The sequence below is a fragment of the Catharus ustulatus genome, chromosome 5 (genome assembly GCF_009819885.2).
Source record: "Catharus ustulatus isolate bCatUst1 chromosome 5, bCatUst1.pri.v2, whole genome shotgun sequence".
Lineage (NCBI taxonomy): Eukaryota > Metazoa > Chordata > Aves > Passeriformes > Turdidae > Catharus > Catharus ustulatus.
The window spans coordinates 70,674,162-70,962,519 of NC_046225.1; the positions used below are offsets into that span (position 1 = coordinate 70,674,162).

The following is a 288,358-nucleotide window of genomic DNA, read 5'->3' on the forward strand; positions in this document are numbered from 1 at the left end:
TTTTGGCTGCAAAGTCTTTCTGGCAGACTTGAGGTTATCTTTGGACGTGTGAAGAAAAAGTTTCAGGACAGACCCCAGAGCCAAACATTTCTAAAGTGATGAGCGGTTTTTGGGAAAATCAGCTGTGCAGTGTCCAGCTCACCTTGTGAGAAATCAGGTCCCTTTGCAGGGATGGAAGGAGTTAACTCAGTCCTCCACTTCCTACACATAAGAGGAATGAGCAAATCCCAGCAAGACATCTCAGCAAGACTATTCTCATTCCAGCAGGAACGTCTGGGCCACGTTATCATTTGAGATGTTTCTGTGTTCCTGCTATTGAACTCTAATTGTTTTCAGTGAAATCGCTCCCAGTGGAAAATCAACAAAACTTTTGTCACTTACTTCAGTTGCACTGAGATTTCTCACATGTGAAAGTTTAGATATCAGCCTGCCTCTTCACAAAGGCCTGGGAAACCACTGGCATGAGGACACACCATGCTTGAACATGTGTTCATCAGTCAGACCTCAAAGTTATCTTCATTCAGGGTAAATGTATTCTCCCTTCCCTACAGGGAAAATGAGTTCCTCAATGAAATCTGTGGGGTAAATATAGTGTAACAGAAGAGAAAGTCTGTCTAAAAATCAGCCTCTACAATGTATTCTGATTTTATAGACATCAACACACATCTGGAGTGTGCTCAAGACAAAGACTCTGCAGCTTAGAAATTGTGCTTAAAATGTGAAGGGGGATCTTGCTATTATGCAGCATAAAACTGAAAAAAAAAGGAAATTAAACATTGCCATGCAGTTAGGTACATAACTCAGCTGGGAATTCTCTGCTATTCTGTCTTCAAGGCTGGTCTGCCTTTCCTCCAAGCCTTTTATTTAGTCATAGGTTGAAAATACACCTGAAAATAGGAGATTGAATCCAAGATTTTATAACAATATTCCTCCTCCAGCTCCCCTCTTCTTTTGTCTCCCAACATGATGGATATTTGACTGTGTACAGAAAGTGATAGGACTTGAATAGGGTGCATCTCTTCAATAACCTGAAGGTTATCTAACCTCACAAACAAAGCATGGACTGATAGAGCAGCCTCAGATGAGCTGCAGGGGTGTTTTCTGCAAGGACACATGTCCAGAGCTGGCCTCAAAGGGCCATGTCCCAGGTACCTGAACATCCCTTTGGCCCACAGGTAGGAGTGGGAGAGGAATGGTTCTTCTGGGAACCCCGTGAGGTTCATGCATGTCTCCAGGTATCTGAGCTCTGCCAGGTCTTGGCAGGTTCTCTTAGACTTTCTAGCAGAAATTTAGGCACCTGCTGTGTCAGATGGCAGCTGAGAAGAGGTTTGGAGCCTGTGTGCTGAATTCAGGCACCTCATCATCCAGACCATTTCCCAAGGCCTATCTGGAATTTAATTCCTTCATTTCCCCGAAATGCTGCTCTGAGTTCAGACTTGCAAGGAGGCAGAGCTCTGATTCAGATGGTAAAGCCTCAGGGAGCTCTGCTGCACCAACACGTCTCCAAGTGCTGCAGTCCAGAGGTGTCCAGCATCCAGATGTGCAAGATTCACACTTCTTCATGCTGGCTGTGGTCTGCCCAGCACTGTATGAGCTAATTATGCTTCTTTCACTGAAAAACATTCATTCCACCAGCTAATCAGGGCAGGGAGAGCTGCATCTGTTGATTAAGGAGAAATCTTTGATTAATTGATCCTTTGTGGACGGATCAGGGCAATAGCAACTCAGTTGTTGAAGGAACACACAAGCTTCAGACTCCAAGTTGGCTACCTCCCACTTCTACTACACCCTCAACACAGCCTGTGTGAGCCTTTTTTCACCCCCAGACTTTGGCAGCACAGCAATGGAAAACAGAACATTTTCAGCATGTAGGAGTGTTTACTCTTGTCATGACACAATTTGGGATTTTCCATTTGAGCTTGAAAAACAAACCCTAAACAGAATTTATTAGGAAAATAGTAGCTATGAGGTAAACTTGCATCAATAAACGCCAAGAGGTCAAACAGACGACACATGACATTTTGGTTGAATATTCTGTGTGTTCCTAGAAGCAGTGTGAAAACTGTCTCACAAAGTATTTGCTGGAACATTAGAGTGACTGGGGAATAGGGTGAGTCCAGAAAGTTCCTGAAAGCAAAGCCTTATTCTGCTCAGTTATTACAGAGGGCTTTTCTTCATCCTCCAGCACCGAGTGCTCTCCATGCCAAGGCTGGGATTGCCAGGGGATGCAGACACCAGCACGGCCACGTTGCCAGCAGGAACCAGAGGGTGCAGGACAGGCTGGTGTTGCAGACATCCCTGCTCCAGCCTGGGTGGAGAGTAACTCTGATTTTTTCTGTGCTGCTCCCAAATTAAGGAGACATAATTCCTCCCAAAAGCAGCCCTAACCACCCCACCAACACGAGACATTCACAGTTTCTGGTGAAGGGGCTCTGTTCTCATGAATGGGGAAATCCACTCAGCCAGCAAGAGGGGAAGGAAAACTGATGGTGAGAGCTGAATATGAGGAAGAGGAGGGTAACCATCTTTCCTTGCTTCAAGTAAAGTTCACATCATAAAATCTTAGAATCATTAAGGTCAGAAAAGACCTCTCAGATCAATGAGTCCAGACATTAAACTGTTAACTGATTGTTGCCCTCTGTAATTATGAACCTTTACATCTTTGCATCATAATCATTTTTACTCTTGCCTTGCTTTTTAGCTCCATGAGTTCAGTGTTTTAAGAAGAATTTCACATGCAATGAGATTCCTAATGAAGATCACAAATCAGCCAATTCCTTTACTTAGACAGCAGCTGGAGACTGGGTAAATCCTGTGTTGTCAGAACTCTGCATTCCTAGCTGTCTACCAGAATCTTGCTCCTGTCCATCTGCAGGATGTCTTGGCATCTTCTGAACAGAAATTCTAAGTACAAAAAGTATCATGCATAACTATATGTTTTAATAGTTATTCTGGTTTAATATATTCCAATAACTGTGCAAAATTTATATTTATTTGTTATGTCCACTTTCTTCCTATTCTGCCTATTGTTTCAGTGCTAATGATGCCATTTCCAGGTTTGCATTTCCTGAAACTGTTCTCCCTGGTTTACATTGTAGTACAGAGTGTTTGCAGATGATAAAGGAAATGTACTGAGATTATGAGAGGGCAATTTGAAGAAAGTCACCAACTGAGACAAACAGGGCAAATTATCATCTCTATTATCACTAGAGCACCCCAAAGATGATAAGGTTTGAATGTTGTGTAGAACTATTTTGCAAAGAGGCAAAACACTACAAAGTGCCCTCTCCCTTCAGTAAACAGGGAAAATACTCCTACAAACACAAAGCTATTCATAGACAATGGTTTGGAACCCAGTGATTTAGGTGAACTCACAAACCACGATTGAGTGTGCTGGCTTTCGTGGCTGTGATAACCACACTGGGATAACCAACAGGTCTCTTGTAAGCTGCAAATGGCACATAACACTGAGGTGTGCACAGGGCCCCAGAAGATATCACAATGTGATTCAACATTTTTCTGTGTGTATCTCATATGAGATTCAAATTCACACCCTATATGGGATTTAATTTACAATGCTGGAAAACAGGAAAATAAGTAACCCCACAGACAAGGAGAATGGTGGGGAAGAAAAGGTGTTTCAAGTGATGCAAAAAATTTCCAGCTGCGTCCAACTGGCCTTGGAGGGTAAAGCCACAGCTATATCTGCACATTTCCATGGATTGCACTGTAAACAGATGACAAGGTGTACAGACTACAGGTCACATCATGATGGCTGACTAGGGATGTTCTGGTGTGACAGATAACCCCAGCTGCTTTGATTGACCTCTCATGTTAGCACAGGCAAGAACATTTACCCAGAGTCAGAGGTGAAATGAAGTAATTCCCCAGCTCATTCTGCCATGCTCTAAATCTCAAGTCACAAATGTCAAGTAACTCTGAAAAACCTAAGTTTGGAGAATTTATAGTCATTTTTTCTTTGCAACATCTGTGATAATCTAAGATACCCAGTAACATTTCAAAGTTGAAATTCTGTTAGGGTCAGAGCATATTTGAGCATCCAGACTCCAAAAGAGTGTTCAGGTGTCCTTATGTGCAAAATTTAGATGCACTGAGTGTTTCAGATATAACCCTAAAGTTTTCCCCTAAACATTTTGACTGATACTGTCTACATTTCTAACAACAGCCTTCCTACCAAGCAACTAAATCAAATTGAAACTTAGGTTCAGGGGTGAATCACAGGTTTGAGGAGAGGTCCAGTGGCAAGCTCCTACTCAGACCAGTGGGGAGTAAATGTACAGCTTGTTTCCCCTGATATCTGGAGAATAATCTTTTACAAGAGAATAAAAAGCTTAAATGCTGGGCTCTGGTAACTTTGTACACATATGTTTGTCATACAGATTGACTTGTAAGGATCTCTCGACTTTAGATGAACTCTTAATTGAGATGCTTCAATTGCTGGGCTATCATTACCCCGCATTTCAGGAGATGCAAAATTGCAAACACAGACCCATATTTAGCCTTTCCTTGGGGTTAATTAGGAGGGCTCCCCATACGTTTATTGGTTCACACCCTTTCTTTAGTGGTCTGTGAAGTACATGGCCTAAAGCCCCCAAATCAAAGGTCTGTATCTCTTTCTAGAAGTTAAACATGTCAGGCTGAGTGTGTCTGACCTTTATCAATCTAAATCCTCTATTAGTTCTAGCTCTGAACCTCCAAATACACCTGAACATTTGATAATTAGAGTCAGGTAAAATCTTCTTCCACCCCTGTGAAGAGACACATCTGCACCTCTACAAGACCAACAGAGAACAAGTGCCTGGTTGAGGCATCTTTCAGTGGCAGAATCTGACACCCAGATGTTAGATGTTTGTGATGAGAACTCAGTTTTAACTATAGGGCTTAAAAATGTTTATTTTGAACAACTAGGTCTAGCCACTGTTGACACAGGGTAGCATGGAGTTTTAGGACTGAGATGAATAGGGTAGAAGAATCCAGTCCTCTCTGCTCTCTCCTAGCAAAGCCCAAATCCTGCCTTGGGCACCCTGGGCAGATCTGACTGGTGTGTGGAGGCATTCCTAACAGTCCCACAGCAGATCCCAACAAAAAGACAAATGGAGGTTATCACAGCTCCCCACCCTCCCATTCTTTGATGCTGCCCCCCTCCCCATTCACCCACCCCAACCCTTGATGCAAATGGGTCAAGACTCACTCTCCATATGGGGCAATGAATGCTATTTTTAATTTTTGAAAGTTAAACCATCTCTGAAGCTGGATTAGTGGTGGAAGATCCCCCTAAACTACAGGCACGTAAACTGAGGGTGGACAGCTGCTCTGACGTTCCTGGCTGGGAACCCAACCCCTAAACACACTGGATGCACATACATGGCTTCTTGGCTGCCCCTTTTGTGCCATCTGTCACGATGGCACACTGCCTGATAGAAGTTGGTCAGATCTTTGCCCTTGGGTAACACACCAGGCAAGGATGGATGGATGTATAAGGACAGCCTGCAGGTGGGGGCAAGGGATCTCTTCCCCAGGAAAGGCCTTCTCCTGCTCTGCCTGAACCTTGTAACTTGCTGTGGTGGTCCATCCTTACCCTCCTGTTTGATTACTGCCCTCCTAATAAGTGAGGGAACCAAGGAGAAGAAAAGGGGCCTGGAAAGTTCTGGCTGTCAACAATGAGCCAGGTTGTATTACAGAACATTCCTGAAATACATGCAGTCACCAATGGGGACATCAGCATGATGGTCCCACCCACTGCAACTCTGCATAACAGGCAACAGGACCAGGGGACAAATCAAATTTCAAAGGATGGCACACATCTGAGCCCAAGATACCACTTGTACATTTGCCTCAAGAAGAGAGCCAAGGGACACAACCCTTCCTGATCTTTAGTGGGGTACAAGGTGCCCTTTCACATGGGAGCACGACAGAGTAACTATGCCAGTGAAAAGCAGGGATTTTCTTTTGTTCCTTTTAGATATATTCATTTTGCTCTGTATAAAGTGGGAGAACCAGCTTAGTTTGAAGACTGAGGGCTTTATGGGCTTCCCTTTCCCCTTGCCCAAATGATTTTTTTCCCAGAAGCAAAGGTCTTGAGTTTGTAAGACGAGTAATTTTTTACTTGATGCTGAAACAGGCATGCAGTGATCTGCCTTTGTGTTTGTAACACTCAGACCTCAGCTGAGACAGCTTCTGTCCTGCTAAGCATAAAATATGGAAACACCATATGGATGAAGGCAAAATAATAATATTGTCCTGCAACTGACTACCAAGAATTGGACAAAATGGCTTATCTGTGATCACAAAGGAAAGTTTTATTTTGGTAAAACCAATGAGACATCAGTGAGATAAGTCTTTCTTTGTTAGAATCATCTCAAACACTTTTGCACCACTTCAGGCCAGTAAAAATGCTGCTTTTGATGCTCTTCTCTCTAAACCTTTCCCAGCACCTCATGATTATATTTTGAGTTGATTTTCTTAGTTCAGCAAAAGCTTAAGGAAAGGAAATCTGTTCTGATGTCACCTGGGAAGTTGCCACCAGGGAAAGGATCACCCAAGAGCCAAGATCCTGGCTCAGGAGAGCAGGAGCATGCTGGACCCAGTGCATGGTGTAAGTGAGGGTGCTACAGCCCCCTCACTCACTCCACTCTCCCAGCAAATCTGCACCCATTTCCACGCTGCAGAGCAGCGTCCAAGCCCTGTGTGAGCTCTGGTGCCCCAATGACCGCAGTGGGTCAGAGCTCTCGGCTCCACCGCCCCACGGGCAGGCGGCTGGCAGCCCTTCAGAGGCCATTCCTGCACGATGATACACATGTCCCCAAGGGTAGGGCTTGGAAGGGTAACTGAAGGTCTGGATCCCACTGAAATCCTATAGTCTCCTTGTCCCCCAGGCTTCTACATAAATTGGGAATAACAGGAAATCTCTAGCTTAGAGGAGTGCTGAGGCACTTGGATGCTGATGTAATTACATCTATTTATGTACTTCAGGTGGACAGATCTGATGTATTACCCGTGATGGCCCTCTTGCAGTCCAAACCAGCCTCCAGCCTGTGCACACGTTGCTGGAACAGGCTGCCCCTATCCCATCACTAACAGCTATTTAGAGTGTGCTTTGAGACTCTCTGGTGGAGCCTCTATCGTCCTGTCACCAGCATGAGACAACATTTTAATGAAACCACACATTTTTCTCACCACCAGCAGTGAGAAGCCCTTGGTGTGAACTCCTGTTTCTGGGATTGTGGGGCAGGGTGCTGTTCCGCAGACCTCGGAGTCTGGCTCAGCCCCAGGAGCCAGGAGTGGACACCGTGTGCAGTTTCTGACCATAGGCCATTTTCCTCACTCTAATTAAGTCTGACAAGCCCAGTTTCTCCTTACACATTGAGCTCATGTGTTCCCATATGAGAAAATTTTATTCCAGCTGCCATTGTATAATCAGAAGTATTATAGGTTTTGTTCTTTCTTGCCAGATAGTGCTTTTTCTCTAATTGGATCCATAAGAATGCCCTTACCTCTGAGATGAGTTAGACTTTTGCCAAATCTAATGTCTGCAGAGGGGACCTAACCTCATTTATACCTAACAAAGTAATGTTTTTAATCCAGCAAAATGATTTTATCATTGTGTTCTTTGGAAGAGTGATATGAGCTGGAAGCCACCTAAGTGACCTCATGACTCTTAAGTAGTTAATGACATAACTCCTCTTCCCAGAGAAATCTTCCTTCAGTGCTGTGTCTGCTGGCTGGGCTTTGTAAAATGCTGGTCCTAACAGGTGCCTAAACACCAGTGGGTGCACACCTTGATGATGAAACAGTCAGAGAAATGTCTCTTTTTACATGGCAGAATTTAGCTGTAGGTGAGATGCCTTGGTGTCCAGCACATTCCAAGTTTAGCTGGTTGTGCTCAGAATGCACTTTTTATGTATGTGTATATATATTTATATACAGACACCTCGTCCAGTAAACCATCCTTAATTTCTCACAAAACAAGTGCCAGGAAGTTCACAATAGATCAATCCCATTTCCTCAGTCCTCCAGTGTCCTTAGGCACAAGGAACATTCATGTAAGGGACTCTTCCTTCCCTGTGGTGATGCCTCTCTACATCTTGACCACTGTGAAACTCGTACCATTAATGAAATCTGAGGTCGTTCTCACATCCCAGTCCCCATAAAAACCATGTCCCCAGACTTCAGCTGCACACACAGACAGCAGCTGAGCCAGGGCTGGAGGATCTCACTTTTGCACTTAGGACTACAGGGAGTTTCCTATTCATTTTGTGGAGCGAAGTCAAGAGCACAGATACTTCTTTTCCAAAATGCCTTCTGCTTGTTAAATCATGTTTCTGTTGGCAGCTGAGGGCCTTTGACCTCTCTGAGCAGCAAGTTCTTTCCAGAAGAAAGTTTATATCTAGACTGGATAGTTCATTACCACACAAAGATCACTTCTTTGTTAAGAATAGGTAGAGCATGGTTAAAAACAAAAACACAAGGAAATTGGTCCTTTTTGGGCAGGAAATCATGGAAATTCAGCAGAGTGAAGTCACTGAAACGATGCTGCTTACAGTGACATAGACAGGAAAGGCACAACACAAAGCTGCAATGTGGTGCTGCCAGGTAATTGCTAGGGCTGAAATCACTCCTGAATCAACGATCCAGGGAATCTGAGGCTAAGGGCTGCCAGTGCTGTCTGAACCCTTTCTTAAAGATTTAAATGCCAAACAGACCCAGCAAAGCTTTTTGAGTTAATGTAGGTTTGAGGAACTCTACCCTACAGAACACTTGAAGGCAGCTAGGCTACAATTTCAGGTTGAATATTGGGATGACACAGAAAGAAAGGGAAGAAATACAGGGATATGTCCATCATGTCTGCCTTACACAATACCTTCCAGAAGAAAGGCCAAGATTTCTAACTTCTTGGACATACTCACCCAAAAACTTGCCAAAGCTTTTCATTCTCTGTGCTGTGAACAGGAATAAGGTAATGGTAACGGGAGGTGAAATTCAATTAGGTGGAACAAAAGGGACCTTTTATGGATTTTCCATCATAAATCCTTTACTCAGATTTTTTTTGGGGGGTGGGAAATCATACTGTTTAAAGAAATGAGGCATAACTTATAAACCAGTAACGGTGATTAAATAAACATAAATCTGCACTTAGTGAAAATCTGGTGCAAATGCAATAGCAGCACAATCTGCCATTGTCCTTTTGCCAGGAAGACTGCTTAGAAGCAATGGGTAAAGAACTGCTCTTATTTAGGCATCATCTAGGCACCAGATGGATGCCAAATGGCATTTGGGATTTTAAATCACTGTCTATGCATGACGTTCAATGAATCTCAAGCAAGGGACCACTTCCATTCCTTAGAACTTCTGCATTTAATTCATGCTGACTTCCATCCTTTCCTGTCCCAATATGATGAGGAATTACAAGGCATAAATCTGGGCTTTTTCCATTGGCACTAAGAGGATGGACTTAAATCCTACTGATGTCAGGGCAGCTGCTGTAAATTTAGATCCTGAATACTCTCTTCATTATATTATTTTGAATTTTTCCCGGCCACATCTCAAAACACTTAACTAGATAAATATTGTCATGCTGATGCTTTTATGCCACTGTATAAATCAGTGGTGCCTCTACATCACAAAGTCTGTTTTCCTCCACCCTCAAAAACCTTGGATACTAAAATGAGGAAAGTGAGCAGTATCCAGTGTCTCTGTTTTCTTTCCTTTCCTTATCCTTGGGTTATAGGTCCAGAAAGAACAGGGTCATGATCCCACCAAAACTTCTGGTAGGTGACCCAATTTTCCCTGGTGGTGTGGCCAAAGGCAATGCAGGATGTCCAAAGGCTTTGGGGATGCAGGCACTGGAGACTTTTCTGCCCTCCCTTTGAGTAGGCTCCTGCTGGACCAAGGAGGAGGATGGAACTGCCATGTCCAACTTCCCACCATCCAGTTTCACATTACTCAGAGATCAATGATGCTTCTCAAAAAATCTTTGTCAGAGTCATGGTGTCTGTGCCCTGCTCTGTAGCCTCCATAGCCTTTGGGTTATACATTTTCCACTGCAGCCCCAGCCACAGGAAATGTTCATTGCTCAGCATCTTTTGTACAAACAAAGCCTGCCAGATCCTCTGGTACTGCAGCCAGACATGAGATGATATGAACACTGGATCTTCAGGTGGTGGATGAGCTGGAGCCATGGCTACCAAGAAGTGTGCAGAGATGTCCCTTCAAATTAAAAATATTCAGTGATTCTATTCTTATGCTGGTTCATGATGCTCCCTATCCCGCTCAGGAGAATAAAAAATGGGTCCTGCACTGATTAGTTAGCTTAAATTTCTCCTCCCTGAAGAAGAGAATATGGCAGCAAGAATGTCTGTCCTCTTGTAGGGTCCAAATCCCTTAGGTAGAGCAGCTTTTGGACAAAAAAATAACACATGATTTATAAATCACGTCCCACCCACTTCAGAAGAGGGCACCACATATTTTTCCTTTCCTCCAGAAGCCCACAGCAACCCAGACCTTGGAGGGAGAGGATGTGGCCACAGCAGTCACATCATCAGGAGCATTTGCTGGTCCTGCCCACAGACATGATGGTCACACTCAGAGTGCTTGGAGAGCGGCTCATGGCAGAGTGTACAATTTAAAACCCATCCAGCTACATTCTTGGAACCATTTTCCCCCAAGTCAAACCAAGAAAGTATGTGTTCCAAACACCAACAAAAGGCACAAGGAATTGCTTCATTCTTCTATGGCACCAGGGTTGCAGCATGGCCAAAGAGGGAGGCATGGGAAGGGCAGGATGCAAAACTGCAGCCCTTATTGTCACCCCAGAGGAGGTTTGAGGGTCCTTGGGCTCAAGGAAGAGGTCACAATAGCACAGCTGTCCTCAGCATATCACCTATAAAGATAGCAAGCTGATTTCACACAGGACTCAGTCTTGTTCTCAGGGAAATCAGAGTCAGGGCTTCTCCTGACTCTCACTGAACGAAGGCTCATGCAGTGATCCCCGAGTACAACAGGACATCAGTGTGTCCCCAGTGTCCAGCTGTCCTCACAGCAGCACACCTGTGCACTGGTGACAAGGTGAACCCACCTCAGACACAATTATACACCTACAAATTCACACATTCAGGTGTCACATCTGCAAATAATCTGCTTTTATACATGATAATGGAAACGAGCCCTGTATCTTTAAGAAGGTGGAGGCTTCTCTTAAACAATGCTTTTTTTTCATCTTTTCCAAGAATGAACTGAAGAATGGTAGGTTGAATTAATGTTCTTTTTTTGCAGGAGTCATTATTTGCAATTTCAAGAACAGAGATCTTAAGACAAAATCAGATTCAACCTGTTCTTTAATCGGCCCTTCTTAGAATCTCTCTTTTCTTTGTAGACATCTCCACTAGTCCTTAACCTGATTTATGTGATTGGTCAATTGTGAGTTAATGAAGGGGATAAAATGTTTTCTGGAATGCTAGGATAATCAACAAATAGCAATGACCAGTAACTGGACCACGGCCAAGACAGGAACTTAATCCCCTGAAGTCCAAGGGTATTGTGAAGTTGCACTGAAGTGGGAACTGAAAGAAACCAGTTACATCATTCCATTTGCTTCCTTAGACTGGGACAAATGCACTCACTCCAGAAAGCATATTTGAAGACTAATTATATAGGGAGAAAACAAGCTAGGAAGGAATTTCTCTACTTCTAGGCATATATGGTTTCAAGCTCAGTTTAAGGGTTTTAATCCTCTTCATTCCTGGCAACATTTTACTGTTTGATGTATTCAGTGCAGGTTGTTTCTCTCAGAGGTCTCATACTCTCATCCCATACCTCTGCCTTCCCTAATGAAGCACAGCAGCTCCCTCACCCTCTGTCAAACATCTTGCCTGAATTCTCAGCGGCAACACAACAGCTGAATGGTTCAACTGCAAGGATTAAAAAGCTGGGTTTAAAATGCATGTGTATCCTTTGAGTGTAAAATTTAAATTAGAATACAGAGACACTCTTGCTTGCTCTGCCGTGGATTTCATGTAAAGGTCAGAATTCATCACTGCTGGAGCCCCACTGAATTAAACAGGGATGGACTTGGAGCTATTCAGTAAAGCAAAGGTATACCACACCTTTGGTGGGTGGACTATGGACAACACATTAATGATGGTGAGAGGACAAAGGGGACAGTGAAATGTCCCCTCTGCCTGTGGTGGGTGCCACCAGCACTGAAGAGTTTGCCAGGAGGAGAGGGAAGACAGCCCACTTTGTCCTTGACCTCTGGTTTTAAGAAGTTAGAGCAGGTTCCCAGTGAGTTCCATCTTATTTGTTCCAACAAAGAGGTCTGTTGTCCCAGAACTTGTACTTAAACTGTGCAACACATATCCCAGAGAGGATTTTGGGGATACTGCAGGATGGCCCCTTCAATATCCAGTCAACAACCAGATGTTCAGTAATGTTTTCTCAAACACACATCACCTCAGATCTTAGATCTTGCTAGAATGAAAAAAACCCAAAAACCTACAAACAAACTGAAGTGACAGAAAGTCTTCATGGACTTCCAAGCTAATACCCTTCCATGTGTTTCTGCTTAGGATCATTTTTCTTTCAATAAGTGGTTAATTTTTATACCATTTTAAGGATATTTTTCCACCAAGAGGCCCTGAGAGCCCATGTTGCACATGCAGGTGGATTGTGAGTTCTCTGGGGAGAGAACTGAGGTTTATTTGCCTCATTTGCACCTCAGACAGTGGGTCCTGATTTCACTGCTATGCCTAATTCATGTAATTGATGGGCAAATAATTGAACAGCTTAAAATGCCTAGGAAGGCCCAGGAGAAGTTCATGTGGAGCCATTCCTTCCCTTGCAGGAACAGTTGGGGTCTGTAATGATGTGAGTGTTGAAGGGAGCAGGAGATGATGTTTGCGGTAATGAGATTTCCAGAGCCAGAAGCCAATGGGGAATCATAAAGGAGAATGAAGTGAGACATGAGGAGTGAGAAGAGATTAATTAGTGGTAGAGAAACATCCTCTTGGGACACTTTAATAAGTCAAAACCCTCATCTGTGTAAGAGCTGTGTTAATAACCCATGGCAAAGCACTGGGCAAATGTAGAAGCTCTTGGTCAGTCCTGTGGACTCTTGGTCAGTCTCTCCTCCCTGTCTGGCTCTGACCTGAACTTGTGGACTACTCACCACCCCAAGCTGAGTGGCCATGAATTAATCAGGTTCCTCTTCCATATCCCCCTAGCTCCTCAGCACCAGTTTCTTTATGCCTTGCTCTGTGTATTGCTTCAACAATTTTACCTCTTCATTAGCATTTCAGCAAGCTAATTGCTGTTCTCCCATGAGCTGGCTGGACAACTGCATGGTCCAGGCAGCTGCATCCCTCTTGTGTTCAGGGATTTGTTGATTAAAACAGTTACCTCATCCAGTGTGACCCAGGAGCCCCAGCTTCCCTTGCTGCTGATGGGAAGCACATGTTGGTGGGTCTGGAGCGTTTCACAGCAGAGCTCATCCACAAGACAAGGGATGGACAAGCAGCAGGAGGGTGCTGGAAGTGCAGATTCCTTCTTGCCGTGGGTTCAGGACAGATCCATGGGGACTGATGGCAATCAGTATCATAGAAAACACTGCCAGCAGCCCAGGATCCCATTTAAAGCAAAATTAATCAATAGATGTCTTCAGAAGGCAAGGGCCTTCTAGAGAAAGACTGAAAAGGGTGGTGTTGACTGGGTGAGGTCTGGGAAGTTAAGGGAGAAGAGGCGGTAATTAGCTCTAATTTGCTAAAATATACTTACAAGATTTATTGCAGAAATGCCTTGGGGAGAAACAGAAATAAAAATTCTCCTCATCAGATTTATGTGTGGTGTACTAAGAACATTTACTTATGTGTTGCATAAATTCAGGAGTGTTCTGTCTGCTCCATGTATCTGAGGTTTCAGATGAAGCTTTTGTTACTCACCAGCTTTCCAGTGCCCTGAACAAAGCTAGAAGTCATCAGGTTACAGACCAAGGTGCTCAGCCTCATCTCCACACACTTTTAATCACAGAGAAGGGTTTGAATTTTTCGTTTGTTGTCGATCCTTAAGTGTCATATTAAGGTACAGCCTATTAAGGTCTAATCTGAATTGAGTTTAAATCAGAAATGCAACTGGCCTCAAGATGCACCTGGAGAGGTTTAGATTAGATAATAGTAAGAATTTACTCATGGGAAGGATTGTCAAGGCTGGCAAAGGCTGCCCAGGAAAGTGATGAAGTCACCATCCTTGGATGTGTTCAAAAATCTCATGGATGTGGCACTTGGGGACATGGTTTAGTGCTGGCCTTGGCAGTACTGGGTTAATGGTTGGACTTGATGGTCCTAGAGGTCTTCCCCAACCTTAATGACTCTATGATTCTATTAATTTCTCTTGAAGGCAATAAAAAAAAAGAAAATCTGTGTATATGAAAGCTCAGCTCAAGGCCTGATTCATCTATTTCAGGTCTCTTAAAAACTTCCTGTCAATGATTTCCCTCTCTACTTTCTCTCCTGTGATTTGGATCTGGTGTGTCTGGAGTGCCCATTACTTAGGCTGTAGGGTCTGAAGCTGAACAAAGCACTCCACATGTCTCAGATATGCCTCTCTCAATTAACACCACAAACTGGAGCTGCCAACTGGTGACCTAACAGCATCTCTATTAATAGTGACTCTTATCAGGGAAATGGGAAGAACAGCAGACAGACAGAAGAAGGAAAACAGTCTTAAATGAGACATTTCTCTGAAAATACACTCCACTTTACCCACAAAATACAGTCAGACAGGCTACAGAGTTATGGCTGTGGTTGTGTGGGTGATACGTCTCCCATCAATTTTTGCACAGGAAACTGTGTTTCAGATTAACTTTTCAGAAGTGATAACAAAAGTGATTTATTCCTACATGCACAAAACCCCACAACAACATGTTTATGCATTGCCATGGGCAAAGTGCCTTCCAAACACTCAAGATTATTCTCTTCTCTCAGCATTGTGCATATCAAAGGCTGCTTTTGTTGCTTACTGTGCTGTGGTAGTGCTGATTATTAAGTTTGAAACAAAATCTCAGGTAGCATAAATATTTAGAAACAGCAATCCAGGGGAATTAAACCAACACAGAGCTGAACTCTGACAGGATTTACCTGGTGTTGTTATTTAACATGCAGAGATAGGAAAGCCAGACTCTGTAGGGCTGTATTGATTAGTGCCAAAGACTAAATGTGCATATGAATGGTACTAGATTCAGGGGAAGGATTTAAGGATCAGTATTAGACCCTGTTCCTAAATCCTAATTAGGCAATTCCTGAAGAAGGTAGTTCAGAAACCCCAGCACCCCGAGCACAGCTCAGCCTACTGCCTCTTAAAAAAATTAAAAATGCTGGAGGGGATAAATTTCATGTGGGATTAACAGCTTGAGTTTTTTTGTTAAATGTAAACACTAACTCAGGTCAGTAATTCCTCCCCCTTCCCTCAAAGAATGCCAGAATTGAAGTATCTTGCACAAAACTGCCCCAAATTATAACCTACACATCTCTGACATGAGAGGCCCCCTTCAATGTCCACACCCTGTGCTGAAGACCATCTCATAGCTGGATCATTTTATTTTCTAGTGTAATTATTAAGGGTTTTTCCTGCAGAGGGGAAGGGGTTTGGTGTGGTGAGGAGAGCAGGGAGAGGCAAGGTCTCTCTGCATGGAACATGCCCTTCATTTCTCACATGCTCCTCCCATCTGTGGCTGAAGAAAACCCAAAGCCCAGCTCAGAGTGGGGGGAGGCAGCTTTGCATGGTGAGCCCTGGGCTCATACACAGTGAACCCTATTTTGGGTGGAAACCTTCAGCTCCAGCTCCAGAAACACGCTGGCGTCAGGGGACTGGCCAAGTTATAATTGCATCTCTTTGTGTTATTGGTCCCTTGGCCTCCCTCAGCTGGAGCAAGCTACATTTGATTTCTTTGGCATCATCCAGAGTGTGTTCTGCCAGCACTTTGCCCTCAGTGCCTTGTGTAAGCCAAACTGGCCACTTCTGTGACCTCTTGTTCCTTCCATACATGAGCCATATTTCAGTGAATTTACAGCTCCTCAAATAAGGTCTCTTTTATTCTAATCTGAGTGCCCTGTTAACTCGGTTTTGGATCCTCTCCCAGTCTCCAGAATACCTGGTGCTTTGTATTTTGGATATACCAGACTGCTCTGGGTTGTGACACAGAGTGTCTGGTTCACATGCTTCTACCCTTAGATGTTAGATTGTTTATTCCAGTTCCACAACAATACTTTAAAAGAAAAAAAAAAGAGTGGGGGAAAAGCATGAAGTCACTGAAAAGTTGCCCATCAGCTCATATGTGTTGCCTGACCACCCAGCAAAACAAAAATCCCTCTTGCTGGTCAGTTCATCTTGTCCAGCTCATGAAAGTGGACAGTTTTTGAACAAAGGAAGCTCAAGGCCAGCTGCTTTCACACAGGTCTAAGGGCAATGTCATAGGCATGGATCCAGAGATGAGGATCTCCCAAACAGTGCAGGAAATTGGCACAAGAAAAGCCACATTTCCTGGAAACTGCTTTGTGAGAGTCCAACCTACTCAGAGGAACATTTGGGGAAGGAAGAATCTCCAAACCAAACATTTTTAAAATATACTTCTCAACACTGTCTCTTTTTAATTTTTTTCCTTAAATGAAGAATTGATTTTGATTCTAAAATACCTTTGAATTGCAATACACTCACACTTTTCAAGAGTTTTTCCTTATCTTTAATTATTAGCATGGTCCCACATGCTTCAGATTAAAAATTTCTGTGGAACCAATCTGAAATTGGAGGGGAAAAGTTTGGCATGGGGAATTTTACTTGTTCGTATTTATTACAGGATGGGAAAAGCAAAATCTCTGAACCTCTCTCTTCCTCCAAAGTAATTTGGGTTTGTTGTACATCTTAGAATCAAGCATGAAAGCTGTAGTTCTTTTGGTGGTCAAGAGAAAGGTGCAGATTTACTAAATTACAGCAACTGACCCCAAACTTCCCCTGCTTTTTATGCTCTAATGGTTCCTTTTTATTTCTCCCACTGTCAGTGGCTTTAGTCATTTATTCATAGCACTTCACCCTAAAAAGGCCTCTCAGTTCCTGAAGTAGCCTCTTGTGTCTCCCTCATCTGCAGATTTTCCAGTTGAAGCATCCCAGACCATGCCAAAGTTGATGTTTTAGAAAAGCCTCCCAGAGAGAAGATTCAAGTGTTTCCCCTGCTCTCCCCCCGTTCCTCTTCACACCTTTTTTTCATTTTTATTTTTATTTTTTTGGTTTGACTCTGGGCTGTATCATCTTTGCAGCCCACTAAATTATCCAGGAATTCAGCACGTGGGTTCCTGAGTTTCTGTGCCATGCCCTACCGCAGCAGTCAGGAGAAAACAGTGATTTCAGCAGGAAAAAAGCAGGAGGAGCAGCCCTGGGTGCCTTGCTGTTCTCTTGTGATGTTGGGAGGTGCTCAGCAAGGGCTACTGGACACTCACTTCGGTTTTGTTATGGACATGAATGATGAGTTTCCAGAGGGTTGTGAGGTCTTGGAAGTGTGGACAAGGCTGTCTGCCACCCTCAGGAGCTGCTAGGAAGCTGAAGTCAGTCTCTTTTCTGTGTTACCACAGAAGCAGATGGTTACTTTAGTATTTTTTTCCCTCCTGAACTTTATTTTGCTCAGAGAACTACAATACAACTTCTTATTGCGTGTCCCAGGTTTTCCAGTTAGAAAGAAAGTGACTTTTCAGGAGCCAAGGACACATTGCCAAGAGTTTCACCAGCCCAGAAACAGCATCTGGGGCAAAATGATGGGGCAGTAAACAAGGGCAGCTTCTCCAGGTAGCAGACGTGGGTGGACAGCTCCAGGCTGTGCTCCCAAAGTCCTGCCCTATCTGTAGAGGAGGAGTCAGTGCTGTGCAAAGTGCCATCCAGTGCTCTGGGGATGCTCCCAGAAGTGCCACAATTCCCATTCACAATCCTGGGCAGTGGAGGAGCTGAGGCTCCCACAGGAGTCCTGTGAGCAGAATTAGTCCATAAAGAAACCCAGTGACTTGACCTGTTGGTCATTCCTCATTGCTGTAATTTTGGTTGTTCACAGGACCAGCAAGGTCCCATGAGCAGCAGGAAAATATTTGAAAATGTATCTCTGAAATCCAACTTGCCTTTTCAGCACTGCATTTTTTCCTCTGCAGAGAGGGGACTTTTCTGGGCACTGTTGCAAAGATGATCCCAAAGGAGCAGGGAAGTGTGAAAACTAAAAGGAAGTAAGGAACAGAAAGAGATGGCAATTTGGGACTGGTTTGGACCAGAAATACAAAACAACTTGGAATGGCAATCTTACCCTAATCTCTCAGGTAAGGAAAATGTACAGGTTTTATAAATAATCCCTATTCAGATATAAGAAAAATAGAGATTTGCAATCAACCTATCCCAACATGTCACTGATGTTCTGAAGCTTAAAATAATAATAGCCTGTAATCCCAAGTGAGGAAGCAATTAGTAATTACAACTGTGATATAGAAAACACGTGTAAAAGTCCCAGTTCCTCTTTCCTTTCCTCACAAACCATTCCCTGAATTTTGCATAGATGGTTTCTCTGTCAGGCAGTGGGATCTAACAGATTGCTCTGTTAGATTTGTCAGCAGCATTTCCCAGCAAGAGGTGACCCTGCTGCCCTTTGCAGTGCCAGAGGGGCTGCTGCAGCCCCCAGCAGCACCTGCACAGGGGCACAGTGGTAAAATGCAGCTCTACAGCATGAGGTGTGCTAAAGGCTGAAGGAAATTATTCTCAGAAATGCATGGTTAAAGAAATTCAAACATTTTAACAAATGTCCAGTGGGTGCCCCATGTGTTTGTAAATAGGATATTTGGTTATTTGGTGGGCTCTGGGTTTCTATGGGAACCTGATAAGTTGGAGAGACACAACAAAACGAGGCCCTGCCACTTGGGGCCACAATGTTTTTGGTCCCAAGCACTTCACGGTGCACTGTAATCATGTCAGTGCCAGCAGAGCAGTGATATCATGCAAAGACATGACAGATCACACTTTTCTCATATTAGGAGAGAGGGCTGGAACATGTGAGCATGTGTACAGGAGTCTGTTTGTAATGAAACTGCCATTATGGGGCCCTCGTGTGCTTGCAGTCCCATTTCATCGAGTTAGGAGTGCTCACTTTCCTTAATGCTTGCTTAATGTGTTTACTTAAATATATTTAATATCCCATGGAGTGCATTTACATTTACTGATGGAGCTTTTTCAGAGCATCATAGTGGCAAAGCTGAATAAGATACCTGTGAAAGACATTAAAAAATTTAACATGTTGAAAGCACTGAAAAGTGTAAGAGGGCAATGTTCAGTTTTGTAATGAAAATAATTAAATAAGGAAAACCTTTGAGACACACTAAAATAGAGCCACCAGACAGGAAGGTAAGAAAATCGTTCTGTGTACCCAAAGGGAAACAGTCAAGAGGGCCAGTTTCTTTTTTTCTGATGTTGCTCATTGTGGAAATAATTGATACCCAGTTTGGAAAAAAATACAATAATAGTACAAGATATTGCTCTCTGTGCTCCCAGTTTGCCATCTGACCTCATCACTATTGCATTCCTGGCTGCAAAACATGTTGCTCAGTTTCAAGTAAAATACTGGAGATCTCTCAAGAAACCCCATGACCTGGTGGTTAGAACACTCTCTTAATTGGAATAAAGGAAGGTTTAGTACCTCTTGGCCTCAAAGATTATCTAAAATCTCTTTGTGCCTAGATGAAGTCAGTAGCCTGCAAACAGCAGACACTGCAAGGGTGAGGGCAGTGCTGTCCTGACCACACTCTGGGACCTTCTCTGGGAGCTTTGGCTGATGGCAGAGGCTGCACTGGAGCTCCAGCTGGGACATCACCACCTGGTTTCACCTCAGCAGGTCCTGCTGATCCTGTCTGAGGACTACAGAGAATCATCTCCAGAAATTCCTGGAGAATTTCCCACAGCCATTCTCATTTCTAGGTCAGTATAAGGGAAAATCTACACTCAGTGACCTGCAGGAAGAGAGGCAGAGGAAGAGGCTAAAAGCCATGATGCAGAGACACCAAGAAATTGAGAGTCCACCCTTAAATTGCAGAAGTGGTGAGGGGATTTGGCACTCACCCCTCCCGTGTTTCTGTGCTGGGAGCCTGGTTATTTCTGCTGGAGGTATCTGTGCGTTGGGAAAACAGGCTGTGGTGGCAAGGGACACAATGATCTCTTCAGAGGGGTCCCAGCTGCCTTCCCCTGCTCAGTGTCACTCACGCTGCAGGGCCTGGGGAGCCAGTGCTCATGCATGCAAAATCACTCTTTTTAATTTTCTGTTTCTGTAACACGACCTGTTGCTGTACTACATCTTCATGAGGCAGAGCTGTCTGGAGAACATCTGTTGCAGTCCCAGCTGTTGGGGCACTTCCTCTGTTTCAGCCCTGTTTTCAGATATGTGCAAATCACTGACAGTAACACATCCCCCAGTTCCTCCTACAAATCCTGTTTTCTCTGTTCTCACAGGGAGAGGGGGGAAGAAAGAAAAAGAAACTTTGCATGGTTAAATATGGGCTGGATGCTTTATTCTCACCAAATCGCACCAGCAGGGTCATTGTGGACTGACTCATACCAGACAGACAGTAAAAACCATCCCAGTGTTTATTCCCTTTGGAGCCTATATAATTAAAGCTGCCCACCTGCTGCTGAATTTTGCTGTCATTTTTTGATGCTATGGGCAATGTGATACTCAGTTATTATCATAAACTATGTTAAGCTCTACCCACTATGGGGTTTATGACAACAATCCTTGAGAAAACTGTAATCCTCTGTGCTCAAGTATATCTCCTTGTTATAATGCTTATGATTCTTGGCTTGAGATGATGGCAGATGATGGCCATGAAAGACTTCCAAATATGGGTCCTGGCAACTTCTGTGTGCCCAGCATGCCTGCCTTAGATATGTTAGATGAAGCCATTTCCAGCCCATCTCTTCCAGCCTTCAGCACAGCCGTCATTCTTGTTCCAGGATGCCTGACAGAGATTTGAAAGCCTGCCCCAGGGGAATAGCGTCCCTCTCATCTCCAAATCCATCCCACAGAGTCCTGCTGTGGGTGCAGGGGGATCCACAGTGGCTGCAGGGAGGTGGAGGGGCTGGGGTGTGCCCTGAACAGCTCTGGTGTGGCTGTGAAAGTCCCTTGCCTCCTTTCCCTGCCTGTCCACAGCATTTGTTCTCACCCCCACACAAGGGAAAACCTCAGGATGCCTGGCTGAGGGTGCTCAGAAAGTCAAGATTTGGAGCAATTTGCAGGACTTTGGGCGGAAAATTTGCAAGGGCTGCAATGTGCACAGACAGCCCCTCTCTCACACCTTGAGTGAGTGGCAAGCACCTGATTGTCAATGAAAAGGTGTCAAACCCTCTGGTGTGTTTTAAAATGAAATCTGATTGAATTTTCAAAGGAAGGTTGGACAGAAGAGCACTCCAGGCTCTTCAGAATTCAGGTTTGGTATTTTGTCTTGGAAAAATGGGAATTATTGGCTAGTCTTCCTTACATACCTCAGAGGCATTGCCAGAGGCAATGACCAAAACACATTTAATCTGCTAAATTTGAAAAAAAATTTGGTTTGTGAGTCCCAAATACTGTGAAATATCCTAGGGACATTGACTGATAGTATTAAAAATACTACCAGGGGACAGCTCAAATATTTGTCTTGGCAACAACAAAATGGCTTTCCTTATTGACCAGCACTGGTGACACATATATTAACCATAATAAAATAACTGTAACTTCATCACTAAATACAGCAGTAATAGGTTTTGTCTCTATAAACTCTCTTCATTTGCTTCTGTAAAATTAAAAAAGCATCAGGAACATATCTGTATATTAAATTATTTTTAATATCACACACACTGAAGATTTTGGAAATTTATATTTCTCGTGACCATTTTTTTAGAATTCTGAATTCAAAATTTAACAGACAGTTAGAAAAAACCCCACACCTGGTATACTTGTCCCTGCACTGCTATCTTCAATCACAACCTCAACAATGAAAACTATCAAGATTAACAATCAAAACACATTTCCTGGACAGCCTGGTCATCCATAATTGTTGGAAGCAACCACTTCTCTTTACTGCCAAAATATTGTCTATCATTTGTTGCCTGATAGTCCTGGAGGGACTTAACAGTGTTTAATAAATAATTTGAACCTGTTTGGTAAAATTTTCATTTAATGCTAGCTGAAATGTGAATTATTTATCATGATTGTTCCCCCCAGCTTTCTTAAGGACAACACGTGGTCTTGGATAGAAGCTTCTGAGTGCTCGACATGCATGAGCTGGAACCACACACAACTGAATTTCTCTAGGAGCTAGAGGACAAAGGTTTGATGTTGACACATCTTGCAGGGTTCCTCCAGGATGGTACAAAATTCCCCTCACATTTCTCTTGTACATACTTGTCCAGAAAATAAAGGGGAAAAATTATATACAGTGCTGATGACAGCAGTTGTCAGAAAGCTGCCAGCTTCTTATAGGAAATGAGCTTACCTCCCAAAAAGTTCAGCATAAGAATCCCAGTGACTTCCATGAAGTCAAGTTTAACCCAAACTACTCTGATGGCCTCATCCAGCACCTGGGGAAACAGCTTCACCTTTTAGACAATGTTTTGGAAGAAAAAAGGACAAGTGAAGACCCTGAACAGAATAAGAAATTGGCTGTGCCTTCCACTGACTGAGAAACCAGGTTTGGAACTCAGACACAGCCTCCTCAGTATCCCCAGTATCAGCTTCCAGTATCCCCATTTTGCCACCAGCTCTAGTTTGGGATACAATTGATCTTAGTCTTGCTTTGCTACTCCTAATGCTCTGAAGGACAGTAAAACACAGAATCATAGAATTGTTAAGGTTGAGAAAGAACTCTGAGATCATTGAGCCCAACCATTAACCCAGCACTGCCAAAGATTCCACTAAGCCATGTCCCCAGGTGCCACATCTACATCTGTCTTTTGACTTCCAGGGATGGTGAATCCACCACTGCCTTGGGCAGCCTGTTCCAAAGCCTGACCACCCTTTCTGTGAAGAATTTTTCATGATACTGAATCTAAACCTCCCCTCGTGCTAATAGAGGCCATTTCCTTTTGTCCTGTCTCTTGATACCTGTGAGAAGATGCCCAGATGCCCAGATGCCCAGATGCCCAGTGATTCCTCAGTATCAAAGCAAGCACTGCTGACTTAATGAGGAAGATGATGGCTTTGGGCAGACATAGATTTGGTGCATGGATCCAAGTTCAAATTTCTGCTCTTCCTGCTCTATAAAAACCTTTTAATTTATCTGTATTTCAATGTCTCTTCTATACAGTGAGAGTGATGAATGCTATGATTCACAGGGATGTAGAATTTTTTAGTGGTCAAAAAAGTGTGGAGTGAAGGCATTCTGGAAATGGAGAGTTACCATTTACCTACACAATATAGATCATATTTTATCATAAAATTGTTTGATGAGTAGGTTAGTTTTAGGTACTATTCTGACATTGATTTGTCCACGTGATTTTCCAACTTTTGCTTTCTGGGCCTGTTCCAGCAAAGATGGAAAATCAGATCAAATGCAGGGACTGGCGCTTTAAATGCTGATGCAGAGTCATGTTTGCACAGAGGCCCCAGCAGCACTGTCAAGGAACCAAAAAGCAAGTGCAAACAGAGCTGTGCTGACTTTATGGCCCCTTGCAAATCTTTTCTGGCATATGGGAGTATTAGGCCTTAAGAACCAAAATGAGAAAGAAGTGTTTTATCACTTCTCCGTGATAGCGGGCTGAACCTGTCCTTACACGCAGCCTCTACCACGAGTGCACTGTTGGAAGGGAGTTTCAGATAAACATCAAAACGATCCTCTTGTGATGTCAAGTGGGAGAGCTCTTTGCTCTCACTGAACCATGGCAGAGGCCAGCTCAGGTTCCCCAGCAGCCCAGGCTTTGGCCAGCAAACAGCAGCTGGAGCCAAGCGATGAAAGCTGGGTCTTGGACCAGCAGGAGATCCTACCCCACACTCCTCTACCCTCTCATCGTCTTGTTTTGTTTTTTATTCCTACAGACAGGCAGAGTTCAGGAGACCCCCAGCCTCCCAGGCTGCAGAACCCAGCAGCATGAGGAAAGTCACCTCTCTTTGCTGACATCTCTACCAGGTTTGGGCAAAGGTAATATAAATGAACACTTCACCAGTTTGCTGCATATTTCTGTATTTTTTCCAGTGTTATATTTCATTGTCCAAAAAGCCAGGCTCATCCTTTTGTTTGATGGTACCTGGGTAACAAACTCAGCTTACCTTGTTGGCTTTAGTGGAAGAGGAAACAACATTGGGGATCTTCTTCTCCACCCAGTAACCAATCCAGCTTTGGGAAGTGACAGTTTCTCTTTCCTGTTTTAGGAAGCTTATGATTACACTGTTGTTAATTTTGCAAAGTAGTTTAAGAAAAAAGACAAATCTAACCTTTAAAACATCCTTCCCTGTCTGTGCAAGCCAGGCAGGACATGGACACACTTTAAATGAAAGTTGTTCTGCAGTGATGTGCTCAGGAGAAATTGCCTCTTACACAGAGGGCACTGAGTGCTCTGGTTTGCCCTGGGTCTGAGGAAGCTCCCACAGGTGCTCCAGCTGCCTCCTGAGATCCAAAACATGTGGAGTGGCAAAATCCTTGACTTGACTTGACCCTGGAAACCTCTGGTGATGTGAGACCCCTCCCTCTCCTTTTTTAATTGCCTCTCCCTACCATTCATGACTCCTCCTTTCACACTCACCTCCTGTCTTAGCATTAGTGTACATATTAGGGTATTCAATTTTCAATATTAATAAAATTGATATTGGGTTGAACCTGTCCTTACATGCAGGATAGCATTAATATTGAAGTAGCACATCAAAATTTGCCTTAAACCCTTACCCAGCTCCTCACTAATATTTCAGATCTGAGCTCCTTTTGGTTCCAGGATCAGGACCTCCATCCTTATCTCTCTGATTCAATCATTAACTTCAAAATCCTTCACAGTTTTCAACCCAATAATAAAGCACAGGAAAAAAAGTGTCTATAAGCTTCATGAATATTTATTTTTTCAGCAAGGAAGGAGCAAGTTTACCCAACAGCTTTTCTAACTGATTGTCTGCAGCACAAGGAAGCTGTGGCCACGTTAACACAAGCAGTAGTAGTTTATTGTTTTAGTAGACACTTCTTTTTCCTTCCTTTTGAATAAATACACCGCAGGGTCTGGGAGGACGTGTGCCAAGAGCATTGCTGGGTGCAGCAACAGCCGAACAAAGCGCAATCCTAATCATAACAGAGCGAGCAAGTATTGTTACAAATGTTCTCTTTAGTATGGAAATGAGCCAGGGGTAATAAAAACACCATAAAAACGTCAAAATGACCGATCACCGTGAAGCGCTCGCCTTTTTATAACCAAAAACTTGCAATGAACTTAGAAAAATTCCTGCCTTAAGAGAGATGCCATTTTTACTTAACTTTATTGTTTGACTCTTCTCACTTCGCTGCACAGTTAAATGATTGCAGAAGAGAAGAACTTCAGAAGGGCATCAGTAAAGACCTGATTGGTATCAAATGGCGTTAGAGCACAATGGTGGACTCTGGATGGGAGCAAACTGTTAACCAGGGCATTAACATTAACACTGCTACTGCCTCTTTATGAGAATATGGGGCATATTTAGGTGCTAATTGTTTGAACAGCATCAATAGCACATAATGCTTAATAAGATACAAATGAAGAGCTGTGTAACTCGTGTAATTCCATCAGAAAGCACTCAGGAACAGCAGCTTGACTTTAATTACTCAGATCAAAGGAAAAATGTATTTTGAAGTCTGGTCTAAAATGTTATTTATTACTCCTTTCACTGTAGCATAGATCAGCTTGGATAGAAATAGCACTTTGGACTGGATTTGGTTAGTGAAAATGGGAAAAAAAGAGTATTCATTGCTTTGCTGATGTCCATGCATATTGGAGGATATGTTAAATCCTAATTACAGCAGACTAGCAGAAAATAAAAGAAAAAAGAAAGGAAGAAAAAAAAGGCATAAGTTAAAACGAGGACAAATAAAGGTCATAGCTCCATATATTGTTTGCAAAGACCTGAAGCTGTTAAACACACACAAAGGCGCCTTGGCTGGAAAAAAAGTAAAGTGAGCATTCTCTTTTCTCCAGACTCCACTCCATAAACAGACAATATATATGTGCCACCTAACACTCAGTATAACACCAGTATTTTAAATGCGGTTTTATCAGCAATTACTTCCTATTTCCAACTACAGTAATCCACATTTTTGGTGTTGGGATTTGCTTGTGGCTTTTTTACACTTGTAGCAAACTTTCAAAAGCTGAGAATCTTGGGTGAAGATAAGGTGAAGAGAAAAGTCTTTACCTACAGCTGCCTATTTACCAGCATTTTCTGCCAGGTCCAGAATCCAGAACTGACCTGGCAGGTGGCCTGGATGCATCCCAGCACATTTGGCTGACAGACCCTAACCCATCTGAGCACATTTGGATCATAGACTGACATCATGGAGTGGGAAGAGACCTTTAAAGGTCATCTAGTCCCACACCCTGCAATGAGAAGGGACACCTTCAACGAGATCAGGTTGCTCAGAGCCCTGTCCAACCTGGCCATTAATGTTTCCAGGGATGGGGCAGCCACCACCTCTCTGGGCAATGTGGTGTTTCACCATCCTCATCATAAAATTTTTTCCTTCTATCTAGTTTGAGATTTATCGATTTAGAAGGCAATAAATAACTGGAGGATACTAAAAGGGTATAATTGGTTGGTGGTCCTGCAATTTATCTCACTGGTTTGGTTCTGTGTCTTGGTGCTCTCTGCAGTTACAGGATCATCAAGATTGGAAGAGAACCTCAAGATCATCCAGTCCCACTGTCAAACCAGCACCACCATAATCACCCCTAACCCATCTCCACAAGGACCATATCCAGTCACCTCTTGAACATTTCCCAAATCAGTGACTGCACTACCTTCCTGGAAAACTTACTCCAGTGCCTAACCACTCTTTCAGTGAAAAATGTTTTCCAATTATCTAATCTCAACTTTCACTGGTGCAGTTTAAGGCCATTTCTTCTCATCCTTATTGAGACCAACCCTCACCTCACTACAGCTTCCTTTCAGGTGGTTGAGGAGAGCAATGATGTTCCCCAGGTCAGCCTCCTCTCCTCTTCTCCAGGCCCAACCCCCCTGTGCAGCCGGGGTGTGCAGCCTGGGTGTGCAGCCGTGTCCCCATCCTTGCCATAAGGTCACTCGTGCCACCACGGTGCTCCCTGTGAGCAGCACAGACAGGTGCAGGGACGTGCTCTGGCATCTCCTTCTCTCTGCAGCTCAAATGCATTTCCTTAGGGCCACAAGGCACCACTAGATGACCTCATCTGGGCTCCATGAATCCCTTTATCCCAGTACCATTCCCAAAATCTTGCATTCAGCCACACAGTGTCCACAATCACCCTTGAAGATTTTGAGAGATGAAGTGTTTACCTCTTCCTTTGATAGCTCCTTCCAAAGTGTGTGCATTTCCCATTTATGTGTGTCTGGCTTCACACTGGGGCCATTAATTTCTGCCCCATCTTTCTCTGCCAATGGGCCAGCCAGGGCAAAGATGTAAAAACCTGGGAATGGCTCCATGTGTCTGACTGATTTCCCACTGGACATTGCAGGGATTTTTTTCCCATAGGCATTTCCAATGAACTCTGTATGGGTAATAATTCAATAACTGTAAGGATCTTTTCCAATGATTCCACGTTAATCATCATTGCTTTTGAGCAATCTGGAGTCCTAGGGGAGCTCCTCATGTAGGCAGAGGTGCTGTCCAGGTAGGAAAGCCATGATAAATTCCCCATTAATACCTGACCATCTCTCAGGGTTTGCTTACCTCTACATCTCCCCCAGGTCTTTATTCCAATATTTCAAACCTCTCAAGGGTTTCAGAAAGCCACAGCAATAGAGTCAACAGAGAAATATTTCCTCTTTCCTACCCCAAGTGTGCAATTTCTGCACAGGGATTTTTGGGTCAGAGGCCCAGGTCAGGTCAAGATGAAGTTTGGGTGAGGTCCAGAATTTCTGAACTTAAGATGCCACAGCTTGGACATGTGTTGCCTCTGGAGTGAGCAGTGAGACACTCACAGGTTTGCCCCAAAAGAAGTTGTGCTGAGCTTGACCTTGAAATCCCTGGTCCCCTCCAGGTACCCCAAAATTTTATCTTGCTAATTAAAATTTGGCTCCTAGTGCAGTTATAGCATTTGGCTCTAGAGGTGAGCAGATTAAAACCTGCCCTTTTCACTAAAAACCAGAAACCTTTCCCAAATCATAAAAAAATAATGCCTCTGCTTGATTCACACAAAATATCAGACCAAGCTGTGGCACACAGGTAACTTTACAGTATTGTCTGCTTTGCCCTGCCAGCACACACTCCTGATGTGTGCTAACACACACCCACACCCACACAGAGCCATTCTTCCCTTCAAAACACGGAACTCTAAAATGTATTAACACAATTCCAGGCTTTTATTCCTTTTTTTTTTTTTCTGCAACTTTTATTACAAAGCCATAGAGACACTGTGCCATTCTGTCTCCTTTGATGTGTTCAGTTATTGTATCTGTCACCAAATGAAAACCACAGAACACTTTTTTATCTTCAATGTCTGATAAGTTCTCAGTTCGAAAGGGGCCGACCACAGAAAGATTGTCCATACAAAGTTAAAAAATGCCACACACAGACTGGTAGGTAAAGCCATGTTTGATCTGTAATGCAAATAAAATTAACAAAGATAGTGAGTTTTAAGCCTAAAATTCCTTTGATCTTTGAAGCTCCATGGTTTTAAAAGTACAACTGCCTTCTGTATCACAGCCTGGCATGTACATCTATATGCCTATATGCATATGTATAAAAATACATAAAATAAAAAATCTTCTGTGCTCAACATAGGATCAGTTACCACAAACAAGACAATGGTTTTCTTTGAACACCCTCTATTTAGGAATGAAAATGCATCCAAACATTTTCCCACTGAATTAAAAACATATTCATACTCAAGTATGACCTGGCTGAATTTATTTAAACTACGGAAGACTTTGCAATATGTGCAAGGCACAATCAAGCCCTAAAATTCAATGGCATGCAGTAGGGCTTGGGACAGAGTGACTCAGAAATGGTCTAGAGATACCTTGTGAAGGAAAAATAATTCCTCAAAAATGTGAAATCCATGCAGGCACAGCAAGCCAGCACAAAGCCCAGGCAAAAACCACAGCCCCTTGTTAAAACAGGGCACGTGATGGTATTTCCCTGGGGAGAAATTTCACACCATTTTTGGTGATCAAGATGGAGCAGATACCCAAGGCAGGATGAAACCCCCACGCTTTCTGCAAATCAAGACCTTTATAGCATCTCTCATGATGCATCCAAAACCAGAGGTGCATTCTCAGTGCCACAGAGCTGCAGCTGCCCTGGCTGGTGCATCATCCACACGGGGTAGTTTAATGCAACCTTTGCCTTTGGAGAGCTCTGTCAGCAGCTCTAGAGATTTATCTTTGACTCAGGAGCTTTGAAGAGCAGGAAGAAGCCACTCCTTCCACTTGAACCATCTGACAAAATGTAAAGGTTTTGGCTGCATGATACAGCACTGCAGAGCTGGGTCACGAAGGGCAGAAGGCACTGGAGGAGAGTGCTGTGCACAGCCTGGAATTCTGTGCTCCATGGGAAATGCAGCAGTGCTCCTCTTAACCCACCAACCCCCTCTCTGAGGCTCAGACAGAGCTGCCACTTGAACTGGTGCTGTTAGGAAATCTCTCAGGGTTTGCTCAGGGGTGAACCCAGTGCTCACCTCCACCTCAGGCTGGTGTCAGTACTGCTCACAGAGCATGGTCAGAAGTGTCTCCTTGTACAACACTGGCCCAGAGAGCAGAGAAGGGCCACGGGCTTGCAGGGGAATCCTGCCCTTTGCCATGCCCCTAATGCTGCTGGAATGTGTGGAGTTTGGGATGTACTACAGTGCAGTTTCCCACAGGCACAAATATGAGCTGTAGACATTAGTATCTCTCATGGAAACATACATTTACTGTCTCCCTGAAATAAAAATGATGCCCTTAGTGTATAGAGGCTTATTTTTAATTTTTTTTTTAATGAAATGACCCAGTATATTACAGCCTGCCTAAATCATGCCTTATATCAGTGCTCACACTTACTCAGCTCTCCCTGAAGCTGAGAGGATGCATATAAAGATATCTTTAATCTGAATTTTAGGGATTTCATAAATTTGTGTTAAACCCTCCTGCTGAAAAATACTAGTTATCAATGGGTTGCTTTACTACAACCTCTACAGGAGGACCATCATGAGGGTTGGTCTTCCCCTAGGGGTTATTACATGGATAAACTACCCCCAAGGCAAGAAAGGGACTTTTTGGAGCAGAATGTATTGGTGAAGCAAGCAGGAGCTGATGTGTTTCACTGAACCGGGGCCCCATCTCACAGCACCACGGCTGAGCAAACAGGGAACTGTTTGGTTTGCTGGTGATTCAAACAAACCACCAGAAAAAATCACTGTGGGTCAGTGCAGAGCAAATACCTCCAGAAATGTTCAGAGAAAAGCAAAGCCTAAAAGCACAGCTTTGTTTCAGATTAAATAAAGTGTTTCACTTTTAAATGGAGCAGCTGGTTTGGTGAGGATCTCTTTCATGGAACAGGCTTGAGAAGGAAGTAATAAGAAACTTAAAAATTAGCGTGTTTCAAATTTTCCTTTTTTTTTTAAACCATCAGTCTGTAAATGAAAAGAAGAGAAACAGTTGCATCATTGCTGGACCTTCCTTCTCCAAAGAAAATTTTGGCCTCTGAAGAGCTGGGTGCCTGTCTGTGGTGTGCAGCAGCAGGAAGGTTCAAGCCCCCTGAAGGGGAGCAGCTCCTGTGTTCCCTCCTCACTGTGCCCAGCTCACCCTCCACTGGCTCCTAAAGCAGCTCCAGTTACAAATTGGGTGTTTCACCTACATTTCATGATTTCCCCTTCCAAGCACCCTGAGGCCAAAATTCCCTTTGCAGCCTCACAATTTATTATGCTTTGATTTACAAAATTTTCTTTTAAAAAATCCAACCCAGAAAAAAAAAAAAAAAAAAATTCCAAACCAACAAACTACTGCAGATCTGGGCTTAAAAAACTAATTGATCACCCTCCCCACACCCCTCAGAAATGCACAGTGAAAGAGCTTTCCTGTGGGAGAAGAACTCTGCTACTGAACACGGGGTCCATGAGAAGTGATCTGGCCACTGCAGACGCTAACAGTCAGAATGCAGAGAGTGGAAAAGGTAATTTTCTGCAGTCTCTGATGGACAGGATGGCACCAGCAGCACCTGAGGTGACAGGACAGGACACCTGGCTAGTGTGAAAAGGCATAGAGACAGGTGGCCTCCAGGTTAGGAGAAGCACAGTTGGTCACAAGCTACATCAAGTGTGTTCTGAGCATGGCATCTACAGAACCTGAAAAAAAAATCTTTATTTTCTTTGATCAAAAATACATATAGAAACGCCTGTTTCGAGGAAAATATCATACATTTTTTTTCTTGTTTAACAAAATAAATTAAATATACATGACTTCTGTTTAAACTCTATATAGAATTACAAAGGTTTTATATTTTGCAATTGGATTCATTCCCAGTCCATATAGGTATTTAATATGGTCCTTATTTATTTTCTCTTCTTTCTGTTTACTGCTGTTTGAACTGCAATGTTTTATCACTTACAAAGTGATATCTGAGGGGAGGGGACAACCACACACAAACTAGGTGGATATTTCTCAAATGCAATTTTTTCCTACAAGATTATTTCACTCTCTTTGCTTCTTACTATTTTTCCTAATGCTTTCATGTATTTTGCATTGATGCAGAAGATCCAGTAGCTTGTCACTCTAAGCCATCAGAGAAGGACAGTGTGTTTTGCTTTCTTCACCATCAGCAGTTCAATTATTATTATTAATTATTATTATTTCTTAAATATAAATATAAAGGTGTTCTGTACAATGTTCCTTTTTCCTTCTTTCCTTTTTCCTGGCAGTGGCTCTGAGTCCTAGGACCAGGGGAGCGGAGCTGATCTGCAGAACACCCTCAGGAAAGAAGATGCCTTCACCTTGCAGAAACTGAACCAACCGGCTTGGTTAGCTGATTGTGCTGACCACAACTGAGAAGCACGTGGCATTTCACTTTGTGAACAGAAATTGGTTTTTCCAGACCCTGTGGTGTTATTTTTTTTCCCTGGAAGAGATGAGTGGGTTGCATCTCCCGGTGCTTTGGCACTACACCTCAAGCACGTTAGAGCTCGAGTCACTCAGAGCAGGAGAGGTCTGGAGGCTTCCTCCCAAAACAAGTGATGCCCACCAGGTCCATCCAGAAAAGTACCACCCACACCTCTTGCTCTGCCTGCTCCTTCCAGTAACACAAGGAAGGAGGTGAGGCTTCACATCCCTGTGTCTCATCTCACTTGTTGCCACTTTGATTAAAATATCCAGGAAGGCTCTGCTGCTGGAGACAGCTGCTTCTCTGCTGTGAACTGGAGTTCCTTCATTATTCCTTGGCTACATCCTGATTGCAATAATTAAAAAAAAAAATCTCTTTTCTCTCTCTGTCTTTCTCTATTATATATATATTTATATAGATAGATATAGATATATACACATATATATATACACACATACACACACGCATATACAATTATATATATATGTATATATATATATTTAAAATTACATATATAACCTTTCCTGTTGCTTTGCCTGTTGCTGGCAGTGAGAGCTGACTTGGAGCAGTCTCTGCTGAGGTACCACGAGGAAAAAGCCCAAAAGAGCCGCTGTACACGGGGCCAACCCTTAGCACTGGTACTGGATGTGCTGGTGCTGGTGGACCTTGCCCTCCACGTGCGAGTGGGTGTGGGTGTGGATGTCCGTGTAAATCTTTGGGTACATTTTGGAGGCCATGGCAGGGGCCAGGGCAGGGCCCTGGGACAGTAAATGCTGCTGCTGGGCCACGTATTCCTCGTAGTTAATGGAGGAGATGCAGTCTTTGTCGGGGAGCTGCGCCACGCAGATCCTGTCGCGGGGCTGCGCGCGGTGCGCGGGCGCGGCGGCCGGCGGGGAGCAGGGCTTCTTCTTGGACTGGCACAGCCACAGCAGGATGGTCCCAAAGATGAAGACAGCTCCGGCAGGGATGCCGATGATGACGGGCCAGGGCAGGCTGCTGGCCGAGGAAGGGGGCACAGGTGCGCTGGGAGGTTTGGGATCTGCACGTGGTGGCAGGGGAGAGACAGAAAGAGTTCATTAAATGCAGGCAAAGGGGATTCAAAACAGATGTCACACTCGGGCTGGCTGCTGGACAGGCTGTCTGGCAACTCTGCCAGACCAAGTAACGAGGGAGAAATCAAGCCAGCACATGATGTTTGGTAACTGCTTTGCTTTTCAGTGCTCCTGGAAGGACAAGCAACTCATTTTCTCTGGTTTAGGGGTCAGGAGGGGCGTCTTTGGGGGATTTTACAACTCTCTTATCCAAGCTTTAATGGATGCACACTAGAGCCAGCCCAGAGAGTTTCCTAACACTCTCACTCAGTGATAGAATGGGCTTTACTGCCCAGATTGAAGGACACAGCACAGGACATGCCAGTAAAATCTCACTGTCAGCAGCCCAGGAGGCAGTCAGGTTGCACAGAGCCGTAGCCACATTGCCCACCCACCTCTGCCAGGTGTAGCTCTGCCTGCAAGGGCTTCAGACACTCACTAGCAATTCTGGAGCTACCCAGCAGTGCTCCACCATGGCAGGGAGAATGAATGTGGGGTTCTGGAGGTGTTGTCTTGACTTCCTTGTGTGGTTGGGAGGAAAGCTGAAGGATGGGAAAAATGTAGGTGAGCTGGTGGCCCCTCCTTGGTTCCCAAGCCATAGAGAACTGAAAGACCATTCAGTATTGAAGTGTGTCCCCAGTTTCTTACATCAAATGGGCTCTACCTCCACCAGTCTCTTTGGAGCTGCTGTTGGCTTTTCAAGGGCAGTAAATTGAGCTACTGGAGCAGATAAGATGCTTCAGACATCATCTTTCACAACTACCCCCTCCTTTATCTCTCTGCAGTTGGCAGTCAGTGGCTATCCCTGGACAGCCATTCCAGTTTCTCAGCCTAATCTCCTGATTTATAGACCCAAAAGGAGTTCTGGGGTAGGATTCTAGCTATGAAAATTTTTGTCAAGATAGCTACCAGCTGGAATATCCAATGCCTTGAAACACACCCAGGCACAGAACTCAGCTTGCAGGGAGACACCCAGAAAACTTCAAAAACCACAGGCTATCTTAATCATTCAATATGTTATATTCAAACATGTATCACCTAACTTTCAACCTTAACTTCTTTAAGACACTAATGTCTTTTTCTCTCCTTGACAAATAATCCTATGGGTAGTTTGAAATGTTAAATATATACCATGTGGTCTCTTTGAAGTATAGGAAGACCTATACTTTGACCTCAATAGATGAAATTTTGATTCACCAACACTGGAAATTACAGAATAATTTAGGTTGGAAGGTGAGTCTGGTCCAGCCTCCTGTTAAAAACATGGCATGATCAGAGAACTGACCTATCAATTCTGAAAACAGAAATCTTCATGCTACCTGGCAGAAATCCTAGCTGGGCTGAAAAAAAGTGTTTTGATATCCATCCATGTTCCTCAGAGCTGTCAATGTCAAATCTGGTGGCTTTACAAGCAAAATGGTCTCTTTTAACTCATGGCTTTACAACCACATCTTTGCATTTTAGGGCAAGCTGGGTTCTCCTTCTCCATCACTGCCAATAACAACAGCCCTGTAGGCTCTCTTCTGGCATTTAAATCCATGGAAAGTCTCCCCCTGATTTCAGTGGGAGCTGGATCAGACTCTCCTGGGTCAGGAACTCCTAGAGGCTTTGATTTATATCCCATCCATGCTGCCTTTTCCTTGGTATTTACAGGCCTAAATCCAAAATGTTTATCAAGGTAGAGCTGCACAGTCAGAAGACAGAGGAGCACATGGCCAGGCAAGGATGGTGTGTCTCAAACACAAATGATAAAGTCTCAGTTGGATGTGGCCACCAGCTCTGAGGGCTGGGGAAGGAAGGCAGCAGCTGTGAGTTTGGTACAGAGGCCCCAGGGGACCACTGGGTAAAAATTCAGCTAATCAATCATTCTGGTTTTCACACTCATTCATTTCATTTCCTTGTGACCCAGACAGTTTTTTATTCTTCCCTCATTTTATAGGGTTGTATCATTGTTTCCTCTTACCAGTAAAAGCAATATAAATAAGGGCAAGAGAAAGGAGGAATTTTAGGGAATGAGGTTGCAAACTATGCTGTTATTCAGTTCTCCTCTCCCATCCTGCAGCCTATCACTGAAGAGATTCAGTGTCTGCAACTGCAGTATCTTTTCCCAGCTTGTTCCTCTTTCATACAGGAGCAGATAATTCAATTTATGTCACCTGGATGGCTGAGAGGACTCTCAACAATGTCTGTAAGTGTCTGCAGGGAGGTGTGGGAGCATGGAGCAGGCTCTGCTCCGTGATGCTGACAACAGGACACAAAGAAAGGCAGAAAATGATGCCCAGGAAGTTCCACTTGAATGTGAGGAATAACTTCTTGCCTGAGCACTGAAGAGATTGCCCAGAGACAGTGTGGAGTCTGCCTCACTGGAGATATTCCAGAACCATCTTGACACAATCTGTGCCATGTGCTCTGACTGACTCTGCTTGAGCAGGGAAGTTGGACCAGATGACCCACTGTGGTTCCTTCCAACCTTACCCATTCGGTGATTTTGTGCTTATTCCCCTCAAAGGGAGAAAAGGAAATATCATCAACAGGATTTCAGCAGGGACTGATTTAAATCAGGGCTGATTTAGTCCCCCATTCACATCAGAACTGGGCTAGCCTAAACCAGGGAACCAATGGGCAGCAGTAACTGAATTAATAAATGCCATGATGCAGAGAACTGATAACAGAGGGGGAAAAACATCCCAACTCACCTGGCAGGACTGTGAGAAAAGCACTCCGGAAGCTGTAGCCCATGGTGTTTGCCCCGAGGCAAATGTACATCCCTGCATCCTCCTCCTTGGCTCGAGTAATCATCAGTTTGTTCAGGTAGGAGCCATCTGGGCGGGACCAGACCTCCCCCGTGGGCAGCACGACGAACTTCTGCCCCCCGACGTCGATGGTGGAGTTGTACTTGCTCTCCGTGCCGTACTCCACCCTCTTCAGCCACTGGATGACGGGCTTGACGTCGCTGCGCACCTTGCACTGGAAGGAGGTGGTGCCACCGTAGTCCACCGTGGTGTTCACGGGGTGGGTCCCTGTCAGGATGGGCTTGGACCTCGTCCTCTCTGCACACAAACACAGGGAGCTCCGTGGGCAAAGGTGTTTGCTGACCTCAGTAAAGTGTGATTGCAGGAACACAGGGAAAAGGAGCAGGAGGGAGGCAAAATCACAGTCTAGTCCAACTCCCTGCCCCAAGGCAGGCTGAGGTTTCTGCAGACTTCTCCTGATACACATTTTGCCAGAGCCTCCAATGGTAGATGCTCTCCAGCCTCTCCAAACAGCTCCTCCATTGTCTGAGGCTTTAACAAGTCTGTTCTCATGCTCAGCCTGAATATTCCTGTTTATAACAAGGAAGTTCCCTTTCTACCTGCATCAGACCTGGAGAAAAGGGTGGTTTCCCTCTAAGCCATATTTTGGGAGAGGTTCACAAGACCATCCTTTCCAGCAAGATTGTAAGTCTAAGGTTGTGTCAACACCACATAAAGTGAAAGGAAAAATATATGCCTCATTCTGAGGAATGTTTGGGGTTTTTTTTAGGGTTAGGATCAGATAAATCAGTCACAGTTTCCAGACAAGGAGGCACTGCAAACCTCTATCCTAGGCACAGGAGAAATTATGGTATCACAGTGGGTGGTAACTGCTGGCAATCATCAACTCCTTTTGATGGCAAACACTGCTGGATTGAGCATGTAACAAAACAGCTCCCACCAGCACTGGCTTTGGAGTGAGAGGAAGGAACAATGGACCCTCTTTCAGAAACTCGGGATATGTTCAATATTGAGGGCTCTAAAGATGGGCTTAGGAAACAAAAATACCACAGTGGTCCCTGTAGGCTTTGCCTTGGGACTGTGAGCAGCAATCACAGCTGGGGAGACTGAGACTCAGATAAGCAGGACTTAGGAGTGGAGGCTTGGGGGGGAAAAAAAGGAGGAAATTGAATAAAACCTGTAATGCTCCACAGAATGATGTTAAAAATAGAAAGATGTCTGAAAACTGCTTAATGCCCTTATCTCCTTGACTCTGGTTCCAGCTTTGGTTACTGTTTTCACTCCTAGCCAGCAAAAGCTAATGAAAACAAAGGTTACATACATCTTTAAGTTGATAAAAACCAAGATAAACAGGGACACAGAAAGGGGCTTGTTCCTGGTGCTGTCTGGTTTTGATGAAGTGAAAATGCCACAGCTGCCATTAGGATGGGGCTTGATTCATTTCCCTGCCTCTGCTCCTGGTTTTAGTGTAAACACATGTTTTTACTGTCTCCACACAGCTGCATCTTTATCAATCCCAGATGTCCAGCAGGTTTGTGCCTTCAGAGCCCAACAGAGCTTCCCACATGTGCTTTTAATTCCAGTGATTCTAGAGAAAGGACTTATCAGAGAACAGATCTTTACCTTTAAGAACAATCTTTCACACTGGGATAAACTTTCTCATGCTAAAATGTATGCACAGACAAACAACATGCTTTCCAAGTGGCTGGAAACAGCCCTCCATGCCCCTGCTCCTCATTAATGAGGGCTCTTCAGTCTTCACTCAGCTCAGCTCATCCTCTCCTCTTTCTTCAGCTGGCTACTCTGTACTCATTCCCATGACAACCTATGATGATGTCATAGGCAAAGTATAATGATTTGAGAATAAGAGCTCTTCTCTGGTAAATTTAGGAAGGATTTGAGTATAATTATCTTCAGCAATAATAGGGGAAACAGAAGATTAGAGAGGAAGAATCAGAATAGCTAGATAGTAAGATGAGCAATTTACCTCACCAGTGCAGGGTAATCCCCCACAGCTCATCTTCTAAGAACCAAATCTTTAAAGCTATGTAGGCATCTAAACATACAGACAGGGTCCTAGTGGGTGTTTTTAGGGTTTGTTTTTTTTCAGTAACTCACTTGTACCTGGCTGGACCTTCAGATGGTCAAATGTATTTTAGAATGGCCCTAAAGCCTTGTTTGGCTAGTCACTCTAATCATAAGATTCCTGCTAATTCCCTTGGGAAAGTTCTAGGTTAAATTTCGAATTGACTGGTTTCACCCATTCTGACATACTAATCTGGGCTATCCTGGGTATTTCCGCCTCTCCCCCATGGCACTTGAAAGGGTTCTCTGTCAGTTCTCAGTCTGTGCTTGAACTGACTCTCTTGTAGAACACTGAACTGGGCATGACCTTCACCATGCAGGTGTGGAGATGGCTGCTTCCCAAGTACCTGTCCTCGTTTCAGCTCCTCAATTGTCTTCTTGCTACTCGGTCTTGTCCAGGTTTTAGCTTCACTCTAGAGTTTCAGCAATGTTTTCTCTGATGTTTTTAGCACTTCCCCATCTCCATGTCCACCCATCAATCTGCACCTTTACACCACACTGGCCCCTTCTCCAAAGCCCCTCTCTGCTCTCCCCCAGAGCTGCACTTACGGATCACTTCAACTTTGTACGTCGCGTTGATCTCTCCAACTTTGTTAAACACCCTGCAGGTGTACATCCCGCTGTCCTCTGGCTTCAGGTTCTTCAGGTTCAACGTCCACTTCTTCTTCTTGTTCTCCCCGATCTCCTGGGGCGTGAGGGGCTTGTTGTCCTTCAGCCAGGTGATGTCAGGCCTGGGGTTGCCGCTGGCCACGCACTTGAGGCGGATGGAGCTGCCCACGGGGCGGGCGATCACCCTCCTCCTCATCTTGGCGGGCTGGGTGAACCTGGGCCGGGCTGCAAAAGGCATCAGAACGGACTGTGGTGAGCACAGGACACGAGCAAAGAAGGAAATTCTTGTTTAAGTCAGATTTGCTTGAGGCAGCCCCATACATACCAGTGTATTGCTCTCCCTCGTATCAGCTCAAACTCTTTTCCTTAGAAAGGATTCACCACCCAGCCCAATGCATTTAATGTCCACTGGACTGCTCTGGCCACTGTATCAACCTCCTGCACAGCACAACCCCAGAGTTTCTGTGTCTGTAAGGCAATTGCACCAGACCATCTCACAAAATAACACCAAAATCACGCTATAGCAGCTGAAGGCAAAAATGTGGCCCCATAATCACACTGTAATTGTTACCATATTCCACAAACTCCTTAGCCAAGACCAAAGGAAAAAACTCAGATTCCTGTCACGCTGACCATTTTCTCAATTTTTTGCTTGTCACATGAAGCTTCATTTCCTGAAGATGTTTTGCCCCTTAGCTCTCTGTGGCTTTATTGGGACTTAAGAAGAGTCAGCATCTTTTAAATATATAGGAAAGTCTTAGAAGTGTGACAGGCTTTTGTACATTGATCTGAACTTAAATGTATGCAATTAATTCAGCTTCAATTTATAAAACATTCATGTTGAATGGTCCAAAGAAAGGGAAAGATCCAATAAAACTCCATGAGTTTGTTATTAGTGGATACTCCATGCCAGTCCATCCCAAAACTGGAGAATCTGAAGCAATAGCTGCTGGTGAATAGAAGTGTGGGTTAAGCCAGTCATCTTGTCTTAGCAAAGAAATCAGCAATATTTCTAACAGCAGAGACAAGAATGCTAGGGCCTCAACTTGCAAAAGTCTGAAATTTAATGAAGAATTTAAAAGAATTAACAAATTTATCCCAGTTGCTTTAACTATACAATGTCAGTCCAGGGGCACTTCTAACTAAGCCCATCATAGAACTGTTAAAGTTGGAAAAGATCTCTAAGATTATTGAGTTCAACAATTATTCTAACACTGCCAGCTCCACCACTAAACCAAGTTCCTAAGCAGCACATCCACATGCTTTTCAAGCACTTCTAGGGATTCCCTGGCCAGCTACAGGATGGCCTAGTGAGACTCCTTACTTGACAGCCAGCCCTGCTGCCCAGGGCTGAGGGCCAGGAGCTCTGGGATGTGCATTATAGTGGAGCTTTCCTGAGTGGAAGAGGCTGCAGCTTCCTGTCTCCAAGCACTGGGCAATGGCAGCCACTGCCCTCTGAGCTTTGTGAGCACAGCCCTTAGCCCTCATCCCCTGCAGCCTTGGCCAACATCCCTCCCTCTGGGAAGAGAACACCCTTCAGCACACCCCTCTCCACAGAGTGCTCGCCCATAGGGGAAACCATCTGTCTCCGCAGCCTTCCCTTGCCCCCCTTGGCTGTCGTTTTGGGTCCCAGCCATTTCACGTTATTTCAAACTCCTGCTCAGAAATGCTTTGCTCTCCATGCAGAGCTTTCATGTGTAATCCAATGAACCGGAGTAACTCCGGCACTGGCAGTCTTTGCCGTGACAGCTGAGCAGCAAGTGTGACATACTAACCCTGCACAGCTCCTGGGGCTGGATTGCTGGTGTTCCCTCTGGGCTCTGCTGCAGGAGGGCCCCTCACAGCAGGGACAATCCCCCTCCCTGACAATGAACCCTGTCAGAGCTGCACGCTGGGCAAGGACATCCCAAATTTTAGTCTGAGCCGAGGGAGACACGCTGATAAGAGCTGTCACTGTGGAAATTGAGAAAATGTCTGCAAGGCTCATGGAGAGGTCAGGAATCAGCCATGAAATGGGTCTGAACTTTACTCTGTAATAGGGCAGTAATTTACTCTGAGACCAGGAACTCCAGGTCTAAGGACAGGGGAGACCCTCATGGACAGCATTCCTGAGCTGGGACTAACATACCAAAGAGCAAGCTGGAGCCAGGACAGTCACACTCCCCCAGCTGACTGAGAAGTCAAGTGAGTGACTCTGAACTCTCAGAAGGACTTGCTGGCATTCCTGCTCTATGACAGAATCTCTTTTCACCCAAAAAAGTGCAGGTTTTTAATATTTCTAGTCTGGAGTTTTGCATTCACTCCTCACACACGGTTGCCCAAATACATATTAAACTACAGGTAAAGCTACACTTCTTTGCATCTTTCAGCCTTTCTTTCTTTCTCTGTTTAAAAAAGGTTAAGTGATTATGTGGCCTCAAAAGCTACTCCAGGCTGCGTGCAATATGCTGAAACCAGATCCCATTTACACAGTCCTGAATGTTTCCTTGACAAAAGCCTGAATTGGACAAGTTTAGAAAAGCCAGTTAACAAAAAAAGGAGAAAGAAAGAGAGACACACACATTAGAGAGAAAAAGAGACCCAGCAAGCACAAAGGAGAAAGAGGAGAAGCAGCACTGTGAGAGCCAGGCAGAAAAGGTATCTTTTGAGTTGAGGCTAAGTGTCTGTCCCCAAATCTGTCCCGTTTACAGAAGTTTTGCTTGTTGGAGTGCCAGCAAAGGCCATTACAAAGTGCCTCTGTGTTATTCTCATGCTTGTTCTCCTCCACATCACTTGGCATTTGCTTCATAAACATCAACCACACATTTGTACAGTATAAATTATGTCCCACTCAAGAGCAAGGGAAAACACAAGTGGATGGGACAAAGAGACAGTGTTGTGTACGGGTTCCTGGCTGAAATGCTGTTTAGGATGAAGATTTATTCAAAGCTAATGAAAATTAAATTAATGGAAGCCTGTCAGCACAAAGACCTGTGAAGGAATTCAGTGGGGTCCTCTCCCTGTGGGACACCTTGAGAGGCATGGATCAGTCCCTGAGGCTCCTGTCAGACACTGCACACACAAGGTGAGGTCATTATCTGAGAATTGTTCTCTGCTGTGATGCACCATTACCTCCAGGTAGTGACAGTCACCACCACTTGCAGTCTTTGTGACAATTCCAAACAGTGTCACAACAGGACTATGTATTGAAATGCTTTCAAGTCTTCTGGTTAAGAGCTCAGTCAGTTGTGGGAAGACATGGATGGGGGTCTCTATCTTTCCCCACATCAGTTCCCTGCTCTCTCCAGAGATATCACTCTGTGATGGTAGATGGAAGCTTTTTATTTCAGTGGAGCTTTTTTTTTTAGCTGTGTTTCTCTTCTCACATCTCTCCAAGGACCAGAACTGTGACAACACAAACTGCTTCTTCACCCATCACCCTCCAGAGACCTGCAGACACACACTGACCCTCCCTGCACACCAGCTCACACCAGCAATTTACTGGTGAGCAGTGCTGGATGGAAAGGGCTTAGGTGGGTGTGTGGTTGGCACACTCTGCTTGTGGAGGGATGAAAAGAAGAAAAAGCAGAGGTTCAGGAACATTGCAGCACAACAGACTGGGCCAGGGCAGCACAGAGTGAAACACAATCTGATAGGAGGTTGTCAATGCTCAATAATTTTAGTAGGGCTTGCATCTTGTTGTCATAGTATTATTGTTGTATTGTTATATTGATCCACCATCCAGCAGTTCTACCACGAGTACAATGGTAATGAAAACTGGAGAGATGGCAGCTTTGTACTAGCTGCTGAACCCTTCTGAAGTACTCCTGACCTGTAGTTTACCTAAGACACCCTTCTTCCAGCTCTAAAATGTTGTCATCCCTTTCCAGAATGAGTGGAGGTTCCTTTCTCTCCCTAGACAATCTCAGTCTGAGATAAATATGTAATTCAAATGCAGCCTGGACTGCACCACAGCACACCAAGTCCCTGTTTGCCAGCTGCTGAAGAAAACTTCCTCAGCTTAAGTGGTGGGGACTCAGACAGCAAAAGCTTGTCAGGTTCCACCCCTACCACTACTGTGAGGTTCTCCCTGGCCACAAATGTGGTACAAAGCCACCTCTGTATTATAAAATTAAAGAGAGGGATGTACTGCACAAGCAAAATGAAATGCTGTGCTTCATCCACTGAGCTCATAAACTCACATCACACTCCTGTCAGTAATGGCCAAAAGCTGTTTGGCACCAGCCTGACAACTTATTGTCCTTCAAGGAGTGCTTGGACCAAACTGGGCCTGTGAGTTTTGCAGTGATTCAGAGCCAGTTCCAAGTGAGATTTTAGCAGCTCCCCAAAGCTCTGCAACAACAAAATCTTATGCCTGAACAGTCCATGGCTTGGAAAGGTTCAGGCAGGTGTCTGAAAGAGAGGGTGATCTTAAAAAACACTCATCTTGGCTTAGTGCTAATTCTCCTGAAGTGAAGTCAGACCTCCCATTTGCCCTCAGTGGAAGCAATGTTGTATTGGCACTGAAGACTTTTGGAAATATTGCTGTAAAAGTCAATATGCTTTTTATAGGGAGTCTATGAAAGCTGTAATAGCTGCACATGCAGAAGAAAAGTCTCTGCCCAGAAAAACAAATACAAGGGAGAACCATGCTGGGGTAAATGGCAGGGGGCCCTGGGGCTGACCACAGGCTGCATTTTGCAGGACCCTTGGATGGGGTCCATTCACACCAACACATTCAGCTGACACTCTGTTTATTTGACCATATGTAGGGAGAACTCACTCCAGCCACTCTGCCTTTCCTCTCCTTCAGCAACTGAGAAATGTGCCACGTGAACAGCACAGAAGCAAGGGCTGAGGAAAACCACAGAACACACACTGCTCCTTACCCCACTGCTTCCCAGAATGATCTTCATATTCTCCATTGGAGCCTTCAGGCACCGGGCTGTCCTTTCCTGAGCTGGCATCGTCTGTGAAGAAAGGAAAGGGAAGATGTTAAGAAGGTCTCCTGCAGCACAACAAGACAACAACAGGAGACACCATGCAGCTGAAGCAAACTCAAAATGCAGCAGGCATCCACATCCAGGCACCTACAGCCTGGCCAGTTTAATGAACAATTTTGTTTTCTGCTTCACGAGCTTTTCGGCAGGCGACCAAATCAATGGGAGTTTAATCAATGTTGCCATTAATAGCTGACAAAAGCCTCTCTGTTTATGTTTACAGGTTGCTGTTCCTAGGGGAGCTGACCTGTGGTACCATCTATGCAAATAATGGTATAAATCAAAATCAGAGATAATTAAACCTGGGAGATGGGGGAAGACTTATGTGATCAGTCATACAGAGCACAAGCAGTATGATTGCGGCCACTAATTCACCCTTCAGCTTCCAGACAGGATCAGAAAAGTAAGCAGGTCTGGGGTCAAATGAGCTCTCAAGAGATACTGAATGCAGATTTATGGCTGGCAAAAACAATATTGATTTTAAAAGCTGCTTGTGGGTATTTCTTTTTAATTAAGACCACCCATCCACCTGTATCAACACACCACTTTGTCTCTCATCACTCTTGCTGTCTCTATCACTACCACACAGCAACACCAAAATCTCAGCTCTGTCCTGGAGAAATAGAAATCTCTACAAGGTGAAACCTCCATCTCTCCAGCAGCCCCCACCTCAAATTGCTGCTGTGATGTAGGCTCACATGAGGTCTCCAGGAGAGTGCCCTGAGCCTCCTTCTACAGCCTGGGTGATGCTGGTGACCTCACACATCTGCAGCACCCAGATGTGAAAGTTTTTCCTCCTCCAGCTTGACCTCTACTGCACAGTGCTCAGCTCTGAGCAGCCTCTTACACAGCAATGGCTCACACCAGGAGAGATCCACCTGAGGCACTCTGAGCACCCTCACATGATGGTGCAGCAAAACACATTCTCTTCTAAGATTGCTTCTGTGCTCTAAAAGGTGGCACAGCCCCAGACTTGGCACAGCCCCAGCTGGATTTGAAGTGACAATCTAAACCAAGAGCTCCTTAGCTCCAAGCTAAAGTGCACTGAAGTGGGTGGAATTTGATTTTCAGAGACAGGTCAGGTGAAGGCTGGGAAGAAGTTTGCCTCAATAAGGAACACAATGGTGTAAAACACCCAAACAAATAAAGAGAAGTGTAAACATCTAATTTAAGGAGGGAATCCCTCCAAATGCTCAACTCCTGAAACTCATAAGAAAAGGGTCTTGTGAGCAAAAGACAGGACAATTATTTCCTTAATCTCTGGAAAAGAGAGGAAAAACTTATCTCAGCTTTTATATATAAGCATGCCCCTAAAAAGGTACAAATAGTAAAACTTCTCTTTATATTTGTTTTACAAGTTGGGTTGTGCTTATAACAGTATTTGGTGTGTAAACTTGTGAGCAGCCTTTGAGAGAGAAGAATTTAACCCAATCCTCACCCCAGGTTCAGCTATTTTGGAAAATCATCCCATCTCTTCAGCACAGGGCATTACATGCCAACAGATGCTCTGCTCTCATTATCCTGGTCCCTTAAAGCAGAGAGGCTGCAATGCCACATGAGTTTGTCCCCCCTCAACTCTGAGAGATTTTTTTCTTCTCCTTTTGGTTAGTTCAGCACAGTTTCTCCTGGACTATGTAAAGTTGTCATTCCAAGGGGAAAAGAAAACTTTCTGTGCTCAAACCTCAGCAGCTCCTCCAGCTGAACACCCCATCCCACCTCCCACCACCCTCTGTCCATGGCTGGACACCCTGAGCCTTTCCTGGGTGCCCCAGCCACCTCCCAGCCCAAACCATGGGCAGCAGGGTGAAACAGGTCCCACCCAGGAACACCAAGTCTCACACAGAGCCCAAGTGTCAGTGCACATTCAGCCTGTGTTACAGAGGAGACCAGTGCTTCCTGAGCTGCACTTTGCAAGTTTATTTTTACAAACTTGGCAAACCAAAGGCAGGGAATACAAAAATACACATTATACATGATGGCTTGCATATGACATTGCCTCCTTTCAGTCAAAATACCAAACTGAGTATCTCCTGGCACTTGTACAGTTTTTCTCATAAATATCCACAATGTCATGACTGAACTCTTGGATGCTGTCTGACAAGACAACGTAATAAATCCCTCAGCACAATTAGAAAAATGTATTGCAATGGAGAGGAAAAACTGTGGTCAGAGATGTGGGATTCCTGTCCATTGTTAACTGCTGAATATCAGAAAAGTGGTTAAGACATTCAAGTGGTGATGTTGTGTCAATTATACCGTAATCCTGCTCAGTCTGATGTACAAAGAGCAGGGTATCTCCCTTGCCTGCTGCCATGTGTTACAGTAAGTCAGCCCCTGTGCCCTCCTCCTGCTGACACACAACCACTGACTGTGGACTCCACACCTCTTGACTTGCTGCCAAGTTTTTGATGTAAGGAAAATTGCTCTGAATCTGTTTGATCCTTTGAAGATGCATCGTCAGCTGTTATCCCAAAAAATCACAAACCTGCGGAGTCACCTGCCAAACCCTGAAAAAATATTTTTGGGGAAAGAGATCAGGATAACTTATGCTATCATGCTGAGCCAATGGAATAGATGATTTGGTGGAGGAGCAAAACTGAAACACAAAAGTGCATGCATTTAGGCACATTGGTTTAGATACACTGGAACTTGCTTCACATGTGTTGGGAATGTGGTAACATTAACAACAACAGCAGAAGTCTTGAGGTGGGGAAATGCCATAAACATGGAAACTCCTGTAGAGCAAAACTGCTCCTTCCCATCCCCAGAGCTGCTCATGGGGTGAGGGATGTTACAGCAGACCCTTCCACCTGCAATGTGAGGTGATCTGGGCTCCCACCTTCCCTGTAACTCAACAAACACACTCAACAGCTGCACCGAAAAGAGCTGATCCATGACATCCAGAAACTGGATGAAGCTCATTTGGGGAAGATTCCCTGAAACCCCTGAGTCTCCAGTGGAACTTTAAAAGTGTGAGTGAGGCAGCAGAGTAGCCAGAGATATAATGATAAAGTGCTAATCTGTGATGTGAGTGACACAGGGTCAGGTCTCCCTTCTGCTGCATTCAGAGAGGGATTTGGATCTTCCCTCTTGCACCTTGGGTGGTGACCTGAGGTTGCAAAGAACAAAAAAAGAGCTGCTTTATTACTTCAGGAGAGAGATAACTCAGGAACCTGAGGATGGAACACCCTGCCTAATTCAGACACCATCATTTGACTTCCACCTGCCTAGACCAAAGTCAGTACTGTGCCTGCATGGAGTTTGTTTCTTCCTGCTTTGAAGAACTTCCTTATTTTTTCAATTTTAATATCACATGGTTTCCAAGAGTAGAGAAACAAATTTATAATGTTTTACAGGGGTCTGTGATGCTGAAATCAAAGCTAAATTTCCTGAAAATTCAGAGGCATCTGGTTCAGCCCAAACCTGCAGTCTGAAGCCTGGTTACCAGCATCAGATCTGAGGACCTGCTGTTTGCTTTTCACTCTGATTTTCACAAACACAACTGGCCTGGCAGTATTCCTCTTAGACAGAGAGAGGACCTGGAGGAAGAAGCCACATTCAGATATACATGAGCAGCATACAAAATGGTGAGTTAGCAGCACAGATCATGAGTCTTAGCTATATTCAAGAAATGACCTAAAAAGCCGATTGCTCGTTCATGCTCTTGTCAGCTCCCCACAGAGGTGGGCAGCTCGGGGTGATAAGCACATCCACAAAAATCAGCCTGCAGTCAAAGGGCAGCAGGGAGCAGCTATGCAGCACTGCCAAATCTGCTGCCAGCAGATTACCATGAGAGGCAGTGCTAAAAGGATGAACTGCTGAAGTTTCCTACAAGCTCCTTTTTCTGTGACCTATACTGGAAGGTCACCCTGCACTGGACTTCTTGGACAGTATCACACGCTTAGGACAGCAGCCAGTTTGAAGATGAAGTGGAAAACCTGCCTTGAAAAGCAATCACTGACTAATTTTATGTCACGAGTATCTGATGCTAAGAAAACATACACATGATTTAGGTGTCCTTAATGTACACTTTGGCTCCATGGTGTTACAGAGCATGCTGGCTAGTCGAGAAACCTGAAGGGCAAGGCTCCAATATCGTGTCAGGTGGCAGAGTTGGAGACATGGGACAAACTCGTGTGGGCCCTTCCCCTCCAAATATCACACATGGCCATGCAAAACAGGGCCAGGATGGACACAGAGGCATCAGCCCATGGAATGTCACCCCAGTGGCATCATCCTCAGCTGTTCTCCAGCCACTGCCTCTCCCTTGCTTCAGGATCTCATTCCAAGCTGGCTTTTAGGTCTGAGATGCCACAGGACTGAGATGTTGGTGGTGCTGGGGAAGAGTGTGGTGTCCCAAAGCAGGCAGGATTTCTGCAGAAAAGGGATTTCTGTGTGAACTCCATCAAATGACAAAGCCCACCGAGGAGCCTATGGGACAAAGGCTGCCACATCAGTGGGATATGGTTACTGTTTATTACCATAGCAGAATTGTTCCATTCCCTCTTGAAAGTTAAAGCACATGGAAAATTCTGCATAATGGTCCAGCTCTGAGAGCAACTGATGGGAAATACTCGGATTGTTACTGAGTCAGGATCAAATTTTATTTACCCACAGGCTCTCCATGAAGGCTTCATGTTTTAGCCAAAGGGGTATGACTGGTTTTCAGGCCAATACCATGTGCTGGGTGTCCAACCACAAGTCAAAACAACAGCCCAATTCTTGAAGCAAAAATCTAGCCATCATATTTCCCTATGATTCACAAAGTTGCTTCAATTTGTTATAATGCAAGGCCCGTCCCTGCTCTGACTTGATGGGACCAGCTTTGGAGTCTTTGATGTCAGAGGCCTTGAAAGCCCCATTTCACAGATGAGCCAGCTTTGCATAAATAAACAAAGTGACCTCTGAACTGGAGCCTGAGACCTGAGCACACTTCAAAGCACTGGGGAGGGCTGGGGGGGCAGTGGGGAATGAAGCGATCAGCATCCATCATTAAGGCAGCCCCCACTCCACACTGCTGCTCAACAAGGGGTGCAAATAAAAGGAGGGAGGCAAGAAGGGAGGGAGTGAAATGAGGGGGAAAGTGATGTAATCCAGTCAGGCTTGAACAATTATAATGAGGCCTTCTCCTTCTCCCATGGATGAATGAAAGAAATCTCTCTGAACTCCAGCTTTAGGAGCTGATTCTCACTTTTACCCAGACACATCATATTTGCACATCATATCTGCTCCCCATGTCCTTCACTGCTGCAGGAGTCCAGAGGAGTGACCAAACTCAAGTTGCTTTTGAGAGGTGGATCTTGAACCTTTCTAAGAGTTATATCAAAATTTTTTATGTTGAGTCTAACAAGGAAAACTTAGACCATAAACTTCAAACAGGAAAAGATCGGAATTATTTTTCAGCATCCTTGAAAGTGCAGTAGATGGCAGATAAACACACACAAAAGCTAGTGCAGTCTTAAAAAGTAGGTTAAAAAATCTCTGCAGTTTATTTCAGTTGCATTCAGGTTTTCCTGTAATACTTGCTGAAATTTAAAGGGAAACACAAGGCAAAGATCACTGTACTTTGTTTTAGGGAGTCTTCTGCTATCCCAGCTGGTTTATCTGATGCCCAGATGAACGGTCCATGAGGTACATGTGTAGGAAGGCAGCAACAACTTTATCTCTGGGATGTTGCAGGGATTAAGGTGCTTGTTTTCCCCAGATCTCCTAAATGTGGATTAACACTCCAGGTTTCATTAGAATTTCAGCTGGTATTAACCCTCAAAGGCCAGGTAAAAACAGCCCAACCCACTGGCCAGCATAAAAACCCCATCTGAGAGCTACCCTGCCAGCTGACAGGGTGTTACTGCTCATCCTGTGATATTTGGGATGTTTCTGGAGGACCTTGAACATGATCTTGACCTTGAAGTCACTACTAAAATACAGGGGGGTTTTGTTACTGAATAACAACTCTTAACATCTGTGATTCTGAAGAGCTCTGTGCAAATATACTCTAAAATCTTGGGCAAAGAGGAGTAACACACTGATTTTCAAATTACTGTGATTTTCCAGCTTGTTTTGTGTTTTTTTGTGAGGCCTGAACTATGGCTTGAGGACCCTTGAGACAGGTGAATCCCAAAGGTGATTTGAAATCATTAAGATGCAAAGCCTTCACTCAGACTAATTCTTATTTTTTTTTACCATCATTGAGGTCTAATTTAGCAAGTGTCCACTCCAAAACTCTTTCCTGCCAGAGGCAGACAGGACCAAACTCATCCCATTGACACAAACCTGGCATAAATATTTGATACCATTTTGAATGTTTTTTGTAGATCCTCCATTGGCCCTCCATCTCATGCTCACCATTCCTTAACCTACCTATATGAACATGTCACCTACTGTATTAACAGTGCTGATGCCATGGAAAGACAGGAAATGTGTTTAGAGTTTATTTGGAAGGGTTCAATGAAAGCAAAGGTATCAGGAATATTTGGATAAAAAAGACCTCATGGAGGAAACCTCTCTCCTTGGGTCCAGCCAGAAAAAACCCCTCAAGATGGAAAAGTAGAAATCCACTCAGAGGATTTTATTAAAAAGAAAAAACAAACAAAAAGAGAACAAAACAGAAAAACCACCAAACTAAAACCAAAGAACCCACAATAAAACCAACATGAAGTCAAAGGTTACTGTCAGAGAACTTCCCTCTGTGACAGCACTGGAGACTTTACTACCTACTGCCTTCAACTGCAGCTGGGCCAAAAATAACCAGAGGTATTAAAAGTGGAATTTCCTGACAATAAAAATAAAAAAGTATGTGTTGGTGGCTTTTTTGGTATTTTCAGCTCTGGCCATTTTCATGAGAATTTCCATGCAAAAATTTTCATGGATTTCAGCTCAGGCTCAGAGAACCTCTTGCAAGCAGGATGTTTTGCAAAAGGAACATTTGCAGGCCACCTGCCTCCTGAAACACTGGAGAGACTCCACAGACAACAGCAAGAGCCCTGGCTGGGTAATGAAGAAATGGGGCCTCTGTCCAGAGCTGCATCAGAAACTCACATTTCTGAGCTGTGACAATGCACAGGCCCATTGAATTACCTGTCACGACAAAGCTCTGGACTGGTGGTTATTGCTGCATCCCATATTTCAACAACAGGTGAACATAACCAGAGATGACAGCTTTGAGACCAAGGAAGACTTAACTCTTCCACAGAATGAGAAAAAGGGAGCACATGGGGTAGCACAGGCTTATGGAAACTGGTTTATTTTATAGGCTGGTACCAATCAAGCTCCAACAGCACAGACAAACCATTCCTACTTCCACTGAGAGTTCCAGCAGCCCAGAGAGAATCTTCCACTGCTGTGCATAAGGTGCTACCAGCACCTGGACTAAATCTTTTAGTACCAATTCCTCCTTAATACTGCAATCTGTGCTGGGAGACCAACATGGACATATCCCTGTTCTGTACTCTTGCATAAGGAATGCTGTGGTTTATTGCTTAGGCTTGATTTAAAAACTTTGGTATGGAAAGGGATCACGTATTTCCTTAGAGAGGTAAATGTGGAGAGGTGGAACTTCAGAAAAGTGGGGTATTTAAAGAGTATAAAGGGATTAATGCATAAAAAACTGAGATAAAAAATGAAAGCCTTTAAATTGAACATATGTGAAAGCTTCCCAAGAGGGGCATCTGCTTGACTATGGAATAGTCAGTCAGAAGAAGTGAAACAAGCTCTGTTTCACAGAATCATAGAATGATTGAGTCCAACTACAAACCTAGCACTGCCAAGTCCCTCTAAACCAAGACCCTAAGGGCCACATCTACATGTCTTTTAAATATCTCCAGGGATGGTGATTCAACCACCTCCCTGGGCAGGCTGTCCCAATGCCTGACAAACCTTTCCATGAAGAAGTTTTTTCCTAATATTCAATCTAAGCCTCCCCTGGTGGAACTTGAGGCCATTTCCTCTCATCCTGTCCTTGTTACTTGGGAGAAGAGTCCAACCTGGTTACGTCCTCTTGTCGGGGAATTGTACAGACTGAGAAGGTTCCTCCCTGAGCCTCCTTTTCTCCAGGTTAAAAACACCCCCAGCTCCCTCAGCTGTTCCTCATCAGACTTGTACTCCAGACCCTTCCCCAGCCCTGTGCCCTTCTCTGGACCTGCTCCAGCCCCTCAATGTCCTTTCTGCAGTGATGGGACCAAAAGTGAACATAGGATTTGAGATGTGCCAAGCACAGGGGGACAATCACTGCTCTGGTCCTGCTGGCCACACCATGGCTGACCCAGGCCAGGATCCCACTGGTCTTGGCCACCAGGGCACATTCTGGCTCATGTTCAGCTGGCTCTCAACCAACACCTCCAGCTCCTTTTCTGCCAGGCAGCTTTCCAGCCTCAAACTTTAGAACATGTGAAATGATAATGATCTAACTATGGCTGAACTATAGATTTTACAATTCCATTTGCCAAAGTTGGCTCATGTAGCTCTCAAAGAGAGCTTTAGTAACTCCTGGAGTATGGTATGATTGATAAGAAAGAAAACACACAACAGAAAAGGATATTAATGAAAAAGAAGTCCTTGAAGATGGTGAAATATTCTCCTCTGGCTGTATCAATACAAAGGAATTCTGGAGTTCTTCTGACTTCATGCAGGATATGGCCTGTGCCTACCATACCCATCTATCTCCTCCCCTTCTCTGTGCCCATGACTCTGGATCTGGTTCAGACCTGCACCTACTTTATAACCTTCTTCCCCTCCTTCCCCAACCACTTTCCATAATGCTGTGGAGGGAGAAGCCTTTCTGGAAGTGCAGCTCTTCCTTGCTCCCTGTGGTCTCGTGCTGCCCACAGAGCTCACAAAGCCATCTGAGACACATTCTCAGTCGTGGCTCCATCTGCTCATGGGGATGCTCCAGCTCCTGCTGCAACCACACAAAGAACCACAAGGAGAAGCAGCTGGAGATTTTCACTCAACCACTGCAATTCCCTGGCCTGCCATTACAACAATTACATGACAAAGGCAATCACAGCCCTTCCGCCTCGCTGACTCCTCCAGACACCAGGACCTCCCGCCTGACTTCAGGTCTCCATTGCATAGGGGGCAAGAAAACAATCCTTCCTCCTTTGTTGTTGTTGTTGAGGTTGCTTTTTTTATCAGCATGCTCCAGCACACAGACAGCAGCCCTGAGAGCTCTGTACCACAGGCACCAGTCTGCGGTCACAGTCTTGATCTGCTGCTGCAGAGGATGAAAGGGGGAAGAAATCAGAGAACAAGATGAGTGGTTAGGCTTCTGCCTTGTCACCATGAAATAGCAGCCCCCAAAAGACAGCAATTACCAGCCAGCTGTTCCAGGCCCAGAACAAATTGGTAATATTTCCCAGTATTTTTTAATGCTAGCATCAAGGCTTTCTTAGAGACATGGTCCCAGTATATTAGAGGCTGCTCACAGATAGCACAGAAGACAAACCCTGTTTAAAGAGTTTACTACCTGTGTAGTGCAGGCACAGAGTGGATGTCACACATATTAAGGTTCCTTGAAAAACATTTTTTTAGCATCCACCCATTTTGGCCTGGTGGGGAATGATGGGGGTCTTGCACTTTATAGAGTTGAGAAGAAAAGTTTCATTTATAACAACAGCCTTTTTGAATTATAACCATTTCACTGCAATTATTATTTATAAGAATAAATCACTAGTTACTTACAGAAAGTTTATAAACACTGGGAAGAATCCTGTGATTTTAAGTGTTACTGACAAATAAGTTTAAACAGTCCTTACTTAGGAAACCTAACTCTAGTGCCCAAGTCCAGAGAATGAAGAGAAGGTGAGGGTGACACCTACCTCTCTTCCCTGACTGCAGAAGAGATGATGGTTATGTAGAGTGGGTGCCAAAAGTGAGGTGGTATGAACACTCCACCCAAAAACACAGGCCAAAATTCCATCTTCAACAATCCTAAATTGCTTAGGGTTGGGGGAGGGAGGCATGCCACTGAAAGGACTAATGCAAGGTTAATGATAAGAAGAAGATTACAGCAGAGCTGAGGATAAACTGATAAGACCTGGCTCCCAGCCTTCTATTTTAACCACTACACAGCTGCTGTCCCCCATAAAATTATACCTCTATCACTCCCCTCCCTACTAGCACTGATCAATGTTTACTACTTGCTTCACCAAAATGTGTAGGAACATCAGTGATACGTGTTCCACCTCCCTGAAAATTCACATGGCCAAAATAGGCCAGCACAAAGAGATTTCCAGAGGGGCTGGAAGGAAAAGAGAGGTCACACGTGTCAGTGACTGAGCACAGCCATTATTTTTGGATGGCATTTATAATCAAACAAAAATAATCAATTGTACAGTCCTGTGCCTTCCAAACACTGAGATAATTCCTCAGTGAGGAATTACCCAATCCATCACAATGAACTGGGAATTGCAATATTGGGCTTTACAGCCAGGAATGTGGATCCAGCTGTTTCTTCCAGCCCAGTATGAAAACTATTGAAACATTCTTTATGAGATTACATATTTTATAGTCTTCTGGTAGAAAAGTAAAAATATCACCTAAGGAAGAAAATGAAACATCCTATGACAATTACCAAATGAAGCAAAATCTCAGAGAGAACTGCTGGTCAACATCTCTAATGAGAAAAGTGTGTTTGCTTGAGGTGGAAAATCACACCTCATCAAGACAGGTCAATAGGCTACCAGAGTTTAACTTTGATTTCAAGAAATAAAAGCACCCATACGTTGTAGAAGTGCTAAGACATCAAGAGAGGATGACAACTTCTAATTGGGCATTGGAAAGCATTGTAACAGTTTAAGTGTCTAAGATGTTCATTGTGTTCAGTGGGGTACAAGATGTTAGGGGATCCTTCCTCTCAGGTTTCAGAAGAGAACCACTTCACAAAACAGTTTCTATATGTATTGAATACTAATTTCAATTGTCACCTGCAGCAGTCAGCCCCTCATCAGTCACCATCCCATAACTTCATACTCAAATCTCTTCTGATAAACAGACCTTCTAAAGGTTAGGTAAACCACTTAGACAGAAATTTGAAAGAAAAGGTATTTGAAAGGGTAGAGAGAGAAAAAAAATTAGGTTTTTAACTTAGATTTATCTTTTATAAACAAACTGATATGCAGTTGTGTAACAGCAATATGCAAGTGGTGTAATCTCTCTGACCAATATACTTTACAGCATGACAATAAGGTAAAGAAATTGAGATTTTGGGGTCAATGAAAGACAGAAAGTACCTTGATGTCTGATGATATCAAAACTTGCAACACTGCCCCCATATGCTGTTAAATACATAATTTTATTAATGAAGTGCCATTTATCTTCTGCACAGTGTTCAATGAATGATGCATATATCTCTAGGTCATTGTCAGACTAATAATAAGCTGGTTTTAGTAGCAAAATGTAACCACTTTCACAATTCTGTCCAAGAACAACCCTGGACAAGTGGCAATTTTGTTGGCTCCCAAAACAAACTGAATACTTGGCACCCTACCTAACGTGAGGATTACAGTATATTACACAGGATAATGCTGGCCTGTGTCTCGCCAAAATTAAACCTAACCTAATTACATGGAGTAAATTATAGCTTTCCATGTGGGGTAAAACACAAATTGTAAAAATGGTTGCTCCACAATTAACTATATAATCCCAATGCTGTCATTAGAAATTTCTAAAACATGCTTCAAAACAATGACTAGCGTAACACAGGCATTCCTGTGGGATGGAATTAAATTCCTTTGTGTGTTTTTGCATTTTTATTTAGTGCCTGTCCTGGCACATGACCAGCAGTCTGTAAGAACAGCAACCATCTTAGGATGAGAAAGGACCAGAGACAGAAGCTACCTAAGAAAACAGAATCATAAAATCATAGGATAGCCTGGGTTGAAAGGGACCTTTCAAGGTCATCTAAAAACGTATGAAACTCAAGATTATTTTAGGTAGAATTCAACAGATTTTGAGTGCTCAGTAGCAAAGTTTTTGCATTTTTTTCAGAGTGAGGGCACAGTTCTCCCCAGCACTCAGAATCCTCTCTGTTCAGAGATACAACACGTCCCATGTTACTGCACTTCACACCTTGAACCTCATCTAAAGGCTTCCCTGAGACGAAGCAGGGGCAGGGAGTCTTCATAAACAATATTGGTTTGCAGATAGGAAAATGCATTGAGGACACAAACTCAGGGCTGCAAGTGGAATTCAGCCCTTGTCAATGAACCACAACTACCTAACACCTAACCAGAGTTAGCTGTCACCCAGCACCTTGCCCAGATGATCCATAAAAAACTTTTTCCAAGAGGTATTTCACCCTCTGATATTTAGAAGCTAAAGCAGGTGCAGTTTATTAGATTCCTATGCAAATTACCCCATGTGGACTGCTCTTGGACAGTACTGGAAGCCACAATCTGCACCAAGGGGGCAACTGGGAACATTTAAGTCTTGTATTCAAAAAACAGAGAACATCTCAGTATTATCTGTGGAGGGAAAGTATTTATTTTTTTGACTAGTAAACAGTGCTTCCTCTAAAATCTCTAAATATTTACTCTAACAAGCACTGCAGTTTACACACCTTATTTTTTTTTGTGATAATGCATTTTATTATTGACATACTCATATGAATATTTCATACTGAATGTATTCCACACGCTGTTGGCTATTTTAAACAACAGATGTGAGAGGGATTTAAATGCCAATTTTAAAACTGTGCAGTTGATTGAAATCCTGTGAGCCATTCATAGATTGCCAGATATTCTATTTACATGATTCCTCCCATGTAAAATACTTCAGGGAATACTCTAGACTCTGGCATATGGTTTAGAATGATGATGACTGATGTTGGAGATGCCACACAGACAACAGGACATATTATCTGGTTACATCTGTGCGTAGAATGCTTCGAGATTTTTTGATGGAAGGGGCTATGAATGTGTGAGGCTGAGATGCTGCATTTATGTCCCTCTAAATCATGCTCAGAGATAACAAGCAGTTACAGCCCCGTCAGTGCAAGAACAAGCACTTTTATGAATGCATTTCATTGCATCCATGTGCTGCTATCCCCCTGAGCAATTATGACTTGTGGGTGAACCTTGAAAAATTGGGGAGGATCAGCTGAAAAGGAGAACTCCAATGCCAAAACACATCCAGAGCCTGAAAACAGAAACCTTTTGAGAATAGCCTGTGCACAGTCAGATTGCAGGGCTTACTCTTCCCTCCTTCCAGCGCTGGGGAAACCCCTGTCCATGCCACAAATCTGACTGACTTCCACTTCTGCATCTGCAGCCTCACAAATCCCACGGGCCTGAAACTCCCACGCTCTATAGCAGAGGCCCTGCCTGACAGATTACATGCAAATGTTACAAATACATCACAGGCTGGAGCAGAGGAATGTTCACAGTGCTGCAGACACACTCAGGAAAAAAAGATCCAGCAAGACCCCTCGGTGCAGTCCCCACGGTAATACATCCTGAATGGGGAATTCTATCATGTGAAAACATTCCTAATAATTCCTTCTGTTTTCATTAATAATATTAAATTTCCTGCTCCTGGGGTATCTTTTGTTTTAACAAGCACAGCTTTTTTGTCTAGTTTCTGAAAGACTGTGCCACTGTAAGTCTATTATTCCTATTTATGTTGAAGTCTTTTAAATGGGCCAAGCATCCATATCCAAAATCAGCAATTTGCAAGCCATAATCTCATACCAACCAGATTAACGTGACACCTGAGATGTGTTTTCTTTCAAGACACAGGAGTCTGAATGGCTGAAAGTACCAGAAATGCATGAAAAAAATCATCTTTCTGCTTCAGAAACATATGCAGTGGATTCTGTGGTGCTCGTGAGTGACCTTTGGTGATTTTTTCTTGACAAAGAGTCAACTAAAATTTGAATCAAATTTGAATAGTCCAACGGTTTGAAATCACTAGGAAAAAAAAAAAAAGGAGGTGTTTTTTTTACTATCTGAAATACCTCACTCTGGCCCAGAAATAATTAGGAGTGGATAAATTATCTGGCCTGCGATTTTCTCTGGCATATTATTTTACTCATGTCTTTCTTCTTCCTCTGCAGGGGGTGCTTGTGGTCATATTGTTCTTTTATTTATGGCTCACAGCCTTTTCAGTGGCAGCATGCACACCCAAGAGCAGGCCCAGAGCGGGAATGCAAATTCCTTGGGAGGTAAATGGGAAGAGAAAAATGTCCAGACCATGCCTGATCTTTACAAGGATGGCAGTTAAACAGAAAATTACCCTTAAAACCCAAAACTGGGGAAACAACAATTATAATATCATTATTTGTATATTTATGAGCTTTACATGTAAGACCTGTGGAAGCCTCATTGGTTCTTTTGAAATTCAGCTATAAAACAGCACCTGGATTATCCAGCTGATGCATCCCCTGATTTATTTTGCTCAGTGCTGACTTGCTTCCACTGCGAGCCGGTCGCTCCCAGGACCGCTCTCTGGCTCAGCTTTCAAGCTGATTTCTCTGACAAGCTGGCAGCAATAAAATAATTCATTCCAGAGGCTGAGAGAATCACCCGCAGCATATACTGTGAGGATTGCCTGGCAGCAGTACAGAGGCCTACGCAATGGGAAGCCTGGGGTAAACCCTGAGCTGGGACGCCTGGATGCCACAGGGAGGAGGGAAAGCTTCGGTAATTCGACCAGGAATAAAGGCAGCCTGATGGCAGAGGGATGGGAGGAACGCCAGACAGGGGCTGCTCCAAAGAAGACTCGCTGGAAGGAAGAAGGAGCAACCACGGAGAGGAATACTTTTAATAAAAACAGAATTTCCGTGAGAAGAGGCAATGGAATGGAGGCTGCGATGCCACGCGGGTCTGTGTATCCATGACTGCATCTGAAAGCAGAGGGAAGGTAACTGAGGACAAATCAAAGAGACATGCTTTTGCAATTATTTGACATAGTTTTGTCTATAGTTTCTTTGGGAGTCCACAAGCTAGAAAACAAATAATCCTTGTGCTTAGTAATATGACGTAGGAAGTCCAGTACCTCTGAAAATCTAAAAAATACAAAACAGTGCTACTTCTGTTCGAAAGATAAAAGGTAAACTCACAATGTAGGAAGAGCACAGGGTTTCAGATCACATCTGTGGATGGGGTTTCTCTCAGAAAAAATAGGCTTGAGATACTGTATGTCCCTGTGGAAGCCACTGGATCTCTGGATGTTCAAGGCAATCAGGATTTCCTCGTATCAGTATGATGTGGAATGAACAGCCCAATATCTCAGTGAACAATCACCATCCTGTTGCAAGAAGTCTGATTACACATCCCTGTGTAGTCCCAAGCCAGCCCCATCTGGGTAGAGATTTGCCACTGTTTTTTTTTTTTACTAGCTCCTGGACTAGGATCTGCTGTCTGATCCACTTGAGGGCCAGGGACCCCACTGCCTTTATGCCCTCAAACCTGTATTAGCACAGCCCTAGCTGACTCCCACTGCAAATCAGGGTGATTTGGCAAGTTCCCTCTGAGATAACACATCAGAAAAACAATGTTTGACTGTGCTGGCCTTGCTCTGTGAGCACTCAGGAATTATACTGTTGGAAAACTATCTCAGCCTCAGCACGAGCCTGCCTTTATTTGACTCCTGGCTGGTGGAACCATAATTTGTCAGCATTTCACACAGTGAGAAGCCTCTTCAAGAGGCTTTCTTGTAAGAGAGAGCAGCCCCTCCTGCACAGCCCAGTTGGTTTTGCTCAGAGGGCAGATTTCCATTGCTTCCATTCCAACTTGCCCACATGAAGTTCACTGATCCTTAAGGATTCCCTGGCCAATTCCCTGCAGCTGGGATCTCCACAGACCCTGTCTGGGAGGTGATGCACCACGTTGCCCCTTCCCAAGGAAAAGGCAATGCAGCCACACTGTCAGTCCAGCAGGGATCCAAACATGACATTCAATCCCATATTGAAACCTTTCTGCTGAACTGCCAGGCTGAAGCTGGCAGAATTTAGGATTATGTTTCTAATTAAGCAGAAAATTGCTTCTATTTTATTTCTAAGCTACACGTTACTCAAGTGACCAGCTATTCCAAATGAAAACTGCATTGGAAAATTCCCAGAAACTGAGGTGTGGCATTAATTCTGTATAAAGCAGAGCAGAAGGCAGCTGTCTCCCTTCTATAGCATGAGCAGTTAGTTGGTGCCCAGCAGTCTTAAGAAGATTAAATATCACCTTAATTTCAGAAGCCTTCTGCTCTGGCTGTAAAAATGCTGTAACTGCAATAATAATACAACCAATTGTAAAACTTCAGTGTTTGGCTTGGATTAATACCACTGCTACTAGATTCCACAGGGAAAATAGTGCAGTGAATCTTAGGTGCTACCTCCTCCAGATGAGAAGGGTTAATTACCCAATATTCATTACAGCAATTGTGGTTTTGCTTGCTCAGTGGAAAAAATTCTGTTTTCTGCTTTACAAACAATGGGTTAATCTTATCAAAAGGAAAAAAAAAAAAACAAACCGACGTCTGAAAGTAGATTTTTTTTCCATTAGACTTTTTGAAAAAGGAAAAAAAAGTGGAAAAGCATTTTTGGCTAGTAATTGGAAAAAAAGAAAAAGCTCAATAGCTCTTTTGGGGACAGTAAAGCTGGATAACACATCCCCATGTTCACAGGTAAACATACCATGGATTGCTGTTCAGGGCCCATCTCAGAAGAGCCCTTCAGGAGCTGTTATCTCAAAGCTATCAAAGCTTCTTCCTCTCCTTTAAAGGGGAGATGAGGAGCAGACAGCACAGCTCCAGGCAGGCTCTGGGCTCTGCTCCACCACTGGAGAGGTGACTTCCCTGCTGATGGCCCAGGACCTCATCTGTGAACCCTGGAGCAAGGGGTTCCCACCAACTGGGAGTAACATGAGGATAAACAGAGCCAAATTGTGAGCCCCTCTGGTACAGGCAGGGATGCAGAGAGAGAAGAGTGTTGTTTTAGTGTGTATAACTCACTCAAATTTACCATGCAGTTTTGGCTTGCAATCCCATATTTCCTGTCCTAATCTCATACACAATGTGGGTTTTGTACTGTTAAACAGTTTCTCTGTGGCTGCTCCACAGAGATGGGCAAAGTGATTGCTGTATGAAAGGCCAGACTCTGTTTTCAGATACTCTCAGTGTTTCCACTGGTCTGAAATGGGAGTAGCTGGTGTGGTCAGGAACAGCTGGTGGAGGATAAGGCACAGGTATAAGGCACAGAGAGCTGGTGGCTTCTCGGTTCTCCCCAATGCCTCTGAGTGAAAATGAGGAAGATATTTACCCCTCTTACTTCCTGTGAAATTTTTACTCATAGTAATATTAATTCTGCCTTTTCTGCTGTTGCCAAAATTACATATTTTTTGGGTAAGAACTGCTCAACTCTTCCCAACTATATAAGCAACAGCACCCCTCTAAAGAACCCAGAAATAAGAGCAACCTTAGCAGTCCTTTAGAGGAAAGGCTAAATACAAACTCCTTTTAACAACCTGTACAGCATGACAGCAACATTATACAACTATCACAGGCCTGATCAAAGGACACTAAAGCCAATTAAAATGTTGCATTGGCTTCAAAGTAGAATGGATGAAGAATATAAATGTTTAAGGATGGATGTGAACAACATTGAAAGACCCAATAACCTGAAAGTGGTCTCCAATGGCATCTCCCTGAAGGGCTGAACTGTTCTCTATGATGTATTAAGGGATTATATCAAGACTGAAGCAATGCCACAAAAAAGAAAAAAAAAAAAAAAGGTCGTGGCAAGCACAAGTTGTAAGAGGTCTCAGGAAAAGGAACAATACAAATTACTTAGGAAAAAAGCCTGGATAAAATTACCACCTTCACCCTTCAAAGTTGTTGCCTGAAACCAAATCTAAATCACACCTTTGGTGCACGGGTGTTGCTGTGTGGGAAGGTGAAACACCTTGTGAGCAGCTGCAGTGCAAACAGCAGCAGTGAAAGGTGCAAACCCATCTGCTTACTAACATGTTTGCCTTAGGACAACACATGTTGTGTTGGTAATTTGTGTGAGTTCTTTGATACCTGATTTGATCTACACCTTGGGGTATTTTTTTGAGTTTAACAAGTAGTAGGCCTTATGATAAATCCTGATCTTTATATGCAGTCAATCACCCACAGGCTGGATTTGTGCTGGAATTTAGGGAACATTGCTTTAGAAGTTATCTAGTTTGTCTAAATATGTAACAGCTTATCTGCACACAGTGGAAAAGCAGACCCAGATTTGTGCTTCTGTCACCTAACCAAAGGTTAAGTTTCCAGCATCACCCATCCAACCAGAGCGCACTCAGGGTGCCACTGGGAAAGCGACTACCCCAAATCAGATTAACACACCTGGCCCTAAGGGCTTCTCTGTGCTCGTGATTTCTTAAAACATCCTTGCCATGGCCAAAAAAGTGTATTTTTCAGGAACCCATCCAAACCCTCTTGCCTTCCAGAGCTGGAGAAGTGAAAAGTGCTTTGCATTCAGCAGCAATTATCCTGTTGGAATGGTGGATAGTGTGAGGCCACTCCAGCACAGGCAATCCACCTGATAAAAGGGTGAAAATCCTGCAAAAGAGACAAAGAGGCAAAGTTCCACTGGGAACAGATGAAATGCTGTTGAGATTGTAATTCAGCAAGTCAGTGCTAGTGAGAATGTAATTATTTAGACAGCCTTACTCCATGCAAGGAGACAGACTGGACCCTACTGCAACACCTCCCACTTTTGCCATTTCCATAGGGTGAAAGGTAAGTTAAAGGGTTGCCTTTTCCAGCAAAACCACTGCACTTCACTGAGGATCTCAGGTGCTGGATTTTTTTGATCATACATTTTCAAGATCTCAGAGCAGGAACTGGTTATTAAAATGGCAACAGCTATGACTGAACCCATTTGACAAGTGTAGCCAGGGAGGGTAGGGAGAGCTGGCTTTTATGTCATACATTACTGCTTCTGAGCAAGGAAAGTGTAATTGGCAATAAATTAAAATGAGAAGAAACAAGCAGATCAAATACTAAAATTGTCAAGAAGGAACTGATATAACCATCTGCAGTGCAGTGCATTGTGACACAGGAGCTTTGCCCCTTGAAAAGTGAAGGAGATGCTCTTGGAAAATGAGCTAAATGCCTCATAACTTACAGAACATAAAAGCAGAGACACCTGTACTGTAAAGTCACAGCTAAAAATGCTTTCAGCAGCAAAGCCAGGCCCACCAATGGCACAACAGAAATCCTATGCCTCAACTGTTACATAAATATATATTATAGTGTGAGATTTTGGTACCTGCCTCCTTCACTCCTGTCTAGCCAAGCTCAGAGCCAAGTGAATGCTCGGAGAGAAGTGGGGCATCAGTGAGAAACCAGCTACACAAAGACTTGCCTTAAATCCTCTGGAATAATTTAGCAGGTCTAAAGGCTCTGATTCACAGTTCAAACAAGGTAAGATTAGACAAATTCTACAGAAGCCAAAAAACAGCAGAAGAAAGCAAAAGAAACCAAAAGCCAGTGCAGTTGCTCTAGAGGAAAGGCTGTTTGTTCTATTGGCTGCCTGTAGAAGCAGCCTCTTTCTCCAAAAACTGTTGGCAAATAACTTCCTAATATTGCAGAAAAGATTTTTCTCTATTACTGCAGAAAGCATTGGAAAGGTGAAGAAGTTCAAGACAAACCTTCCACCCCCAAAACTCCTCACCTCTATTATAATAATTTCCTACCACATAACTCTGGATTCTAGGAAAATTAAAATCTATCTAAAAAAAAGAGGCAGGTCAGACCTGCCTGCCTGTATCAGACTTACAGCACCAACAGCAATTATCTGCCCCTGAGTGCAGATGAAGCAGATTTTCTCTCTGGAGTCTGTACATGGTGGGTTTCCTCTGCACGAGTGTCTATTAGCACAACATGCAGGGAGTGCAGCAGCACAAAAGCGGAAGGATTATGCTACAAACAGTACAGCAGCCTTCAAAAGCCTTCACTATGTTAATAGCCTTTAAAGTGACATTTCAGAGCAGCAGTGGCACCTGGTCCAGCTGCTCACAGCTCTGCCTCCATCTCAACCCCTCTGTGCTCATCTCCCCACCCCACGGGCCAAGGTGAGGAGGGCTTGTGCCTGCCTACTCAGTGCTAAAATTTATTGGTTGGGCAAGAGGAGAGGACACAGGATTCTCCTTCGGTTTCTTGTGCACATTCTCCTCTACAGCTGCTGAACGTAACTTTAGCAAACATCAAGGAGAACAGGAGGCTTTACTGAATTAAAATATTTAACATACTGGCTAGTCATCATTCCCTTTGAAACCAATACCCATCTGGGATTTGACTTCATGAAGACTGCTACAGTCTTTCCATGCCATGTCCCAAAAAAGTTCAGAAGGGAAGCACATTGTTGTATACTTCATGTAGGCCCACAGAAAGATTTGGTTTGGAGTGCACATGGACACAAAAGCTTTTTATCTCCAAGGACCTAACCTCTGATAACTGTCATTGCAAGCATTTTATTTTGCTCACTTAAGTAGCACTATCAATAACTGCCTTTTGCTCTGAAGGCAAACGTGCTCTGCTTTTCCAAGCAAATGAAAACAAATTAAAGACTTAAAACACCCATCAGTTGTTCACTTCAGCAATTTGATCGCTATCTTTTTTTTTTTTTTTAATTTATTTCCAGAAGATCCTTCAGGCCAGATAACAGTCACTCACTGCCTGCAATGCTGCACTGCAGTCCACAGCATGTGTATTTTTTGAGAGCTTCAGTGAAATATGAGCAAGAAGCACAGATTAAATCTGGCCTGGAATTACAGCCTGAACTCTGCAAAAACGGATACAGCAGGTCAAGTTCTCCTCTCAGTTACACCAGAGTAGCATTCCAACAGAGAACAGAAAATCCATGGTTTTTGCCCTCAATTTTTAGATTATTTATACAACCTAGAATGATGGGGGCAGTTAGAAGGATTAAAATTATTTGTAAGAAATCCATGGCAAGCTGCATGCATACAGATCAGTGATGCATCAGCTGAATGCTTGACTGAAGAATAAAAAAGTGAGTCTGTCATTTGGGAGAAGGCAGGTAGGTGTTACAGCCTTGCAAGTCCTATGACTGTCTGTGGCAATTTCTGAAGCCTGAATGAGTGTAGAGAAAGCTTTCCAGGCAGCAGAAATTCAGCTGCAGCAGCACAGAGCCCAGCAGGGTGATTTTACTCAAATACTCAAGATTCCTCAGTTATTCTGCTTTACTCTGCCTAACAGCATGATAAGACACACAGGCTTTCACACCACCAGGACTAGGTGGATGCTGCTCCCCAGGAGACCTGGTCTAATTGCATCTGTCAACACTGAGGACAGTTGTGGATGCACACTCCAAAAAAACAGCAAGGGGGAATTTGACATTTACCTTCAAATGAAAAGAACTGACAAACACAGTGGTAAATAGAGCCCAGTGCAATACAGGCTGGGGAGTGCCCACGGGAGAGCAATGCAAGGTATTTCTGATGTGCATTTGGTGAAAACAGCATCTGGGGCCACAAACGTGTGGACATAAATGGGTGCAAGAGAGTTCCATGTGAGGAAGGGAAGGGGGCATTGGAAAGACTGAATTTACTGGCCCTGCTCCTCCACTTGCTTACAGCGGGGACACATCAGGGATAAATTTCATCCTGTGATTCCAAGCAGCTGGCCAAAACTATAAAGCTGCAATCTCTAAAATTGCTTAGACTTTTTTTCTCCTTGCCCCCCCCAAAAGTTTAAAACTCCCCCTCCCCTTGTAACATACACACATGCACATTGTTCAGAAATATTAGCCATTTCTCCCCTGCTCCAGCTCTGGTAAGTCAGGTAATTGAAGCTTCAAAGGAGAATCACAGTTTAATGGAGCTGTGCTTGCCAAAGAAGACAAAGGACTTTGATTAGATTTCTTCCAGCTTATTTACATGACTTATCTTTTTATAAATTCGACTTCCTTCCAAAGTTGATAATGAGATGCCTTGGAAAAAAGAAAGAAATGGAATGGTTTGTTTTGTCACAAGACAAGTGATTATTTTTGTGATAGACTATGTCTGGTGTAAAGTTCAAAAACAATGGAAGTAATAGTCTTTAGGCGAAACACATAACTGTTCCTGATAACAGTCTGCGAGGGAAAAATGGCAATTTTCAGAATTCTGCATAATAGCATGGACAAATAACCTTCCAGGAGCAGCTGTCATGGTTAATTTCTGCTCTAAGATATAAAAACAGGGATGGCTTTTTGATTAGATGCTATTCATAACTTTTTTTTACCATTTAATTTCTTTTGCCTGAGTAGAGAATGGACATTTCCGAGACAGGAAAGACCATTCACATACTAGATTAAAATGTTTCCATGCATTTCAGACCCTGTCATTCTGACTTGGACACAAATCTATCCAATTTCTCCACCGTGGAGTACTCAGAAAATCACAGGCATGCTGATATTTTCCTAAATTGGCCTATAAAGTGTGGCAATGAGCCTTGTAAATATTGAGATTTTAGTGAAGGAAAAAGAGAGTAATTGCATAATTTGAAATGATGATGGAAGTTACTTTCTAGGTAATAACTGATACAAAAATAGACAAGGTGATTTGCCCTGATTTTCTACTCAGCAGCTGGGATGCATGGGGAAGACTCACCCAAAAGAACAGAAGGATGGGGACAGATGATCAGAAAAAGGATGGAGCAAAGCATCCCCCTCTGCAGGGAGTCAGCTTCAACACTTAAACTAACTGCCTCTTTACGGTTTGCATAAAACCCTGACAATTAAGTACTCACCCAGGGCATCTGACAATTTAATCTGGGGGCCTACCCGTGTGAATTTATCCCAATTAACTACCACAGTTAAATCTTGAGAAGCACTCACTTCTGGCCCCAAGCTTTTCCAATATATACATCAGCAAGGGAAAGGCTTGTATGCTTGAGTTTTGCTACAAAAGAAAATATATATATATATATATATATATATATATATATATATATATTCCATCTCATTAAATACAAACAACATTAAAGCAAAACTATGCATGTAATAATTAAACAAAATAAAAAGCTCCAGCGTACTTGAGCAGCAAACCTATAAATAGTTTCCAAAGAGATTCTCAACATTTCTAAAAATAAAAGCTGTCATAATAAGAGCATGTTGCAATAGCAAATCTTGCTGGAAAAAGTTCTGAACCTTGTGTCTGTGAACTAAGAGAAACTAACCAAGAATTTTTACAAGTCACTTGACTCAATATTATGGTACATTAACCTTGATTTTTATTACCGCTCAGCATTTTTGCTTTTGAACCAGACCAAGCCCCAGAAATACTGAAGAATACAAATATGGGGGTGGGGAGGAGAGAAATGCAAGGATTTGGATTGTAATCACTGGGGGAAAAAATGCAGTATGAGCTCTGTGCTAAAAACCTGAGTGGGCTGTCATTTTATCTGACTGATTGGCTCCATCCATAATTAAACCCCAGCTTTTCTCCCACAGGCTCTGGATCAAAACTGAACTGTGCAGAAGGCACAGCCCAGGATGGGATGTGGGCTCAGCCTCTCTCCATCAAGGCTAGACTCCAGGAGGAAAGAAACTTGCCAAAACATCCATTTAACTGACCACCTCTTATTCAGTGGAATATCACATGTTTGCAAATAAAGCTGCTAAAAATAAAAAGTGTAACTGCTCTGCCTTTGCACTGATGGGAAAGGCAGATGTTGCCTGTAGCTCTTACCCACCACAACTTTATTCTCAATTTACACACCACCCTCTGTTTTATGGTTCACCCTGTGGTAAGATACTGGAAGTCAGAGTTGCTGATTGCCAGTATGAACCTTGGGTTGATCTTTATAGCGCCTTGTACCAACAGCCTTTGCTGGAAAACAGTTTGGAAAATATTGGGCAATATTCTCCAGTCATTCCAGGGGGACCACATTAGAGCTCTGCATTAACCTTGGCCAAAAAGGAAGCAAAAAGGGAAATGAAAAAAATAAGTGAAGATAGCATTCCTGATAATCTATTTAATTTATGTGCCTAAATCCTGCCTTCTGATAGAAACGGGCAACCCAGTTGCTAAACAAATGCTTGAGCAAAGAATTTGGCACCCACATGTCTAACCACAGGTCATGGCAAAACAAATCATCTTTGCTGCCCTTGGCAGCACTGCAAGAGGTCATTTCCCAAAGATGCAGAGCCCCAGGGCTGTTCCAAGGGGGCCAGGACACCCCATAAGCCCTGTGGCAGAGCATGAAAGGCAGCACAAAGCAGGAGCAAAATCACCTCATTTCAGTCTCTTCAGGCAACTTTGTCTTTCTGCATCCTTCAGGTGTGATGAAGAGCTGCTCATGTTTGACAGGATGGGATGCCAGTGGTGTGGCCAGTGTCCTGTTCCAGGCTTTCTCTTATCTGCCTCATTAGGGGTTTAATGATCTCATGATCATCCCAGAATCATCCCACTTTGTAGATTTAAACACGATGCAGATGCCCTTTCCCACCCAATGTTTGTGCCCCTCCTGTCTCACACACCTTTGCATTTGTCAGCAATCAAATGTGAGAGTGTTACCATGGGACTTTTCTAGAATAAATATTTGAATTGTGATTTGTAGTACCAGAGAGCTCCTGCACTGACTTGTGAACACTGTTCTTCTGCATGGAGTAAGATCACCAGCCCATGGGAAGGTGCCTTTTGAGGAAGCCAAACAGCCTGGAGCAAACACACTGGCACCCAAAACTAGGAGCCAACACAGCAACAAATCAGGCTGGATTTCTTTAGTCAAACTGTCATGTGAGTGGTTCAGCTGTGGCTCACCTTGAGTGGAAATGCAGCACATGTTGAATACTTCAGTGATGTGGTGAATGCAATTAGGGCAGAAATGCAAGCCCAGAAAAACAACACATGGCTGGGTTTACAGGAGAGGCAACACAACCTCATCTCAGCCTGCCTCAACTTCAACACACCTCCATCTATCCAAATATATTTGAAAAATGCCTAAACTACCAAATGGTCAGCTGTAAATCTCCTTACTCTTAGAAAGGTGCACACAAATTCCCTTACCTATAGGAGTGTGCCTTTACTGGCCAGGAAATCACAAGTGGGCACACACAGGCACAAACAAGCAGTTGGAATTTCTAACTTGATTTTTTTTGGTATTACTCATTTGTGGCTCTCTCATTAAGCTAAATGATTCAGATGCCTTTCTGTGTGCTGGCTGGCGTGGTGAGGCAGTGAGACCGGACCTCCAGGCCCACCAAAACTCCCACTGCCCCAGAGGAAATAGCTCTGAGAGCATCTGTGCTTGGAGTGGATTCTGGAAAAACTGTTTTGCCGTCAGTCCCGTGGCAATATTCTGATTCACGAGCTCTCAGTCCAGATGAGGAATAACTGGTGAGCTCAGACCTCTGGAAAGAGGGGTTTCCACTCCAGAACCGATGTTTAACAATGAATTTATGCCAGGATATCTTTTCCAGAATTTCCAAGCAAGGGAGGCAAAGCGGGCTCCCTGGATGGCTCTCTGTGCCAGTGAGACCTGCAGTAATTCTGCATTTGATCATCTCCACCTGAAAGAACAAGAACTGTTTTGACTGCAAAAGGAATTTTCCATAGGAACAGCAGGAGACAAATCATGGAGCCCGGCCTTGCCTGCTATAGTGGCCAGTGCCCATCCGAGGCTCCCTGCAGGGACAGAGGGAATTTACCTGCACACAAATTTCACATTTTGGCCCCAAGGATCTATTGATAACAAAAAAAACCAAAAGCCCTTCTGCCTCCAAAGTAGCAGCATTTGGGAATCAAGGGGAAATCTGAAAGCTCCTAACGAAAGGAAACATTTCTATGGAGAAACTCCTCGGTGCAAGCAAATTAGAAGTGGAAAAATATCAAAGCACTGGAGGGTTTTATGCAACAGTAGCCAAAACCTTGAAAGAAAACATTGTTAAAGGTTCGGTTTTTTCTCTTTTCTTTGGAGGAACTGTTTCTTCTGGAGTGGCCTACATTCTCAGGCCTGAATGCTCCCAAATTAATTGCTTTGCATCCTCTTCCCTCCCCCCATCCCTTTTCTTTCTCTCTCTTTAGCCCAGTCCCAAGCCACTGAAGTCTTGGCTGGGGCTTGTAATGAACTGGCAGAATGATAAAGAGACGCTGGGTGGAGGGAGGTGGGGGACCAAAGCCCACTAATAAGACCAGGATCCCCTGCTTACGGCGTGCCCCACCGCGGGGAAGCCATTAAAGACCCACAGAATGGAAGAGAAAAGGAAGAAAGTTCTTACAAGGAGCCCTCCCCTCCCGCGCCCTCTCCAGCGCTTTTTGAGAACACAGCTCTCGACATGGCTAATCCCTGCACCGCTTAATGAACTACAAGCTTCCCTTTCACTCACACAAAAGTTTCTTTCCTTTCTCGGGCCTAATCGCAGACAAATGGTCCCCCCACCACGATCCTGTTAAAAACCCATTCCCTTTTTTGAGGCCGCGAGGCAGGAGGAATGCCGCTGGCAAGAATAGGTACCCTTGAAATGAGCTCCTTCTGCACTTCTGAGAGAGATAAGTGGGAGATGACACTGGAGCTATAATGGAAAAAATATTTTCACAAGGCAGCATCTGTTGTTTCAGTGGATGCAGCCCCATTTTTGTTCCAGAATGCTTCTGTGCATCTGTCTATATCTTTTCTGTCAGTGAAACAATTACTGCCTGCCCGCCCTGTCTCTACGCACACACACATTACTGGTAGGAATGTTACATGGCTGCACAATAAAGCTGCCACAGCCTGTGCAGAGTTGTGTATGGACAACAGCTTTCTGCAAGCAGCAGCTTTCAGTTTCCTTCCCAAATGAAAAAGCAAGGCATGACTTGTAGTGTTTATTAGTTCACAATGTGTGGGGTGAGCTCAAATATTGCCAGTTCCATGTAGGAACAGGAAAATACGATGTCTGACTGAATACAGAATCCTTGAGCATTCAAATTTTATTTTGGTATGTAAATAATTATCCTTATTCCAGGATAATAAAGTGTTTGCAGCACCCACTTCTGCTAAGCAACAATGAAACCAGGCCATTTATTTTAGTGCCTGACCTTCCAAATATAATATGAATCTTTTTTGTTGGATGTGGTTTTAGATGACCATTCAAGGTTGTTTTGTGCAGGTTTACACCACACACCAGTATTAGACCCAGGAATCTGCCAGGTCTGCCAAGCCTCTCTCCAGAGCCATGTCCTCCTTCTCATACTCCTGTGTGACAAGAAGATGTATGGGCTTTAAACAAGCAGGGACTGTTTGAACATCTAATCTGAACTCCCATCTAGTCAGTGCTGCTGTATTTGGCAAAAGCATTTTCCAGGAAAGCTTCCAGAAATAAGCTGAAGACATCAAAAGATGGAAAATCCATGCTTTCCCTCAGCAGTTTGTCCCAGAGTCTTTTCACCTTCACTGCCTGTCTAGATTCTACCTTGCTTTTGTCCAGACTCACCTTTTAGCTCTGCTATCGGCTTATGCCTTTCTTTTCCTAAATTAAAGAGCTGTTTAATATCCTGTATCTTCCGCCCATGAAGTACTTGCAGACTGCAATTAAGTCACCTCTCAATCTTCCTGTTGATAAGGTTTACAGCTAAAGGTCTTTAAATCTCTTCCTTCAAGGCCCTATCGTCATCTTGTCAACATATTAGAGACTTTTTGTATAATCCCCATGATATATCAATGTGCTTTTTAATGCATGGGCCCTTAGTTGTCTTGAACATTCCTCTGTCTCACCACTGCTGTTCACATGGCAAAACAACCTCCCAGTCCCAACATATCAGACCACACTAGATGCACACATTCAGTGTTTTCTTTCCTATTACAAACCATCCCAGCAACAGCACAGTTTCCTGACAGGCCCCTGTGCAGATACCCAAAGCTTTGGAAATGTCACCAGAGCCCAGAGCCTGTCTGCATACAAACAGATGAATTTTTCCCTGTGACTCCTGCTCCTGCTCTGCTCTCCTACAACTACACTTTTGTCTGTGCTCTGGACAACCCTCAAAAATGCAGGACAGCACAAGTAGGACCAGCAGCATGTTCAGAGCTACTGATTCCACATCACCCTGTACTGCAGAGCAGAGAGGAGCTGAAACCCGCTGGTGTGCAAAGCAGCTCTGTGGCTTTGAGCCCACCTTGAACCACCACATTTATCTAAAGCAGGGGTGATGACACACATTTGGATGAATGAGGCTTTAAACTGAACTAGAACCAGGGAAATGCGCTTTTGACAGAAGAGGTCTCTTCTAAGGGCATTTCCCATTACAACCACACTGAGTTATGGCTCTCCTAGGAGAGGGTCTCCCCGTTCCAGTGGCAGAACCCCTCTGATTTCTGTGTTACTCCAGTAGCACAGGGCTTATCATCACCAGCCTGCAGCTGAATTCTCACCCTGCTCCAGGTGAATCCTTGCCAATGTCTCTACACGGGCTATGAGAAATGACAAGCAGTAGTACTTTCAACCACGCATTTCTGACTCCCTGGAGCAGGCTCGCTTTCAAAGGGCTGGATTCTGCTCTTATTTCTCTCAAGCCTGTCTGCCCATTAGTACTTGTAGGGTCAAGCATGGGAGGAGGGGACTTCTACTCAGAAAATCAAGCAGCTACAAAACAAAAGGAATCCCGTTCAATTATTCCCAGCAAGCGGATTAAGCAATGAAAGCAACATATGAGTCTTTTGTGTGGTATTTTTTGCAATTTTGTTCATTTTTCCTACATCACAAATATGCTACTAGAAACCAGACACCATTCCCAATAATGTGAAAAAAGGGGAAAAGAATAGAGGTAAGAAGGAGAAGAAGCAGAGTGGAAAATGCAAAACCACAGAGTATTCCTCTTAGCATTTGTTAAGTATCAGCAAGGGCACATTATAGCAGGGTCCCCAGACTCAGGCAGCACTGAACTAAGAGCAAAGCAGCAGATGGTGATGCAGCAGATTAAAAATTGCTAACAACTGCCTGTCTGGAGAGCTTTTCTTGGGATTATGGACTCGATGGTAGAGTAAAAACCTATAGTGACAATCATCAAAATGTAGGTATCCTTGAAATGGGAAGGGTCCAGGCTTCGTGAAGATTTAATCTGTCTGTGTGTACTCTGCCCTGCCAGTGCTGGAGAAAGAGATTGAAAGGTTTTGTGAATGTGTTACTAGAAAAAGTAACTAGATCATGTTACTGTTGTGAATCAGTGCAGCTGTGCTGGCACCAGCAGATCTGAGTCAAAATGTACTGAGAGTAAGGCTTCAGAAACCAGGGCAAACCTCAGGAAAATAGCAGTCTTTTAATGGGTTTACAAAAGATTGGGAAATTAAAAAACCCATCATGGTCTATGCCTGCTCTAGAAGGAAAAACTAAAATCAGTTTGCTTTGTTGTGGTTTGTTGTTTTTTTTATTTTTTTTTTAAAGACCACTTAAATCTCTGACCAGGTAGGATTGAAGCAGCTCTGACAGGTCTCATAGACCTCCTCTGCCCTTTCACAGAGCCTGGTGTGTGTGCTGGACTCTCTATCCGGTATCCCTCTGGTTTCTGGACACAAGGATTCAAGACTTTTCTCCTCAGGTGTTGATAAAACAATGTACTACATTTGAAGGATGATCATCTATACTGTTGAGTGCTTGGAATAGTGACTGCAGCACAGCAAGGGAGAAAAGAGAGAGAGCTGCAGCACTATTTAGTGTGTGGTGAGTGTCTAAGAAACTATTTCATTCAGAATTTCATTCACAAGGTCACCCTCATGTTAAATGGTCCTCAATTAAATTCCTGATAACTAGCAGCAGCTACTAGTTTATCAGTGTATCTCTAACTACAAGGTGACAGACAACACACATAAGCGTGAACTGAGGAGGGCAAAGGCACTGGCTTCCCATTTTACTGGGTATAACCTTTCCCTTGTATGACCAGAGGTATTTACAGAGCAGAAGTCAGATGAAAGCTTGGGAGATGGGAGCTACTGTATCAGGATGGGCAAATGTGCATATATTTATCCCCACAGTCCTCCCAAGGACTCCCTGCGCCTTCTGCAGAGGATAGAGTTTCTTTACTGGGTGATGTCCAAGCATCAGCTTCTGCTGTTGGCTTTAATTAATAAAATGCTCTGACAATAAACTGCAGCAAGCCACATGCTGCACCCACCGTGCTGAACCAGTGTGAGGCTTGCACATGCATTTTTGAAGCCACATTTTCCTTGATGTGCCTGTAATTTGACTCAGTGGGTCAGTGCAATGTGCACTAGATGAGATGGGAGAGTCCTTCACGGTATCGCTCACATGGCCGAAGATCTGAAGCAAATCTATTAAACACATTATGTTATTCCAGATATTTAGCTGTGGAAACAAGATCAGGACCTGGCTTATGATCACAAGAAAAAAGTTCCTTATGACCTTTGTCTTCCAAGAGCGAAGGGGAAAATCTGCCATTTGAACATATATAAGGTTTACTGATATAGATTTCAACCTGGAGCAAAAAAACCCTAATGAGTGGGCCAAATGTTAAATCAAAGTAAGTATTTTACAGTAGTTCAGATTTGGGGTACCAGTTGTCAGTTCAGCCACATGCTGACCTCTTTCTATTCCAGCATCTTCCACCCAGAGCAATGCAGGATTTCCAGTCTCTCTTGAGAATGCAAAGCTCCAAATAGCCTTGGAGCTCTACCATACAATATCTACATATATATACATTTCAGAATTGCACCTTTGCCTCTGTATAATCCCAATTAGTCCACAAGAAAATATTTTTTAAAAATTATATTTTTAGAAGTGTGATAAAGGGAATCTTCTCTCATAGCTGCTGCCCTGCATTCACAAAGGAAGCCCAGACTCCAGCAAGAATTGCCTTCATTGCAGAGGGTAAAAACAAGAAAGTGAAATATCTGTTTAGTTTAGCACTACTTAATGCTATATATATATATGTATTTAAAAGTGAATAGACATAGAATGGTGTGTGTATTTATATACAATGGCTTCATTTGACACAATTTTCCCCTCAGTACAGGTGCTCAAAAATCTGGCATTTTCACACTGTGTTTGTCAATCAATTAAGACTTTTCTGGGAAATAAATAATGCTAACCTACACTGAGGATTTTTCCAGTAAGATTGGTGACATCAGCAGCAAGACCTGTCACCACCTGCAGCCACAGGGCAGAGTTAGTGGGTCAGACCCTGACATGCAGTGTACCCCACCAGTGCACACTGGGAGCTGTGGAAGGGAGTACTCAAGAGTTTATTTCCATTTCCATGAGGAATAAACCCTGGCTAGAGTGGCCAAGGTAAACACTGGCCTGCCCTCCCACCTGCCACAAAGGTCAGGGCTGGTGGGGCCCAGCCAAGTGCTGGCTGTCATCTGCTGAACGTGTGCCATTCCCCATGCAGACGAGGCTTTTCCAACACACAGCTACAGCCAGGCCTGGCAGATACTTTTCACTGGTGATTCCAGCACTTTTGCCTTGGCTTGGCTTCTCCCATTTGGATGGGAGTCATCTTCAGCTGCAGACAGGCAGACGCCTGACGAGGGTCTGCCCTGCAGGCAGGACGTGACCCATTGGGGATGACCAAAGGCTCCTTTTTCCATGGCCTCCAACCCCAGGAAAGGGAATAAAGCTGTGCACAAAGGTGCTGGATCTACCTCTCACCATCCAGCAGATGAAGGTGTGAAAAGTGGTCACTTCATCCACTGCAGGGATCTCAAGGCTATAAAACAGCAGAGCTGGCAAAGTTCCCTTTAAAGCTGCTGCTCTTGGTAATGAAGGCAAAAGGGATCTGTTAAATGAAAACTCTGATTATAATGGTCTTTCTGCATCAAAAGAAAATGTAGCAACGTTGTTGCTTCCACAGTAAAAGCAGAAAAAGAATCACTTCTCTGGAGACACAAATTCAATATCTGTCCTCTTTGCTGGTAGAAAGGGTGAGGTTTCTCTCATCTGCTGCGCAAATAATTCGTGAGCACTCCCCTGGTGTAACATTATCCCTCTCTGCCATCACAGCAGTGTGAGGAGATTCTAATCACTGCCCCTACTTGCTCTGCTTACAAGCCTTGCCTTAGAAGACAGGTCTCCCTTTGGAGATGGATTTTACTGTCAAATCCCTCTTTTCAGTGCCACACCCACAGCACAAGATCACAAAGAAAGAGGATTGTTTGAACACAAAACCACAACTGTTTGATCACAGCAGCGTTATCACTTATAAATGCTGCAGAATCTTTCAAATCTCCAGGTATTTATCTAAAAATATATATATGTTCCATGTCTTAAAGACTTTATTCTCTCTTCACCAAAGACAGTCAGCTTAAACTAGGAAAATGAGAATGGACCTTGTATACATAACACACATAAATATATTATACTGCCCTTTCCATACATTACAGATCTACTCAAAGATTGGCTCAGGCTCAAATGCAGGATCTAAAAAAATCTCAGATTGTGAAAACACATGGATCCAACAGAATTAAGGGCAGTTTACAGTGACAGGGAAATTAGGGACCCCTTCCTCCCCTGAACTAGGCATAAATGCTAGCAAAGCCCTTCCTTCATGTTAAAAATGGTTTTTCTATCAGTACTTGTGTGTCATATTTGATGCAAGCATCATGCAAACCTTTAGGTTCATTGAACTAAACAAGGAAAATGGAAAAATTTAGGGAAGAAATACACAAAATGTCTTGAAATAAATAACTATAGCCTAGTAACCTCAAAAATATGTAGGTTAAAAGTATGCAAGAACAACTAACATTAAGCTCTTGAGAGAGATTTGAGAATTGAACAAACTGAAGAGCAGAGAAAAACGTGATTTCAACATTTGAAGGTTCGTGCTGCATTAGTTGAAGCAACTTAATACCTTATTAAGCTGACTCAGAACATAGTAAGTTGAGTCAGATTCAGCAAAATAACATATCCTTTGAATTATGCATACTCAAATAAAATTTCATTGGGATTTTCACAATATTTTTAGCATAATCAGAGATTTTCTGAATTATTGTATTTATAATGTTTTGGAAATCCCATTTTTCCATCAGAAAAGGTTGCTGGAAATAGTTTCCAAATGGGTTTTGTAAACTTTGTTGGTTGAGGAAGCAATCATCTTTCTGTCCACTGGACACTGGGTCCTGCTTTGAGCTCTGGCTCTTAGATGTTCCTTTTTCGCCAATATAATTAAATACTAGAAAAAATATACCCCCACTGCCTTGTTTTGCAACAGCTTTCTTGGTTTCTTGTGGCATATTACTTTCATCTCCAAGCCATAAGTCAATTTTGCTTTCATGAAGTTTCTTGCATTGCCAGATAAAGAACTTGTCCTTGGATCACAAAAGAAGCTGGCAAGGCTTACTACCCCTGGCAAAACTTTACTAAACATGGCTCACATGCCAAGTTTACTATGAAAATACCCAGAAGAGAAGACTCACACTGATTTCTTGTACTTTACCAACACACCATCAAATTGGTCTTCTATGGCTATCAATCCACAGGCAGGCGAATAAGGGTTGTGTTTTATGCTGGGCTTCATTCTCATGGCACACACCTACTCCTCCAGGCAAGACAAGTTACAGCAATTTCACGATTATAAGCCGCACGGAGTATAAGCCGCACTTCCAGGTGCCAGCAACTTTTCATTCTTTGTCCATATATAAGCCACACCTGATTATAAGCCGCACTTTACAATACAGGGTGTGATCAAAGGTATCTGTTCTATCACCATCTGTTGAGGGTGGGGGCAGTGATCCTGATCTCCATGGCAGATATTCTGCTAATGGGCCATCCATTAAAACCAGGCAGGGCATTGTTCTTTATCTTTTCACAACCCATCCTTCCTCCAGCCAGTCATTTTCTGCTCATGGCCATTGAGTCCCACTGTGGGACTGATAAAATTACTGCATCCCATTGGGAGTTGCTCCAGCCAGGGGGAAGAGCCCAACATTTCTTACCAAGATAAAAACAGAGGTTTTGGGACACTAAGGGAGCCCCTTTCTCCACCAAACTCCAGAGGAAAACCGGATTTCTCCACATCACCACTGGAGCTCCGGAGGGAAACTGCACCTTGTACAGGAGCACTGCTCCAACTGAGCCACATCTGTCACTGCAGGAGGATGCAGCCACCATGGAATGGGACTGCTGCCAACACCCTGCCTGACGGGTGTCAGGTTGTACTCTGACTGTGTCAGGGTTTGGGGTTTGTTTCTTTGTAGTACTGTATTTCTATTTTAATTTCCCTAGTAAAGAACTCTTATTCCTAATTCCCATATCTTTGCCTGAAAGCCCCTTGATTTCAAAATTATAATAATTTGGAGGGAGGGGTTTTACATTCTCCATTTCAAAGAGAAGTTCCTGCCTTTCTCAGCAGACACCTGTCCTCCAAACTAAAACAGCAACTTTTTGTTCTTTGTCCATATATAAGCCGCACCTGATTATAAGCCGCACTTCGGGTTCAGACCAAAATTTTAGTCAAAATGGTGCGGCTTATAATCGTGAAATTACTGTATTTTCTGGGCCTGGGGGTAAGTGTCTGACAGTAACTGATCAGGATGAATGGCTCCCGTGTGCCTCCCCAAGCCAGTGGCACACGGTAACGCGCCGTCCAGGGTTGGTAATTCCACAGCTTAAAGCACATTAGGAAAACAGCCCGATGGATAAAGCCTCCATGAATGCACCAGCACATTGCTGCATTGTGGCATGAGTGGAAACAACAGACGAGTCAGTGCAGTGACTGTGTGATGTGAAATCATGTGGAACGCCTCCTCTGGAGCCTGTGAAAGCGATGCCGCTCGTGCCATGCTCGCTGAAACTCAACCTCGCTCCGTGCCCGCTACGTGTCAGCCTCTGGTTTTGTTTTCTGCACCTTGAGCAAGTGCTAGAGACTCTAAATAATAAGTGACATGCAGACACTTTGCTGGAAAGGAGCACCTGGGCTGGGGCACGGCATTCATTAAAGCCTGACACGCTCACCCTCCGCGCTCTTTTCGCTCCCTTCTTTTCTTTCCCTTACCACACGATTACTCATGTGCCTACTGGCAATGTGAGAAATGGAAAATGCAGCATGCCCCATTGGCCGAACAACTGGACCATGGTTCCAGAAAAACTCTCCTCTTTTATGGTCCCTTTCATCCTTTTACACAGCACACTGAATAAAACCACAGGCACACCTTGGTCAGCTTCCTCATTAGAGAAGACTAGGCACTTGTTTTTTCTTCACTGCATCAAAACCAGGGATGCCATACAGAGGTGCACTCAAGCTAAAAGTGTATGTGTGTGCTGGTTTAGATGAGAAAATAAATTTCAGGGGAAGTTAACTCCATCTCCATGGCTTTATAACAAAATGCAAAAAAGCCTGAATTTTTGATCCATGTTAAACTTCATAGAAAATAAGAACAGTGTGCCTATGAATGATGTTTTTAAGACTTGTGAGGGCTCTCTTGTCCTCTGAAACTAATTGCATGACTAGGGAAGTAAAGGAGAAGGCATACAAGTCAATCACTTCACAAACTTGATGAGGTTAATTAGCATTGAAATTTGTACTCTTGTAGAAAACAAAACAAATTTACCTTGTCAGCTTGACTAGTCTAGTCTATGGCATCCTAGTTTCTAGTCCAGAGCAGACAAACCAAAGGTCTCACACTTCACAAATGAAGAACCTAAAGTGGCTTTCACATTTAAGTGCAGACCCCAGTTTCTAAAGCTGATGAGGCAGCAGAAACAGGAAGATGCAGAAGACTTGTGTTGGATGATCAGGACGTTGTCAGCAGTCCCATTCTCCAAGGGATTTCCTGAAATGAACTCTACTGTCCTCCACAGAGAAACCTGTGTCTGGAAGGGTGGAGGGACTGAATGGCCATGCCATGGTGCACTGGGTAATACAGGACAAGATAAACATTTCCAGACCATGTGAAGGAGAAAGAGAGACAACTTTTACCTACAGCAAGCTCAGTCAAATGAGCTAAGGATGAGAAAACCCTGAGGACTTTTCAAGAGCATCCGCTTTCACTGGCAGATTATCCATTGCCATTAACAAAGACAGTGATTGCTCCTTAAACTTCTAGTAATCACATGTGTGGATTTAATTTTTGGGGGGGTTTGTTTGTTTAAAAAAAAAAAAAATCTCCAGGGATTACTGGAATAATTTCCCTGGGCACCCCATGCTGCCTGACCTTCCTGGTGGCAAAAAACTGTCTTGGCTGAAATGATGTGTGAAAGTAATACTAAAACATTAAAATAAAGCATACATACACACACACACACACACATACAGGTTCTCTGAAAAACAGGGAGAAGATTAATGATGAAGAATGTCATTAGTCTTTAAAAAACAGCCTGCAAAAAAGTCAAGTTAAAGGAGTGAAACACCAGAGACTCATCAAGCCAAAATCAATAAAGCAGCAGTTAAAAATCCATTTTCAGTTCAGGATAAACCTGTTGCTGTGTGGGGAAGGAAAAACCATCAGTGGTAGCACAGAAAAGACAGAAGCAAAACCAACAGTGGAGAATGTATAGCCTGAGGAGAGAGATGACAGAGCATAAACTGCATCACTCAGTGAACAGCAGCTCACCATTCAGCAGGATGATGCAGGGCACATGTTGTGAGTCTGAAGGAGAGCAAAGCTTCAGGCTGTGAGACTCAGCTCAAAAGCAGAGACTGCAGGAGGACCAGCTCAACTTGAATTCTAAGGCAAAATATGTGGCAAAACTGGCTCATGCATTTTTTGGACGCGAGGAGAATCCTACATAGAAGTGGGTAGGTGATCTGGCTGCACACACAATGGTATCTGAGACAGCATCTGGGGCCAGACTCGATGTCATGGCTCAAAAATTAAATGAGAAAAATGAGACAAAAAAAAAAGTGCAAGAGTAAGCCAAAAATAATTAAGAGAATAGGAGGAAACACTTGTAAAATGTTAAAGTACTCAATATATCCCCACAGTCAGAAAGAAGGCTGAGAAGTGAGTTAATCCTCCTTAAAAGTTAATAGTGCATAAGCAGCACATGAAATTGGTGTCTCTGCAGTCTTGGTGAACATCAGGCAAAGCATCAGGCAGTGGCTGGTGGTGGGAGTTTACAAATAGTAAAGGAGCATTGCAACACCTTCATGAACCTGAGTAAAGAATTTTCCAACTTTTTCCTGGACACATACATAGATGTAGAGCTGCAATATGGACCAAAGAAGCACACTGCTCTTTCCAGGAAATCTTCTGTGGATTTCTAAACCAGTCATTTTTCATTAACACTAACCTCTGCAGGCAGCAATGTTTAACATTATCTTCGTAAAAAAAATAAATAAATGAGAGAAAAAACAAAACAAAACAAACAAACAAAAAAAACCCCAACAACAAAAACCCACCAAAAAACCAAGCCCAAATATTTCACCATTTTTCAGAGAAAAGGAACTAGTGTAGCAGAGGTAGCAATTGTGATGACATTTGAGATTAGCCTATAATCCTGTTTCAGTCTTCCAGCTGGAGAGTGGAGACTGTATGATTTGAAATCTGTGAAGTTATTTGATTTTAAAGGCTTAGCAAGCAAATAAAAGACAGTGTAGGCCAATGAAATTAAATTTGCTGTATGATGTGTAGTACACTGGATCCAGGTTTTATACGTGTCTGCTGTGTGCTTACTCTGATATAAACTGTTACAGCAAACCAGAAATATGTGCTGTCTGTGCAAGATGGACTGGAATTCTGTCCTTGCTCATGTCTGATCTGCTCACACAGAAGTCAGCAGGATTAGCCAAAGAAGAAAAGCTCTCAAGGCAGAAGGTATTCAACAACAACAACAAAAAAAATCCCTAAAAAATTTGCTAATGAAAGAAGAAAGGTCATGGAGAGCAGAGAATGCATCTTTATATTCTTTGTATCATATTGTAGTGTGTGACTAGCTCTTGTCCACTAACTTAATCAGGAAGACATATTTTAGACAGTGACAAGCAGGAATGAATACAGTCAGTCTTGTTTTCACCACAGGATACAGAGATTGGCTTTGGGTGTCTTTCTGAAAACATTCATTTGCCAGGCAGAATGAGAGCCCAAGGGCAGACTTCAAAAAAGAAAAATACATATATCCCAGAAGTCATGTAAAACACAGGGCTACACTGTCAGTTAGTGTAAATGAATGTAACTCCACTAATGAGAAGGAGCATCTACAATGTAAGCCAGAGGAAGATGACAAACTGAAATTGTGCCCTTGGTGACATCTGATCTATACACAAAAATATGCAAGCCTTATGGGGTAAATTTTACTATCTGACAAGTTTGTTTGGGGAATGTGGGCAGCTACATCTGCTGGGAGAATCAGGAGGGGCAGGGGGAGTGCTCTTGCATAAAAAGCAAAACTAAACATCTCGAGAAGCAAACTGCCCCCCAGTTGCACAGAGGACAATTAACCCCTCTATCATTCCAGTGCCCAGGTCTCACCCTCTTGTGGCAAAAAACCCATTAAAGCCATGCTCTCCTGACACTGTGTTGGCACAAAATGTGAGCAACTTTGCTGAAATAACCATTATGGTCCTTCTACCATAAAGCTGAGCTGCCTGCCAAGGGGAGTGCAACTACAAATACAGAATTTATTTGTCATGAGTGGCAGCATGGTCCAGTTCAGAGCAAATTCCTTGTCATTTACACATACAGCTCTGTGTGATTTTAACCTTAGCATAGTCACTGGTAAGTCAATAGCAACAGAAGGGGCAGGGGGAGGATGATTTATTTTTCCTTCCTGCTGCTGCAGAGCAACTGCATATTTTCCTTGTCAACAGCTGTGGCTCATATACACTGTAGAGATAGGTAGAAAGATGGGGAAAACCCCACCCAACAAACGAGATGTAGGACTCCCAGGAATCATTATTACATGCTGAGCATGCCAATATAATGCTATTTGCAGTCTCCTCTCTAGGTCAGCAGAGATTCCAGCATCCTTTGTCCAAAACAGTTGCTCCTCCCAGGAGCATGTGCAATTTCTGCCACGCTGCCAAAGCTGATGAAAGTTTCACCAAGGAAGGGTGAACAGGTCTAACCTGGCTGAAATGCCTCTGCTCTTCACATCAGGCCATCATCAGAGCTGCTGTCTCTCCTGCCACCTCTTTGTCACAGTAAATAATCACTCAATAATCACTAAATGAAAATCAAACATGTAAATGACTGTGAGGGTGGTGAGCCCCTGGCACAGGGTGTCCAGAGAAGCTGGGGCTGCCCCATCCCTGGAAGTGCTCAAGGCCAGTTTGGATGGGGCTTGGAACAACCTGATCTAGTGGAAGGTGTCCCTGCCCATGGCAGGGGGTTGGAATAAGAGACTCTTAAGGTCCCTCCCAAACCAAACCATTCTGATTCCAGGGTTTTATAAGAATGCTGTTTCAGCTTCCACAGTTCAGCTGATGAGGGGCAGGTCATCAAATGGCAATCACATCAGCACTGTTCAACCAAAGCCTGGGATTTTAGGTTACTTGAATTCATCTGTAGATCCACTATCAGCTTCCTGATATGAGAACACAAATGGATTCAGACTGAGTCCTCTGCCTCAGCTTTGATCTGGGTAGGGCACCAAATACTGTCAGTGGACACTGAACATGAGCACTGACCTGAACCCTCACCCATCATCTGAGACAAACTGAAATTGTGTTCAAAGAGGTGTGTAAGTCCTTGCTTTACTCTAAAAACTGTCTTGAATTATTATGGCACTTTCCAAGAATGTTTCATGACAGAGGCTGTTCACTGAGATGCTGATTAACATTTGTGTTGTGATAGTGCCTCAAAAAATCCTCTGTTAGGTCCCCACTGTCTGCAGAGCCCTCCCAACTGGGTGAGGACAAGAAATTAAGGTCAATTATTTAAAGTTCCAGTGAAATGCAGGAAAACCTATTTATTTTAGAACCTCAGTTTTAAGCTTTTTTTTTTTTTCTGTAGAGCAGCTCAGCAGAAGCTGAGGTCAGTAGAAAAAACTAAATTAAATTTTCCACTTTCTTTCTTTCACTAGAGAGACTTCTTAGGGAAAAATAACAGTATCTGAGTGTCCCAGAGTGACCACGTTATCCAAGTTTTTCAGTCTGAGATCTCATTTCATGTTTGTAATACTGGCTCCACGAATGGCTCTTGGAGAAAATCATGTTACAAATACAAACATATCAGGAACAGCTGCAGTGCTGTACAAAACCATTTTCCAGGCGGAAAACTAAGCACCTAGAGCACCCACAATAATTGCAATATTCATCTTCATAAATAAATAATATAAAATATTAATTGAGAGTCACAGAGGTCCTGCAGCCAGGCTGAAATCTGATTTCAAACTAAACACTATGGAAAAGTGAGCAGCACTGCTGGCATGCCCACAGCACAGGTTGGAAGGAATGCCATAACCACTGACTGACACTTGACTGCTTCCCAATAACCTTCACAAATTGCACAAAAACAACAAACATCTCTCTGCACCCACTCTCCTTCCACTCCCACTCCCTGGAGAAGAGCGTTGCATCCTCCCATGTGGGCTCCAGTTTGATCCTGGCAGCCACACTGATGACAGCAACAAAACACAAAGAATTCTGCTCTCCTGGGCCAGGCCCTGAGCTGTGCCTACGTGTCTGGAGCCAGAGTTTCCTGCCTGGCTTTCACAATGCCAGCTCCTCTTTTGTTGTGCAGCACGTCGGACACAAGGAGCCGCGGATCTGCTTTCATTCCCAAATAAAGATCACCCAAGGAGCGGGACCTCCGGGTGCCTGGGGGGGGAATCTCCCTCTTTCACTTGCTGGGGTTTATGGGGGCTATCTTCCAGTTTGCACAGCAAACATATGTCCCAATCCAAAGATCATTCAAGTCAACAGAAAGGCTCCTCTTGACTCCTATAGGCTTTGACTCTTGCTGCCCTGGAGAGCAAGGAACTGTAGGGCCAAAAATAGGGTCACACAGATGACACAGCTCCCAACCCCATCCTCATCCCCCACCTGCTCCTCCAGGTCACAGCTTTGTAGCCACAGGAAGATGTTTACATCACGGTCCTATTGACACAGGTCAGAGTTCAAGGAAGCCCAGTAAATCATGAGGCTAAATAGGGTAGGGCTGGGGCCAGGTGGAGGAGAGAGGGGAAGTAATGAGAGCAGAACCATCTCTTTGAAGAGGAACAAATGTGAATGTTTACAGTCCCCCTGGTGCATTCTCCCTGTGCTGAAAACATGTTCAGACGCTGGTTGGTTAATCTGCCTTCTGAGAAGTTGTGCTGAATGGCAAGGAGCTTATTCATGCCATCAACAGGATCTCTGCTACCCTGCAAAAATCCTAGTGGCATGGAAGGGAGCCAGTGCTTTAGCCCTGTATTTTCATATGTGCTGCATCAGGCTCAACTATGCATTGTGTATTCCCACAAGTTTGGTGAAATCAGACTTAGTCCTGGCATACAGTGCAATTCTTCTCAAAAAGGAGAAAGAAAAAAAAAAGCTCATTTAGCAAACAAGACAGGGCTTGTTTCTGCACTAAACCACAGTACATAGTTTGACAGTGTTTCACAAATCTTCTTCATTTATTGTTAATCTGAAAGCATCTTCTTTTTCCCCAGCAGAGGATCTCAGATCCAGCTCCATTTCTGCTACAACATTTCTGGGTTTCCTATGCAGCCCAGAGGATCTCAGATGTTCCCACTGTCTGTAATTACTGCACAGTGGAGTAGTACTTCACTCTGTCACTCACTGATTTCCTCTGCCTCATTAAGACTCCAGGAGTGTCTGATGAGAGCATTTAATTAAAGTGAGTACAAACTGATAACAGGGCCTTGTGATTCTTTTGTCCATCTGCTAGTTGATCAGTAATTAGCAAACTCAAGGGGACAGTGCAGGACAAAGTGAGTGGAAGGACAGTAAATAGAGAGAGTCAAAGTCCAGGTGTGGGACATTGACCCAGCAAAATCAAATTTCACGCTGAAAACCACATAGCAAGGGTGGACACAACATTAGAAAAGCTTGACCTTTCTTCCTTTTAAAACCATGTTGTCCATGTTTGAAAGACATCTGAAAAGCATTTGTGAGACAGGACAGTGATGTACATAGGCTTCTGAAAGGAGGTGTGATCTCCCTGACAGGCTCCATCCACTTAGCAAACAATCCAGCCTGTCCTCAGCACAGCCCTTTACTGTTGCCTCATCTACAGAAACATTATACTTGCACAGCTTTATTGCCAGACTCTTCCTTGCTCAAACAGGCACAGAAAATTATCATATGGACCAAATCCTGCTATTGTTAGTAAAATTGATTTATTCCAGCTGAGCAGCCGGTCTAAGGTTTCATTTGCCTTGCAAGAAAGTCCCCTCAGAGATTCACCCAAAGGAAATGATGCCCAGGTAACAGCAGCACTCACTTGGCTCTCTGGCCATAGCCTTGGCTGATATCACTGTTATTAGAGGGCTGTTTCAGCAAAGAAACCATGTGGGCTGTCAGCCTCCCACTCCTGCAGCTTTCAGTGAAATCTCCTACTTGTCTTCAGCCTTTTTAAAGCACAAACATTGCTCCTGATCAAGTTTCTTTATACATTATAAAGGCAGCTACCGCATTTTGCAGCAGAAGGGGCAGCCTGACTTTGCTGTTCTACACTCAGACGAGTTCTTGCCCACAGAAGCTGAAAGGTTCCTCTCTTGAGGCAGCCACAGAGAAGTCTGTGGGATCAGACTGGTCTTTCCTACAGAACCTGCACATTTAGATGCTGTAGCTGAAGGTCAAGAGAGATCACAGGCACACCTGCACTGACCACCACCTACCACACAGCATGACACACTGCCTAGATTCTTCCTGGAAATGCAAAAATCTTGGTTAACACAGTTTCAGATCTCCAGGCAACCACAACAAGCACAACCAGGAATGCCCAACCACTCACTCCAGATGTTGGTGAAGAAGAATGCCAATTGCCCTAGGTAGACCCCAGTATTTGCAATATCTCTGACTGCAATCACACAGAGAAAGTATCCTGAGAGAAAAGTTCTAAAGAAAAAAAATGCTGGCTCCAACTCTGGCAATGGGATCTTGCTGTGTGAGAGATATGCAGAAGACAGATATTGAAATCATTGTAATGTCTCAGAAATAGGACAAGAGGCCTCCATTTTGTTGGTAGGGTCTACTGAGTTGGGCTAGAAAATAGGATAACACTAATTATTCCACAGAAGTAACAATTTTCCTTATGATTTCCTGAATTTTTTTGGGTATCCTGTCAATTTTAACAATATTGGACCACAGTAATTTCAATGACTGCTGGTTTTGTTATTTGTTATTTACTCTGTAGCTATTGCCCAAGTACTCCATTCAGGCCATGAGACACAGACCAGGAGCACAAACACAAGGTGACATGGTTATGCAAACAAGTCTGGTGTCTGGCTTGCAGGTTTTGAGTTGTTATTATTATCTTGTTGTTGGGTAATTAACCATGAGATGCAATGGTATCAGTCATCCTTCCTGGCACCTGCCTGGCCACATGAGTGATAAGCACAGCCCACAGTTTTGCTTTCAGTGAGGGACATGCACAATTCCCTTCTCTGGCAACCTGGAACAAAATACTTCAGTCCTATCTGCATAGGAGAAAAACCTTGTGTTAGCAAACACAATTATCAGCACAACATATGACATTATTTGTCCTTCTGACCAATGATTATTGCTCTAAAAAACACATTAAGTGATTTCAGGTATTTCACAGAAACCCAAGTGAGTGACATGTTGACATTTTTAACCGTGTCTTGGCTCAGGCCTTCTGCAAAGTCAAGGACGAGCTTATCTCAACCTGTAAATTACATAACTACCTTCACTTTTTCAAAAACAGTTTGTACCATTTGGTTGTTGAATTCTCTGCTGCTCTCCACCCCATGCACTCTGAGGCTGCTGCAGGTATTTTTGAGGACCCTCAGCAGGAGACAGGCACAGGTCTGGATGAGCACCCAGCACACAGTGCTGAGAATTCACCAGCTGCAGCTGTTCAGACAACTTTCCTAACACCATCCCATGATGCAACGTCTCCTGCTCAGAAATTACTCAGAAATCCCCACTTACAAAACAGGACACAGGAACAGTGACTTTTTTAGGACACCCAGGACAGCCTGGCACAACCACAGCTCTGTCAAAATATGTGTCCCTCTGTGGGCATAGAAACACTTCTGCATGGCTGAGTGGAACGACCTGCCATGTTCCAAATAAGCACCAGCTGCAATTTTCTCCATATTTTTAAAATTACATGTGGCTCTCAAGAACCTGGCAAATTGTCAACACAGCCCCTAGCCTGGTGCAATTTAAGTGTCCTTAATCCAAATGGTATAAAAGGAAACAGTTACAGAAACTCTGAAAATAAAGGATGATGTTGGGTTGATGGCTTTCTAAATATTTCTTAAAATCCTGGGGATGCTTTCTGTAGATTTTTATTTTCAGGCAAAACTTTAAAAGCCTGAGCTGCCACCACTTTCCAGAGGAGCTAGCTGAAAGGCTATATTTAGAAGATCTTGTCAAAAAAGTTTCCTTTAAATCAGGCTGCTTAGTCCTACCTACAAAAGATGTCATTTTTTACCCATTTGCTTTACTTTTAGCTATTTCCATATGTACACATTTTTTAAAGGAGAGAGACGACAGAGCTACCTCCTAAACTTAAATTAAACCATCATAAAAAGCCTGCAGAGAAAATGCCAGCTTTGTGACTAGTAAAAACCAACATAGTATTTTCCTGGCACACTGCAAATGACTGATCCAGTGGTTGTTATCTTTGAAAAATGCTCAAACTATGAAATTCTTGGTTAGTTGGCAGTTACCAAAAACCTGTGGGTCGAATCTGGCTTATGTGATTTGAGCACTGCTAAGCATCTGTCAAGAGAAAGCCTTAGGCTGAGTTTTCCTCTTTTGCAGAAATGCCAAGGAACTGAAAGAAACCCTGAAAGCACAAGGAAGAAGCACGTGAAGAGCAGAGCTAAGATACTACTACTGAAGTGTTCTTCAAGTGTCTTTAACCATAACAAATTAATATGATCCTGTCTTCTTGGGGATGATTAGATGACCTCTTTCTGTCAGTCTTTTCCAGCTCTTACGCCTATGATTCATCCCTCTTGGGCAAAACATAAAACCAGTATGCTGGTCATCCATCATCGTTAAAAATCTCATTGCAGTTTTTAAAAAAAAGCAAAAGAGTTTGTCCTAGCCAAAATTCCAATTTGTGTAATTACTGTACACTGCATACCTAAAAAACTCCCCTTGCTTTGAATCCCAGAAGCATTACTCTAGAATATGTTCTAATCAGAGGAAACAGCCTTCATTCTTCACTTTCTTGAAGACTGTGCAGTCACCTACCCAAAGTGGATATAAAATTCTATTTACACACAATCTAATAGTCCTGCTGGGTAAAGCATCATACAAGATGTGTGCAGGAGAAAAACAAGCACTGGATGTGGGGCAAGCCATGGGAGTGTAGGAACAAGGACAGAAAAACATCTTGCACACTTTGATATGACTTTCTTCTGCTGCAAAGCTAAAAACTTCCAGAGTGAGTGTGGGGCACAAACCTCCCAGGAGATCTCACTCTATCCTGGTCCCTAATGGATATCAGCTTTTTCCCATCTCCCTTGAGCAGGGTTTGGTCAGAAATGTCTTTCAGACATTAAACACACTGTTCATAATGACATTTTCTATGGAACCATCTCCCTTTCCATTTTTTTAATAGATAAGTGGTTTTGGTTTTGGTTGGTTGGTTTGGTTTGTTTGTTGGTTTTTTGTGTGGTTTTTTGTCACACAAACTGTATTCTCACAGAAAATTCTGCTTCAGCCTCTAGAAAAACGTAGAAAAGAAAATTTAGGGCTTGTTCTCAGAATGACCAGTACTCCAGTCTTCAAGGGCTTGTAGTGGGAGGTGAAGGAGCGACTTTTGCTACAAGCCACCCAGAATTGAGAGAGATGGTGCTATGGAAAGGAATACTCAGCCACTGCAACCCATTCTGACAGCACAGTGAAGTCCACTGCTGCTCTCACAGCCAGTGAATTGCAGAGCACAAACAGGGACATTCACTCAGTTTTTAATTATCACAGTATTTCCTCTGTGTGGTTGTTAATGAAGCAGCACAGGTTGGGGTGCAGTGCTTTGCATTCTGTACAGACAGTATTTCAGTTTCAGGGAATTCCCAAGGATCAAACTGTTGGAGTCTGGGCACTCATGCCAGGGGAATACCACACTGTGCTTCCCTGGGTGTCCACTGTCCTGGCAGTCACAGACAGGAGATTGTGCTGGGCATCTCTGTGTCCTGATATCCCTTTCCTAAGGCCAGCACATCAGACCCCATCTAAGGACATTAACTCAGTGGTAGCAAGGTGATAATATCATTATCAGCCATAGTACAGATAATTTCAGTGTCCAGTACAGATTCTAACCTCAAAGACTCCTCAAAAAAACAAAATTCCTAGGGTAGAGAAATTATTTCATTCATTGTAATAAAGGTATAAAGGCTATTAAACCCTAAGACCAAGATGCTGCTGCAGAGGGTCAGCAAGATTTACACCACCTTCACTGGACCGGCACACTCTTAACAGATTCTTCCAGTCCTTAATTTAATAACAAAATATGGAAAACCCCATGCATATAAAATTAATTTGGACACAAAAAAAAAAACAAAAAACAAAAAACAAAAAAAAAAACCCCACCCCATCAAACTAAAATACAAATTAAAAGGGAAAATATCCATCATAGTCAGGGTTTAGTTTAGGCAGCAGAACTTTATAAATTGCAATAACTTCCATATTTGGTCCAGGTATGTCTGTGGAGATACCCTCATCCCATTTTTTTCCTCTTCACAGTGCGAATTTCTAACTTGATTTAATATACTTTATAAGCCTGTCTGATTGGCAAATTTCAACACATGGTGTCTTCCTTATGAGTTAGAGAAGTTTCCTGAGCCACTAGACCTTCTCTCTGTGTGCAGGAGCAAACCTGACAGTCACTGTTCTCTATCAGATATTTGTGTAGCTAAGAGCAGAAAGCCAAATCAAAAGGAGATATTGAATTTTTGAAAGTGTGTCTACCTCAAACTAGCAAAATGAAATTAAAAAAGAAAATATTATGTTCTATATGAGGAAATAAAAAACCCATAACCTTCTCTTGAGAAAAACAATATCTCTTATTAAGTTTTGGAAATGAAGGAAAGACTTTTGACTACAGCATCTGGAGTTGTAACACAGGGGCTCAGTTTCTAGTTTCTGTACAAATTTCTTTTGGGACTTCAGGCAGGTTCTCTCAGTAAAAAGGGACAAGGGCTGTCACTCATTACTTGTCTGTGCAGTTCACAGGGGTGAGGTCTATTTCTTGCTACACATTGGAAAAACGACCAGCACAAATATGGTTTTGCTTTCTCTTGGCACCTCTGAGCACTCTGACACAAATAAGGAATAATCCCAATGTATTTGAACCTGCTTGGGAGAAAAAGAAAAAAACTGGCTGACACGGAAAAGACTAATAAAAAAAGAAGAAAGAGACCAGTTCTGAGGCTGGAAAGGTAGAGTTCATAGCTGGGAACAGGCAGCAGATTCCTGGGATCTTTCTATCCTGGCAGATCCCCTTTCCTCAATCCCTCACCAAGGGTCTGTGGTGTCACCTTCCCCTTTTTCACCCAATGGACCCAAGTGTCTGCTGCTGTTTCCTCTGCTGCTGGTCACCATGGGAGAGGTGTGAAAGGGCACAAAGAAGATAATTCCATAAGCCCTATGCTCCCATGGCGTAATCCTGGATCCTGTAAAAAATACATGCAAGGCTTTTCCCACAGACAGCAAGCAGATTTCAAAACTGGAGAATTGAATTCCCAAGCAAATATTGCTTGCCATATTCCCAAGCAAATAGACAACTCAGGCTGGACTGAAACTCAAGGGACTGCACGAGGCAGCTTTTTATCTAAAACACTTCTGGCCATCACACCACCACACTTCAAATTAAAGGTCTGCAAAAGCCTCCACTTCACAAACCTCTATCAGGTTCTCCAGCTCATACCAAAGTGACACAGAGACCTAAGTGGAGAGGGAGGGAGGAGAAGTAATGCACTAAGGAAATCAAATGCTGTGCACAGCTGACACAAGCACTAAATATTTACTTCCATTTAAAATCTTTGGCTATTTTCCTTCTCAGTCCTATCAAATCACCTTCCTCATCACGTGCACTTGTTATTTCTCCCCAAGGGCATGAACTCAGCTTGTAAAACATCTACTTGAGGAAAAGCAAAGTGTTTGTGGTGTGACATGAATTGCTGTGGAAATGCTGCTCGGGGTCTGGCCCAAAGGCAAGCTCGAGCCCGGGCTCACAGCAACACTGCAGGCACGAGCCTGAGCATCCCTCCTCTCTCCCTCTGTACCTTCTGATTCAGCCCAACCCTTCAGACCACCAGAGCCCACATTTCACTCATTTCACACAAGAATTCTAATGAAAACAGCTCAGCTGCTTTTACCTGAGCCCAAGATCCGCCACTTGAAATAAAGGGACTACTTTTTCAATTTCTATTGCATTATTTTTGTAAGGAAATTGTTTTAGCAGAAGCCACGCAAATGCTGAACCTTTTGCAAGCTGTGAAGATCCACAGGAACTGAAGAAGTTTTCTCCCATGACTGTTGCATTGTTTTACGCAAGGAAGGATGACAGGAGGTCAAAAGCAATGCAGGAACAGAAGCCTTTGGCCAACTTTGTGTGCTGAGGACTAGGAAGTCCCAATACAATTTGTTCTGCATTATACAGAGCAATACAGATTCTTTCCAGTGTCCCAAATCCTGCTCGACCTCCTCAACATTGGCACATAGTCTCTAGAGTAAGGAAAAATTGCTGTAAAATATTTCACCCTGGCTAAAGTGTTAAACCAGGCTTCCTTCCACCACTCAAAGCTCATGGAAAAAAAAAAAAGCCCAACCTCACTGCAAAGACAAAATCCAGAAAAAAGTCTTTGAATTATCTAACATCCAAGATAGAAAGCCGAAATAAACTGTTCTGTCTCAATAATTAGACATAGAAATTAAAAGAAAAATACTCTAAAATAGTCTTCCGTAGTTTAAGTGTGACCCTGCACTGACGTTCTTAGAAACCCCATTAAAGAACTGCAAAGTATTATTGCTGTAGCATTAATAGCTCCATTGTTGTAGCATAAATAACTGTGTGAAATAATTCCAGATGTAATGCGGATGGAAAGGAAGAGGGTGCCTCACACTCCTTCAGAACTGCATCTTCAGATGGTTCTTTCCAGCTGAAATTTCCCGTCCTGTGTCCCAGCAGTGGAGGTCTGCAGTGCCTTACACACTGGAAATGCTAACATGAAGTCCACAATGAATAATAGCACTTTTGTTCCAAAAATTCCCATGGTTTCTTTTGAGGTCTCTCTCCCCCACCCCCTACACAGATTCTATATTTTGCTGACTTTTCCTTATATTTAAACGTTAGTCAGCGAGGAATTGGCAACAATTGTGGGACAATTGCTTCTTCTCATCTCCCTCTTGCTGGGGAAGAAAAAAAGAATTTAAAGAGATAGCCAGTGTGAAGTGGTGAAGCTGAAACTGCAAGCTGCACATTTTTGGAAAGCATGAATCACAGAATCATGGGATGGTCTGGATTGGAGGGGACCTTAAAGATCAACTGCAGATATCTGTGTTCAGCCCTCCCAGTATCCTCTGTGGGCACAGAAATGTCATAGCCAGAGAAAAATCACTTCTGCTCTGCAGGGGTGACACCCAGGTTAGATGTCCCTCCTGCCTCTGCAAGTGGTCAGAGGTGATGCTTCACCTCCACAATGCACAGGGGTGGATGAGCATGAAGGGAGAAGGAGAGTGTGCATTCACTGCACAGAAGAGAGAGGAAAAGCTGGCACAGGGATCTCTGCCACCTCAGACTCCATGGGTGGAAACTTGGTCCCTTTCTAATCTTTCACACAAAACTCCCTGGCACAAACTGGCTGGCTTATTCACTTTCCTAACTTATTCTCTTCCATCTTTCCTAATGCCAGTGAAAGCCCAAGAGTCCCAAGAAACAGCTTTACCATTGCTTTAACATGAGCACGCTGCTTGCACACAGGAATGAGAATTTAGCCTGGAGACATAAACCCAAATATACAGCTGTGTATGGTATGCTGAAAACTAACCCAGCACAGAGAGCTGCTTTTATGGGCAGGATTTGTTTTTCCAAATGGGATTTATTTAAAAGAAAATTGAATGGTTATAAAGAGCTCACTCTAACAATAACACAGAAAATGAATCCAGTGTTCACTGCCGGCTTTGCTTCACAGTACAATCCAGACAGAGAAATCTTCTTTAGAGGGTCCTGGCAGCAATGACCTGCCCTGCAGAGCAACCCTTGGGGAAACAGCTGGCTAAAAACTGGGGCTCTGCTAATGACTGAAATAAAGGCAGGAATTTCACTGGGGGAGGGTGCTGCAATGACAGTGTGAGGAAGTGACTATGGGAACCCTGTTTCAATAAACCTTTTTCCTATCAATAGCATGGCAAGGCTCTAGGAGACACACAGGACTTCACTCTCCAGGAAACTGTCAGCACATTCTCAATTTCACCATCTTCCTAAGGGCCAGGACTCCTAAAGTCCAAAGGTGTCTGAGCTTCCCTTGGTGCTCCAGCCAGTATAAAACCTCCTCTGAACAGCCTTGTTTCAATTTTCATGGTATTTTGGTAACTTCTATGGAATCACAGAAGTTTTTCTCAATAAACCCCTGATGCTTTAGGTGTCAGCATAAGGTGTCCATAACCTGCCCCACTGAGTTCCTCAAAAAGAGGCACTCAGGACCTTTTGACCATGACTCTCTTCAAACCCTCTTCTCTGCCTGCTTTTCCCAGGGCAGGACAATGTGCTGCTGCTTCCTTTGTCCTGCTTGTCTCCTTCAGGATGTGTCCCAACAGGCCAATACACCCAGTCACAGCAGTTTATCTGACTGACTGAAGAACAGAAACAGAAATGGCTCAGAGCTGTGCCAGAGAAGGCTTAAACTGGACATCAAGAAGAATTTCTCTACCAAGAGGGTGGTCAAACACTGGAACAGGCTTCCCAGAGAGGCAGCCAATGTCCAAATCTGCCAATGTTCTAAGAGATGCTCTCAACAATATTTTAGCTTTTCGTCAGCACTGAATTGGGCAGGCACTTGGACTAGATTGTTGGTGTAGGTATCTTCCAATCAAAATAGCCTATTCTATTCTATTCTATTCTATTCTATTCTATTCTATTCTATTCTATTCTATTCTATTCTATTCTATTCTATTCTATTCTATTCAAAATAATTAGCCATGACCATTAATTCTTTTGATTCTACTTGCTTCAGAATTCCAAATTTGCTTCAGTGACTAATTAGAGAGACCATCTGATGTCTTTCATCTGGGGCACATCAAAGACCTTCCTTTTCCAGTTAGGCACTGGCCTTCATTCAGCCCTGTCCAGGACACTGAGCCATGCACTGTTGCACAGATGTTTTCAAGTCACAAAGCAGAGCGGGTGTGGGGACAGCATTTACAGCTCTTACTGGAAACCTATTAAGGTCATGATATTGAGAAAGAGCACAGTATGGCCTTCATATTTTAAGCTTTGGAAATATCAACCCCAGAGCTGAAAGATTATTTATACTGGAAGCTGACTGCTAGGCAGCTGCCAGGGTAGAGCTAATCAAGGGACTGACTGGTTTATTAACCCTGACAAATTCCCCAGCCCATCGCCTCCCCATGGCCTTCCATGGATGCTTCATGGAGAAACCAAGAAGTTCTGATGAAACACCAGACACAACTAATTTTTTTAACCTCTCCCAACTCAATCCATGCAGGGAAGACACAGGGCTGGTTATTTAGTTCTTATAGACAGAAATCTAGGAACAAGGATTAGTCCTGGGGGAACCTTCCATACTCTCCAAGAGCTTCATCAGTTTTTCCTTCCTAGAGAGACATCAGCTTTTCCAGTCCTCCCCACAGATGCTCTAGTTTTAATCCAAATTAGCTCCCAGCATATCCCATCACTGCCCAACACCTCACTCACACATTTCAAGCACATTGGAGCATCCTTTCCTTCTTCTGGACTCCAAGTTCAGCACTCACGTTCACCACCCTGCACCTGAACTAGCAGCCTCCACTGCCTCTATCTCACATAACCAAAGCTCCATCTTTTCCCCAGCAAAACTTGAGGAAAGATGTCCTGATTAAGGGTGAGCCTGATGCCTCATGCTAACACAAAATTTACCAGACTCCACTCTCCTTTATACATATTTATTTATTTATTTATTTATACCTATTTTCACCTGCATAAGTTGACTTTCCTGCTGGCCTCAAGTTGTGTTAGAGGAGGTTAAGATTGGATATTAGGAAAAATTTCTTCACGGCACTGGAGTTATTAACTGGACTCCATCTTAAAAGTCTTTTCCAACCTAGACACTTCTACGAGAAAAGAAGGTTGAGGAGCAGCTCATCACTCTCTGCAGATTCCTGAGGAAGAGGAGAGGGAAGAGTTGAGCTCTTCTACCTGGCATCCAATGCCAGGACATGTGGGAATGGATCCAAGCTGCACCAGGAGAAGTCCAGATTGAACACTGGGAAGCATTTCTTTACCCAGAGGTTGTCCAAACACTGGAACAGGCTTTCCAGAGTAGTGGTTGATGCCCTGAGCCTGTCAGTGCTTGAGACATCTGGACAATGCCTTTAGCAGCACACATTAATGTGGTCATCCCTGAATTCCTCAGATGAACTTTGCAGGTCCCATGCAACCGAAATAATCTGTTCTATTCTATGCTATTCCATTCTGGAAAATTATGCAATATGAAAATTAAACTTAGGGGTGCATGAATTAAATGACAGAAGCAGATTTCTAAGACTGCTGTAGACAACTTGCAAGTTAATATTTCTTTTATGATTACATTGGCGCATTTGCTGAGAAATCCACTGTTACCCACTGCTAAGGAAAGCCTGTCAAACTGCAGTGTTAAAAAGAGGAATTTCCCTTACTTAACCTTTTGAGGAACAAGAGGTTAACAGAAAAGGTAAATTGTAAATCTTTCCAATTTAGAAAGTGGGACCATTTCAGCAATGTTTTCAAGAAAATCTACAGCCAGTGTGTTCCCAGAATTAAAATGGAAAGCCTGACACCTTTAATAATTTCCTGCCACTGTATAGCTGTCAGCATCGCATGGATTCTATCAACCCAAGAGTTAACTTTCAAGATTAGGAAACCTTTGCATTCATATGCTTTTGGGTTGTTTTTGTACAGTTTTCTTCCCTCTGCAGCCCCAAGATACCTGGCTGAGGAAAGGCAGCACTGTGGGTTTTTTACGGGTTCTTCCTTTCCCCATAAAACAGGATGCAATAAAGATCTGAACAGGGGACTTTTGGACCACTCCCACAGCTCAAATAAGTTTCCCTTCATGTCAAGTCATGAGACACAACTTTCACTGGGGCTGTGAAGAAGCAAAGTGTGGCTGTAATTAAATCCAGACGCCAAAACAAAAAACAGAGCCCCTGGAGGATGAACACAGTCCCTCTAGGGGTACACGTGTCGTATATAAGAGCCAGGTAGAAAGCAATAACCAGTGGCTCACATGGTTAAATGGTCTGTTTAAATATAAGAACCAGGATTAAAATCCATTTTTTTAAATCCTTGCCTTGTGTCCAGTGTGCTGTGCCACCCCTGTCTCTGGGGGAATGGGCTGACCATAATTCAGATTATGGAGGACTGAGGTGAAGTTACATCATGCTGGGTTCATACCACTCATGGATGCACACAGCTTTTACCAGCTCATCAGCCTAGAGAAACTTTTTATGGAAATTGCAATTTCTCTATTTCTTGGCCTCTTCCTCACATGTAAATCAAAGTCAAATCAGCATCACCAAGATCACAATGGGCACTGAGAGTCATCAGCAAGGAAAAAAGGTCCCAATATTTTACTTCTCTTTCCTGTTTATTACAGGAAAAAAAAACTGTTTTCTTCTCCAGAGGTGTTCTAGGGTGCATTATCAGCTTATTTAATCACTCTGAAAATGTTCACATGCCTGTATCTCAGCCAGAGATGCTGAGGACACCAGAGCACTATAAGTTATTATTTGATCACTTTTAATAACAAAAGCAGTATAACATCATAAACACAACCCAAAACGCACTCCAAAGCACATAAATCATTGAGAGGAGAAAAGCAGAAGATCTAAGAGGAAGAGAGCTCACAGGAAAAGAAGGGACTACAACTACAGAAAATGTTTCTATGGTGCTCTTAAATATTTCACCCCCACCATCCCCTACAATATGCTGCCTTTAAACTTTCTTTTTCTCAACAGAGAGAGTATTTGAGACAGGAGCAGGCATTTGGTACAGCTGTCCACCCTGAGCCCTGCAAAACCACAGGGCACTCTCTGTATTCCCACCTCCACCGTGCCGGGGAATGACATCAGCCCTGCTCCAGGGAGCTGCTGGGCCAACAAAAATAACTCTTACTGACCAAGAGCGCTGTTGCAAGGAATATTTTTGGAACTGTACTCCACATTCCTCCAAGTCCCCTGCTTCCTAGTCCAAACATATCATGGCCTAAAAATTCCTCACATTTTCTATGCAGTGTTTCCTTTGGGCTCGCACAATGGGGCAGTTCTTCTGCTCAGCAGCGCTAGTGTTCTGGAAAGGAGAGGGGGGAAAAAAAAGGCTGCAGCACTAAATAACCCTAATGGCAACCACAAGGGCCACAGTGTTATTTTTAGGTCAGAAAAATGATGCAGAAGGAAACAGAGTCACCTCAGAGTTACCTTCCACTCGCCTTCAGTGAACAAAAGGCCAAAGAATTTGGTTATTTCTTCCATGTGGTGGTAAGGGGACTCACCTATGTTTGTGGTGAAGACACAGCTATTTAGTGGGGTTTTGCAGGGAAGAAGGAGGCCAGGAGGATGTGGCATCTCCCTCTAACAGCACCTCTGGGACTGTGCAGAGGTAACACAGACCCAAAATCTCCATGCTCAGCCTCCCCATCACTGCCAGAGGCACAAAACAACAGAGGTAAGGTCTAGGTTGTGTCTGGGGTGTGCAGCTGCCATCATCTTCCAGAAGAAAAGTCCCCAACATCCCACCCAAGTGGCACTGTTTGATCCCTCCCAGCCCCACACCTTTCAGGGTATTGGCATAAGGTCATTTTGGAGGCCTTCAGCAAACAAAGGAGCTGGGCAGAATGTGCACAGCTATAAATATTCCAGCCTAGGCCAAGCATTGGAAAAAAAACTTTTATTCCTTCTTCATGCACATTTTTACCATTTTCTTTTCTCCTTCACTGGAAGAATGCCATTTTCCTTATTATCAAGGTAAAAGTCATGTCTGATCTTGCAGGGAGAAGTTACATGCACCTTCCAGTCCATTTCTTCTCCAGCCCCGTCACAAGAACCACGATTTGCCCAGTCCTGGTACAAATTTCTATTTGAACAGAAACAGGCCATTAAACAACATGTGCTTCACTGGCCACTACTTTGTTTCCTTTTTTAGCTGCCTAGATAAGAAAAACAATGAAGAGAAAAAAAACTAGTAGGAGGCATAGAGGACACTTATTCCACCAGAGTTCTGCACAAGGTTTAGAAACTTCCTCCTACCTCTTGTATCTCTTACTCCACCAGTCCTTGATCAGCTTTATCTCTTCAGACTTGAAGTGTGAGACTTGCCTTGTTCTGTGCCTGATCTCCCCATGCATAGTTGGGCCTGGTGGCACATGTATTTTAAAAAGAACTGTATTTTTAAAGGTATTTGAATTCACTGCACGTCCACAAATAGACGACTTGCCATGAAACTGTGTTCAAACATAGGGAGAGTAAAGTAAATTCACTCTTTGGGGTGTTTTAGCTGAGAGACAAGGAATGGGCTGGGGAAATTAGTATTTAGATGGAACTAATTAGCAACAACTAAAAGCTAAATGACAATGTAACCCACAGCCCCCTTGTGGGATATTCTAAAACGGCTGTGTATGTCTGAAACATTTCAAGGACTTTCATTATCTGCTTGGTCTACCATTTTCACAGCTCAGATAAATCAGTATTTTCTACCACAACATGCAGCTTGGTGCCCTGCAGAATAATTCCCCAGCCACACGTTCCAGAGATACAGAAGCACACAAAATATGATCTCTTTTACTAGGCTAATAAAAATCAGAAAGTGTACTGTATAAATTTTATAGACCTCAAAGGTCTGTCTTCTATAGGAAGAAACAAGGACTCCAGGCTACTGTCGGGCACCATAACACAGAGAAAAATATTTATCAGCTGCTTTGGAAAACCCACCAGACAGAAGTCACCAGCAAAGCAAAATAACACAACTGTAAGCTCACCTGAATCTTTCCTCTCTGAGGAGCTCTTTTGCGTTTCAGTTTCCACTTGCAGATTAACACTTGCAGAGCCACAAGGGCCAACCAGCAAGGAAAACACTCCTGCCTCTGCAAGCCTCCCCTGAGCAGGCAGCTCTGTATGATGTGAATGCAAAGTGGCAGGGCTCTGAGCCTGCTCTGCGTGCTGAGAGGGCGCAGCTCCCCCAGCTCAGCCAGGCTGGGGCTGCCCCAGGAGGGAAGGCGCCTGCTCCGTGCAGAAGGTCCTGCTGGTTCAGCAGGGGGATTCAGGGAACCCACTTGGGATCCCTTCCTGAACCAGCCCTGCAGGTATTACAGTGACACTGAGAGCTCTGGGTATGTCAAGCACGGCGCTCATGGCTGTGCTGCTCCTTGCTGAAATGGATACAAGAGATGAGAAACCCAAATGACTCCTGAAAACTCATTTCCAAGCCAGGATGACCTCCACATGGATACAGTTTCTCCACAAAGTGAGGGGAGGCAGAGTGCAAAAACACAGGAGGGAAGAAAATGGAAAGATTCATGCAATTTTTTCCCTAGGGAAACCAAAGTCCTGAGCTGATGCTTTTAAAAAAGCTGAATGATTGGGCAAAAGGTGGGAAGAATCCATTGACTGTCAGATTGGTGGAAGTGGGAAGATGCTGAACACTGGAGATCTGTTGCAAAGGAAGGCACATGTGTATTTGTTGTGGCTGGCTTCCACTTATGTGATTTGCAACTAATTTGGGAGATAGTCCCAAATTCATTAGCTGATTTTCTATGTTTCTGACAAATGAACAAACAAAATCCCTCCCTGGATTTGTAGACTGAAGGGAGACTTCTGTAACCTTGACTGGTTTGGGAGAAACAGAGAGAGAGGAAAGTGTTGAGACAAAGTTCTTCAAGTGAGATTAACCTAAGCAATCTGAAATACTCTGCACAGGAGAGACAGGAAGTCACACAACCAGCTTAGGCCAGGTTAGTGAGATGAGGAATCCATTCCCACAGTCTAGTGGAAAAAAACAGTGGGTGTCTTCAACCCACATTTAGTCCTAGTTTCAGTGCTAAAAGACAGAACAAATTGATCTGGCTCATGACTTTGACATTTGCTCTGCTATCAGCATCAGCTCTATCTGATAGGATGACACTGCTTAAGCTGTGGTAGCCAGAGGAAATCCAATGCTAAGGAAATGGACATTCATTTAATGTTTATCTAGGATCAGCTCCACCAATGAATTCCAGATGTTGGCTTTAATTGTCGCATTCTGGTATGTTTAAGCAGCAGGAGTTCGTAAGGCCGATTTGTAAATCAATCTGGCAGACTCATACTGAGTCCCATCTCTGCCAGCTTTTCTAAGTCAGGGGATGCTCTTAAAATGTTAAGTACTTAACATGTCTGCAATGCAAAAAGGAGGAAAGTTTGGAAAAAAAAAAATCCTTTCCCTAATGTTTTTCTTCTTTTGCTCCTTCTGCCCTTCATTTCTTTTCCATAAAACTGCAAGACTTGCCATTCCCTCCAAACGAGTCCAATGAATTTCCAGATGAGTCCCAGAGCCAAGGAGGGCAGGTATCAGGATGCAGTCCTGCAACACGGGTGGGGCACCCTGCTCATCATTCACATACATTTCATACATTTCTTCTGAGTAACTTCTGAGTAACTCCTCCAATTCCCCACCACAGCCAATGGCAACTGCATGCATGGACTACATCCAACACCAGCGTTGCTGATATTTGAGCCTCCAGTTTTCATAAACCAGAAAAAAAAAATAAAAATTGATTACTGGAACCTTGGGACTGTCTCCATTCTCAGCTTCCGTATTCCTACTAGCTGTGTTTAACTATTACAGCTCATATCCAGAGGTGGTACAGAAATGGTTTCCTATCCTGGATCCCAAAACATCACAAGAGCTCCAAGTCAGACACCAGCAAACCTTGTAATGGTTTTGTTCCCAGCATGACTTCACACATCAGCTGAATGTGCTGGACTATTGTTAGGGGATTGCTTATTGCCAACTTATCAGCCAGGCCTTGATTACAGGAGAGAAAACTATTCTAAAAAACAGTTTTTAAGTACCATGCCCCTACTGACTAGGGCAGACACTATAGCTCATTAAAATTGCTTTTGAAACCCATTTTCTCAATTTCCTTTCAAAACACCTGCTTCTGAGAAAGCACCTCAGTATTCAACACATGTGAACCCTCCTTACATTTTCCCAGGAATGTGTGCTCAGCACACACATTTTTCAAGAAGTGTCACTGGATGGTTAGGTAAGGTTTCAAAAGCTTTCAGCAGTGGCAATATTCATCCCATGGAAGTTCATGGGAATTCTTCAAAAGGGGTTGACTCAGCCTCGGCTGACTGCTTTTGAAAAACTCCCCTTTATCTTCTATCTTTGATGGTCCCAGAGATAAAATGCTGAAAGTTCAGTTTACCATCCTCCTTTAACACCACAGGCCTCTAAGTGGGGTCCACTTCTCCCCTCAGTAAGAACATGAAAAGCAATTCACTTATGGCCTGAGTCATATTATATTTGAAGAGAGGCTTGAGAAAAGCAGTGGCTAAAAATCCACCTACTACTCAGAGCAGAGATCAAAGTATCAGCAAAGAGCTGGCCCTATCATCTCCCCCTACCATGGTTTAGTATTGGTGGTGGGAGAAAAAAATCCCACTGCATCACAATAGCAAATCCCCCAAAATAGGCAGGGTGAAGTAAACAGTCTTGAAAATACCTTCCAAGTCCATGGGGCCATGAACAAGCAAGGCCCAAAAGCAATGCCACCCTCAAAAGTTAAATCATTATCATTGCACATCCTGCAGAGTGCTGAGGTGGCACCAGAAGTCATTTCACATCTGCAATATAAAAAAAACAAATCAGAACTCCATATGGGAATAAACAAAGTGGCTATTTCTTCACAGGAAACAGGCTCCCTGTACCAAGTATCATAAAAGCTGGTACAGAGCTCCAGGGAGATAGATGTCAATGAGAAAAGCAGTAAAATACTCTAAAAAAAGATTACAGCAGAACTAACAGGAATGTCATGCAGGCAATTTGTTGACTTTTATTCCTCATGTCTGTAAGTATTTCTGTGGTCTATAGAAGATGAGAAAAAATGAATATATTTGGCCCCAAACACAGAAGAGTGCTTTGTCCAAATACGAGGTGGGAAGGAGCTAGTGAAAGTTTTAAAGAGCTTCCTCCAGGATATGCCAAGGATATGACATGGCTCTGGAGGAACAGCGGTGCTGTCACAGGATCTGCAGTATTCCCTCCCTTGCTGAAGATGCTGAAGGGTGGTAAAAATGTCACTGGTGAGCAGCCCATCCTCCTGATAAGTGTGGAGCTTTGAACACAGGCAGGGCCAAAAATTCTGATGAAAAGTTAACAAAGGTCAAAAAAAACCCTAATAGCAACAACCACATACAAGGCATAACTTGTGTATTTAAGATTTAACAGGCTAAATCATAGTTGAAAATGTCCATGATGCACCTTTAGCCTAGAACAAGGGTAAAATGTATCCAAATAATTCCTTGTGAAGGGATGTGAGATACACACGAGCACTGACAGTACTGAGGATGTTCAGTGGCCAAACTCCTCTCTCATGCAATTCCTCCCATCTACCCCTGAAAGATGTTGCTCTTTTTCTGTTTATCATGGTCTCAAAGGGTCACCACAAAATTCTCCATAATTATCCAAGGACAGAGCACCCAGAAAACAACCTCATCTTTTTGAAGGTGTCCTAGTTTGGAGGACAGGTGTCTCATTGTAACTCAAGGCAGAAGGTCACACAGGCATGTTTGTATGATGGTCTTGGTCAGAGTTTCTCAGGTGCCTCCCTAGAGGCTCTGAAAACCATCCCAGAGGAAAGGGGTGATGGAGTCCCTACAGATGAGGCCAGAGTGAGCAGGACACAGTTCCCATGCCAGAAGCATGCTCAGCATCTTACTTGCATTTCAAACCAAAGGCACAAACCAGCTTCTCAAAATTCACCATCAATATTTTCACTTCCTGCAAGCGAAGGCTGCCACATCTTCCAAACCTCCTTGAAGGAAAGGGATTAACAAAACCACACTCAAACCAAAGCAGCTCACAAGAGACCTTGGCTGACACAACCCTCTTGATGCTGTTGCCACAACTTTCTCCTGGGTTGGAGTTTCTCCTGCCCAAGCACACGCCAGGGCTACCAGGAGGAGCTGCAGTGGGCTCGCAGTTGTCAGGAGACACTGCAAACAGAGCACAAACACTGGGCTGCACTGGGATTGGGGAGGCGTCGTCCTTCTCCTCCACCAGATTCCTGGGATTGCTCAGCAGGGAATCCCAGCCTGCATCTGAAGTGGATCCAACTCCCCCAGTGCCCTGCCAGTGACCAAGGAGGACTGTCACCAGCTCTCCTCTCTCCTGCCAGCTGCACATTCAGCAAAGGTGAGATGAGGATCTACTTCGGTGCAAAGGTCACCGCAGTTTTTTCCAGTTTGGAAAAAGAAACCCAACACAAAACCAACGTGCCAGGTCACATGGCTTCTCCTCAAGAAGAGAAACATTCAATATTGGACTAAAGAAAACTCAGTGAAGAATTTGGTGGTGATGCTTTTCCAAATCAAAATAGTTTCGCAATGGAGGATTCGATGCCAAATATTTCAAAGCCTTTTGTTGACAACCAAGCAGAAAACTGACTCAACTCGATAGTTCAAATGACTTGACAACATTTTTCAGGGAAGCAATGAACTGGAAGAAAAAAAAAGCAATGAAAGTCCTATGTATAATTTCAACTGTGTGATAGACTTAATGACTTGGTTGGCATGAAGAGATCAGAAAACCATCCATATTCTACATTTTTTGCTTTATAACCTAAGAACCTTCAGTGTATCTGTAAGAACTTTATATACACACAGGAGAAAAAACATCTGAAGCAAGATCAAAGAGAAGAAGAAAAGAAGACATCAACTGCCTTCATTGCACTGGATCAATGCAATGGAAAATAAAATAATTTGTTTCCTTTTAATTTACACGAAATATTTTCTGTACAGGCCTGTTAATAATTCAGCTTGATATTAAACAACAGCATTGTTTTCACTGTTTGTCTCCCTATTGTTCTGCCACTTGCAGTAATTTAAAACAATCCAGAAAAATCACAGACAAATGCATTGTGCAGAGGACAGATGTGCTGACCCACACAGCACTTTAACAGCTACTCCTGCAAAGTGTGTTTATGTCCTTTGCTTTTTGCTGCATATTAAAAGATGGTTTTCTTTAAAACATCAACTGCAAAATACATCATGGGAGTAGAAAGTGAAGGGATAAATTCTGTGTTATCTGATTCCTTTCACTGCTTATTTCTCCCCTCTTTTCCTTGGCTTCGGTGCGAGGAACAGGTTCCATCCCGCCAGAGCAACCAGAATAAAACTGACATTTTATGAGTGGAAACAGTCCAAGGATGGTGGCTTATGCTCTTAACATCCTGACATCTCAACCTCTGAAAGCAGCAGTGGTGCTGCTTCCAGTGGCTGCAGAACACCTTAAAAAGCAGCACAAACTGACAATGAAAATAAACTCCGGTTGCCGCACTGCTGGAGTCTGGCAGCCCTTAACAAATACAGCAGCGCCTGGGTGTTAAAATACATAAATCTGTCATCATTACCAGGCTAAGGGGTCGTCATCCTATTCTCAAAATAAAGGAACTGTGCATAATCAGTAGGGCAGGGAGTTCAGAACAAAGTACGCCTTTTACAAACTCTCAACTGCTGATAGATGGATGTTTGCAAGGGACTTAATGTCTTTAACAGGGTACGTTTAAGAAGGAGTGTAGGTTTCAGAACTCCTGGGATTAGTACTTTTTTTTTCTCTTCTTTTCCAATTTTATTGCCAAGAAGTGCATAATGTAAACACTCAGGTTTTCTGACTATGAAACCCACATTATTATAAAGAAGGAAGAATCAAAGCCTTCTAGCACAATGATATTATTCACAAAGGACAACACAGAATATGCTCCTTCTCCCATCAAACAAAAATAAATTGGATTTTTTAAATAGGTCTATACACTAATTTTCAGCAGTTTTGTTGATTTTTATTGTCCTTTTTTCATCTTTTTCTTAGTGTGGATGCCAAAGACAGCACAGGAAAGGCAGAGAACCAGACCCTACAGGAATGCAAAAATACAGCTCCTCAGTACCATACATTTTAACAGGCAACATACCTACATGGATCAAGAGGCAGCATGTGAGCAATTGGTGCTGTGTACGTGCACTTACACATAAAAAAGCAGTCTCCAAAAACAACATTCAAGCTGCACGTTATAAACTGGTCCAACTTGGCGCTGCTCACTCTATAATAAATATTCTTCACTGTGCTTTAATTTACAAGTGTGCCTTTTGGGTATTTCTGAGTTAACTGATACCAAAGGGCAAATTTGGCTAAACCCCCACTATCTGTGGTATTTACTGGGCAACCTGAGGACAGCAGAGCCATGTGGTGGCACAAGGGACAGGGGCATGGGGGTCTGGCAGAGACCTCCTGGAGACACTGTGCCCATGAAACTCAACACAGCTCCAGGGGTGCTCTGAGTCCAGTGAAGCCATGCTAAACCCATCACTCCCAGCCTCCAGCAAGAAGCAGAGGGAGGAGCACAATTTCAAGGAAAAACTGTTAGGAATGGGGGAGCAGTAGTTGTAGGGAGGTTAACAGAAGGATCCTGCTACTTGGAGTCATCTTGGAGGCCTGGCAAGGTGGTAGATACCTCAAAGCTGCTGATGCCCAGGCCTGCAATTAGCTTGATAGCTTCTCATTGGTTGGGGTGTTAGTAATGAAAAGATCCTTAGCTACTATTCTGCAGTCACAGCAAACCTTGACTGGGAATCTAGACCACCTTTGGAAAGCCTGCCTTCCACACACACAGATCACCTGCTTGGAGCAGGGACTGCCTTGGCTGTTCTCATGAGCACAGCTATTTCCCAGCACTGTGGATGTGCAGATGTGGAGAAATCTCTGGCTGAGCACACCAGCATTGCAACGTCAACAGAGGAATTCTGCCCACTGCCCATATGGAGGATTGCACCAAGACAGCTCTGATTAATAAAGTCAGAGGCAAGAGATGTTTTTAGCCTCAGACAAACTGACGAGAAAAACCCAACATGAACACCACAAACTCGCCGGGATCAGAGGCTCCTTCTATTAATATCGTTTAACAGAAGGAAGCCATAAATTGCTCAGATCAAACACGGTTTTATGTCAGCCTGCCTGGTATTGTGTGCTGCTTTCATTCCCAAACAATATTCATGCAGCAAGCAGAGCTGCAGCTCGCTATTTGCACGGGTGTAGCAGCCACTACACGCTCCAAAGCATCTGCAAAGGATTGTGGGCTAAATGCATCCATATGTCCTGCATGCCTGGGATTTACACTGGCTGCAGCTCTGGTTTGCCACAGTCTGCCACAGGATGGAGTATGGGGGGAAATTATATATCCATACATATATGTATGAATTTCATGCTTACATCCATGGAAAAAAATCTTTTCATTTCCTTTAAATTGTGAACAGGTGTTGTCACCTTCTTAACTTGGCTTCTATGTTACAGCTTCACGAAGGGAGAAAGAGATCTACCCGAAACAGTGAGGCTTTTGTTAGCCAGAACATGATGTATTGATAAGCATACTGTAAAGTTTGTTATAAAATCAAATGAAAGTAATAAAACCGAACAAAGATCTTGTAAAAACTGTGGACATTATACAGCATTAGCACTGAGCTACATTATAGATCTGGACTTGGAAGAAACAAAACTGCTGCCCAGTTGTGGTATTTTCCAGCCTTTTACACCCGTTCACCAAGACCATCAGTTAAACCACTGAGTGTTACACTTTTGATCAGTCATTTTTAGGATTGTTACAGCTAATACTGGCACTCACATCATCACCTCTTTGTACAGCAAGCTTTTCAAGAACAAATTGTTATGGGCTGTTGTGACATCAGTGTAGTGCAGCACTCATCAAAATGATGAAAACTAGTGAAATTGTTTCCCTGTAGCAATCTAGTAATAGTCACACCTTTTCATTTTGGCATATTTCTTTCTCCTCCTTTCCTCTCCCAGGACAGTGGCCATTTTTCAGGACTCAACACACTGTATATATTGGACAGGGATTTTATTGAACTCTGAGTTGGATCTCTCAAATGAGGAAGAAGTGAGGAACCCCTGAAATTCAGGGGGTAGGAACACTGTTTTTAGATTTCTTTTCACATGCTTGTGCTGTCCCTGAGCAGCACCAACCTTGGTCAGGGTGAGTGTCTTTATGCCTGTGCTAATAAACACTGAGAAGGAAGAGCCTGTGCTTGGGTGAGGGCATCATTAGTCAATAATAACCAACAATTTTCCAACTTCCAGTGGAAAAGGAGCTTCACCTCCAACTGAACAGCCAAAACATGAAAATACTCACGGTTCACTGACTCCTCTACTCACTGGGGTCCCTTCATGCCCATTTCCAGTCTCTTCCCACAGGCTGGCATGCAGGACTCCCTCACCTGGCAACACCAGGGAGGCAGCTCTCGTTAAGAACCAAACCCCTGTCCCACACCTCCATGGAGGGTGACATGGTGACACCTCAGTACACGTTGACAGGAACTCCTTGTGCCCTGATTCCAATGGCTGGGTCTTGGGAAGGCTCCTCTTTTCTGCCCAGCTCCCAAAGGCCCAAACCAATCTGAGCTTTAATTAGCAACACAACCATTACTAAGCATCAGTGGCTATGGCCAGATCCTCATCTGGTGTTAATCACCCTGCGTGTGCACAGGAGGCCACCAACGTAGATCCAGCTGCTGGATTGGGGCCTTAACAAATTAAACACGAATCTTGTAACTGTTTATTGTCACAAGGAACTCCTCATCTCCATGTAACGACTGACTAATCATCATTAGCTATGATTACATGCCCTGTGATTGTGTTAATGGTCCCACGCTGGATGGACTGCCCTTTGCACTTCATGTTGAAGCAAATGCTCTAAAGACATTTTGCTACTCCATACCATGATCAGCACAAGCTATACCACCTTGTTCTCAAATGCAAAAACTGCATATTTTCTCCCTTTATTTTTGAATTGTTGACTCATTTCAATTTTTGCTTAGCATTAGCAGACCCTTGGTGCACACATTGCTGACTCAGTGTTGATTCACATCTTCTTGCTGAGCACATCTCTCTCTCTGGTCCCCAGAGTTTCTTAAGAGGCCAAAACCCAAACATAAATGAATTTGTCATGCTTTTCCAAGATGGCTGGTGGCACCTGACTCTGGGCTAGAAATGTTTTCTCAGCTTTTGCACTGTAAATGAGTTCTGAGACACAGATTGATGACTTCATTGCAGAAGTGTAATGCAAACCATGTTTTACTGTACTCAGTATTTTTCACACAGTATTTTCTACTACTACAAGCAGAAAAAAGAACCTAAGAATAAATATCCATTCAGACAAGGCCATGAATTTTTTCAGGATACTTATGCTGACTGTTTAAAAAAAAAGGTTATTTTAATGCAAATTTTTCACACATGCCTGTTATCAAAGAGAGCTGTCTTTGGACAAGTTGTAAAAAAGCATAAAATAGCAGTTGGCTCAGCAGGAAAAAGCTACTTTAAAGATAAATCATCTGATGTCAGGGCAGATTCTTGAAGCAATCAATTGCAGTAGACAGACAGCAGACATTTAACAGCAAATTTGATTTGTCTGAAAGTGAGATGCAGCTCAAATTCTGAACAGCCCATCAGCAGTTTAGGACCACAAGCTGCACTCTTCCCCCTGCTCTCTGCATCAAGACTTTACTATTCTACAGCCAAATGGGGCCAAGTGGCTGAGTCCTCAGAGGGCCAGGCACCAGAGGGGAGTAAGAACTGCAGAGATGATGGATTCTTCACCAAAATATTCCTCAAAAAAACCCAACAAAACCCAAAGAACAAAATAAACAACTGCACCAGTAAGAGATCTAGGGTACGAAAAAGAAATTCAGGAGAAGCTGTTTCTTGGACTTACATGTTGATTATTTTTTGTGCTGAGATGCACCCAAGCAAGATGTGTCCTTGGCAGTTTACAAACACCAAGTGAAGAAAAGAGGTGACAGTCCCAAACCCTGCTCTTGTTGCTGCCTTTATTTTTTTCCTCTTTGCTACAGAAAGCAGTAAGAAACCTGGATGCAGATGTGAAAATAGAGACAGTTTGATCTTTCATCACCTGGTTGAGCAACTGATGCAAGATTTACTGGCAGCACCTGTAGCAATAGCCCCACATGTTGTAATGCTGGCACACCTTGCAGGATTTGGCCCACAACACTTCTGCAAGTGAAAAGTCCTCTGTGTTGTGTATTAGTGAAAGAGGTCATTATGTTACAGCATAAATATTTACCTATAGTCCTTCCTACAGCTGTTCACAAACAATTTTCCCTTCAGAGAATGTCCAGACTTCTGGAACTCAGGATACTGTTTATTATTGCAGAGAGATCAGTAATGGAGGTCCTCCAGCACTTCCATGTTAGAATACTTTGTTTTCTAAGTTGTTTTTAAGTCAGGAAAAGCTCACCCATTTGGGCTAGGGTTTCCCAGGGAGGGCCTGATGGCTGGAGTGTGGCTCCATGTGTACAAACTCACAGTTCCTCCAAGCTGGCCACAGCTCAACAGAGGCTTCAGTTACACCACCACCTGCTTTTTTTCTTTTTTTTTCTTTTTTTTTCTTTTTTTTTTCCTATAGAACATGCCTCCCTTCAGCACACAAGGTGGACAGTTTTCAAATAAGGAGTAGCTATTCAGCACTTTCTTTCTTTCTTCCTCTTTGGCCTTAGGTTTCCTTTTAGAGCACACTGGCAAGGAATTTTTTAATTATGCAGTAAAGAAACCACATGTTTCAACCAACCATCTATAAATTAAATACAGTTACTTTTCACACCTTTAGAATTAATTCAGCTGAGGAAAAAAAGAAAAGATTTCATGGGAATCGTTGTAAATATAATTTTTGGGGAAGGTACAGCACATTTGTTTTGATGAGCCATACATAATGCTCCAAAATAAGGAGCCATTGTACTTAATAACTGCAATGTAATTAAATACTGATTAAAGTTCCTCTTCCAGCATTTGTAAATCCATCTGCAGTGTAATTGGCATCCCAAATCTTGTGGTGAGCCACAAAAACTATTAAGGATAGCTAAGAGAGGAAATTGTAGTTTTGACTTATATTGGTAATCTGCTTTTACTGGCTTACATTTTATGCAGGGCTGCATTACAGCAGGATTCCTTGGATCTCTGGGATCCAGGCCCTGCAGTCTGAGAAGATGGGGAAATAAGCAGGGCAGAAAACAATTGCTACCATCTGGGCAAAGCCTTTGTTTGAGACTGAAGATCAAAACCCTAGAATAAGAGAAGACTCAATTCCAAAAGAGCAGCTGGGAAGATGCAAGATTAGGAGGAAAAGACTTTAGTATGTGTTATGAAGGAGGGATAGTCTTTTAGAGAGATTTAAGAGGTTTAGACTCAACTCTGAGCCTCAGCTCCTATTTTATGCAGTCTTGGCCTAATCACCTGGTCTCTTTATCTCAGTTACCATCTGTAAAATCACTGTAATCTCTCATCTGCACTTCCAGACTGAGAGGTTCTCCAGCCAGGCAAGCTGTGGTCCTGCCTGCCAGACATGCAGAGGTACACCTAAATCTGCTCTGCTCCTGCACTGAGCTGGCTGCTTGCAAGCAAGATCTGTCCTGAAGCCACAAAGGGACATTCAAACAGTCTTACAGCTGAATTATTACATCTCAGAGAGCCCAGCCAGGGAGCTCATCTCTGCCATGTCTGCTGGCCCCCACCAGTGTTGGAGGATCCACTGACCTTTTTATTCCTTTGTACAATGTCCCAGATTTTTGCTGGTTCTCTGTACTATTGTGGAACACAGTGGCTAATGAAAGTTAAGATTAGTAAGAGTTACATAGCACTGAAAGCAGGCAGAGAGGTTGGATACTGCTGAATTTTGTCACAGCTCTCTGTAGGATTTGGGTAAGCCATCCCCTTATTCTGCTGCAGCCTCCATGTAAATGACACAGGGGTGACAGTTCCAGAGCTCAGAGTTACACAGCATAACTCCAAAACCTTTCAATAAGCTACTGAATATTTTCCAGGTATTATTGATTACATTTCCAGAATGCTCTCATGTCAATATGAATTATATTCTTTCAAGTCCTAGTGTTTCATGAATCATTTAACGCTGTTCTAGATCTAATATCTTAACCACCTTGCCCATGTCTGCCACCTGTGTGGTTTTACATGTTTGGTGTTAGCACTAAAGCTGGAATAAGAGGGGTTTTTCTCCTTTGAAGGAGTGGGAAAATAGAGAAGCCATATGGTTCAAAAGCCTAATGAAGTTTGTGCTTTCCAGAGCACAAACAAAACAGCTCCATCAATTTGATCTTCTCGTCAAAACTGACATGCAGTTGGTTTTAAAACACTGCCTCCTTCTCAAAAACCAACAAGGGATTGATTTTCTCTCAACCAAAAGTATTTTCACCAAGACGAACAAGAGCATCTGGTCATTGCATTAAATGTCTGGGTCCTTTGAAAGAGCAAGTCAGTGATACCTTGTGTTTACTTGCAGAGCTTGACAAGAAAGACACAAGGGGAACATTTGTTTCCAGGGGAAACTGCTCCATGAAAAGCAATTGGTTTGAAACGCTGCATGAACACAACTGTACCACTGGAGACAGGGGACATAAGTAATCCATCAAAAATGGTCTGAGCAACACGAAAGCACAAGGGCACACTGTGAGACGAGGAAAGAAGGAGCTGAACAGTGTAAGAAGTGCTGGGTTCAGCCAGTGTTCACAACAAGCATGGGTGGGAATGAATGATACCTCAGCCCATATGTCTGACACAGATTTAGGTTAAAGTTACCCTTTTCTTGGCACTCAGGGATCAATATTTGTTTGCACAGGGTTCAATCTCACACCCACAGAGGCCAGTGGGAGCTTGTCATTTCCTTCCATAGATGCCTGATGAGGGTCTAAATAACTAGTGTTTGTGCCCAGGGTTTTTCAGTGCCAAATATAATGAACACTATTGTTCTTAACACAATTATATTTGATAATCCAATTTTCCTGAGCAACTGAATTGAACTCGAATTCCAGTCCAACTTTTACCCTGTGCCTCCTGGCTTTTTGCTTTCATCTGCTTCTGTTGTGCTACCAAGAACAGGTAGAGCCTTCTTTGACTTCTAGATACCTTGATGCCTCTGCCCTGGAATAATGGGATCAGGCTTGAGCTTTATAGAAGATACAGAATGACACACGAGATCAAAGACTTTGGCAACCTCCACATACTGCAAAAGCACAAGCTGGACTGCAGCAGTCTTCTGTAGCATTCCTTTCGCCACAGCAAAGAGCCTGGAGAGCACATACAAAAGGAGTCTGTATAGACATGACTCTGTACAACTATTTCCACTTCACCTTTTGTTTGTTCAGGGTAGCACAGAGAAATGGATGAATGTGGTTAAGAAAGAGGTGAACAAGGAAAGCCAAATCCTCAAACTATGTAAACTATAAGACAACTTTTGCAGCTCTATCCCACTGATGCTACAGGAGCAGCACCCCCTCACCAGAGGGTTTCCCTCACAGAAGCATCTGTCTCCAGATAAGATATTTACATTCTGGTCCCTTTCTTATACTGGCTGTGCAGCAAAGAGCATTCTCCAAGAATCACCCTGTTATCGGGTGATAATCCTCCATCAAGCAGCACCAAGTGTCTGCTACATGCCCTGAGTCCACAGCAGAGTCCCCCACTGCTGCCAACAGGAAAAAAGAGAAATAGAACAAAACCAAGCCAAGAGCCAACCAGCAGGCTGCTGGAAACTGCCCTAACTCTGTCCTCACTTCCACCCTCTCAGAGAAACAGAATTTTGTAGATCAGATGCTCAGGATGCTGATCAGGCAAAAGGTGAGCAAGACATCTGATTTCAGCCCCTGCTTTGAAACCTTTCCCTTGGCTCTCTCAGCATCCTTCAGTACAATGATTTTCACCCAGCTCTTTTCCTTCTCCCAGCCAAGCACCAATGAGCACATTTCTGTGCCAGCCCCCACAGAGGAATGTCTGATTAGCCAGAGAAATGTCTTTGGGAGTCTTTGGGAATGCTCAGCCCAGTAAGTGGCCCCAAAATCTCATTGCTGGGCCAAGAAAGCCTTTTGAAGATGGTCAAAAGCATTTCCAATAAACCCTTGGTCACTGAGACAGCATCTGAAGCTTCTTTAATCCTGCCTTCCTCAGGAAGTTGTCTCAGGAGCCAAGCATCCATGGGTCACATGCCAGCTCAGAGCTTTGTTTCAACCCAAATATTATCAATCTTTGAAGACACCATGCTTCATCCACCATCCAGGAGCTCAGCACATGGATCTCCCCGCTGTGCGTTTCCATATGGGTGCTCCAACATTTTTGAGAGCTATCCTGTTCCAACAGCAAACATAAAGATCAGTGTGACCTCTCCTTATCACACAGCCTTTCCTGTGTGGAATTCATTGTGATCTGGACCCCAGTGGCTATTGCATCATTTCTGTTTGTGTGTAACCTCTGGCACTCCGCAATCTTATCTGCCTGCAGCCGGCCGCAGCAGAAGATGCGCAGCAGCACAGCCAGCTCTGGCAATCCTCAAACACCGCAAGGGCCAGCTGAGAGTGGAGCTCAGGGAATGAATGATTAGCAAAGCAACTCACTGACAGCCACACGGAGCAGCTCTGTCTGTGCCCCAGAGCAGGTGAGGCTTTGCTGCCCACTCACCGATGACGATGAGCGTGTAGTTGACGTTGGCGCTGCCGAAGCCGTTGGTGGCTTTGCAGATGTAGGTCCCCGCGTCCTCGCTCTCCACCTCCTTGATCTTCAGCCCTTGCTGGAGGATCCGGAACCTCGTCCAGCCGCTGTGGATAGTCCGTCCGTCCTTCATCCACATGGTGAGGGGAGGGGGGTCCCCCTCCACCGGGCACAGGAGCTTGATGGTCCTGCCCAGCCTCACGGACTGGCGGTGAATCACTTTATCGGCGATCCTGGGGGGGCCTAGGGAAGAACACACACAGCAACAGCTGTTATGGCTTTTTCCAGTGACACAGCGCTGATGCAAAGCCGAGTCATCAATCTGGCCATGACACTGACTGCTATGCAGAACAAAAGGTGCTTACCAAAAATCACTAACAACCTAGGCTGAAAATTACAGAGGGATACAGCAAGACCTGAAGCTGTAGCCTTGCCATCAGCAGTAGCTCAAGCTAACCCACCAGGGAAGCCTGGTTCTGAGGCTCTATTGCTTTTCCAAAATTTCCAGCATTTTCCCATCACAGGAAGGAGACCCATACACAAACTGTTCTACTGTATTTGGTAAACAAACTGTAGTTGTTTCAAACTTAACACCTGAAGGTAAAATTAGTAACAGGAGTGGTACTTACAACAAAACATTGCCCCCCCAATCCCAAATGTTTTAATCCTTTCATGTTGTATGTACAGTAATTCCCTTTAATAGTCACCAGATGGGCTTTATCGGAGACACATAAGCCTGCAGTTGTTAAACACAGAATATTCATGGGGTAGTGCTTCAATGAATGATCCAGCTTAGCCTGACATGTTAACATTGCTTATAGTCCAAAAGAGGATATTTTTTATAAATTTCCTTAGCAACCCTGCTGGTTTCACCCACCTGACAAATATTTGCTTTTTGTAAAAGGTGATAATTTCACACAAAAGAGAGTGTTCCTGGAATGTCAGAGTAAAAACACTGCCACATGATAACAGGATGCATTTGGACAGGCCAACAATCAGAAAAAAAAAAAGAAGTGATAAAGACTCCAACAGTGAGAATGGTCCCATAGCTGAATTCCAACTGAAATTCTTTCCCAAGGCACTAAAAAGTTGAATCTTTTTTCTGCATCTGCCTTTTCTGCCTTCTCATTAATTGCACAAGTTCTCTACACAGATTGCAATAGCAGTGCTCTTCCCAGAATAGTCTATTAATGGGTGTGATAATGAGTGCCCTGTTCTTGCACAAGGACAAAATGTTTTGCTAAGGATTGCTGATGCTGAGTTGCACCCAAAACCCACAAGATGTTTGTGGGATTTGGAACTGTTCCCTCATATTTTACTCCTGTTCCTAGCGTTTTACAGGATTGGACCAACAGGGGATAAACTACAGAGCTCATATTTGCACTTCCTCATGACTAATTCCTATTATTCCAAAGTCTGCCTGATTTTTCCTCAGCATGACTAAGGCAGTACATACAGTCCAGCTCTGAATGACTCTGCTGTTGCAGTTTCTCATGCTGAATTGCACTCATGAATTTTGCAGCTTTGCTGGTGAAAACAAATGCTGCTCAAGCTGAGAACAGAGTGGTGAACTAGCTCAAACTTACCAAAGAGTTTAACTAAGAGGCTGCTTAAATCAACGGGTCTAAAAAAACTCAGATTCTGATGAACTTCTAATGACCCAAAGTAAGGACCTTGAGAGCACTTATTCTGAAAAAGTCAGAGAAAACAAAGATAACAAAGAAAGCAAAGATAACACCCCCCTCCTTCACATCTTCTGCAGTCTCCTGTGGGACAGCATCTCAGAGGTGATGCTATCCTCCCATACTCCAAGGGAACTGGCAAAACATCATGAGAAACCCTGCCTGTCCAGGTGTTTCCAAAACTTCCAAACCACACTTATGTTCTTCACCTTGTGAGATTTCCAACCATCTCTGTGGATGGAGAAATAACCCCAAGACCTTTTGAAGGCTGATCTGACATAAATTTCATCGCTGAATACTTTAAAGTGAAAATCCACCCATGAAGAGGGGCTGTGTGAGTTGGCTTTGATAAGGCAGAATTCACAAACACTGAGTGAGAATCCACCCAAAAATTCTGCTATATTTCCCTTCATGGTGCCCTCACTCATTGCAAAGGAACTGAAATGCCCAGACAAGACTTGCTGAAATTCTGGGCTGGCCCTTGGAGAGGTTCTTCTGACCCAGAGCCCTACCCAACCAAGTCAAACTTTAAGAATAGTTTCACTGCAACCTGCTTGTAAGCCAAGATACCACTTCATGCATATTCAAATGACAAAAACAGACCTATAATTAGCACTGGGGAAAAAATGTTTGGCGCAGGGCAAGCAGGGACAGTGGAGAGAGAGCACCCTCCTCCCAGCTTGGAAGCCTGCTGTAGGCTCCTTCAAAATCCCTTTCCTTCCGACATTCATGTTGACTCCTGATGAATTTTGAGACCTGGAGGAATCAGATAGTTTCCCAGTCACGTCATGTGCCTCTCTGGGGCAGGCTGCACAAGCGGTGCTCCTGATGGCACCAGAGTTGCCTCTGGATCTGTCACATGTTTGGGTCAGTGGTAAGCTTGGTCCTCCTAAATGCCATTTTCCTTTGACTGACCTTTCATTCTGAGGAATTGTTGGATCAGGCCCTGTCACAGGATCTATCTGCAGACCTTTATGACATTTTGAAAAGGGTGTGTTTCTTAGAGCCATTCTGCCTCAAAAACATTACTGCAGCTCTTCATTAGCTCCTCCAGCAGCTTTCTCAGGAACAGGAATAAAAGCCTGCCCCCACTCTTTTTTCCTGCTGTGAATTTTGCCAGATACAGTGTGCACTTCTCAGTAGTGTACAGTTCTAGGACAAAGATGATATGGCCTTGTTTCTGTTTATTTATTGCTGTAAATCTTCCCTTTTTATTACCTATCTCCTTTGCATTAATAACTTTCTGCTCCATCAGTACTCTCTGGAATCAGTGTTTTGATGTAAATATCAAGCACCATGACAATTATTACAAGATTGGAATTTACTACTGTGTTTACAAAGAACCACAATATAATTCAGCACCTTCACATATGCCAGAGGCTTCAAGACACCCTGGCAAGCCAATGGTAGCTGGACCTCCTGATGGGCTACAGCAAGAACAAAATATTGCTATCATCACAGATGTCTCATCTACAGGCATTCATTGGGTCTTATTTCACTACATATCTGTAGAGCCCTGCCCTGGGACTGCAACAGTGACAGATGAATGCTTCTCCAGTCAAGACACACTTTGGCACATCTCACTGCCCTGCAGCATCAGAGGCATCAGAGGAGGCAGCAGAGAGGGGAAAGTTTGTTTTGCAAAAGGTCCTTCTCCAATATCAGAGGGTGCTGCTGACACAGAGCTGCCTCACACTCTAACTAGGCAAAAACATCTTCCCCCTCTGAACCCAGATATTCAGCACCACTCAGGTTCTCTTGGAAATTCATGTCCAGGGTTTCTCTATGGCAGTTCCATCTCCTGCTACATGAACAGAGCAAAAAGACGTGATAAAAACATGCTGAGCCCTCCAATTTCTGTGTGCAGCACTGTCACTGACAGGAGCTCCCCACCTCCCAGAAGTGGCCCACAGTGTGCCAGGGGGTGGCCAGGCCAGCAGAGTGCCCAGCTGGCCCTCCCAAGGCGCGGATTTGGGAGTGTCCCTGTGTGTGACCCTGCGGGGCTGGGGCACGCGTGCGCTCACAGCTGAGCGCCGGTGTGGGAGCGGAGCCCAGCACACAGGCCCTGCAGGCTGGATACATTTCTACAGCTGCTTAGCACGGCAAAATCCCAGGAAAGCACCTGCTGCTTCACCTACAGCTGCCAGGGAGGTAAAAACAGGCTGAAGCCTGGCTCTAGCCGCCGAGTTCCCATCCCTCGCTGCTGCCGGCGTCTGTCCCGTGCTCTAATGCAGCATGAACAGGCAGATGAAATTACTCCTCAGGCAGACAGTGCCACCATCTCTGCCATTCTGGACTCCAGCTTTGTGTCCTGTGTAAGCAGAAATTATCTAATTGAGTACAATACCCTATGCCTGCTCTTGCCTTGTTTGTGGGCAAGGCAACACTGCAAGAACTGGAGAGCAACACCATAAGGGATGGCTCTGAAACATGAAAACATTTAATTATCCAGATGTTTAAAATAGTGACTGCATATATTTACCAATGCAGAATTAATGCTGATATATATCATCTCTCTGGCGAGGGGGGAGTGAATCCTGTGAGCTGCCGTGTGCCTGCATCACAGGCAAAGCTCCAGCCTGGATCCTTTCAAGGTGCAGTAGCAGAGAGCAGGAGCCCTCTGGCCCTGGGGAGGAGTCCCAGGACAATGCTACCCCCAGCTTCTTAGCCATTAGGCAGTGATTCTTGGAACCATCAGCCTTTTTAAAGTGCTGAGAGTCTCCAAACTGTGATGCTCCTGGACACAGCAATTACTTCCCGCAGCATTTTTTCATGGGATATGGGAGAAGGGCATGAAAACAAGGCCCTAAGTAGATACTCCATCCAAGACTTTTAAGCATTTTTGTAGTCAGGAAGGGAGAGGGAACTCTTGCAGTTTTCCACCAGTCAAGGACAGCTCTCTATGGCCACGGGGCATTGCTTTTAACCCCATCACAGTGGACAGTTGATTCTACAGTCTGTCTGAACAGAAGGAGCTTCCCCAGAAAGTCAAACCCACCTTGACACAAGCCCAGTGGGAAGAGGTTTTCTTAAGTCCCCCTGTCCTCAACTCAATAATTTGAGAAAATGATTTCTTAATACTCTGGCTGAGGGAGAAGGGTGGGATTTGACTGCGGATGTGACTCGGGGAGAAGTGATGAGAATGCAGCTGCCTCCCCCCGTGCCTCGTTGTTATTCTTTCTCCAAATACAAACTAAATATAACTTTGCCCCGTAACATTCAAATCATTTTAGTTACTAGCAGGGATCATGCCTGGAGTTCCAAGGGCCAGGGTGCAATCAGGCTTAAAATATAATTTAAACAATCCAGAACCTACATTTTCCACCAAGTTATTTTCTTGCTGGCAATTTCACCATCTGCAAATACATATAAACACAACCAGAAAGAAACCAACAAACCTAGCCAGATGCCAAGTTTTCTGTTCAAGATCATATAAACCCAGTCAAACATTAACAAGGAAATGCCATGATCACCTCATTTGTTTTAAATATTTCTGCTCATATACATGCAGACAAGTGTGCAGATTTATTTGCCTCATTTACGAATACAAGCAACTGGAATCTCCATTCTGTTCCATTATATAAAAGACAGACTCTACACCTGTCTTAGTGAACAGCTGGGCAATTTTCAATTTATATCCACTATCCTACACCACAGAAAAGCCCCACTTGCTGCTCTGCTGCTGACGCTGCTTTACTAGCATTCCTGCTCTCCTCCCCAGTGCCTTGGGAAGGGATAGTGGTTGCCATTTCTTGGCAAAAGCAGTTATGTAAAGCCCAAGAAAGCCTCTTTGCTTTAGCAAATAGCTATTTCCGGGAAGCAGCAAAAACAATTTCTAGAAGTGTGTTTAAGATGCAGCAGTGGAATAGCCTGGAGCTTCCTGCCCATATTTCTCACAGTCAAAAACACACACACATGTAATTACATTTTCCTGGGCTGCATTGCAAAGTTCATGCACTCATTCAACTCATACATGTAGTAAACATGATTTACAGCTCTGTGTGAAAACCCTCTAGATATATGGTGTTTTGATAGTGACTCAAACCCAGCACTATAATTTAGTAACACCTAGCAGTGAAAGCTAAATGATTTCCCACTCCACATTCCTAACTTTCCATGAACCCCTTTTTACTGCTAACCTGGGGAGGAGATACTGCTTCTACAATTGTTTGGACTTAGCCTTGCTATTCCTTCAGCTAAACTGCACACTGACATCAAACTTCACATATGGTGAGCGCACCAGCACTGACCCACGTCCTGTGAGACCATTTGCCATCATACAGTTCAAAGTGAACTTTATTAACACATTAAACATAATTACAAAGAGGAAATTCCAAGGAAGGTCAACAAGCCCGGACAGTTTCTTGGAATGGAAAGTAATTTATAATATCCACATACTGTATTGTAAAGTTTATAAAGAAGTTAAGTAAGTTTTAAGAGCCTCATGGGTTATGTATATTTTATTATTTAATACCAAACACATTCACTTTCCATGTAGATAAGATTTCTTTTGAAGTGCTGTGTTAGCAAATTAGCAAAGTCATTTACAATGAAGCACCCAAACAACCCATCAACACATGGAATTAGCATGAGGAGCTGGGGTACCACAGACAGTGAATGTCCTATGAGGAAAACAGAGCTAAGCACAGAAATGCTTCATTACAACAGTGAGATGAAGGAATTGGATGAAGGTCACCAACCAAACTGCTCATTTGGTGTAAACACAATCTCTTACACCAAAACCTGAGTAAAGGTTTGGCCTTCATCATACTCATCGCTGTAAAACCTGAGCTTCCAAAATCTTTACTGCTGGGGTGGTTTACAGCAAAGTGGATTTCCTTTGCCTTTACCATGCTCCAAAACGTACACAGGCAACCAGAAAGGACCACCTAAAAGCCATGTTTGAAACACACATCCAGAGTTGCCTATCTTAGGGTACCTGCTGCTGCAAAGCTGGGCTGGACCACTCCTGCTCACAACCAGAGTTTAACCTTTTCTATTATAGTTAAACCCTCTCTGCAAGACCAAAATGAGGATTATGCACTCACACTCTCTGCATATCATTGTTACCATTATTTGTATTGGCATTCAGGCTGTAATGATGGATCAGAGGACAGAGGCCTGGCTCTGCTAGGACAAAGTCTACCAAGGAGCAGATCTCACAGGGAAGGCTTTACAAAGCAGTGCTGGGGACAGTTTCAATCAACATGAGTAGGTGTTCCTGAAAGAGGGGAGCTCTTGGCTCTCTGCACAGTTGGAAGCCATTACATGGAGAGCAGAACTGATAAAAATGCTTTTTGAGAGAGATAAAAGGATGAGTGTGTTGCCCATGTATCCCATTAACTAATGGAATAAGCAGTTCAAAGGACTGGTCAATCCAATCTTTTCATATTTTCAAAACAAAACAGTTTGCATTTCCAAAAGGTATGTGTTAGCCAAGTAAAGTAGGGGTCAGTGTGGGGGTAACTGGCCCAAATGCTTTGGTATGTGACATGAGGAGATCAGATTAGATGAGCTAATGGGTCCTTCTTGGCTTGAAAACATAGGCGCCCACAGACAAAAACAATGCTTATCAAAAACAATCAAAAGATTAAAGAAAAAACCAACAGCATCTCTGTAGAACAAAGACTCTGAGCGAGGAACACAAAAACACCACAAGTATTTGCTGAGCAGCCTCGATGGCTGCTCAGGCTCAGATTTGGAAATCATGAACTGTTTGCAGGAGCAAGCTCCAGGCTTGGGGTGCATGGCTCAGCCCAGCAACCTGATGGAGAAAACAGCTTTGCAGATCCATTTCACAGTAAGTGAAGTGCTATGTTTTTTCTCTTTCTTCCCTACCTATGTGGTAGCTTTCCTGATGAAATGGATATTTATTGATAGCACAAAAAGTACCTGTCGTATTTTTACATGAGTAATAATTAGCCCCTTGAGAGAAGGCTGCCAGTAAATTTCCTACTCTAGATGGTCCAAAACTAAAAAAAATACAATATCTGGGAACATGTTCCATTTAATTAAGTGCCCTGCATACACATTTTACTGAAATTTAATAAAATTGTTATTGTATATTAAACAATTGGCACTTGATTATTGCTTAGATTTATTGCAGTCCAACAACAGTAGATGAGATACATATCTCTTACGTGGTTTCTAAATCCTTTGTGCATATGTTTTCAATAATCAGTTGGTATTTATTTAACATGAAATTACCATCTTATTAAATTAAATGTGCATGGGTGACATTCAATTTCAATTGTTGCCGAACATTTTTTCAGCAGCAAAAAATAGTAACTTTATCCCCCAGGTTTCAAGGTAGCTAATGCAAAAGAGAGTTAGGATTACTTCAAATTACTTTTGAAGAAACAGACTTCATATGCTGGAAAGTTTCTAGTGTGGAAGAAAAGATATTATTTATTGTTTCTCAAGTGCTGCCAGTGGGCTTAGTGTGGGCCAAAGGAGAGGACTAATATTTCTACTGAAATGCTAAAATTATACTGACAGCACAGTTCAGGTATGCAGCTCAATGGATAACCAGAAAACTTTTTTTAGAGAAGAGAGAAGTGCAACAAAGGTGTGTTGGCAGACACACCCACACAATCTACCTCTTTCATTCCCAATCAAGAAGGCAAGCCCATCTACAAAATGGCATTCCTAATTTGTTGGGCATTTTTTCAAAATAAATGGCCTTAAAAAATTGCTTCAAGGTTTTAAAATTAGAAGGAATTTTTTTTTTTTAGCCTCCTATTTCCAGGAAGGACAAAGTGCCTAATTCTGGAAGAAAGCTAGAAATCCTCTGGCTTGATGGAGAATCCAGAATCCGGCTGAAATTCCAAACCCAAACGTCCACCATCTCCACCACAGGTCACAGAGGGACCATTCCTGCCAACACAAGATATTTGTTTGCTTCCCATAATCTCTGGGAAACAATCCAGTCAGGCAGCCCTGAATTACCTTCTGAGCTGGATCTACCCAAATTTTAACATAAATACCACTTTACTATGCCCTTCCAACTGTTTCCCAACCATGCAAATCCTGCTTCACAAGCCCAGTGGATTTTCCAGCCAAATCGCCCACATCTTTAAGACTTTCAGTAAAACAAACCAAACACTCCACAAGACTCAGTTTAATTCACTTCTTTTGGTAACAAAACTCCCCTTCAAGCCACCAATAGCAACCACATTCCAGATCCCCAGGCTCCAAAGAGAGGTGTTTATTTCTGAGACAACCTGCTCTGATTGTTGTCCCCTTCTCTGTCCCTCCTCCCTGCAGGCAGCATTTTGTCACCTATCCATCTGATCTGAACAGCTTCTAGAAAATAGGATGCCCAAGTTCACCTTTGGTGACACAGGTTCCCCTTGAACTTTGTAGTCAATATTTAACCCAGTCTGAGCACTGTGCAGGGTTTAATAAGTAATTAGACGTTTCCCTAATAGGCAGGCACTTGTGTGAGCACTGTGCAAGCAGGAAATTGTAAGTGTCATTGTTTATGTCTGCAGGAAAACACAAACCACGATGGTTGACGCTGTGCCATGCTCAGGAATGATGGGAACACAAACCTTTAAATAGCTGGTTTGCCTTCCTGCTAGTCCACAACAGCAAATTTTCAGCCATAGCCTGACACAGGAGCCTTTTTCCCTTTTATCCAAGGATTTGGGTTTCTCCATAATATTCTTTAAAATCTTTTCTTACCAGAATTCACTCTAAGGTATAAAAGTGGAGAAGACTTTAAACTCTTCCATCCACTGATGGTTCCTACTGGCGTTTCCCAATACCCAGAATGGAAAAGTGTGATCAGTGCACTATGGACTCAGAAGAAAACCATCTTGAACACTCACTCTCAATCACAGGACACTGCCAGAATATCCCTAAGCCTTCTGCTGTTGGGAAATCGGTGGCAGTGCCCTGCATGGCGAGGCTGCTCTCAGCCCTCCCTTTCCTCTGCCCTCGTCTCTGGGGGCTTCTATGTTTGGTCACCACAAAAGCGTGGTAACAACTGTTTGATGGTGACCACAAAGAGATAAACATCGTGGTATTTAAGAACTGCAGATATTTTCAGAGTCTTCTCTAGAACAGAAAGCATTTCCAGCTGAATGGCTGCATAGCAGGCTTGGTATGGAGCCTTTGGCAGAACTGTTTTTCTATGAGAAAATTACATTTTTGTCAAGACACAACACTTTACCTGGTTTTCTCTTTCAAAAAGTTCTCAACCCTTTTCGGCTTGAGAAATATTTTGTGTAAAAATTTTGCCCAATCAAAGTAAAACACATGCAATCAAAAGAGTTGTTATTTTAAAAGTATATTGATTATGCAATGGTAATATTTTTAATTGGTTGTTTAATTGAAATATGAAAACAGTTTTGATTTTGGACAGAAATAAGTATATATATATATGTATGTGTGTATATATTTATATATAGAACTTGTTTTGCTCTGAAAGAAAAATTAAATTTAAAAAAAAAAAATCTTACCCCAAAAGAAAAATGCAACACACCTTCAGAACAGCAGCATTTTAAAATCTTGCCTGAAATCATTCACTGTTGCCCTACCAAAACCTCCCGTGATAGGAATTGGCTCTTTCTATCTGAATTAAACTCTCATCACAAAGGTCTACCTTACATATACCTACATCAGTGTCTTAACCTGGACCAGAGATGTGCTTTAAAATTGATTTTTTTATCTTCATCACCAATTATACTTTGCTTCACATCAGGAAGCTGTTTTGGTGCATGTGGACTGAGTTGCTTTTGTATGAAACTGAGCTGCAAGGGGCATTTAGTTCTCATGCTCAGACCAAAGCTATTCTGAAGTGAAACACTCCTCTGAAATGGGGGTGCCACATCCTCAAAACCAAATGTTTTGCTTTATAGATCCAATCTTCCCAAACCCCACTAGCTGCCAATGCAGTCAGCAACTGCTACCTGGGTCCCTGGGAAAACAAAAGCAGAAGCTGTCCTCTGGCATTTCCATTAATGAGCACTCAATCTACATGATCAGACTGGGGCTGATCCAGAATAAACTCCCAAAATGCCTTTAGTGTGAACATCACCTCCTCAGCACCAAATATTTCACTTTAAAGATTTGTTCCTATTGTGCCATTCTACAGGTCTAGCTTAAGCACACCTGTACATAGCTTCCAGGAGGGGAAAATACTTGAATGCACTTTAAAATAAAGTTTTCCCAAGGCTGATTCATTGAAAACCTACATTTAAACTCAAGAGACACCAAGTATCCTGAACAGGGAACCTCTCACTGAATTCTTACAGCATTTCCATCTGGTTCCTGCTCTTCAGATTCTGAAGCACACACTACCTGATGTAAAAACACAATACAGCCACCAGGACAGAGACAAGTGCAGCTTTCTGCAGCCTGCCTGCATCTAGGAGAGCTTCAAATGGACCCACTTCCTCTGCCTCTCCTCTGGTTTGCTCACAACAGGGTTAGTACACTCTTACCTAGCTTTATTTGTTTTTCTATTAGGAGGAGAGAGTGAAGATTTGATGTTATGCCAGACTTACTATGTCCAATTGCACCACCCAGGACTGCCAGAGGTTGCGCTGTAAAGTCCTGGGACTATTCAGCTTCTAAAATCAGATAAAATCGGATTTCTATTTAATCTGGTATGTCCAAAGGTTTACTGCACCCCTTGCTGCTCAAAAGCTGCTTCACATCACCTGGAGGAAGGTGTTCCTCCCATGCCTCTATTGCACACCAGCGTGGCGTGTGTCAGGATGAGTGGTTTTAGCAAACCAGCAGCTAGCAGTGGGTATATTCTGCCAAAATTGAACCACTGAATACAAATATTTAAAATATAAATCCATTAAGATTACCCAAACTATCCAAAAGGTTTGGAAATACTTGCTGAAGATCCCACATTGCCTGCCTTTTATCCCTGTACACCTGCATCAGCAGCAAGATGGTGCTAATTATTATTTGATACACAACCAAACTACCAACCCCCTGTTCTAGGCATAGCCTGTTGCTTTATCTGAGCTGCCCAAACTTCAGCAGCTCCAGAGACACACAGGAGTTTTGCTGACATCAATTGCTCCCTGATTTCAGTGACGCCATCCCGCTGGCGGGCTGCACGCTGGAATGTAACATCATATCCAGCAGGTAGATAGAGACACTGGAATATCAATTAATGTGCAATCCTATTACCTCAGTGTCTGGTAATGTGCAGTCCCAGCTACCCTCCTGCAAGTGGAAGGGGGAGAAACCTTGAGAGCACAGGCACTATCTAGGAAAAGCTGTGCACGGAGAAATATCCCGCGTCCCATCGCGCACGTGCGGGCACCGCACACGCACACGCATCAGCTGTCAGCAGGAATTCCTGCTCACTGCCTGCCCTGCCCTGCCTGCCCTCATGCATTTGTCCACTTGCATAAACGTTTCTGGGCTTCCCTGTTCACAGAAATAGGTTTTACTGTTGAAGTGACTTGAACTTGTTCCACGTCAGGAATCACTCCGTGCTGCTTGCTGGCATTTCTGAGCAAGGAGTCAAGAGGTCAAAACCCAAGGTCAGAGGACAGCAGACACGCAGGATCCCTCGCTGTACCTGAGGCTGGAGAAATCAGCACGTTCCTAATCAGCTGCTAATCCCCTAATCTTTACTGCATGTAAATTCCAACCCCCTCCCAATGTCTGTGCCATGGTATTCTCCAATCTGATTACGGTGAAACCCCATTGGAAGAACTCATCGATAAAAGATGGAAATGTGTAAAATCGATTTGCTGTATATCACAAACAGCGCCGCAAACCCCTCCGGGGATCAAAGAACCGCCATCAAATAGCAACAAATAGAGGGCTGTTAAAAACACTTCTTATCTAACAGTGGATGTGACTGTTCAACAAAAGACAAAATTCACTTCCGAAGGGAGAACAGTGCTGCATTGTTTGACTGACAGTAAAGGATCAGTTCCTGACTAAGGCAGACCAGGCAACGTAAGAAAAGTCATCATTTAAGGCCAAACTGTAAAAGTGTGAGGGTGGAACACAAGAGGGACTAGATGCACTCTGACTCACATTTTACTCCACCAACAATCTCAACTTTTACTTGCAGAAGGTAGAGCAGGAGCGCTATTGGCATGGAATAGATGGTCAATTATTTTGTCATTTAGCATTTCTCTTGATATGAAGCAATGATCATTGGTAGGGATGAGCAAAACACTTCAACTTTTGGTCCTGAGCTCAGCCAAGCTTTGCCTGAAATGGCTCCACCAAGAGGGTCCAGAGCTTTGGCTCACTGGGAACAGGTTGGACTCCATTATCATAAGTGCAGTGGTTTTTAGTGTTGAAAACAAAGAAAATTTGATAATGTTTCTAAAAAATAAAATACCTTGGCAAGATCTCTCTCTCCTATGTCACTTTCCTAAAGTGAATATAAGGGAAACGAAGCCTCCTTCCTGTAATTCACCAGCAGACAGAGAAAAATACTAAATTAGAAGAAAGCAGAGGTCAGTCCAACTCCTGTGTTTCTTCTATTGGGGAGAGTTTGCCAGAACTCACAATTTTAATTTTTAAATCTTGTGATTTTAGGTGCTTGTTTCTTACTGTCTTTTTTCAGAGGGTATAATCCTGAAGGAGAATCTCCTGTTTATTTAAACACAAAAGGAAATTTGTGACCTTTGTGATTGTGGGGAATCACTAAATGCTCAGAAAACAGGAAAGAAATAAATAAAATCCAATTTGTTGTAACATTCAAGCTATTTCAGCCAGAGTACTGGTTTTTGTGGGGTTTGACCGAGGAGTGTTGAACACACAGGATTAGTAGTGTGAGTGTTTCCCACGGATGTGTCCCAAGTGATTTGTTTAAGCATCTTTATGACATGCATTAAGTAAAGGCTGCACTGGCTGTGGGATCCAATAGCTGTAGGATCTGAAATAGCTTATGTTCCATCCACCATACAGGAGATTATAAGCAGGTGTCTCTCCTAGAGAAACTGGTACATTACAATCAACAGGAAGCTGGCTCATATTCCCAGATGTTTGTCATTATGGGAAGCAGGGAGACGTTAGGGTCAATAAAACCATATTGCTACTCTTGCAGCACCTACAGTCCAAGAGCAACTTCAGTAGCTCAGCTCTGCCATTGATAAAAGTTTTACAAGAACTCTGCTCCAAACAGCCCTGAAATCAAAGGTCTGTTTACTTAGCCTTTGCTTGCTGGGCTTTAGGATAGTGCAAGGAAGATCAAAGCAGGGACCTCGTTTAACATGTCCAAGTACACAACCAGCAAGTCTGTTTATGTTGGATTCCTACACACTGAGAGTGCTGCTGTCTGTCAACACTTCAGGCTCATTTTCAGCAATATTGGGTGAGGAGGGAAATATTCAGAAAGACCCCACAGATTTTGGTCCTGCTGAAACAGAAGTGAAAGTCAGAGTGGGGAGCTCTGCTTGTAATTATGACTGCCAAGGTCAAACACCAAGTCCTTGCAGGGAAAAGGAAACCTTCATAGGCCAGAGACCTTTGATCTCTATTGAAGGGCTCCACCATTAAAATGCAACAAAATTCTGCACAAAGAGCTGGAAAAGAAATTTGGTTCTGTATAATTTGGTTCTGTACTATTTAGTTCTACATTGTTTTATTGATGCACAATGAGACTCAGTTTGGCACCGGTAAGGGATGACACCCTGAGAACCTCATGCACAGAAAGAGGTGCAACAGCCACCAGCAATTCACATCTCCCACTGATACCTGTACAACCCCACACTGGGGATGGGGCAATTTGCAGTGACAGGCAATTCATTAACAAAGCTTAGTTCCCATTGGTCCTACATTCTGTGGAGCTATTTCCCGGGCCCTACTGGGTGGGCAGAATCTGATGGCATCTTCATTTATTTATTTGCTTGCTTGTCACTGCTGCAATAATGTCTCTCTATGTAGAAAATTCATCTAAATATTTAGAAAAGGCTGAAGACTTTGCCCCAAGCGTGGTGGCAGTGGGATACAGCACCATTACAACCCCTTCTACGTAACTTCTCATTTTCACAAAGTTTGAACTTAGCATTTCTCACATCACTCCTTGTCAAACAATGTGTGTGAAATTGGCTTATAAGCTTAAAAGCTACTGGAAGAGATAGAGATGGAGTGACTCTCTAAAAATGTCACCACATGAATTTCACCTCCTTAGGACACCAATGTAAAGACCAGTCAGACATGGATAGGTATGGAAAAGGTGCTCAGACAGAAGGAGACATATGGTATTTAACTTTGGAATTAGGGTTCTTTCTTTGAAAGATTTATCTGAGGATATAACCCCCATCTGGTATCACAACAGAACCTCCACCAGAAAACCAAATAACAAACATTGGGATGGATCCACTCAATGCTCATTCCTTTTACTTTTCTCAGTGTTCTAGGTTAAAGTTTCCTAGGAAAAACCTGTCATGTTCTGAACAATGCTGCTCAAAATAAATAGAAATTTGGGAGCTGCAGAAGGCTGTAACCAGTGTTAGGAAACCAAGTCTCCCAACAGACAGCTCACTCTGGAGCTGCCTCCTGCAGATGCCCTGCATCTCCCTCTGAAATACCCAAAAAGGCAGAGACAAGGCACTGGACTGGCACCAGCCCATGGATGAGCCCAGCAGAAACAAAGCAATTCCTGCTGCTCCTTCCCTTGGCTTCACAGAGGAGTAAAACTTTCTAAGTTAAAAAGTTGTAAGGAACATGTGGAGAAAATCTCACGAACTGCGGGCTGGAAGAGCCCCATTAGGTCTCGTTCCCATCCATCTCTCTGTGCTATCTGCAGAAATGTCCCTTTAAAACAGAGACAAATAAAAGGGAAGAGAACCTAATGGATAAGGTACTTTCTTAGGTCCTTGATAGTCAGAGAGCAAGGGTCACACAAGGTACCAAAGTGCCACAAAGCTGCACAAAGCTGGGGACACCTTCCTCTCTTGAGGGGCTGTGAGGACACACACCAGATTGCCAGGCACCCTGTGATCACAGGCAGATTGGAACCTAGATGGATATGCAGGTTTTAAGACTCACCAAAGAATCTCTGCAGTTCTTCAGGGGAGATATTTTCCCTAACGAGGCAGTAGAGCCAGCTTTGCTCCGCCTTATTCCAGTGCCTCTAGTCAAAATCCTCATGTACGCTCCTAAACTGTTCCCTCCCCCTCCTCCTGGCTCCAGTATCCAATCCCTTCAAACACTTGTAGACAGTTATTGTCCCCTCAGGTGTCACTTAGCCAAGCTATACATATATTTACAAGCAGCTCTTTTAATCTTCTCACATAAATCAGTCCCCCCAGTTGTCTGATCCGATCACCCGGGCCTGTCTCTCTCTGTCTGGACGAAAACCTTGCCTGTCTCCCTGACATCTCCTGGATGTCGAGCTGTCAGCTCAAGCTCAGAGCTCTTAATCTTCCTCCCCCTCCCCACCTCCTTCCTTAATTGCTGTGGACACTGCTACTGTCCTGCCTGTCTCTCAGGCCCACAGCCCTGCTGTTATTTTTCGCTTTGCTCTCCCTCTAGCTCTCCCCATCCTGGCTCAGACCCTGAGCCAAAGTCTTGCTGCAGCTCCTTGATAAGCCCAGCCCTGGCTGCCCGTGCACTCACTTGCAGTTTGCATCCAGACTCCCATCATATTTCATCAAGACTCCTCTGCTCCAGCCTTGGCAAAGCACACTCCTGCCTCATCCACATTAATGTTTTTCTAGGCACTCCTCTGGCCACTTCTCCCTCTCCTCACATCTACCTTTCCCTTTCCCTGCCACATCAAACAGCTGCTACTTTTCTTCACTTGTCAAGGCTCCTCCTGGCCTCCTCCCAATCACTGTTCTATCACCTCTTCCTTACCAGAGGTCCACCCTCTTCCAGCTGTGCCAGATGTCCAGGCTCTCTCCTGCCTTTTTATATTTTTCAAAGAAAACCATAGGTGTTTCCTGCCTCATGTGTGTACAGCTCTCCATTGGCATTGTGTCACTGCCTGCACATGGCCCCTAAAGCTCTCCTGCACCAGGACCCCACCATCACTGCCCAGCAGCCAGGCCTGGCATCCTGCTGGTCCTCATGGCCAGCACCATCCAACAGTTTAAAAGATGAGATTTAGGTCAGATGAGAGGAAGGAATTCTTTACTCAGCACACACTGGAACAGGTTGTCCAGTTAAGCTGTGGCTGTTGCATCCCTGGAAGTGCTCAAGGCCATGCTGGATGGGGCTTGGAGCAACCTGCTCTAGTGGAAGGTGTCCCTAGGTTGGAACTAAATGATCTTTGAGATTCCTTCTAACCTAAACCACTCTGTGATTATAAAATTTTACAATCTCACTGCTGCTTTGCTCCACCTATCTTCCTGCCATCCTCCTCCATCTCTTATCCCCAGGTAGCACTTCAGCCTTCTTGTGCTCACACAACACCTTGCACAGAGGGGTGAGCACTAAGCACAGCAGCAGCACACACCAATCATGTTAATCACAACAGCTTCACTAGCACCTCTCTGCTGATTATCCTCATTTCTGCATCCACAGCATTAATGTATAATTGCATTTTAACAAGCTTCATTAGCACATTGCCTTAGTAAAGCTTAACACAGCACAAGCACCCAAGGAAACCTCATGGTGCTTTTCTGCTCAATATAATTTTCAAGGCTTCTGTAACCTGATTTGTTAGGAATAACCTCAGGGCTGTAAAGCTTTTCTTCTGCCATCCAGTAATTAAGGAATAATTTGTCACGGAGCAAGTCAAGCTGCAGGGCAGGAAGGCCCTGTGCAGTACAATGAAACTGTGTAAACCAAAGCTCTGGGTACAGGAACAAAGCAAGCATCCCTCCCCTCCTTCTGTGTTGGCCAGCTCAGCTCCTGCAAATGCTGCAGAGACCCCTCAGTAATGCAGCTCTTGCTGCAGGCAGAGAAGTGCCTGTGTGCACCCTGCCAGCACACACTGGCTGTGGTTCTGCCCCTCCTGTACTTTTTCTGGACATGGTGCAGAAAGGTAAACAGCCCCTTGCCAAACCCTACTGTTGGCATGAGCTGTATGATGGAATAGGATTAAGAAATGGGCTGCAAAACTTTTTAAAGAAGTTTTATGAAGCTCCAAAGGATAACTGAAACTCCTTTTTTTTTTTTTTTTAAATAACCATCCTGGGAAGAAAAATGTGAGTAACTTAGAAATAGGAGAGATTGAGCACAGGTAATACATCTATCGAGTATGATGGGTATTTCTGTCTGGCTAAACTTTCCTACCCTTAATACTTTTTCCAGTTATCTCAGTCACATAAAAGTCAAACACTTTCCCAAGCATTCCTGGAAAGATGCTTCCTGTTTTGGTGAGGGAGAGAGGGTATTTTTAAGTAAAAAATGATCTGACTATGCTGACTGTGTATGAATCCCAGTCACAAAACCAGAAGTAGTTTTGCAGATGGAGGTTGTTACCTGATTTTTTTTCCTTAACTTCCATAGTAACCAGATTAAGGAAGTGCTGGCAAACCTCAGTCACATTTCCAAAACCATACATAGGAACAGTGTGGCAGGAATAGAAAGATATAGAATATCAACTGCTACACGGCCCCAGACAGCTGTCTGTGAAAGCAGAAAACATGGGGTTAATGCTTCTTTTATACTTTTCTTTAAGTACTCACAGACAACTGAGGACTGGTATGGAGATCATTGATCATTGTTGGAAATTCTCCATGCCAAGAGACATGCTGATCTTGTGAAGTGTCAGCAACACTCAATTCCCATTCATTCTAAGGGAGATCAAAGTTGTCAAGCATTCTGTAGGGTATTCTAAATCTATGGACAGAAAAGCTCCCATCTCACTATAAAACAGGTTCTCCTCCAGCAAACTCTTCTCACACCTCCATTTATCCATGCTCTGCAATTTTCCAGCTTAAGCACATAAAGAAGGGAAAAAAACAGTTGTCAACTGTCTGATAGTACAATAGTCGATTCTTATGGAATATATACTTCTCACATCCTACTACCATTATTTTAACATTCAGAGGTAAAGGAAAAACTTCACCCATCCCCACCTTCTTCCCCCTTAACCAGACAAATAAGGCATTCAGCTTGTCTGAATTTAAATTTTTATTGGAGTTGATCCAGCAACCAGAGCACATTGCTAGAAGCCAAGGTCCTGCTTCCTTCAATACACCTCCTTCATCCTGACTCCCTGCTTTTGTACAGCTTGGGTAATCTCAATCTGTGGTCAGGGATAGGATAAAATTTCAGCTATTTCCCCCCTCAACTGCACAGAACCAGGCTTGCTCTTAAATCAAAAGCCCTGCACCCTAAACCTCTGGTTAAATACTTAACTATAGGCAAGTCTTTGAAATCATCACAAGCTTCTTTCTTTCTTTTTCTTAGATATAGTGCTGAAAACCACAGAAATGAGCCAAGATCTCGGGAATATCAAAGGTATTCAGAGGGAACTGGGGTAAGGGGGCTCATAGGGTGCTCCCCAGGGCTTTATTGGCCTGATCTTCTGAAATGGCATTACCAGTCCTCATCAAAAATGTAAAATTTCCTCCCTTCTTCTCTAGGACACGAGAAAATTTTTGTTAACTTTTCTGGAAGCATTAGGAGGAGACAGCAACTGCAATCCAAGCAGAAGAAATCACTTTTCTGTCATTGCCTGGGTAAATGACCTCCACCTTCCTGCACAGGATGGTGTGGGCTCCCACACACCTTCTGCTGAGGTTGAAATTTTCCTCTCTCACTGCTTCTCCTTTTCTCCTGTCCTTCCCTCTTCTCTCTACAAATAGTAATTCAAGAACCACAATCACTCCTTCTCTTGGCTTCAGGTCTCTTGCATGGGCTAAAGTTACCTCCAATTCTCCAGCATGGTTTGGGGAATTTATTTATATTCCATGTTCTGGAGATAGACCCCATGTCTTGCCAAGGGCTCTCATGGGTATTACAAAAGGAACACTGACAAATATTTATGGAACCTAAAATGAAATTCAAGACACTGTTAAAATAAAGTTTGCTTTAGGGTTTTTTTTGCATTTTTTTTAATTCTCCTGAAGAATTGACCTGGCTTTCTTGGCAAGAAGACTAATCCAAATGCTATTGGTATCTTAACAGCTCATAAGAACCACATGCTTCAAATAAAGCCATTACTATCAGACATGCTGAGTGGTTCAATTAAACAAATATGAAAATAGACACTTCATCCTGCTTTAACTAAGTGGGATCATTTCACTCCTGGATCCAGAATGACAATGAAAATGATATAGTATTTATAGAGCAGCTTTTTATCCTGAAAGATCCCGAAGGATTACACAGACCCTGCTTCACACACTACTGAGATGCTGCCACTTCCAGGGAGGAACACATGAGCTGTCCCATGGCCCTGAGGAATGGCACATGGCAGTTTAGAGAGAGGAGCAGAAAAGAATCCCACATTCAGCTGAAACTATAGAAAGGAATTTAAGCAAGCAGAATGGAGATTGTTTAGGCTGGAGCACATCCAGCACAGAGGAGGTATAGTGATCTGGTGTTTCAAATACAGAAGTTAAGGCAAAACAATTAAAAAGTGCTGGTTCAAACTATTCAAAACCCAAAATTTAGGTAAGAAGGGGAAACACCATCTTGAAGGTGAGCAATTTAATTCCTTCCACTTCAGTTGTGCATGGGAAATTCTCTAGATGTTCTTGCTCCCTCTTCCCTCCAGGAATACAAGAGCCAGGAGTAATAATTTTGCACAGCTCCTTTGTCTGATGGTCTCACACATGCCAGAGACAGGAAAATACCAGATCCATCTACATCACACATCGACTGCTGCCAGGATCCCTGCTGGCATCTCTGCCTCATTCCACATTAGCTGCACTGCCAATATCATGCAGCCTGTGGGGAGAGAGAGACCTGCCCAAGGTGCCCTGTGAGTCTGTAGCAGCAGCATCAGGAATCCAGTTTGGACTCCCAATGCTCAGCTGGGACAAGCAGGGGATCCCTCCCCACTCCAGGACAAATCCCCTCCTGCGAAACCATGGAGGAACTCAGTCTGCTATGTCAATAGGTGCCCAAATATTTTCCAGTAAAATTTTCTTTTGTGAAAGACAGAAAAGGAAACCACTGATTTATGGAGCAGCAGCATGGCAGGTCATGGTGAAACAGGGAAAATCCATCACTTCAGGAAGTTAGGGACACAGTGACATGACATGAAGTCATGTGGGCACACACCAAATGTCAGCTGCAACCCCAAGGGTCACAGCAAGGACTGGAACCAGCTCAGTGTGAGTTCAGCCTGTGGATGTGCTCATGATGACACATCTGCAAAAAGTCAGTCACTGAACAATCTGGGTTGGAAAAGACCTTTAAGATCAAGTTCAACCATAAACCAGCACTGTCAAGTCCACCACTAAAACCACATCCCTACATGCCACATCTGCACATCTTTTAAATCCACTCAGGCACCATAAAGAGAAGAAGCCCTGACAGTATTACTGCAAACATGCCCCCAGTATAGAAGTGTGAAAGAAATTCAGCTGTGCCATGAGAGTTTTTTACCTGGCACACAGACTAACACTAGCATGAGCCTCTCTGCAGAACAATTAGCAGACAGCACCAATCTTATAAAGCTTCTTGCTTTTTTCCAGTTCATTTAGCCTGAAGTAGAGCAATCAAGACTCTTCTGGCAGGATATCACATTCTCAATATGTAATCACTTAAAGGAAGAGGACAACTATTGCAGAGAGATGTCCCAGGAGAAGAAATCATTGTACAAGTGAAAGGGATTTCTTTGGAGTGACTTTCAAAACAATGTGAAGCTGCTTCTTTTCTCTTTTCTCTTTTATTTTTTCTCTTTTCCTCTTCTTCTCTTCTCTTCTCTTCTCTTCTCTTCTCTTCTCTTCTCTTCTCTTCTCTTCTCTTCTCTTCTCTTCTCTTCTCTTCTCTTCTCTTCTCTTCTCTTTTTTCTTTTCTTTCTGTTTTTTCTCTTGTCTTTTCATCTGTTTTTTCCCCCAGGACTGTATACAAACCTTACTTTTTCTAGTCAGCAGTTGTTCACAAACCTAACCTTCTGTGGTTTCAATAAAATAAGCAAGGCAGATAATAATGTACTGTGAGGAGGAAGGGGGTGACTCCATGGCTATACAAGCTCCAACACTTTTTTTTTCCTGGAGGGAAGTGGAAAGAGCAAAATGAAAATACTCAGACTTAAGAGATGAGCAAAGAAGGAAGACATGGCATGCTGTGTAAAGAAGACTTTCAGTGGCTTTACAAACTGCCAAGAGCTAAGTCTATTCTTTTATTTATATGTATTTTAAGGTGCTTTCAGCACTCACAGAACTCATGTCACTGACAGCAGAGGGAAAAGTGCATCTATACAGAGATTGTGCATTTCCCTGCCACGACAGGGAATGTGTCCTCAGGTGTGACAGAGGAGGAGGACACAAAGTTCAGCCCTTGGGGTCACACAAGACAGGACAGCAGAACTCCAGACCCACACAGCATTGCAGGAAAAGGCTGCGGGATAAATCATGGCTAAACAGGTAAGGAAAATAGGTGCCAACTCTGGTTTGGGAGGCGCATTGGACTGAGGCCACCAGCTCTGCTGCTGTTTTGGAACAAGAAACCCTCTATTTTCACCCTTGAGCAAGAGCCAGGTTGGACTAAAGGGCAGCAGCCTGACCTGGAAGGAACTTTGTGCAGCAGCCTTAAGGCAAAGCAGCCCACACAACCCACGGGAGCTGGGATTTCGTACAGAAGTGACTCCGTCCCTCTGTCCTGTGAGAACACGCTGCTCCTGGTGAGTCAGCCTGTGTCATCCTGCAAGCCCAGGGTGTTAGGAACACACCCAGCTCCACAACCCAGTGGATGGAGAACATTTGCAATGCCACTCTTGGAGTTGCAGCGTGGGGCTGTGCACAAAACCACGCCTGTGTGTGCTGGTCAGGGCTTCTGCACAGATGAGCAGCCAAAATGTGTGCCTTGGAGATCCTCTGGCTGGTGCTCAAGGAAAGAAACCTCCTCTCTCCCACCCTCCCAGTGCTTTTAGGAAGGTACAGTGAGCTGGTGCTGATGCACCTCTGCTGATACACCCATGCAGCAACAGCACTGCTGCCTGTACAGATCCTGCTCGTGTTCCCACTCAGCTCCTCTGACCCTGGAAAAGCCATCCAGGCTCAGCTAAAATATGGTGATTGTTGCTGGAAATGAAGCCAAAGTGGAAAGGGCATAGGCAAAAGAGGATGTTTAAACAATGCAACAAATAACTGAACATATTAACAATTATTTAAAATATATTTTTATCAATTAAAAAAAAGATGATTGCAAGGCTTAGCATCTTACAATTGGTTCCTCTGCATGCACACATGCCCAGTATGTAAAACATGCTGCATTTTATCACATCTCTTTGCAAATCAGGACATGACACCAACCTACATACAAAAAATCCATGTGTGTGTATTGCCACACGTTTTGTGAAAGCAGAGCTTTAGCACTGTACTGATGAAATGTGTGATGTTACTCCACAGCCACAAAGGCTCTCTCACTGTATCATGAAATACATGGCTGTTTCAGCACATGCAAAGCCTTCTTTCTGCAGCAGCATGACATCACCAGCCCCACATTCAGAGAATAATCATGTCTGCACTGCAAAAACTTGCCCCATAATTCAAAAACAAACAGTGCAGTTCAGCCAGTAGCAGCAAGAGCAGCGCTTTAATGTAATACTGGACTCGGTTGTTTTTAGTGTTGGATCATCTAATTCTGCTCAGAGTGGGGTAAGAAAAACCATGGGGAAAAGCTCCCACACACCCAAAAAACCCTTGCCATAGTCTAATTGCAGCAGCCATGAAGAAAGTGAGGGCAAAAAGTTTCACAGTCTCCGGATATTTTGGTGAAATGTCAAAAGAAAAATTCTGTTACAAAGAGGGATAATAAAAAATAATGAAAAGTAAGAACCTCAGCATTTTCTTAAAACTTTAATCTGTGAACATTTTTCTATCTGGTCAGATGTTCTATCAGCAGTTTGGGAGTGGTTAATTTCAATCCTGGCAGCTGCTATTAATTTTAAATCTTTTCAAGCTTTTTGGTAAAAAGTAACCTAAATTGTAGATCAAACCCAAACCATGCCAAATCAGACAATCTTAAATTTCATTTGAAGAAAGTAAATGGCAATCACAACCTCCCTGGGAGATAATTTTATTCCTACTATTCTTTATTTGTACAACAATTAGCCTTTTTCTGATCCAAGATAAAGTCCCCCAGGCACAGTTGTGAAACATGATAATAGCTGAGTGCTGGGTTTTTTTAAATCAACCTGATGAATGACCAAAATCAATCATTCCCTCAAAATTTTAGCCATGATGAGCTGTCATCTTGCACCCTGGAAGTGTTACCTCCAAAAATTCTCAGCTAGACCTAAGGATGACACAGGAGCATCCTCAAGTTCCATGTCTCACAGCAGTTCATGGGTGTTAAGTCATTCCGTGGTGCTTCTGCAGCTGTGTGCTGGAACAGCCACTAGCTGCTCTTCTTAAACACAGAACATGCAAGATTTCATGCACATCAGACTTTCAGAAGCAAAAGTAACCCCTTCCCCTACATGGCAATGTCAATGAGAAACAAAATTGGCTGAATTCTTTCACGCCCAGAGCCAATGAGCTGTAACACAGGGCAGCACACCAGCTCCCCACGTCAGCCAGCAGGGAAGAAATGCTCTGAGACCTCATTCCAGATGCACCTTATCATTTCACTGGCATGCAGTGATGGATGAACGCATAATGCACCCCTTCCCTCTGCCAAGCCCCTATCCCTCAATTCCCTTCCAGGGAAAGTGAGACCACTGCAAAGTGACCTCCCTGTGCAGGCACCTGGGAGGCTGCTCCATGCCTGGTCTCCAAGATCTTCCATTCCTCTGCACAGATTGCTTCTGGCAGCCAGATAAAAGCAGAGGGAGATGACAAAGCACTTGTGCCTGGAATTCCCTGAGTTTCATTACCAACCACCAAGGGCCAGGCTCTATGGTTACTGCACAGTCACACTTTTATTTTGGGGTGATAAAGGTCCATTCACTCGTGCCAGGGAGCCTTGAGGGGTGGGATTTCGGGGCCTCCACAGTGACACTGCCCCAGACTCATGCTATCAGTTGAGACATGCACTTGTCCTGCCCTTGCAGTGCTTAACCTATGTCAGCTGCTGCCTGAGCCATCTCCTGCAGGACCTGGCAGTGACAGGCGCGTAATTCGGTTTGGGGACGGGTGGGACTTGCTCTGCCTTCCCACCTCCCTCCCACATCTATCCACCTTCCCTGCTGCAGGGTTATGTCAGCCCAAAACCTTCTCTGGGGAGGAGGAACAACAGCTGGCTCTCTCCAGACCATCTCACCCAATTAAAGAAAAATCTGCAGTCGATGCTTACATGCTTTTATTGTTGATGGGGGCACAAGGTGGAGGAGGAGCAACCTCACCCTCCCTCAGCTGTGCTGACTTTAAAAAATTCCTGAAGAAAGGCAATGAACAAGGAGGTGCCACTTCTTGTTGAAACTTAGTTTGCAAGAGCAGAGCCAAGCTGGTAATATTAGGGCTTACATAAAACCATCCAAGATGCCAACTGTGTTCTTTTCACCCTGAGTTAATGGTATTTAGCATGTCTTCATGTAGTCACAGCTTCTGGAGTCATGAGATAACACAAAAGGATAAACCTTAAGGAATTTTTTAGCTGTTGTGGTGACAAGCTCGTGGAAAGCTTGAGAATTTGAACGCTTAGCCAGAAAACAAGTAACCAATGCCTAAATGCGAATTTTTAAATACCTTAATAACCTCTTGAGTATTGGAGATTGAGTCATGGTTCTGGGAAGGGTAACATTACAGCTTTATGGTCTGCTGCAAGACTTGGCTAGGATGAAATCGGAGGTTTTCTGGAATAATTTGGAACCTGTGTTCCCTCTGCGGAGGGGATGATCCTCAGCAAGTAGCAGAGGATGCCTGCCTATTAAATTCACATTAAGTAAATAGAATTAACTGCTTAACAGTCTTCACCAATCAGGAAAAGGCAACATGTTCAAATGCCTGTGCAGATTTAGGCATCTATTATTAAACATTTGAGTTTGAAAGCTTGGATCCCAACTTCTTGATGTTATTTATTCTATATCTCTTAGGTCTAAATTTAAATCTCTATCTCAACCACAGCATCATGGAATTATTCTAGTGCCTGTAAAGTAACCTGAAATTTAATGAGATGAGCAGTGGAAGAAATATTTTGTACCAGGGACATAACAAGGTAATATCAGAAGAGCAATTCTGAGCAATTCTTAGGCAATCCTAAGCAGAGCCCCTCTAGCAAGACACAGCCACTGCAGTGTGAATCTGAGATCAACAAATCAGCACTTGGGCAGGTCGGGGCTTTAGTGGCTAAAGCTGTTACAGATCACTTGAAGACAACATGTCAGCTCTACTTCTTACTGTCCCCTGACCCTCCACACTCTCCTCTCCTCCCAAAACATAAGCAAATAGCACTTCTAAAGGAACTCACAAAATAATGTTCTGATATTCCCAAAGCAAAGCATGACATGCTGAGGGACATGGCAGGGATTCCCCTTCCTCCCCAAGCCCTTTCACCTCCAGATGTGCAGATCCCAGGCTCCAGTGGCTCAGTTGTTCTCTGTACTATTGTTCTCTTTAAGAGTCAGCTCAGCAACCCTCATGCCCATCAGTTTTTAACCAGGACCTTACACATTTGGATACACCCCCATACCACCATCCCACACAAACCCCCCCCACTTCTCTTGGATCAGAACCCTCCATTCTGCATCCCCACAGCCTGGTCCTGCTGTAGCCCCCCTACACAGCATTCACATCATCCTTGTTATTTATTAACAGAGCCATATATTTCCTGCCAAGTACGCCTCCCCTTCAGACAGCTCATGGGGCCATTCAGCTCCTTGCCAAGCAGACCTTTCAAACACACAGTGTTAAAACTAAAAGGGCCCTTGTAGTTGTGCAGTGTTGTGAGGAGAAGTGTTTCTTCCCTGACACAGGCTGTACCCCAGGTACAGCTCCAGCCTTACCCACGGGGAGCCAAGGGCTACCCAGGATATTGCTGTGTTATCCCAGGGCACAGGGAGCAGGTGGGGACACAGATCCATTCCCAAGGGGACAACTGGATGGCCTGGATGTGGTAGGGCACAGTCCACCCTTATCAGGAGACAACAGAGATTTAGATGGGTTCATCACAGTGGATGATTCCTCATTTTGCAGGAGACATTGCACTCAGCCCTGTGGACTCGTTGCTCTTGGATCTGGAGGAAGAGCCACAATCTGACCAAGCATGAAACACCTCACAAAACTCTGAACTTCAGGCACCTGCAAGCCCTCACACAAGAGCTCAGCCCGTGCAGGAAGGGATTCCTTTCCTGTAAACCTCTCCAGTAAGAATCATCAGTGTAAAAAGCCCTTACATAGGTAGGAGTCTCAGCAGGACCCACCAGGCTGTTCCATTGTGCGTGGAGAGCAGGAGGCAAATGGCACTTTGATTATCAATCTTCATTACACTCACAATCAGGAGCAGGGAGGGGGTTTTCAGTAGCACTGGATGGCCTGGCAAGCACCACTGGTGCTGAAAGACGAAGGGACTTTTGCTCCCCAGCCAGGCAGCAACTTCAAAGCCTTTTTCATTCAGTGCTGTTACGGCAGCACACACACACACACAACTGCTGTTAAGGTATCACCAGCCTTGGCCGAGGTCAGAGCTGCCTGACTCAGGCTGCAACTGCCTGCTGCAAACACAGGGCAGACAGCTTTCCAAAAGGGTTTTTATCTACACACAACTAATGCTCTGTGCCCAACAGAAACGCTGCAGGAAGCACCACGAGAGATTTTGTGCAGCACGTTATGCAAGAGGTCGGGTGAGATTACAGCCAACCATTTCCAGCTGCCTACACTTCAGTCAGAAGATGCCAATTTGAGGGGAAGTACAAATTTGGGATGAAAATATATCAAAATTGATCCACTGTAAAAAATGTTTTAGGTCTAGGATAGAAATTTATGTTTCTCAGAACAGCCATAGCCCAGATTAGAAAAATCTCATTGCAAGCCCTGTAATAAATCAGTGACAGTAAGAGTTACAGATGTTCTCACAGCTCTAATGCACACACAGATGCACCTGTACAGCTTTCCTCCCCTCATGCCCTGAGGAATACTGACTTTATCAGGATAATAAAGAGCTCCAAGAAGTGATATTGTGAGAGCACCACCTCAAACTAGCTGGTGAAAACCAGCTTCCCACCCACCCCAGTGACTTCCCACCCACAGAACAGGCTGGTGCACCTTTCTGTCTCTTTTGGTTTTTTTCCTTGCCAAAACATCACCTAACTCCAGAATAAAATTAAAAAAACTGGAAAGTTTTTTTCTGATAAGAGAATCCAAACTATCCCTTTTTCCTTTCGAATCTAGGAAAGATGTTTCTTCCAAAAGTCTTGGGATCAAACTTTAGTTTCAGGATCAATATAGTTTTTATAGGGGAATTCCCTGCAGTATCAAGCCCCAGTTAAGGTAACAATTAAGTGCAAGTCTCCAAAGGAGAAAGAGCACAATTCTGTACCATGAGACAAAGAGAATAAAAAAGCAAAACACATTAAAACTCTTTTTAGGTCGGATGGTTTTGCTGTACATTAGTTTTCCCTGAAGTGTTAAGAAGAAGAGAAATGAAGATACTTAGTCATGAGGTTTAAGCCCTTTAAAAAGAATATTCACTGTCCCCTGCTCTCAGCAGATTTTTATTGAGCAATTGAAAGATGCTTTTTTCAAAGCCAGGACTCATCCCGGTTAATTGTTACACCTCTTTGTGTTGCCTTTTCTTTCAACAAGAACCAGCTAAAGGTTTGCAGGAAGGAGCCTCAGGGCTGCAACAGATGTCATGAGCCACTTCCTACAAATTAGAAAAGGAAAGTAACCCCCTCAGGTTAATTATGGGGAGAGGCCACACACAGAGCTGTGTAATGAGCCTGTGGGATGGAGAGAAGGCAACTGCTTCATATTGGATTTCAGGAGACAGAGCATGAAATCCCTGGTGCTGACTACATGCTTTCCCAGTGCCAGAGCAGTGCCTCCTGCCCAGAGGACACACTGTGCTGTCTGGGGCAGGCAGCAGGGCTGGGGGAGGACAAGGACACTGCCCAGCCACCCTCTGAGGATGTCTCTGTGTTCCTGCCCTCCCCAGCACAGGGGACTTTGCACCTGCCTCCCTATTTACACAGGTGCAAGGTAGTTAGAAAGCCATAGCCTAAGGACCAAAGTGTAAAGACAGGGACTTGGCTGACCTGGATGTTGTTGTTTTCCTGGTGGGATGAATAGGCCAAAGCCCTTTCATCTTTCTCTGCCTCATTTCCCCATCTATATAATGGAGATGGTGGCATTTATCTTTTTCTTCTCTTTTTTTTTTTTTTTTTTTTTTTTTTTTTTTAAGGAAGTGGCTAGATTTTCACAAAGTACCAGAACAATCCTAGCTAACATCATTACCAAAGAGTCCTCTAACAGCACAGGTTATGCCTTTTTCTCTCTTCTTTTTCACTCCCTCCACCCCAACAGGTTGGTGCCAGCCCATCTTGTTTCTTGAAACTGTTTCCTTAGGTATTGGGTCACTTTAAAAAGTCACAGATGCTTCTTTAAGGTAAATTTGTTCATTTAATCAAATGTAACTCAGCCTTGAGTCAGCTGAAAAATCAGCCCCAAGTTTCTTTCCACTAAAATATACATTTATGGTCAGGTTAGCATGACCTGACAACAAAACCAACAAGGACAAAAATAACCCTGAATGTACCAGCTAGAGTGCTAGAAGATTTATTTTAGTGGGTGGGAAATAGCTTGATGTTTATTTAAGCTGTGATTTGCAGATGGGGGCCAGGGGATGTTTAAGTGACAGTTAATGGGTTCATCCACAAAAAAGGAGAATCCTGGCAAAAACCTGAGCTACAGCTTCACATGGGAAGACATCACTGTTATCAGAGGAGAGGTCACTGGGATCCAGGACACGCTGCACAGGCACAGCTGAACCTCCTTCTGCCAGGACAGCCTCGGGTGGTTGTTCCTGAAGAAGCAGTGGCCAGGAGCAATGGAAAAGGTCAAGATTTCAGGCCAAGAGGGACAGTGTGTTGACATTCCATCTTGTAGGGGAGTAAATAAAGTGAAACATTTTGGGTTTGTTCCAGTGCAGAACAGTAGGGTTTTTTTGGTCTCAGAAGAGCAATGGAAGATAGATCTGCCATCCTTTGGGCAGCTGTAGTAACAGCTCATCCTGTTCATCTTCCCACTTGGGTGAACATCACCTCTGATGCTTTGTTGACTGTGCTCAAAAAAGAGGCTAAGAAGCAAAATTTGAATAATTTCAAATCTCTCATAAAGCATGACCAGTGCAGAATAATACACAGTGCCCTCACTGACGAAAGCACCAAGCATGGCTTTGTGGATTTTCATCCACAGCTCTCTCTTCCAAGTGCACAGGAGGATATTCACACTAAAAATGACTACTGGGCAATGAATGTTAGATGTCTTTCCAATTTTTCCACACCCAGAAATCCAATCTCTAGACTTGAACTGACAGTTTGCATGTCATCTTACTTCCCACTTCTTCAAAAACAAGGCACACCAAATCCATCCTAGTTTCAGCAGGTAAATTAGAGGCAAAGAAAAACTGGTTTTCTTGAGCAGGATTAGCTTGGGGTGCTTCTGAGATAATCTGTCTGCCTTCCAGGCACTCTCTAAATACTCAGAGGCACTCATTTGTCATCTCTGCTGCATTATCCCTGCAAAATGCATCATCCTTGCATGATGGAGCTACCTGACCTGCAGGGTGGGAGTGTGCATGTCTCTTACCTTGTGCATGTATCTACTGGGGAGGAAAAAAACAGTTTGTGGTGTGCCTATAACAAGCTGAACACCAAGACTGCTCAGATATTGCAGGGAGACACGTTGCTGAACTCTGATCACTCTGTCCCAATGGCCCAGGATGGCACAAGCTGAGTTTCAGGGATGTGCATGGTAGAGCCAAAAAAAATTACTACTGAAGGAGCATTTTCAGTTTCTTGAAGCTCATATGAGGGGCACAAACACCACCTGGACAGTTATCAATGTCCTGTTAAGAGCAACAGGATGGCAAACCAGCCTGGAAAACTAATAAAAACACAAGTCCTGCTCATACTTGTTCCAAATTTTCTTAGGCTCAAAGGGTTTCTCTGAGATTTGAGCAAATAATAGGATCAGAGGGTTTTAAGATGCTCCCATCGACTCACACAAGGATCTTGATCCAGCCTCCAGTGCAGTAAGTTTTTGAAAAAGAAATCTCCAGCTTAAATCCAGCTATTGTGATTTACAGCAGCTGAGGATCTCTCACCCTGCCTGCAATGGGAACATGACCAGGCTGCTTGCCAGCACTTCTGGCTTTGCTGCAGTAGGAGTGACGTTCAGGTATGCGTGACCACTCACCATCAGATTTCTTTACAATGACAAGCTTTGAAGTCAGAGCACTTTGCTCTCCTTCCACAAACCATTTTCACTCAGAACAATAACTATTTAAACGGGAGCCTCACCAAAGCCATTTCAGATTTTTTTTTTTTATTTAACTTCTTTGTCAGTGGTAAAATATAGTTAAATCACAGAAAAAAATAGATTCCTGCATCATAGGCTGGATATCCCAGCACTACTTTCAGTGCTGGGAGACAAGGCACCAGTGGCTTCACCCAATATTACACTAAAACCTAGAAAGAATAAAATTGAGCAAACTACTCATTTTGCTGAAAATCTTGCAAAGCTCCTCCCTACAAAAACCACTAAAAGTTGTCTTTTCATAGCCAGCAGGGCTGCTAGAGGCTTGACTGTGATTCGTGGACCTCATCCTGCCTATTCAGAGCAAAAGATAACACCTGCGGGAAGCAGGGGAAAGGTTAAAACCTGGTACCTCTGTGTTTTCCTAAGTGCAGAGCTTGGCACCAGAACAGAGCCTGGGAACAATGGCAGGAGCGTTGTGCCTGTTTTCTTTTCCCTTAAAGTAACATTTTTGCTGCAGTGTCATCTTTCTGCTCAGCCAAGCAGGCTCTCTGGGTCAAATCAGCTGCGTGAGCCGTCAGCAGATTTTTCTGGCCCTCTCAAAAGATCTTCAGGCATTGTATTAAGAAGCCAAATCGGTGAGAAAACAGGAAAAAAAAAAAAAGAAAAAAAAAAAAAAGTGGAGAGACTGCCCACACGTTTTACCGGTCAGGCGCTCGCATGACTGTGAAATAATCAGCATTCTTTTGGTGAAATGTAGCAGCTTTAAACCAGCAATCTGGCTTTGCTCTCTGGAAAACAGTGTGCTTTCTGGAAAAAGCTAAACCCAGGGTATTACAGCCTGACAGCTTCAAAATTCCTCAGACCTCCCGCAGGAATCGCTCACAAAAGAGAAGGCTGGATGTCATCCACCCATCCCAGGGCTGGGTGTCAGGGAAACAGAACCTCTGATGGAAAACCCTAAGGGAAGGCAGAACTTCCATTTGCACCATCTTTTATGTTTTGGCTAAGTGGCTTGTTTATAATTGCTGGATTTAGGCAAGAAAGGCTTCACCTCTCCTTACAGTCCCTGCAATGCAGCTTTGGGGCCTGTTGGGTCACTTCCCAAACAGGGAAAATGGAGAAATTTTCCTTGAGTTCTTTCATGTGTTTTGGCAGGGGTCCTGCAGCAGACACGGACACAAACAGCACAGGGGACAGTCCCACTTTCACAGCCCTTACCCATTTCTGGGAGCCACTGTGCAGACAGACAAGAGGCACTCAACAAAAGTCATCACTATTTGCCAGGATTTCCATACATCCATAAAAAACCCAGGATTTTTTAACTGAAGCGGCATTTTTAAAAAGTAATAGCATTTTTTTTTAAACCCACCCTTTCTATACAAATCTTCTTCAATGGCTATTGCTATCCCAGACAAAAGAAACTGAGGAGTATATATGGCACTTCCACACATTATAGCTACCACAAATCCCTGTGGTTGTGGCAAGAATCAACAGATTGCTTAAACTGATGAAGACAAAAGTTTAATTGCTCACAATTTTGCCACACAGAACCATTTGGGCTAAGACTTTCTGGTGCCTGGGACATATAACTCCATTCTTATGAGCGGAAAATAGCAGGAGAACATCTAATTAGAAATTCTATGATTTGGCATATTCACACATGAGCTCAATTAAGGCAGAAAAGGACATTTTCAATTCTCTGTTTTGCAACCTTACTAAATTGTTCAATTTGATTTTATGTATTTGTCAATGTATTTAATTTGGTAATGTGATGGTAAGTGAATGCTAATTCCGAGTACTTGGCAAGCAGAGGAGCTGACTCAATCACTGCTGCTCATTAAGTAACAGATTATGGCCTTAATTTCTATTTGTATGGTACTAGACGAGTAGTCTTCAAGCTTCCCTGCTGCCTCTTCTCATGTGAACTTCCTGCAGTCTGGACTATAGTGAAAGCCAGATAAAATCATTTCTAAAATGAGACGGAGGCCTGAAATGCAAATTTCAGAAGAAGTTGTCAGAAAGGGGTCTTCATGGAGATTTGGTAGGTTATCAGGTCTTTACCTGCCTGGTAATCAATCCTGGTGGCTGATCAGCTCCAGGGGATGGACCCAGGAGGAGCACAAAGGCTCTTTATTCCCTCTGCTCACGCTGTGACTCTGCTATAAAGCCTGGTTCGCTGGGAAGGGCAAGGTGGAGCTGGACATGGGGCCTATCAGGTGACATTAATGCTCACTCAAGATATGGACCTTGTGTTTGAACCAGACAGACAGTCTTTGAAGAACTTAATCTGTGTTGCCAACAATGGCTGGAGTGAAAGGAGCTCGCTCTGGTTACCTCAGAGGATGGACTGGTAAAGCAAAGTTGAATTCTTATCAAGATGTTGGGTTTGGGTTTTTTTTTTAATCATTGATTCATATGGTAATGGCTGTGAACACACAATGCAAGGTCTTCAAAGGGAGGAAATATAAGAAGGGTATAGTTTCACCCAGTTCACGTTAAGGTTCCACACTTTTGTCCTGTGTGATTTTTATTTTTTTTTTCAGTACATAAACCCTGCTATCATTGCAGGGACAAATTCTATCCATGTCTTTTCAGATTCCCTCCAATTCCAGTTGGACACAGCTTGCCAGCAGCAGTGAGAAGCAGCAGCTCTCCTGGGGTGCTGTGTTTCTCAGATTGACCTTAGCTCTGTTTACCCTTGCTTCCAAAGTTTGGGCCAACATCTGCTAAATAAACTGAGTGCTGGGGCGATGGGGACAGGGAGGGGGAGTTAAAAACAAATGGGATTGTGCTGAAATGAGAGAGTAGTGAGAGGAGCTCTAGAGAGACTGTTGTGGGTCAGCACACAGAGGCAAATCCCTTTGAATCAACAGAAAACCTTCTTCTGACATCTCTGACCCAGTTTTCAAGCATGCAGAACATAGCTATCCAAAGTTCATGTTTCCAGTTCAGATTGAAGCACTCTCCTAAGTACCCAGACAGGCCACACTGCTCTTTCTTCTGTTCATCTCCACTTCCAGCACACTGGAAATACCCAGGTACTTCAGCCATGCAGGCAGTAGTGGCTTCACCCACACAGTTTGGTTAAGGAGGGCAGTAGCTTATATTTAGGACAGCAGAATCTCTTTTCCACCAAAATTCAAGTTAATCATCCCAACAGTAACCAGTTGGCAAGCATGGTGTTTCCAAAGTTGATGGTGTGTTCATTCCTACACATTACAGTTCAGATCCTCACCACCACAAATCACAGCATTTCACAAGCCACTCCCGTTCCTCCCTGATACAAGAGGTGTCTGACTACATCACACTTAGGACTTCAGGCCTGCACAACATCACTGGAACAGGCTGCCCAGGGAAGTGCTGGAATCACCATCCCTGGAAGTGTCCCAAAGGCTGTGGATGTGGGGCCATGGTTCAGTGGTGAGCACAGCAGTGCTGGGTGAAGAGCTGGACTCAATGATTCTGGAGGTCTTTTACATCCATAACATTCCTATGGTTCTGTCCTGTGCTTGGGCTTCCTTAGGTTTTTGGCAAGGGCACACTAAGCAAAGCTCATCCCTCCTGGCAGGTGGATCAGACGTGCAGGTATTGTCTCACATCTACAGCCTGAAGGTCCCTCCAGCTAGGCCACCATCCAGGCACCATTCCTCTCCTTATTTACCAGCAAAGTGCTCCTCAGATAACTGTATCCTCAGGATCCAGCATATGCCTTTAAAGCATCAGGATTAACATCCCTTAAAAAAGAAAAACTGGGTAATATGAGAGCAGATATTCCCATCATCAACATATCTACATATTTTTTAATCCCACCCAGCATGTGGTCCTGGTATTATCTCATGGCAGCATGTTCCAGAGCTTATCTGGAATAACTTTGCTTTTCATCACCTTCAAAGTTCCCTGAATATTTCCTTGTTTGTCAGGCTGCCTTTGGCTTTCTGGACAGCTCTGCTCATACTCAAGGCATCCGAGAAACAGATTCCAGCTACTCTGAGACACTGAAAAGAAAAAGAAGGCAGATGCGGCTCTCCTGGACAGCAAGTGAAGCACAGCATTAGTGAAGCCAGCACAATGTCATCTGAGGTGAGCACAAGACCAAGGAAACAATCTCAGTACCATACAGGGCTTTATAGCAGATCTTGAAGCCCTGAGCAATCCAAGGGGGCTAATTAGCCAAGAAAATTGTGTAAAATACAACATTTCTTAATCAAAGATGCCAGCTAACCATGAACCTGCTTTTGATATGAAAACCTGATTGATTTTGTACATATGAAAAGGTGGTGCTGAGTTTGAACAAAGTGTCATTGGCTCAAGCCAACCACACAGAGAAATTGGGTGGAATTCATGTTGTCTGAAAGCACACGCAGAGCCATGCTGGAAATTAGCAGTGAGCATGAAGAGATGGAGACCAGAAAAGTGAACTGGTCAGTGTCTGGGCAGGAAACCACACAGCATCAGGGAAAAAAGGTCAACCTCCAGGACCTCCCCTAGCAGAGTTCTTCCAAAAGGATCCACAGGGTAAACACTGCTAAAGAAAATTGCTAACACTTTTGGCAGGGCATAACACCATTTTTAGAGGCTGGAAGACTCTGTCTCAGGGTCTCCAACCCATTCACCACTCCAGGAGCAGAGCTGGATGACACCTCTGCAGAGAAAGCTGATTACAGGCACTCTGCCATTTTCCACTGGAAGTATTACTATGAAGCATCATTATTCTTGTGTCACACCTGGGAAACATCCACATGTTGCTGACGGCAAAGAAAAAAGGGATTTTTCTCAGATCAGTCAGGAAAGTGACAGTTTCAGAAAGATTTAAATGATGGTTTGCTAAGTGTCAGAATAGAACAGTAACCATCAGTCTTTCTCTCCCCATGCTTATACCCCTGAACTCCACTACTGGAACAGATCTCAGGTACATCAATCCTACATTTAAGGGTTAAATAGGGATTAAAAAGCATTTTCTCTGCTGATGGTAAAGCATTCAAAATATATTACAAATAAAATTTTAAAAATTACAAAGGAAGCTCTACTGATAACTGTCACAGTGAGAACTCCATAAACTACATTTACCAAAATAGTAATCTAAGCCTGTTCAGTTCACCTTTAAAAGAAGAAAACTAGAAGAAGGAGGGAGCTGAAATCTGTGTCACTCGATAGCTCCTGGCAAACTCTTCCTGGCTTTATGGTTATGCTTCTAAATCCTCTCAATTTAATGGTGCAGGTTTCCCTATTTTTAGATCACAAATTAAGGCAGCTCTGCTTTTTTCCCTGCATTATTTTCTAACCAGACCATGGTTATTAAACTTAGCAGGCAAAGAAAGAAACAAGAGCACCCTTTAAATGAAAAAAAAGAAAAAAACCAAACCACTGTACAAGCAGAATAACCACATGGCTGCAGAAAGAAAATCACTTGCAGGGGCTGACAGACCTCTTGAGTTTCCACTTCAGTGGCCCACGAGGCAGCTCTGCTGCTGGGACTCCCGTGGCCCCAGAGGTGCCAGGACCTTTGGCGACAACGGAGGAGCTGCCTTGGCACAAGGCTCCCCTCCAGCACAGGTCACCCACAGGTCTGCAGAGAGTGTCAGCCCACAACACTCAGCTGGACTGTGACCAAGCAACTCCCAGTTTAATGCAATAATCTGGTGAATTTGGCACCTGGCTGCCTCCTCTCTGCCCGGCTGGGGCTGGGGGTTGTCTGCTCCAGGAGGGCACGCTGTCCTCCAGATTGTTTTGAAACAACAAGAAAAAAGCTTATCATAATCCTCCTGGCAATTAGAGCCTGGCTGGCTGCAAAGTGCAATGCATTTATCAAAACCTCCTTTGAAGGCGCTGAGGGAAGTGAATTTGAAGCTGTTGGGGACTGCAGGAGTAAGAGAGCCCAGCTGCTCCCGGGGAGCCTGAACCGAGGCGAGGGGGCAGAGGGAGGAGGGAGCATTTCCTTGTCTGGGACATGCACGTTTTCCATCAGCCTGGGAGAGGATAAATAACACGTTATCTCTCTCCATGTGTCTCTCGAAAGCTTGGCCGATTACAGCTGGCACGCTCAGGGGGCTCTTCCTGCAAACTTTGCCAAAAATTAACCACTCCTGGAGCCATAAATCACCCAAACCGGGCTTCTTCTGCCCTCATCCCCACCAATGTGAGAAAAACCCAAACTTAAAATTAAAAAAAAAAAAAGAGAAAGTTGTCAGTTTTGTGACTATCAAGACAAAACTGGTGGCTTTAACCTTCTTTAAAACATGCATCAGCGTGAGCTTCCCAGAGGCAATTCATACACAGCAATATGTTGAAGGGGCTCATCTGCCCTTGCCATACAATGAGGCTCTGGTTCAGCAGAGTGAGGCAGGATTAAAACAGTGTAGTCTTGTAAAAACCATCAAAATAACAGGCTGGAGCACAGCTCCCAGAACCTCTTCCAGCACAGGCTGGGTACTGGCATCTGATTCAATTCTCTAGACCCCTTTAATTTCCAGCCTAGTGCCCACTGCTCTCTCTGCAGCCCTACAGACCTCTGGATATGTTTTTCCCTCTCCCTGCTATTCACAATTAGAAGTCTCCTTAGAGGGCAGGGGGAGGAAAATTGCTCATGATGCTCTCTCTTCTCATTTGATTCTCTCTGTCCAGCATGGGCATGCAACCCTTGGCCACAGGAGAGACTCCTTCTCTTGGAGCAAGACCATCTTCCCTCTGAGCACAGACCATACCTCTGGATTTCCATGCTGTAATGTAAATGCTGTCCCTCCAGAGGCAGGGAGGTGGATCAGGACACCAAACCTGCCCTGTCTTAGGGAAGGAGCTGAGTCCAGCCCGTGCTGCAGCCACCCAAAACTGCTATGGCTCCTTGCAGAAGCTTGTTGGCACTCACAAGCCCTCAGCACAAAAAAAGGGTGTCAGCATCAGGAGTGAAAGCCATAGGAGAATGGGAATAAGCAGATGGGAAGGTAAAGATCTATTAAAGATTAATTAAATTGCCCTGAGCAAACTGTCTGCACAGAGCAGGACCCCTGTGTCATCTCCCTGCATCTCCACATCCCCTTCCAAAACAGCTTTTCTCTTCTGCAAGGTTTTGTTCATCCAAAACCACTGAACAAGCGTTGCCTTGAGTATTATTTTAATCATTTCCAAATGCCTTTCCTTTGGAGGATTCCTGCTGAGACCCCAAGCTGGGTTCTCCACTGGAGTAAATCAGCCCAGCTACTGTAAGTGGGCTGCTGATTTACACCTCCTGGAGACTCACCCTCCTCCCAGCCAGCTCCACTCCCTACACAAGCCTCCTCTAAAAATCTCCTGGCAAAACCTTGCTGTGCATCCTCCCCTACACAGGGCTATTCTTGGGATTTAAGGAATGTGGACATTATATTGCTATGAAAAGGGGCACTGTGCTGGATTCACACACGGAAAAGTTGCAGGGATGAGAGCCGGGGTGGAGTGGCCTTACATCTGTGACAATGTTACAGGGATGACAACAGCAAAAAAAAACTTTGATCAACCCCAGAGGACAAGCACAGGTTTATATCCTTGCCATCTGGCAGAGTATCATGTTAAGAGCTGAGCAGACAACAGTGGCTGCTGCTACACAGTGTACTAAATACCAATAAAAGCTGAATGGATCTGCAATGGAGCACACTTTAGAAATAGCTGTGAAAGGAAAATCTAGGCCACTAAGTGCTGTTAGAAACAATGTCCTTATATTTTTTTTCCCCTTCCCCTTACTATTCTCCTCTGTCTCTCTTCTGCTCTTGGGATTCCTCCTCCCTCCCTTTTCCCAGCACCAGCGGCTGCTCAGAGAGCTATCAAGAGAAATGCTGAACCTAAACTAAAGGTTGTGTTCATTTAGCAAGCATTGAGTATTGGTCAGGAGGGGCAGACTGGCAGCTGCCCTCACAGCTGAGCCAATCCCCCTCCAGAAATGAAGCTCAGCATCCCCAGGGATGGAGGAGGTGGCTGCAATCAATCCCTTCTTTCCTGCTTCATCCTCCCCTTCTGAGCACAAGGGCATACAAAACCCACATTAACTCAGAGACCCACAGGTAAAACCCTGGGTGAGTGTAACCATTGTCTTTTGCATTTTTGCAGTTTCTTCAGCACGAGATGCTCCAATCATTCCCTGGGCCTTGCCCAGAGCAGCTACAAACTCCCAGCAATGATCAATCCACCCCTCAGTGTGGACACAGCTCTGCAAACATCCCAAATACAGATGTCTCAGTCAAATGCCTTTTACCAGAAACTAAGTGGACACACTGCACTGCACTTCCCATGTGCCACAAGCTCAGACACAAGCAAGAGTGCCTTATACATTGATATTTAGGCTGCCAAGAGACTGTGTATCCATCTGATGGGCATCAGGAGGAAGAAAACCTTATTTCAATCATGAGTTCACTATAGCTGAAGGATATTTGTCCAAGTTAGTAGCAAAGTCAGCAAGAGACTGGTTCCCAGAAATCGGTTTCAACACCAAGACCACCACTCCTGCGTTATTTAACCTCACAGTCCACAAAGCTCAACCCAAAACATCATTCTTCACACCAAGCTGTACAAAATGTCTCAGCCACCAAATCGTCACATGGACAGAAATGCCAAGAGGGACTCTCCAGTGACGTGCTGGAGAACATGCTGTGGACAATGGCACGTCTTGTAAGGGACCCATGGGATCTCTTCTCTCTGTTTTGGTATGCATTTCCCATTAAATGAGCAAGAATATTAACCAGCAATTAGACAGAAGAAAAATTTAGCCTGGCAGTTAGGTCTCATTGTTACTAAGCTTTCCTATCAGGAAATACAAGGGTCTCAGAAGGGAAGCAATGGAAATGATCACTCAAAACAACTGAGCAGGCTGCTAGACCAGACACTACAGGCAGCAGTCCTGACCTGGCAGGAAAACCCAATAGCCCTATTCTTCCTCTTTGGCACCTGTGATCCTACAATTGCTCAGTCATTTCAATAAATCCTTCAGCTCCTCTATCTGCTTTCATTATTTTATGGGCTTAATTCTCAAAAGAACTCACTGCCCATCACTCAGGCCAGCTTTTCATCTTCAGTTGCAACTGAGATCTTCCCAAGTGTGCTCAGCACCCAAGAGCCACCTTTGGAAAGTCCCAGGGGAGGTGGCATTACCTTGCCAGGACTCTGGAGCACTGAGTGCCTATTTCATGCCTGCCTAACTCTTCAACAAGAAGAAATGCTTGCATAATGCTCTTGTGGATGTTCACACTGTCAAAAGGGCTAGATACTATTTTCCCAAAGTAACTTGACCCATTTAAAGAACTTCTCCAGGAAAGCCGGTTGAGTATCTCTGATATCTGCACTACCATAGACACTCTAGCATTAACCATCCCCTTTATCTCACTGTATTTTTGCAGATAGCTGAACTATGCAGTGCAGTGGTTCTGGCATCCCAGCAATGGCTAGTTATCAGGAGCAAGAAAGCACGAGGTCTGGGAACTCATTGAAAACATTCAGAGGCGATATGTGAGGGACTGGAAGAGATTAGACAGGGTTTGCTGGGGCTCCAGGAATTCCTGCAATTCAGGGGTTACATGGCAAGATTTCTTTTCTGCATGGGGCAGCAGCAAGCAGCAAGATGGAATTTCCATTTCTCTTTAAAGCTGTTTTTCCAAAACTGCCACACATATACAGCTCCCCCTGGTTTTTCTCCACTGTTTCAACCAGATGGGGTACCCAGGGCAAGGCTGGAGCAACAACCCTGATGGACACTGGAGAGGCTCAACCAGGCTCTCATTTCACCAGGAGCTAGACTTGGGAGCCTGACTGACAATATTCACAGCTGCCTGCCCAGCAATTCACACTTAGAAAGGGCTAATTAGTATGAGGTAATTAGTTTCAGGCAAAGAATGTCTGAAAAATAATCTGTGTATGGAAGGTCAGCCATCCTACGTTTTGTTCAACATACTTTTTTTTTCTCTGCTGCTGAAAGAGATCCCAGAAAGATGATGTAAGACACCTAAACCAGGCAGATGCTGGAGATTCAGAGAGTCAAGTGTTAATCATGCTAAAATACTAAAGATGCAACTTCAACCCTAAAGGCTTCTGATGTAACAGGCATATAAAATGTGGAAGTTTCATGGATGATGCAAATTATCACAGAAGCTCATCTCCCTTTCCCATACACCTCCACACCTAGGTTCTTGCCTTTCCAGGGGAAAAAAACAAGGCAGCACAGAAGTGAGCCAGCAGAAGAGAGAAGTGCTGACAACGAGGTCTGGCCAGAGTTGTGGCTGAATTCATTTGCCACTGGGCTCCTGCCCGGTCACAGGGCAGCTGTAAAAACACGGCCATTGGGAAAGCACCACATGAAGCCAGAGTGGAAATGCCAATACAACCCCAAAGCAACAGCAGCCAACCCCAACCACAGACACTACAGTGGCAGCTTTCTTGCATTGTTGTTGTTTTTCCCCAAAATAGCCTGTAAGATAAATGGAGCCAGTGATTAGCTAAGTGCCATCCTCTCTGATACGTGCTTGGCCATTATCTGCTCCTGACACCTCACATCTAATTGCAGTGCAACACCCCAGCAGGACAGCCTGTCCCAAGAGGGACTGAATGGACTGACTGGGAGAGTTAAATAATAAAAAAAGAAGGGAAAACAAAGTTTGCTGGCACATCCAAGAAATGAAAAAGTTGCACTCCAGCAGGGTTAGGATGTCAGAATGGGGATTTCAACAGCAACAGTGCTGGAGAGGTTGGCTACCTCTCAGAAGCACACCCGGATTCCAAACTTGGGTCTGGTAAGGTTTCCCACCCACAAAAATAGCCACATGCGCCCTGTCAACAAGACCTGGGCTCTTCCCTCTTTCCTTCCTGTTTATAACACATCTTCTCAAGGATGTCAGCAGAATCAGCAGCTCTCTGTGCTCCAGAGACAGCCCCTGCCTCGCCAAGTGGAAAATCTCCACGGAAAAAACAACAGGGGTAAGGAAGAATTATCACTCTCTTGCCATCTTTTTGAACTGCTTATTTAAAAAAAAATTATAAACAACCTGATCAGCACAGTGGAAAAGCAAATACCAAGCCCTGTGGGGTTCTGAGTCCTGAATGCAGGACTGAGTCCCCCATAAACATGACACTATTTCAGTGTTTGTTGCAAACAGAAAGATATCATATTTGGGAACTTCATATTTTCCATGCTGGAGAGAGAAAAATATTTGGACAGGGACACCAAAAGGAAGGCTGTGTGTCTCCACAAGCACCACAGGTAATGCACACACACTGCACCAGCTAGGGACAAATATGTAGCCTCCTTGGTCTTCTATTTCTCTTGTTTTACTTTTATTTCAGCTTTTTCTCAGGAGGAAGGTCACAGTTTACCACCTGTCCAAGATGCAGGGTCAAGTGTCTCTCACTCTCCCCCATATAAAAGGGAAAATACATTTCATCCCAGATCAGAGATTTGATCATGGAGATCCATATCCTGAGCCAGCAACCTGAACTCAAGATGAGGAGCACTTCACCATCCTGTTCTTCCTGTGTCTTGGCCTTTTTGGAGATATTCCTATTTACGTTTTCTTCTTATACAAGTATGTTGGTCTCAATAAAAGCACCAAAACAATTTCAGGGAAGCTTCATTTCACCAGGAATATTTCTATCCTCTCTCATGGTAATTTAACTTTCTCTAAGTATGCACAATGTGAGCCCAGCTGCAATGTGTGTGTTGTGCAAACCTGGTGAGACTCTGCTGAAGTCAGCAGATGTGGTGTGGATTTGCAGTGCTTTCTTGGAATGAAGAACTTTGCCTTCTATTTATCACACACTTCCTTGCTAAAGAAACACTCTTAAAATGGCATTCACATTTTCAGTAAATGCTTTAGAAAAAGAAACAGAAAAGACCATCAATTACCAGGGGGGAAAAAAAAAAAGAAAGCACCTTCCTATGCAACAGCAAAAAATAACTTGTAATCCAAGTTTTGCTGTTAAGCTGACACAAAGTTGGACTCATCCTGATCTTGTCCTTAACATAACTACTCAGTCACTCTAATTTAAACAGGCAGCACAAAGCTGTTCTCATGCAAATAATATACAAATCTGCCATGATTTGGTAATACTTAACTCAATTTGACAGCTATTCATACCATCAGACAAGTATTGATTATAAATAAAGATAAAGAATGAGAAACTTGTGTTTAAATCCTAAGCAATTAATAACTAAAGACAGACAGGGGCAGATGAAATCTGTCAGCACATGGAAAGGATCCACTAATTGCATTGCACATAACTTGCAAAAGTAGACAGCTTTTACTGCTTTGTTTTTCAGAAAGACAAACTTACAAGAGTTTAAAATGATGATGCTTATCTGTGGCTGCAGCTCTCCCCTGAACAGGACAATGCCACATCTGCCAGGCCCCTTTCAGGTGTCCTACCCCAGCTCCTCTGCTCCATAAGGGAAGTGGGACCATCAGCACCCCCCTCATACTTAGATTTTCCTCCCCTGTTGACTTCCTTTTCTTTAATGTCTCTAAGGCTGAGCTTTCCAACATAAATCCCATTCATATTTAATCTCTACCTCTATTTAACTTGTCAAGGCTCTAATAAATGAGGAGAGCGCTCTTGGTTGAAGGTTTTCCTCTGATCTGCTTGGTCCAAACAGGCCCACAGAAGTGGATACAAACCCCAAATGGCACAGTTCACATCTGGGAGGATGCAGCCAGCAGCAGGGCAGGCAGGCACCCCAGCCACACAGCACAGAATCAGTGAGGCTGGAAAAGACCTCTGAGATCATCCAATACCCAACATGAGCTCGGCACCAAGGGGAACATCCAGTCTCTCCAAACACCTCCAGGGATGGGGACTCCACCCCTGCACCCCTTCAGACAGAGGCAGACACCAGGCTCCAGCTCCCACCTCAGCCTTGCTTCAAGGTCACATTAAACCCTGAGAGAAGGGAGAGAACATGGTGAAAATGGCTCTATGGAGGGTAAGTAAAAGCAGTTTTGAGGACTGCTTTTGGGTGTTGGGTTCACCACAGTCTCTTCTCACCTTGGAAAGAGACTACTTTGAACAGTCACACCATTTTTTTTTTCCAGGAGCAGGAACTGATCCCATTATTTTGGCCTTCTTGGAGCTGCTTTGCCTCTGAAGCCCAATTCAGTGGTGCAACTAATGCTGGCACAAATCCATAAACACCTGTTAAATGAAAGTAATGATGGGACAAGAAACACCACAAAGAAAGGCTCCAACTGCAGTGCTTCAGAAACCCTGCTTCTATTCCACCACGCTCTCATCCCTTTTTTCCCCCTGAAACCCTTGGTGTCCTCACTGCTCACAGCTCCAGAGCTGGCTCCCAGTCACCAGGACCTTCCCCAGTCTCTCCTGTCCTGGCACAGCAGCACTGGCCATGGCCACACACACAGGGCACACCAGCCCTTCCCATCGTGTGTCCATCTCCATGTACACCCCAGCCCAGCACACCCTGCAGCACTCCAGAGCACTCCTCAGCAGACACAACAAAGCACAAGCCCTTCTCTGCCTCAGCCTCCAGTCTTTCCTCCCCCAGCCTCCACACCAGCAGACATTCATCTGAAAAAAGTCACCTTTGAAGCCAAAACCCGTTTGGGGTCTGGATGCTGGGAAGAGGGGGACTTTTCTGTCCATGCTGTCCAGACACTCCAGCAAGCAGCACTATCTCAGCTTGGCTCCCTCCTCAGCCCCAGACAAACGTGGCTTCCCTCTTGACTTGCTATTTAAAACCTGTCCCAAGCCTGGCACACGGTGGTTTCAGATTAACGAGCTGGAGCCATCGGGGGCAGGCAGTGTCCCTGTCCCCTGCCAGAGCCAGGTGTCCCCACAGCAGAGCCACACCAGCCCATTTAGTCACTGCTGGCTTTGTCTTACTGTTTAATTTAAGAAGGATCATTCCCTAAAACACATCAGGAGCTCCAGCTGCAGGGGAGTGGAGGCTCAGTCGGATATATTGCATAAATTTAAGGGTTTATTGCATTTACACATGCCCTCTCAGCACACTTTACCAGAATAGCTCTTTATCTGCAGACATGGCTCGTTGACCCAGGCTGAGCGTGGAGCCTGTACCGAGGTGAGCAGCAGAACTGAATCCACTTGGCTGCCTGAGCTGTGTCCCTCCTCCCTGTGCAGCCCCAAGAGCTCAGAGCTGCCCAGCCCACGGGGCACTGACAGCTCCTCCAGCCAGGGCTTGGCACAAGATGGGTGTTTTGTTCCAATACAATCTCTGAGATTTTGAAATCTGGACTGAAGTAGAGCAGCAGCAACACCTGAAGTGTGGAAATTGTCTTACAAGGAAAATCTTATTTTCCTTTAGAAAACAATGGACCTGTTGGAGAGAGTCCAGAGAAGGCCACAGAGATAATCTGAGTTCTGGAGCATCTCTCCTGTGGAGACAGGTTGAGAGAGCTGGGGGTGTTCAGCCTGGAAATGAGAAGGTTCCATGGAGACCTTCTAGCAGCTTTCCAGATATTTATAAAAAACACTTATAAAAAGAATCTTGAACTTAGATTCAATATCAGTAAGGAATCCTTTACTGGGAGGGTGGTGAGGGACTGGAACAGGCTGCCCAGGCAAGCTATGGATGCTCCATCCCTGAAAATATTCAAAGCCAGGTTGGACAGGGCCTTGAGCAACCTCACCTTGTGGGTGGCACCCTCACTTAGGAAGGGGTGTTGGAATAAAATGATCCCTAAGATCCCTTCCAATCCAAGGCATTCTACAATTCTGTGATGATTTTCAATAGGATTGTCTATGTCTCAGGTTCAGCAAAGCCCACACAACACTGGGAGGTACTTTAATTTCAATGGGATAGGATTGCAATTTCTGAAGGAAAATAGTTATTTTCCTTTATATTTTTTTTTTACTCTCTGTATCAGAGGTAATACAGAAAACAGAAAAGTGTATATTTGTCATTCTTTGATGCCCAGGGCAGTCATTTGCAGTGATGTAAAACAGGTTAAAGCCCTGCCACATGAACACAGCAAGATTTTACATGACTACTGTGGCAGTTCTCCCAAGGTCCCAGTCAGGACCAGAGCCCCAGACTGAATGAGGTACAGTGCAAACACTAAAAGAGAGAACGTCCAAATGGACAGACCAGAAACAAAACAGGAGGGTGAACAGAACTATGAAATTAATTGGCTGCAAGGAGATCAATTCTAGGACAAGGATTCACCCCAAGGGCAGATGACACCAAGCTTTGCACAGGTTTGCACAACTGCAAACGAGTAGAAACTTTAAAATCACACTCACTGAATAGGGAAACATGGGTTTGGGGCACCAAGAGTCCAAACATGTGCCAGGAGCCTCCTCTTTACAGTTCACAGCTGCACTCCTGCCTTCTGTGGCAAATCAGGACCAAAAGAGCATCACCAGTAGATAGTGACATCATTTAATACCTTTGCATTCTTAGTGCACCTGGCCAAAAGAAACAGCAGGCATTTTTGTTGATTTGTGATGCAGGACCAATGCTCTCAGGATTTAGCTGTACTGAAGCATGAGAAGCCTGGGGAGACCAGTGCTGGGTAAAGGAAAAGAAATAGCCAGCGAGAGGATTAACCTAAACAATTGCAAGAGGATTGACAGTGATGGGCTCTGGGTGATAAAAACCAGGTGCAAAACACAAAATTACTTTAACACTCAGAAGCAACTCAGAAAACCCCACAGGACATGGACAGACATTTGTGTCATCCTTGTGTGAGCACAAGGCAGCAACATGCAGATGGTGAACAGTTCAGGCTGTAATCATCTGAAGGGCTGAAGTGACACCCCCCAAAGCTGCTGGATGGGAAGAAACTCAACTACAGTGGGTGCAGCCTCACAGCAACCTGTAGGGCCAGCTTGGTATTTCACATTTCACACCATGGAATGTGTGCTCCTTTCCACATGCAGCGATGCCAGCACAGCAGTGAGATGACAGCATGACTCATGTAATGCCATCAAGTCACAGCACCCAAAGAGAGGGGCTGGAAGATGAAGGGACAGCTTGAAAGGCTGTACCAACTTTGTTCCCTCCTGACACTGTTGATGCATACTAAAAATATGTAACTGCTGTGGAAAACACCTGAATGAAAAGTACAGTAATTTCACAATTATAAGCCGCACTGAGTATAAGCCGCACTTCCAGGTGTCGGCAACTTTTCATTCTTTGTCCATACATGAGCCACACCTGATTATAAACTGCATATTACAATACAGAGTGTGATAAAAGGTATCTATTCTATCACCATCTGTTGAGGGTGGGGGCAGTGATCCTTATCTCAATGGGAGATATTCTGCTAATGGGCCATCCATTGAAACCAGGCAGGGCATTGTTCTTTATCTTTTCACAGCCCATCCTTCCTCCAGCCAGTCATTTTCTGCTCATGGCCATTGAGTCCCACTGTGGGACTGATAAAATTACTGCATCCCATTGGGAGTTGCTCCAGCCAGGGGGAAGAGCCCAACATTTCTTATCAAGATAAAAACAGAGTGTCAGGTTGTGCTCTGACTTTGTCAGGGTTTGGAGTTTGTTCCTTTGTAGTACTGTATTTCTATTTTAATTTCCCTAGTAAATAACTGTTATTCCTAATTCCCATATTTTTGCCTAAAAGCCCCTTGATTTCAAAATTATAATAATTTGGAGGGAGGGGGTTTACATTCTCCATTTCAAAGAGAAGCTCCTGCCTTTCTCAGCAGACACCTGTCCTCCAAACTAAAGCAGCAACTTTTCGTTCTTTGTCCGTATATAAGCCACACCTGATTATAAGCCACACTTTGGGTTTGGACCAAAATTTTAGTCAAAATGGTGTGGCTTATAATCGTGAAATTACTGTAATAGGATTTTGTATTCTAACCCTTGGAGCTGTGTGGCTGAAGCCAATGAAAAATCTGGTCTATGATCCCTACAAGACAAATCACATCCTAGGCTAAAAAGCCACTGTCAGGCCCAGCAGGGCTGAAACTGTGGACAGAAAATCACCATGGCCCTCAAGCCCATCAGCAGGTGCTGGCTCTTTTGTGTCACTTCAGATTCAGATGAGGAGAATGGGCATTAAATCCACTTCAGATCTGTGGTTTAGCACTCCAGCCCTAAAAGGGCTTACTTTTTTTTACATTCCAGTTATACATAAACAAAGAATATAATCTGCTTTTGAGGATTTAAAGTCTGTGGATGTCACTGTCCACATCAAGGTGCTTGCCTGGTGCCATCATCAGATCTGATGTCCCTGGTTGATTTTTATCCCCTCACCTAATGTTTTAGAAAGGGAAAGAGCACAGGGAGGGACCAACCTCCTGCACTCAGACACCTGTGTAGAGAGGCACTGCCTTCCACCCAGGGGCTGGTTTGCAACAAAAAGGGGTAGAAGGGAGAAGAAACCTCCCTCCAAAGTCACACACCACTGTCAAAGCGGTCAGCTTGCCTCCAGCAGTCTCCCTTTGGCACATCACACACTGGATTTGGGCTGTGAAACCACATTGCAATACATCTGTACAAGTAACAGCCACCAGAAAGGGAAGAGGGGAAAGTCCTGGTATCCTGCAAAATGTAACTAGCAGGAATTAAAACGTGAAAGAAACACCCTTTGGAGTCTTCACAGAAGCTATAAACCCATACAACTGTTTTGCCAGGTGTTGGTGTGCAGCGCCTGCTGTTCGAGTGACTCTGCTGGCACCTCGCCTGTCTCATCCTCCCGCTGCCCCTGAGCCCACTGGGCAGGCAGTGCTGAGCTGGCCAGCCGGGGAAGTTATTAGCCAGGGCTTTGAGCAGCTGAATGAAGTGTTGTCATTTCCCAGCTGGGAGTGGGAAAAAGCACGGTGCTGCTTCCTGATGCTGTTATTTTATTTTGCAGCAGCTTCCCCTTCCCGCTGTCTGAATGTCACAGATTACTTCACTGCTGTGCGAGCCTGGGAGGGGGGAACAGAGGGGGGAGTGAAAAATCTGGCAAGTGCTTCCCAAACTGCGGCATCCCCAGTGCCCCAGAGGCTGCACAGACACCAGGGGCTGGAAGGGATGGGTGGTAAGGTCACCTTTTGGGAAGCAAGAGAGTGCACAGGTCAGTAACACACCTGCCATCCTCTGCCAACACCCACAGACCCACCCTCACTCCATCTCTTTAACCCCTCTGCACTGAGGCTGGGGATGCCTTGCTGGCTCAGGAAACACAAGCCCCAGGCTGCTTTTTGGAGCCTGTCAGCAGTGCTCTTTTGTCAAGCAGAGGCCTTCCTGTCAAGCGATACAAAGTGCTTGCTCTGCTTTCCCCTTGGGATCCGCGCACGCTTCCTCCGCAGCAGCCCCAGCCTTTGTCACCCCTTGGGAGCGGGGCAGCTGGCAGGGCTGCGAGAGCCTGGCACGGACACCACGCTCTGCACAGCCCTGCAGCTCACCCTGCCCTGCCTGCACAGGGCCTGGCAGTGGGCAGTTCGGGGTACCAGGCTGCAGAAGGGCAGTGGGCAGTTCAGGATACCAGGCTGCAGAAGGGCAGAGATCACCAGTGAGGGCGAGCAGAACAAGCACAGCCACCCCATGGTTTCATACAGCCTACAGAGAGCTCCTTCCCACAGCAGGACTAAGGTCCAGCCAGGCCTGGACTGAAGCTCTGAGAGAAATAACAATAACTAAGAATAAGAAACAAAAAAGACACGGCATGATTTCCCCAGTGAAACAGCAGTGAGAATGTCAAGTTCTCCAGCACTCAGAAGTCTTTTGTCCTCACTCATCTCTGAATTTTTACCCAGCCATGGCCCTGTTTTGGGGAATTGACTCCATATCTGCAAATTATCTAACGCTGAGCTACAAAGCTGTCACTATCAACTAGGCCATATTCTCTTTCCCTTGCTGCTTGGTTTGGTGGAAGCTCTTCCCTCTGTGCCTTGGATTTGTAAAGCAGGGACAAGGGTGCCAAGTACCTCTGTAAAGCATTTTAAGACTTCTCCACCGCAAGGTGCAACACCCACTAATTTCAGCAGGACTGTTGCCTGAATAAGGCAGTGCTCAGAGCTCAGAGGGTAACCTGAGGCTACTAACGTCATCCTTTGTTTTCAGACAAAAAGAAGATGAAATAAAAATATTCTGCTTCAATTGTTCATTCTCAACAAGATGAAAAGGAAGTATAATTAAACAGCAGAGATCAGGGCAGCATGGAATGCCATCTTGACAGTCTTATTTGCAGGTTCCCCATACAATTGTCATGCCAGAAACAACTGTCTTATCTACAACATCTAGTAAGAGTTGTGTAACTCTGGCAATTTCTAAGCTTAAAGAGCACATTGAAATCCCTGCAGAAAATGCAGGAAGTCAGACTCAATGGCAAAATTAGTGTCCCAAGAAAGCCTTTTCTGATTGCAGTGGAGGTCCTGAATCACATTCTCCAAGAGATGGGTAGACCAGGGCAGGGCAGCAAGCAGGTGGGACCACTTCTCTCTGTAGCAGTACCAGCCTGTGGAGCTGAAAGTCCCAGTTTTAAACACTGCCAGCTCCAGACCAAAGGACAGATAACATCTGGCAGTGCACAGCACTGCTCCAGAGTAATTCAGGCTAGGAAGCACCACCACCAGGACACAGCCAAGCAGAGTTTAAGCAGACAGGTTGCATTAAATCCCATGTCAACATGCAGCCTCAGGCTCTGATGTCTGGGTTGAGTGAGTGTAACTCTCCACTGATCCCTGCAGTGATGGGGAAAACACTATCCTCACATCCCTCAAGGCACAAAGAAAATCTTTTCATTCTCACTTCTTTTTCACCCCTCTTAAAGTGATGGCATTCCTCACCAGCTGTAATCAGCACGCACGCTCTCCCAAAGTGCCATTTAATACCGTCACACAAACTGCTGCGTGACCCACTTTGGTTATTATGTGCAATAATTATAAGATACCACAGTCTCGGTCTGCCAGGCTCCAGGAGGCTTTCTGCAAGGGCATTCCCTCAATTCTCCCTTCCTGTGGACTCTCAGCTTCATGCCTGGGAGATGGACAGCATTTCTCCCCATTGCATCCACCCCCACCTCCACTTAATTTCATGCTTGGACTGTGACTACACTAACAGGGCATATCGAGTTTCTCCCTCGTACACTGATTAAACCGACATGGTGCTTTGCACAGTCTTTCACGGACTCCTTATCTCAGTAACAAGAGGGAGGAAAAAGCACAAGGACAACTCTGAGCAAAGCAACACTGTCTCCTCTCCTGGCACTGGCAGCAGTCTCTTTGGGAAATGCTGCGCACCCTCTGTCAGGAAACTGAGAGAGAAAAGCTACGACAGCTCAAGGGCTTGTCAGGGCAGGCTGGTCCTGGTAAATGGGAAATTCTGGATGTCTCTTTAACAGCATTTTTCACTGTATTCTTCAACTGTGTCAGACTGAGGAGGTGGGTAGAGATCAGAGGTTCAGAAAGGTGGTGTTTCAGAAATTGCCTCTGCTTCTGGGAGCTCTGCAAGAGATGCCCAGGAATGGGCAGTGGCAGTGCCCTGCCTTAGCTCAGTGCATGCTTATGGCAGCCAGGGTCGTGGCTATGGCTGCAGAGCACTGAAGCAACAGAAGAAGGGCTGTCACTCTTCATCAGACCAAAATTCACCTGCTCAGTTTTAAGCAAATTATTTTTCCCAATAGCATCTCGTCTTCCAGGTGAGAGTTGTAACTTAGAGTTGTTGTAACTTAGCAAGCTTACAAAGCTTTTCTGTCTTGCTTCAGGACTAAAAAAAAATACTTAAAAATCTGAAATGGAGGATTTTAATCTACTCCCATTTCTTTGATTTTTCACAAGGTCACAGAAGAAGGGAATATTCCAAGGCCCACAATAATTAGATGGAATTGCCACCATGCCAGGACAAATCAGTGGCAGAGCCATGGACAGAGGTAGGAATGGAGAACAGCTCTCTTGGCTCTAGGGCCTTGAGTCACTCCACATATAAGACATCCAGAGCAGCAGAAGACAGACCAGGTCATCCATATGGAGCTGCCTGAACCTATGGAATGCCTATATTCCTGCAGGGTAACAGAGCCTTGGGGAAAAGTCCCAGGTACCAGTTATCTGTGTTTGGAAAAGCAAATAGCCCAGATTTCCCCAATGCAGCTGCTCATGTTCAAGCCAGCTCCCTTCAGCTCCCTGTCCCACAAGCACAGGGAGATTCTGTTCATCCATCATCATTCAGGCACTTAGGACAGCAGATGATTCCCACACCAGGTGTCAGCCCACAGCCCAGCACACCCTCACCAAAGATTCCATTTGACAGGCTCTTCAGGAAGCAATAGAGCACACACTGTCAAATAATTTGGTCCCAAATCAAAGACTTCATCAGTGCTATGATTTGAAGCTCTAAGAGACCTTTGGAAAAGGCATTACTTTGCTTTTCTCTCCTCTCTTGCTCTTGGGCTTGAGCCAACTATGAAACTGCTTGGATACCTTAAGACAGACTTTTCACTCCTCATGGGCTTGTGAAGCACTCACAGCTCCTTTCAGCTCCTACTAGAGCCATTCAACACCTTTGCAAGTTCCCTGGTTTCTCAAAGAAGGCAGCCCAGCATCTGCAGAGCCAATTACAGGAGAGCACAACGCAGGTATAAAAGAACAGACTCTGTTTCCAACCCACACATCAGAGGCTTTCCTTAGAGAACAGGCTTACTAGCTGCCTTCAAATCTCCTTGCCACAACCCTTGCAAAGAGAGCAGTGTTTGCAAGAGGAATGAGAGCTGATTTCAGAGGTGGGCTGATTTCCTAGACACCCTCACTGATGTAAAGGCACCAGCTCAAAGCTCAGCTTTTCCAGCAGACCTTTTGTCACAAAAAACTGTGTTTGAGAGAGACTTGCTGTACTCACACAGACCCACAGGTGACATGTGCAGTTTAAAACAGGCTGTTTTCAGGAGTGTATTTCTTTGTTTGGCTTGGGTTTTTCAATGGGACCATGGAGCTGCTGCTGATACCACAACTGAGTGGAGCTAGGCTATCATTACAGATAGATGGTCTGCTGGGAAGTGCTTTCACACATGCACATAAACACACACACACGCATGCTGAGTTTGTCTGGGCTGGTTAAAACACCACAGCACTTATTGCTCCTTGAGGCCTATGAGTTCACTTCCAGGCTCCCAGCCAGCTTGGAAATCACATAACCCACGTGAGCAAGGTTGTAAGGAGACATTTGTCCAGAAAAAAATAGTTCCTGAGTGCTGTTCCCTGCTGGACACATCTCAGCAACCCTGAAACTAAGATAATAACCAGTCAACACTTTGGGGGCTATCCCTGGTGAGGTCAGCCAGAAATGACTGCCCACCATCACGAGTGAGATGCCACGCTGGGGATAAAGGAGAAAGCACCTCCTAGGCCTGGCTCTTTTTTGCAGGGAAGCACAGGAATTTTTAGTCATGTTCTAGTGCTTTTCTGTCAAGTAGAAGGGCCAAAGAGGCATAAAAAGGGTGCAAATCATGCATGCTGTCTAGAAAAGAGAGCGGAGCACAGGGCACCTTTCAAGGGCCTCCTTGCAAACACCAGCCCAAGGGACAAGGGCAGCATTCTGGTAACCAGAGGATGGCACACTGAAGAGGCATGGAGCAACAGTGGGTGGCCCCAGGTGGTCCACAGGGCACCTCATGTACAGACATGCCTCTAAAGGTGACTGCAAACCACCCCAGGTGTCTTTCCTCCAGCACAGTAACACTCAGTGGACAGACAGCAAGGCAGAGAAATGAGTCTCAGAGATCAATATTGATATGAGGTCCTTTTCCCCAAATTGTTCTGGCCCTTCAAAAACCCTTCCCAGTCTGTCCTCCCTCTCCAGCACCTGCTCCATCAGCTTCAGCTGGACCACAACGGGGTGAGAAGTGGTTCTGAGGCATGAGGGGGGATTAGGGCACCTTGTCAAGCCAAATTCAGACTCCTCACAAGCATATGCCATCACTGCACAAGGGAACGAGGATTTAGCCCTTCATATGGGGATGAAATTTATGCTAAAGACAAGGTAAAATCAGGGCAACCCCTTTGTGCATCACGGTGCAAAAATCTGCATGAAAACACAGCTATTGATACAATCAGGTTTCCCATCCCTACCGTTCATCTTGTTCTTCTCTTGCTTTAATTTTTGCTGATAAGAGGTGGCTCATTATTGGGGGGAAGGGGAGGCTGCCTGTGTTTTTTTCACATTAAACTGTGGCAGCGGTGTGGAGAGAAGCACGGCACTTCCCCTCTCTCACCGGGTAAGCTGCAGCACAAAGGCTCTGGGCTGATCTCACATCCTCTCCAACAATTAAAAGTCAAGGCCAGCAGCACAGCCAAAACTTGACACGCTCTTTTAGAGAACAAAGGTCACTAGATTGAAGTCTTCACTCCCCGCTTTGGCTGAAGCAGCATGAAACATCCTCTTCAAAACCTAAGGCAGTTGAATCTTTATCAGGTGATGATGGCTTTTTGGAGAATAAAGACAACTGACCTCTATGTCTTCCCTCCTACTGTTCCACAAGAAACCTTCAGACTGCCTAATTAGTATAAATCATTTTCCAGTAAGTGCTCCTGCCCCATGACGGCCTCATCAGACACCAGGTCCAGAGATGGAGCTTTGATGGCTCGGTGGGGCTGGGGAATGAGGGCTGAAGGAAGCCAGGAGCTGGACAGTCACATCAGATCCCCCAGGGGCTGCACAGGCTGGGGTGGTCACTGCAGGTGTGGAGGTGAGACCTCCACAGCCAGGAGACAGGGGCTGGACAGGACAACAGCTGGGCAGGAAATGAGCCAGAGAAAGGCTACAGCAGAAACCACAACACTCAGTTTTTTTCACACAAATAGCACTTTTTGGAAGATTAAATGAAATAAAAAGTCATTACATGGTTAATGGCTAATTTCATGGCTGCAGTCATAAAGCTGACAGAAGCCAGAGCAGCCACAGGGAGGCCCTGTCCAAGCCTGACAGCATCAGCACTCTCTCAAGAAGGAGGCTTCACTAAGTAATTTGGTTTGGGCTAATTTAAAATCAATCCTCAGAGCGTGTTGCTTGGCGAGCCCAGGGCTCTCACTCTTGAAAAGAGCCCAAAAGGCAGATTCATAGGACAATAGTCAGGCATCTTCTTGTCCATCATGAGGTAGGACTAAAATCCATCCCAAACTGGAGGTCCTACCTGCCTTACCTCCCTCCTTAATGCTGCCTGCTTTGCCCAGCACACTGAAATCCTTACACAATTCAGAGGTAACCTCCAGTTCAAGGAGACTTTGTGGGACTGGTGAACAACGCCTAACGTGATCCCAAGTCCACCTTATCTGGTCAAAACAAGAGAAGAACCTTCAATGGTGGCCTGAAATTGCCATGGGTTTCATCCCACTCCTTCCAGTGCCCAGGCAGACTGGGAGTGCAGACTGACTGCATTTCCCCACACACTTCAGTTCCCTTCTAGCACAGATTTTGTTCCAGCAGAGAGCCTTCCCAACATCTCTCCAGCAGACAGGGAAAACCCTCACAAAAAGGGTATTTTTAGGAGCTGTTTCCTCCTATCAATCTGAAGAGCAAGTGGCATTTCCCTATCATTAGCCCAACAAAAATAGAAAGCACAAGGCACCACAGCATCAGACTTCTCACTTCCAGAAAGAACTCAGGCCTGGGCTCTTCCACACTCAAGCTCAGACTGCAAAGATGAAACCAAGAAACCCCCAACAGCACCACAAAAGCATTTGGATGCCCCAATGAACTTGGAGAGATCTCTAAGTTCAAAGCAACACTAAAGCAAAAATCAAACTGACTCCTTCCTCTCCCCGTTGTGCAGTCGTTCTGATGTGGTGAGAAGGAAGATTCAGGTATCAAATCACCCAAAAATACTTTTTTGCATTACTTTTCAGTAGTGCAATGGCCCAGTGCAGGCAAAGAGGAGTGAGGTGGCAGCAGCCAGCCAGCAGCAGGAAAGGATGCGGGGAGAGAAGGGCCTCCAAAACAAAACTCAATGGAAAATACCATTTTTATATGAAACAGCCTCTGCTGACAAATAGTTCTTTGTCCCAACACAAAGAGCATGCTTCAGGCATGAGTTGCTAAAACAGAATTTCCCCCACGCAATTCCCTGCTCAAGATCTGCTGCAGAAGCCAGCACTGCCTCCATGTGCCCTACCTGCTCTGGGGTGAACACAACATTTCCAGTCCTGTCCTTACATAAATAACTTCTCCATTTTGTGAGTGATCTACTCCACTTTTGCTCAGACAAACTCAAATCCTTCCTCCAGTCCCACTGAAGTGAGAGGGGCTGCACTGCTGGGACTCAGGCAGAGCCACTCTTCTCCTCAAAGCCTCACCTGAGCTAACTGAGGCTCAGAAAACATTTGATAAAATGTGATGTAGCTTTGATCAGGCCACAGTAATTGCCACTTTAAATTCCACCATGTAAATCAAGTTTTAAGAACTGTGTTTCCCCACTAAAAACAATCTTAAGTGTGGGGGGAAAAAGAACCCAATTTCTTTCAGTTTTCTTTCATGGGATACAGATGATATCCTAAAAGATTAATTGATAGAATAGAATAAAATGTATTTTAACTCTGGGATCAACTCACTTAATACTGCCAGGATCCTCCATCCAAGAAAACTGGAGCCAGGTTTATCAGACATTAATTACCTACATTAAAAAAATAATAATCTCACTTCTTCCTATAAAACAGTGATTAAAAAAAAATTATAAAGAAGTCATAATGGATGAACACACATATGCATTCACCCTGCTCCTTGCTAACCACAGCTCCTAACAGGAGATAATGGAAGCTGCTTTCAAATGAAATGTCTAAATGGGCCTAGAGCTTGTTTTCTCCAAACTCAGCCAGGCATTACTGCTGCCACAGCCACTTTCAATCAAGCTTTTACTGCAAAGGAAAACAAAGGAAGAAGTTAAATCCATGGGAGATTTCCAATGAATACTTAAAAATCTTTTCATGGGACAGAGTGAGGGAACTCTGTACCAGCAATGACCTCAGAAATCTTGTGAGTTCACTCCATTGCAGGCTGTTCCCTCTCTCCCCTAGATTTTAATTAGCTAATTCAAGGCCTTGTATGGAGGAGGAAAGAGTAGTGCTTAAGCAGCAGAAAGTTCAGCTGAATTTGCTGTGTGCTTGGAATTTAATAGACAAATACCCAGATCCTTTTGGGACCTGTCATTTCCCACAGTTAAAGGTGCAGATGAGGCCACTTGGAGCCTTTCAAAGGACCAGGGACACAGACAGTGTGTGCTTAAATCAAGAATATGCTGAGATTTGTGTGCCATCCTACACCTTCCATGGGGAGAGGTGCTGCCAGGCTGTCCCCACACAAATCTGTGCTGTGCAGGCACACAACACACCCGAGCCTTTCTCCCTCTGTGCCTGCTTCTCTTTTCACCCGCCTGAGGAACAAAGCCAGGCTGAAAGATCCAGCAAAAGTGCCTTGTTACGCAGAAGAAAGAGATACTTTAACTCAGCTGTCAATAAGTTTTGCCCATTTACATGTGTGCGGAACACTTTGAATAAATTATGTTTCCAGGATTTAGCTCCACTGACAGTGGCCTAACAAAAGGGGACTTAGAGCTCCAGGGGAGAGGAGGGGGACGAGGGGGAAACACATTCTGCACCAGACAAAATCCCTTCCAGAACCATGAGGGCAAACTGGGCTGGCATTTTCCTTTGATGAGCACAGCTTTTACATCACTTGCAATCTATTTTCAGACACATTTTCTGCGTTTGCATCAAGCACAGAGAGTCACTTCCACATATGGTCTCTGTGGGGGTGAGGATGGGATGGTTTTGCTTTTTTAATTACAGACACAGCAAAAGTAAAAACAATGGGGGAACCATAGGGTGCTGCTGATGTCAGGTGGAGCTGTGCCCCTCAGGGGACCAATTTTACTGGGAGAGTGAAATCTGCTGTTCCAGCTTTTAGCAGAACCAGCAGCCAACAGAAGCAGTTACAAGGCACTGGCTGGGGTTTGTATCTTATATTAAATATGCACACATGTGTCCCCAGGTGACTACTCTGAAGAAAATTTACCTCTGGGGAGTGAAAGAGGGGAAGGTGCAGTCTGTTACACTGGGCAAGAAAAGCAGCTTTCTCATGGACTAGTCCTGCTACACCAGGGGAATCACTTCTGCATTTTCCTGAGCAAGACATCCTAAAGAGGAAAAACTCACTGGGGTAAAGTCAGTGGGATTATTATGAGAAAAACTGGGAAATTAGGTTTCCTGCTTATTGAGAGGAGACTACCAGATATGAGTCTCACCTCTATCCTTTACTTGTCTGCAGGGAAATAATTGTATAGAGAGATACTAGAATGGACTTAATCAAACAAAAGTTTGTGCCCCCATAAGAGATCCAGCAGATGAAGCTCCCAGCTCTGTGCCAGGCAGGACAGACCAGCCACAATGGCACACGCTGATCCTCACATCCTTCAAATTGTGATGCCATGAAACAAAGCCTGGCTGCCTTCCAGGGCTGCACTGGTCACTGACTTTAATAAAAACAAGTGAAGTAAAATAGATCCATGAGGCTGAAAGCTCAGGCAGGTTCCCCACAAAAACAGCAACTGAAAATATCCCCAGCTGACAAGCTCCACCGTGCTTTGATAGCAGCAGCTTGGGATGGGCAGCCAGAAAGAGCTAAAGACCTGAAACCTCCCTCCTCAAAGGCAGCAAACACAAATTCCTGACCTCCCCGATATGAAAACCAAATACACTGAAAGCAGGAGAAAAGGAAACCACCAACATCACAGCTTCGTGTTTAATATCAATGGGAACACACAGAACCTTTCTTCGTTGCTCCAAACAAACGAGTGACTCATTCCCTTCGCAGCAGCAACCCTCACAGCCACTGCCAGCCAGAGAAACAACGTGGAGAAAAGAAAAATCCGTGTCAATTTGGTGAGTTCTCTGTCTCCAGAACCACCCACCAGCGAACGGTGCTTGACAAATGATACAGCCAATTTCTCATTGTCCAAAATGCCCTGTCTGCAGTTACCACCCGGAGCCAGTAAAAACCACTGCCAGAAGCGTGCCGATTTCCATGCTCTTAATCTTATCTGTGGAAGAGGATCCAGTGCATCAACTTCACTGATGTTTCCAGGAAGAGAAGCCCTAATCAGGCATTTCTGCCCATGAATAACAGACAAGGAATGTCTCCACTTGGCCAGCAGTAGCCTGTGAAAAATTAAAAAAACATTGTAAAATCGGCTTTGGAAGCAGGAGCGCTGAGGGGTGACTGCTGTCTTATCTCCACCAGTGCAGATGCTGGAAGGGCAAGGCTGACCCACAGACAGCTGTCGCTCTGAGACAGCCTAAAAAAACCCAAATCCACAACAGAGCGGGTCTGCGATGCTGGGTGGCCATCACCCAAAATAGAGCTCTCTGCAAACAGATGTTTGGGTGTTTTTCATTAACAGAGTTGTAATAATCACTGATTTTCTTAAAGCTTCAGCTGCTGTGCAGTGCAGAAGTTACAGTCAAAAAACAGCCATGTTTTTCAGAGAACTCTGAACATGCACCAGAAATAGTCAATGGACGAGGTATAAACCTAAGACTAACCAGACCCAGAAGGGGACTGGTCCTTTAGCTCTGGAAGGCACCAAATGGGCCAGGTTGGATTTGCTAGAGAATACCCCTGAAAAAGAAAAGCAGATATTAACAAGTCCTTTTTCATGCCAGCTGGGTCAGTTCATTCCCAACCCAACCCCATGATGCATGCTTAGCAGAGAGTGCTGCATCTGCCACAAATAATTGCTGATGTTCCTGTGCCTAAGCAAGGAAAAGCACTTCCAAGTGCACATGTGCATGCAGGTTTTGCCATGGCACTTTCTTAGAGATCTGACAACACACAGCAAAGGGTCAGCAGTTCCCTCTGGAAGGCTGTGTTGATATCTGCTGCAAGATAACATACCCTGAAGTCAAAGGAACTTACTTATTTTCTAGGCTCGTTATCAGTTGTTATTGTAAGCATGTCAAATGCCCCTTCGTTCTGACCTTCCCATGGGCAGGACCCACTAGGATCTCACGGAATGTGAAATAATCATTAATACACTCTCTGGCAGTGCTAATAAATCATACAGCTCAATGTCTTTTAACAAAGCCATAAAACTCTACCAAAGACACACCAATAAACTGCACACCCGAGAACCATTCCACCCCCAGCCTCTTCCCTCACATTCCAAAAATGCAGAAAAGCAGCAGTGACGTTGGCTCCATCCTCTAATCCCCAAATCCCTCAATTACACCCAGGGAGCTGAAGATAACACAGATTTAAAGACCTAAAAGGAAGTTTCTTTCAGAGGCAGAAGAAAGGTGTTATATCAACAATCCTGGGTAATGGATTCATTTACCATGACACTTCTCCCTCTGCAGACAGACAGGCAACACAATGTCTACAGACATTGTGCCTCCCATTCAGAGAGGAGTTTGGTGGTACCTGAGCCTTCTGCAGTGAGCTGAATCTCATCCCATAAGGAAAAGTTTGGCCTGTGTAAGGAAATGGGCTGGGTCACATGTTAATCCTTCTAACTCTCACTGAAGCCTGAGGGTAAATTCACATATATTGGCTTTAAATTAGCCTTTCCTTTTTCACCTCGAAGAAGCCATTCCTGATTTACACCAGAACATGCTCAAAACCAGATCCCATCAGCTCTCCTTCACCTCCAACTTCAGACACACAGAGCAGAGGCACCTGAGAGGTTCTCATCTCTCTTTACAGGAGGAAAAGGTGTTTTCAGGGCAGGAAGCATCTCAGTGCCACGCAGATAAAGAGTGGGATAAATAAATCCTGCTCTGCAGCACAGCTGGGGCTGGACGAGCTTCTCTCCCTCCCATTGTTGAAGTGACTACTGGGGCTCTGCACAGAGCACTTTCTGTTGGTGGCTTTTTCCAACTGGATGCCTGCTTTTGTGACAGTGGGACTCCAGGCCATGGTGTCCATCTTTTCCAGCTCACATGAAGCAGGAGCTGCTCTATCAGCCCTGTATCAGGCCACAGTGAAGGGCACCAAGCCTGCAAGTGTCACCAGCCTTGTCAGCAAGGGCAGGATTTGCAGCACTAACCCAGAGAGGAAAGTTTTGCTTCCAGCAAAACTGATCCACCACCCACAACTCCTCCTCTTGGATCCATCTACATTCCCTCTGCTAGGACTTTAAAAAAAAAAGTTGCTTTCAGGGTCACTGTGAAATGATGTTGTTTTCAGCAAGCAGAACTGCCTGAACCTAATTTACTGTACATCCTGTCTGTACTTCACAATGAAAACACCACACAAGGTTGCAGGTCAGACCTCTGAGCCCCTCCTCCTTGTGATGCCAATTCCTGCATGGTGATGAGAAAGCCCCAAGGGCTATCAATCCTTCCCAATCTGGGGTTTAAGTTGATCACCAGGAGGAAGGAAAACCACCTCTTCCCTTAAATACACACTACACACATAGCAGCAAGGAGCCTGTGTGTGAAGCTCCCAGACACAGCTGCTTTGTGGACAGTGACCAACACATATCACAGGAATTCATCTCACAGGAACATCCTTGGATGTTTAACTGTGATGTGTCCTCAGGCACACCTGGCAGGGAGGAGCTGGGGGCTCTGGGTAAGAGAGGCTGAGGATATTAATGACTATGGATTGAGGTAGAGCCTATCCAGCTCCAAAAACTCAATGAGGGAAAAAAAGCTCAGTGGGGACTTGCCTGTGATTTACCTGTAGGCTTTAATTACTGGCAGTGCAGTAATTATATGCAGATATGCATGAGCTATATATGAACTATATATGACTATGGCAGCATCACCATTAGCTATCCCATGAACTTTAAAAGGCCAGGATTCAGCTCTTGAGTGCATCTAAATTGAGGTGTCAAAACTCCCATCACAGTCTGCAGAGAGATGGTCAATCCTGGCTCAGTGCCCTACTTACCAACATCCCCATCAGCTCTGAGGGCAGCTCAGACACCAACACATAAATTATTTTATCCCATGCCTGGTGGGGTGAGCCCCATGAGGGGACAAAGGGATGCCCTGGAGCCCCTTCTCCACTTGCACCCATCTCCTCACACTCCCCAGTGGTGCAGAGGCTCCCTGCCCACCCACAAACTCAATGCACCAGCACAGCAGGATCAGAAAATCACCTGCAGAGCTGCAGATGCAATGGGATTCGTTCTGCCTGAGCAGGAGCACAGGGAGGGAGCCAAGCCATGGTTCCTCTGGGCTGTCCTGATGCTCCTTGCAGGCAGAAGGCAGCATGAGAGGGGAGGCAGTGAGGGGAGCCCTGTGGGCAGGCAGGAGTTTTCAGAAACACTTTTTCATTCTCACTAAATCCTCTATCCAAACCTTTCCCTTTTGCTAAAAGTCTTTGCAAACACTAGCAAAACCTTTCCCGTTAATCTTTCTCCATCTCACTAAAACAACACAGACTGTCTGTCTCCAGGGAAGGCTGTCACAGGATATGGGGGAGGAATCTATCATTTGTAATGTACGGAAATATAACTTACATATATCAAAGGCATTTGCTGCAAAAAAAACAAATACACAGCAGAGATTGGGAGGCCAAACCCTCATTGCCTTCAAGCTACTGTGCTTAGCAATCGTGTGAGCAACAGCCTGAGCAAACCCAATTAATTTGATTTGTAGATTGCACAGATTAGCAATTGTGTTCCAGTGGTAAATCCCACAAGGAGCCCCTCTTACATTTCTGTACAGCTCCTCATTTGTTACCTGAATATGTAAAGGCACCTATCTAAATCCCTCCCATTTATTTACTGCCAGGTATGCAGCCCTGGCTTCTAAAGGCACTTTCTGACCAGGATCTGTCCAGATCCCTGCAAATTTTAGTTCTGAAAACTCTCCAGTGTCCATGTCAGGAACATAAGCAAAAACCTTGACCCTGAGGCACAGAGTGGCTTAACAGAGCTGTTTACAGACAGTCTGGAAAACAACTGAACTGTCTGTAGGACACTATTTCTGACGGGCTCCACTGCAGCCACCAGCTTCTGCAACCTCCAACACTTCAAATTTAACATTCAAAGGGTTCAGATTCAAATGTGAGACCCTTTGCATGATAAAAACCCAAAAGAGGGCCATTTAAGCCAAAGGAACACCTCAGTCTGAAAACTGAAAAATGCTGAAAATTATTCATTGAAAATATTCATTCATTATTTGTTCAAAATAATTAACTGAAAAATAACCTACTGTTAGAGTGAAAATTATTCTTCCAGCTTTATGAGCAGCTATAAAAATGCCTGATGAAGAAGTATATAGTCAAAGTTGCACGACAGTCTAGTAATGTTTGTTTAAAGCCAGAGATGTCCCTTTAAAATGAGGTCTGTGAAGCTGGGGGAAAAAAAAAACAAAACAAACAAACCAGTGACGACAGAAGGGTAGGGAAAGCTTTTTTTCCTAGATTTTTTGTATCTACTAAAGAAACATGTTCTGCTGGTTACAATAAGAAAAGCAAGATTCTACTGATATTGACTGGATTTCAATATTTCCAAGAACATGAGCACTTCATAAATACACTGAAATGTTCTGTCATCACCAGACAGAACATGCCGGTTTTCTATAAATATAGACATCTGGCAGTGGTTTCTTCTACTGCTATAGATTTCTGGTGTGAAGAATGCTATTTTGTAAGCAAATGCATGTTGGAAATGAATTTCATATGCAACAGGTTACATTAAAGAGCAAGGAAGATTTGCTGGGCAGAAGCACATAACAAAACCAGTGCTCCCATACTGCTCCTGACCCTCTCTATGAGGTCTGGAGGCATAAAATATGTTCCTCCAAGCAGTTCTGTGAAGGTTAATTAAAGCATGCCCACAAATTGCATTGAAATTTTAAAAGGGGACTTAGTTTGGCGCTGTAATTCCAGTCATGGTGAAACACCACTGACAAAACGATGAATATTAAATATCAGCAAGTAACAGCCTGCTTGCTACAAACCACCTGAGGGGTACCACAAGCAACAGCCAGCTATATAAAATCAGTGCTGTAGGGCTATGCCATGACTTTTAGTCTTTCCTTTTTTATTTTTTTTTTAAATAGGATTTCCAGTCATATCTATGTCCTAATCTGACCCATGGCACAACCACTCAGAGAGTTGCATCAGACAGAGGACAAGATATTAGGAAGAAATTCTTTCCTGGGAGGGTAGTGAAGCACTGGAACAGGTTGCCCCCTCTCTGGAAGCATTCAAGGTCAAGTTGAGGGGGTAATCTAGTGGAAGGTGTCCCTGCCTAAGGCAGGGGGTTAGGACAAGATGATTTTTAAGGAGTCTTCCAACCCAAACCAGGATTCTATGATTCTACAAAACTGGGGACACACAGGGTCATTGCAAAGAGATGGGCACAGGGGGAACACCTTCCTTCACTCACAGCTCACCTGGGCTAAGAATGGATGCTAATATCTCACTCTAAGGGTGACAGAAGACATCTCTGTGTAAGGGCATGGGCTGGGTCTTCTATCCACATCTGCTTTGCTCCCCAAACCTCCTATTACAAAGTTATGAGCATCAGCAGATAGATCAATTTCAGACTGGAAAATTCTCCTTTCTGGTTAACATAAGCCAAGCATAAACACAGCCTCAGAGGTTAACAAAACCCAGCAGCCCAAACAGGGACAACTCTGCAGGAAAAGCAGAGTGGGAGTCAGGGAGAAGTTGAAAAGACAATTAATCACAGGTTTTCATACACCTTAACACATTCCTGCCAGTGATCAGGCATTTAGAGTGACTCTGTATTGCTCCTCAGCCCCCTTAAACCCTGTTTGGGGGGAATATTTTTCAAGTGGAGACATCAAAACAACAGATCCCAGAGCCACCCTCAGCATCCAGCCCCCTTGCCCACCTTCCCCTCTCCCTTCAGTAAACACCACTAATTCCCCAGCTCCATCAGACCTCTTTTTTTTTTTTTTTTTTTTTTTTCCTTCCAAATCAACCTAAAAGCATTTTGGTACTAAAGACAAAAAGAAAAGCAGAGAGGATCCACTAGACCCAAAGTCTCCAGACAGCTTTCAGCATCTGTCAAAGGCTTGCTAAAAAATCCAAATAAAGACAAACCCAAGCAGCCTTGATACCTTGTGTTATCTTTGCAGGCTGGCTGCTGCCTTATCAGCTCTGACAGAACCTGGCATTTAAGAAAAATTCAGCAGTCTTTGGGTGGAAGTTAGTTCCTAAAAAAAACAGGCAGCCGAATTGCTGGAAGTTGGTACAAGAGGAGAGGGGCAGTGGGTAAGGGGTGATCCTAAAGCCCCCACTACAGCCTTGCTGCTCCCTCTCAGGAAATACACTGCCATGTAAGATTTTTAATTATTTGTTCACAATTCACTCCTCACGTTTCACACCCACTGCACAGGCCAAGAGCCACAAGGGTGAACAATGGCTCGAAATGCTGCTTGCTCACATTAGGAAGGAGAATGGAGTGGAGTTAGGATAGAATCCAGGCAAAGCCATCAGCTCTTCAGACCAGGTTTTTAAGCTCATCAAAAATGGATGAAGATCTTCTGATCATGACTGAGGCTGCTCTTAAGTGCCACTGTCCTGATGGGGAGGATAAGGATGTTTTGTCCTCATTTTCACTTATAAAGGAGATGCTCCTTTTGGATAAAGGCTCCATGGAAGAATTTGGATGTTGAGGAGCACTTCTTTCATGAAAAGCAAAAGTTCTGTTTGTTCTCACACATACCTCACTGTGCATTTTGGCAGCCACCTCACACAGGAGGAGTTTTCCTGTGCAAAGGCATGAAGGTCCTGCTCTTGAAAAAGTTATAAAATAGTTATAAAACATCTTTGCTTGACATTAATTGATGGGTAAAACAAGTTAGCAAGACAAGAGCTGTCTCAGGGCCAAGGGCTGCTTTTCAGAGTCTCATTTGTAATGTGACAGAGGGAACAGCTGGGGGAAGGAATCAGCCTCTTGTCAACCCCAGAGGGAAGGACAGACAGACAGACATTCCCTGGAGAGTTGCCCTGGTATTGCAAGCCCCTCTGACAGAGGGTGAGTGGCTTTCTATCTCTGACCTGATCCTTTTTCCCCCAGGGAGTCCTCACAGGTCTTCCCCAAAAGCCTGAAGTGACACAGCTGGGCTCCCAAAATGACCATTTTCTTTATTTTGTTTTCAAGTTTTGCCCAAGACAACACTGCAAGGGCAGCAGAGGAACAAAGCAAAGGGAACTGCAAGAGTGGAAGGTCCTCAGCAAGTATTTCTTTAAATATAAGCAGTCTTTAAGTACTATGTGCCTAAACATTTGGCAAAATGGTGTCTGAGAACAGACTTCTCTAGTTGTAAAAGCGCATTGAAATCCTTGGGTTTGGACCTCCCCTGCGCCTCCAGTGTTGTGCTACATGGGTTTCAGTGGATCCAAACTGGGATGAATTCAAACAGATGTGTCATACACTATTTTCCCTGTTTTATTTGACTTTAATTACTTCTTAACAGTAGTGCTGTTTGAAAAATCTTTCTCAATTGAGGGTGTTGGTTCTGCCTAGGGCTGCTTGGCCCTTTTCCACTCAAATGCCCTTTCAACAACCACCAGAAGCCTTTGCAAGCAAAATGAAATCTTTTGGAAGATCTCTTTTTCTGTGACTGTGTGAAAATTTGCCTCTCTCAACTCTCTTTCCTACTCCAAGATTTTAGGTTGGTTGTTCTTTCCAGCTCTCCAGAAGGTGGAAACTCATGGTGGGCTCCAGCAGGATGTGGAATAACACTTGGGAGCAGTCATACCTCGTTGATAGCATAGGTGAAAACATTTTGATGATGACAAGGATGATAATAACAGTAATTATACTTGAATAATCTGTGTAATTTTTTTTTTTTCATGTCAGGATTTTTGGTGGTTGTTTCCATAAAAAATAAGCATGGTGTAATGCATCTCTCCCTGAAGTCAATGATGCCTTGGGCCCAGCAGAGAGGGGAGAACTGAACTTGCAGTTCACCCACATGAACCATGGTGGGTGCTCAGTGCAAGGAACTTGTGCATGAACAAATGTTTGCATCTGTTCCACCCTGGACACTGAAACAAGGCTTGGGGACAGAATTATTGGCCTGGTGGGTCTGCATTGTAGCAGCAGCAAGAAATCCTTGTCAGGGCAACACAGGGTGCAAAGGAACCTCACCATTCTGGGGGGACACAGTAAATAAAACCCAGCTGACCAAAGGGCCCTTTGTTACAGTAAAATAAAGTCTCTATCCAAAGAGCTGTTGAATTTATCACTGTAGCTCTCTGACAGCCCTCACCACAATGACAGTGCTTTGGTGCAATGAGAACTTCCAGGCACTAACCCCCAAGCTAAAAAGAAAAAAATAATAAAATCACACCAGCTATAATAACAACTTTGCCTTATGCTGTGTTGATCATACCAACCAGAACCACTGCTCACTTGCTGACTTGCTCTCTGGGAGCAATATTAAATATCTCAGATGTTGCAGTCCTCCTCAAGCTCTGCCTTAATATCTATCTTGTAAATACCCTCCAACACATGCCACAGACAGAAGGCCCTGAGTCAGTTTTAACACTGAGCTAATTACAGCAGAAAACCTGTTCAATTACTTTGCAGCATTTTTCATCTCCATCAGACAAGTTACTGGCTGTTCAGTTTGGGGTTATTTTACACTTTATAGTATCTGCCTTACCCTTGCAGAGGTAAAAGGGAAAGGGCCTGTAAATAAACAAAGAAAAAGATCCAAATCAAAATGTCATTAAAATTTATTCAGGGTTATTCCTCACTGCTGTTATTTCAGTTAGTGCCTGATAACTAAGCTGATCCCTTTTTCCTTTCAAACACTTGTCTCAGTGAAAGTTTGATGCTGTTTTTCCTTCTGGAGAAAGAAACCCCAGAGATGTATTTTCAACCTCCTGGCTCAGTGTTTCCCAGATATTTTGAATCAGGGACTACAGCCAAGATTGACATTTTCCCCAGATCACCACACACCCTCACACTCTCAGCTAAAGCCATTGCAGATCCAGGGATGGACACTGGAGTGGTTCTTACTGCTCTGTTCCTGTTGTCCTTCTTGGAGTCCATGAGCCAGCATGGGAGCCTTGTCCTCTTGCACTGCCCAAGAGGGATCCATTGTCCAGGCATGAGAAGGTTTGACAGATTTTAAGGCATATTTAAGAAAAAAAATATTTCTTCCAATAGGTAGAGTTATTGAGTACCAGGTTCTAATTTTCACACCTGTACCAGAGTTTAGTCTTCCAAGGCAGAGCAACCCCAGCAGCCTTCATATGGATACTGATACACACACCAGGATCTTACCCCCTTTACAAAAAACTGGATCAAGAGGCAAAAGCCACAGCTTCTCCAGGGTGCTGGGTCAAGTTGCAGAAGGTTAGACATGTGACAATCATCCCTAGACAGAACTCCTGCACCACATCTCATGGGCCAACACAAACAGCCCCTTCCAGAAATCCCCTAAAAGTGCTGTTGATGCAGCCCTGCAGCGTTACCTGTTTAACCTGCTGGCTCTGTTATTCTCCCTGGAAAAATATTTTCCCCTACAGGGAGTATTTTTCCCAAGTTTTTTTCTCTGCCTTATTTTTGCAACCTGCTGAAGTGGTGTCAGTAGCCTGAAGTTTTGTACAGACTAAGCCAAGCTTGAGGAGAAACTCCTGGGTAACATCTCACATCCACCTTGGCTCCAAGGTGGACACACACTGTGCCTGGACCAGAGGGAACACCTGGTCCTGGTTGCTGCCACCTTTGCTTCCTCATGGAGCAGCTCCTTCCCTGCAGCAGGCAATGCCACAGACAGGCCAGCAAACACTGACAGAATTAATTATCCATTTTCTATTTCCCAAAATGATCCTTCTTCCTCAGAGACAAGAGCAGAGACAGAAGAAGACAGGTATCACCCATTTCCCTTTAAAGTACTCCAAATTTCAAGGGATCATTGAGACAAACAGAAAATTGTCACGATGCAGAGTGTGAAAGATTCAATCTCCCAGTGCACCAAGGTTGGATCAAGGTCCAGCAATGCTCTATCCCTGAGCTGGACCAAGAGCCAAATGTGACTTTTCAGTCTTCACATTCACTGCCCCCAGGCTATGTTACATTTTGCCCTGTGGATCTTGATGCATTTGAGATTCCTAAAGAGTCATTTTATAAATGTTCCCATAAATATCCAGTCCTTCAAAGCACTGAGCCTTCCTGCCATAAGTGGGAATGGCAAGGACTCATTGCCTGTGGAGACACTGTGATATTCCACAAGCTCAGCCCATGCTCCTCTAAGAATTTAAACGATCACATTTTTTTCCAGGTTGGCTCCCTGCCCAAGTTTCCTCCCCAAAACATCCACAGCAAGGTCAGAGGAGCTCTCCCCCTGGCACAAGGGAGTTACCAGGTTGGGAGCAAAGGAGGACAAGGACAGGCCAGTGATGGGGTCAAGTTCAGTCATTTCCAGCTGCCATGAAATCACACCTGAGAAGGATTTACTGCCAGGATCTGAGCGGCTGCAGTCAGGCAAAGGAAGGGGGGTCCTATTTGTGCATCTAATGACCCAACTCAGCAGGACAGAAACCAAGTGCTTGACCTTTCTCAACATCATGTGAAGCAAATGCTCCGTATGACACAGCTCCAGCATTATCTACCAGGCACAGGTGCACGACTGCAATTAGAAATGACCAGCATTTCACACATAACAGCATCTTTCAACCCAACTCAGCCCATCCAAAACCACTCTGAGACTCAATTACCATTTTCTTCCCACCCAGCCTCCCCAGCTCCAGCAGCACCAAATAACTCCCCATGAAGCCTCACAGCTGTTATTTGAAAATTAAATTGGAAGTCACAACACCTCACTGCACGCCGGTAGATCTTACACTTGGCATTTGGTTTATCCCGACACCATTCCTCACCCCCAGCCCTAAACCAACTTCCGTGGAGAACAATGCTGGGGGCTTGTGTCCACAACAGATTTATTCCCCCCTTTCCAGCAGCTCACAACGCCTGCACCTTCCAGGGGCAGTAGCTGCTTGAAGCAAAGGGTTCCTTCTGGTTTGTGGAAAGAAAAGGCTGCCCTCTATAATCAGGGTATTGTTCTCCCTAAATGGAGCCAGACTCTGTAAACACGCTCCTCTGCACAGGGCGAATGCCAGCGTGTGTATACATACATGCAGGGAATGTGTCTTGTTCCAAACAACAGTAAATTATGTTAATTCATTTCCTCTGCCTAAACAGTGCTAATAAGCTTCGGGAAAGGAGGAGGGAAAAGTAAACAAGAGTCCATTACAAAAAGGTGAGGGGGAGAGGTAACCAAATAACTCCACCAAATGTCTCCTCCGGGGAAGGACATTCACGTTACAGCTCAGATGGGCTCCACACAGCCCTCCTGCTGTCCTGCTGGAGGTGGAAATGTAACAGCAACAATTTCTCTCTTTTCTTTCATAAGGTTTCAGCCTGTTTTCACGAGTTCAGTCTTGTGAAATGGGAAACGAGCCCCCACCAGTGCTCTGATCCACAGCGACTGCATCCCTGCAGGCTTTGCACTGCATGTGATGTGAGTGCTCCAGTGACCAAAGCCAACACGAATAGTCACAGCCTATTTGTGATTTTCTAACAGGAAAATAATTTCACTAAGCAAACTGCCATGCTTTGACTCAAAACCCTGATTAGCACAGTTTGAAAACAGGGCAGCATACTGTTCTGGGAATTAACTTGCTTGACCCCTAGTCTATAATGGCACTCAAATAATCTGTGAGTCAGACCAAGTTGAAAAACTCTTGGAAGACCACACTGAAAGAATTTACTGGATTTATTGGATTTCCTAGGATAAAAGAAAAATAAGCTGGGAACTCCATTTAGTCTGTGGCCTTCAGAAAGACAAGCTTTTTCTCCTGACAGTATCCTCCTGAGCAGCACTTTTTGGGTCTCTTTTTAATGTATTGGAAACTCTCAACAGTCATAACTACTATAAATATGCAGGTCTATTACTATGATTTCTTTTGAGTAGCAGTTTGCAGTACTTCTCTTCTTTAGTACTGATAGTAAAGTAAGGGACAGATTCCTAAGCCTGTGAATCTGCAATCCTCCTCCAAACAGGAATACTCAGAGGGAGGAAAGCCCTGAATTTAACTTCAATTTAAATATCCAGAGGCTACTTTACTAATTGCATACAAGAACTACTAGTCTGGTGTTTCCAATGAATTTCCAAGGACAAGAATAAACCTGTGTACATCACCATCACAAAATACTTCTTGAAATCCTCCAAATCCTCTGGCCTACTCCTGTTTGAGCAGGCAGGAAATCAGGAAAAGCATTCTGCCTTAGGAATACAGGCAGGACTTTGGTCTAGATAAAACACTGACCCATCCCCACCTAATGTGTTCTGCAGCTCCTGAGCAAAATGCTCTCACCAGCCTCTACTTCTTTGTGCCTCTTTGTATCCCAGAAACAATAGCTGCATGCTCAGAGCAGTGGCAAACACCTTCAGAGAACAAATCCAGCAATTAGCAATCACCTGTCCAAAGCCAGCTCCCTGCATATGCAAATGTCTTCCTAACAGGTTTATGATTCCTTGTCAATCAAACCAGACAAAGTAAACACCTGCTTACTCTCCTGGCCATGATTAAGTTGAAAGTTTCACTCTCATTAGCCCTTAATGAAATTAGCCCTGGCAATACTGCATTTCTGATTGGTTGGGAATAGCAGGGAGGAGGAAAGATACTCATCAGCTCTGATCTGTTATTCTAGTTTTATATTAACTATTGCAGATCATGATGAACCCTCCCATGGTGTGGTGCCACCCTGCACAGAACTGAAACTCAGCCTGGTCTTACGAGGTTCCAGTTTCTGCTCTCTGAATTATATATTTAAATCCTACTCACACCTACTCAGCCACAACTCACTGAACCTAAAGGGACTATCACCTTTGTAATCCAATGCTGAACATTAAAATATGAAATGACTTATCAGAGCATGGAGCCTGATCTCCACATGCTGGAGGAGCTGTCAACTCCTCCCCAGCTTTTCCATTTCAAACTGCCCAAAATTACATTCAACACTTTCCAGTATTACTCATCTGGATAAAGAGACACTGTTATTGCCACCCAAATGTTGTGTTAGTTTGCAGAAGAACAGGGAAGATTTGGATTAACCCAGAAGGTGAGCAAGGTGGCTCACAGCACCCTCCGAAAATCTGCAGGAGTTAGAGCCACCAGTTTAACACTCACTGGTCAATGACAAACAAGCACCCTTCCTTCACAGAGTCTGGAGTATCCCTGGGGAGATATTCCACAATGTTCAGAGGTTCATCCTGTTACTCATTAACTCTTCCATCCTTGACACACAGTTCACACACCTGCAGCTCATCTGGCACTTGCCATTGCTTAACCAGCAGGTACAGATCGGTCACAGATCTGTGTTAACAGATCTGAGAAAAGTAACTTCTGTTCCTCCACACAAATCCATTAGAGAGGAAGGAGGAGGGAAAGGAACCTGTTCACACTGCTGCAGCATCCACAGCAGCCTAACTCCAGCACTTTAAATTGTGCAGCTCTGAGAGACTGGTGAGTCTGAACAGCTTTGCCTTTTCCCTCCTTTGTGCTTGATTTGGCCTCACCCCATGCACTTCTGTCTAGAACAAAGGAGATTAAAATCCATATAAAGCAATAGTAAAACAGTAGCTGGCACAATGAAAGCACCCCTTCTACATTACAAGGCTTTTACTCAGAGTCACATATTGGTCAAAAGCCAACTGAGTCTCACACCTGTATGTGGGGGCACCTGGGAGGACACAGGACACAAGAGAGCTACAGCACAGACTTGGAAAAGCTGCATCCCAACATCCCCTTGAGTCACACACTGCCAGCTCGAGAGCCTCTCCCAGGCACCAGCAAGGATACACTAATTAATCTGGACTACATTTTCTCTTGGAGAAAATGCATATCCCTCCATTCTCCTCTCCAGCTTTTCCCCAGAGATGTGGTAGATGCCAGTCCACGCTAATATCTAACTCTTAAAGTCATTGGTTCAGGGGGTGTGTGGAGCAAACCCAGCAAGGAGAATACAGATTTTTTAAAATGCCTATTGCACAAACTAAGTCCACATTTCCCTATTTGTCTGCTGTTGCTGTGTTTTTATCTGACAGGCAAAAATACTGATGGCTCCTAAAATACCCACCCAAGTCAATGCCACCCAAGTGCCATCTAGGGTATGACACCTCTTGCATTACTCACTTGACAGGACACCCAAGATTGTGTGAACCCCTTGTGAAATAAATTTACCACATATGAGAAGAAATTTTGTGTCCCATCAGGCTGGGAGCCACCTGTAGAGAAGCTGAGCATAGAGGTGCAGCCATCCTGAGAAACATTAACCTGCTCCAAGGAGCCTCTGTTCCCAATTTACATTTTTCTTCTTTCCTTAGTGAAGCTCAAAATTAAGTTTGAACACTTAATGGAAGAAGTAGCCTGGAGTTATTGGCTGAATTTCTTCATGAAAATTGGAGTGGCTGGGATGAAATAACACCAGGTTCCTCACAGCACTGCAGGATGCTGTGCTTCTGCTGTGACACAAAGGGGACCCTGAGGAATCAGAGCAACCAACCAAACTCCACATAGCCCAGGTTTAGTTGACTGGGAAAGGGAAAAAAAAAAATCAGAGGTGGGAATGGATTTGGCAATAAACAGCATACACTCACTTATTAAACAGCACTTAGGCAAGTCTTCAGCCCCTCCACACCCAGAACACTGCCCACAAGAGGCTCTCTGTCTTTGGGGATAACCTCTCTGCAGCAACCCAAAGTTCAAGCAGTGAATTTCCAAATTGTTTTCAGCCCCAGCAGCACACACTCCACCCACCAGCCAGAGCTGGCAGTCAGCAGCAAGATGTGCTTTTCTAGAATAAAAACTGTGGGTCCAAGCCATGCAGCCAAGCAGGAGAGTGGCACACAGCCCACATCCCCTCTGCTGTCACACATGAGGAGGGAATCACAGATAATCTGTGTAACTCACCTTCAGGGATGGATCCAAAGCCTCTGGGAGTGAGTAGGAGTCAAAGCACCAACACTCACAGGCTCTGAATCAGGTCCCAACCTGTCACAACTGGCATGGGCTGCATCTGCCTATCTCATACGACATCAGGACAGCACGATCAGATTAATCAAGCTTGCTTTTGGAAATGTTTTTCTTTTACCATAGTGCCACAGTTGCTATGAAAGAGCAGCAGACTGAACGGACTTGAATCTGGTCTTTGCAACTTCTGCGTTCACACTGGGTCCACTCTCAAAAAGTCCCTTATATGACCAAAAATGTTCCTTGTAGCAAAATATTAGAATAGGTAAACACAGCTCTATAGGTATGGGGGCGTTATTATTAGAGAAAGCTCAAAGTAAAGGTTGATTACAGAGAACAAGATAAGGACTAGAAATCCAAATTAAATATCCAAACAATATCAAATGCATCTTAGCTTGAGCAGCCCACCAGAAAATACAGGAAGAGGTCAGATGAAAGACAAATTACTTGAAACAAGACAAAATGAGGAGGGTAATGAAAGAAATGTGAGAAAAGAGCATTTCCACCAACTCCTGTACTGGTGGGATACATTTGCACAGACCCTTTTGGCAGCAGGGTTTTACAAGACACTGCAGACACAAGTAGGACCATCACATCTCAGGAAAATCAGCTGCACCAGTTCTGATCTCACTGTATAAATAAAACTATGTTTAAAGGTTGTGTTGTGTTTTTTTAATTCAACCTAGGCACACGAGGATCTCTGCATCATTATTTTCTTTTTTCAGTGGAAATTTTTATCTCTTCCAGTAATTAACCCAAAAATGCAAGGCAGACTCTACTGCACTGACACTGTTCCACGACGAGTGTTCTGTGCCCCGATGCATCAGCGTCCCTCATGGTGAGACAGACACTCAAAAAGGAAATATCAGAGAGGATATTGGAAAAGATCAGCTCTATCAGCCAATTCATGCCAAATGAAAAACTTCAGCTTTAGTTAATAAATTGGCACCAATGGCTCCAAATCTTGAAAAGGGAGTTCCTACTTGCTAGCAAGTGTCACTTCTTTTTCAATTTCGAGTTATATTCTTCTCCTGAGTAAAAACACTTTCCTGTAATATCTCAAGCACCACCTCATGGCATATAAAGTTGCTTCTGTGGCTAAGACTCAGGCTTTGGAGTCCAGCCTTTGCTGTTGCAAGTTCATCCCAGAAAAGACACATTTTGATTTGCCGCTTGCGTCTTTTAATGAAGGTCAAAGAAACATATGGACTTGGAAAACAGAGTTATAAAAATTTAGGGAAAATCTTGATGCATTTGAGCAATTTGCTGAGTTTTGTAATATTCCTAATTAAAAACAAATAAAAACAACCCTAATTTTCCAGTATGACGCACGCTGAATTTTATGTTTAAATTCAGCCACAATTTAAAGCAGCCTCAGAAGAAGGGAGGAACCAGCATTTAAAAAAATAACCAGGATTTTCTTAGATCGTCATGTTGACTCTAGGTACAAGTCATGCTGACAGATTATTCATGAACAAGATCCAAAAAATGCCCCAAACTTCACCAGAAGATGTGCTGTGAATCCATAAAATCTGAATCAGGCTGTTAGATCTGAACATGCTTCTCTTTCACAAGCGAGAAATTACCTAATCATTCTATCTGCTAACAACCACTCAACAAGAATAAAGGCGTAGAACAGAAGCCAATAACCATCTCTCCCACATTACCATTATTGATCTTTTCTGTGCTTACTGAAGGACTCTTTTAAACCCCAAACTTCACTCTTATAAACCCCAAAGTTACAGAATGGGAATTCTGTTCGTCAGAACGAAGAACTCCATTTCCAAGAAATAAAAAACAAAACACCTCTAGCATCCTATTCCCTTTTCTTCAATATTAAGAGAAACCAAAATGGCACATAACATTATTTCTGCATGAAACCATTGAATTTTGAGGTGGCCCAATCAGCAGCTCCTGTAAAGCAGACACCAAGCATGTTTGCAAGCCAAGGTCGCACAGAGAAGTGCCAGAACAGAAAGCAATGAAGGGCCCGTTCTTCCCCTCCCTACGCAATGCACCAAAAATGAAATCAACATCCAAACTAATTAGTTTCCAGCAGAATATCAGTTTACTTGCTAACAGGAGGGTGGTTACTGCTCTTACCAAAAACTTCTAAACATACCGTACAAAATCTTGCTTAAGCCACGGGACCAAGCCAGGCACATCCCAATGTTACCATATACGGTCACCAACGTGAATATGATGGCAACCTGACAGATTTGGAACAAATCTCACGTTGTCTGTCACTGAGATAACATAGGCAGGAAAATATCAGATTGTATTACCTGTGTCCAGCCGGAGGTGTGGCGTGGCAGGAGCTACATTGCTGCAGAACTTAGTCACTGAAGGTTAGTGACCCAAGATGGCATTAATCCCTGCAGAGGAGGGCCAGGGCAGGACACTGAAGACTTTTATGCCCAGTATGGGGCTGCTTGGAGAGAGCAGGAATGGAATAACACGAGGGGTGAGCCGCTGGACCTGCACTGTGATCCAGGTTCAGAGCAGACATTATCCATCACGGCTGGGAGCCAGGCTGGAGCTGCTGCCCCTCGCTTGGCTGGCAGTTGGAAGGCTCAGTCCCTCTTAGAAAGCCACAACACACAGGTTTTGTTCTCCAAGAGTGGGTTTTGAGCACACAGGAATTCTAGTCTTGAGCCACAAGGAAAAGAAGGGGTTTAGATGTCTACCGAAATAGCTCCCAAGGAAGACTTTTTGGTACAGGCTCCCTTCAGGAGATCCTTAGCCTGGAATAAGATTGACCACTGAGAGTTATTCCACACTAAGTTTTTGGAAGGGTTATTCCAGTGCATTTCCAGGTGTACACAAGCCCTTAGTCAAAGTCTTTCAGTTTCAACCCCAAAAGCGTTGGCTCAAACACAGCCAGAGCTACCTCATCCCTCATCCCTTCAAACACAGGCAGTTCTACAACCTGGACCTCTAAAATCAGACCTGCTCTCTGTTTTGCCTGGCTGCTTCAAAGGTATTGCCTCTTTCTCAAGAGTTTATCTTGGTTTGCTAAGATATTCCCTTTTTTACAGTGTTCTCTACAACAGTGATGAGATGCATTGGTGGGACAGAGCCAGCAGGCACACATCCGACCCTGGAAAAATGCTTCTTTTTGCTGAAAGGTGGAAAAAAAAACCTGCCCCATAAACCAAATCAGTCATTCCTGCAGGGCCCTTTGCCTTAAAAGGTGTCACCTAAATAAAGATGTAAAAACAATACAATGTAACATTTAATGCAAGATTGCAGCTGAGCATTCAACTGTCAGGAAATATCAAAGGGAGCGCGTGGGCAACTTAACTCTGCCCCCTTGTGCAGATGCACCACGGCACAGCCCTGCCCCGAGCACAGGCATTCAGTCAGCTCCAAATTAACTCCCTAATTACAGCATAACCTACTTCTGCCTAAAATGAGTAGAAAAGAAGGACCAGCACTTTCCCAGAGAGCCTCCTCAGCCACCTTCCTCATTGACTGCCAGCCAGCAGCACCTATTTAACTTCTGGTGCCTCGGATCAGGAGGTGCTGGCACACTTCGGGCCACTCACGTCTAATCTGCAATCAGGACACAGATATTAAATGCTGTTTGACCAAAACAAAGAGCCCTTCTTCCTCCAGAGAAGAGCCTCATGACCTCAGGCTGAGATTTGGCTGAAGGACTGCCTATAAAACCTGAGCGACTGCAGCAGGTAACATTTACACATCTCCAGTGGCCAAAGCCCTCGTACCAGGCGCTCAGAAAAACTCTGCAGGCACAGGAAAAGCCTGGCACATTCTTCCAAGACCCTGAAATTTTCCCAATGTAAACACCTAACAATTGGAGGTATTTGTCAGCACGAAGTTTCAAAGTTCTGAGAGGTGTCTCATCTCTGCTCACAAGTTTGATCTTCCATCTACCTTCTTCACTATCAAAAAATGTTCTCCTCCTTAAGGAGGTCTAAAGCAGGACTTAAATGTCAGAATTTTGTCTGTTTTCACAGCAATGACTCCTTTTTCTTCTCAACTTCCCCTCTCTTAAATCAGCACATGAATGAATGACATTTTTCATGGATTTGGCCCTGGCTTTTAACCTCTGTTTCTAGATAATTTTAAATAACCAGAACCATGTCTCCATACACTTACAGGATGGGTTTTTCCAGCTCTGAAAAGTGTTCAAATCACCCAATTACGAATATGATGCTAACAAAATGATATTAAAAAGACCTTTCCACAGGAAAAATAATGGTGTCCTGAAATTACTGCTGTCAATTTTCTGTCACTTCTTCCCATTACAACAGCCCATGAGCAAGACAATTGCAAACCAAATTTAACCAGGGTCAGCCAGTAAAGCAGCCGACACTCAGCTCACATCAGAGACAAGAATCTTTTTGTCTTCTCCTGCCCACTTCAGATCTTTTCCGGAACTCCACCAACTTCTCAGGTCCATTGCAATAATATACATCCATGAAGTCATCTTAATTCATACACTGCTGCCCATCGCCCACAACTTAAACTGAGTCTCCATTGTAAGCCTGGCCTGGAATTCAGACTTGCAGGAATTATAGCCTATATACTGTTTTCTTTTTCATTCAGCTTCCAGCCAAATCATTTTATAGTGCTTTTGCCTCCATAAAATATTTGCTTGGGAGCCAATGCCAAGAAGAAAAAAAAAAGCAGTGCACTAAACCAAACTTGGGTTTTCAGAGTAATGTTCCCCCTCTCCTTTCCCACCCTCATCCCCCAAGATTTATTTTTGGCAAGTTACAGCCGAAGTAAAGGGTAAGTTTAAATCTTTTAATTCACAAGTCCATCATGCTGGATGACTTGAAGATCTTACAACAATTCTCAAAACTCTGAGACTGTCTGGAATTGAAGCTGGAGCAATCTGCATCCTAAAGTCATACCCCCATTCTCCTGGAACAATGCAGCCCTTACTTTGTGACCAGAGGTGGGGAGCTGAAAGCCTGGATTGCCATTCAGGCTTTCTAAGGACAGCACCCACCAAGGTACAGCACGGGCAAAAGTGCAGGAAGCGCCACCGCTCCTTGCACTCTGATCCCAGAGCTTCACTAAAAGCACCTTGCCATAAAGAAACTTCTTTTATCCTACCCCCATCATTCCCAGGTCAATGTATTTCAATTTGCCTCTGGAAGGGTAACCTGTTTATTGAAATCTGATCAACTGCTGGAGCCTCAGTGCTAAAATACGCTCTTGCTGTTGGAAACTGTCATTTGTCTGTCACCGGGGAAGTTAATGGATGTGTTTGTTTAGTTTGTAAGTGGGAATACACAGGGCAGAGGCTGGAGGGATTACAGGAGGGTAGAGGTATTTCTGATCCACACAGGAATGCAGTTGCTTTTCTTTAAAATTGTCTGTGTATTTTTACACAGGCACAAGAAAAGCCCTTGGAAGTTCACCTGTGCCTGGCAGACCTCAGCAAAGCCGCAGTGACCACGCTCCATCCCAAACGACGGCCCCGAACCACGCAGGTGAGGCAGCACCACGCGTGGGCACGAGCCTGCACCTCTGTGCAGATAAAAATGTGCAGGGGACGAGTCCCTGCTGACAGCAACTCTCCTGGGGGGTCCCTGAGGGGTGCCCCGGGTGTTCACGGAGCAGAGGGAAGGGAGAGAGTCCCAGGGTGATCGCACCAAGCTGTCCCCTTACCTCTCGCCGAGTCCGAAAATGCAATTATCCCTGCGAGAAGGAGCGCCAGCTGCAATTCCATTTTGAAAACCAGATCCCGCCGTGTCGCACAGGCTACTGTCCTCTCAGACCTGGAGGCAGGAAAAAGGAGAGCAAAATAGTTAATGGGGGGAAAAAACCCCAAACGACCCTCAACTTTGCAGAGTTTTAAATCCTACTAAGAAGACTGACAAGAAGAAATGGCAAGTGAAAGAGAACGTACTTGTAATTCATTCCTTGGTGCTCAGTGAGTAAAACTTTGCCCTCCTCTCTGCTTTAGCCTGATATAAATCAAGAACCCACTGAGGCCAGTAAGCTCCTCTAAGTTTACAGTTAATGCATAATTCTTTGGTATCCTGTACAGAACCAGTCTGGAAGGCAAACAAAACGCTAGCAAGTGGCCATAAAACAAGATTTCAGGTTAACAATTTGCGGAGGAACTTGGTGGAAGGGGGAGGAGGAATGTTACCTCTCCCATCAGCAGCCCAGAAAACTTTGTGTTGCTGCTCCAGTGCCCCTCAGCCAGGCTCTGCTCTGGGTGCGCGCCTTCCTCCACTCCGAGACTCCTCTGCACAGCACTGATTCCTCCTTTCCTCTTCTCTCGCCCCCTGCTCCCCCCACCAACAGCCCCACTTGTTTCCGTGGGCTCCAGAGGTGCGTCCCAAAGCGCAACCGCACTTAATTACCCAGATTCTTGAAGATGCCTTCGCTGCGATACGCACACCCGGGGAAGATCAGGTTTACATTAATTACACCCTGTTCTCCTCCTAAAACTCTCACTCTCTAAACACTGTCTGGATTCCTCACCCTTGTAAACTCCCCGGTTTAAACACCCCGTGCCCCCAGGACACACAACAACCCGCGTCCAGCATCCAGCAAAGGCAGCGCGGCCGCTCCGCCGCTCGCTCGCTCCGCAGCGGGCGCGGGGGGCGGCGGGGCCGCGGCGGTAACGGGATATTCACCGCCGGGAATTCACCGCCGGGAATTCACCGGGGTCGCGGAAGGGAGGGACGCGCGGGGGGACAACACCCGGAGCGATGCCACCTGGTGCTGCCCCGCGGCGGCTCCCGGCCGTGCGGGTGTCCCGGCGCGGGTGGCGGAGCGGGGCACACACACTTACCTTGGCTGCTGCCGGGCTCTAGCACCGCGCTCCGGAGCCCATCCCCGCCGCTCGCCGCCTCATGCCCTCCGCGGACACGGCGCCCGGCGGGCGCTCCGCCGCCGGCCTCTACCTCATCCCCCCTCCCCGGGGGCTGCCTGGGGGTGCCCTCCCCACGGAGCGGCTCTGCCCCTTCACCGGCTTTTTAACAACCTCCCCCCGCTTCGCCCCCGCGGGCGGTTTTTTTTTTTCCACTCGAGAGTCACGGGCGAGGAGGTCAGGGAAAGGGGGAAACCTTGTAAATTATTTTTTTTCCTGCTTTCCGGGCCGGGCTGAGCGTGTGTGTGCGGGGAGGGACAGCGGGGACCTGCCAGAGCCTCCGGGGCTCCGCGCCGCGGGATGCCCGGTGATGCCGTCCGGCGGCTCGCCCAGCCGGAATCCCGTTTAAGGAGCGAGGGGAGGAGGGGAAAGGGGCTGGGGAAGGGGAGGGGAGGGGGGGGGGAGAGCCGGGGAGAGAGAAACCGGCGATAAAGCAACTTTCCCTGCAGGGCTTTGTGGCGGTGGGGGCCGAGCCGCCGCGGAGGGCGGTGCGGGGCCGCCCCGCTCCAAACTTCGCACCAATCCCCGGGAGCCCCCGGCAGCCCCCGCCCTCCGCCGGCCCCGCTCCCCTTAACCCTTTGCGGGCGGCTGCGGAGCGCTCGGTGCGCGGGGAGCGCGTCCCGCAGCCCCCGCCGCGCTCCGGACCCGCAGCCCCGCAGCTCCCGCAGCCCCCGACCCGGCACCGCCGTGCCCCGCAGCCTTCCCCAAGCCCAGCGGCGGGGGAGACCTCCGAGCCCGCTGCCCCCCGAACCCCAGAACCCAAAGCAGGGCCAGCAGAGAGCCCCGGCCGTGCGAACCCACCGCGCAGGCAGCGGGGACAGACGCGGGGAGCCTGCCCCGTTTTGATCTCTCGGCTTGGATGCAAGTGATGCCAGGAAGAAGCTGGCCTGAACTAAACTAAACCAAGTGGAAAATAAACTGTGGGGATGTCGGTTCCTTATATTAACTGTTACGATTATTTATTATTTACTTTCAAACATGACTCGGCTGATGCATCCGCTCTTGCAGCAAATCACTCTTCGCACAGGATCAAAACCAACCTGGCAGAATTCACCAAACAGACTAAACAAACGACAAGAAAAAATACTGCCTCAATGGCTAAACTTTTTGTAACTCAAAAGAAACATCGTTATTGTTAATGTTACAGTTTCTTAGATCTCTTATTTGATATGCTCCAGCGTGAAGACCTCCTTGAAAACAAAGCTGTCTCAATACTAGTTCAATGTGATAGGCAGCAGGAGAACGCCTAATCCCAAGCCAAGAATTAGTTTGAACATCTATCTTGTCTATTTTGTTAGTATTATGAAATCACACCCTCTATTTTTATTGTTATTACTAAATATTTTTACTGAGTGGTTCCTGACAACATTAAATCTTGATACACAAAATCAATGTGAAAAACATGTAAGACTAAACATATAAACCCCTTGAGCCAGAAACAAAGTGGCTGACAACACTGTTTTTGTATTTTACATATTTATATCATCATTTTTATCATTAAAGTTAATTCAGCTGAGAAGTCCCAGATGGACTCCTCCTCCTCCTCCCCCTATCAAGCAATAACTTCAGCCTCATTGAGTTCAAAGACAGTGTTGACTGAGGGAAACCTTCAGGACCTAACCTACATGGTCATGTTCATGCCATGCCTTCTGATAAAATCACTCTGACTTGCACCAGAATGAGAGCTCAGCTTCATGCTGCATCTGGGGGTGATGTGTAAAACACCTTTTTGTAGCATTTTCCAACCATTGCACCCCAAAGGAGTCAAGGACATCACCACACAGGTGATCCAGCCCTAAAACTATCTACACAATCTCTGTTTCCGTGCAGCCTGAAGTCCAAAGCAGCCTCAGTTCTGGTACAGATGTGGGGCATTGGTTCACAGGCAGGTTTCCCACCAGGTTAGAGGGACCTGCTCCTGCTCCTCTTCTTGTTTTTTGAGTCAAGCACAGAGAGGCTTAAATCCTAGATATACCATGACTATCTTGTCTCAGACTGTCTAGACTTGGTGAGCTCTCTCCAGGCTTCAATCAGCTCTGAATAAAAGATCTTCTTCCAGCCCAGGCTGTGCCCAAGCCCAGCACCAAGCACCCAGCTCAGGTTGGACACAGAGGATAAAACTCCCATGATGGATCCCCTCCTTCCATCCTCACTTCCTTATTGAAGATCCCATGTGTGCTTTTGGAGGCTCCAACATCTCCCAGACTGAGAATTTCTCCTTGCACAACTATAAAGCAGCAAAATCTCTTCTGCAGCCTTCCACCAATGTGAAGTTCTGGGAGATGAAGGATTACAGAAGTGCTACACAAGAAGTTAAATTGTTCAGGTGCCTCAACACCTTCAGATGCTCTTTAAGCCCCTTCCTTAGTCATACAGAAGCTTTGTAAGAATCTGATTCCGAGTGATGTTGCAAAGGGATTACATGGGGCAGAGAATGGACCCCACTACTTCCCTACCCCAGGCTAAAGTAACCAGAAAATAAACCTTTCTGACATCAAAATGTCAGCACTATTTTCAATTGTTTTTTCACAGGCTTGTGAGTGCCTCAAAGAAAGTCTGAAACTATGCTGTAGGCTTCATCCATCTCAATCCCAACACTATAGCAGAGGAATAAATGTAAAATATTGATACAAGAAAAATAATTAATATTCCTGAAACAGCTCCTAGTTTATCAGAAACAAAATCTCATGTTGTTTTCTCAACACTTCTACCTAAAAAAGGAAACATGCCGAGCTGTGTTTTTCTTCTGGGCTGGCTGTAATTTGCAGGATGATTGAGTAGTCTGAAAGTCAACAGCCCCAGTTTGCTCCTGCACCCCACGGTCCCGAGACAAGGCTGTGGGAAAGCAGCTTGCTGGAGCTGACAAACAAAAACGAATGCTAAGCAACGAAATCCATGTCTCCACACGGCCTGAGAAGCAGCCTAACAGTCCATTTGTATCCCAGTTGTCCCCAAAGCCCTGTTTCCGGACCATGGCTTTTCAAATTTTGCATAGCTGTGATGGTCTAGTGAACATCCATCCCCAGAGTGACTTTCCTTATGTCTCCAAAACCACAAGCTGGACTTTTTCCAGTGTTTTTACCTCTTTTCTCACAGGAGCTGCTCACCTCCACTATCACAGAACTTCATTTTCCTTCATTTTATCCCTTCCACCTTGATTGTTCGGCTTTTTCTTTTCCCCTGCAGGTGACCTGGGAGACGCAGCACCTCCAGACTCTAATTCCTAACCTGTTCCAGTGATTTTTTTTTCCCAACTGCAGGTGGCAGCCGGACTCGCCGTGACACCCAGCACTGCACAGGGCTGCAGGGACTGGTGCTGGCAGCAGTGCCTTGCCCCAGGAGCACGGGGCCCTGTGGCACAGCTCCATGGGGACATGCCACCCATGCGGAGGGCGTGCGGGGCTGGGCGGCTCCGCGCAGCTGACGGAGCACGTGAAGGTGATGGAAGGGCATGACCAGGATTAGCACATTCCCTCCACCTGCCACCCCGTCCATGCAGCCCTCCTCTGGTTACCCAGCCACGTGGGGTCAACCTGAGCATCCCTCCCGGATGCCTGGGAAAGGGGGGTTGCTCTGGATGCAGGGAAAGGTGAGTAACGTGGTTGGATGGGGCAGAGGGCAGGTTTCCCTGGGTGGATCAATTCTGATAAGGTGTTTGGCATGTGAAAGGGCAGCACAGAAAATGTCACAGCTGGGAAGACAAGGAGCACAAAACCACTTTTGCATTTGCCCAACACCAGTCACTGTGCTGCTCCATTTGGGTCTATAGTTAAGGCTGAAATGGTGTTTTTCAGAGAAAGCAGTGTTGTATGAGAGCAGAATCACTATCTTCTATATGTGGTAACTGAGACCTAGCTATAACCTAGATAATACTCAGAGGGGGTGAACGGGCAGATGGAAAGATCAAACAGGGTGATACAGTACTGAAATCTATGTCATGTAAATATACATTTAGTCCCCTGGAGTTGCTTTGCTCTAAGCGGTGTTACAAGAAACAAATGGTTCATCATATGCATAGGGTTCACTTTTATACACAAAGCATGAATGCCAATGTCTGAGAGGGAAAGGAGGTGACAGGGTTAGATGTCCCATCATCCAAACCTTGGGTCCTGTGCAGAATGCTGGGAGGTCACACTTCCCCATGGCCATTGTGCCAGGGCTTTCATGGCTTTCACAGGCACAAATGATCCCTCTGCTGCCTTGTGGTCTCTGTGTTGTTCTGAAGCATCACCAGGAGAGAGTTCCCAGCCCTTTCACCGAGGACTGGTTGCACACAGAGCTCGCTGTGCCTGCAGAATGTGCTTGGGTTTCTCATGGGTGCTAAATTTGCACATGACGGCATCTGCAGGAAATCATTTCCACCATTCCCAGTTGGGCAGGAGGCCCTATCTCTCTTGGCCAGGTTGGGCACGCTGTGTCAGCGCTCCCTGGCACTGGGGAAACGTGACAGCCCTGAGCAGAGTCCAGGAGGTGCTCGGGGAATGCCAGCCCAGCCCAGCCCAGCCCAGCCCAGCCCAGCCCAGCCCAGCCCTGGAGGATGCATCTCCCTGGCAGTGCGAGTCCCTCACGCTGCCTTCCCAGCAGCTGCCAACTGAATTTCAACGTCTCAGTGCCTAGGACACTCTACTTAGCTGCTTAGCTCATGTCTCCAAGGTGGGTGACACTAGAAGAGAGCTCCTTGCTCCAGGCTAAGCTGAACTCTCGTCCTGAAGGCAAAGCTTGCTTCTGCAGGAGAAACAGCATCCCACGAAGTACAGACCAATATTCCCTGGGTGACAGCTTCAAACAACCTTCTCAGCTCCAAAAGGTATATAAGAAGGTCCTAGTACAATAAAACACTACAATCCATGCAAAATTCTCCTTCCTTTCAGGAAAAGTAAGAAAAAGGAAAGGGTTTAATTCAAGCAATATAGATGAAAAACACACAGGTTTTAGACACACAGGCCCAGACCTCATCTGCTTTTTCTGTCTTCTCTCAGTAGATCTAAACAAAGATACTACATCTCCAACAAAATCTGTTTCGCTTCTACCCAACAACCACACAATGATCACAGGAATAAACCACATCTGAAGACCATTTCACACTCCTGGAAGGTGCTCACCTGTTCAAGATGAAGTATATGGTACAAAAAGCTTATAGCAGACTAGGTTACCATTTGTTCAAGAGTTATACTCCTCCTTTTGTTAATTGTATCACATTCCTCTTTTTCATATCCCTTTGCATCACTCTGTACTTCTTTCCACTCTTAAATATTTGCAGGCAGTTCTGTAACTCTGCGGTTGATCAAACTACAAGTAGTTAAAGTTTCCAAATGTTCTCCATAAACACATCCTTCCTCAGGCCCCTTATCCTTTATATCACTCAACACTGGTTTCTTGGAGTCAGTCTGACACTGATGTATGAAGGATTTGATTTTGCTTTCCTTCTACATCTGGCTAGAACGAGAGTAATCCCACTGGAGCCATTGGAATCATTCTAAGTGAGAAAAAAAACCTGATCAAACCAACAGACTCATATGAGCAGTCACTATTCAACCCAGGTAGGCTGAGCTGAAGACTGAATATGCAACCTTTGAATCTAAATATCTCATTCTAGGAGACCACAATTTTAAAGGCCTAAATCTCCTCTAACTGCTTCCTCACATCATCCTTCTGTTCAAGGAAATTTCTGCATGTTGATGCTGGGTTTAGCAAACAAATGTAGCAAACATGAAAGAAGAGTTGCAAAAAATAACAAAAAAAAAAAAAAGAAAAAAAGCCCAATATCAACAGACAGAATGAAAAACAGAAATGTCAAGTATTAATTGCTGAACAGACGTGAGGAATGTTAAGGGAAACTGTTTGGGGATTTATGTTCAAAAAAATAAGACAACTTCCCAAACTATTTCCTTTCAAATCTCTCAGCATTTTCCATAAATTCCATGTGCATGTGTGGTGCTCTCTGATAACATACAAATCTGCATGCATAAACTGTTTTGAAATGTTTGTACAGTTTCATCCAAAAATATGACTATATGTTTGTGTTTTAATTGTCAGCAATGGCAGATTAGGCAAGAGCCACATGCATCATGTCAGGGGCACTGACTGAGTTTGGGTGGTACAAGCACAACCTCCCCCCTTTCTGGCTGGCTCTTGATAACAAAGAGAAACCAAATTATCTGAAGGACAAACCTGCAGCAAAGCAGCAGCACAGCCCCTGCTCTCAGTGACCAGGGTGCTGGCCCAGAAAAACCCCCTGAAACCAATAAAGCCATTTCACATTCATAGAAGAGTAACCAGGAGCAGAAATTTGCTGATTTCCAGGTCAGATGTCAGAGTTTTTGCAACTCTGCAAAAAAATTTAGCCTTGTGGGGGGAGGGGGTAGGTGGGGGCAAGAGGGGCTGATGCTTTGCCTCAATCAGTGTTGTTTGAAATGTCTCTCATTTATTAACATTCTTGCTGAAGCAGAACTTTAGTTCCACTCTATCAGGAATATAATGCAGCTGCATTTTCTGGATGGGAACACCACCAAAAATGTGTTAACTATACAGTCAGCAGCTATGCCTTGTTTACTCTCATGTGTAAAAACCACACGGAAATGATCCTCATAGGAAATTTCTGTCTGTATGCAAATAGAAACAATAGGAGACACTGGAATGGGATGCTTGCTGAAAAATGGGGTGGGAGAGCTGTGCTGCCTTCTCCCCAGTGAGCATCTTGTTCCAGCCTGCCTGGACTGGCAGGAGATTTGTTTTGCCCATGGTTTGTTTGAAAAACTCTCCTTGATTCCCTCAAACAGAGATCCAGCCAGGGCTGCTGTGGTACAGAAATAGAGTTTGCAGGGAAGATGAAGCCATCACCCCAATGCTTTCAGCCTAGGACATTCCTCTCGGAGATGCAATTTTGTGGATGGCCCTCAGCCCATGCAGCCACACCACCACAGCAGCGTGAGCCCTGAACTCAGTGGGGACTTCTTGACCCTGCAGTTACTCAAATGCTCATCAGACTTTGTCCTGTGTTGTGCCCATGGCTTCATCCAACAGCACTGCTGGGGTGTGAGGGTGATGCTGTGGGGAGGGCTGTCACACCAAAAGGACAAACCCTGATGGACCTGAGGAGCTCTGCCCGCTGGTCACAGCCCAAGGAGGATGGATACAAACTCCCCCATGGCATGATGCACCAGACACCACCTGGGCAGCATCTGGGCCCCCCTCCCCAGGCACAGGAGGGTTAAATATTAACCACACTGAGTCTGCTCAGGGCTGGCTGCCCCTTGGGCTGGGCAGGAGCCCCCTCAGCCATCCCCAGCAAAGGGGAGAGCAGAGAGCACGCCAAGGAGCCTTGAAGTATGCAAGGAGCTGCCAGCGTTTGCTGCCAAACACTTTTATCTTTGGACAAAGATAAATCTGTTGCTTACTTAACCCAGCCTTTATGAAACTCACAGCTCTGGGTTTCCAAAATAACAGGAGCAGAGTAGGGCTGGCTGGTGTCCTGGTGAGCAGCTGATGCACACGGGGCAGCGAGAAGGTGACAACGTATCTCATGAGAAAAATGGATGGACAGTAAATCATATATGATAGAAATAAATAAGACCTTAACCTCCATGGGCCAGAGGACTTTTCTTCTCAGGTTTCTGTAAAGTGCAGGTGTCTGTTTACTTGAGAGAGCTATTAAGATACAGTGTTAATAATGAAGAACAAAAAAAATCTGCTACTCAAAAAGAACAATAAACCTTAAAATCCTGCATGGCAAGGCAGATGTAATGCAATAGTGAGAGAGCAAAAGGTGGAATAAATACACAGAAGGGTGTCCTCGGCTGTCACACAGTTTGTAGCCCAAGGCCAGAGGGAAGAGAGAGATGAGGCACAGCACCCACTGCAATGCTGGCTCTGAACTCCAACTCTGCTCTCTGGGGTGCTTTTATCCATGTTGTACATCTGTGAGTTCCAACAGATTAATGTCACCCCAGGGTTTGGGTGTGGAGCTTTGGTGGGGCTTTGGGGTGTGCCTGCTCCACGAAGTCCTACATCTGACTGGCCAGGCATTTCCCATTTGCCAGAGCTTTTGTCAAATCTCAAGCTTCCTGCAGAAATCAGCTGGACTCCACTTTCATTTTCAGATCATTTGCTTCGTTTTTACAGGGATAGGTGCTGCAGAACCACTATAAATATTGGGAATAGAAACTCTCTTTTTAGCTATAAATCTCATTGGCCCCAGGAAATACTAATTTTCTTTTAACACTACAGTTGTTATCTGGTGAGAATATAGCCCCTTACTCTGCCACCCATGACCCAGGCTGAACCTGTTTGGCCTGTGTTATTGTGCTAGTGTAATTCACTGGAAAAGAGATTGGATTAAACAGGCAACTCTGAAGGAGTAAATAAAAGGAACATGCTTTAAAGAGTAAATAGACAAGTCTGGGTATAATGGAATAATTCCTGATCATGATAAATCAAAGAGAAAATAATGCCCTCACTAAAATCTGCACATGGGTATTTGTCTCTGCAAGAAAGAGAACCAACAAAACCCAGAGGGGAGGAGAGGATGCTCTGGGGCTATCCACAAATCCACACTAGAAACAGTACCCAAAAAAAAAGGAAGTCTAAAACAAAGAAAGAAGAAAAAAAAATAGTCAAGCTCCCTGTAGCAGCCAAGCTTGTGCTGGGGTAGAAACCACCCAGTTTCTGAATGATCTGTACAAGTTTCCCAAGATGAGTGTATAGAAAGTTGGGTTAGCTCCAGGTAGTTTCTCACTGATTCTAGATCAAATTCATTTAGCAGCAGAAATATTATTTTCTTTCCTCACTGCCAGCCCTGCAGCTCAACCTGGAGTGGCAGGTTGAGTCCTCAGCTTCAACTCCCCTTTTCCTTTCACACTTCTCTAGCAAAGCCAGGAGCATGTTTGATGTTTGAAGGCAGTAAGGAGATTTTCCTAGCACAGGGAATCCTACAGGAATAGCCAGCAGCTCCTGTCCAAGCCAGCAGAGCAATGTCCTAAGGCTGGAGAAAAGCCTGAGAGGATTCAATATTCCCTGGCAGCCTGAACATGAAGTTTCCAACTTTGGGAATGGTGGGCTGACATCATCAATCAACTCAGCTGTAAAGTCAATTGATTTCAAAAAAACTTCCTTCAAATGCAGTTTTACCCCCAGCAAAAAGTGGAGAAGCTGCTGGTATAAAGCTCACTGCATTCCCCCCCAGCTCACTGTGAATTTGTACTCCAGGAGCACTGCAAGAGAAATGGGGCACTCACCTCTCCAGGACCGAAATAAGAAAAACATTTGTTTGCAAGCCAGTGGCTGGTTCTGGCTGTGTTCACTCCTGTATAATCCATGGTGGATCCTGGTCTGTCTCCAGCCCTGGGTTGGCCTGCAGAGAGCAGGGGGAAAAAATTCAAAGTCAACTTTCATACTGTTCATATGAGCATTAACTATCCAAGTGGGGTAGAGCATATGTGGAGTCGCATTTCAGAGCTGACATCCACATTTTCATGCAGTGGCATCAGAAAAAGCACATTGTGCATGACATGGGGACATTTGTTTCCCATCAGCTGCAGAGGAAATTCTCAGCACTTTAAAGGTGTGAGGGTCCTTCCCATGGGAAAATGAGACAGTGGATCTGGGAGCCAAAATGAAGTTCTCTTCCTCATTTCTGCAGTGACTTTAGTGACAGGGCTTTAACGAAGAGTTTTGACAATGTACAACATTGTTATGTGTTGGCTCAGCTTTATGGATGTATTGCCTCTCCTCTGCTAACAAGGGAATAGGGATCATCATTTCAGCTGAAAGACATACAAGTGCAGGAAGGCTAAAAATACACAATTTTATGCTGGCATTTTTCTAACCAGGTTCTAAATGTCTTCTTCATAAATCATTTGCTATTATGAAAAGAGTAAGAACATTTGAAAATGTCGGAGTCCTGATGTGGCCATAAATTGAGATACCCAGATCACAGACACAACCACCCCTACTTGAGAACAGCACTTAAAGTGAATAAATGGAGAGAAGGAATTCCACATATTGTAAAGTTATACAGTGCAAAAGAATTCTTCAAGGAATACGACATCCTGAGCCTCAGACAAGGAAATCCAGGCCAGGCATTAGGGAAAAAGTGAATACATTTCAAGGCCAGGCAGAATTAGCAGGATGCTCAATCTGAACAATTCAAGGTGCCTAAACTCAGCCATATTTTCCAACAAAGCGGAGTAGGTGTGACTCTGTTGTGTGATCCAGCACCAAGGTGAGGGACTTGGGTTATGGACACCAAAATCATCTGTGTGAAGGGGTCCTCAGGGTGCCAGTTCAGAAAAGATTCAAAAGCAAAGAGAGAATTAAAACTGCAGGTCAGCATTTCCAAATCACTGTCCATGACTCCTGGGGGAAGAGCCATGCCAGCAGTGTGCTCTGGCAGGACACTGAGCTCTGTGAGCCCCAGTGCACGGGGCAGATGGGCATTGGTGCAAGCAGTGGCCTGCCAGAGCTTCTTTCACCAGCCTAAAGCTCCTTCCAGCCAGTCCTAGAGTGACTCTTTGCTTTCACCTGGCCAGGATTTACAACCAAAATGTGTTTTCCCAGAGGAGTTTCAGGGCACACTCCTGTTGACATCTCCAAGCAGCACACAAGCTGTGCCCTCTGGAAGTTGCTTCAAGATGGGCTGGAGGAAATTTGGGTGCAGGAAGCAGGGCTGCATGGTTTGAAACTCAGGAATCCAAAAAAAGACCAACATCCTTCAGCACAAACACAAAGCTTTGTCTGTGAAAAATGGCTTATCAAGAGAATGTGGAAGAGGAGAGCATTTGAGATGGTGTCCATAAGAAGAAAATGAGAAGACCCTTCTATTTGAGTAGAGAAACATTATTGCTAGCACTTGCATCCTTGTAGAATTACTTTTCTTAAAAATGCTTTTCCAAAGATACAGCCCAAGAAGTTTAGTCTGGCATGTGTAAGAACATCTTAGTTATAAGTAGCTACTTTTTCCAAATTGATAGTTAAAACATGTTTATTGAATCTAGATAAAGCTTTGTGAACCACTCAGAAGTGACACAAAACTCAAAAGTGTTATCCCAGTGCCATTTCTGACAAGTCCCTTTAAAGGCAGTTGATTATAGTGATGAACTTTGGTAGAGTGGTTGTCCACAGCCCTGGAAATGTGTATTTCATTCTTTTGCCATTTAGTTATTGAGTCCTGGGCATCAGAACAGTGAACCATGTACTTGGGTAAGCTGGACACACAGGTTTTCACTGGAGGAGAGTTTGCCACCCAGGATACACCCAAGCTGCAGCACAGAGCGTGGATAAGGCAGATCCCAGCCCTTTTCCTCTCACTGCCACTTCAGCTGTCAATCACATGCAGGCTCCTGATTTACAGCAGTTCATGCCATCACTGCTGTGAGCTGGAAGTGAGAATGCCTGTGTGAAGCCCCAGATGCCACCACAGAGTGCAGCACACATGGTGTGAAAGGTGTAGGTGTAGGGCAAGTGCCTGACACCATCGTCCCCTAACAAGCAGAGTTTGCACACAGAACAAACTGAGCACACGGGCTAAGGCTGACAAGCTGCTGGTCAGAGATGAGCTGCAGCCACAGAATTCATCTCTGGGTCCAAGTCTCTTCCACAGCTCAGGGACACTTGGGCCTGGAGCTGTCCTTCAGCCTGCTGGAGTCAGACAGTCTCACAGAGACACTGTGGGGCACAATGGTTTCCAGTGCCTGATCCAAATACCTACATCAGCACATGGCACTCCCAGCATCTTCCTCTTCCCCTCCCATTGTCCTGACATGTCCTCATCAACTCACTTCAGTTTGTATTGTGTTTAGAGAAGCTTTGCAAACATTTCTCAAGTTTGCTGGGAATTTATTTCTTCATCCCAGTTTGACACGAAGGTGGCCTAGGAAATGACACATTATTCTAGGCTATAAGGAACTACCCATGGCTAAACATTCCCCTTCCTCACCATGGCATTAAGACAAAAGAGAAAGGGAGGAATAAATGACTTGAGTCTCAGATATGAATGGGCAACAGAGGGGTGGTTTATTCCTCTCCTTGTGGTGCAGGGACACCCATCTGAGCTCCATCAGAGGCATTATGCCACCACTTTGCTCCTCACATCTATGTGAGATACCATGGAACTGAGTTATGTGATTTCCCAGGCCACATCAAAAGTTATTGGCAAGATCCCACACTTCTGACAGCCAGAAGTGCTAGTGAGCAAAAGGAAAAACAGGTTAGAAGCTCTGCAGAGAGCCTTCCACACGTGCTGAGATGGGTGTTGATGATCACTGGAATGCTGCTGTGGCTCGGTGCAGACTTGGTGCAGGCACATCTCCATTGTGCTCCCAGTGCACTCCAGAGCCACCTCAGTTCCTGTCAGTGTCTGATTATCCCTCCCTTCCCTTCCCAGCTAAAGGAAACATTGAAAATGCCAGGACTTACTTTTGTTTATTCTTTCTTTATCCATCTCTCCCTCTTAGCTGGTAAGTGCTGCACAGCCTCTGTTCTGCCATGTACAGCAGTAGTGTGTGAATAATAAATAACAATGATATGCTTTCAGCCAGAAAATAAACCCCATATGTGTCCTCAAGTATCTCTTTTCTCTTGAAGTATTCATGCAAACATTGGTTCCAGAGACTGTTATAATCCTGTTTACTTGTCAATGCTCGGAGTGAGCATGTAATTACAGTTCCACTGTAAGATACTTAACATGTAATTCAATGGCAAAGAGCTGCCACGTTATTATAGTCTTCTAAGTTTGGACTTGTGCCCTGAAATCTAAATTAGTCCCAACAATTTCTGTTCAGAGGAGGAAAATTTAATGCAAATATTATCAAGCACACCAAAGAGCAAATTTCCCCAATGCAAGAAAAAAATGTGAGTGAGTAATTTTAAATTTTTTTAAAGCTTGTTTTGCCACCACAGTTTTCTTGGACTTGAATCTCACTAGATAGCCAAAGGGTTTGTGTTTGAGTATGATGCCAAAGTGAAATTAAAGTATCAGAGGCAATCAGAAACCTTGGGAATCAGCTCTGTCCTTGAAGACAGACACAAAACCTCCGGCACATGTCTCTCATGGTGACACCGAAGTGCGACCTTGGTGTCAGTCCTGAGCTGAAAGAAAAGGAACTGAAGGGAATTATAGGCATGTCTATCCTTTGCTCACTCCTTCACCCTGGTGTAGCTGTCTCCAGGATCTGTCATTGTGCTACTGCCTGTCAGACCATCCTCATCAACCACACTAATTGTGCCCTGCCTTTAAAATAATCCATCCTGAGCACCACAGCTCTTTGCACTCCTACGGGCCTGTTCATTCAAGGCTCTCAGAGGCTTTACATGTCCTGACTGCTCAAGCAATACCATGTGCCCAAGAATTTGGTCAGAGGCACAAGAGGGGTAGCTGTGTTTGCCACAAGACAGTAGCAGTCCTGCCTGTGGTCACAGGCTGCTCGAGGAACAGAGGGAGGACTCCAGCTCCTGGCTGCATTCATCTTCTGCATGCCCTGTGCTTTGTTATGAGCCTCAGTTTCCCATTTTGTAAAAGGAACTTCAGTCTTTCAGCCTTTCCAAGGGCAGTCTGATCAGCTATGGGAACACTCAAAGCAAGAGAGTTATCTATGGAATGGAACAGAGAGGAGAGGAGAGGAGAGGAGAGGAGAGGAGAGGAGAGGAGAGGAGAGGAGAGGAGAGGAGAGGAGAGGAGAGGAGAGGAGAGGAGAGGAGAGGAGAGGAGAGGAGAGGAGAGGAGAGGAGAGGAGAGGAGAGGAGAGGAGAGGAGAGGAGAGGAGAGGAGAGGAGAGGAGAGGAGAGGAGAGGAGAGGAGAGGAGAGGAGAGGAGAGGAGAGGAGAGGAGAGGAGAGGAGAGGAGAGGAGAGGAGAGGAGAGGAGAGGAGAGGAGAGGAGAGGAGAGGAGAGGAGAGGAGAGGAGAGGAGAGGAGAGGAGAGGAGAGGAGAGGAGAGGAGAGGAGAGGAGAGGAGAGGAGAGGAGAGGAGAGGAGAGGAGAGGAGAGGAGAGGAGAGGAGAGGAGAGGAGAGGAGAGGAGAGGAGAGGAGAGGAGAGGAGAGGAGAGGACTGGGCCCTGGAGCACCTGGGACCCCACACTGCCAGCAGGGCCAGGTGTGCACCACAGCAGCAGGGGGACCATGGGCCATGAGCTGCTGCTGACAGCCCAGGAACCCTGATACATCAACCCTTGGGGTCTCACATGCATCTGCTGGAGGGTTTGAGATTTGCTGTGGGGATCAGTAAGCAGCTGGGCTGCTGGCTGTCCAGCATGCCTGCCAGGTTCAGGCAAGCTGGAGGGGGTGTAACCCCATGGAATTCATGCAGGATGAATGTGCAATATCCTCACCTGTGCACACGAACACATGGGGAGAGGGAAGAGATGAGTGTAGCTGCCTTGGATGCATTTGCAGAAGCACAAGAAGACCCCAGGAATAAGGATGAGTGACCAGCAACACAGAAGCCATCACCTGAGAGCCACCATACACCCTTTGGAAAGTGCCTGGCCACTCAGCTCTGCTCTCAGCAGCTCTCCACTCTTCCTTAGAGCTCACTCGCCGATGGTCCAGGTTCATACAGCAGTTACATTGTGCCATCTTCTGGTTAAAGGCTGAGGTCTCCCTCTCCAGTCCTGCTTCCCTCCAGCACACAAGGAAAGGTTTCCTTATGCCTTCAAGAAGTGGGATCTGGAGATGTTGGGGCAGCTCGGCTGCTGTGGGGTGGCATCACCTGCAGAAAGGAACCACAAGCCCAAGGCAGTTTCTGAGGATCACGGGGACATTGGAGCTGCCAAGCACAGCCCTGGTGTCTGCCAAGCCTGATGTTCTTGCTCCAGGAGAAATAACATTTGAGCATATCTTTTCAGTGAGACATTGAGGTACCCTTATACCCATCTGGCTGGCTGTGCACTTAGGAACCACCTGTCAGTGATGAGCAAACCCACAGAAAGTTAAAAAAGAAAGAAGGCTCAGCAGGGTCCTCAGAGACAAGTCATGTTCATGTCTCCAGTAAGGAAGATCATAAATATCCATAAATGCATGAGGACACATGTTCAGAGCCACTGCCAATTACTCATGTGGATCATGAATATGGGGAACTGGATGTTCCCAACCCACCCTTTGCTGCAGAAAAAGGAAGATACAAAACTGCAGAGGGATATATGATCTTGGAAAGAGAGCTCTGTGTAGAGAAAGAACTGGTCTGAATGTGCAAGCCTAGACTTGATGCAAAAAAAATTAACTGACAGATCCTCTTGTTTTTTCAGCAGCACAATTTATAATCTAAGTTTTAAAACATGGCTCCTGAAAGAGGAGTAATTTCCAACACTGCCACATCCCACCCAGTTCTGACCTCACTTGCACCAGCACAGCTCACTCGATTTCAACAGCAGCATTTCTCCACCTACCAGGATCATTTTGCAGAAGTAGGTGTGCAGGATGATGAGTTCAAAAGGAGCTAATTAGGCACATAGACAGACAAATTAGAAACAAAGACTCCACTAAATGCTGGTTAAGCAAACACAGCTTCAGGGAAGATCCGTGCTAAGGATTGCCATCAGCAGTACTTGTGTGAGCTGGATGAATTAGATGCACAGAGTCCCCACCAAAAAGCTGGCACATAATGATGCTGCTACAGGAAATAGTATGAAAGGATGAAATCACCTGTTCCAAGAAAGGGAAATAGCCGCTACATTTCAGACACTGCTGAGCATGGCACCTTACAGACCTGTGGCTGCATTTGCCATTCTAGTAATATTTAATTATATTTCTGTAATGAGCTCTGCAAATGTGTTTAGTCTCAAAATGTCTTTTTATAGCCCTCTGAAATTTGAAGGAAGTCAGGGTCGTTAAGAAAGCAGTCTGATGATGTTACTCACAGCTATCAGCCAGTGTCCAGGTACTGTTTTGCTGTTAGCTTAACTGAAGCTGGAGCAGCAGAGATTTTTACAAGATTTGCATGACTGCAGCCTGGTCTGACCACTTATAATCTGCCTGCACTTCCTAACATGCAGAGTATCTCCTTGTGCAAGTCTGTCATCAGGAGGAGATATGGGAACTTGTCCAGATTCTGAAGTAATTTGGTCAGTCTGTGCCCTCAGTGCTTTGGCACATGAGCAATGGGGAGCTTGGGTTGCAGTGAGCTGCAGCCCAGGGTGTGAGGTCTCTGGGCACTGCATGGAGAGCAGGAAAATGCTCTCTGGGGCTGAGCTCACACTTGCATCCAGATCACCAAGAGCAGAAGAAGCATTTTGGGTCTGAAGTTGAATGCTTGGTGGGTACAAATGAGAAATGAAGCACATAACCATCTCCCAGCAAGGAGCCTTGAGCTTTGCTAGGGTCTGACCACTGCTGTTATCCAGTCATCTCCCAAGGATATGTCCCTCCCTACTCATTGCATCATTGCTTGAACACACTGGTAGTAAAACATGAAGTGCTTTTTCTTCCTGCAAGTGTACCAAATATTGGTTCCCCTTAAGTATCAGCTTTTAAACCTTGCAACATTTTCTTTTGATTATTTCTGTGCCTACATTTCTATGATTGACTCAAATATTCCATATGGGGTCAGGTCTGTGGGCTTCTGAAATCAACAACCTAAACATGTAATTATTTTGTTATTTACTGAAACTTTCAAACTTTCTTTAAACTGTTTTTTTTTTCTCCAATGAATCTACTTATGGGTTGTTGTTCATTCATTGCTGTAACAGTTTTCTTCCTCTCCACTCCAGTTTGGCTCTGTCCTCCTACACTTCTGGCATCACAAGCTGACTCTTAAGGTTTTCTGCCAAGTCCTCAGCACAGTGCATTTTACAGGGTCCTTTGGCCCTTCCTAAAGAACTATTCTATGTCCTCCCATCTCCATTTGCTGCTCTGATTGTGGCTGCAATTTTTGACCCATCCCTCTCTTTGCCATTTTGCTGCTTATCACCTGCAGCATTCCAGCATTCCACCACGGGGGAGTTCCTGTCACCAGATCCTCATCTGATATCCCTGGTGAGGCCCCATTCCCTGTCCTCAGGCATTGCAGAGGGTGCCCACAGCCCATGGATCTCCCTGGTACTCTCTGGGACCAAGAAAAGGAGCAAGTCCCCAAATGACCAGGCACTGGCATGGTCTTGAAGACCTGAAATAAGAGTCACTTCTAGTGCTGACCTCCTTGGCTCCCTGCTGTGCCCAGGGGAGCTCACCAACACCAAGTCTGAGCAAGGGTATTTTTATCCAATTTCTAGCATGGTGCAATATCAAATATCCTGACAAATCCCAAATACGTCATGGGTGCTCTAGATTCACTGCCTCTACCAAATTGGGAAGGCAATTGTACATTATTTTTGGCATGATTTGGTTTTAAAGTGCCCATGTTGTCTGCCAGCTATTGGATACTTTCCTGCCAGTTGTTGCACAAACTCCTTCAACATACTGTGAAGTCTGGACACTTCCCCAAAGCAAACAAGCTAATTACACAGAAGATGCCAAGACCTGATTTCACCATGTTCTTAAAGGCAGGTGCCATATTTGTTTGCTGCCAGTCTTCAGATGTCTTTGACCTGGAGGTTCACTGACTTAATTTTTCTGGCAGTTTTTTTCTCACTAGATGCATGACCCTTTCATGTTGTCCAATTCCCACTGGCATCAGAGAGAATTTTGGCTGATCTAGGGCTAGAGGACACAGCCTTGGCTTTTTTTAGTTCCCCTAGATGCATTACATCTATTGATTTATGTGAGAAATGGTTACTTTGCCTTGGTGGAGAAACAAAAACACCCAAGTGTGAAAAGACAAGGCGACTGAAGACACAATGGTCATGTCGTTCCTGAAATGTTCGTCTCACTTCAGAAACACTCTGCACTCAGACCAAGTGATAAGTGAGGACATAGAATAAGCCAAAATAAACCTCCTTATCTAAAAAAAAATTCAGCTTCCTAAAGCCAACCTGGATCTGATCTGTGTGAACAACAAGAGAAAGTGCAAGAACACCGAGATATTTCTTAAAATAATATTACCCTAGGACCCAATAAAATGTAAACTCTGCTCACAGAACAAAAGTTATTTGCAATTAGCACTGACACGATGCCCATGAGAGGTCAGATGGAGAGCAGAGCACTCACCCTTCTACGTCTTGCACTTTTAATTTGCAAACATAGGCAACAATCCTGTTGGGAGATACCTTGGCTGGACATCAAACACCAAGAGGTTCTCATTGTCTGTGAACTTCCCTCTGAAAGCAACAGGACCCCTCCTAGCAGGTAAGGAGGCCTTTGGTTAAAATCTGTGTATCAGACTGAATTCACCAATTCCACCGAGGCAAGAAGGATGATTCCCAGTGTGTGGCACTGGTTAAGGGGCTTTGTTACAAGCCCAGTGAAAAACTTCTTGGGTTGAAACAAAATTTTTGAAAGTAACTCTTAAGATATTCTTTGTGAATGATTATAAATCCCTCTTGGGCACCAAGTCAAGCCCTCAGGTATATCACAGAAAACTCAGTAAGGTCACTGAGTGTATGGCAGAGAAGATGTCCTACATCATGCCTTGAAATCATTCCTCCTTACTCCCCTGATCATGGATGTCAGCCAGAGGGATTTGTCTTCCCTGCACAGTGCAAACCCCTCCAGCATCAGACACAAACGTGTCTGCCCCAATCCCCCTCCCCACCTGCAGCACATGGATCAACCCTGGGCTGGGACATCTCTTCCTCTCTCCTGCCTTTCTAGGAATCATAACTTGAGATCTGCTTTTCTTGCCTGTTGTGCAGTTTTCTTGCCTTTATGTGCAAAATATAAATGTAAAGGGGCACCCACATAAATGTTTAGGTGCTTGTACACCAGACTGTGTGTACAGGCTGTGTCTTTCTCTTTTAGTTAACATAACCTGTCAGGAAAAAAAAAGACAAGGGAAGCAAAAGATGTCATGTCATGAAAATGTTATTATCCACGTGGCACTGGTAGTTATCAAACTGACACCTCCATATGATAAACACAGGGCTTTGGATGCACCCAGTGGAATGAGAGTCCAGTGCAATCCCACACGAGTCGAGTCCATCAATGAGCTCAGACCAAGAAAATTCTGTTGCTTTGCCAAGTATTTTGCTGAGAGAGAAGATTTTCTCCTGGGACACTGTTTCCCAGCAGGACAGAGGTGAAATGGGACTTGAGTTGTGCCCACTAAAGCCTGTGTCCAACTTGTATGCATGCTGGAAGAAATCCAGCTCCACACTCAAACCACCCATGAGGGGAGGGCTCTAATGAAGCACAGCATCCTCAGGGGAAGACTGTTTGTCCTTTTTCGCCTGGCAGAGAATCTCTCAGCACAGTTTCAATCACACAACACACTTGCCAGCAATGTGGACTGAATTGTTGCTCCTCAGGGGTCTGTCTGCCAAGAAAACTGAGGAGTGACTCATGTAGTGGCATTCAGAGTGAGGGGAGGGAAGGATCCAGAGGTGAAAAATGATTCAAAAGCACAGAGGTTGAATTCTCTGGGAGGACAGGTCAGTCCCACACATGATTCAGGAAAATGCCCTTGCAGCCCATCAGGGTGGTGGAGCAGAGTGGGTGGTGGAGAAATGCATCCTTCTCCTAAGGCAGAGACAGCATTGCCATGAAGAGGCAAGTGACACACATCTGATCCACCATGAACCAGGATATCCAGAGGGTATGGGTGCTCCAAGGCTGAACCAGAGCATTGGAAATTAAACTGGTGGCAACCAATGGAAGTGGGGACTGGAAATTTTTGCTGAATTTCTTCCTAAGTTACAGGAAAGACTCAGTGGGAGCATTCAAGGAATGGGCCAAGATGGGCTTTCCTCAGTCAGAGGTGGAAAATTCATTAGACCCACGTCATGTTGGCTCCACTGTGACCCATGTAATATCTGTGTTGGAGAGAACCAGATGTGCTCCAATGATTTTCTGGGAGATGCACTCGATGAGCCCTTGAAAGCAGGCTGCACAAGGGGGAGAATACATCCCCTTTGCTTCCAGAAACATTTGCTTTACATCCATTACTTTATCCGTAATAACTCTCCCTCCTTGCCATTTACAGAGCCCAAGTGACCCATCTTTTGCATTTCTTGCTGCTTTTACAAATCACATGTTAAAAAACTGTACCTTCTTTCACATCCACTGTTCAAAGGAGAGAGTCAAGCAAGAGAATATGGAAAACTGTTATAAATCCTGTTATAAAACCAGTTATAAAACCAGCAGCTCCTTGTTACATCCCTGTCCTCTGCTCTCTTGCCTGTCTTTGTCCATTGAAGTCCCTTCCTGCTTACATTCCACCCCACTCCAGCCAGGCTGGGCATCTCACAGGAGGCAATGACACCTTGGGGGCCAGGAAGGGACAAGTCAATTTTACAGAAAAATGGGCAAGTACTGGAGAAATCATTCCCAAAGAGGCAGTTTTGCCTTGAAACTAACACAGAATACATGGCTCTGCTTATGGGACACCTGACACTGCCAAAAGGAGATTGGAGTGGGAAAATAAACCACCCCCCACCCCTCGGCTTGCTGCCAGCACCAAGTGTGTCCAACTGCTGCACTGGAGAGACCCCACCAGCTATGGAAAGCTGGGTGAGACTGCAGCTCTCTCATTGCTGGTGGGCATCAGGAGAACCTGGAGGGGCAGGTTCCAGGGCTGAGAGGCAGCCAAGCACAGCCCCTCTGGGTGCAGGGTTGGGGTGCAGGGGCTGGGGCTGGCTCCTGGGCTCACTAAAGCAAGGATGGGGTTTGGTTTTGGCAGGGGGTGGAGGGGTTGCTGCACTATGGAGTCATGGCCAGCTGCTGAGACGATGTCTGGGCCCAGGCACTGATTAGGAGCTGTCCCAGACAGAGCAGGGTGAGGGCAGGGGGGAGAGTGAGTGATGGATTAACCCGTTCTGAGTCACACTCCTTATGAAGAGCGGGTTACTTTCTGCTCCAGCACTGAGTTACGCTAACAGGCATTGCTGAGACGGGGCCTGAGCGAGATTTATTTATCTTGAATCCCTTTAAACATTTCAACACCCCATGGCTGTGCACCCAGCAAGCCTGTGAAACCACATGCTTCACAGTTCCTACCCTCTCCCTGCTATTCCCTCCTGGCTGTTTCATTCCCTCCTTGCTGCAAGCCAGATTCCTTGTCAAAATTAAAGCTTAAGGCATAGGAGGCATGCACTTGGCTTTCCCCTGTGCCCACCTGGTGGGGTCTGGTGCTGCCTGGGGGTGGTGGGACCTCTCATCAGCACATAATCACTGCTAGAAGACCCCATGGCCTCCCCTTTTTTTTCAAAGTCCAAGGCAATATGGATACTGGGGAGCAGCACAGCACGGGACACTTCTTTGAAATGGTGTTAACTTTGGAGTGCCTCGTGCTGCACACAGGGTGTGCCTTGGGAAGAGCTCCTACATCTGCAATCCATCACCCCCAGACCTGGCTGAGCAGCTGAGGCTGTACAGCCCATTTTTAACTTTGCTGTCCTCCGACTGATGAAACAGAGTGGGAATGGTTTGTGGGCTGGCATGAATGGCACAGGAGACCCAGCACTCCTGTTTCCATCCAGCACCTTTGTTTGAAGGATGCACTGGAACCATCTGTACTCCCTGTGGGAACAGGGACCTGTTAGATATGCATAAACTGCTCCATCTGCTTCAGTGAGTTGCAAAAATGGGAAAGGACAGTAACCCTTGCCCTACTGAACTGCTTCTTGTTGCTTTGAACCTGAATTGAAGGGCATGAGGTTCAACCCTACTATTCTAAGCTGCCTAAATATCTTCCCCCACCTCCAAAAACATGACATTCACTACCCTTCCAGGGCAAGGAATCTTTGGGAGCAGAGGTGAACCTTTCAGGCTCCTTCCTCCCAAGCATCCTCAGTACCTTCACCAGACTCTCTTGCCACACCAGCTGGTAAATTCTGTGCTTTGCTATCTTGTTGTTTCTACCTTTTCAACATTCTAACACAATTTAGAACAATTTCATCCAAAGATCACAAACTGCTTTGCAAGGTTTAGTTAATTAAGCTGCTGAAGTATTATTACATCTCTCTTATGGAGGAGAAAGTCAAGCAAAGATGTTAAATGACTTGCCAAATGTAATATGAGTCAGTAGCTAAGTTGGGAAAAGAACCCAGGAGTCCTGACTCTTAACCCATGGCTGTAAACCATTTTTCTCTATAAAACAGAAATTAATCAAGCAGAATGGTGGCAGCACAACTTTTCCTTTTATTTGAGCTGCTTTACAATTAGGACAGCAATATAAATATGGATTCTTAATCTTGAAACTTGGAACATTTGTTTGAAATTGACTGTGTGGACATTTTGGAGCACTTGCTGCCTTTTGAAGTTCTCACATCCTAGTCATGTTTGAAGAAACTACTGTGATAGCAGGAATTGTGGCTTGTTGCAGGAGTCAGTGCTATGTTATCTGGGAAGTGAGAGCAGATCATTGAAACATCGCTTCCAAACAGTCTGACAAATTTATGACATAGTCCTGCAAACTAAAGGCATAAAATCCACCAGAACAAGTTACTGTTTGTTCCCCCTATTACTAGAGAGGAAAAGAAGGGAACATAAAGGTGAATTCTCTTGCAAAAAAAAGGACTCTTCCGCCAGCCCAGCCCAGCCCAGCCAGAGGAACTGCTCCAAGTCTAAAGATAAACACAGCAATAGCAAGGGCATTTCCACAAGGAGGCCAAAGAATTTGAAAGAGGAAGGAGTAACTGGGACCCCAATGAGCCATTTGCCTGTATCCTGCTGTCCATAAGTTTTATAAATTATGGGAGAAAAAATGCTGTGCGTTACTGAAAGCTGCCCCAAGGCACCAATAATTTGTCTGACCCGCATTTAGACGCCCAATCCGCTCAGCCCTAACTACCCTTGGCAGCCTCGTGCCGGTCGTATTTTTACATGGATGAACTGTTCTTCAACAATTTCCTCCAGTGTGCTCACAGCACAAACAGGCTTTTCTTTGCAGGCAGGTATGTGTGCCTTCTTTTTCCAGTTTTTTCTTTTCTCACACACATGATTCATGTGGCCATTTGAGAAGAAAAAACACCCAGACCCTGCACTCTTTCCTACTAACAAGTTACAAGCCCTGCTGCTGTTTTATGGGACAGGGATGGAGGTTTGCTTAGGTTTGGACTCTCCTGGTGTTGTTGGAGGCAACAGCATCACATTTTTCTTCCATTTCTCCAAGTCTTGTTTCTATCTTCCCCTACCATTTGCCTGCAGTATCATGGTTTTATTACTCGATAAATTTACAATCACAATGAGAGCCAGTACTTGCAGTTACAAAATTCTCATTGCTTTCTGGGGTGAGTCTGAGGCTGAATTAGACATCTATAAAAAAAATCACTGTGAAGAAGGAGAGATAGCTGGGAAAGTTGTGCCATTACCTCTTTAAATCCAGAGCTTTTATCCTATATGTTTGCCCCTCATGGCCAAACCTTTTAGACCCTTGAGTCTATGAGACAGAAGATGTGGTGGGAAAAGCATAAAAGAAAGAAAGCAGATGGCAAGGGCACTGTCAGACACACACAGATATATAAATAACATATATATTTGTTCTTTCCGTGAAGGAATCCATCATAAGCACCAACTGCCCCGTGACCTCAGGGTGTAAGTGCAGGATTTAGGGCCTTGTAGGAACGTGCCCTTGCTCCTTATTTAACACCAAGTGGGATTGTGCCTGTATGAAACCAACACATCCATTGGTTTCCCGCAGACATTTTGATGATGGATTGCTGGCATCACTTGTTTTCTTTTGAAGGCAATTCATTTATCAGAGACAATTACTCAACTGATAAGTTCAGTGTGTTCAGCTGTTCGTGGCTACACAGCAGCTACAGGCCAAAAAATATGAGCTGCAATTAGCTTGATTAATGATTTCAGATCACTAAACTGCAGCTTTGTTTAAGATAAGGCTCTAGGAAGCTTTCCTGCTGAATCTGGCAAGTTTACTGGCATTGGTGACACTACCTTCATTGTAAGCACCCCAAGCCCAGCAGCTCCTCCAGTCTGACTGTGATAAAGCGAGTTCCAGTCCTCGGGACCTCTGAAGAGCTCAGCAGGTGTTTGATGGGGGAAGTACAGGGAGCCCCCTCCATCTGCCACATTGCAAAGTGCTAAGGAAATTGTTTCCAAATGTCCCCTAATTTAGAAGTTTACTCCCTCCCCCAGCCCACCCCAGCCTTCTGTTTTACTCCTCTGGCTGCTGACCTTCACCCTCCTGCCATCCTTCAGTCCTGATGCCGAGCCAGCCTGTCCTGGGGCGTGGAGCCAGGGGAGCAGAGCGATGCACAGCAGGTTTCAGAGGCACTCCATGTGCTTTAACGTGCTGGCTGTCACCAGCAGTGCTGTGCAGAGCACTGAGTGTGCTGGCAGCAATCCCTCCAGGTGGGATGGCGTTTGCCTTTCACTCATTTTTGGTGTAAAGAACACGAGGGTGAGTGCGTGTGTGCATTGCGTGCTCCTACACGCTCTTCCCTCGCTGCCCTCTGCTAAAGGAATCAACGTCACTGATTCCTGTGCCACAAGCCCAGACTGGTAAGGATTGTGCTTGTGGAGCAGCAGTTTCAGAATTACAGCCTCTGCTGAGCTCCAAGTACAGGCTCCAAGCCATGAAATGAGCTGGGGTTCATCTGCCCAGCATGTTAGGCCAGACCCAGTCCAACCTCTCACTCCTCCCAGCAAAGGCATTTCCAGGCTGAGGAACTTCTGGGAAGGAACCTTTGGAGATTTGGTTTCAGTGGTCTGGGAAATGATGATATTGGCATTTCCCTTTGGATGGACATCAGGTGAAACTCAAACCTTCAGACATTCCAGTTGTAACGTAGGCACTTGCCTCACTCAGGCTGGAAGTGGGGTGTCCTCCCTCAGTTCAGGGGAGAAACACAAACCCCTTGGTGCTAGCAGGAATCTGATGTTTCTGGGCTCAGCCACAGGGACACAGCTGCAGCTCCAGCCCTTCCTCAGTTTGGGTGCTAAATTACCTCTCCAGCTCTTTCTTCCCAAGAGTCTCAGGTCTCCTTCCAAGGCAGAAATGCTGGCAGAAGGCACTCACCACCAGAGCAAGGGTCCTGCACCTGCAGTGTAAGATTTGCTTGTGCAGTGCAAGATTTTGGGTTCAGTTCCCACATCAGGATGGGGAAAAGCAGTGCAACAACTGCTGCATTTTACCTCCACATCGTCAATCTGACCTCTGTGTGGGCACAAAGAGCAAGAAGGAGAGTGATGGAGCAACCACAGCCACGAGGAGGAGGAGGAGGAGAAATCTTACTTGCTCACTTCCATTTTCAGGGCCCTTCACACGTTCCACGTGATACTCAGGAGGAAAATACACTGCAGCTGTTAATTTAATGCCCCTCTCATTTCTCAATTTGACACTGAGAATCCATTTAAAATATAGCATGAATATTTGGAAGTCAATACCTTTCCGTGGGATATTTCCTCACAAATGACAGGTAACAGGTATATTTTATTAGCTCAATTGGAATTGCTTTCTTCCATACCAGCAATCCATTTGTCAGTCACAGCCAAACACTGAACTCTTCACTAGACGTCCCCAGGGGCTGAATAAAGGAAAAAAAAGAAAAAGAAATAACCCAGTCCCATCTGTAGGCACACAGGGCTGTGGATGGGTTCATCTTCCAGACAAGTCTAAAGGCAGGAAGGCTCTCAGGAAGTCTTCTGGAGGAGCCTGAGTCCTGGGAACCATCACCTGCTGACCTGAAGGGCTGAGCAAGTACAACAGGAAAAGAGGAGAACAGGAAAGGAGGAATTGTTGATCCAGAGATTTGATAGAGCCCCTGAAATAATCTGACCTTTATTACAGAGAAAAGGGAGATTTTGATGTGATTTTTTTGTAACCTATGGCTTCTTGATTACACCATGAAAAGGAAATAACCCTATCAGAAATGTCACTTATAGCTTGGGGATTGGTTCAAATGAAATCTCAATAAATTTTTCTAACTTTTAGCATGCTTCTGGGTTCTTGAGGTACCAGCGTCACCCCAAAGAAAAGGTTGGCAAATTTGCAATCAATAGACAAGCAGCCTTGAGAAGAAGATTAAATGCTTAATGATGAAGGCTTTATGATTCTAAAAACTTTTCAAGATTTCTTACCCCCATTTCTGGGGCATTTTCATGGCAATCCTACAGTTTTAATCACATCATCAGGTTCTGACTGGAGTACAACCATTTTCCAGTTTGTGTTCAGCAGTGTTCCCTCCAGTAGGGAAAACCCAGAGGTCCAAGACAAACGTGCTCAGAAAGTGGCCAAGAGATGAATAAAGCCAAATCAATGTAAATGACACATGGCCATATCCTGGGCTTGGCTGTACCAGGGTGATTTCCAGCTGATCAGCATTGCTCTCCCTGGCTTCAGACCTGCAAAGCTAAAGGTGGACCCTTTATCTGCCCACAAACAACATCTGAAGCAGGAAGAAGATGTTCTAAGAGGGAGGATGAGACAAAAAGAGAAGGAAGGCTTCACCAAGATGAAAGCCAGGACTGGTGACAATGGAGAAGACATTTTCTGAGCCAATTTCCACAGCCTGGTTTCTACAAAAACACCCATCTGACCATGGGCTGCATTGTGCCCACACAGAGAGGAACAGCAGCAGAATGGACAAGGAAAGGAGGAATCCACCAGAATGCTCTCCTGGAGGAAAGGCTGAAGGGATGTTAAGGGACTGATGAGAGTTTTGCTGTTTTGACCTGGACTCGGGGAGAAGCCAAACCCCAGAAATGTGAAGGTCTAGCCTGTGATTTGGGTTTGAAGTACAGAGCATGACAGCTTCAGTCCAGTTCTCCCTCTTTTTCATAAGCCCCCTCTAAGGACTGAAAAGCCTCAGTGAGGTTTCCCTTCTGTTTTCCAGGCTGGACACCCCCAGTTCTCTCAGCCTGCCTCCATAAGGGAGGTTCTCCAGCCCTCTCAGCATCTTCATGACCTCCTCTGGATTTCCTCCAAAGGGTCCACACCCTTCTTTTGGGGACCCCTGTAGTCCAGGTGGGTCTCACAAGGAAAAGATGAGGACAATCACCTCCTTCGACCTGCTGGTCACACTTCCTTTGAAGCAGCCCAGGATGCAGTTGCCTTTCTGGGCCACATTTCAACAACATCAGGGAAACACACAACACAGGGATAACAAATGGCAACAACTATTTTTTACCAAGCAAGAGCAGGGGTGTGAGTCTCCCAGCCCCTAGGCTGGGCAGGAGGGGTTTATTTAATGTATCCCACTCTGCCGACCCCCAGATCATTTCCTCCTCCAACAGCTGCAGCCAGGGGGACAGCAGAGCACGGAGACACACAGCTGTCCCTTCCACAGCCACACACCCCTCCAAGGATTGCTGGATCTGCCTCTGGGACCAGCTCTCCTCAAACCCCATTCCTCATGAGTTGTTTAGGACAACTGTGGGTTTTCTGTTTTTTTTTTCCCTCATCTCAACCACATCAGTTTGGAGAAAAAGAGATGCAGCCACTCCTCGTGAATTTTGCCTGTTTCACTTCTTTCAACTAGTGAAGCTACAGGGTGATGGGAGAAATACACATCTTCAAAGTATTTTTTGCATTTTAAATATTCCATATACGTAAATGTATTTCTCCTGGCCAGCACTCCAGGTCTGTGAGATGGTTTCCAGCTAAAGCTGCTCTTGATGTGTACCTCAGCATGTGAACAGGAATGATAGTTTTTGTATAATTCAGCTGTCATGAAGTTCTTAGAGCAGTTTGTTAAATCTCTACTGTAAACCTTACAGTCCTAAGGGGAAGGGTTTGGGTTATCTGCCTTAGTTTTCTGAGTTTTGGAGGAAAGGGAGTTGTTTCTGCCACTCAGCTGAAGGGGATTTTGTAACAGGAGAGCTCTCACGGTGGTGAATGTCACTGCTCACAGGGAGGGCTTTTTCCGTGGCGAGATCTGCACAGTTGGAATCTGAATGGAATAAACCTACAGACTGACCAAAGACAAATGAGCTTTTTGAAAGATCTGCATCAGATTTGTAAACGCTGGTCCACAAAGACCTGGCTGCAGTCGTGAGGACAAAGGCTTTAAAAGAAGACTCATCCTCAAACTGGGTTGGATTCCCCAGTACAAAGGGGACCAGAACAAGAGCACTAACTGCATTTCTCCTTTATTTTTTTTCCTGTTTAGTTTGACTGTACCCATAGCATAGTTTACCAGCCTGGCTTGATATAAATGAGAACTTTATAAAGTTGAACTGGTCTTTTTCTAACATGGAATTTTATTTTTTTTTTATACAGAAAGTTCAGTATTAGATGTAATCACTCTTTGGCATGCTATCTAAATATGCATTTTCTTAGATTGATTGGCTCTGTGTAAAGACCTAAAAGGAATAAGGCTCTACTATTCATTATTGTCAAAGCAATACCCCAGACTCCGAACCAAATTTGCTGCTGCAAAGGTAGAAAAAAAATAAAAACCCTGCTAAAATTACCTTGCCTGAAGCCACTGTTCTGACACAACAAAACTGAGGTTTACTGTGCTGTGTAGGAACTCAACTGATACATTTTTTTCTAATGCATAGTCACTTTCTGGATGGGACGGCATTTTCTCCCAAACTGTTCAGGTTACAGAGGGTTAGATCTCAGTGTTGCTAGAGAAAGAGCACAACTGCCTCAATGTACACAGGTTAAAGGTGCAGGAATGCTGAATTGGAGAACCACAAACTGCCCAAAATGCAGCCACATCCACACCAATGGTCCTCACAGCAAATTTAAATCATCTCAAGTCCAGAAGACTGAATTTGGGAAGAAATCAGTATTGTCCCTGTTGAGCTACTTGGCACTTGCTGTAACAATTAACAGACCTGTTGATGCAGTCAGTTCCATACTGAAGAAATCAAGGCTGATGCTTTGAGATCTGGGAGGTCTGACTAGCTGATCTAGTTGAGGGATTGGAACTTGATGACCTTTAAGGTCCCTTCCAACCCAAACCATTCTATCATTCCCTCTCCAGAGATCCCTTCTCCCAGCCCATTTCTCAAAGGTTGTATGCAGGCTGTTCTTTCTTTTGCCACCAGTAGGATTTCAGCATTTCACTCACAAATAAAAAATCTGCCTAGAAGGGATCATTTGACTCAGGGGAAAAAAACAAACCCACTTTCATTCTACTGTTTACATGTTTTTGCATATTAAAAGAAATAAAACTACTCATTGTCATAATTGCATGCTCGTGATTTATACACTATTTTTTGCTCAAAGGTGTACATAGTCTTAAGATCTCACACAGACAACATGCTATCAATGCAAACAGCCTGGAGCATTTAAAGGACAAGCAAGCACTGAGAAACAAGATATTTTTTTCAGAGATTAGTGAAGTCTTCCATTTGCATTTTCATAGAGAAACAAAGTCTAATTTTATCTCTGTACATAAGAAAATACTTGGGGTCAAGAGATCAATGTCTGGATCTATTATGAGTTTCCTTTTTTTGGAGAACATAGGAGTAAGCATGTGCCCAATTTACCACGCTGCTCCATTCTTTCCCAGTTCTCCAAGAGACATATAGTGTTTCTAAATTAGGTTATTAATTACCAAGCCACCAGATCAGTCTCACAGCAACTGCATAAAACCAGCTTTACAAGCTGTGTCCATAGCGCTGTCACTTCCAGGAAGAGTCCAGGAAAGCAAATTTTGCACATGACTCTGCTGAACAGTAACAGTCGACTGCTTTTCCTCACTTCTTCAACTCCTCTTTTTAAACAAAAGTTGATCCTTTTAATTTTGATCAGCCTCATACATGCTGTCCCCATTTCACATTCAAACCATTCTGTGATTCAATGAAAGCTGGCATTTAAAATCAAGGGAGCAACAGATCAATGTGCCCATGAGCAACAGCTAATCTAGGCCCTGGGCCTGTGGATCTGTCCAAAAGAAAAATTGGAATGGGAAAAAAAAAATGTTTTGGAAGGCTTTCATGGCAGTATGTTTCTGAAAAAGTTCCCATTCACTAAAGTCACTCTGTCCACAGCTTGTGGGAGCAGTGGAGGACACTCAGGAGGCATCAGCACTGCTGGATATCTTTCCCAAATTGTTACAAAACTTCCCAAAAAAATCTTTGCATTGGTGTTAGGGCAGGGTATTTCCAAATACTGCTATCCCATACCATGGAGGGATATGGGGTAACTATAGTTTTGATTTTTATCTCAACCTAAGTATTACCGCAGCTTTTCATCAGGGAAAAATATTTAGTAATTGGTCAAAACCTCTTTGTATACTCATTGACAACAGGAGGTAATGCACAGGGAGGAAAAAAGGACCTTTGTTGATCTGTTAGAGCCCTCACACTGCAGGCTTGGATACTTGCAGGGAAGCTGAAAATTTCCTTACCAGCACTGGCACTGCTCTGCAGTTGGCTGTTGGGACCAGCAGGAGAAAAGGAATGTGGGTGAATGACCATGAAACTTATCATGCAATCAGGACTTGGTGTTCCTACCCATTTCCAAAGGGGGAGAGGGGAGCCAGTCAAGAAACAGAGTGAGACCAAAAAACACACAAAACAAATTTGATTAACTGAAGAGGAGGAAAAACAGCAAGTCTCACTTTGAGGATTTTATGTCAATGCTCAAAAACACATTTGTATTTAGGTTTCCAGGCCTAAAGCAGCTGTGAGAAGAAAGAGGGGAGTCTTTTCATTAAAAATATTTATTGAAACTTTATTTTAAAGAAGCCCTAGTGCTCTTCAAAACACAGCTCTGACAGTGTGGAGATGAAATCACCTCTATTGGTATGATGGGGATGGAGGGACAGAAGGCACTGACTGTTCATAGAACACTGCAAGAACACATTTGCAGAGGACAGGGTCTGTAATGCACATGGATGACTTTTTTGGACACCATAGCACCAAAGGAAGATGATCCCACGTGCATCATGGAGTGAGGAGCCATAAAGTCAGCCCTGCTTGTATCCAGAGCACTGAGATGTCCTTGGTCACCTCTTGGGTGAGGACTGGAAGGGACACTGCGATGTTCACAGATGATACAGAGCTGGGAGGAGATGTTGGCTCCCTCAAAGGAAGGGAGGCCCTGCAGAGAGACCTCAGCAATGGCAGGGCTGGGCAATCTCCAACCGTGTGAGCTCGAGCAGGGAAAGTGCCGGATCCTGCCCTGGGATGGGGCAGCCCTGGATGTACGGACAGGCTGGGGAATGAGGGGCTGAGAGCAGGGCCAGGAAAGGGACCTGGGCTCCTGTCAGTGGCAAGCTGAACATGAGCCAGCAGTGCCCTGGCAGCCAGGAGGGACAGCCCTGTCCTGGGGACATCAGGGACAGCAGCACAGCCGGGCAAGGGAGGGATTGTCCCGCTCTGCTCGGGGCTGGGGCGGCCTCACCTCAGTGCTGGGGCAGCTCTGGACACCACAGCATAAAAATGACATTAAACAGTTAGAGAGTGCCCAAAGGAGGGCACAAAGATGGGGAAGGGCCTGGAGGAGAAGCTGTGTGGGGACAGGCTGAGGGCACTTGGCCTGTTCAGCCTGGAGGAGACTGAGGGGAGACCTCAGTGCAGTTACAAATTCCTCCCGAGGGGAAGAGGAGGGACAGGCCCTGATCTCTGCTCTGTGCTGACAGGGACAGCACTGAGGGAATGGCCTGAGGGCTCAGGGCAGGTTTGGGTTGGAGATCAGAAAAGGTTCTTCCCCCAGAGGGTGGCTGGGCACTGACCAGGCTCCCCAGGGCAGTGGTCACAGCCCAGCCTGGCAGAGCTCCAGGAGGGTTTGGACAATGCTCTGGGCACAGGCTGGGACTCCTGGGGATGGGAGGGACAGGAGCTGGGCTGGGTGATCCTTGTGGGTCCCTTCCAACTCAGCTTATTCTGTGATTCTGTAAATGAGTGTCCATGGAGTGATCAATATAATTTAGACTAGCAAGGTGGTAAAGCCACAGCCTACCCTTATTCTTTTGTTGTCAAGGGGACACAACCAAAAAGCACCAGGCCCATGAGTGCTTGCTACACTTGTGAATGTACAACACTCATGCTGTGAAGTCAGGCATCCCCTGCACAACTGAAAACAGCCTTTGTTCCTCTGTGAAGAAGAACATGTTTCCCCTGAGCAATCCACAGCCTTGCTGAAAATTCATATCACCATTCCCATGCTTGCTGCACATGGTCTCCCAAACTGTATCCCAGGCAAAATGCACATTGGGCCAGACCCGTGCCCTCTCCATCCTATACCCAGACCATTGTCCCAGCAGCAGGCCTGACCTTTGGATGAGAAAGCAAGGGTCCTGCTTGCACCACACTTTTCAAAGAGCACATTAACCCTGATTGTCTTGGCTAACTCTCTGGAATTTCCTTCCTTGCCCCGGAGACAGAGCATTCTGTGGAAATGAAAATTAATACTTACAGGCGACTAGAGTTTTGGTGTGTTTTCAATTATATATTGAAGAAAAAAAAAAAAGAGAGAGTGAGTGGAAATTCAGTGGCTGTTACAAATAAGCCCATTTTAATTGTAAATTTATTTAACAGGAGGTGGAATTAATCACCTAAAAGAGGACGGGGGGAGAGCCCCAGTGCTGCACACAAAGCAAGGAAAGTGCGAATCACACAGTTGGCATGAGATCCCATTTCATTTTTGTTAAGTGCAGGGGTTTTAAGTCCCTGAATATCTCACTGTTCTTTCCCTCCTGTTCTCCAGAGGGAGAACAAATGCAAATGGTGTCGTGTTAGAAAGGGCTAAAAGGGCACCCTGTAATAATCCAGTGCACAAAACCCCATGGATTCATCAAGGAGGGAAGGTGTAGCAGCCTTCAGGAAGCCTGCAATAGCCTCTGTGTACACATAACACCTCCAAAGGAATTTTCTGCAGCTATTCAAGAACAGACCCAGGTCTATTCACCCCAGTTTCACCCCATGGCTTGCACATGCCTAGGCAGCACTCAGAAGCACAACAGAGGGCTGTACACACTGAAATAACTCCAGCCAGATGAAAAATAGCCCTGTTCTTTCTCCCCTTGTGCTGGTGTTGGGTTTGACAGTCTTTCCACAGCGGGTACCCACAGCACAGCGCAGCAAGAGCACGAACAAGCCCCCAGCAGCAAGCAGTCACTTTATAACTCTTCCCAATGCCAGATCTACATCTTTTCCACACCAAGAAAGGACAGGAGAGGCCAGGCAAGAACCTGGCACCCACAATTCTCCAGGAAGCTCATAGGCTGCCTCCAGTGCAGTGCAGTTCATTTGCAGTTCTGCAAACAAATTCAGTGCTGCCACTGGTGAAGTGTTCTTCATTGAACATTCTGTAGTATTCCAGGATTTTTAGTGTACTGCACCATTTTAAGCTCTTAGGTTGCCTTTATAAAGCTCTATTTAAATTGGTTGACCTGTGTACTAGAGCTCCAGATAATGACCTGCATAACCAGAAGGTCCCAGATGTTCACAACAACCTGCCTACAGTGCAGCCAAGTTCAAACAGATGTGGTCACAGCACAGCAGGATGGAGCAGGATGCAGATCCCATTTGCAGAGTGGAAGCTGAGGTGGGGGTCAGCTCCAACGCGTTTTCCATACACATTTTCCTTGAAGGCTATGAATTAATTCAGCCTGGGCAATCTTGATGTCATTTCAGATTCCTGCTCCACTAACATTCAAGCTTTAGCTGTACAAATATAGGAAATAGAGGAGATATATTCCATGTTTCCAGCCAGTGCTTGCCACATCAGTGAGCATGAAACCTTCTACTGTCAATGAATCTGTTCAGCTCCTCCTTGGACCTGCTGATCCTGTCTCCACAGCTGCCTGTGGCTGCACCTCCCTTGACAGGCTGGCAATGCTCTCCCTAATGCACCCCAAATGCCTTTTTGTCACCCAGGGCACTGCTGGCTCATAGAGAGCTTGCTGTCCACCAGGACAGTCAGGCCCTTCTCTGCAGAGCTGATTTCCAGCTGGTCAGTCCCCTGTGCTGGGCTAGGGTTATTCTTCCTCAGGTGCAGGACCCTCCATTTGCCTCTGATGAACTTCAAACAGTTCAGTTTATCCATTACCAAGAAACTTTTTAAAATTTGAATTGCTCTCTGCAACCAGGACCCTCCTCCTTTCCAGGCTTTGCTTATGGTATTGCCAGTTCCTGTAATGAGTCAATCCTGAGAGCCAAGTTTCTGACCAAAAGAAAAGGGATCATCAGGCCACTGAGTCACCTCCAGTGAGCAATCTGCATATGACATGTAACTCCCCTCTATTTTTTTTTAATTATTATTATTGCAAACTGGCTCTGTGTAATGCACTAAGACTGTGTTGCCCAAGTTTCTGTAGGAACCCAATTTGGAAACTGCTACAAGCAAGAACAAACATCAGCTGTGACTGTGAGAAAAACTGTGGGTCTCATCCAAATGACCACAGCTTGCACATAGAGCATGAGCAATCACACTCCTGAAAAATACACACCTCTCTCAGTTACAGGGTTTATCCTACAGGGGGAAAAATAAATCTCTTCTCAGTGTACAAGTAGGACTGAGAATCATTAATCCATCAGTTTGGCCAAAACATCAAGCCAAAACCATTTTGTTTGTGTGTGTTGAAGCAGTAATTTTGAACAGCTTTCCTTAGATGTTGACAAGGTATCAATCTCCCAAAATGGCACAGAAAGCCTCACACAAAAGCACTCATTTAGTTTTTGAAACTGCAAAACTGATTTTCTAAGCTACTTTCTAGGAAACATTCTGTGAACCATGAAGAATTTCTCAAGAGGAAAGAGCTGAGCAGAGGGTTTGTGACACTGCAGAAAAGCTCCTTCTGCCCCAGATTTGCTGTGCAGTCTGTGAGCTCACAGCCCTTCCAGAACTAGTTCTTGACACCCTCCATCCCAGGGAAATGACATATTCCACACTGCACAAGAGACAGTCCTTAGATACCCAAAAGGTACCCAAGCAAAACAAGGTCACCAGCACATGATCTTTGGTAGCACCTTCGCTATTGGGCTTGAATGCCTCACCACAGGAGAGGAGGCAGCAGCCTGCAAGGAAGATAGGTGGCAAAGAAATAAAAAAATAAGGGAAAAGCAACAATTAGAGGTACACTGTGCTGCCAGAAAGGTGAATTATGCTACAGAATTAGAGGCTGTAGCATTGCACAATGGTAACAGGTTCCTGCACCATGAAGGCACAGGTTGCATTTGAAGATTAAACTTGGTGCTCTGCCTAGGATCCAGCAGGATGATACTTTGGCTACAAACTCACTTTCTGATGGAATAAAGCAATGTGGTGCTTAGGGACATGGTTTCATGTTCTTGCAGTGATAGGTTAATTAAGTAATTGGACTCAATTATCTTAGAGGCCTTTTCCAACCTCAATGATTCCATGGTTCTATATGTACATGCATGGTATGTACAGATTATAGAGTTGGTTGATTGATAATTCTCATCTTGATAGACACATTCAGACTGATGGATATGATCTGTGAAAGTCAAATTTTCGAATTATTTGGCTTAAACATGAGATCTGGGGAGAAAAAGGGAAAAGAAAAAAGCTCATGATTTTTCAGGGATGGACAAGCAATTTCTGAGAGTGGGGTGTGGCCACACTTTCAAAAGATATGTGGTGGGCTTCCTAACTCCACTTGAAATCTGTTATTACTATATCAAATGCTTACTGTTGCCAGTGGAGGTAGTGGCCAATCCTGCAGGCTGTTTGCAAGCAGAGAATAACCAGTTCCTAAAGATTATAAGGAATTACAGAGCTTAGGAGCATTTGCAAGACCTTCCTCCTCGTGCCTACATTTGCTACAGGCTATTTATTTCAGGGTAATCTCAATGGTTCTGTGCAGATCCTACCCCTGTGCTGGCTGACACACCCCTGAGCCTGCCCAGCACTGGAGATGTTCATGGAACTTGCCTGCCCACACTCCCTTCATCCCTTCACCCTCTCCATGCAGCACAGTTCAAGGCCAGCGTGGCTGCAAACAGTTCCACTCCAAAGTACTGGCAGGGATGCAACAGTGATTGTGTTTGCCCAGTCAAACCAGGCAAAAATGATTCCTGTATAGCTGCTAGAGCAGCAGCCTGGAATCATGGAATCACAAATGATGTGGAACTTGATTCCAAACCCCCCATCTTCCACTATCCAAACTCTACCCAACCTGGTCTTGTACACAGTCAAGGATGGGGCATCCACGGCTTCTCTGGGCAACCTGTGCCTCACCACCCTCACAGGGAAGAATTTCTTCCATAAAACACCAGACTCCATTTCACCAGGTAGGAAAAGGCTTTACACAAAAGTGTTTATTTAGTGAATATCAGTGGCATTAATTTATGTGCTGTTCAGTAGGGATATGTGGGTGCATTTGTTACCAAAGCCCAGTAATCAGATGTTAAAGATCTGCATCACTCAGAGCCCACTGGGGCTTTGCACAATGTTCTGAGCACTGCAATCCAAATGATGCTTGCAAGTGATGCTGGTAACACCTTCTTCTGTTGGGCAATTGCACTGAAGAAATACCAGCTCTTTTCAATTTTTAAGAACAGAAGTAGGGAAGAAAAAGGATAAAAGGGATTATATAGATCACCTGCCATATCTGGGGGAAATGCACAGTAAAAAGAAGCATGACAAATCCTTAGATCAAAAAGGAACATTTCAGCTGTAAGGAATTTTTTGGTGCTGTTTAAGCCCTAAGAAAAACTATAGCCAGACACACAAATATGATTATGTTGAGAAGTGCTGCAGGTGGGTATTACTAAAACAATGATCACTACGAATATAAATGTGGGAGGAAAGTGAAAGGACTGGTACAAAAGAGTCCCAAAAAAAACCCCATGACCCCACACCACTTGCAACACAGATATCAATACGTGGGAACCAAATCCCTTTGGCACATTAGCATTGTGCAGCCAGAAACTTGTGAAACTCGTTCCACTGGTCCACAAATGCAGAGGAGATGCAGCCAGAGCACAGAACACAGAGAAACGACACCAGGGAAAAGTGGGGTTATGGACAGGGCACCAGCAAATTAAGCCAGGAAGAAATTAAATTGAGAGGAAGCAGGAATGGGCAGTTATAGATGACATTGCAGCTCCTGCTGTGAACTCTCTGCCCCAAGAGGGCTCTCAGCCTTCAGCAATTGTCTTTCTGCAGGTATCCCTGCTCCACTTCAGGAGTGCACACCCTGTGCAGAACCAGAGAAAGGGTTGAGTCCAGCAGGATGTTCCATTAAAAAATAACATAACCCAAATTAATTTGGGATGCACCAAGTCCTGACAAACCCCTAATGACAAAGGAAAGGAAGATTTCTCCATCTCTACATTGCAAAAAGATTCCAAGTAATTTCCTCTGCTCCTTCATCTACCACCCCATTTCCCCTGCATCTCCCCATGCAGCAGATCATGCTCTGCTCCCTCCACAGGCCAGCATCATCACACACAGTCATACAATCACACAGCCAATGGCAAGAATGGAGTATTCAAACACGAGTAGCAACAGATGTCTCATTTACAAATTACCACAATTTCACAAGGCAGCAGGAAAAAATGGCCAGTTTGGAGAATCTCATTGAAGTATTTTATTCCCCTCTGTTGATTCACCAGCCTAAATTTTACAGTGTGTTTTTGGTGAAGGAGGAGGGACAAAAGAGACTCTTTTCACCCTATCCATGATTTTAATGTTTTATGATAAGGCCCACTGGGCTTTGTAGGCAGCTTTTTTAATTGGCATGGCTGATAAAATGAAAGAAAAAAACCATCACCTTCTCAGTCGGGCAACATAAAGATTTATGTTATGGCGTCTGGACCCTTGGGGTAACCTAGCACATTATGCCACCACTTGGCCAAACCTGGAGGAGTTTTCCCTGCTCAGCAGAACTATTTTACAGCAGAGCTTGTTCTTCAAATCCCCTCGTGCTGCCTATGTTGCCCCTCAGATCACAGGGCTTTTGTGTGACTGTCACAGTGTCATAAACACCACATGAGTGGGGGTGGCTCAAAAAACAAAATCTTCCCAGAGCTGCAACTCTCCAAAAGCAGAGCTGGCAATAGTCCTACTATCCCAATTCTGCCAGCCAGCTGGTTATGCCCTGGAAAGCACCTGATCTTCCAATGTAAGTGTCCTTTCATCACCTCAGTGGCAAGATCTCCAGGTCTATAAACAGCACTGGCCTCACAGCAGAAATCCTGTCAGCCAGCCCATCACAGCACATGCAAAGACCTTTTCTTAAGAAGAGGACCAGAGGAGAGCAGTGGACAGTCAGCAGTAGATAAGGACTGTGTCTGCTCAGACATACACAAATTCATGGTTGACTAAGCACAAAACAATATGCACCATGCTTACTTGGGCAAGTGTAAAAAATCCCAGTGGATGGAGCACACCACTGACAATTTACCTGTGGAGCTGAGAGTTGCAATATCTATCAGATATCAATGTTAATGCCCTCAGATTTTAATGGGTTGAGTCTTCAGGGACATCAGCAACTGCACTGCTCCTGTAGCATTTTAATAGTTCAGTAACAGTGAGGTAGCTGCTTCTTCATGTACCTGTGTCCTCTTCCTCCTCAGGTGAACAATACCAACACTAAATCTGACAGGTCTGCAACTTGACAGAATTATTGTGCAAGAGAGAGGCTTCTCAAGTGCCTCTGGCTTTTTGCACAGTCACACAAGGACGTGCCCTGTGGCTGTGCCTGGGAGCTGAGGGCACACAGCAGCCCATGCACAGCCACTCAGTCATTACAGGCATCAGAGGGACTAAACTCTTAGAAAAACACCTTCAAGAGTCCTCCTGGATGAGATTTCTAGACAGCAAAAGCTGTCTGAGATATGGACAGACATTAGCCCTGCATGAGAGAACCCCAGAAGCCCAAACAGGACCTCAGCATCCTTTCCTATCACTGCAGGCAGAGCCTGATGTGATCCACTGCACCCAGGGAAAGCTGAATGTCAGGTTAGAACACAAACTTGTGTTAACACCTCTCTCTGTCCTCAGGTACGTTAAACATGATGCATCTTCCACAGCTATCAGGGAGTTGCACTGCTCATATGGAAAATATCTTCATAAAAGCAACAATCCCAAGTGTACACCGTGAGTATGGGCTCGCTGGAAGATTCCAGACCATTCCTTTCATTAGGAATGGCACAAAAAAAAAAAAAAAAAATCCTATTTGATCTGCAGTGGGAAGGGGAACAGGGCATGAATGCTCTCATTCAGCTGCAATTAACCGGGGCTCCTCCTTAGCTTCACTACACCACGAGGGAAATTATTGGAAAGCCTCAGCCCAGGGGATAACTGGGTGGGACTGGGATGGAGGGAGCAAATCTTCCCTCTATGACAGCCTAATAGTACCACCTGGTGGAGAAAGCCAAATTTGCTCTGCCGCTCCAGAGTGGGGCTGCAGAGGGATGCCAGGAAAGATAGGGAAAGAAGATAAAGATGGAACAGGACTATTCAGGCTTATTTTCCTACAGAAACTGAATTTTCCACCCCTTTTCACAAGGTGCTCAGTGAGGGTGAAAAACACACTGAGACCAAACAGTTTAGTTCAGATTTCCCACTACAAACCCACTCCCACGTGGCAAGACACCCTTGGTGTGGGGCATCCAGCAGCCTCCTCTTAAACAGCTTATTATATTTTATTTTATCACAAAATAAAACAAGCAGCAGCCTCCAAGGGCTTGTCAGGAGGCAACCAGGCAGCTAACATCAGCCTACACAGTACAAACAAGTGTCTCTCAGTGGCAGACATCTCCAAGGAGAGAAGTTTCACAGCTGGATCTTTAAAAAAACAAACAAACAAGGCTTCTGAAATTTGTATTAACAAAGAAATTATTTGGAGAAGGCCTGGATGAAAAAGGGAATATCAGAAGCTACAGAAATAGAGGACTAAGTAAATTCCTATGTCTGCATATATCTAAGTTTTTAAGTGTTTAATCAGAGATCTTTCCAGAATATGTCGACAAAACGTTCATTTTTGACAATGCGAGGGTTTCATTACACTTAAGTAGCCTCATTATGCAGTTCCATCCTGGTGTTGAATCAATTAAGCATGGCAGCAGTAAAGCAAAGTGGAACTAAAACTAATGTTCTAGTGGGAGTTAAATCACCAGGATTATTCAGAGTGAAATGTTGCTTAAGGAGAGCCAGGCGAAGTTTATTTACACTGGCGATTGTCCCTGTGCTGTGCCACGCAACCTGGAGAGCCTGACCTACTGCTGCACCCCTCCAAGCAGCAGCAAATTAAATCCCTAAATCATAGGAGGTGTTTGCACCCTCACAGCTAATTTAGGGCTCCAAGTAAACTTATTTTTTATATATTATACCGATAACTCAAATAAATATGTTTTCATTTTATATATCTGAAACAAAATTCTGTCTAAATTAGAGCTTGAAGGGAAAGACTCCTTCAAAACCAGCAATATCTTAACAGAGGAAAGGTAAATAACTTCCACTTTTTATAAAGTCCTGCAGTGCAAAATCATGAGCAAGAGTTTTGGCTTCTGCAAATCAGACACTGTTGAGTTCTGTTCAACTACAACAACTTACAGACTCTTCCACAACTTGCCACAGCCACTAATTAGTTTACTAAAGACTCCCTGCCAGTTGTGAACTCCTGAGATGATGGAAGTTGGAGTGTTGGAGTTTTTTACCATGCAATTAATTTTTCCATTTGCTGTTTTCTCCCCTCCTTGCTCTTGGCTCAGCTCACACTGCTCTGTCTCTGGATCAAGCTGAGCTCAGCTCAAGCATGGTGCTGCAGCTATGTTGTGCTTAGCCCAGGGATTTCTTACCAGATGTTAATGCTGTTTATTAAGAGAAGTGATTGTGAGCAGAATTGCTCTGAATTTCAGCCAAAACAGGTTTTCAATTGCTCAGGCCCTTCGGATCTGCAGGAAAACCAAAGTTTGGGTTTGAATGTTTCAAATTTTGAAAGAGAAAACTGCTTCCATTTGGAAATGCTGGTGAGAGGCAAGTTTGGAACATGTCACCTGCTCTCTATTTCAACAAAGGATAAATCAGATTTTGCCCCTGAGTCCAGGTATCTTGTCACTGACAGGGGAAAAAGGTATGAACCAACCCAAGCAGATCCTCAAGCTGTTGCTGTGATGTCCTGCTGAAATCAAAATACTCTGGTTTCCTACCACTGCTGGCCCAAGAGAAGTAACTTTTGCATGGAGACATTTATTTTGTGAAAGCGTCAAGTCAACAGCTTAGTGCTCCCCCTCGAAAGACAATTTCATGAAAATATTTCCTTAGATTAAGTAATTTTAATATCATCCCTCTAGATACCATTTACACACCATTTGCCTGGAAACAGTGCAGCTTCCAGTAGGAAAGCAGGCAGTCCTGACCCAGCATCTCCCAACCATCCTGTGAAGACAGGAATGAAATTAATCCCTGGTTGACTTCCCAAAAGTTGCACAATTACATAGAAAGTCACACCAACTCCTGAGCCAGAAAACTATCAAATTGGAGAGCAGAAAATTACACCAGTGCTTCACCTTTACAGGCCAGCAGGAGCTTGGCCATTGAGCAAGGAGGGACTCGAGGTGCTGGGATGGGGTGAAGGGTTAATGTGGAGGATGGAAGCTCTGGCTCTGCAGATCCTGCCAGGGTGGGCTGTGAGGAGCCAAGGAATTGGGTAAGAAAACAGCCTGGCTTCTCTCACAGAGCCACAGCAGTGATACAGCCCTGCAGAGTGTTTCCATTGTAAGGAATTGGCATTTTCTGATGGAAAAAAAGAAAGTGTTCAGCCTGGAAGCAGCTCTGTGGTGAGCACTGCTAGCACCCACTGCAGTCAGGGTGTTTGAGGAGCTTCTTGCTCTCTCAGGTATCCAAAATTAAATTTCAGAGCCCAGTCCTGGGCTCCCCTGTTCTCACCCATCTTGGCTGTTCTTCAGCTTTCCATAAGATGGGTCAGCAGCAAATCTTGTGGCCAAGATTCTGTTCTGTTCTTTTGCTAGGGTTGTTTCACATGAGGCATCCATAGTCTTGTTTCTTTCCTGGATTTGGGTAGATATAAGGTTTGCAGATCCTGTCTCAGAAGGATTTTTTGTTCTGTTCGTTTTTGGGTTTTTTTGAAAGTAAGTATTGTAATTTCCCAATCCCTGTCATGCTTCATGGGGACATTCACAGCCTGAGGCATCTGAAAAGATTTGGAAAGGCAGAAGCTGCCCACTCTTGCTCATGAAAGGAGTACTGGAAAAAAAATTGTATTTTTGCCAGCTGTGTTGATTCTGGACTTTCAGGGGTGCAAAGCAACCTGGTGATGCCTTTTCCTGGAGCACATCCTACATGGATGGAAACTGCCAGGGCTGAGGGCCCAGCATGAGCAGCAAACTGGGCAGTGCACAGAGGAGCTGGTCCAGCTGGCAGATCTTTCTTGTGCTTCTCCCACTCAGCTCCACATATCTCCAAAAGACTTTGAGAAAGTTCAGGCCTGTCCACAGGCTCCTTTGAGCTTCCCCAGCAGAGAGCCCCACAGCTCCTGTCCCACAGCCCGGGCTCCAGCTCACCCCAAATGAGCTGTCTTCTGGGGAAAACTGTAGAGAAAACAATCCCTCTCTAGATGTGGCATCCTGTGCTCTTCTTGGACCAGCAGGGAAGCCCCAGCTCCTTTCTCTTTCTCACAGGCATCTCTGCAATGTCTTCCACTGCCTCCCCAGCCCCATCCCTCACGCTCCAGACAGATTCTATCCCCTGCCATGGGCTCCAGGAAGATTTTCACAGAATCATTTTGTTTGGAAAAGATCTTCAAGATCATTGAGTCCATCTGTTAGCCTCGAACTGCCAAGTACTAAACTATGTCCCTGAAGTGCCATGTCTACCTATTTTTGGGCACTTCCAGGGACAGTGACACCATCACTTTCCTGGGCAGCCTTTTCCAGAGCTTGACCACCCTTTCCGTGAAGAAATGTTTCCTAATGTCCAATCTAAACCTTCCCTGAGGCAACTTGAGGACACTTGTTACTCTGGAAGAAGAGCCTTTTCCATCTACCAGAACACAAGCATAGGTAATGAATACTCAGGAATGAGTTTTGCTGAAGACTCAGCCCTGTCCATTTCTGGCAGATCTGCTGGGCTCAGGGCATGTTGCAGTATTCATGTCAAAGCAACCAAAACCTGGTGAAAGAAGTGATTTGGAGGCTTCCTGGAGTCCTAAGGAGCACCTGTGTGATTTGCCAGGGAAAAACAGGAGACAAGTCACTTCACACAAGAAGGATTCTGACCTTCACTGCTGAGTATCAGAATGGGACTCATCTGGGTTTGAATTTACAAAAATCAAAAGCACTTCCTCGTATCCAGCAAAAGGCACCATTTTCACTCCTGGTAGTGAAGCAGGGTCTTCTCTCAGTCACACACACTGCAGAGAACCCTAAAATACCTTCCCTCCCCACAAGGCAAAGCTTTACTCAGCTCACAGGCTCTCCATTATCTGCCTTGTTCCCCCCACACTCACATTCATTACTCCCACAGGTCAGACTTCTCAGGCCCTCAGCTGACAAACCAAGAATCCCTCCTGAACTTCCCTTGGCCCTAAAGAACCTGGGTTTGGGCACGATGCCCTGGGGCCACCTCCTTCCACACTGACCAACACCTGGCTCAGGTGAAGTTGAGGTGTAAGAGCCTTCCCACAGGGCTGTATCGGTCTGTGAGGACATCCAGCATAGGCCAAATGAAGGCTTGCTTCTAGAAATCATGGTCTCAGCAAATGTTATTCCTCAGTGTTCTCCAAGAAACCAGTCACAGAGAGTGGGTGCCCAGGAGCCAGAAGGAGGAAGATGCACACTTGAATTTGAGCCACACCATGTTCTGGGGACCTATTTTGCCAGCCAGGGCCACCAGCAGGAGTAGAGCAGACCTGGACAAAGTGTTACACACAAGCAGAACTTCCCCCTGTGCAGCACAGTCCTGGAATAGCTGAACATCCAGTGGAAAAAACGCTGAGCCCCAAGCAAGCACTGCCTTACACACAAAGGAGAGACAGATCTTCAAACAGCATGAGATTGGGTGGCTCTGTAAAGTCCAAACTCCACTTCCAGAGCTGCATTCGAGTCTGAGCCATACATGCCTTCTCCCCTTTTACAGAGAAATCTGGGAATATTAATACCAAAAAATGAATGCACAAAATCCAGTTTTTCCTTCCTACCAGCAACTGCCTATCCCAATGCTCGTGCCCAGATTGCTCCTGGCATGGAAGCCCACTGGCACACTGGGCCATGTTCACACCCCTGTCCTCCAGGAGGGAGGGACATGCCCAAGCTGCCACGGGCTCAGTCCTGAGCCCCAGCCAGTCTGCAGTGGCTGGCCAGGGACTGACAATTGAACAGCACAATTGAGTTGCAATGCCTGAGGACATTCCTTGGCTCTGCTCAGCTGGTGTAGCTGCAGTTCCTCAGACCACTCCCTTCCTCCCTTTCATAGCCAAGGCCTCTTTGATGTATTTCCAGTGTAGGTTACAAAACTTCTGCACAGAGAGACCCTCACATGGTCCCTGCTCAGGGAGGACTTCCCACAACCCCCTCCTGCATGGGTACTCATCATTATGTAAATAATATACTCATCATTATGTAAATAATTTACTTGCTTGTATCTCTTCTGCAAAAAGAGCACGAGGAACTCACCTAGAAATGGCCAGATTAGTTCTGAGTAACTTCTAGCTGCAATTATTTAGGAGAGGATGAGTCTTCCCCATGCACTTACAGTAAGCCCTGGTTGCTCATTTCCACCTGCAAGTAGACATCTGCACGACCATCTGTGCACCAAGAACTGTGTCAGGTGTGCAGAAAAAAATACCTTTTCTGGAACTGAAGGGGATAGGTGTGGCTTGGAACAAATGCACAAAATACTGCTGACCCAACTGAGGAACAGCAGGAGATGGAGGAGATGGAGGAGGCAAGGGCATGGCAGGCCAATATTGCTGACTGAAATACAGCATTGCATGCAACACAAACCCAGCTGGTGGCTGCTATGGAATTTGCAAGTTCATCTTCTTAAGCTGGCATGAAAATGTCTGTACAAGCTGCAGTCATGCAGCAAAGTGCCGTGCAGACATACACAGCATGGAGAGCCTTGATGAAAACAAAAAAAAAACAAACAAAAAAACCAACCAAGCAAAAAAAAAATCGTTCTCAAGAGGATGGTTATATTTGACCTAAGAGCACTGTGGGAACAAACATCAGCAGTACCACATATAGGTGTCAGTGCAAATTTTCTTCCTAAACAAGCAGTCTTTTGCTATTTAAAAAACCTGTCTTGTTCTCAAGAACATTCCATCCCTGAATTCCACACACAAAGTTTGGATCGGATGTCTACTATTCATATATTTTTCCCTCTTGGTTTCAATATTAGCTGAGGAGCATTATCGGCAGGAGTTAGAGCCGGAAATAGGAAATGAGATGGAAATTGTTAACAAGAGGGGAAAATAGCTCAAGAAGGTTGATCCTTCTAAGAACAGCCACCTTTTACAGCCTAGGATTATGTAACACTCAGACCAGAATCAACTTAGCAAAATGAAAATTCAAGACATTTGCAGATTTTGATCATGCTACCCTGTAATTTGCTGTTTTATTGTGCCTTACAAATACAGAACCAGGAGGCTGACAGTCTAAGCATGACAGGAATGGCAGGTGGCTGCATGTTCTTATCTGTGGGAATAACAATCCAGGATGGGACAGAGGGAGAGGCACCCCTGCTCTCCACAGTTACATCTTTTCCTCTTTGTGCTCTGTGCATTGTGTTAATAATCAATAAACAGAAAACACGGAGGGAGAAAACCCAACCACAGCTAAACTTGAGTTACTGATGGTGCACATCAAACAGATGAACTTGGTACCAGAAGGCAGGAGGACACTGAATCACAAATCAGTGCTGCAGGCAATTTTCAGTGCTTCCGTACAGTGATTTTCCCATTTGTGCTCTGCTGGTGTTAATGCCTAATCTTGTTCCAAATAATTTATCCTTCCTGAAGACCAACAATGTAGTCTTTCTATTCACAATAAAACCCTGTCCATGTGCTGGGATACAGCAACACTCCACTGGCTGTGAAGCAAGTTCTCAAGGGACACTGCAGGTGTTTATTGCTGGTTTATTTACAGCTAGAGTAGAGAAAACCAATTGTTATTCTCATGTGCTGAAGAAGAGTCTTACCCTGGGGCAGGATGATTTAGGAATAACTACAAAAGAGCATGAGCAATTGGGTTTGTGTGACCTGAACAGGTAACCCCTTCTCTAACATAATGAAAGCTCCTCATGTGCAGTAACAGCAAAGTAAAATGGGCTTCCTTGAGCTCTTATGAACGTGTCCTGTCTTATTTTACACCCTCACCAGCCAGGATGAACATAATTACATCTGCAGGAGAGTAAATCCTTGCCATATGCCAATGTGATGATTTGCTCTCTGATCCTACCCTAACCTTTGGGATAGAATGCATCAGCAGAAGCTTAAATTCTCATTCCCCAAGAGGCAGATTGAACATATTATCTATATATACACAGCCTATATTGATGCCATGTCAACATATGTTGCTGGAATTCTGATGTTTTGCTGGCACCACCATTTCAAATTCAATTAATACCCAAAGAGAATCCCTAAGCAGTGTGGTTTGGCACTGCCAGGAGAGGTAATGATGCTCCTCACTCTGTAGCTCAAGGATAAAGGCCCATCTGGCAAATTGTGCAGTAAAAGAATAATATGAATGTATATATTGGGAATTTAGGATGAGTACTGATTAACTAAATTTGCAACAACCACAGATTTTAACTGTGGATTTGATCAAAATGGTGAGCATAATCCTAAGAACAGAGTATTTAGTTATCTTAAGGGCAGCTGTGACAGGCTGAGATCCTGTGGCTTTGGTTCCAAGAGAACAAAGCTAATTTTGTCTTTCTTGACTTTGGTATGAGATGTTTTGGGATCCCTGCAATTTGCTTCAATTTGCAGGCCAAGCATAAATTCAGCAAAAATAGTTTGTCTGACTTCAGAATAAAAACATCCTCAGTCATATAGAGACTGCTATGTTTTTCATCTCAAAATAAAGCACTCCACTGCCCAAAGAAAAGCAACATTCCCACCTAAAATTAAATCCTATTGTCTCTTCAAAGTTTTGTTCTGAAATTATCCTACTGTCCTCTTTGCTTCTGAGCTATGTACACACACAGATGAGATTTCTCCATTCTTTAATATTGAGTAAAATACATAGCAAGGCTTCCCAGGGGCTGCCCATAAATGACCTCACATTAGACCCACTCTGCAAACATGCAAGCTGCAGGATGGGTGTTCTGGTACATGACATCCATGGTTTGGCTCCCACCTTAGGGCACTTTTCCTCATCTTCCATCAGAGCAATGCATTTCAAACCAAGGGAGACAATTCCTGAAAAAGGATGAGCCTCATCTTTCCCAGAAAGTTGCAGCTTGAAGATTTTTGTCCTCCAGCAGCAACAGACATGAGGGCAGCAGAGGAGTGGGGGTGTAGATCCTGACATTCACTTCCAGAGGGACTGAGGGCATTTGGAGCCATTTTTCTGCTCTGGATACCACAGTGGCATGGATGAGATGTGAGATATTTTCCAAGGGACTACTTGCATTCCCAAGGTTTATAAATGGTTTGTACTGTGGGAAATGGAACAAGCACAAGCAAGGGATGAAGGGGAACTTCCTCTTGCACTGACAGGAACAAAGCCAGCCCTGGGGATTCCAGCTGGCGTGATGAACCATCACATGTGTTACTGTCCAAAAGCCTTTCCAGCCTCACTGATCTCAGGCTCTTTGAGTCATACAGTGCCCAAAGAGAGCTTCAGCCCCAGCTTTCCCTGAATGGGTAGTGCACGGGCTTGAACTGGATTCACTCCTTTAAGCTGTGTGTTTAAAAGGAGTACTGGACTCAGAAATGAGCTGGGTTAGCACCTCAAGAGGATAAAGGATGCACTCCTATTTTATTAACCTTCCCAATGAATTAGAACCTCAGGCACTGCACAGGATGGTACCACACGGTCTGGGGTTTGCAGGCTAAAGAATTCCTGTGGGCTGCTCAGTGAAGTTTTTTCCTGGTGTCTTCAACAGCATTTTTATTTCTCTCTTCTCTTTCCCTACTCAAATCTCTTCTGCCACAGCTGGTCTAGGCATTCCCCAAGAAGAGACAAAGTAAAACCCTCAGACCACTCATGTCTAATCATTTTCCTGAAAGGGGTGGTCAGAGTGCACCTAGAAGCTTTTATTAATTTAGCTTTCCCACACTATGGTTACTTCCCTGCTTCTCCTGTGTAATTAGAAACTCATTTCCTGAGGGATCTATGTCTCCCGGAGGGGAAACAATAAGAAGCATTTGGTAATCACTAGCCTATGCTATAAGTTTATTTTAAGGCTGTAATTGCTGGGAGCTCCAAGGGATTTGGGGGATATTTATTGTTACAGCAGAGTAAGTCAAAAGTACTGGCAGTAGGACAGAAAGCCTTTCATCCCTGGGTCACCAATTCAAATCCAGAACAGGTAAACAGTGGATATAAGTTGCCTTCATCCAATGAACCCTCAGGGGTGAAGGTGCCATTAGTTTGGTTGCCTCCATTTATTGCCTACAGGCAGATGCCAGGCTCCTGAGTCCACTGCCTCTGGATGACCCCACCAAAAATCTCAATAGGGCCAGGAGGAAAGGTGTTGAGAAAATAATTTATTTTCATAAAACCAGCTGTACACATGCTGTACTCCTGGCAGAGGGGTTTACAGCCAAGACTAATCAACTGGTATAGAAACACATCCAAGCTCCTCTTCTCCATATTCATCCTCTGCCTTTCAACAGAATGAACAGTGTTCTGATACTGCCTTGCAAATTTACACTGTGAATCCCCCATCTGAGCACCCTTCATGCAGCCAAAGGAAAACAAATCCTATTACTGAACATAAAATCTTCACTAGTTGCAGGTGGATCTGTCCTGAGCATGGCTCTCGTGCTGGACCCAAAGGTGTGGTGGGTCTGAGACCTGGTCCAGGTTTATTGGCTGAAACCCTCACTAGCCAGCCAGCCTGTCAGTCCTTCATGGGAGTGGCACATCCCCATCAGCTCCTGGCTTTGTCCTTTCAAAGGTACAGACACCACAAATCTTTCCTGTGCTCCACTCCTGGGCTTTCCACACTCTCCATTGCAGCTTTGCACACTGAGCCGTGTCTCTTGCAGTGTTACTTCTGAGCTGTCCAGGATGTTTTCAGGCAAACACAGCACAAGACAGCAGTGATATCTGAGATATCTGCAGCAGGGCTGGCCCAGTTCCAGCATGGACCTCAGGCAGGGCTGGAGTCTGGGAGCCACTCTCCAGCCCTCCACCAAATTCAGTCCCACAGCTGCACATGGAGGTGACACAACCACAACCAGGATCTGCCTCTGCAGGTGCAAACACCTCTGTTGTAAAATTTGGCTCAAGGACAAGTGTTTATGTGTGCCCATCCTTTAGGGGAGCACCGTACGAATTGAAGGTTTCTTCTCATACCTGGTGACAGTTCCTGGCTTGGCCAGGCTCACCTTGGTTTTTTGGGAATGTCTGAGCCTTGAAGCCCTTAAACTTAAAAGTTCCAAGTTTTATGAACCAGAAAAACATAAGGTGCACTGGGCCTTGACACCCTGTGCACAATTTGCGTGTTTCCCAAACAAACCCTCCCTAAGCCGTCCAAGAAATCAGCATGAGGTTTGTAAATGTGGACAATTTGACAGTTTTATTTTTGATGAGCAGAGCTAAATTACACAACTTTTCTCACTGTTATTTAATTGGCTTAGACATTTGAAATTAGACCTAATTACTTTTCTCACTCCATTAATGCCCAGTGACAGTTGATTTCTGTTTTGTGAGAAGAGTTGGAGGTTTTGCTGAATTACTCAACCACCACCTCACTGTGAAGGATCCTAGGAAGTAACAGCATAAACTTGGTTAGTTCATGCTAAAATGCCTTTTGCACACAACCTGCTTTTCACCCAGGTCAATTGGCTGTAGTTAAGCCTCCTTGGATCACAGGTTACTTTACTTTGTGGACAGTTTTTTCTTGCTGGGCTGCTGTGAACAGACTCCCACTGCTCTCACTGCTGGAAAGTGCTTGACTGCTACCCCACACTGCTTGGCTTGGCACTGGCTTTTGCACTTGGGTGTTTGTCTTTGCCCCAGGTTATTCTGGCAGGATCTCTCCTCCCAATATAAATTCTTGTGGGCAAGGAGAACTTCACCATGTTAAGCTCAACTAGCACTTGAGGTTGTGTAAACCTTTCAGCTGCCCTTTCCCCTACACTTTTATGTGCATCCCTTCAGAGCACAGCCTTTGCTTGCCCTGCTTCTTCTGCCCTTGCAGAAAAGTATTCAAAAAACTTATTAATACCCAAAAAATCCCTCAGGGTGCAAGGAAAACATGGGAACAGCATTCACAAGCTGGAGAAATGCAATCTCTCCATCTTAAGGTCAGAGCTGGAAACAGAAGCAGTTGTGCACTGAGTGTATTCAGCATTTTGGCTGACTCAAACAGCAGAGTCATCACGTGCAAAGAGGGTGACCTAGGGCTCTGGATGGAACTGGAAGGACAAGAGATGAGAAAACCACAGCCCTTCCAAGAAATGACTTTCAGGACAGCATTTCCTGGAGCATGTCCAGCAAATCAAAAAAAGTCATTTTGTATATGTACAATTAAGACAAAACACAGCACTGAAGGTCTTGCTGTTAGACAGACTATTTTCAGTTCTCCCAGTTTCCTGGAAAATACAGAGAACACTCTTTGACAAGATTGAGTGTTTAATCAAAATAGTTTGATCATGGCTTCAATGATATGATAAAAATATGTGGCTACAATGGCTGTGTTCCATCATCAGTTCCACAAAAAATACCTTTTATGCTTTCTAAACTTTTTTTTTTTATTATTCAAAGCATTTTCCTCTTTTAACCAACTCTATTACATTCATTTTATGCAACTCATATGGGAAAAATATCACCAAAGTGCTGTCTAACACTTCCAAACCTTGATATCCTCCAAGGGTATTCAGAAATACATTTCTTTTTTTGTTGTTTGTTTTGTTTTGTTTCAGCACATTTCAAGGCAGAGACACAATGCACTCCTGACCTTCCTGTCATCATGTGGGGCCTTTTTTTTCACCTGTCCACAATATGCCTGCTCCAAGCCATATCCCAGCACCTCCCTCAGTACTGCACAGCCTTCTCTGTGGAGCTGTTACCTCAAAAGGAAACAGATGGGAAACAGCCATGGTAAGCACAGGACACTGCTTCTTATCTCTCTGTCTTCCAGAAACACATGGGGCCAGCATCCTCCTCTCAACTTTCTGTGCAAGGATACGTAGAAAACAATGAAAATCTAATTTTCCACCAGAATGCCAAGAAAAATCCCAGCTCAGCCCATGTCCATGAGCTGAGTGCAGCCATTCCTTGGGGCTGCTTTGTCCACAAGGTGCTTGCTCTGCAGCCATGGCCCTTTTCAGGCTGTTATCACATCAATACTGAGCCAACTTTGCATCACTGGGATACACTGTCCCTGCTGAAATGGCCATTTCCCAGGATCCAGGGCTTTCATCCTGAAAGGAACAGCTTCTTCTGGCTTCTCTGAGAAATCTCAGGGAGGGGAAATTGCCAAAAATTCCATGTGCTGTTGGGCTCTAAGGTCTTGGCACAGCCACAGTCCACACATGATTTCCTCATGCAACCAGGAGTGACTGGGTTTGCAGAGTGACAAGTGGCCAAGCTGCAGGGTGAGACTGAGTGGCAAAAGCCATTGTTAAAGAGATGTCAAGTGGGTTTACATGCTTCTGACCTGTAAGAGAACCCAAATCTGCCCAACACCTCCACATTTTCCAAAATCTGTACTACATCTCCCATGCTCCAGCCCTATCTCATCTCCAGGGCTGCAGGAATTATAAAGTCTGAGTGGTTTCCTGAGCTCCCCCTCTGCAGTGACAAAACCATCACGGTGCTGATTGCAGCCCATCCCCATGAGTCGTGGCCAGAGCAGCCAGGAACAGCCCTCCACTGCAAAAAACAGAGCCTGATAAACCATCCGGGAAAAAATAACCTCCTCCTTTGTTAGTCCCCAGCCTGTCCCTCCTTTAGCTGCTGCACAGAGCCACAGCAGAAACATCACACCTTAACCCCTCCTGCAGTGTAGCAGGCAGGGGTGGGGAAGGCATCACTGTGATCCTAAAACTGACTGTCCTGATCCTAGTGCTCTGCAGGATTCCTGGAAGCACTATCTGAACTGATGAATGCCAGCAGGAGATACACCAGAAGTGCAGAAGATGCACTAGGAAGTGCTTGTTTACCCTCTCTTAGTCCCAGAATCTTTATATTTTGTAGGAGACATCACAGCAGCTGCTGCAAAGACCAGCCCAGAGCACAGAGGGGCTTGCTCAGGGCTGTCCCTGAGTGCACAGCCTGGTTTGTGTTTTGTGTGTGCACCCTGAGGAACAGGACCCCAAAGGCATCTGAATTCCCCATCATTTTGAGTCTTTGCCTGAGGTAAGGACATGCTGGTGACAGAAACTCTGAATTTGATATGGGTATCTCCTGTGCTGGGGAGAGCTCACAGCAGCTGGGTGTTGGGTTCTGATTTGGCTTTGAAAGACTGTAAAATAAACACCTGCACTTCATTTCAGCCCAGCCACTGCACCACTAGCAGCATCCAAACAGTGAGCACCAGGACACAGCACTGGAGGACCCCTGTGCTGCTGACACTTGCAATCCTCAGCAAAACCAGCATGAAAATCCTTCTATAAATCAGCCCCACTCCATCTCCTCTCAACACCTGTTTTCTTCCCTCCTGCTTAGGAGGGAGTTCATTTACCCAATTTCTAACAACCTTCCCAGTTCCTCACCTAGATTTATTCACAGCCACTTGTGCCCATTTGTTCTTGTGCCAACATTGTCCCCAGGCTGAAATAACTCTTTTCTCTCCCTGGTATATTTATAGACAGTCGTCACATCCTCCCTTGAGCTTTTGTTTTGCTAAACTAAACAAGCCAAATCCAGAGTCCCATCCCATGTGACAGGTTCTCCATAGCCCTGTTTCTATTTGTTTTGTCCAGCCCCAGGCTACCTTCCCAATTCTGGGAGGTTTCACCTACCCCAGATGTCCAGATCAATGCAGGTCCTATACAGAGTGCCTGGGTGAGGGAGAAACACAAAAATGATGCAGCAGCTCGGTTTTGACCTAAATACACATTAACAGCTCCTAAGTGCCACCACCACACACGACTCGTGCAGTTCCTATGATGGGGCAGAGCCATTATCTTTCTTTTTTTTCTTTTTTTTTTTCTTTTTTTTTTTTTTTTTTTAGAGTTGAGATTAAATGTTTGAGACAGTGTTTTTTGTCTGGATTTAGATGTTTATTAATTTTTATTTCTATTGCAGTGAGTTTTATAGTACTTTAAGCTAACAAGTTAAAAATGGAGTTGTATTTTTTTACAGGGTTTTTAGAGGGTAAATTGCTTAATTAAAAATGGATATTGAAATTATTTTTATTTTTAATTTAATAATTAATTATTTGTGGTTTGGAATGTGGAATTTTTTATTTAATTACAAAAGATTATTTAAACTTACGAAGAAGAAGGTGAAGAAGGAGGACAAAGCTTACGTTTTAAAATTTTTATTTTGTTATATAAATAAGACTATATTTTAAAATTTTCCAGTTTTTACTATGTGATATTATACACTTTTATTTAAATTAGATATTTATAATTTTACTTTTATTATTTCATTTTGGACTTTTTTTTTTATGGCCTCAGGTCAAAAGTAGTGTTTTCTTGTTAGCACAGAAAATCTAAAATTCTCAGTTTCCAGGGCTCCAACAGGTAGCACAGCTGAAAGCCAATATGTGAAGCAATAAATCCAAAGGAGGATGCACAATGAATGCCAGCTGAGCACTTTATAGAGATTTCTTCACCAGCCACAGGGATTTCTTTGTGCATGTCCTGGGTTTTGTTCCTGTCATGATCCCATCCTTTAAAGGGATTTCATAAAATGACCAAAGCAAAATGCAGAACATCAGCACATTAAATAAGGGGCAGCTCACAAACCAAGGAATATTCTGTGGGTATTGAAAGATGGACACAGCTGGACACAACCAGTGCAGAGCTGGGAAGGGGTGGGCAGAGAAGCAGCAATGGCACTCTGTGATCTGAGTACAGCCTGTCCCATGGCACTGAGTCCTTTGAACTTCCCCCTGGCAAGCTTCTCCCTGCACAGAAGCACACAAATTGCACAAGGAGCTTTAATAAATTACAGCTTCTAATTAAGCTCCTGATGGTTAGGCACCTAATCTGAGCTCTTGCTTTCAGAACTTGTTTTTCTTTGGATATGCATTTTCCCCCTATGCTTGGTAATTTTAAGGGTTATATTTCAAATAAACCCAGTCCTGGTCATTCTTGCAGCAGCACTGCACACTGAGATGTATATCACTGACCAGAAATCACCCTGTCACCACAAAGCATCAGCCTTTTTGTCAGCTCCCAGAGGCAAGGGACAGAAGGATGATGCTGAGCTTTCCTGCTTCTGTGATTTTTTTTTAATTTTGCTGATGAATGGGTGTTGGGGCAGCTGAGCCACCTAGGCTGGGATTTTCCTATTCGTCCTTCCTGGGGAAGGTTATGACAACTTCTCAGAAAACTTAGGGCTAATAACCCAAATAAGGCCATGGAAAATTACTTCAAAGTGACCTGGTGTCCCAAGGTATTGTGTTTCATTGTTTATTTGTTTATTTACTAGGAGGGAAACCTAGCAGTCATTTCTGCTATGCAATTTGCTAAGCGTTTTAAAAATCCTTGGCATGTGCAGGACTTTTCCTGCTTAGTGATGACCAACAGTGATCTAATTCACATTTGACTGGACTAAGCTACAGGGCTCCAGTGTACTAGATACCTCCCAGAACTTCACCAGAACCTGCCAAAAATTCACCAGAACTTCTGCCCAAATTGTCCTCTGACCCCATTTATCTTTAGGATTTATCAGTGCACTGCAATGCACTCAGAAACTGCCTTGGGAAAAGGTCACATCAGATAAAATATCCTCCAGATCCCATATTCCAAATAAAATCAATACAGGCACTTGGTGAAACATGTCCTGTGTTTAGAAGTTCCCAAAATTTGAGCTGCCATTGAAATCAAAGCAAATAAAGGTTCTGAGCCACCTGTCTGAAATGTTCCATTAATGTCTGAATTATGATATCTCTTCTAGGAGAGAGAGCAGAGGAAGCTGAAACTGAACACGAGAACTGAAATATAAAGACCTGGAAATGCTGTGGCTCAGACAAGGGATATTTAAGTGACCTAATCAGATTTTTTTTTTAATTTTAATGACAGTGGTAAAATTCCAGACTAACCATTTACAATTGGCCATATTCTTAGAATCCCTCTGCACACTTACAAAAGAGTTGATTACACTTCCAACACAGAAGATAATTCAGCTCCAGCCCAGCTCTGAAACTGTCTTGTCCCAGCCAGTCCATTTGGTAGTTCAAGTATTCTATTGTTGGGTTAGTTCAATATTTTATTAATAAGAAGCTTAACTTCAGAGATGTTTTCTTGGTTTTAGGTTAGTTTATTTAACAGCTCTAATAAAATATATAAAAATGAAATTGATACTGAACCCATCTCTCTGGAGGGCTGGAGCGGATGCCAGCCAGGTTAAAAAGCAATTTCCCCCCAGTAAATCTGTGCTCCTGCCCTGGGAAGCTGTTAACAGTGGGAGTGGGGAGAACAGATCTGGCAGCAGAGGACCACACAAGGTGTCCCTGGGTTAAACATGGCTGTGAATTGTCACCCATGGTGTTCCTATTTAAATAGCCTCAGGGATGGAGGTTGCCACCCTCCCATGTGCATTTTCTGTCTTCCACCTCCAGCACATCCCTCCTCTGCTCCATCCTCCCCAGACTCCTGATGATCCTCCACACCTGAACATCACCATCCTCTCCATGGGCCTCCACTTCTTCTTGGCATTTCCTGAGGATAGGACCAATATAATTGAGAATTTTGTGCTTTTCAGGCATGTCTTTAGCGTGGACCTTCACTGCACAGCAGGCACATAGACTTGGGTGCACTGGAAGGAGCATTTTGGAGTCATGGCCTTGGTGCTCAGAAAGACCAGTGTGAAATAGTAAATAAAAGTTGATTCTTGGCAATTCAAAATTTGAGTGAAGAGTTGCTAAAATCCTCCAGGGTATTTATGATTAATTTGCAACTTGTTAGGATTTCCTGGACCCAGGAGCATGGTCCTTCCTCACACAGTCCATGATCAGACTCATGACAACACTGTTCTCACTGTTCTGTGTGTTTTGCTTCTACTGTAAGAAAAAATGAAGAAGGTAAATCTGTCTCCTCAATATCTGTCATTTGGCCTAATTTTCTAGAATTCTTTTGCACAAACCTTTTTAAAAAGAGAGAATGAGGAGTTTGGAAAGTTTCTTTAAAAATATATGCATGCTTATGTCTTGCTTTGTCATCAGGAACAGCAACATGCCAGAAGGCAGAGACCAGAGGCACAGGGCACAGAAGGGAGCCTGGATTTATGATCCCCCTGTTTGGAGAGTGGGTAACAGAGCAGTCTGCAAACTGCAGCCCTAGCAGCCTGTTCACATATTTAAGGTAATTCTTTCTGCAGTGAAGACCTACATTCCAATGCTCCTGAAGATGCCATGAGCATTTCGCTTCAGTTTTGGACAGATGCTTTTATTTCCCTATCTAAGTCCACATATGACAAGCTCCCTTTTCCCAAAAAGTTACAAGAATATCCACTTTGTCAGCTTAAAAAATCAGTTAAAACCACTCAAGTCTTCCACCTGTGGCAAATCATTTAAAATGAGGATACATGACATTGGCAGCTGATAGATGGATTCACCTGGAAGGCAAAGGGAAATTACATCTTCCCCAAAAAGCTCAAGTTCTTCTTCCCTAGGACTCTCTCTGATAACACCAAGAAGAGCAAATTAACACTTCACAATCAATACCAAAGGCCTTAACAGCCTGTGGTAGGAGGAGAAAAGATTCCATTGCCTTTTCTCCGGTGGAATTGCACCCCATGACATCCACATGCTGGAGATCTCTGTGATCTCCTCCTTGCTGGCAGCACCTGAACACCTTCCCACCAGCACAAACTCAGGACTTTGTACTGATGCCAGAGCAGAAGCTATTTCTGCCAGCCTCCAAGAAGGCCATAAATAATCCAGAAATGTTAAAAGTGGAAGAGTATTTTATTAAAACCATCCTTATCTATGATAAGCAAAGAGACTGCAGGATATGGATCCTCATCTGGCCAGGAGTTCACTCTGTTCTTGCAGCTGGACAGGCAGCCAGCAGAGAGGACGGGATGAATTGCCCCTACTCCCCAGAGCAGAGCTGATATTTATGGCAATTCTAAAAATTATGGCACAAGGAAATCAACAAGCTGGAAAGTTGTGCTGGCTGCAGCTCCATAGGAAACAGCAGGGCGGAAAAGCAAAGTTGGCCAAATGGAAAAGGAAAAATCTGGTAGAAATGGTTTTGCTTTTTTTTCTTTTTCTTACTTTACAAAAATCTAGTTTCTTAGGATGTTTCACAAACAAGCACATAAGAAAACTGCATGGCAGGGGAAGGCAGCTGCAGTTCTAGTGGAGATTAAATTAATGAATGATGGGCAGTGTTCAAGATTTGGGGTATCCATGTCTTGTCCATGTCCATATCTTGTCCAGAGCAGCATAGACATCAGGGTGCTCATCCCCTTTACCAGGCCAAACTTTGAAACTGGCAATGCTCATTGTGATAAATGTAACTAACAGGAGCATTAGGATCACATTTCTCTCTATATCTTCCCAACCAGTTTTTGATTTTCCTCTTTCGACCCCAGATGCAACAAAACACCTATGCAGCCACTTAACTTTAAGGCTCATGTTTGGATCCTGCTTGCTTTAGATGAATTCAAGCTCATCCTCATTGCTGACACCATCACTGACAATGGTACATGGCCCCAGCCTTCAGAGCACCAAATACTCAGACCTGGGCTCAGTCATGAAGATTTTTTGGCTTTCCTCCTTCTTCTGCGCTGATCAAGGCACATGGAACAGGATTGGGCTTCTAGAGGAAGGTTGGAGCTAGATTATCTTTAAGGTTCTTTCCAACCCAAACCATTCTGTGATTCTATGAAGAGTGCATCATTCAAAGAAGAAACACAAGTGATACAGCCCAAAAAAAATTGCAATACCACAAACCTCCCATATAACTTCCACAAGTTTCTAAGCCTTGGCTTGTGCCCTGTGAAACACCAACACCTCACTCTTCTTCCCAGCCCTGTGAAAATTCCCAGCTAAACAAAGAAGTGAAAAAATAATTTCAAAATAAAAATATTAAATTAATTGAAACAAATCTGAGATTTACATTAAAAAATATTGTCACCTATGACTGGTTTTAATAAACATGCTGAGATTTTTTTCATAACCTTCACTCAGAAACTCATCTCTTTAAGGTCAGAGTTTTGTTTCCTCATTTGCTGTACAAGCTGCTGCTACAATGAAATCTGACCTGAGTTTTAGTTTTAATGATCTGACAGATACCACTAAGGGAGGGCCTCTCTCAATTTTTACAAATAATCATAATTAAACAAGATTCAAATATAGTATTTGAGGGACATTTTCTTGAAAGCTCCCATAAAAATAGAGCTTCAAATCATTGTCGATCTGTGTCCTTCTAGTAATTTTTAATGATAAGAGGCTTCAAACATAAAGTTATTTTTTAAAACTTTTGAATTAGAAAATTGGATGATTTCTTGACGTTACACATATTTTTAAATTTTAATGAAAGATATTAGAAAGAACACCCAATTGTGAAATTTTGACTTAAATTTGAACTCAAACTCAGTTAGAGCTCTGTGTTCAGATGCAGAATTTTGGAATTACCTGTTATGAATAAGAACTAGGAAGTTCCAGTTTACGAACAGTATTATCTGAATGAAAGTTTATGGTCAAAGGAGCTGCTGGGTCCCTTTTGGAGCCACTCCTGGGAATTTCAATCAATTCTAGTTCCCATCCTCTGTGAAGGATCTCCCAGAAGTAGCAAATATCACATGGCATCTTCCACCCTAAGGCATCCTGAAACCATGACACCCAAGGCTCTCCACCCCTCGGAGCAATTCCATCCTTTCCCTTTTGGGTGGTGCCTTTGGTTTAACAACCTCCTGCATAATGCAAACCTTCAGAAGAGGAATTTCAGGAGACAGAGCCCAACTGAAACCTTACAGAAATGCCCCCTTTCCTTTGCAAATACAGACCAGAGGCGAAATTTTAGGGCATTAGTCTCGTTTCCTGCTGCAGGGAAAGTTGTTTTATAGAGAAAAACCATCCCTGTTCATCACCCTGTATAACCCAGCTAAAATCAAATGTCAAATCCCCATAAGCATCTGTCCCTCAGCCAGAGGTTGTTTTTCTTCACGGATGAATCAAACACTCTGAGTAAATCACATGAATCACCAGCGGAAACATCATCCTCACAGCTCCATCTCACAGTTATGAATAAGGAGCTTGTTTTGCAGGTCCCCAGAGAAGAAATACAGCCCTGGGAGATCAGGGAGGGGCCCAGGACTTCCACAAGTGTTTTGTTTTAATGGACTACAAACAATAAGGTGTCTCCCTCCTCCCATCAAAAAAGTTATGGCCAATTGCTTTACAAACCACCTCTCAATTTCCAGTGCTTTTATTAATAAGAAAATGCCTGCACTGATGACATAGCTCAATAACCCGGTTATAAATCGCATAAATCTGTTGCAACGGCTACAAATGAGCAATGTGATTTATGAGTGGGGCCACTGACTTCTACACCTGACATAAAACTTTGTAGGCAATCAGCCACATGTTTCATTTCAGTTTTATATTTGACATATAAATCAGGCAAGTGAAAGGGACTCTCTCTCCGCCCCACTCCTCCCCTTGAAGCAGACGGAGCCAATATTTTACAGGCAACATGTAAGTCACTGTAGCAAGGACACAATATGAGGTATGGAAAATATTATGCTGTGATTTCATTAGTTTCATGTGAACCAATATGGGGCACAGTGACCTGCCTTGGAGAGCAGGCAGCTAAGGGGGGAACAACCATGCAGGTCACCATGGAAAAACAAGTTTTCTTGCATTGCATGCCCCGTTTATTTCCAGGTCTTTCAAACCTGTGGATGGTCAAGAGCTTGCCCTCCTGAGCTGAGCAGGGTTTGGCCCTGCTGTTGAGGCCAAGGTGTCCAACATAACCCCATAAAGGTGATGTGGTCATCAACAGAATGGAGCAGAAGAGGAACCTGAGAGTCACTAGCTGGATTTTTGAGGCTGCTTTTCACAGGTGTTAATAAAATAACTCTCTGCCCAGCACATTTCACAGGATCCCTTCCCTCTTCAGATTCTACAGAAGTGCAAAGTAGCTCAGAGCTTCAAACCTGACTCCCAGCTCAATGTTGAATAACCATTTTCCAAAAAAGAAATGCACTGGGTACACACTTTAGGGGATTCTTGGTATAAATGGCAAGTTTCTTCTGAGTTTGTGTGCGACCCAGCTAAAAAGTGTCTTTAAACTCCTTCATTCATCTGAATCTCAAGAGGAGTCACATCTTTTCAAAGTGCTGAGTGAAATTAGGTAGTTAAATGTTTGCTTCAGAAAACCAAGGAAATGCTGCTCCAGTTTGAAAGCAAATTCAAATGTTTGATTTTCAGTAAACGTAAAATCAGACCCAAAAATATGAGAAAGTGCTAAAGGTAGGATGTACAAAAGTGAGATGAAGTGTGAAATAATATATAACAACCTAAAGAAAACATTATTTTAAATAAGTGGTATAAATCTGTAGTAGTTTCACCCAATTGCATGAGTTAGTTTATCTCAGCTGGATAAAGTCCTGTCAAAGCTTTTTATATGATCTCCTCCAGGGATGTGAATTTTTCCATAACAGAGGTGTTAGCCATTTCTGGAAAGCTCTTGCAATGAGTCAGTCATGTACTGCTTTTCCATTTTCTCAGAAGAACTCTTTAAATACACTTGAGGCAATGGAAAGCCATCTGGAGGCAGAGGCTGAAGGATGAGTTGTGACTGCCTGGTTCAGGGTGCAGAGCTCTGAGGATGGGGTGGGAAATGGACTATCCAATGTCACAGCAAGATTTTTCTCAGAATCAAACCCACTATTTCTTTACTTTTCATTTTCAGTGATTTTGTGTGATATATTCTATAAATACAGGTCTCTTGGAAACTTGAGTGAGGCTCTGATCAGCCAGCTGGGTTACACCACCATCTAATATCTAGTGCAGATGAGGCTTTTGCATATCCTCAGGTGGTAACTACATCCTGAACAACACAAATTTCTGCTGTCCCACTCAGATTGTTAATGTCTTGCCTGCTCTAAAAAATAATACATGCTCCAGCTTAACCAGACACTATCTGATTTGTCTACTGTGCATTCCATGTGGAAAATAAATTATTTGTTTATAAAGATGAGTTTCTTGGGCTATAGCTGAGATATCATTATTTATTTAAAAATAAGTTGTAAAAATAGAGGAGAAAGCAAGCTTACACCAGCTGACAATTCCCCCTGCACCTTTTTTATCTGCTCATGACCTTACCTCTTCCTCCTCCCTGACAGGAACAGAGTTGATTTCCCTGTACACAGAAGGAGCACGGGATACTGGAAAGTTTACACCTCTGAATGTTTGTACTGATTAAATACGTTGAGTGAGTGCTTAAAGAATGATAATTAAAATGTTCTCTGCATGCAAACTGACATTTAGTTGGGGGTGATGGGGCTGAAGCAAACAGAGCAAAGGAACAAGTCAAGGTCAGTGTAAGACTGGTGGTGTTTAGGTCTGGTCTGACAGCAGAGGAATCCAGTACTCACCATTTCCAGCCATAGCAAGGGATGCACAAGGACAAATGTGTCCTCAGGAGTCCATAGCCCAATTTTGCTTATTTGGCAGCCAGCCTTTTCAGACATAAATTGCTCTCAGCTCCCTACTCTGTTGGTCTTTTCTTAGACTTCAGCTCTCCTTGCATTAGCTCCTTGTAGCAGCAGGGCTGTGCTGAGGTTCTTCAGTGGCCCCAGTGAGTGTTTGCATTTCCAAAGGTCTCTCATTGGAGATCATTTTTTTTTTTCCTCTCCCCCCACATGTTGACTTCAAAACATGAAGTGTATTCAGGGGGAGCCAGAAATGATTTACTAAGGGGAAATCATGCTTGACCAACCTGATTTCCCCCACAATGAGGTGACCAGCTTGATCCATAACAGGAGAGCAGTGGATGTTTACTTTGACTTGTTTATCTTTTGTCATTGTCTCCCATAATATCACCAAAGATAGGATGACAAATTATGGGTTCAATATGTGGACAGTAAAATGGATTAAAAACTGGTTGCACCACTAAACCCAGGGGGCTGTGAGCAGTGACACAAAGTCAAGTAGGAGGAAAATCTGAGGATGTGTCCCAGAACTCTGCCCATTTCTGGGCTCCCCCAGTGCAAGAGTGACACAGATTTATTGGAGCTTTATTTATTGTGACCCAGCACAGGGTCACAAAGATGATTACTGGATTGGAGCATCTCTCATATCAGGAGATACTGAGACAGCTGGGTCTGTTCAGCCAGGAGAGGAGAAGGCTCAGGGGAATCTTACCAATGTCTATAAACAGCCAATGGCAGAGAATGAAGACGAGGGATTAGACTGCACTGACGGGAGCAGAGCGACTGGGCACAAACTAAAACACATTAAACATTTACTGTGAGGAACACTGGACCAGGCTGCCTGGTGATGAGCTGGAGATAATTCTAACCTGACTGGACTGAACAAACCTCTCTGGATAACCCTGCTTGAGCAGTGTTGGACTAGATCTCAAGTTTGGACTGGATCTCAAAAGCTGCTTCCAGCCTCCACCACTCCATGATTTTGTGACTCTACAGCACATGGCACAACAGCAGCACTCATCTTCTTTGAAGGCAAATATCCAAAGTACAGCATTGCTCATTATTATTTGTTCATTAGCATAGTTCTCATTGCCATAATTAAAGTATGTATGTTTTCAGACTCTGCTTTCAGTTGCAATTTGACACATTATAATACAATAATCATAACTGGAAGTGCAGCAGTGATCAGATCCAAGAAACATTTTGGCTGCAGACTCCCAAATTTTCAGGAAGTTCCAGTGCAGATCTGCACCTTGCACCTGGTTCCTGTCTGTGTAATGGGCAGAACCAGCATTTCTTATCTGAACAGCCACCTGCTATTTCAAGAAAACCCAAACCCCACAGCTTTGGAGACATTCTTGTATAGATTCAGACTCAAGGTTTTGTAGCCAAGGTCAAGACTGTTGCTGTAAAATATTCTACCTGCTCCACTGTATCCTGCATCACTAAATGTATTTTAAAAACTTAGGTTTTAAAATGTTTGAAAAGGGGACGTTGAATTAGAGCAGAACAAGACAAGAATAAAAATGTTTTTAAACAGATTTGATTTTTGGGTTTTTTGGCAAGTTTTTCAAATAGCTTTTGGTGACGCACACTGCTAAAATGGAGCCAGAAATAAACTGTTTATGAGAATTTTTTTTCCAGTAAGTGAAAACCCAATTATTTTGACTTGAAAGTTTTGGGGTTTTGCGCTTTTTTAAAATAAACATTCTTAAATATTTAGGAGATTTTTCTTTAAATGAAATAAGCAATCACAGTCTGCAGAGAACTGCTCTCCCAAGGTGATGGTCCTTCTCTATCTGAAGAACCAGGCACAAGAAGAGAAATCCTGAGTCCCAGATCTTCAATGAGAATTTTTACATTATAGGAAGGTCTAACCTCAAAAGCTGGGAATGTGTTTGCTTGGCACCTTTTTCCATTAAAAATGGAGTAATTATGCATTATTACAGTAACACAACTGCCTTGACAGAGTGTAAATTCAGACTGCCATTTTATTCATTTTGCTTTCTGTTGGGCACTTCTGGTGATGCTTCTTTTTCTGCAGTTTCCTATATCCCCTTACCACTGGGATTCTCTTAAAACACTAAAAGCTAGTAAGCATCAGCTCTGAATCAGATTTTTTGAAAAGTTATCCCTAAAAAAGAAAGCCTTATTTCAAGAACATTATTGATAGACATTGTCTGCTTGCATCTCAGGGAGGCCTTTGACACTGTCTCACTTAAGATCCTTAAAGAGAAGCTGTTGTTTTAAGTACTGGTGATGCCTTGAGAGGCCACCTAGAACAGAGGCTAGACAGAGTTAAAGGAATAAAGCAGGGATTTATTAAAAGGCCTTTAGAGGAGACATCTTGGGCATTACAAGAGCCCAGCCACAGCTGCACCCAAGATGGACTCCAAGTCACAAGTTTTCACACTTTTATAAGCTGTGGTCCATTTCCATATTGGGGTTAACTGTCCAATTCCAGCTCAGGTTCTGCAGTCCCATCCTCCCAGATTCCTCTCCTCAATTTGCTGCTGTTTGCACTTTTTAGGCCTGAAGCTGCAATGGTGTCCTTGGTTCTGGGGCTGGAAAAGGATTGTTTTGTCTGACTGAACTGTGAAGAGAACTTGCTAACACTTTATGTGAAGTTCAGAGTCACACACTAAGGCAGTACAGAATCTGAAAAATATAGAAGGTAAAACTTAAGGCATCATCAATAAGCAGAGTGATTTTGCTTGAGAGGCTGAGTGGCTGGAACCAGAGTTTGCTGGTCAGTGGCATGGAGTCTGGAGGGTAACAACTAGTGATTGTTCCCCAGGGGTCACACCTGGAGTCCTGCCCTGTTTAACACCCTCAGGAACAGCTGGGATGATGGGGCAGAGTGCACTCTTGGCAAGTTTGCCAATGACACCAAACTGGAAGGAGTGGCTGGTGTGCCAGAGGGTGGTGTATCCATCCAGAGGGACTCAGTGGGCTGCAGAAACAGGACAACAGGAGCCTCATGGAGTTCAGTAATGGGAAGTGCTACGTCCTGCACCTGGCAAGGAAAAAATGGAAGTGCCAGGACATGCTGGAGACCACCCAGCAGGAGAGCAGCTTGATGGAAAAGGACCTGTGGGTGCTGCTGAACAGCAAATTGAGCATGAACCAGCAACATCCTCTTGTGGTCAAGGTCAGTGATATCCTGGGCTGCATTAGCAAAGTACTGCCAGCAGGTCCAGAGGGGTGATCCCACTTATTCAGTGCCAGCAAGGCAAAATCTGGAGTTCTGTGTCCCATCCTTAGTGCAGGCAGTCAGACCCACTGTACCACATGGGATGCTGCCTGGCAATGTGCTCCTCATCTCTGACTGCTCCCCATCAGCACAATTTCATGCATTTTGTCCCATCTAGTTTAAAAGATACCTTCCAACCCAAACCATTCAAGGATTTTGTGGGCTGAGCCTATTACCATTTCTTCTTTATGATTGTGTGGGTCCATGCAAATAATTTTGGCACCTAACTAATAAAAAGAACCCTGTACTCTTTACTATGCTATGCAGAACACTGCTAGCCCATGTTTGGAAGGTTAGAGTAACCTGCATGACCACACACCTCTCGCTGTCTTTTTGACTCCTTTTGCTTTGTGCCAGTTTGGCTCAGGAGGGTTTTCCTTGAAGAGAGACTTTCAGCAGTGCTGGTGATGGGGGTGCCATAAGGAGATGCAGTGTCCCATCCTCACTTGCATGCCAAAATATTGTGGGCTCCATCTCAAGGACAGGCTCCTTGTCCTCCTGTAACCCCTGGCACCAGCACAAATCATGCAGCAGGCTGCTGTGTCTGCCTTAGAGGCTGATTTGCTTTTGTGTTGAAATTTCATGAAGCCTTAATAACTCTCACTCATAACTTTCCAGTCAAAACTTCACTGCCATTGACCCCGAAAAAAATTAATATATAAACAGAAGTCTGACAAGTGAGTGCAGATGAGTTGAACTTACTGATTAGGACTGTAATGGCTTAATGAGTAAAGCATGCACCCTCTGAGTCTCTTGCTTTGGCTTAGCTGTGGTGATGGAGAAGACAGAAAGACCAGCTGAACACAGGAAATAGGCAGACAAGATCCACCTGTCCTTGGCTGTTGGTTGCTTTTGTTACTGCAAGGACTCTCAGAAAAAAAAAAAAAAAAAACTTGACAACTAACAAGATTTGTTCTAAGAACCATTTGCAGAATCTCCCTATTACCAGTTTTACCATGTTCAAAATGGTGGTGTTGGGTAAATACTGTGCCAGAAAAATTACACATATTAGTAAAAAATATCACCTCCATCAGAATTAGACAAGTCCTGAAACACTGAGCTAAAGTACATCATGTAATAGGTAGTCAGGCATGAAACCAAAGAGAAAACATCACAAGTTTGGTTCACAGCTCAACAACAGCTCTATACAACCTCATCTACCAAAAGAAGAAGGCAAATAAAATACTTAAAGAAAAGTATAGGGCCATTATTTTCCCTTCCTGGCACTCAAAACTTGGCCCCAGATCTACTGTGCATTTCATTGACTACTGAGAATGTACTGACAAATTTCGGTTGAGTTTTGGGCTTTTAAGAAAACAGCTGGTATCCTCTACAAAATTAATTGTCCCCAGTCCCATCCAGTTCAACAGCCACAGACAGTGCAACTCCCCTTTCAGCTGCTGGAGGTGTTGATGGTTGCTTGTTGCTATTCCTTTTGTTTCTTTCAATTGGGATATTCTCCTCTGGGAGTTAATCCCATAGTCTTGAAGGTAGTCTGGTAAAAATAGGAATTACGTAAATTAAGGAATGGGTTACCCAGAGAAGCTTGGGATTACACAGCTCTGGAAGTGCTCAAGGCTGGGTGGTGCTCTGAACAACCTGGTATAGTGGAAGGTGTCCCTGTCTATGGAGAAGAGTTGAAAATAAATGGTTTTTCAAGTCTATTCCAACCCAAACCTTCCTATGATTCTATGATGATAAAATAGGATTTGTCTGGAGAGGGACAAAGATATACAGAGAAAAAAGCAGCAATGCCCAGGGGAAATTTTAATGCTTCAGGGACATTCAGGTTCAGCCCCTGAAGTCTAAATGTACCAATCCATTCTGATTTCCTGAAATGATTGAACACGTACTTTAACAATATGGATTCTTGCTCGCAGAGCGCAGCCAGCATAAATCACAAATCTGCATTGTCTGCAATATACACGCCACATTTTATTACCTTGGTTCACGGCCGACACTTAATTTAATGCTCACCCTTTCATGTAATATATTGCAAGATATGCATCACTTCACGGTTCTGCACCACGGTGCTCAAATTGCCTATGGTATTGATCTATACGATGATTAAACTCTGCATTCCTAAAGAACCTGGGCTCTCAGAGCACTAGATGGTGCTAGAGAATGCTCTTAGCTCATCCCCATAAATTCCCTCCATTTACCATTTATTTCTGTACAATGTAACAGCATAGTCTGCATCCAGCATCTACATTTTCAGCAGGTTTTCAGACGGGCTGCTGGCACTGCCCATCCCTCTGCCTCGCTGGGTGATGAGAAGTTGCTCCTTGTTGCCAGGGGCAAGCTGTCACACTCACGAGTCAAGCACCCAGGTCATGACACTGCCTTCAAAAACAGGGGATACATAATTTTTTTAAAATGTACTTTTATTTTCCCTCGAGGGAAACACCCCGAGGACTGTTATTATGCTATTTATGTGTTCCCTAGGAAAGCATGGGAGTGCTGGGCACTAAAAGATCAGAGCCAGGCATGGGTCTGAGCAACAAAGTTCAAACCACAGCTCAGACCTGACTGGGGGAGAGTATGGAAGGTTGGGTTTGAACCATTCAAAGTGAAGAAACCACCCTTGGAAACCAGATGGAAACCATCCTTGAAAACCACCCTTTCTCACCAGATGAGAAAGACAATTAGGGCACAGAGTAGGGAGTTGTACAGTTCTGTGTCTGCTAACAACTAGAGTAATTTTTTTGGCAGGAGCACGTGCTGGGAGAGGAAGGTTTCAGGGAGACCAGGGCAGCCTGCACCCAGCAAGAGGTTTTCTCATGTCATTGAGGGCAGAGGGAATCTTCAGCTGGTTCAGTAGGGTTAGGCTGGGATTGTGTCCTGCTATGTGCAGAAAGGGAAAGCACATGAGCTGCACTTCACCTCAGAGATGAGCCTGGCATCACCATCAGTGGGTCATTCAGTCAGCAGCAGCTGCACCACGGGAGGACAGGCTCTTGGAGAGAAACCCAAGGCTTGGTCCTTCTTCTCCTGCCAGGTGCCCAAGGATGTGGTGTCCCAGGGAACCAAGGCACACACGCTGGCAGCACAACAAGGATGAGACAGGCACTTTCCCTCCATGACAGTTCAGCTGTGAGGCTGCACACGGGGCTCTACAAGACCCAGGTGTTTATAGGGCAGCCATAGAGCCTGGTGCTATTAACACCAACCTTGTGTGTTCAACCCCTGCATGAGCCACTCGCTTCAGAGCTGGACTTGATCCTTGTGGGTCCCTTCCAATATTCTGTGAATATTCTGTGGGTATTCTGTGATGCTGTGATCCAAACCTGCAGTATTTTCAGGGCATTGGTGCTGTGAGAGATGCTGCCCAGCTGTCAATCCATGGGGTGGGCGCGCTGTGGGACAGCACAAGGTGACACCAAGCCACAGACAGCAACTGCTGCTGACAGCTGGAGCAGCCACTGGGACACAGGGCAGCCTTGGGGACAGTCCTGGGGCACAGCTGGCAGCCAGCACCCTCCTCCTGCCTGCAGGGCAGCTGCAATGACAGGACCAACACTGCACGGCTTGGTCTCACCCTGCCCATGCAGCACAGGCTGGAGCCTGCTCAGCTGCAGCTCCCCCATCCCACCAGGCTGCAGGATCAGCCCAGGGACACATCAAAACACAGCTCCAAGGCTGGATCAGGCATGATGGGGCCAAGCACGTGGTGGGCACATCTCCTGTGGCTGGCTCTTCCTAAATGTGGTGTGGCTACCACGTGTCCATGCAACACCAGCGTGCAGCCACTGGCGAGCCCTGCCTCGTCCCACCAGGAGTATCAATGAGGAGCAGAGCAGAGTGAAAACCACGGCTTGTAAAACATGGAAATCCAGGTGGGTGTTATGGGCCCTGCACTTTTGTGCCTCTGATATCACAGATGAAAGCAACTATTTCTTTTGGCTCATTTAACCTTGGTTTTGTTGTTGACACACATTCCCATTCTGCTCCTGCTTGATGATGGCATTGGAACCAGATGGAAATGCTTTGAAGAACTTAGATATGATGTCATGGAATTACAACAGCATCACTAAACCAACCAGACAACAGCTAAAGAATGACATATCCAGGGAACTGAACTTGTGTTTCAGCACCATTAAGATGTTTCAGGGACACAGATCACATTAGACCCGTAGCCTGTTTTGAGACATCATTGGAACCATTTTTTTCTTCTTGTTGAAATCAAATGAATTTTTTGTATGACTTTAATGGTATCCCTTGAGCACTCACAGAAGGTGAAACTGCAAACCAAAGGGGAAACCCCACTGGTTTCTGGGGTTCTGGGCTGGTTCTCCTAGTCAGTAATGTGCTTAAAGTCTCTGCACTGCTGAAGAAACTTGCCATGGTGTCTCATCCCTGCCTCATGTTATATCACCCACAGCCTTCTACCATCACACAGGGAGGGAAATTTGCTTTTAATTGATTGTTAACCTACCCGTGTCCCTCTGTGTGCCTTTTATTTACATTAGCAGTCTGAAAGAGCAGAGTATTCCCCTTCACATTTCACTCTGCTGGAGAAACGGGTTTGCTGTCATCACTCCTCATAAGCACAGCCTGAGACCCACTTTCCCAAACTCTCCCTTCCACCATTTGTCTTTACTACCTCATAGCTGTCAGCTTTTCTTCTAGCTGCTACTATGAAATGAGCACAGGGTCGTTTTGGCCAAAAACCACTCAAGAATGAAGAAGTAGAGGAGGAGGGGAGCAATTACTGATCTTCGAAGGGAAAACTGGAGAAAGCTGGGAAAATATCCTCAATTGAGGGTTGTAACCCTCAGCCTCCAGATCAAAAATCACCATTAATCTTACCCAATAATACATTCAAGGGAATTGTAAGCAAGCATCTATCCCAGCATCACCAGGGTTCTCTAATCCTGCCACAAAGAAACCTCTTCTCTTCTGAAATAATTTGATATGTGGAGAAACCCTAAAGTGGCATTCAGTTCTCTTATTGCAACAGCTGTATTAAACGAAGATTGACAGTGCTCTGTGACTGCCTTATCCAACAGAATTTTCTTTAAGCAATTTATTTCATCTGTGCTGCCTCAGTTTCCCCACCTGTAAAATGGACAGAGTGGGAGCTTCTGGTTTGACAGTGTTTGTCAAGATGTGTCCAAGGAGAAAATGACTTTTCTGAGAGCCTGTCGATTTTCTTTCCCCTGATGAATGGGTACTCAAACATGTAGAGTCAGGTGAGAAACATACCCAAGACCCTGGGAGAAGTAAATAGCCCAGATCACTACAGAGAGAGCCCTTGTTTGACCACCCCATGAAAAACCAGCATGTCCTGTCCAGGCTCTTGCTGTTAGATGCTTTAATAGACAATTGGATAAATACATTTATTTTCCTCAAAGAAAGAAAACCTTCTGCGGAAAAAGCCACTATATTTTAATGTCACTGCAACTTCCAATTGGGCCAGCAAGTCTAAACATTTCTTTCCATGCCTCTGGTTTCCTGGAAGGTGGGAGTTTTGTCACCAGCTAGTGAAAATTCAGATAACTGCATTGAATACTGCAGGGATTTCAGGATCAGGACAAGGAAGAGAAGGCAAAGAGAAGGCAAAGAGAAGGCAAAGAGAAGGTGAAGAGAAGGCAAAGAGAAGGCAAAGAGAAGGCAAAGAGAATGCAAAGAGAAGGCAAAGAGAAGGCAAAGAGAAGGCGAAGAGAAGGCAAAGAGAAGGCAAAGAGAATGCAAAGAGAAGGCAAAGAGAAGGCAAAAGAGAAGGCGAAGAGAAGGCAAAGAGAAGGCAAAGAGAAGGCAAAGAGAAGGCAAAGAGAAGGCACCTTTCTTTACCCTGTCCAAGCCTCTTGGCATCCTGCTGGGTAATCTACCCCCATTTAGGGGATGCAGAGGGAGCCCAAGGAAAACCTGAAGAAGGAAGGGGGCTGAATTCTCACTTTTTTAGTGAAGTCCTAGGTAAGAACAGCCCACCAGGGGGGTGCAGGGTCACTACACAATTAGACATACCCAACACACCACCCAGTCTGTGCCATGAGAGGGAACCAGGCGGCACTGGTGGTGGTCAGCATTGTCACCTGGGTGTGCTGGCTGCTGTCACCACCTGCCTGGCACCAGCTCCCCCTTTTCGGGGGAGCCCCAGGGCGGCCAGCTGGGAGCCAGGCTGTCCCCTCACTCCCCTCCCACCTCCCCCTCGCCGCCTGCCAGGACTTTGTGTCCTAAAAGCTCATTCTTTCCATAGCGTAAAAAATAAACCAGCATGTGCTCCTCTCCTCCCCGTCTCCACCACGGCCCCGGGTGGGTTGTTGTTGTCGTCCGGCTCTGCCTCTCCTTAAATAACAGAATTACAGCGGGTCTAATCCTGCAAAGTGCTGAGTAACAGCTCGTTCCCAATAAATTAAGCAGGCACTCAGCGCCGCAGCCTGATATTTGTATCCGTGTCCTCCCGGATTATCAGTCTCTCCTCCTCGCTCTCCGCCCGGCCCCTCGGGGAGCAATTATCTGTGAATGAGAACAGAATAACTCTTTTAGCAGAAGGTTTCCACACTCGCGCACAAGGAGCGCTCTGAATGGATTTATCATGCTTGCTAAAAAGGGAGGTGGCAAAAAAATCCCCCCATCTTTCTCTCTCTCTCTCTTTTTTTTTTTTTTATTCCTGTATTTTAAGGAGAAATCCCTGAAGCGGCAGCCGTTCCCCGGTGGCTCCACACACCAGAGAGAAGAAAAAAAAAAAAAAGTAGAAAAAAAAAATGGATATAGTAAAACTTTTTAAGGGAGGCATGAATCGGTTCTTCAGAAAAACAAGGCAGCGGTGCCAACTGGAAATGTTTGCTTTGGGGGTGAGTTAGATGGCTGGCGTCAGCCAGGGCTAAAGACATGCCAGCGGAATGCAATATTGGGGAAGCAGCAGGTCACTCAATCACTGGCAATTTGCCCAGGAGCAACTGGATGCCTTCAGATTTTTTTTTTTTCCTTGTGTGTGCATGTTGCTTTTTTTTTTTTTTTTTTTTTTTTTGCTAGGCAAACAGAGCCCCAGCAGTTTTGAGGCTGGAGAGCTGGAGAATGGTATTTCAGAAAGGCACGTTCGTGCAGGAATACCCCCGTGGGTCTGCTCAGCTGCACAGCGGTGACATCTGGCAGCGGTGGCTGCGCTGGGATGGATGAGGCTGAATCCTGCCTGCTGCTGCCTCCACACAAGGCAGCACATGCAGCACAGTGCCAGGGAGGTGGGCAGCCCCAAGGAGGGGATGGGGCAGGAAAATGGGGGAGCAGCGCCTCCAAAAAACCCCTCCAGCAAACTAGAATTTTTTTTCCCCATAACAAGTATCAAACACTACAGAAAAGCCTTTTGTTTATATTTTTGGGAAGCAGTAGGGATTTTTTTTCAAGGTCAATATGCTTTATGGGAGTGGAGAAATTAGGTAAAAGACAAAAAGAAAAATTCCCCTAATGAACAATGTCCATTAACTCCCCACAGCACAGGAGGAGGGAAAGACCCAACAGGCATTTGTGTCTGCACATCTGTAGTTTTTCATTGCTATATCATTTGTGCAGAGTGCCAGGCTGCACATGGAGCCCAAATAAGCCAGGGAGGGAAAGTATCCCAGCAGGAGAGGCTCTAAACGAGGTGGTGGCCTGACTCGCAGCAAGCAGCAGCATTAGGGATCTGCCTTTTCTGCTAACACGGGAAATCAGTGTGCAGCCAGCAGATGAATGCAGCAGTCACCAGCACATGATGGGCTGATGTGGCCGTGGCAGCTCTCCAGAGGTAAAAAGGAGCAGTAAAATTGCCCTCCTTGTTGCCTTCTCCATCCATATGAATAAAACCCAATGTGTGAGAGGGAGGGCACCTCTTGTGAAAGCAAACCCAAAGACCAAGTTTTACCCGAGGCTCCAAACTTGCAGGGTTCAGCCCCACTCTGAAGCATTTCCACAGTTAAATACCACCACCACACCCACCCAATTTCCACCACAACTTCACCACTCCAATGGAAAAAGCCACCCAGGAGACTGACGCTGATGAAGGAGGAGAGGCAAACTACTAAAAAGACAAATGTTATCAATCCATAAAAAAACTGGAGAGGAAGTACAGATGTTTGGAGGCCAATCACAGCTATGGTCAGCAGGTAGAGATACCTGAGCAGGGTCTGTACCTGTGCTCTTCTGGTGTCTCCTGCCCTTGCACTGCCCTGCCATGGTGCCCAGTGACAAGGCCACCGGCCCACCCAAGTCCAAAGACCACCAGGCTTTGAACTGCAACATCAGCTCAGGACACAATGCCCACTTGAAATACAGTTTTTTTTCCCCACATTTTTGGTTTCCAGAGTCATTGGTCCAGCAAGGATGGTTTTAGCTTGATCCCTCTTGTCTGTCCATCAGCATTTTCATCCTGGTTTTGACTCTTGGTCCAGCTATGGGGGAGGATGAACTAAAATGCCCTCAGCATTCGAGGTCTCCATGCTCTCCTTTTCTGCATCCATTTTCATCTTATTAAGATTCAAACTTGGAACAAGAGCTTGTCATTAGATCACTGAACCAAGGCTTTTATTTAAAATGGATTGCATTCTCAGGTCAGCCACCAGTTTCTTGTGTGATCTTGAGAAGAATTGCCTTTTCCCAGATCCTGCTACTGTAAAATGGATATTGTAAATTTTCCTAGCTGTGCTTTTTTTAAATCTCAAGAAAGGTATTGTAAAGTACCTTTAACCATCATTTAACAAAATACCCAAGTGCCTGACAATGTACTGGGGAAAAAAAACATTTCACCAACTCTTTTTCCACACAATTGATTCTTGTAAAAAGTATCACACAGGTGTGTCCAGCCCATACAACTACTCTAGGCGCTGTAGTTGTCCATTCAACCTTGACACTTAATTGCCTGCAAGTGCCTTCTTCTTCCCAGAACACCCTCAGTGTGGGCCAAGGGATGGGCAGTGAGGAAGGAAAGTGAGGACACACTCAATCACCCCAAAGGATAAATGTCACAGTGAGTTCTGCCACCAACCCTGTGCTCCAGGGCTGCAGATCAACCCAACAGAGATGGGCAGGACTGAGCCTCCTGCCTCAGAGCTGCTGTGTAATTTGGGGAAATAGGTTTTGTTTCCCATACCTCAGTTTCCCCATCTGGAATAGGGAAATAATTATCTTAGCTTCTTTTTAAAGGCCTTTCACATGAACAGCCCTTTTAAAGAGGTAAGTTGTATTATAAGCAACGGACTCTCGTGTCTGCCAAGAACCAAAAGTGATATGAGGGAGATGAAATTCAGGCCACCTCATCAGCAAAGCATGTTGACCTGGCCTTCAAGACAAGGTTAGGGCTCTTGGAGAGAGCCCATTCCTTTTTGGGATGGAAAGGAGTGGACATAGACCCAGCACATGCTTTCCTATTATTAGTCATTTGTATCCATGTATTGCTGCAAATGTGTACAGCCCTCAACAACCCACCAAAGCAAGGGCACAGCCTAAAGTCGTCTAACCCAGCAGCTTGACCTCACAATGGAGAAGTTGCCAGGTAATTTTCCCGTGACAGCTTGGGCAGGATGGATGCATGCGAGAAATCCTCACCATGCCTGCAAGCCCCAGCACCTCCATGAGCCTCTCAGCAGGACTGGAGAGGGACAAGAGCAGGCAGAGGGACCTGCCTGGGGACCAGCTGGAGAGCTGGGCATCTCCAGAGGACCAGGTGGGTGACTCACATTTGGCCAGGGGAAGCAGACGAGGTGCAGGTTCGCGAGGAGCTCACAAACGGGGCTGGAAGCACGACCGAGAGCTGCTTTGCACGGCAGGGCCAAATCCGGGGCTGGCAGCGCTCCCCCGGTGTGTTTGTGTAGGGATCCAGCCTGGCTGTGCTGGAGGCAGCGGGGCTGGCATGCCAGCCTGGAGGCCCAGACACCAGCACAGTGCCAGATGCCAGGCGTGTTTTGTCAGCTGTGCAGGCTGCGCGCTGTCACACGGGCTGGCCGTGCACCTGCACGACCCCGAGCGCCCGGCCGGGAACAGCCGGCACAGCGCTCTGATGGGGATCACTGCCTGCCCCGTCCCGGGCACAGGGATAAATCAGCTCCCTGCTGAGAACCCCGGGGCTCTGCTGCAGCCAGGACTGAGGTAAATGCTAAATGCACCCAGTGCTTGCTCCTCGTGAGGATTGGAGGTGTGTGGCCAGCCCGGCTCATGGGATGCTCAATGTCCCTGGAGCTGACGTGGCTCTAAAGGTCTCATGATCCCATTGCTGAGTGTTTGGGATCCTCCAAGCAAGGATGAGGCCAGCATAAATTTCTGGGTGAAGTGTGTTTAGTACCCAAAGGCAAGAGCTGCAGCAGGCACTGACTGTTTGGGGGTTAAAATCTTCTCACACATGGGGGATAGCATCTGAAGGGATCAGGGATGGAGAAAGCTGCATTTACACATATATCACCCCCTCCACAACAACCTGAGCAGCAGCCCTGAGCAATCCTTGCACATCCAGAGGAAAAGTCCTGCCATGCCCAGCCCCTTTGCAGGAAACACTCAATGGGAGATGGCCTTCAAATTCTCTCTCTGCTTTCACTGCTCACCCAAAGTAAGAGCAATCTGACTAATGACCAGAGCTAATTAGCATCAGAATGAAACATCCAACATGGACTGCAGACTCTCAGGAAATATATTTGGTGCCTTGAGACACAGAAAAATTATTTCCCGAGCCTCATGTGTACAGTGCAGCTAGTTATGTGACTTTTCCTTTTTCCTCATCAGTTCTTGGTTCTTGCATGAAGATGATTTTTAATGCCAAAGCATTGTGCTTCATCCCTCTTTATTTCAGGCCGCAGGCTCACCACATTTTGGACTGGTTGCAACCCATCTGGTTTCACTAATACTTCTAATATAATATTTATAACTAGCTAAGGGCTGATCATATGACGGGTGTAATCCATAAGTCACGTGCCAGTTGTGGCTGTTCTACACCTCAAGTAATTTTTCTGTATTTTGGTGTCCACAGCCTGCTGGGGTATTTCTATGTTTTGTCACTGTTGTACCTTTCCACCTTTGTAGTCTGGCATTAAAGAAGGTTGTCTCACTAATTGAGAGAAAAAGAATCAATTTGTTTCCACCCAAAAATAGGAAATGAGATAGAGAATCAACCAAAGCCTCTGCTTGCCATCATTTTTGGATTTTCTGAAGGAACTTATGCTTAGGAAAGTTGTTGAATCTAAACAAAATCATCTTCTCAACAAGTTCCTCCTTCCCACTGCCAGAAGGATCATCCAACAGAAACCAGAACCAGGTCTGACAGTTTTAGCTCACTCTTAGCCAGCTGTAGCCCAGCTTCATCCTCAGTGGACACAGGACACTTCCTGGCAGACCATCAGGTGCCAGGGAGGAAACATCCTCTGTATTAAAGGAGGAGTTCCAGCTGCATGCAGGTACTTCCTTCTTGTTCTCTTTGCCCTTCTTACATTGCCAAGATGGGCAAGTGGGAGGAATCTCTGGAGAGATGCTCAGACACATCAAGAGATCTCCTTGACCCCTCCCAAATAGCACTTCATAAAATACCTTGAAGAAATTTTGGGTGAGACCATATTTGAGGGGGGGGAAAAAAAACTAAATAAACAAACAAAAACCACTTTTTCCTTAGTTTTGGAAAGAATGAATATCATTAGTGTTAAGGCACTGGCACCAGGCGAGGATCTGGCCCCGTGTGGCTGCAGAGGCAGAAGGAGAGGGAATTCTCCCTTTCCACGGGTGCTTACAGTTGGCCACAGCCTGCAAAAGCAAATGATTTAACGATTCCTGCTGGCAAGCAGGGAAGGATGACTTCAGGTTTGAGCTTCCCACATCACTTCTAGCAGCTCCCCCCACAGATCCAACACATCAGTGGCCAAGAGGATTGCACAAGGCAGAGCCAAGAGGTGCTGCCTCCTCAGCCTCTGGGGCAGGAGCACAAAGCAGGCTCACATGGGAATTCAACAGCAAAACAGAGGCTGTGCATCAACCCCAGGAGAAGCTAAACCTCTCCTTTTTCTGCAGAGCCTTTTCAGCAGCAGCAGCAGCCCCTACCCCGTGGGTGAGTTTATTCAGAACTCCACAGTAATGGATTAAGAAGCTCTTCACTGCTTGGATCGCTTCACAGTGGGAAGATCCAAAAACAACTGATGGAAAACAGGATAATTCCTCCTGCAGAGGGAGCAGAGTTGTTTGTGGAACCAAGTGATCAAACAATGACTCTGGGTGCTTCCAAAGTGCCATGGCTGGAGACACGTACCCCAACCCTGCAGGCACCCTGTCAGCGCTTGGTTGGGACATGGGGGCAGCTCTGGGGGCTGTCAGTGTTTGAAGGTAGCACAGGGTACAGGGAGAAGGAGCTGTCATTCTCTCAGGCAAATCTCAACTGTGAACCTCAGGGCTAGAGGCTTAGCTCCCACAAGGAGCTCCTGAAGGAGCTCAAAAACCTGAATTACCCCAGGATTTGTGACTGAGCAGTCCCAAGCACACATCCACTGTCATAGAGGATGTGCAAAAGTCTTCTCTCCACTGCAGAACTGGGTTCCCCTTCCCCACCACATGGCCCTGTACCTTGCACAAACCCTTATCTCCAAAGACACTCTCAAATTCTTGCAGTATCTACATTGCCAAACTAATTTTCTGGTTCATCCAGCCCTCGTGAGATTTGGCACTGAGGAGGATGAACTGGCTGAGCAGCAGCAGCAGCAGCAGCAGCAGGCACCTAGAGCTTGTGACAGGAGAGCAAAGCAAATTTTGGAAACCCATCAAGTCTCCATCATCAAGAACAGGAGCCACTCAACCAACCTCTCCAGGAATCTTCATGAGTGAAAATATTTCACACTACAGGCAGCTGTACATTTAACATGTACACATTATTTCAACTCTGACAAGTTTTAGGAGCTTGTCAGAAATTATTATTAGAGACTTTGCACATGTCTTGTTTTTCTTCAGTCTCTCCCATGACAAGGAGTGAAGTCTTGTGACAGTCAAGAACCTGCTAAGAGTTTCCAATGCTCATTCAGAGCTTGACACCTCAAAATTACATTATTCAGGGTCTTCTTCATCTGGAAGAGTGAGTGAACTGCAGCTGGTCTGAAAATTGAGTTTTCTTCTCTCACAAAAAATTCTGACTTTTACTTAAGATAAATAGAAACAGCTAAAAATAAACTTTCTACTTTTCGATATAAAACTTCAGTAAACATCTGAAATTTCATGCCAAAACCAGACACTTCTCAAGGAAGAAAATTGCTTAATCCACAAAGGCATTTTCTGACAGAAAGCATCTGAGAGGTAACTATTTTGGAGTAGCCCTGGAAGTGCTCTTTTGCCTAGCTCAGTGCAGTGCACATTACCTATTTTAAATATCAGTTGGAACACTGGCATCTGGACTTTTAAGTAGAGAAATCTTTATTATCCTCCCTTCCAGGTAAGCTCCATAATAGATCCTCATAATCATTCTATGCTTTCCTCCCATCCCATTTCCACCTTGATTGTGACCAGGTTTGATACTTATCATGATATATCTGTAGATTTGAAAGCAAATTACTATTTATCAGGGGCTCTGGATGTCATTAGGAGCACTCAGTAGCAGGAAAATGGTTTTAAGTCAGGGTGAATGTGAAAATTAAAGAGCCTCAATGTCTTATTTGACTGTGCATCATGTTTGGCTCTGCTCAAAGGTGGGTGGAAAGCAGGAATAAAAATGTCCACATGAAAACTGGAGTCAGGTCCACAGCACATATTTCACTAGGCTCCTGTTTCAGAGCAGCTGAGGTTGGCTTTCTGATCAGCTCAGCCCCAGTATCACAAAGAGAAACATTATCAGCTCTTTCTGGTGTGCTAATATCCCATTTATTTTTCAGCAGTGCAATTTCCTGCCTGCTCTTTGAACAGCTATCAAAGGACAAGACACCAGATCATGGCAGACATTCTTCCAGTGCTGACATCTGCTAAACTAGTCAGTCTGTTCCTATACAGCCCACTCAATGCATCCTAAAATATTTTATAAGCCACCAGTGGAACAGAGAATGGTAATGTGGGTCCCTGACCTTTATGTGAGCCACCTTGATGTTCACTACAGATGGGGAATCACACTTCAGCAGCCAGAATTTCTGGGTCCTCTCTGGTTAGGATTTCTGTGTTACCTCCAAACCCAATAAAATCCACTTAATGCCATCTGGTACTTCATCTCCTTCACTGTTTTTCATCTGAGAGCACTGGCAAATCTGCATATGAAGCTTAATCTGAAAACCAATGAAAAGACAGTTTTAGATCATGCAAGACTTTATTTTTAAAACTGCTTTCTACACCTTGCTGGAAGGTGTTCATCCTTTGAACAAGCACTCAACCAGCAGTGAACACATTCCAACAAAAATCTGAGCACCTAGGAAAAGGTTGGTCTCATCACAGAAATATCACTGATAAGCTATTGCTCAAACTCACACATGTTAGCTCTGTGGCTATTTTTGCTTTGGGTGACACCACTGATACGATGAATAAATATCAACATGTTTCACAAACATAGGCAAGTACAGCAAGGAACTACTCACAGCCCATTTTCAGAGTTACTCATGGAACCTGAAGTCTCTGTGTCACTGTCTCTCATGTCCTCTCTGGCTGTATCCCAAAGTATTTCCCATACCAGTGCTGACTTCTGCCTTAGTTTTGAGGTCTGCAGCCAGGTGGGAATAAAATAAGTGCCTTAGCACCTGTGTTTTCTTGAAGGTTTGATTGCAGGTTTGCCTCAACCAGTCACTGTTCAATGAGCCCTTTGCATTGCTTTCTGTTCCTCACTGTCCTTCTGGGTCGTGATCCCTGATTCACATCTCCCTGACTTCATTCCCATTCCATCTGTCCTTCTCCTGGGTCCTCCCCTGTGTCATTGCTCTTCCCAAGCTTCAACTTAATCCCAGGCTACACTTTTATTTTCTTCTTGAAAGAGTTCCTGGATGTATTTTGGCCAAATTTCTGGCCCATCACCTTGCTTATCCAGACCACTGTATTCTTCAAGTTCATATCCATTGACCACATTTGTTCTCATTCACTTCTTTTGAGCCCTGCCCACGATGCTGAGATCCTCAGTCTAATTCTCTTTCCCTGTGTTCTTTTGGTGCATGGTTCAGCAGGGCCCTGATCAGGATAGAAGTGAGAAGTTCACAGACCAAACTGTCAGAAAGTTGATAATGCCCACAGAGTATGCATTTATGTGCTGTGAAACATGTTAGGAGGCCAAAGTGGAGGAACTGTATTGCAGAACTGCCTTGAATTTTGGCAGGGGTCGTATTTTATATCATATTAAATGTAGGAAGACATTTACTGACTAGTACTAACCCAAGCCCTGCATTAAACTGATGTATTGGTTACCAGCCACATCTTTCATATTTTAAGTAATTGAGCTTTTTCTCTACTTTCAGGATGCTGACAGGCAGTAACACAAAACTGAAGAGTTGTACTGAAAGGAAGTTGAAAGGGAAAGTTAGGAGTCAAATGGTTTCAGGACTCAAGGAATTTATTTAAATAGTACCTAAATGTTAGTAGACTGAAAAACAGAATAAAGTCTATCAGAAGCAGAGTATGGGAATGAAGTTCAGAAAGGGAATATGGAAGAAACATGCACACAGGTAAGCCAGTGTTAGAAGTCAATATAAATGTATTAAAAAACCTTCTGAAGAGCAATTTTCCAAAGCTCTGAAAGCTAATAACAAAAGTTACCTCAAAGCAAGTAGTTTTCCAGACAGCTGTTCAGACTGATAGATGATCAATATGTGATAGATGAGCACTCAAGCCACATTATCTCATGATAGAAAAGTCAAATAAATACTGAGGATGCATCCCACACTGCAGCCTCTCCTTCTCAAAAACACATGTGAAGAGATGCCTCAAACTGAAGCGTCAGTAGAAAAGATTTTCAAACAAACTGATAAAATGAATAAGACCAATCTGCAAGACCAGACAGCATTCACCTAAGAGCTCTATGGAAATCCAAAGAGGAAATTGCTGAATGGTTATCCATGGTGCAGAGCCAGCCTGCTGTTTAAATCAGCCTATGCCAAAAGAATAGAAGCAATAAATGTGATGCAAAATGAAAAAGCAGTTTCCAGAGAAGGAATGAATAGAGACAAGTGTGATTCTGTGTAAGGCAAACTGATAAACACTCTAAAAAAGAACACTAGAGACATCAGAGAGCAAGGTGTAATGGGGAAGAGTCAAGTGTTGTATCTGTAGGACAAAATCCTGTTTCACAAACTGAGTTTTTTTGGGCTGTCACTGAGGGAATGAGGATGTGAGTGATGCCATTCACTTGGCTTTACAAATGTGAGAACATATGAAAAATTTCAAGGTAAAAATCCTGAAAACCCTGGATGGTTTTCTAAAAATGAGAACTTAGTGCTCCATGGGAATTTAAAAAGCAAAGAGAAAATTAAAAACTAGTAGGAAAAGACTTCAGAGCAATATTACAAATTTTTGCACACAGCTCCAACACACCAATCTCACACAGGGTAGAGCAGAACTACAAAAGGCAAGAAAGAGCAACAAGACACCAGAGACTGGGAACAGCTTCCAGACAAAAGAGCCAGAGTAGGCTAAAACCCTTTGTCTTGGGAGAAAAAACAGCAGAGGGGATCTGAGAGAGGTCTGTGAAGTCATGACTTGCATGGAGAAGGTGAACAGGAAATAACTGTGCACCATTTCTCAAAACTTCAAGGGCCAGACAGACACTAACTAATGAAATTATGAGACACCAAGTTAAGAACAGAAAAAAAAAAAGGACATTACTCTCACAAATGAATTATGGGGCTGTCGTGGGCACTAAAAATTACAAATTAGTACAAATGGGCTTAAAACAGTGATGGTGGCTAGCTCCAGCAGGGCTGTTAAACACCATAACCCAAAGTCAGCCTCAGGAGATCCCTTAGCTGCTGACTGCCAGAAGCTGGAATGGTGTGCCACAGGCAGCACAACTGCACTCAATGTGCTTCTTACTTCTCTTCTTTTTTTCCCCAGTTTCTCAGAATCTTTCTATTTCATGATTTCAAGATGAGTCATAGATGAGTCAAGTTGACCCTGGACCCCATGTCCTCATTCACTACCATACCTTAAGTTCAGACTTAACCAGAGACAAGGTGCTACATGAGATTTTGTGGGAAAACACACTATTGGTGTACTCTAATAATAAATTCAGCCTTTCTGATGAATGATTAATAGAAGAAAACAACAAACTTTAGCAGTGGTAGGACCTCCATGAAGAGGAGCCTCTCTAAGCATCCTCTGCCTTCCCAAAACCTCAATTTCTCCACCATGGTGGGAACAGCCCACTGGAGATGTGGGCATATTAGCTCCTGTAAATGAAGCTGTCAGTGATAGTACTCTTCCCTTTTCACCATTAAAAGCTCTTTTACACCTGGAGAATCTGACCAGAGACTTTGGAATGAATATGCCTCTAACTGCACACTCTTGACATAACCACTAAGAGTCACTGGGAATTCTTGGGACCTTGCAGACCATAGTCAACACCCACCACTGAAAAATCTGGCAAACAAATGTTTGCATTGCCCTCACCCACAAAAGTAAACTTCCACACAAAATTTATAGGTTTTAACTAAAAGAGAGTCTGTCCTGTACCTGTGTCCTATTTAAGGTCAACTGTCCCTTTTCTAAAACAAAAGAATGTTAAGTGAAAGAGTTAATATCTTCAGACCTCATCCTTTTCATTTCTCTCTCTCTCTCTCTCTTTTTTTTTTTTTTTTTTTTTTTTGTTTAAATTTCAGGAGACCTGAAACTTGGAAAGAGAAAAGCCTAAATTATGCTGCATGCACATGGGGTAACTAAGTTCAAGCTAGTGTTGATACTGGGCATCTTGGTGGTGCTGCAGGGTACAAGAAGCACAGTGAGGAGGTGGGTTGGGGCAAGGAAGGACAGATTACTGCTGCTCACCAGGATCTAGGAAACCAGGGACACTACAGGGAACAGCCCAATAGGAGATTTTGGCAGAGCTGGGACTATACCTCATGTCCATCTCCACACACAGCCCCTCTCCTGACCACAGGAACAACTTCCCAGCCTCAGACAGGTCCTAAGCAAACAAATGGGAGGATTTTCACTGGTTTTAATGATATATGAGGTCAGATGGAGCTGAAGCCAGACCAGCTGCCAGTGCAACTGTGCATAAATCAGTGCATTGGCTCACAGATGGAGAAAGAGTTGAGGTTTTTGCAGGTCCTTACCCAGCCATTCAACCTCCCATACACCTCACACCCAGGCAATTTCAGAGCCAGCACTGCTCTTGCTGTAGTCCATGGGTGAGCTGTCTGTGGCTTTGGTGGCCCCAGGGTCACTGTCCAAGCACTCACAGAGTGCTCAGCCTCTGACAGGTCACTGAAGACATCTACTGCCCTGCCTTGGCTGGAGGGAGGCACTGAGACACTGGCTGGGCTGGCAACTTCAGCTTCTTTTAGCTTTAAACAATATTGCTTCTTTATGAAATTGAGCCTCTCCCCCTGCAGCAAAGGCATCCAAACTGATTTGCAAGACTGCTAAGGATCCAGTGCTTCCCACCAAGAAGTGTGGTGAAGTATCAGAAAGTCAGATACCTGTTGGGGATTCAGTGATAGCAAAGCTAGGGGATCTTGTATGATTATTTAATCCAGCTTTCCACACAAATTCATGCAGTAACTCCTGCATCTTGTCCCCAGCTTAAAATATAACATCTATTTCTGAAATGTGTCCAGTTTTTATTTATACCATTCAAAGAGTATAGACTCCACTGTTCTTTTATGTATTGCACTGCAAAGATCATTAGGTTTGGCATAACTGCATTGCTCTTCTCACAAGCTTCATTTGTTCTCCTCTGGGTATTATTGCACTTCTTTTTGAGAGACAGGAAAGTCATGGGACAGCAGCAACATCCTCCTCATGGAGATGTGACAAAAGCATCTCACCCTTTGCTCTTTGCTGAGATACACTGACAAAACATATTTTTCAGACCTCAGATCACTGTTACAGCCAAGGAGAGAAGAGGAGAGGACAAAAATCTCATCATTCAAGCTAAGAGAATAAAATTAAGCTACAGACTGTCATAAGCACTTTTTTCCTCTAAATGCATATTGGCTGTGCCAAGCAAAAAATAAGCATTTAAAAAGAAATACAATTTTAAGTCAATGACAGATATGACTCCAAATTACATTGTGTGTGAATAATTCTCATTTCCTACCTCATTTCACTATCCTTCCTCAGTTTCATATTATCCAAGAGGACTCCCACAATCCTGCCCATGCACATTTGCCAAGTCTCCAAATAGCTTTAAAAAAACCCCACTGATGAGAGACCACCAACTTTACGGGTTCTTACAACTCCCACTATACATTTTATGGGTATTTAGAAATGCTACAGGGTTTTCCTAATGCTGGAGAAATTTCACTTCTCTTCACTAATAATAGACATGTGTTTCAGCAGCCTTTCCTCACTTTTCCTCTCCTTGCCTGCCTATATTCTCAAATTCCTGCTTTTTAAGATGTAGTTTTCATAGAACTATAAAACCAGAGACATTTTTTTCTGGTTTTTTTCTTTTCCTTTTTTATTTTATCCTCAGATTAAGGACTGGACAAAACTTTCAGCCTGCCAAGCTTATGCTTTCTTTCTTTCTTTCCTTTTTTTTTTTTGGTTGTTATTTAAATACTTCACAATAAAAGAATGTGCTCCCAGTGGAATTTTTACTGCAAAAAGAAAAGTTCTCCCTTTCTTCTTTCTTATATCTTGTACATTTTGAAACACTGAAACTCTGAAACCTCCTGAGGAAGACGGCTGCTCTCATGCTGTCAGACTATTAATGATAATGTCAGACTACATGACACATGTTTAAACATTAAAAGAAGAAGGATTAAGGCTGCATCTCAGTCTCACTTTGATGATTCAACTTTACATTGATATCCTCAACACGCCACTTGCAATCAGACTTCTGGTTTTGCTCTTCAACAGCATTTTAAAATAATTCCTCTTGCCTAAGGAGGATGTTGGAAACAGTACATGAGAGTGGATGTTCCTTTTTAACAAGTGCAGAGCTCTGGTTTTTCACAGGATTTGGAGTGAGTTCTGGTTTTCAGAAGCACAGAGCTGTTACCAGCTGAATGATCTTTCAGAAATGCTCAGGATGCTCTCCTGGGGAAAATGTCCTGTCCCTTGGGCACTGCTTTGGAGGCATCCCCCTGGCACCCACCTGCAGCATTGTCTTTCCTGGGTTCTGAAGAAAAGCCTTGCAAACATCCCAACACCTACAACTAATTCTTGCCACCTAGCAGATTATTTCCATTTAATTTTCCTTCCTATTTACTTATCTTTTTTTAAAAGTACATTGTGTGAAGACACACTCTGGGGTTTCACAGTAATTTCTTACAATCACGTTAGTTTTTATCAGGGCAGAGAGCCCCCCAGCAGGCTGTGTCACCCACTGGCAGAAGGCAGAGACTGATTTAGGGTATGCATGGGGCTGCAGTGCCAGGGACAGCTTGACCCTGTATGGGTGGAGTTAATCCATGACTTTGAGTAGCTCAGTGACTCAGTGACACAGGAGGAGAGGTTAACACTTCTCCAGTGATTTTTACCCAGGACTCTTATGTCCTTCACAGGGGACTGGCAAAGGGTTTGTTTCCTTATTTCCAATGCCTGACAACCCTTTTGGTCACAACATTTTTTTTAATATTCAACATAAACCTCCCCTGGTACAATCTGAGGCCATTCCTCTTGTCCTTTATTTACCCTTGAAGGCAGAGGTAGCAGAGTTGCATGACACATGGTGCTGGTGCTTATGCTGAAGTTGTTTTATCAGTGAGTCTCAAAGCAGAGGTGCAACCCCTTTCCCACCTCACCACTGTGCAGCCATGGCCTCACCACTGCATCAAAAAATGCCAGGCACATCCAACAGGGCTGGGCTGGGTTAGCTTTGCTCACCCCAAGCACAGAGAACCTCAGTGCTGGCCAAGGGAGGGAATGGGACTACAGCAAGGAGAAAGGACAATGAGCACCATCAGCTTGGCTCTGCCAGAGGTGAAACCTTCCCTGGAGTGTGTCTATGTCCTGCAAGCACCTGCCTTACCCATATCTGTAGTGATGCCTGGAAAGGCAGAGATTAGGCAGAGCAAAAGGAATAAAACAGGTATTTATTGCAAGGACACACCTTGGGCAGTGCAAGAGCCTGGCTGGGGCTACACCCAAGTCAAATCAAAGATGGATTCCAGTCATGAGTTTTTACACTTTCATAAGTTTTGTTTCATCTACATATTGGGGTCAATTGTCCAACCACAGCCCCAGGTTATGAAGTCTCAGCCCCCTGTCTTGTCCCCTTCCCTTTGATGTTGTTTTTGTTTCTGGGTACCAGTTGTCCTTGATTCTCAAGCTGGGGAGGGATTGTTTTGTCTAACCACCCTGTGAAGAGAACTCACTAACACCTAATATGAAGTTTCAGAGTTACACACCAAGCAGCAGAGAATCTGAAAAATATAAAAGCTAAAACCCAAGGCATCAACAGGACACAGCAGGACTGCTAAAATGACACAGCTCCGAGTGCAGACAAGGCTGACATAATGTGCTTTGCAGAAAGGAGAGGTCAAAAGTTTCACTACAAGTCATAGCCATGGTCCTGTCACTCTGAATCACTCCCCCACAGCCAGGTGATTCCCTCCATCTGTTGTTCTCCTCGTGCCATCACTTTGGCACGTAGGGACTACACAGCAGAATGAGCTGCTGCATCCATATGGCACAGAGCAGTCAGCACCACCTGCAGATTTTTTTGCATTTGCTCCCAAAAGTGATGTTTCTCTGGTGGCATTGCATGAGGACACATTGCTCCTAGCCCAAATTCCAGTGCCAGCACAGCCACAATACTTTTCTTTCCAGAGGCCAGGCGGTGAGCTCAGGCATCAGTGCCCATCTCCATTGCATGTAGAAAGCACATCAGTGGCTCTGGGGTTACCATGGCATGCACTGAAGGGATGGGTTTGCTCTTCAGGAAACTCACCTTTGCTTAATTGAAGGAGTTAACCTTCATCTAAACAACTTAAGCTGATAGAAGAGGTTGCATGAACTCTTTCACTGCAGTTTAAATCTCCCTCCTTCAGTCTAGTCCCAAGCAAGTTTCATTTTCAATCTCTGTCAAGGCACACAGGAGCAACCCAACTGGATGGTGACAGAGTCCCCACCTTTAACTATGCTTTAACTATGGAAGCAAAGGAAGGTGAGCACGGTGGGAGCAGGTTTGTGTGCTCACAGGCTGTGCTCTGTGGCTGGCAGCTGTCACTGCTGTACCCTCTGACAGCAGGGCACAGACAGGGACGCGCTGCGTGCTCCGCTCCGTGCGTCATGCCGAGGGACGAGCCCCATCGTGACTCAGCCCCGAGCTGGGCCACCCTGGCCATCCTGTGATACCCATGACCAAAAGGATACTAAAAGCAGAGAAGGGGAAGGTCTGACAGGCGGTTATGTGACTAGGGACACTCAGGTTTAGGTTTCTTCTTGGAAGCACTCCGTAACGCAGCGACCGCCAAGGGAGCAGCTACATAACCAACACTGAGAATATAAACATGCCTTAGGGGCAAAATGAGGAAAAAAATTGTGTACATGGCTGCAAATGCCTTTGATTTAATGGCCTTCATCTATTTACTGCCTGAATGGATTTGGTTCATGGAGTCAAGCTGGAAGAGCAGGGGGATTTTGGGGAGGCAGAATTTAATGGCTGAGACTGCAATTTTGGGCCAAGGTCCTCCTCTAGTAAGAAGAGCCACCAAATGTTTAACAAAGGCACCCACTGCAGGATAGAGCCTGCTGGAGGGGCTGGTGCTACTGCCACTCACTGGGATGCTTGGGAGAAACCCTGTTAACTGAAAATCTCTTTGCTGGCTCTCAACTTTGAGAGTTAGAGGAACTAAAATGAAATATGGAGAAAACAGTCATTAAGGCATGCCCTAGCATTAGCAGCAATAATTCACAGGCTCTAGTTGAGGATATCAGGGAGGTTTGCCAGCACCACCACAAGGCAGGGGAGTGATGCTACCCACACTGGGAAGTCAGGCACTTCTGAGTTCAACTGACTCACCTGAAGTCCTTCTGCAAAGGGAAATAAAACCGCAGTGACACGGGATGTAGTGGAGGGACACGGGATGTAGTGGAGGGACACGGGATGTCACGGAGGAGGCAGCACCGCTGTCACAGATACGGTGCTGAACCAGGACTCAGCACATCTTCAGCACTTTCTCCACAACCTCTGCTTTCTCCACGTGAAGAAACCCTTGCAATGTCTGCTCTGGGCAGCCTGGCCACAGTAGCAAGAGGAAATGAGTCATCAGGCAGAGCTTGTCTTGCATCACGGACCTACACGAGGTCAACAGAAGCTCCTTCTCCTCACCCCACATAGCGCTGGTGGCTGCGAGGTTGATGTACCACGGGAGAAGGAGTGGGGTAAGGAATCAACATCGCTTTCACTGCTATGAATCCAACCATCTCACAGCTTGCATCCCACTGATTCTCAGCACAACTCAATGTCTAAAGGGTTTAGACGGCTTGAAAAGCCAGCTGCCTAAATAACAGAGATACTTTATAAACTTTCAAAGGATCTCCTGAAGTTCTTCAACCCCAAAATTCTCCTACAATCCTGAAAAAATGCAGTTTATTCCCAGCTGTGCCACAGCTCTGACTCTGAACTGCACCTCCCTCTCTCACACTCCGCAGAGACCCCTGGCCCTGATTCCCCGGGGCTGAGGTGAGTCGAGGGGGTTTGGGGTGCCAAGAGAGGGCAGCCCAGATCTGGCAGCAGTCAACCACGCGTGCGGGCTCCCTTGTCAGCCCTATGAAAAACAGGGCACACTGTTGCTGCGGAATAATTCTTCCTAGCGGGTCCGAGTCGGTGGCGGTGCAGGAACTGAGATTCCGGGAGCGACGGGAGGGATGTGTGAGAAATATCGGAGCGCCCCCGGTTTCCCATCCCGCCGGGGTGCCGGCCGTGCTCCCGGGCACATTTAGTCAGGCACCCCATGCCTCGCAGATGAGGGTCTTGATGCGGATAAGGGAGGAGAAGCGGGATGGAGTGGGTTGGGAACCAAAGCAAATCACAGATTTCCCTGGGGAAGCAAGGCAGGGGGTGGGGGGGAAGCGCACACGGTGGGTCGCGGCGAGTCTCCGGGGGGCAGGATTTCTCTTCCATCGCATGGAAGAGCGAGATTAAAGAAGAAAGTGGGAGTGGGGTGGGAGGGGAGGGAAGGGAAGGGGGGGTAGGGGGGGATGAACAAAGGAGATTGGCAGCACAGCTGTTTTGGGAAGAAAAAAAAAAAAAAAAAAAAAAAAAAAAAAAGGGCCAGCCTTCCTGTTTCTTTAAAGCCGCTCATCTGCGCGGCGGCCGGCTGCCGGAGGCAGGCTGCGGGGAGCTGCGGGAGCTGCGCGGAGCTGCGGCCGGGCGCACGGCTCGCAGCACGGACTGACGGAGCCGGGGCTCCGCTGCCCGCCGCGGCAGGGCGGGCGCAGATGGGCGGCAGCGGGGCGGCGGCAGCAGCAGCGGCAGCAGCAGCAGCAGCATCGGGAGCAGCGCAGCGGCGGAGCGGCCGCGGCTGAGCCTCGCCGCGCAGCGCCCCGCGCCATGCGGAGCGCGCCGCTGGCCGAGGGCGAGCCCTGGCCGCGCCTGTGCCCCGCCGAACTCGGGGGGCTGCGGCGGCTGCGGCGCAAGCACGGCGGCTGCAAAAGTTTCCGCGTGGAGCTCAAAGTGCTGAGCGGGCGGCGGACCGCGCTCCGCGCACCCCCCGCGCCGCCCCCCGCCGCCGCCGCCGCCGCCCCGCCGCCCGCCTGGGAGCCGCGCAGCGCCGCGCTCGGCCCCGCCGCCGCCAGCGCCTTCCCCGCCGCCCCGCCGCCGCCGCCCGCCGCTTCCCCGCGCCCGCGGCCGGGCGAGGCGTCCGGCGTCTCGCCCGAGATCAAAGCGCTGCAGCAGACGCGGCGGCTGCTGGCCAACGCCCGGGAGAGGACCCGCGTCCACACCATCAGCGCCGCCTTCGAGGCGCTGCGCAAGCAGGTACCTGCCGCCCGCCGGGCACCGCCGGCCGCTCCGCCCGCCGCGCCCGGGGCTGCGGGCAGCGCTCGGCCCGCCCGGGTTCGCTCTGCCCGGCCGGACCCCGCGGGAGGGTGCGCACGGACCCGGGGCCGCGGGAGGTGAAGGGCAGGAGCCGAGTGGCCGCCTGACAGGAGGGGAAGTCGGTTCAAAATGCCTGGAAGTACCAACCCTAGAACTGTGCTAACACTCAAGATAAATAAATAAGGGCTTGTAATTTGCTTGCTGTTAGAAAGTTTTGGACTTTTTTTTTTTTTCTCTCCCCGGAGGGACAGTGGTATAGAGAGCGAAAAATGAAACAAACCCGAGGAATTCCTCCGGGACAGCGTGTGTAGAGAGGCACTTGGTTAAGTTGGGATGATGCTCCTGTACCAAAAGCACGTGTACTTGCCAGCTGTCCAGATCCCTAAGGGTTCACCGGGAATTTGGGCGGCACTGTGCTCCGCTTGTCTTTGGTGCATGGTGCCTGATGATCTCTCAGGGTCCTTGGGGTTCTTACAGCAGCCTCTGAAACTTTCTATATGCCCTGTGTGCTGGAGATAGCCAAGCTGAGTTGTGGTCCTCTGCCAGTTAGATTCCCATGATTTTTACGGTAGAGTGTGTTTGAAGTGTGTCTGGTGCTGGGCTTTCTTGCTGAGAGGACTTGAAAATCCTCGTAGTTGTCTGTAAAGGGTAATAGATGTGTTCACACTGTCGGGGTGGCACTTTTGGAAGGTAAATGAAAGGTTTTGATCAAAATCGTTGCATCACCTCCCCAGGATGAGGAGAGATCCAGAGAAGCCACAAGACTTTTGTAGCTTCTGCACAAGGAGAAGTGTCCTGGCCCCTGTACTCAGCCCTCTCTGCATGTGGGCACCGTGTACAGTGCAGTGATGGACCGAGATTTGCTGTCACACTGTGCAAGCCCAGCTGTGCTGGCTTTTCTGCCTTTCTGTTAAATGCTGATGGGACTATTCCAGGTGTGCAGGAAGGAGGAGATGCACAGGGCTCAGAGGGCTGTAAGTTGCAGATGAGTCTGACTGCGAGAGGTTCTGAGCATCACCTCCCCCAGGATGGTCCCTCCAGCCTGGTGGGAGCAGCATGCTCTGCTTGCCCTGGAGCTCACACACTCAGGCTTTTCCCTATCATCTTCTGGACATTACTAATCTGAGCCATTCCCCAAGTGTGCTCGCTTTAGGACTCAATCCTCTCTCCTGCTTTGAGGAAATGTGCTTGTTCCTATCTTCAGCCTGCTGCCTGCAGCCGTTATCAATGACTGCTGTGTCCTGGGTAGCACCCTAAGAATTAATCCTTTCCTGTCATCTACTTCTGCAAGCAGATTTCAGGGGCTGGGACTAGGGCTGTATGTCAGGAGAGAATCGCTGGTGAGTAACTAAACCAGAGCATTTTTGATCACTGTGCAGAGACTGCTCCTGTTATAATCCCAGTAATCCTATGCTGGGTGCTGTCCCCCGGTGCTAGAGGCCACCCCTTGTAGATGCAAACTCCAGACTGGATGTATTTTGTTTCTTTAAGCTGCTTCCATATTTCGGTTGTTCGGCGACTGTGTGTAACACGCCTGGAAGTGTCAGTCTAATTCTCCATGGACAGACATCTACACCACCAAAACCGCAAGGGGAAGTAGCAGTGATTTCCCAAATCACTGGCAATCTTGTTCTAGGCTGAGCCTCAAGCAGAAGTCAGGCAGGCAACAAATTAAAGCCGCACTCTTTTGGGAAATGGGCAACTCTTGAAAAGCCTCAGATTCCTGGCCTTGGCCCTGCTTCTATAAATCACTTCAGCCATGGGCTCAGCTGGGAGCCCAAAGAGCCTGGAGAACAAGTTGCTGTCCTCTCTTCCCATGAAAGCCGGTCTCTAGGGTCAGCACAAGAACATACTGGCAGAGCTGTGTTCACTCTGCAGAGAGAAAGAAATCATTCTCTGGGAAATGTTTGCCGCGAGGTTTTCCGAGCAATTTGCTGAGGGGTGGGCTGGCTGTCCCGACCATCATTGGATGACATTTGTATTCATTTCTTGTTGGGCTGCCAGCGGCGTGCCTGGTGCTGTACGTGACATCAGGTGACAGTCAGCTTCATTGCACACACGCACGGCGCTGCCTTGTCACTCACGGCATGGCAGCGGTGACAGCGCAGGGGTTCTGGGGTGCAGCTCAGACCAGGAGACAGTAGGTTGCTTTCTGTCCACCTTGGCCAGCGGGTGGGAGGCAGTGGAGATGCCCTGGTGGAGGCACTTGCACTGTGGGTCAGCACCATCTTCCCACATGCCAACGCATACCGAGGGACTTCAGCCCCTTGTGGGTGGCAATAATCCCTGTGTGCTGTCTGCTGCAAGCTTCCCTTTTCTTCTTGTCCTCCGTCCCCTCCTTGTCATCACATATCAGGCACTTAAGCAGCTGGGAGGCTTTTCCTGAGGCTCTGAAACTGATATGTCCCCACAGACAGACGGGTGAGGACTGTGCCGTGCTCGCACACAGCCGACCCTGGCCCCACGCTCCTCGGGGTGAGGGTCAGGTGCTGGATGTGGAGCTGCTGGAAACAGGAGCCTTGCTCAGCCACACAGGTGTCATCCCTGTCCCTGCCCTTTCGGATGTGTGAGGCTGGAGACACCCAGCTGGCACATGGGAGATAAAACCCCATTGCTTGCAGGATCAGACCCACCACAGCCAGGCTGTAGGGAGCCCATCCATGCTTGCTGAGGAGGAGGAGGAGGAAAGGGAAGTCATGCCTC

At 44.7% G+C, this 288,358-nt stretch overlaps 2 protein-coding genes across 4 annotated transcripts in view; one reads left to right on the forward strand and one right to left on the reverse strand.

The window, feature by feature from the left end:
* Nucleotides 1-32,723: 32,723 nt before the first annotated feature.
* Nucleotides 32,724-195,919, reverse strand: FGFRL1 (fibroblast growth factor receptor like 1). Of its 3 annotated transcripts, none has more exons than XM_033060355.1 (7): nt 195,513-195,919; nt 194,375-194,484; nt 114,702-114,974; nt 43,671-43,751; nt 38,743-39,027; nt 36,052-36,405; nt 32,724-33,303 (listed from the first exon to the last, which is right to left on the reverse strand). In XM_033060355.1, exons 2-7 carry the CDS (start codon nt 194,433-194,435, stop codon nt 32,894-32,896), a joined length of 1,464 nt encoding a protein of 487 aa, XP_032916246.1. In that variant the 5' UTR covers nt 194,436-194,484; nt 195,513-195,919; the 3' UTR covers nt 32,724-32,893. The 3 variants fall into 3 exon arrangements, with proteins under 3 accessions (XP_032916246.1, XP_032916247.1, XP_032916248.1); XM_033060356.1 differs by lacking the exon at nt 195,513-195,919 and adding an exon at nt 195,079-195,152; XM_033060357.1 differs by lacking the exon at nt 195,513-195,919 and adding an exon at nt 194,862-194,934.
* An 89,250-nt stretch (nt 195,920-285,169) lies between these two features.
* Nucleotides 285,170-288,358, forward strand: part of ATOH8 (atonal bHLH transcription factor 8) — a 24,001-nt gene continuing 20,812 nt past the window's right edge. The window contains exon 1 of the mRNA XM_033061291.2: nt 285,170-285,595. Within this exon, the coding sequence (XP_032917182.1) occupies nt 285,170-285,595 (426 nt within the window). The remainder of the gene's footprint in view (nt 285,596-288,358) is intronic.

Coding starts and splice junctions, on each gene's coding strand:
- FGFRL1 (XM_033060355.1), bottom strand. CDS start 194,435: ATGGAATTGCAGCTGGCGCTCCTTCTCGCAGGGATAATTGCATTTTCG. Junction 114,975..194,374: donor ATTTTCGGACTCGGCGAGAG/GTAAGGGGACAG, acceptor GTTCTTCCCTAG/GCCCCCCCAGGATCGCCGAT. Junction 39,028..43,670: donor TCATTCTGGGAAGCAGTGGG/GTAAGGAGCAGT, acceptor TGCCTTTTGCAG/CCCGGCCCAGGTTCACCCAG.